The sequence below is a fragment of the Salminus brasiliensis genome, chromosome 7 (assembly GCF_030463535.1).
Source record: "Salminus brasiliensis chromosome 7, fSalBra1.hap2, whole genome shotgun sequence".
Lineage (NCBI taxonomy): Eukaryota > Metazoa > Chordata > Actinopteri > Characiformes > Bryconidae > Salminus > Salminus brasiliensis.
In genome coordinates this window covers 25,162,877-25,451,234 of record NC_132884.1, presented here as the reverse complement: position 1 = coordinate 25,451,234, position 288,358 = coordinate 25,162,877, and the positions used below count along the sequence as shown (strand labels likewise).

The following is a 288,358-nucleotide window of genomic DNA, read 5'->3' as shown; positions in this document are numbered from 1 at the left end:
TAAGCATGTTGTTTGCATGATGCTAGTTGGTGGGTTATAGGCTTCTTAGGCTTACTCGTTAGATACCTTAGCCTATATTACCCAGAGCAAGCCTAAAGAAGCAAACTGTGAAAGCCAAGTATGTCATGGCTGATCGACTGCATTTGAGCTAAACTGTGTAAATTGAATGTGATAACATCAACTGCATTATTTTTAAACTCGTTTACACCCTTAGTTACTGACTAGTATTCTTAGAAGAGAACATTTGCTGCTTCTTCACTTCAGCAGGTCTTATTGATGTGACAAACACTGGTATGACTGTGCTGCCAGCTCAGTGTATGAGGCCGAGCTGTAACTGTGAGAGATGAGTGTTCCTCTCAGTTCTGGCGTTGTTGTGGTCTGGCCGCTCAGACTCCTGGGACAGTGTTCTGGACGAGGTGAGTGTGTGCTGGGCCTGTTTGCTGACTCAGCGCCTCACATGTCCTGCCATCTCCTGGAGCAGGTGCTGAGGGGGAGACGGCAGTTCAGAGGCTAGCACAACACACGCTTCATTAGAAAGATGAATGGTTTATTTGTGGGGTGTGTATGTGACTCATGCAAACACAGCATGCAGGGAGACAGAGAGAAGCCAGAAAGACAAGCAGCTTGAGGATCATTTATACTGAGTAGTCATATAGAAATATTCTAAAGCAATGGTTCAGTTTTCTTCCACTGTTTTATTCTTACCCCAAATTGTATTGATTCATAAGCCATTTTTATACTGTTATCTATAAAAATAGACATGCATACATTACATAGCCAGGTTTTCACTTTTCAGGAGATATTTCTCAGAAGATCCAGAAGTCCACCTGAACAAGAAAGAGAAAATATAAGAAAAATAGAAAAAAACAAGAGTTTTGAAACGTGGAAAACTAGATAAAAAGGAGATTCGACTTTTAACTAAATAACTGGTAGACCACCAAAACTATCACTAATAAATGGGAGTATTTAATAAAGTGAGTAAAGGAGAGTAGTTATAGGGAGTACAGAGCTTTCCTTTGCAAGATACAGAACAATTTCAGTTCAGTCTGTCCTTCAATTGTGAGAAAACAGCTATTTGATGAGGGTCTGAAAGGATGTGGAGTTAATCAAGAAGTCCTTACTGAGAAAAGGACACCGATAAAACAGAAGTAGAATGGACTGACAACCCTAGAGTCCAGAGCCCAACATCATCAAATGTGTTTGGGATTACTTGGATGGAAAACCATAAACTTCAGCTTCTAAGATTGAACTTTAAAGGTGTGTGTTTCCTGCAGATTTTTCAGAGAGTCTGTATGGATGCTCTGACTAATTTCAATAAAACTCCAGTGCAAAGTTACAAAAGCAAACTTTGGACACCAAAAAATTGCTTGAATTATCAACTACATTTAAGTTAAGGGATATAATGTACAACCTTGATGTTCCTTCAAACTATCACTTTAAAACCAGACAGTTAATCTTACATACCAACAAACCACTGATATAGATTACATCTCAAAGATCCTGAGTCCTCGTAAGGAGGACAAGCAGAAGAAAAAAGAAAGTAGTTCAAGAATAAGGTGGCCAAATTCATTACACATGAACAGTCAACTCTTTGCATGTTCAAATCTCTTCATGGTTCACTTCATAAAAAGAAATCAAATGAAATGTCAGAGACGTTCAGGTCCGAAAACTTTACTTTTCCATTAAACAGGAGAATCCTGTGGTGCAGGGGGGTCACCAACCTTCCTCCTAGAGATTCACCTTCCTATAGACTTTAACTTCAGCCTTAATTAAGCCTACTTGATCCATCCAATTACTGCATTCTGAGGTGCTTCATTAGCTGAATGATGGGTTGGATGTAAAAGGTGCAGGAAAACTGATCTTCAGGGGGTGACCACTGCTGTGAAGTCTGTTATAACCATTTTAACAAACCTCTACAAAATCTTCTAGTACACACTTTGCCATAATGTCAGAAATGTCCAAACTGTGCTGCCTAAAGCCTTTTCTTTTAGGAGTCTATACTGGTAGTCCCAGTTATTGTATTTTTTCAGGCCTATAAATCTCCCTGGTCGGGTAACCTGGGTCAAATCTAGCACTCTACATTGCGCATAATAAAATTACCTTTAGAATCCCTCTTTGCCTATGAATAACAACCCTCTCAATTATAAATAGCATATCTAAGCACTAGACTGCAGATTTCAGAAGGAAATGGCCATTAACCTTTAGAAAGTGAATAAATAAATACAAGGTTCTGGAGGACCGTATGCCCAGTGTCATTGCTCTGGATGAATGACTCACTACACCTGCTCTCTCGCTTGCTCGTTGATGAATGCGGTGGACCACACGGCTAAAGCACACTCGCTGCTTCACCATGGGGAAATTTGCATGTGCACTGACTGTAAAATTGAGAGCTCCCCCAGAATCAAGTCTTAATCAAGCAAGCCTAATGGGCTTCCATTGGGATGAGATTCATTTTGTTCTCGTTCCCTCCTGAATCTGATTGTGTTTATAATAAGGCATGGATGGATGGAGAGGGTGTAAACTGGGGCCACCCAAACTGCTCTAACCTATATCCCACATGTGGAACAAATGCCAAAGGCTAAAAATTATTTTGTTTGGCCTGCTGAACCACTTTAGCAAAATCATCCAGTCATTGTCACAAATCCAAAACACACATCCACATGATTAACTGTTTTTCAGATGTTGTGCTATATTTGTTACAGAAAACAGGAGTACAGGATTTATGTTGACCATAAAGAACTGTATGAGAACAAAAGGGCTGCATGCATGGCACACCTGTTTGTTGCCTTTGTTCTTTTAACACATGACCACAGAGGGGCGCTGTCTATCACAGTGAAGAAAAGGTAACTCCAGCCACTGCAGTGAATGCAGTTTTTCACACAATGGGATTTCAGTGCAGCTTGCACACAATGGAAGATAAGCTGAGTTCCTCACATATATGGCATATCTAATAAGAGCAGTAAGCTGATGCTGTAATGAAGCCTGTCTGATTGTCACAGCATTCTCAAAGTGATGCTGAGGTTCATGGAAAACAGAAGAAACCCATTTAAACCCATTTTCTTCTACATAAAGTATCTTACTGATGATCTTACTGCACTGATAGATTTTAGGATATTTCTTGATACAAGGAAACTTCTACAACAATGTCTACTGACAGATTGTCTACTACTATTCTCGAAAGATCTCATTATATACAGAAGATGAAACCAGCAGCAATTCTCCAAATGACACTGGGGTGTCGGTAGGGTTTACATGTACATGCACAGTACATAAGTATAGCAGTTGTGTTTGGCCAGAGCAGGCATCCATCTCCTGTGTCTGACCATATAGACTATATAGTCCCAAGTTTTGGGACACATGCTAATTCATTGTTGCTTCTGAAATTTTGGAGCATTGCTGTGAGGATTTGATTACTTTCAGTGACAGGAGCAGCGTTAGTGAGGTCGGGATGTTGGATGATCGGCACTCCACCTCATAGTCAACACCTCAACTCATCCCAAAAGTACTGGATGGAGCACCATTATTTCAGAGAACACAGTTCCACTGCTCCACTGCTCAATGCTGAGGACTGTACCCCCTTCTAGCTCGTGCCTGGCATTAGGCATGGTGCACAAAATGCACAAAAATCAGCTTCAGAGGGTCCTATTCTACTGGCAATCCTTCTCTACAGGGACTAGACAAGCAATGGGTGCAACTTAAAGTAGTTGAATGCGTTCATTAGAAAGGGTGTCCACAAACATTTGGACATAGAGTGTAATGCCACAAAAGATGACTTAATAGACAGTAAGTAAACTGGGTAGCGATTCACAAAAGCGTAGGTAGATTCTGAAACATGTACAGCAGCTACCCACAACTTCCATTTACAACCTAGTGAGCATTTCAGCCACATAAAAGCACCTTTCCTGAAAATCTATGTTCTTCCCAGCGTCACATGTTCATGCACATGAGGGCAGACACCCAAACATGCATGCATGATTCTGCACTTGCTTATTTGCGTCCTCTGAGGCCTGGGTAAAAGTGGAGTAGTGGAATGAAAGAGATGCTGCAGCGTTATGCAATGTGTCTGTGTGTGCATGTGTGTGTGTGTGTGTGTGTGTGTGTGTGTATGTGTGTGAGTGTGTGTGTGTGTGTGTGTGTGTGTGTGTGTGTGTGTGTGTGTGTGTGTGAGAAAGAGAGGGACAGAAGAGAGGGGCTAACGGGATGGTACCGAATGTGGGTCAGAGGCATGCTCACTCAACCATTACAATGAGCCTGGGAGAGAGAGAGAGAGAGAGAGAGAGAGAGAGAGAGAGTGATGGGAAGATTGAAAGAAAGGAAACTGAAAGAGACAGTGAGGAAAGCTGACTGAATAAAGCGTGATATGGAGGAGGTTTCAATGAAAGTAACAACAGGTCTTAGCAAGCCTTATGAAGATAGATAAAGGCAATTAGCCACAGTGTAAACAATGGTTGCAGAGACAGTTCCCATTCCATCACACACACACACACACACACACACACACTAGTTATTTTCACATTGCAAAACTGATATCAGTGATAGTGATACGTAAGCAAAAACTGTTCAAGCATACATAAACACAGATGAGCCATAACATTAAAACTGAACTTAACTGAATAACACTGATCTCGAAAAACAAAGACATCTGACAAAGGGGTGGGATATATTAGACAGCAAGCAGACAGTCAGTTCTTGAAGCTGATTTGTTGGAAGCCAGATAACCTGGTAAGTTTAAGGGTCACTTAGGCAAGGGCCAAAACATAGTACCTACCAAAAGTGGTCCAGGAAAGGTCAACTGCCTTCAGGGTCACTAGTGCTTAAGGCCCACAGATACATGTGGGGTGCGAAGGCTGCCCTGTCTGGTCCGATCCCACAGAAGAGCTACTGTAGCACAATGACGACATAAAGAAAGCTCTTCCACACAATTATCAGTGCAGTCAGACATGTGTGACCCACTCACTCTGAAAGCTTTTATAATATACAGCACAATTTTCATTTGTCATTTGTATTTCTGTCCGCCATCCCCACCTCTAAACCCACATGCCCACGCACACCCAAGCATCATAAGATCATAAGGTCTGTATGTGGATATATAAAGAGATAGAAAGAGGCATGGCAAGCCAGTGCGGTGGCATGAGCTAAGAGTATGAGGTCAGATCATAACCACACACACAAACATTACTGGCTGCTCCTAACCAGATTAAGATGTATTTTGACAATGCGTGTGCAGCACCGGGTGCAGCCTTTATTTGTTCAGTGACCTCTTTTGCGGGCAGTAAGCTGCGAGTCAAATCCAGCAAGCGCGGCACGCTGATGAGACGATCATTTTGGCTGGATCGTTTGCCGTGTTGTTTGCTATGGCGTGGGGTGTTGTGTAACGCATCTGCCCCCACAGCACTCACACTGACGCTGAGAGTTGTTGCATAATTTGTCAAGTTACGACTCAGTGCTCAGTGAGCCTGTGTCTTTTTTATAATTCCGTATCTGTTTTATGAGACACCCATGGCTCCTGACTTCTTTTGTAAAATGTATGTGCTGGCTTTGCAGGGTTGTGTAATCTTGGGAACTGATCTTAGTGGTCTAGTCTGAGTGCTTTTGGACTGTTGCCTTAGACGTATAGGACATACACTGTATTAGAGCTACTGTATTTTAAATGTAAAGCATATAGTGTGTTTTAATCACTGTATTTGCAACATAAAGGACATGTGCTGTATTTGAATCCCTGTACTTTCAAGGTAAAGGACATATGCTGTATTAGAGCTACTGTATTTTAAATGTAAAGCATATTGTGTATTGTATTCACTATATTTGCAACATAAAAGACATGTGCTGTATTTATGTCCCTGTACTTAAGTCCCTGTACTTGAGTCCCTGTACTTTCAATTTAAAGTACATATGCTGTATCTGAGTCCATGTACTTTCAAAGTAAAGGACATGTACTGTATCTGAAGTACTGTACCTTAGGTGTGAAGGGCATATACTACAAGGGCAAAAGTATTGGGACACTTATTATTGTAATAAAATAGTTAATCCTGCTGTTGTTGGAGTAACTCTCTCTACTGTCCAGGGAAGCCATTCTACTAGAGTTTGGAGCATTGCAGTTAGGATTTGATTGCAACAAGAGAATTAGTAAATAATAACTTATAACCATTTTCCCAAAAGACAAAAGTTTAACTAAGTGCAGCAAGTGATTTTCTGGACAAATGCTGGAGTATTCTTGTACTTGTTCTTGTACTGCGTTTCCATTAAAAGAATGCCTTCCCACCGTCACTGTATTATATACATTAATTTATCCTTCTCTTATATTGAAGAAGAGTGGGTTGTAATAGTAACTGTTACTATATAGAGCTATTGTTTTACCAGGATCAAACTCACTATCTGATTTGCACTCCCGTGCAATTTCTTGACCTCAAAGTATAACTTTGATTTTCAAAAGCAGCTGTAATCTGCCTGCTCTAAAGCTCTGAGAGCAGCCTACGGATGATCGATTCACTCCTTCAGCATTTTTTGTAAGGGAATGCATGCATGCTTGTGTACAATTCGAAGTTCTGAATAATGCATTTACATGTTTCTGCATTGTGACATTATGCAGTATGTGGACCGAGCAGCGTCAGCTTTGCCTTTTGCGTGATCCGTGCCGCCGCCTGTTTGGTATATGCAGTACATCAAGACTCTCCCCAAGGAATCTCACAGTCTTTATGTGTGCTGTGTTAGGGTCTGCTGGGGTTTACTGCCATTTAGTGCCATTTAAAGAGACATTTGCTAACCCCGGAACTTTCTAATGAACGCTACACGTCTCGCTCCAAGCCTGGGAACATGTCTCCAGGTGGTTAAGCGTCCTGTAAAAGGCGCTGCCCACTGTTATACGCACCAGTAAAATCAAAAGCTCTTTAGGCCAAACCCTAATTGCTATTGAATTAACAATGAATTTAAATGCAAATGATGCTGAGGGGGACATTTTTGTGTAGACACAAAGGTAAACTTGTTTATATTGGCTAAAATCTGTCTGTTAAGGCTTTTGATTGCTAAACCTATAAATGATCACAACTCATTCAGCACACTTGGGTTTGAAGTGTCTTCAAGAGTTGCCTTGCATTAATTCTGTCCAGACCTAACCTGAGAACGTATGTCATTCCCTCGAGTGTGAGAGTGTGGGTGTGTGGGGTGGGAGTAACACGGCCTAGAGAGAGACTAATGGCCTAGAGAGAACGGCAGTAAATAATAAAACTCTTCAGGTCAACTATGAATATTTAAAATGACCTCTGTATCAAATTAGACTTGACCTTGAGTATGTGGTTCTGCCTGGTGAAGCCTAAAAGTGGCTTCACTTACCATTTTTACTGCTAAGGCACCTGCAAGCTCTTAGGGGTGAAAAAGATGATCACTCTTTTTGTTGCCAATCTTTGTAGGCGAAGAGCATTTTAAAAATTAAGTTGGCACTTTGACCAAAAGGAATTATGTATGAATCAAAATGGCTTTATTACAAAGCAGGATTTGATATGCTTATTAATACCTGAATGACTGCTGACTTGTCCTCCGCTCATATACACTGATTCATACAACCTCAATGGACATGAAATATTTCTATTACATCTCTGACAAATATACAACCTGCAGCAAGCATGGATCTGCATCTAAACAGATCTTCTGTGAAGACAGAACACTTTTCCCTCACTGTCCTTTATGTTTTCAGATAAAATATGATGATACATTATGACTCAATCTAAGATTCAGTAAACAATATATAAATAAAAGACATTAATTTAAAAAACAATAACAATAAAAATATTGTTGATCCAGACATTTTCAAAACATCTAGGTTTGGAGCTTATCTCACATCGTCTGGGACATTGTTTCAACATGGTTCTAACTCCACTGGTATACTGGCTAAACACTTTCTAGTGACCGAAGAGGCCTACTGTGTTCATGTACTTCTAGCAGGTAAGCAATATAGTTGCAATAATGGTGCAAGGCCATTCAATAATTTATATACAATTAGAAGCACTTTAAAATCTGTTCAGTGACTTGAGAATTGGAGGGCTATCTTGTGAAGACCAGCAGAAGGACTACTGTAGTAGTCCAGCCAGCTAGAAATAGAAGCACTAATTAGTTTTCAAGGTCTTGATATGCTGTAAAGCTTTTATATTTGGACATATTCTTCAGATGATAAAATGCTGCTTTCCTTCTGGTTTTCACATGACTGCTAATAAGTTTATCAAGCTAGTGCAATCAAGATAAATGTTAGTAGGGTGGCAAATTTGTCATAGTTATTTCTAACCTGTCTAGTTTTGATTATCCATCCTCATTATACTCTCCTGATGTAAATGATAATAATTAGTACTAAAAGGTATATTTAATTATGTCTTTCAGGATATTTTCAGGAAGGAAATCTAACTAAGTGGCAAATATTAGCAAATTCCTAGCTCATTCTGAAAGTGCTACATTTGAATGAACTGTTTATAAACCAATTTGTAGCCGTAACTTGAAAAGAAAAGGCAACTGGTTTCCAATTTTCCCCATTTAAATCCACTTTAATTTACAAAATGAGTTCTGATTCATTTTTACATGATCATTTTACAGTCTCTCTTTATTCTTTAGAATAAAGAGAGACACATTGTTTTGTTTCTGCACCTTTAAAACACTCCGTTCTGATTGGCTTTATCGTAAAGCAGTCCATGCTGAAACACTGCTTAAAAATGAAGAATGAATGGGTAGGACTTCTTTAAGGTCTTAACATGTAAATGTGTTAACTTTGTGACATCACAAAAATAATCAATTATGTTTCTAATGTATTTTAACATCAATACAAAAAAGATGCTGTGTGGACTGATTTTGATTCTGATATCAATGTTTAAATATTACACTAGAATTCTTCCATGTTAAAAAAGGGTGAAAGTCATATTTTCATGCTTTGGACATTTTTCTGCTAAATACGGCCTAAGCTGAATACGGCCTAAGCTAAATGGGCCACCGCGTCTGTTTTGGAGCACACTGAAGCAGGCCTGAGGGATTGCGAGAGTACATAAAGCCAGACCTGTGCTATATGCAGCAAAGGTTAAGAGGAGATGCTGTTTAATTTGGGGAGCATTTAAATGTGAACTTGACTCTGAAGGCTTGTGAGGCCACATAAACAGATGACACAGGGCACCTCTGGGCCTCCCTGAAGCAGCAGCTGCACTGACAGCCAAATCAATCCATCCGTCTCCTTAACGGCCTGCCGCAGGCCAGCGCACTGGAATTGATTGCACATTGCCTCAGCTCCACATCCCCGGCTCTTATGAGATTTGTCTAATGCTCGGTGCTGCCCCATGGTGGGTCTACAGCCCTGCTTTTCCTCTGAACTGCTGTCCTCCTTTCTTCATTCAGCCTATTTAGTCGCCACATGCTTGGTTTGAGCGCCCTTTATTAAAGATAATAAACTGGGTCTCAGAGTACGATGTATTTGTGTGTACTGGGATGGATATTTCTGCATACCATTTAACCTTTAGAAGACAAGAGCTATTAGCGTTGTTTGCTGTGTGTACTATATAATTACACAATTACATAATTAGTTAAGTAGCTTTTTATGTAATTAATTACAGTTATACTCAATTTACATTCTTCATCTACAGGTTTGTATCAGCGCTAACGACTTATTTGTTTCAGTGTTAACAAACTACAATCTTAGATTATACATTATATACAGAGTAATACATTTCAACCTGTAACCTTTTCACATTCTTTTTTATGAATTATAATTATATATTAATTACAGTTTGCCTTAACCTCTTAAACACTACACACTCCCTTTTTAAATTACCTTCATTGCTTATTATACAGTTATTCTTATTAATGCAGAAACAATTGTGAAATATTTGGTACCTATTTGGTTTTAGCATATCTTGTGGAGTCCCACAGGGTTCTATTTTGGGGCCTATATAATTGATGCTATTTTGAAGGTAACGTAGTTATGAGAGTGAAAGAGTATGCGCTTACATACAAGGTCTAGGGGGTTAAGAGTAAGTTGGAAACATTTGTAGTGTTTTAGGTATTCTCTTCGGTCAAATCTTTTCTGTTACTAGGTGGAGCAATGGTCTCATGTGTCATTAGATGTCTGAACTTGTACGTCACATCAGTTTTTCATCTCAACTCTAGAGACATACTCTAGAGTACAATACCAGCAGGACTACTACTTTCTACTTCTTTTTTTTTACCCCAACCTGCACAAAACACACTCCATTTTTGTTGGCTTCACCGGTGACATGAAAAGGTCAAATGGCAAATGTGTTGCAAGCCAACCAAACCACTAAGCTAGTCTAAGCAGAGAACTCTGTAAGCAGTCTAATGCATGTGTACAACTTGTTTGACAAACCTGTTCCCATATACACCAAAGGGTGGATGGTCCCCGATGAGTTACTGCTCAATTTTCTCTCGGCTGTGTCTAAATGGCCTGGAGGAGGAACTGGAGCACGCACAAAGGTTAACAGGTCTGAACCTCAGTGAAAATTGTATCCCTCCCCAAGGACAGGATCCATGGAATACCTTGACTATGAGCAAAATGATTATGAATATCACATTAAGCTTGAAATTCCTCCTGCAGGGCACCTCAGGAGTTGCAGAGGAAAAGAAGAGACCTACAGGGCTAAATGTGATGGAGGATTGCAAAGGGATGCCATCCCCAAGTCAACGAAAAGACAATAGACATTCCTTTCCTCTTGTAAATCTGGCATCCCCCCTTGGCATGCCATTAATGTTGTTAATGGATTTAAGTCTTGATATGAAATCACTTAAGATGTCTATTAATTCCATCTACATTTAAGCCTTACACACCTACACTCTTAAAAAGAAATGGCCCCTGGCTCAGACTCTAGGAAAAACCTTTTATATTTACAGCATTTGGCAGATGCTCTTATCCAGAGTGACTTACAGTTTAATCATGTTACACAGGCAGATGAATGTTTGCTAGGAGTTTTGCCCAGAACCATTATTTGTATACCATGGGGTGTCTTCCTGAACTGGAAATTTAACTCTGCTGCAGTCTGCTGCATGGAGGGGAATAGTTCTCCCCTCTACTCTACAGCAACACTCTTTAATTGAAATAGAACTTTTACATTAGGTACATAAGGTTTAGCTGGAGGGCAGGAAACAGATAGTCAGACAGACACTCAGATGCAGGGCTAATCAAAATCTTCATTTCTGAGAGTGGCTGGACTTTTTCTAAACAGTCAAACCATGTGTCAGTTGCAGTATTTCTCACGGCTTTCATCACCAAGATAGGACTTGATATATTTTAGAGATTCAGAGCCAGCAAAGGTAGAGCACTGTGTGGACCCTGCAGGATGAAAGTAAAGAACTGACACTGTTCATGAAAACATTTTTGTTAGTATGGATTCGAATCCGACACACTAGGCTAAAATAATCAGATATCCATGAAGGTCTTCATTATCTGGATCAGGTGAGTAAGATTAGGAACTGACCTCTGCACAGAGGTAGATCTACTGAACCAGGATTGAGCATCCTTGTTCTATGGCATCACATCTTTTTAGAATCTGTCCCAAAATCCATGAAAACAGAAATTCCAGAAATGCACATATTTATCACATATTGTCTCCCTTTCCCCCCTCTGATAAAAAGAAAAAACATGCCTTGCCTCTTTTTTTATTAATGATTTGACCACTGCACCTACATATAGGTATAATGAATATCTTATACACTCGAACTTTACCGAAACGGCATAAAGGTTAGAATGATTTACGCAATATAATTTGCCAGATATTCTCTAGTGGCACATAGATTACTTATACACATTCGCTAGCAAGCATGAGCACACTCCTACGTGCATGAGCACACACCTTAGGAAAGAAACTTCTGGCACAAGAACACGACACAGTAATACTAGTGGGTTTTCGTTCCCTGGGTTTTCGTTCGTTCCTCCTTAAGTTCAAAATCCTTAAATCAGCCAAACCAATCTCGCCAAATGTTAGAGGCTCCAGGGCCAAGAAAAAAGGCTTAAACAACAATCATGAAGCTGTCATTCAAGCAAAAGGCTAAGTCTTGGGATAATTCCAGGGTGATGGATCTACAGCTTTTACAGCATTCTGGCTTTACTCCATCAGCCGTGTTACTCTCTTGGTCAATTTCAATGTGAAATTCAGATACTACCATGTAATGCAAATGTCCTATGCAAACTACAAAGTGATCAGACCGGCCTTTAAGAGTGGGACTGACAGGTAGTTGGAGGGGGCCTGAGGGGGCTTCTCTTGGAGCCGATTGACAGGAGGAGTGACAAACGGGCCTCGTGCCACAGTACAATGCGCTGGAAAGTTGAGGGAAAAAAATATCATCAGTCAAACACTCTGTCATTGCTCTTCTGTCCTAGTCTTTCATTTGTCTGTTTCAGTGTCATTAATTGCAGCAGTGTCGAGTATTCCTTCTTTTCACCATCAGCGACTTTTGTGCCCCCTATGCACTTTAACCATTACCATTTACTGAGCAACTCTATGGGGGAAGAGTAATTGAATCTGCGCGACAGAAAAGGTTGAAAGTGACACAAAAATCCAATCTCATCTGGGAGGACAAAGGAACAAAAGGAGCCATCGTGCCGTTGCATAATGGTAGCTCTGAGTGTAAGAGTGCTACCTCAGGTGAAAATAGAGGAGTTGAAAGGTGAGTGTCCATGTGAAAAGGATACAACTTTGACCTTACGAAAAGGCACCAGAGGGCATGACCCTGCCCTTAGGACACTAGAGTACAAGAGCAAGCTCTGGCTAATAACATGGACTACCAGAAACCCCAGCATGTAAGTATTTGTTTTCTGGTCTTTATAATGCACTGCAAATATGAGAAAGCACATTTGATGCAAGTACTAATAATCTTAATAATGTCTCATTGCAACGAATATTACAGTATAAATCAGCCTATATCTAGACATTTTTACTTATACACAAGATGTCCTTGTCAAGTAATATCTTTGTGCACTGGCTGATAAATGTGATTTCTTGAAACAAGCAAAATGATCTGCCAGTGCCGTAAGATCACGTGTATGATAAAATGACAACGCTCCCATATAATGAAATTTTCCGCTTCCAGTTTGAGGAATAGAAGCACTGGAAAAGTTACTCAGTCCATATATACACAGTCCTATTACTGGATTCCTGGAAAGCTGTGATTTGTTGTGTGATTTGAAGGTGAAAAAAACCCATTTTAAATTTCATTTCAAATAATGTCTCAAAAAATGTCAGTCTTAAAGGTGCCCTTTATTGAGTTTTAAGCTGTTATTTGATGTAAAAATAGTAAGTATGTGATCATTCAGATAAAAAAAGAATGCCCAGATGTGTTTTTACATGCCCATTAAAATTCCTGCTATTTTGTACTAATGAAAAATATTATATGATATTGTCGGATCTGATCTCTGATAATGACACGAGTCATGTAGCATAGCATAGCTTTGTTTTAACACTGTGACAAGAACAATGTCACATTTCAGAGCTTAGTGTGGTTCCGTTTAGCACACTGTAGAGATTCTTGCCAGTCGGCTAGCGTTGCGTTGGCTTTTAGCCTAGCAGTTATGTGTCACTCTGGATAACAGCATCCTGCCAAATGAAAGTGTAATGAAACTGTAAATGTAGGCTAGTGCAATAACCGTTTTTAGTTGTATCTCTTAAAGCCACAAACATTATTGTATTAATATTCTTCTATATATATATATATATAGGGCCATTTCCAAAATCCTCATTAACATCAACCTTGAGACTGATAAACATGTCTTTTTTTTATAAGACTGATGACTGATTACAAGCTGAAAAAGACTGATGTGTATGATAGGAAATTAGCAAGATGGATTTTGATAGTCTGTGTATAGATGGCCACAAATACTTGCATCACTGAGCAGATGGAGGTGGTCAGGCTCATATAGGTGCTACTTGTGTGTCTGTGTGTGTGTGTGTGTGTGTGTTACAGGTGAAATATGTCCGTCTGAACACAATTGCTCAAAACTCAGTGGGAAGCACAATAAGTCTTTATATTAGCATGAGCTGCCAGTCCCTGGTGCAAGCCGGCCATGACTTATGATGCAGTGTGTAGACTCCACATAGCCAAGAATAGCTATTCTTGATAGTTCCTGACAACATATGTGTGGCTAAGGGCTTCCAGAGCATGCATTTTTCAAAATAGGTGCATAGCCAGCTTCTGCGTGATTTGTGTGCGCTTGGCTTTATTCATGGATCGTGTATAATGTAGGCTGCATGTGGTAACCTGTTGGAGGTCACACATATGCCCAGTGTGAGAGATTTACATGCCGTTTCGCATCAGTAACATGCGCAACTAAACAAAAGAGAACCTGCAAGGTTTATGCGGTCGAGACATCCATTGTGTATGGCGGGATATGGATCTTTCCCACCTTGTCCGGATTCCGCCTCGGGCTGTCCTGCAAACGTCTGTGTCAGCCAATCTCTCACTCACACTTTATCTGTCAGCTGGTCTGCTAGTGCACATTTGTCATCCCACAGAGATTCCTCCTGCTCCATATCTCCTCCTTTCTTCCTCTGCTCCCTCACCTATGCTCTACCGCCATCCCTGGCAGTGAATTATAGTTCAATTAACCTTTTTTTTTTCTCTGCAAATGCTCGCCGCTACTGACAACCACAACATGAAGCAGGACTGACACACACACACATAAGGCTTCGCCTCACTCTCCTCCTTTTTTAATTTGATTACAGGAAAGATAAATGGGCTTCTTTCTCCAGTGCACCATGGGCAAGCCACAGAAGACATCTGACATTGTTCTTGGGCTGTATCTATTGTTCTTGTAGGCTGCATATTGACATACAATGATATAGCTGTTGTTTCAACAGCCAGGTGTCTTAGTGCAGTTAACTTCTACACCATAACCATGTCTTGTTAGCTGTTATCAGATCATGCAAATGTAGGTCTGTTAGACATGCTATACATGTGTCATTGTAATATATCACTGCTGGTGCATTGAAGCTTTGCAAATGCTTGCTTGCTTATTTATTTATTTATTTATTTATTTATACCAACTATAAAACACAACAACTAAGTGGCTAATTGTTTCTACATTAACCTACACTGGCAAAAAGATGCATACTTTTCATTTAGAAACAGTTGTTGATGTTTATCCTGTCTATTCACCTAAGGGAGGTAATCAGCAACAAATGATGTACACCACGTGGCCAAAAGTATTGGGACACCTGTTCATTGTTTTATTCTTCCAAAATCAAGGGTATACTGTTCACTTGCTGCCTATATCCCACCCTTTGACAGATGCAACTGTAGATGGCAATAGTTAATATATTACATGCCTAAATACCAATGCAAATCAATGGCATGCAAAAACCTTGTATCTCTAAATTTGCAACTTCTACTTACTACTACTACAGGAGGCAAACTTAACTGCAGGCTGAGAGTGTCGGAGAGGGAGGCCATCCACCATGCTCATTATTAGAATATTAGGAAAACACCCTAAAAGTTCTCAGAGAGATCAATGGTTTATAATTCATGATTAAACATATTCATCTTGATTCTTTTTTTCATACATAACTTCATTTAACTTTAGTATAACACCAAAAATGTGTTTACAGGGAACAGACAGGATAAATATTTATCTACTGAATACTGAACTTACTGTAAGTGTACAAATTATTAATTTCATTTTAAGTTTATAATAAAGGTAAGAACATGTTCTCCCAGTAAATTATACTGATATGTTTTATATGTATATTTATAAATATATAATAATATAATTATAAATATAAAGATATATATTGATTTAGCACTGTGTGCTGTTGCTGTGTGCAAAATGCCAGTGCATGGTCAGTGCCCAGGTGCTACTGAGAAGTCTATATTGCGTAACTATGTAAAATGTGTTGAGAAACCATCCTTGAAGCTGTTTATAAGGTAATCTCTTGTCACCTACAGAATCAGCTGCAGTCTTTTCATTTTCCTGGTTCCTTTGTGTGTTCTTGCCTGTGTCATTTTATTTCTCTTATATAGCCTTATATGGGTTTTCTTTCTTTATTTGAGAGTAGCCCTGTCAAATCCATCAGACACCTTCCTCTCCCAGGCTGTAATGCTATCTGCAGGAGATGCATTGTAGAACATCTTTTCCATAAGAGAATAAGTTGTGAATTGAGCTCCAGATTGCAGTGCTCTCCACGGAATGGACTTAAGGTTTCTTCCAAAGCACACAAAGCCCCTCACACAACCCCAAACCTTTCACAGTTCATAGCCTGTTTCCATTGTGATCCTCCGGTGTGAGTGTGTCTATTATGCTGGGCTGCTCACGCCAAGTCTGTATGCCAGTCTGTTTGATGTGAGTGCCTGCTGTGTTTTCCCAGGCCCGGAGGCAGAGATGCCAGTGTAAGTTAAAGGGTTTGTTTTGGGGGACGGTGGGTGGGCGAATAGGAGGCATAGCCAGGCACAGGGGTGCGATCAGTTCAGACAGTGTCTGGGAAACAAAGCTTGTGTTTGTGTAACCTCGCAAGGATGGAGACTCAGTGTGAGCAGACACAGATCATTAAAGAAAATGTTGAATTTCATTCCGCTAAGAAGAGATACTATCAGCAGCTCAGATACTTAGCCGTTTGAAAAATCACATTACTGTTGGGAACTATGGTGTTTATGCATTCCGTAAAGACACATGAGGTTAAGTTTGTTATGTTCTGAATGCAATGGCTGTAATGTTTGAGAGATAAACATTAAACATGCTATGAACTGTTACATTACATTGAAGGATTGCTTCACATTCTGAAAATGCTTGATGAATCGCTTAATCACCCTTTAAAAAAGTGCCAAAATGGGCTGTGGTTTGGAGCAAACACTAAAACCACCACTTTCAAGTCCCTACAGTTCAGTAGATGGTTCTTAAAGGAACCTATTGTTTTTTTATAAGATGTGTGAATCTGTGGCATAGCGCAAATTTCAGGCAAGGAGGGGCCTGGTTAAAAGTTGGGGGGAAATTAGGAGGCATTAGTAGGAGGCAAGAAGATGCAAGAACTCATCAAGGGCACCTTAGGGAAAAAACAAATACATATTGTTGCACCTCCACTGGCAGAGAAGGACTAAAATATGGACTGGCCTCCAAGTGAGAGGGACCTAGCATCCAAACTCCATGTAGCTACACACCTGGTAGCTACACATCATTGCAACAAACATATGTCCAAGTCAAGATCCATTTAGGACAGTTATATTACCAAAAGAAAACCAGAATAAGAACCTGAGTTGGCAGCAGAGAGGACATTGGAGATGGAAGTTTATTATCTTCCAGGTATCAATGTATACTGCTCCCAAGAGGTTTTAGTGCTGAGCATGTAGTACCCAAAAAACAGCCCCCCAAAGCACAGCAAATTCTCTTTGGAGCTTTAAATGGTGCTCACAAAATCCTAATTAGCATTCTCCACTTGTGAGCTTCCTTATGTTTTTTCCTTTATTAGAACACCACTGCAGGCCGCCCTGTTCTAGACTCTTGTGCCCTGTATTAAATCTCGGGAAGCACATAATTTCTTGAGGGTGCGCCTAAAATTTCAACCACATTGAAAAGTGTAGAACAGTGTCTGACTCTTTCTCACAATCTCCACGACAGGCAGTTCTACGGCCTTCTTTTCAATTTTGGCTTTTACTGCCTTTTAGCTACTGAGCAAATTCTCATCTTGTAACTCAAATGAGAATCAGTCTTCTCCACTTATCGGGGAAAACACCACATCATTTTGGGAGACTGGGAAAATACCACATTCCCATGTGACAGTCATAGGACATTTATGTTGGTTATTCACCACTTTTTCAGCAGCACATTGTGAAACTAAAGGCATTTCTATATGCAATAATACTCAGTTTGCTTATTATTACTCACTCAGTCTGACAGCTCATCTGCTACGATACACCTCTGAGGATGTGTTGATGGTACATTTAGCTGGCATTATAGCTGGCAGCCTCAACAAAATGCCTTGCACAAGCCTCATCAAGTGTGGTAGTTCAGTGGCTTTGGTAAACCCTTAAAAAGGAGTGAGGCTGAGTGGAATAGTAGGTTACAGTTTAAGCAGCTGGTGATACAATAGCATTGAATTGACCTCGCCTGTACGTTAGCTGATACTTAGCTTGCTTTTAGCAAGATCTTAGCAATGTTTACATTTTTATATGTAATTCCATGCAACCATAGTTACTGAATTTTTTGATACAGATTTTATTTCATTTATTATTTAACTAATTTAAATATTATTTTAAAAATATATCATTTTTATAATTTTATTATTTTATATTGTATTTTTTTTTTTATTTAAATATAATAACTCTTAATTTTAGTGATTAATTATTAGTTATTTCAATAACTTTTTTTGGTTTAATTTAAATTACTAAATTTGTAATCAGTGAGCAATCTTCCACGGATATCCCATTTTGGGAATGCCTAGCCTGACAAACTCCCTCAATTTATTTACATTTTTGTCAAAAATATAAACATTGTTTACCACAGGGTGTGCGATGGCCTTCTAAATGAATGGACTTAAACTACCATAATCTTATCTATCAATACAAACAGCCTAGTATCAGACTCCTTATTTAGACATGTCACAGATTACACGTCATCTGACCTCACAAGTCAGCATCAGTCCCAGATGTGCTAGCCCCAGGTACTGGACCTGTGGGCATTTCATTTCTAGAAGAGTGAGGAGATCATACACATGTAGATATTCATCCAGGCCTGTTTCCCTTAAGGATGAGAGTGCCTCATGGTTGAGGGTTTCATGAGCCTCTCCCTCAACTGGAGACTTAATAATCCATTAAGGGTGTTTATGTAACAGCAGCCATGCTAATGTGCTCCTTTTGACATCGGATGGGCCCATTAGGTGAGCTCCCAGTGCAGCCAGATGGATTTGGACTGCTTGCTCACATCCTCGCTGTGTATATTACATTACGGTCAGCTGGCCTTGGAGACGAGTAATTCTCCTGTTTGTTTTGCATGGCGACTGTCTAGACGATGGGCTTGATATTGGATCGAGCGTGCAAAGTACAAGCAATTAGCTACCCGCTAATGCCTGCACGTCAATACGGGAGCTCTACGCTGAGATGATAAACAGATCAATTGTATCCATTGTGTGTCTCTCAGGTATGGTGGTGACATCATAGCGTGGAAAGGGCCATACATCAAAGCTGTTACAGTGGAGAGAGGCCTTAGTCTCCTCGGTTTGGTCAGCATATGGGGGGGATAACCAAGGCTTTGCTTTCCCGTGGACACAGGCGGACTGTTGCTGTATTTTCTCTACAGTTGCCTGCAGATAAGACAGCGTTTGACACAGAAGGGGGGCATCCTTGGGAAATTAGGCATGGAATTAAGCAACAAAATGGGGCACCTGCCGTGCTTTAACTCAGCAGAGATACAAATCTCCACCTGTGCACAGTGCAAGCCGTTGTACCTGCGCAGAGCCCCGCTGTCCTGTCAAATTTATCACATACGGAACCCCACAGCCGCCCCTCCACCACCCTGATGCTACTGTGCTGCTTTCACGCTCCAGGTTTAATCATGTGAAATTCATGAGAGCGGGGAGCTGGCAGTGGGGAGGTTAACGAGGAGCTGCATTAAAATCCAGGGTGCTTCCATACGCTCCTGCCTTTATCTACGGAGCCAGCTGCCTGCAAGTGTGTCTTTTTAAATAGGCCTCGGATTAACGTGGCTTTATTTCCTGTATTGAATAGTGTCGGTGGCTGACATTCGGTGACGTTAATTATTGGACTGATCCTTCATTTGCAGATATTCTATTCACATAACTGACTGGGTCTGCTCTGCCATTCACACGGTCATTATTGTATCTCTCAGCTGAGATGGAAATGAATTAAAATAAAAGATTTTATGAGGAAAAAAAACCCAAAACACTAAAGCTAGAGATATGATCACTGTTTTTTTATGCTGTAGGCGGAGCATGAATGCCACGGTACGGTGTGTACAAACTGTCCTGTACTGAAGTCAGAAAGAGAACATTTCGTCCCTCCTCCTGGTTAATTGCATTAGCGCTGACGAGCCCATTTTGCTGGAAGATTCATTAGTGCAGCTCACCTCACATCAACTTGTAAATTAATCCTCGCATAAGAGGGGAGAAAAAGAGCAGCAGAGAAAAACCAGAGGCGGGTGAATGAGAAGAAACAGCACAGAACGATGGCTTTTCATGGACATGACAAATGAAACAATGGATCCAGTGTGATCAGCCGACCCCACAGCCTCCTCCAGAGCACACTGTCAGAGAGCTCGGCCTCCCAACCAGGCTGCAACGGTGCGACGACGGAAATCCAATCTGCATCTGACAACCCCTACACCTCCACACCAAGACATCTCACCCCAGATCTACTGAGTTCACCCTGGCCCAGCAAAGGCTGATCAAATAAAATATTTAGGGGGGTGGGGGGAGTCAGCAATCCTGAGCGGGACAGTAAAAGGAGACAATAAACGATTTCTCAATTGATCTGACCTTTTCAGCAAATGTATTCAGCTCCATAGAAAGCACCCGCCTTGGTTGGCGCAAGTATCCACCTGGGACGGCCCACTGAACAGATGCCATCCTCAACTTGGCCCGTCCATCATGGAATTTAATAGGCCATAACAATAAAAGCAAGAACACCGGACACGCCCGTGGGAAATCAACAGTGTGCTTGGCAGGCAGGGCAGAAGGAGAGTTTTGGAGAGAGAGAGCGAGAGAGAGAGATAGAGAGAATGAGAGGGAGAGAGAGAGAGCAAGACAGAGCAAAAGGGGCTGAGCCCAATTAAAATCTGTACAGCACTACTGAGATAAGCTATGAGCATTATTGGTCATGCCAGAAATGTAGACTAGGCTGAGAGAACCAGATCTAGATAGCAGACGTGTGCTCAAAGACAGCACAGTTAGTCTTGTGTGGCTTTTGTTAAAGTTTTTCTTTTTTTTTTAAGGGGCTTTGTTTTTCTTTCCAGATGATAAAAATAAAATGAGCTGTTATAAAAATGTTATACAAGTACAAAAAAAAACCCTGTTATACTATTGAGCTCTTATTTAGTTGTTCTGAACCAGCGCTGAACCACAATCTGACTCAGTGCTGAGTAATGCGCGCCCACTTTCACTCGCTAGCACTTTTTGTCCCTGGAATGAATATGTTGTTAACAGAAGGAGTGAACAGGATTACTCTGGTAGTGTCGGAGACTTATGTACCTTTTTTGCACTCATTTTATGAAGCAAACGCATTGTATTCATACAGTTGTGGTCAGCAGACATGTAGAAAGTACTAGAGACCAAGACTTGAGTAAAAGTACAGGTGCTCTATCAAAAAAGTGACTTGAGTAGAAGTAGAAGTTTTCTTTAAGCACCATACTTAAGTGGAACATTTTTATACTTATGTGTTGTAAATGGTTTATTAAAAATTACTACTTAAGTACTGGCAATTAAAGTACAAGTATTTAGTTATGTAGTTATTATAGAAAGAAGTCAGAAGTCTGAATATCATTGTTTTAATTATTTCAAATGATTAGACATTATTGACTGTCATAATTCCTTTGGCTGTAGTACAAGGACAGGAATGTACAGGACAGAGTTCATAAACATCGAGTCTTCAGTTAACTCTCTAAACTGACAGATTTGACAGCAACCTGTTTTGTGTGTAAAAACACGTGAGGAGAGCAGCTTAAAACACTGAGCTTAACTCTCTGTAAACAAAACTACCACTAAAGGCCATCTGGCCACATACAAGTATTTGAAGGTAAGTGTGGGAAGGGAAGGGAAGTGTGTTTCCTCTGGTGGTTCTTCCATCTCGGAATAAACTAACAGTGCTCTAGCGTTAGTGTCCTCACTGCAGCAGCGGAGTGAAAGGAAGAACGGCAGCATGCGCGGTCACAGCTTGATCGCTTGTTCTGCTCAATGTTGAGGCGGCTTCATTAAACCCGGTGACTGCGCCATCTCCCACTCTGGCGGTGATAACATGGGTTTGAACATAAAACATGTAACAGAGTAAATGTGTTAAACTCCTCCAAAATATGCAGGGAAGTAAAAGAGAAAACTCCAGTAGAGTTAGTAGAGTGCAGATACAGCATTTTACTACTAAGTACAGTAGTGAAGTAGTTCTACTTTGTTACTGTACATCTCTGGGTCAGAGTGTTTACTAGTTACACTTAGTATAGACATGAATGGCAAGGCAATGTTGGGCTTTCAGTGACATTTTGAACTGTTCTTTTGCTGGGGCAGAATGAGTGTATAAAATACAATATATGTCCATATGTTTGTGGACACTTCTTCTAATGAATGCACTCAGCTGCTTTAAGCTGCATCCACTGCTGACACAGATGTGCTAATGCACACACATACACACAGCTTGTCTAGTTTCTGCAGAGAAGTACAATAATTGTAAACCTATTGGCCTACTGACCTCACTAACTCTCTTGTCACTGAATGCAATCGAATCCTCACAGCAATGTTCCAAAATCTAGTGGAAAGCCAATCCTGGACGGAAGAGACAGTTACTCCAACAACAGCAGGATAAACTTGATTTCAATGAATGAGCAGGTGCCCTAAGACGTTTGGAACAAAATGAACAAAACAGGAATTTTATGTTTTAATTTAGAAGAACAGTTCACAGAAGTTCCTGAAAGTCCAATATTGCTATAACATGTCCATCATGTCAATTTAGCCATGTCCTAGTCTGGGTCTCCACCAATTACACTTGATGCTACAAGAAAAGAGTGAAAGCGTGCATAACTGCTTGCTTATTCTTAGTCACTGTGCCTTTTTTTCAAAATGCCACCAATATCACTGGACATCTCAGCACACTTGGAGGAGAATACTAGCTGTCAATTCTGTTATGGCAGCTAATAAGAAGCTGAGTGATGGAGGGGAGAGAGGGCCCCCTCCCTCTACTCCTACCCACCCGACTCACCCACACTACCCACCTCACCGTACCCACCCATCTCACCCAACACCTCAATGTGTTTGAGGCAAATGTGATGTGGCATGCAATTTAGGGGTGTGAAAGTATGAGGGGTGATGAGGCATGCTGTTTACTTGATGCTAATCAGTAAGCAAAAATCCTCCATTGCTTGTTAGCTTCGTTAGCCTCATAGTTCCAGTGCAAAACTAAAGAAGCAAACTTCACAGCGGGACAAACATGACTGCCTTCACTTAAATGTGGGAACTGTGTAAATACAATTTATTTATTTGAGTATTTTTTGCAGTACTTTCATTTTAAGGAAATGATTTCGGCTCTTGGACGTTGCACAGCGTTCCTGTAAGAACACACACCTCAACAGTCCTCCACCCTTCCCTTTTCTCCTCAGCCATCTGGCACCTACGCTGGCAAGTTGCTGGGTCAACTGGATGAGAACATGCATCCACATGTGTATGCTGGAGAATTCAGGTGTTGTCTCAAGAGCAGCCCTTGGCCGCTGGCTGGCCTAGGCTAGAAGAGAACACTGTGGTATTATTTGTGTCTGTTTCGAGAAGGCCCAGAGAAGTAATCTTCATTTAGTCACTTTCTGGGCATAAGCATGTGTCCAGAGACTAGTGGTACATTCCTAGTACAAACACAGTCACATGCATACGTAATACACAGACACTATGTTATATAATAGTACATAAAGGACAAAAGTCAAAGGTCAAAGGTCAAATCAAAGGTATTAAAAAGGAGTTTCTGTTGGAGTACCTGTCTCTACTGTCCAGGGAAGGTGTTCTATTAGTGTTGGAGCATTGCTGTGATGATTTGATTGCATTCAATTAGTTAGTGAGGTCAGGATGTTGAATGATCACAACCCCACCTCATCCCCAACTCATCCCAAAAGTATTGGATGGTGATCTTTTAAACTGATCTTTTAATAGAGAATCTCATTCAGAATGCTGCATAGTCTCAATGTAGGTTTAATGTAGGTTTAGGACCATATATCTTTTTAGCTTTAATGTACAGCTATATAGCAAGATCTGAATTTGCTGTACATATTGGCATTAATTGAGAGTACAGCAGAATCTGTGGATAAGCAATGGCATGTTTGTGGAATTTTAGCTGCATAAAAAGGCTTCCTCCCCTGATCGATGGTTCCACCAAACTATGTCAAAAAGTATGCCAAGATGATCCCTGGAAGCTAAAAGAAGTACACAATATCCCAGCAACTTTCTCTGTCCCTCTCTGTCTCGCTCTCTCTGTCTCTTTCGTTTTGTGTCTCATTGGGAACAAGGCAGGGTCATTCAGGCTTGCTACCGGCTTCCGTCTTGTGTAAAACATCACATGCACAATTTACATTAAGGTTGCTGTCTTTGGTGTCCCATACCATTTAAAGGATGCCAGGGAAACTAGAGGGGCCTTGGGACCTTGGGGAGGAAAGACGTTGGTCCTTGTTCACTGACAAGAGCAATTTGGTAAAATTTCACAGAGTGGTCAGCATGAAGCGGTGTCAGATTGATTTAGAGCTAACCCAATCACAGTTTTGTTTTACAGTCCAGTGCTCGGGCCTGTGTGTGTGTGTGTGAAGGCCAATATCAAGCCTTTGTGCTTTCACTGGAATGCAATATCCTACCTAAAATCACTGCACTGAAGAAGCCATGTACACTTCCCATTAAGACGATATGGTGCCATGGTGACGGATATGCGAGCAGGGGCAAATATAGCTTTAAAACGTGTGTTTTTTTGGCCTGTCCAGGACTGATAAGAGAATAGAGCATTAAGAAACAGCAATGTGGTGATCATGTCAAAGAGAAAACACTCATCTCAAATGAAGCAATGACTCAACTCACTCAAATCATCCATGAGAACAACAGTGCGATGAATATTTCACTACAGGGTCTTCCTTTGACTTCCTTTATCTCGATGGACATATCTTTGTCTCTTTAACTCTTCCGAATGATTGTGTATTTATGTGTGAGAGAGCGAGACCACGAGAGAGAGAGAGACTAAAAGTGAGAGGCCTTTTGCCAAGTGTGCAGATTGCCAGCTGTTTCCATGTGTGCACACACTGCTCTTTTGTTCTGCTCTCCTAAATCTGCCCCATTTAAGGCAGCCAAGCAGAAAGCTTTACCAGCCTGGCTGCACTGCTCGGATTTCACAAGCCACCGAAACACTCCCAACAACACTTCTGCCAGCAACCTCCCCACCTTCACCTCTCACTGGGCGACCCCTTCACCCACTCTACAGCTGATTATTCTGCACACTCTTTCCATGCTTCTCTCTGTGAAAAGGCACCAGGTCTGTTTACATAAATCCCTGCCTATGATGCTCTCTTGAGAAGCCACAGTCCCAGGTGCCGTGAATCACCAAAACGTGGGGAAAGTCCTTATATGGGACTGTGGGCCTGGGATTGCCCTGGGGGAGAGCATGATAACGAGGGCCTGACACACTTTGATTAAAATGAAGCTAAGTGGTGAGAACTATAACTGAGGTACTGACAAATAGCTGGGTCATTCAACAAGTTTAGAATCGCTTAATGTTCTTTAAATAACACAACTGAATAGGGATGCAAAAACCAATCGACAACCTCATTACTTGGCAACTAATTTAATAGTCGATTCATTGGTGATACCATCACACATGTTTCTCGCGCTATCTAGGTGTGGTTTGTGATGCGCAATTAACTACCAAAGTTTAACCATAACAGTGTGGAACACAGTTCTACTGCGGCTGTCAGTTTTAACAGTGATAATTTCTTCAATCTGGACGCAGAGCTGCTGTAAAAACACACAGACTGAGCAGATGTCCATCACGTGAACAGAATGTGTGGGTAAAACCAGTACAGAGCCATTAAGCAAGGTGGACACGCATCTGCAGAGACATTACACTGGACTCTGTGAGGCGTGGGAGTTTCATATGTTGCTAGTCCGTGAACTGATTAATTGAAAACTTGCTGCTACTTTGCACATTCTTGGTTTAAAAATGTGACATGTAAAAGTTATTTATTTTATTCATCTTTTATATTAGCTGGAAAATTCAATAAAATCTTTGAAAAAGTTATTCATCTTTATTGTCTTCACTGTTAGTTAGTAAATACATAAAAAAACTTTATTATTTGGTAATTGAGCGATCATAAATCAATTATTCGTTTTAGTAATTGATACATTATTTCACTATCATTATTTCATTTGTTGCACCCCTACCACTGACACAATCTTTTTGCAGCACATGAAGCTGTAAGTATTTTAGACAGTTTATCAGAAGAAAAAGAGATTTCACTAACTGCAGACTTATTTAATCTTTTTTTTTTGTTGAGATATTTGAAATTAAAATGATTTCAATAAGTCTGCCATTCAATGTAACCCCACAGACTAAAATCTTAGGGCAGGTCAATATCATGACAAGTTTTGCATAAAACTAATTTTTTTATGTTTCATTTAGAAATGACCCTGCCTGAATGATCTATTTTACCAAACTGAATATCAAGCATTTTTATGGTTCCAAGAAACAGTAAGCTGTATCCAAAATTGGATGGGCAGTCCACGACATCCACGATAGTTATGACATCCACCTACATTACAGGTCCACAAGTATGGTAAACCATTTGCTATGTACAAGTTTCATCAACCTAGTTTGCTATTGGTTTGGTCAATATTGTTGTTATAAATATTTTGTTTGAGTAGTGGACCACTACATAGTAGTGACACTAACATAGCACTGTATGGCAACAGTATAGGTTGTATTAGGCACAGCTGCGTCTAACTTAAGCATAGTTCAGTGAATTTCTTACTCAAACTCACCAACTAAACCTGGCAGCTAACTGCTGTCTTGAACAAAAATGTGTTTGAGCTGCTGGAACTGCCCCCTGAACCATATAACACAAATTGTGTATGGCAACATCCATTCTGCTGTACACCAGCAAGGTGGATTTACAAGGCAGAGGTCTGGAATAAAGTGACCATATGAGTGATTACATGTTCCTGTATTACTGTACACACATGGCTATGTGGCTGTAGGAGGGACATGACAGGTCACTACTCTTCAGCCCCTTGTGTTTCGTGCTCTCAGTGCTATCAAACAGAGCAGACAGGAGTGGACTTTAATTTGGAGTGTTGGGGATAAGAGCACAAATGTAACCCAGCTCCATCTGCAGGAGCGAAGTGAGGGGAGAAGGGAGCAGTGCTCACTGTCAGAGAGATGGAGTGTTGCTTGGGCCTCTCCGATTGTCCAGGCTTTGCCCATGGGGACGCACATGCCCAACTGCTGGGCATCATCATCATCATCATAATCGTCAACAACATCGTCGTCATCATCATCATCAGTGTCAGCGAGGCACAGTATGGAGCAAGTCTGATTAAAAGTGACCCGACAAGGCCTTGCTCATCATCCTCAATCATCATCAGCTCCTCTCTTCCCCTCAGCTTTCACCTGTTTGCTGGAGTTTTCCACAGATGTGGAGTGAGCGTCCCCCCCGCTGATCGATGGTCTAACCAAAGTGTGTCAAAAAGTGTGCCAAGATGATCCCTGGAAGCTAGAAGAGATGCATAACGACCCAGTGAGTACTTCTCTTCATCTCTCTCCCTCAAGTCCCATCTCCCCTGGCCCAGTACTGCTTGCCCCGCCTGGGCTCCTGCTGCTGGGTAGCTATTAAGGCCCAGGCGCTCTGCAGGGTGTGGGGTTAAAAAACAAAGCTGGACGCCTCAGTGCTGTATCAAATTGACAGCAGATTAGGTCCTCAGTCTCTTCTGGTGTTAAAATCCATCTCCACAAAGCAATACATACTGTCATCTGCACAGCGAAAGCGGTGACCACGGCATCATATTTTAACACCACCTTGCCTCTCCCCCTCCCCTTGTCCTCTTGCTGTTTTTTGTGCTCCCTCTCTCTCCCTGCAGACAGCAGTGATGGTGATTCGACCTGCATAACAAACAGGGGTGTCCATAGGCCAGCCTTGTTGCACTGGGTGGAGGCTGTGACAGGCCCTTACCTGGCGAGACAAATGGCCCACATTAGTCATGCTGTTGCGAATGGGAACACGCAACGGACAGCCTTTGAAAAACAAAAGCCACAGCGGATCTATCAGACTTCATTTTCCCCAACGCAGGCCTGGATTCAGCTCAGATTAAATGTTTTCTTCCAAATACATTCTATTAAGACCACAGCCATCCACAGCCATCCTGCTCTCTATAGATTTTCGCACCCTCATTCTCTGCTCTGCCCCCTCTCCCGACATTCCCTCATCTCTTCAAAGGTGGAATTTCACGGTCCGATGGATGCAGTTTTCCTTCCTGCTGCTGAGATTGATGTACAAGGACGCCTAAGATTCCCCCTTGTCTTCAGGCACTTCTACTATGATCCTTAGAGCAGAAGCAATGATACTGTTGCCCTAACGCCCACTCGCCAGTGTGCATGGAAAGCCCTCATCAGAGGAGTCGGAGCATAAAACTGGAAAGACTGTTCAACATATAAAGGCTCACATTTCTTTTAATGCCACACTCAGTTTTGTATTATTATTATTATTATTTCTACATTTACATATACATATACATCACCTTTCATACAGGACGCAGTGTTTTAAAATGACATTTATATCATCACTCATGGCTGATAATTATTGTTTATCCCAGGTTCAATTGAGTGTTTAACAGATTGTCTATGAGGCCTCCTACAACACTCTATTATCCCACGGACTGATGAATACTTCTCCTTCTGTCAGTGCTATGCTGAAATTTGTGTTAGCCATCCTTTAGCCCTTCAGCAATGGTCATTTTCTGCAGTCAGCACAAGCAGTTAAGAGAGACCATTGAAACAATCAGAATTAAACTCGGATGGGTTTCCTTCCTAATGGAAACTGGTTTAATAGATACGTTTAGAGACCAATAGTTTCCTATAGGTCACCTTTAGGTCCTATTAGAAAAACAACAGGTTACCTGTTAAATCATTAGGATCTTTTATGATCCTAACTCAACCCATCAGGAAAACATAAATACCACCCAGAACTAAGGAAAACACTCAGGGTATGCTGTAACTGTACATTTACAGTGCACATCAAGGGTAGATGTAGCTCATTAAGTGACCACCATAACTAGTAGGCATGTGTTTCTAGCAGGAACAATTTCTCCATCCACAGCAGAATGTTGTCCCAATTCCCCACAAGCTCAGCGTGCCTTAAATAAGATGTATCCAATAAAACCCCCTACCAACAAAATATTTGCAGATAGTCCACAGATTATGCCCTCAGTTACCCATTCAGGTTGTCCAGTTGCCATGCTGGATCAATACCAGGTGCTGTGTCCATAAAAGCCTTGTCCCCTTTGTGTGCTACCCCACTCGTTTGGCTTGGTTAGTAATTGCTGGGAGTGAGCGGTGAAGCTGGCTCTAGGATATGCTCCGCGAGATAAGGATTAGCTAGCCTATAAGCTAACAGCACTGATCCTCATTGATTTCTCTTGGTACACCAAGCCAGCAGGCACTAGCTCAGACATGCACACTTAATCTCTCCACTTCTGAAGCAGAGAGAGAGGGAAGGAGAACAGCGCAGTAAGGGAAAATCAAACCTGAGGTGTGCTCACAGCTTATGGTGGATTCGCAGGCATTAAATTCTGTTAAGCTGAGAGTGCAGGCAGCAGGAAAGAGAGGCAGTGTGTTATGCTAAAATATGTAGCATGGATTACTGCAAGCACGGTGCAAGGCCTCCAGACTAGCCCACAGATCGCATTTGATTTGAACTGTAATTCACCCTTTTCGTGTTGAGCAGGGGCGGAGGAGCGGCTTAAACCCATACTCCGGTAAACATGTTGTGCGTCACTTAAATAAGATAACAGACATAAAGGTGGTCAACTTAAATAAAATGTTCATGTAACTGGCAAACTCAAGTGCTAGTGTAATTTTTAAAGTGAGAAGACTGGAAAACACTCATTTTGGTCATTTAATACTGTCTAAAAAACTAAATCACATTTAACCAAACATACAAGACATATGTTAAATGATTACGAAGAAAATAAACAAATAAAAATAAATGTACAAAATTTCTCCCTTACCTACTTACACCAGAATGAGGTGTTTGAGACCCCTTCCCACCTGCAGAAAAGAAATTGGGAATTGAGCTGTCTAGCTTTTGGTCACACTTAAATGATGTAGCTCTACTCTAACATGAGCAGAACAGGAAGTTCAAATCAACACTGATGGACAGCACACAACAGCAATATAGCTACAAAATTAAATATACTGTATCTTACCTGAAAACATGGTATTTCCCCCACAACATATGCAGCTGTACTAGTTGGACGATGCTACTTCCCACTTGGGAAGTTGGAATTAGGAGCACATCACGTTCAAATGTTTTGTTGTCGGAGCGGCGTTAATAACTTACACCAGGCTCACAGGGTAGTCAATTTACTATGACTAGAAGGATAAACAGCATTGGTCTATAGCAAGGTAAATTCACAAATATTACTGATTGAAATAATATGCACATCAACTGCACATTAGTGTTTTGGAGATAACCTACTGCACCTCGCTAGCAGAGCAGACAATTTGCTATAGACCTGGGGTATCAAAATGATCTCTGAATTTCCCACTAGAAATTACAACCTAAGGGGATGCTAACATGCAACTGTCTGTATACACCACAAGTCTGAAGCATGAGACACCATATGGGGGTGGCAGGGGTCGTTGGTTCTGTTTCTTTGTTGCCAACAAAGATGAAGTATTTGGCTCTGTTGTGACAAGAGCAGTATGAGCATTAGCTTAGCAATGTTTTTTATCAATCTGTAACCTAAGCATGAACTCCTTCTTTTACTCTTGCATAACCGAGCCCCATTTGAGCCGATTCATGAATCAAGAAGCAACTGAATCACTTCTCAGTGACTCGCTACATAGTTTAGCTCCACGTACAAACCAGCCATTTTCTATAAACATGGACTAAATGCATGTGTTCAACATTCCCCTTGGCTCCTGAATGATCAATTAACGTCCAGCAAACATGTATAGAACCAAAATGCAGGTCCACATGAAATTGCCTATGAATCTTCCACCCCTGACACTCCCCGGAACGTCCTCACCAAAATCACTTACAGAACAGGGGCGGACAGCCCGAAAACTCCTACTTTCCCACTATTTAAAAAAAAACTATATTACCGACATGAGTTGCAGACGGCAAAGGTCACAGCATTGCCCACCTGACAAAGGAATCACAGACAGGATGAGTGATTTTTGTGGCCTATCATTCTGGAGTCTACAGGAGTTCAGAATGATCTGGTTCTAGTCTGTAAGGGTGAAGCTGCGAGGTGAATGTATCTAACAGTTAATGGAAGCCTACTTTTAATAACAAATAAATCACACAGTTGTTAACTATTATTGCTTATGTAGTTTCTGAAAGTCGGTAGCATGTAATTGTATGTAAATACGCTGCATTACTCAAACTGTCTTAAAGCTTGATTGTTTTTGTTCTTTTTGCCATTTCTTTTACATAATTGTAGACACCAAACATGTTTTGGCTTGTCAGCTACATTTTGGTGGTCGGATAATATGTGGAATTTAGATCTTATAGTAAACATTTGCTTTGAGACCTTGTTGGCAAGTTGTAATGAGAATGTACAGCATTTACAAAAAATCAGCAAAATCTTCAGCAGCAAAAATATTTGTAGACTTCAATATCAGTGAATGTGTCAATAAATTAGCCAATATGTCCTCTATACAGGCTGCTGCACACACCCATTAAGTGCACTTTTTGGGGGCCTTTTTTTGTTTAACTCTTCCCCATACATGTCATCTGGATCAAATGGATTGTCTCCATGTTCATGGCATTAGCAGACACTGCGGGTTACCTCCTCTAAAGTAATGAAAAATTTGTGAAGTGGAACACACAGCCCACACAAATGTGCCCACAGTGAGCGTGCACGTGTGCGTGATCACTCTCCTGAGTGACATTCTTCCATAATATTCCCATCAATGTAATTAGTAGAGGACCTGGCTAGAATGGGTCATCTCCTCCAAAAACCAGGGATTAGGCTGTGCTTCAGGCCTGGAGATGGATTTGCTGGCTAAGGACATGATTTTATTGGCGGATCAATGAAAGCCTTTGAAGCCCTGTGAAAGAGGTGCTTGACTGGAACCAATGCTGATACCTGTGTGTATTTCCTTGCTTCATGTTCATAAAGGAATTGAGTCACTGCTGAAGTAGCATTGTGCTGTTAGCCATATCAGATGTGACTCTTGGTTACACTTAATTTAGAAAATCTCTTTTGCTACACTCTTTTAATATTTTATTTGTGGTTATTGGCTTCAATGGGAATTTTTCATTAGCATTGAACCTTTACATCGTTAGGGGGTTGTTTACAAATTATACACACACACACACACACACACACACACACACACACACACACACACACACGGTTCTTTAAAGAACCATACAAGAATGTAGCGCCATTACTTATTAAATTGTTAATTATCATCATCAGTTTCACTGTCAAATGGGAATAATGAGTTTACACCAGGGATGTACATCCCTGGTGTAAACCCATTATTTTTTAAGGGCCTTGGGCACCTCACTTGGAAGGCAAGAAAATAAGGTCTAGGTCTAATTGGCTAGTTGGCTAGTTTCTTGCTTCACTGCTAGACCTGTAACCATACCCTAGCCCTAAAATATAATTCTGGCTATACCAGTGGTTTGCTGTATTGTTCAAAAGTTTGGAAATTAACATTGAAAGGTTTGGAATTATTGTTTTCAATCATATAAAACACAGATTTGCTGCAAACACATTAAATTAATACAAAATTAAAATGCAAAACGAAAATCTGAATAATTGATTAACAAAGCTACTAATAACTGACATAGATGTGTTATGCTGAAAGTTGCAATAAAGTTCTTTCCTAATACCTCAGAAATGCAGAATAAATCTCAAGGCACATAACATGTCAAGAAATGGTTGATTACTTGGAATAGTTCAGTCTATCATGTATGAATCATTGTTAAATTAAGATAAATCAATATGGGGCAAATTCTGAACTGTTGTGTATGTGTTTGTGCTTTATGTCTTATCAGAGGTCTTTCTGAGGTCATATCCACTAGCTAACTGAAGAGGAACAGATTGCACAGCTCGTATGTGCAGAGAAGTTGACACAATGGATGCTGAAGGTAGTCCTGGGCTACAGATGTCTATTGTCTGAGAAGATTAGAAGAGTGGCCTGAACTGGAACAGCTGGCAGATCCGGAGTTTGGAAAAGGTACAATATGTCATCCTAGGTTACTGTCTCAAAGTACCACCTGAAGAGTACACACAAAGATTACCTGTTACATCAGTGCAGCACTTATTTCACTTATTTATACAGAGAAACAGTATGAAAGAAAGTAATGGATATTACTGAATTAAGTAATGGATGTAATGGATATTACTGAATTAAATGTGATTTCTATTATATGCCATATGCCATTTTGTATATAAAAAAGAAAAGAAAAAAAGAAAAGAATATTTTGTGGTCTGTCAATCCCAGAAAGGGGGCCAAAAATACGTTTGTCTCTATGCTGGATACATCACTGACTGTGAATACAAGATAAGAATGATTATCTCACCAGAATTCAGTCAGTTAGTATTTGAAAACAGCAGGGGCTTCCTTTCTGAAACAGCTATACTGCTGCTAACTATCTAAAATACATTATATGGGCAAAAGTATTGGGACACACCTCTTAATAATTGAATTCATGCGTTTCATTATACACCACAGGTGTATAAAATCTAGCACCTAGCCATGCAGTCTGCCTTCACAAACATGTGTGAAAGTACATTCTAGAGAGCTCACTGAATTTGATGGTGCTGTAACAGGATGCCACCGTTGCAACAAGCCAGTTCATAAATTTTTTTTGGGGTATAATTGAAAAGTGGAAGTGCTTAGAAACCACATCTACTCAGCCGCAAAGTAGCTGACCACACAAAGTTACAGAGCGGGGTCGAAAGTGCTGAGGCACTTAAAGTAGCCACCGCTCTGCTGACTCAGTAACTGTAGAGTTCCAAACCTGCTGGAAAGGGGGGGCAACTCCATTTTATACCTATGGATTTATAATGGGATGTCATTAAAGCTCCTGTGTGTGTAATGTGTTGCTGTCCCAATACTTTTGTCTATATAGTGTACTTGTTCATGTTTTCTACAAACCCAACATGTCAGTGTTCAATACAGAGTGACCACAAATATAGCTGTAAGCTTGAAGCAATTTTTTTATTGGCTGTGTTTTGACACTTATGGCTGCATTGAAGCCCAAAGTCTAATAATCATGTTTTAACCCTGGATTGAATCAACCACTTCTCACTCAATTCAGAAGAAGGAGCTAAAAGCAGGGAGATATTTTATAAATGATATATTTTATCACATCATTACGTGTTATTTTGACAACAAGCGCTAAATAAACGATCCTCCAGCGAAAATGAGCAATCATTCTCTGGACATAGTTATTTGTCATCTTCTGTCAGAGTCTGGTTCATGGCTGTAGGCCCGGTCACTTCAGAAACAGAAAGCGTACATGGCTGAACAAAGTGTAGTGCATCAACACAGCATGACACTGCCATGACCTCTGACCTTTCCACAGTTCCCCTTTGCGTCCTAGCAACACTGATCCCCAACCCAGAGATGGATGGCCTGTTTCACCTTTCCTCCAGCAATGCTCACATTATAAGCTGTGTTGTCAGCACATTTTTTAAGGCTTTCATCTATGTGTGAGTGTGTGTGTCTGTCTGTGTGTGCACCAAGAAGGTAGTGGCATTCCTCTCACAGCGATATTAAGCCTTCACACTAGGCTCAACATGGCAGTTTTAACAGCTGGTTAACACAATCCTCTCCAGAGTCATTGTTTGTTAGTGGTAGTTTCTAACAGTCTTTGACATGCATGTGTGCAGACCCCCAGTCAGAACTGATCAAGGAAGTCTTGGTGGCCCCCCGCACTAGTCTGGCATGCTAGGTGGATCTACATCTTCAGTTGTGTGGCGTGTTCTGTGGTGTGCATGGTGAAACTGTAGCCAGGAATACTCATTAACCAGTGCCTGGACCTCCTAAACTGGTGTCTTTATATTGCAATCACTTGAGAGACATTCACAGGAGATCTCCATTTCACTAATTGTGAGACTACTAGCACCAACTGTTAATTTGAAGGGGGTGAATATTTTATGTAGTCACTTATTTTACATTGCATATTTTATTTTATTTATTTGACTTGAGATTCCATTTATAAAAGCAATCAATGTCCAGTAAACATCCAAGGGGGGTTACCCAGCTCTTACCCGGCTCTCTTCATTTTAGACTCACAATACTCTGTGCTAACCTGTCGTCTTTACCCGAACCTGTCCATCTTTATGAAGACTGACCTTGAGTAATCCTCAGTGCTTACCTGACCACTCTAAAGCTTGAACTGTCTGAATGTAAGACTGATAGCACTCCTTGTTTTAGAGTACATCTTTAAAGAGCTAAAATAAGGCACTTCTCAGCCAATAGAAATAATTTATGTCCACTTGCAGTCCACTTGCAGTCTCTCTCTTCCTCTCATACTCTCTTTCTGTATTGTAAAGTGAAAGTTCCATCTGTTTTCACTTTAGAGAGTGTGTGTATGTGTGTGTGTGTGAGAGAGAGAACGAGAGAGAAAGAGAGAGAGAGAGAGAGAGAGAGAGAGAGAGCCCTTCTGCCTGTGCCAGTGTACATCTATCCAAGCCATTGCTGTTTATTTTCCATGAGTTTCAGCACCACTGTTAATGTGGCCAAACAAATTCCATACAAATGATTGAGTTGAGGAAAGTTAGGATGCTGAACTGAACTTTAGGAAATTTAAAGCATGCCATACTAAATAATGTCTCGTCAATGGTTTAAAAACAGAAAAGGAAAATGCTCCTCGATTTTCTGAGTTACCCTGAAAAGTAGCACTTATCATTTAATAATAACTTTGTCTGCGGCTGGTTTGGCACAGTAAATAGTTCCAGATGTCCGTTTTAGGCAAGAGTTTATGTAATAAAAGTGCAGAGAGTGCTGAGCTAGGAAGTGTGGATGGTTTTCATTTGGTTCACTGGCGAGTCAAGAGACCATCTACAGATTAAGTGTGGAGAGAAGGGCAGGAAAAGTTTCTGCCCTGAGGAGCTGAACAGACGATTGATTTTAGCAGCTCAGTGACACTGACAACAACCGGTGGAGTGACGAGTTCCAGAGCTCCAAACGGACCTAGCTTTAAACTCTAGCTTTAAAGAATGGCACAAACAGTGCTCAATTAGCCAGAGGTGTCTCATTAAAAACCATAGTTAAAGCCAGAAGAGGAGCACAGCATTTATAGTTGTGATTTCTACAGAACTCCCCCAGTCAAACGAAGGCCTGTTTTTGTACTTTTTAAAGAAAACCCCTGAATGCAGGCAAGTCTGGGATGTCTTCCTTTGCTCTTGCTCATCTTGACAGTTCTCACTTTCATCATGCTTCTCTTCGAGCTGGAGAGTGACCCAGTTTTTCTTCTTTTTAAATCTTTTTGCGCAGCAGGCTGGGCGAACATGATAAAGAAGACTCTAATGTACGTATGTGGGAGCAAATCTTTCCTTGCCTCAGTGTACACTCTTAGTGATGTTCCCGAAGCAGCACAACACAAACCAGGTATTGCCTGTCTTTCATCATTCTTCTTGCGTAAGAAGCACCTAAAAATGAATCAGACAACGGAGAGAATGGAGAGCAGGCAGATGAAGGGAGGTGGGTGAGATGTGTGAAAGACCCCTCAGGTTAAACTGCCTTCATTAGACTGGCTCTGATTTCCTCTTATTCACTCACTGTTGAGAGCATTCTCTGTCATTCAGCTGTCTTTTCTCTCATGCATGGGAGCTGTCCTTTTCACAAAGATGTCATTACTGGCAACAAAACCATATATGCAAAACCATGGGTACATTCTTCATGAAATGTGCACACACAATAAGTGCAGCTTTCATTTCATGTGAACAAATAACATATAGATAAAAATAAAAGTTTGGAGGTTTTGATAACCTGGACAGTGACAATTCATGTATTGGAGATCTTGACAGCTAATGAGGTCACTCTAGACACAGAGATATAAGGCCACTTACCTGCCGTTCTAATGTCATGACCAGGCTTCAGTTTATTGTCAAGAAGAAGGGGTCAACCTCATGGCTTAATGTGACCAAGAACCACTTATATGGATAGGAAATGGCTATTAGGTAAAAAGCCATGCAAAATAACCAATCACAGACAGTTGTTTTTGTGCAAAGTAGAAGGGCAGGCGATTTTCAAACTAGAGATATAGAATGTACGTCAAACCAAAATAGATGTCCCATTTATTAACTTCTGACAGCTGCTAGTCACTTTTTCAGTCTAGCAGCTGTGTTTACACCAACTTCTGGAAGGCTCCCTGTCGTCACGGTGAGCAGAACGGACAACTGGTTGCAGAAAGGAACAAACTAATGAATGTGAAGTGAAAGAGTGAAAGGCCAAGTGACAAGACCACTGTAGTACCCCTGTGAAAAATCAAATGTATGGCTAAGAAGGTTGTCTAGCCAATTGTCTATGCAAACTTCAGCTATGTTGGTGTTTTTTAAATTAGGCTAGTTATTTTTTTAAGTTCAGTGAATCAAGTAATCATGATAATTATTGATAATAGTAATGATAATAATTATGATAATTATGAAGTCACTGGAATGTACAGTGTTGTATGCACTCAGATGTTAAGACTTACTTTTATGTGATATGAAAAAATACACATCATATACTCATATAACATTCTATCTTTGCTTATGTTATATTTTTCTAGAAGAAAAAGCAGGTTCTCAAACATATCTGTAAAAGCGACTCATATCCTCGTATCTCAGCGCAGCAAACTTCTTCCCTTTCACTGCTATCGTCTTTCACATCTCTCTCACACACCGCACTGCTCTTAGTGACCCAGTGCAGGAAGTATGGCAGATGAATAGGTCCTTAGGGTCCTGGCCTATAGAAGCACACAGGTTTGAATAAGCCCCCTGTCAGTCTTAATGTCTCCTTTGACCTTGGGTGAAGGCACTGGCCGCCACGCTAACAATGTGGCCTAGGTGAGACCTCTATAATTTGAGGACACCGTGTGGAACAGTGACGGAGAGATTATTGAGTTCATATGAATGATGTGCTCCTTTCCTCTGGAGAATACTGGACGGCCAAGAAAATATAGAACCAAACCCTCAATAAGAGATATCTTGTAGCGCAGGTCTAAATGTCACAGCAGGGATGATACTGCTCTCAGAATCTGCTTTGTGAGTTGTGACCTCATTCCCAGTCTGACAGTCATGAGTGTGTATTGCTGTAAGGTCAATAAGCCCATCTGCCACAGACTGGGAAAAACGATTACACAAATGAACTTGATTTGATTATTTTGATAAATCAAACACTCAAAAACTCAACTGACGTTTTTAATTTTTGGGTCTTTTAGGAAATACATGTTCCTCATTAGATTTTGTGATTATATAAGATGAATTTTATTTATTTTATTTATTTTGAACTTATTTTCATTGTTGTGGTGTAATCTATATCTCCATTTTGGTAACTTTTTACTTTTTTACATAATGTGAATCTTTCCATTTCTTTCTTTCTTTTTTTTTTTTTTTTAATTTCTCCATTTTTTTTCTAAAATTGGTAATGCCAATTAACCTTACCTTTTTGGAATCCCACCAAGCAGCATCACGGGGTAGCCTGCTCCAGCACACCAGTGAACAGACACCTGTACCGGTGTCTCACCTGGACCAATTGTGCTCTCTCTGACTCCTCAGAATAGTGTCAACAGATAGACCACTAAGCCACTCAGAGCCCTGTATCTGAATATCATGATAAATAGACCAATGAAAATGCTCCACAATGACTTGAAATTTATATTCGGACATTTACATTTAAGCATTTAGCAGACGCTTTTATCCAGACTGACTTACAAAAGTACTTCACCAAATACCCTTAGCTAGTTTGTAAAGGCTAGAATCCAAAGATACCTCTAAGCTTAGATACTACTAAACACAAAAGTCAGTCAATTATCTCTTTTAAAATTGACACTTCTCCTGTAAAGTATTTTAGAGATTAATGGTTATAAACATGTTCGCTAAAAATGTGTTTTCCTTTATAGTTATAGAGGTCTCCTTTTCGGGGATGTAAGGTTTTCTGGATGGCAGAATGGAACGGTTTCCAGAAAACATGTTAAAGCAAATTAATTGGATTTCGTATAGATGAAATTGCAAGAAAGGCTATGATTGCTAAACTCACTTCTGACCCTAATTGAGACTTTTATTATGTTGGCTCATGTGAATTCTGACAGATTTGCAGTCAATAGAGCATGTCTATTGACCATATCTATGATATACATAGCATAATCCTGTATCTTGCATTTTCTGTATCTGCAACAGCACATTTTTCTCAGCTTGGCTTCTTACAAATCGGGTCCAACCTACAAAACCTAGCTATTCATCCGAATCCAATCCAAACAACAACCTTTCACATTATAGATGATTCCAACACACTTTACTGTGAGGTACAAGCTCTATTAGCCTTCACACAGGTTTTGAGCGATTTTGTAAATGACTGCATATTGACTGTGTCTGCACTTAACCAGTATTGCTTGTGCACACAGTCCTCCAAAATGTTTAGTGTTAGCAGTTTGCACAAGATGGTTCAGAGGGTGCGTTACACAAAGCTGTCTGCTTGTCCCTCATCCTTTTTCGGGAATGAAAACATACTCTAATAAACTATTTTTGCCAATGTAGATGCAATTCCTGTTCTAACATTCTTTTAAACTGTTTGTTGCTTTTTTAACCCAACCACCCTGTCACGCAAAATAGATAGATAAATAGATATGTCATTTTAGGAAACCCAAACACACTTCATATTTTATTGTGAATATATTTTTCTCATGTCATATGTACGGATTTTATGTCTAAGGGGGTGAAATTTGGAGGGTGAAGATATCTTCCATGTTGTGATTTCTTATGATGAATTGGCTCCCGTTTTGTAGAGTGACTCTTATCTAGGGGTTGTGTAGCCGTCTGAACAACACCCTATGTTTAATCTCTTTATAGAGTAATTAATGCTTACTCCATGAGAGTGTAAATGAGTATATTCTGAGTGTAAAATAAAATTTGACCAGGCACTGTTAGCCAGGCTGTGAACCAACCATAAGCAGCAGTGTTGGTGTGTGTGAGTGTGTGTGTGATTAATATGAGCCCTTGGTCTTCCCTCTCTTGTTTGTTCACTCTGAATCTTCCAGCAGCGCTCCTTCGCTTTTCATTCAAGTAGTGTGGTGAGGTGGGTGTGTGAGGGGACACAGCTCAGACATATGTCCCACAACCTTGAATACCCCCACTTGCCACGACCACCATCAGACATTTACACACTCTGTCTTTCTCTCTCACTTTCATCTCTCTCATCTCTTGTTTTTTCTCTTATTTTTTCAGTCCTCTCTACCATTCTCACCTCATTTCAGAGGTAGACATAGATTCTATAGCTGTCTCGCTCTCTCTCTATTTCTCTCTCTTCATCCCATTTTCCTTTGTTTGTGTCTGTTGCTCTTCCTCCATACGTCTTTCTTTTTCTCCTTTTATCTGTTTGTCCCTCACTCCATACCTTTATTTCTCTCTCTCTCTCTCTCTCATTCCATTTCTCTCTCTCTCTCTCTCTCTCTCTCTCTCTCTCTCTCTCTCTCTCTCTCTTGCTCTGCATGCCTGCAGTTCTGCTGGTTAAATATTTAATGGAGCTGTCAGAGCAGGTTATGCTGTGTACAGGACGCAGGCCTAACTTACTCTGTGGATGCAATATTTATACAGCCCATCTTCAGTAATGGCACACAGCCTTTGAAGCGGTGGTGCAGCCTTGCAGAACAGAGTATGAGAAAAAAAAACATTGGCTGAGAGAGAAAGAAAGAAAGAAAGAAAGAAAGAAAGAAAGAGGGGGGGGGGGGGTAGTGGTAGGGATGATGAGACCAAAAAAAAAGGATCTCAGGAGCACGAGCGGGCAAAGTGCTCATACTTTTTGAATATTAAATAAGAACGCACAAGAAGCTTTAATCGATGTAATCCCAGAGTGTGATCACAGAGTTCAAATCAATGCAGGGTTAGGCGTGTGTCTCACACACACTCACCTGTGTGAGTCTCTGCGGTGCCCATCACGTTCATTTTTGTGCTCAGCTTTAAAGAGACATAGAGCGGATTGTAGAATAGGAGTTCGCTGTTGGGGAGTTTGCTTTCAGATTGGAGATAAAATGGGAAAGTGGGGGCAAACATGCAGAAACAGCATGCGTATGACTGTGCACTGGTCTCTGGTGTGTTTTCGATGTATTCTTCTCTGTAAAGTTCAAATAGACTTGAGGATTTTCCTCAATGCCTCGCACCTAGACATCTCTCCACACACACACTCCACACGGCCTTATCCGCCGCTGAGATAAGATGTGGATATCCTCCTCGAGATCTCTGTGGAAATAAATGGTGTATAATGGTGTAAAATGTAGGACAGAAACGTGAGTGTTCTTGCTTATCACCAAGGACTATTCTCTGAAATCAGCACATGCGTAACTGTGCTGTGCTCAGGCCCTGCGCACTTGTGAGAAATGATATTTAGAGAGTTCATTTCAGCGTGAATTCAGCTCCAGTCCTGCATTTTGCCATAGTGTATTGAGGTCTGCCTTTGCCAAATTACCAACAACGAGGGTTTAGATCGGTTTTGCATTGTAATATCTGCACCTGTGTAATGGAGGCCTGCCCTATCTATAACTGTTCCAGCCTTTTCAGCGTGCGGGCAATAAAGTCATTTACAGATAAAAACCTATGCTAGATGTTGAACTGCTTTTAAGGAGACAAGGTAATTTATTATTTTCCAATGTGTTTATTACACATCCTTGAGCAAGTAATGTGATAAATCAGAATTAATTGCGTTGGAGGAAACATCAATATGTGGCCGTGATTTCATTTGTGCTCAGAGTAATATGGTTTGTGCTTCTTCAGAGGAGGCAGCAAGAGTGCAAATTAAACCTGCAGCATGGGGAAACACCGCACAGCCTTTTTACTCGTGTAATGTGTTTCCAGATTGAAGCAGGAAAACGGAGGGAGAGGGAGGGGGGAGAGAGAGAAAGCATGAGAAATAGAATGGAGAGAGAGAGAGAGAGAGAGAGACCATAATAAGTGAGATGGAGAATAAGAAAGAATAAGAAATGAGATGGAGAAGGAGAGAGAGCATGAGAAATAAGGTGAAGAAGGAGTGAGAGAGAAACAGCATGAGAAAAAAGATGGAGAAGTAAAGAGAAAGAGAGCATGAGAAATGAAATGTAGATGAGAGAGAGACCCTGAGAAATACGATGGAGTAGAGAGAGTGAGGGCATGAGAAATAAGGTGGAGAAAGAGAGAGCATGAGAGCAAGAGAAATAAGATGGAGAAGAAAAAAGACAGAGAGAACATGAGAAATAAAGTGAAAAAATAGAGAGAGCATAAGAAATGAGATGGAGAGAGAGAGAGAGAGAGAGAGAGAGAGAGAGAGAGCAAGAGAAATGAGATGGAGAAGGAGAGAGAAAGAGAGAGAGTGAGAGCAAGAGAAACGAAATGAAGAAAGAAAGAGAGCAAGAGAAATGAGATAGAGAAAAGAGAGAGGGAGAGAGAGAGAAAGAGAAAGGAGAAAGAAAGAGAGAGAGCATTAGAAATGAGCTGGAGAAAGAGAGAGAGCATTAGAAATGAGCTGGAGAGAGAGAGAGAGAGCATTAGAAATGAGATGAAGAAGGGGGAGAGAGAGCATGAAAAATAAGATGGAGAAAGAGAGAGAGAGCACATTAGAAATGAGATGGAGAGTGAGAGCATATAAGATGAAAGATTAAAAAAAGGAAAGAAAGGAGCTGAAACAGAGAGAGGACGGAGAAAGAAAAGACGGTGAGATGGAGGATGGAGAAAGCTACTAAGAGAGAGAGGAAAGGGGAAGAGACAAAGCAGTCTGAATGCAGTCGTTGCAGTTGTTGTCTCTATGAGAAAGAGAGAGAGAGAGAGAGAGAGAGAGAGAGAGAGAGAGAGAGAGAGAGAAAGAGACCAAGAGAGGAGGAGAAAAAAACAAACACAGGAGAAATATCACACACTCCTATGCTACTCCTTCACCTATGCTACATTTTCTAGAAGGCTCCTGGTGACTCTATTGATTCTTTGTGCCAGTGTCTCTACAGAACCATTCAACCATAAGCATCAACTGCGAACTGCAATTCAACATCTTCTCTGGTGGTGATGAGCCATTAGTGTTTAAGCTTCCACATCAGCAAAGTTCACTGCTGCTCGGGAACCTTCTCAGGCCTTTTTGACCAATGTGTTTCATTTGATCATGCTGTTTTTATTGAGCTCTTCTTTATCTGGAGCTGGAGAAGAGGCTAATTGGGATATGAGCAGAGCCTATGACATTTCAGCTCATTAGAAGAAGCTCTGAAGGCAATGCCCCAACTAGGTCAGAGTTTTCTCTCACTCTTTTTCACTCTCCACTAAGCACTTATCTTTCGTTCTTTCCTCTCTCTCTCTCTGACTCTGGGTTTCAACACCAGGCGCTAAAGCTTCAGAAATCCCCCAGCTTTAGAAGAGAAGCAAGCTCACCCTCGATCTCCCACCACCGAAGCAGCTCCTCTCTGGGGGAGAAGCAGACAGCAGTGAACCTCAGCCCAGACAGACGGGCTGAGGGAAGAAATAAATGTTTTAATGGTGGAAATGTGAAGCGTTGTGTCATCAGACAAGTGGCAAGCGGTTATCCTGTGTAGGTTTGTAGCATTTTAATGAACTTCAGGAAATCAGCTCAGGGGACTCCACTTAAAATAAAGGAAGCTGGAAGGAAAATGAACTGTCACTCGATCCACATTGATCCTTCCATTTGGCCAATCACTGGGAATTTATGAGAGCTTTCATGACGTTAGAGAGGTTAGTGATGATAAAAGGTCTTTTAAAGTCATCATGTATGTATATATATATATATATATATATATATATATGCAAGTGCACTGTACACTTGTAAAGATAGTTAGATAGAATTAAGGTAATGTAAACTTGGTTGCTCTTTAGGCAGACCTGTAAGGCATTGCAGGCTAGTCTACTGTCATACATCCTGCTAAAGCAGTTTCATGGACAATTTATCAATTTATCTTTTATCTTAGCATTTTCACACCTGCACTTTATTTTGTTCAGTTAAAATCAGTTCATTTGGGCAGGTGTGACTACAGCAATCACACTCTAATGCAGATCAAAACAACCGCACCGAGCCCCTTTAGAAGAGGTGGCCTCGGTCCGGTCCGAAATAATCTTGAGCGGTTGGTTTGTGGTGAGAGCACGATCTGTCCACAATCCGACCCAAGTATCCGGTGGACTCTGCAAGTTTGAGCTAAACAGCATCCGTAGCCAGGTGTTAATCTGGTATATTGATATATTGGTATAACCGGTATACAGTTATTGATATATTGGTATATCTGATATGAAGATAATTACTACAGCTAAATAATGCCATCTTTGTTCAGTGTTAAATTGTACAGAAATAAGCACTAGACTCAGCACTTAGATCACCAGGCTATTGTTGGTTTGATGACAGGGCTCGGCAAAGCTGCCACTGTTAACCTTAACCTTCTCAGCTCCCCGTGCACGGCAGAAATGGCTGCCCACTGCTCCGGACATGTGTGTGCTCATAGCTCAGAGTGTGCTCATGTGTGTGTGTTTGCTCACTACTGTGCATGTGTGTGTTCACTGCACGGATGGCGCAGACCAAATTTCATCTGTGTCCAACACAAACGGTGAATATGGTTGTGTTGTCTTGTTTTGTTTGTGTTTACTTTCTTGCTGCCACATAGGTTGTTGTGACAAATTTTAATGTGCTTGAATTTTTTCCTGTGTTACACCAAACCAAACCAAACCAAGGGGAAAACATTCCAGGTTTACAAACTCTTTAACTGATTTGGACCCGAGCAAACCAACAATAGGTGTGAAAATGGCTTTAAATTTTAGACTATATCATAATGTTAGTGGTGATTTCCTATTGAGAAACCCTTTTCTCTGAGATGAACTTGGCTCTAGAAAGAAAAAAAAACAGCCATTACTTTTTTACTTGGAGTCAGATTTACTAAGACTAATTACTAAGCTTTACTCTTGTGGCTACAGAACCTAATAGGTTCATCTGTTCAATACAGCACAGTACAAGGGTTATTTTAGTTTTATGCCTCAAATGAACCACTTTTGGTTCCATAAAGAAGCATGTTGGTTTTAGAGAGGTGTGAAAACCCTTTTGATTGGTTTGTATCAAGTGAAGGTTTGATCTTAGAAAAGGTTCTTCAGACTAACAGATATCTTTACATGCAGGGTTCTATATGGAACCAAAAGTGTTTCTTTTATGGCATCACCATTTAAAGCACCTCATCTTTGCCAAATATTAAACAAATGAAACTAAATGTAAAGAAATTCTTGCTGTATCAATTTGATATTGCTTTTAGTTCCCCATATTTAATTACATCTACCAGTTACACCTGCTTATTCTGCCTGTTTTGACAAATAAGAGTCCGGTGAATCGAATTGAAGTAGTAAAAGTTTAGATTTCACTATAATTTTCATTGAATCACCAAGCAGCCAGCTATGAATTGAGAAGAAGCCTGTCCCTGAGTCTCGTAAGCAGAGCACTCAGAAGTGCAGAGGACACCTTCACAGTAAGGCTGGACCCAACTCAGGCTATCTGTGTCCGTCACTGTTTTATCAGTGCGGAACGACATCCTCCTCTCCCTCCTCTAGCCTGATGTGATAGAGGCCAGAATGACCTCTTGGATAACTGCTTTATCACCTTCCCCTGGGAGGGAGAGAGAGAGAGGGACAGAGAGAGAGAGTGAGAATCTGATTTGCTTTGGATTGATCACTCTGTTCTCACAACAGCTCATCCCCCTCGCAGGCGTTTGTGCTGTTTTTATTGCATTATGTTGGGAAGTGCAGCGACGGACTTCACACCAGGAACTTTGTTGTGAGGGAAACGAACACTCTGGGCTTAAACAGATTTGAAAGTAATGGCTGAATGGTCTCATAACTTACTCCACATAACCAGGAAGCAATGTTTTCTTATTGTGTTATTGCGTTCCTATTGTGTCGGTTTTCATGGTGATATTCTCGCATTATCTGAACCTGTGCTTCTGACTACATCCACTATTCAAAAACAACAGGGCTTTCGGATTTATTCCATTCAAACGTGCGCACCGCTTCCACATGAATAAAATATATCCCATCTAAGGAAATACAGCAATTGTTGATGTAATGGCTGTTATTGTATTCCAGCCAATATACAAGTCAATTCACGGCAAAGGGTAAAATGCCTTTCCATGCTGAAAGTCAACTTTCCCAGTGCACTTGTACCCCCAACTAGTAATAAATAGTTGATCATTTCTTTATAACAGGATGGAAATTGTAATACAGCAGCAACACACAAGGGCAGGCTGTGCCAGCAACAAATAAATAAATAAAAAAGTGGATAAAAAAACAGGACAGGATATTTCACTTCCTTTTTAATCCGCTTGTCATTCTTGCTGCCTGCCTGTGTGTTTGGGTTGGGAGTGTAATTGGCCATGATGAGAGAGAGAGAAAGAAAGAGAGAGATATGTGGATGAAAGTGTGTCACTGCAGAAAAACGTGAGAACGAGGGAGCGAGGGAAGAGAGAAAAAAAGACAGAGCTAGAGAGAGAGAGATGCTCTCCGGGAGCATGCGAGTGGGTGTTGTGTGACAACATTTGGCAACTCTACATGATGAGCAGTGCACTTATCACTACTAATGAGCAGCGAGCGAGCAGGCAAGCGTGCGGGTGTGTGTGTATGTGTATGTGTGTGCACAAAGGGTATTCTGTCAGGTTCTGCTCTGGCTGTGTACACACTTTGGAAAGTTTGAAAGCCTATTTTCTGTGACTGATTATTTGTACCTAGGAAAACAGGTGGGAGTAAATGCTGGGACTTTTGTGATGGATTTGTGTTGAACAGTTGAAAGCTGGGCTTTTAATCACACGGGTGCACCAGAGTTCAGCTGTTCTGCAGCTCAGCGGAGAAAGTAGGGATAAACTCTGATGAGATGCAAGAGTGTGGGTGTGTTACTGTGAATCCATGGCTCAGGTTGAGGCTCGTGTGTGTGTGTGTGTGTGTGTGTGTGTGTGTGAGTTGCATGTATGTGTGTGGGAGTATGCAGGATCAAAAGCGAAGGATCAGATGCTATTTGTAGGGTAATCTTCACATTAGATTATGCTCCTATTGAGTTCAGCCCTTTACTTTGAATACACACTCTCACGCGCTGAGAGAATGAATGGCGGGTGTGTTTCAAAATGTCACAGTGCATGCTGTGAATGAGTGCAGTGAATTTCTTTCATTTTCAGCACTGCCGCCAGTATGACATGTCTAAAATGCTAGAAGGTTGGGGTCATAGGTGGAATCTCATAGACGGAGGTCTGTGAGAATCAACAGCAGTATCACGAAGATAGCCATTCCAGTCCTCAGGATGGATTTACATATAATTTATTATTGTAAGAATTAATCTATAATTCTATGAAATGAAATAATGACATTTCATTTCAAATCAAAGCTCTCAAATAAGGAGGCAATAATAGCCTCCACTCTTCTGGGAAGGCTTTACACTAGACAATGGAATATCGCTGTGAGGACTCATCCCAAAGGTATTGGATGGAGCTTCAGAGAATGCAGTTCCACTGCTCCACAACCAGGGGCGTCACTAGAGATTTATGGATGGCGGCTAAGCCTTGACTCAGGGGTCTGGAAGTATCCACTCCCAGGATAAATAAAATGATCTCCCAAAAGACATAAAATCGATCAAAGGTGGCTGTTTGCTGAAGTTGCAGGCAATGGGCCTGTCATTTATTTAGTAATGCCGGCATTACACCAAACAACTTGTCAAGCGTCAATTTCACTGCAGACAAATTTTCAAATGTCAGGATAATATCAAAGTCTTGCTAGCTGCAGTTTTTTTTCTCATCTTAACAATTTTATAAAATTTAATAAAACGTTTTTGCAAATTGTGATGTGGATATTGTAAATACCCTTTAGGCGAACTCTTTCCAGCACCAATCAAGAAGCACTTTGCTGTCCCTGTGCTTTTGGGTTTGTTTGTCTTTTTTCAAACCAACTACTGCACACACACACACACATACAGTCAGCTGTGGCCACAAGCTGTTTCTGTTCTGCTTCATTGTTCAGTAGTCCTTGCAAACCCTAAAAGATTCTCAGTCTTTACAAAATCATCTCAGAGTAATGACAGATTGCTTTTAGACATGAGAGTGTCAGATTTTAGTCTTTCAAACGTGTTTTTAATTAATTTTCAACAAATAATCAACTAATAATAATATCCAACATGTAGCGACTAATTAACTTATGCTAACCAGACACTGGAAAAATTTTAATATGTAATGATGAATATATAATAATACTATATAATAATACTCATTACTGGCTGCTTCAGAGAATCTTATTGTGTTAGCAATTTTCTTTTGAACTTAATAATCAGAAAGGGTGTCTCAGTACTTTTTAATGTGTATTTACTTAGTGATCATCTGCAAAAGCAGAGATAAATAGAGAATATTAAAACTATGGCTGATTCTCAGCCTTCGTTTTGTCTGCACTTGCTTTCTTGTGGATGTGTGAAGTCTAGCCAAGTACAGTCCAAATGCCCAGATGTGTTCCTGCTCCACCAGTGTTCTCGAGGATGCATTAAGAAGTGATTTTGTGGATTTGGGTCAATCCAGTTGCCCAGAAAGCATTTTGCAACACGTTGCAGATTAAACATACAGCGACCTCAGGAATTCCTTTGGAATTTGTATTGAGAAATGGGTCATATCCAAGTCAAAGGCCAATTCTCAATCTGTGTTCCTGTGTGTACTTCCTGTGGACTTGTGAAAGTCGTCAGTTGCAGCCCAAGATCTGTTCCATTCAAAAGCACACAACTAGCCAAGTACAGTGACTTGTGTGGACTTTTCCCAGAATGCATTACGTACCACGCTGCTGTTCCAATTACAAAATGACCATACAGTGTTCATACAGTACTCCTCCCATCCTCTGGAGTTTGTACTGGCGAGTCGAACATGCCTGTCAGTACTACAAAGTATGCCAGTTCTAGACACACTTTGTATTGAGAACCTTCCAAAGTCTTGTCTTTTCCTCCTGCTTCTAGTCTTTAGCCCCACCCTCTCGTCATTACCCCCAGGAGTTTCTTGTTTAGGATCAGTGTTGTGTACCCCTGTGTTTTCCTTTGTTCTTGGCCATGCATTGTTTGTTTCTTACCTGGACTGTGCTGCTCTCTGCAACACACTTTATGGACTTCATGGAAACAGAAGACTCAAAGCTTGCTAGTACCCACCTATGACAAAGAACAACCTATTCATTTTATGTAAACACTGCTGGATTTTTAATATTCTTTGTAGCTTAAATGCACTGATGTGCCCATAAATATGACAGTAGTGCCAAGATGACTGATATTATGAAGCATTTATCTATTTTTAATGGTTCATTTATATCCCAATTCCCTGATCTTATATCTTTCAGTCAACAGATTGTAAACGATGACACTGAACTCGATAAATATAAGCAATGCAAATGATCATAACTATTATCATTTACTCTTTTAAATGAAGAATTAAAAAGTGCATTAAGTGTTCATTACTAGTCATATAACTAAACTGAATTAGTACCTCATTTTCCATGATTCAACTACACCCAACACAGATTTAATGACATTGGCTGTCATGTTTGCAGCTGCTGATGTCAGTATGTGCATATATATACTAGGTCATGGCACCAATTCAAAAAGCCCCAGTGTTTTCTTTGTGCCAGACGAATCGCACCTTGGTTCTGTTCCTCGCTGGGAGGACATATGCTCGTGAAATGATAGTGGTGTAGCGGTGCGGCTGCATTGCTTTTTCACTAGATATGTGTAAATGACTTCATTAAGTGTATTTAGCTCACTTTGCCGCTGTTCAATTTTCAGAGAGAAGGAGGCTTTTTTATGATTATGAGGTTACAATTCAATTGTGTGCGTTGACGTCTCTGCTGTTGCATGTGGTGAAAGGTAGCATGAGCAAGAGTGACCTGGCACGGTTTCAAAGCAACAGGCTCTGTGTCCATGGCTGGAGTCCAAGCAGAGAAAGCTGTCCTGCTCACCATGCTCTTTGCATGGCCTCTACACTAAACTTCCTCTCTCTCACTTCTGTCCTTCATACCCTCCTCTTTTTTTTCAGCCTTCTGCCTCGCAATGACTTCACCGGCAGTCTGTGGCCATCCCCTTTCATTGGCTGGCCCCAGGGGCATTCCAGCTTGGCAGCAGTCCTCTGTCTTTCTGTATAGCTCTCCATTAAATTCATTGCTTCCTATAATCTTTATTTTGGTTGGGTAACAGTTCTTTATGAGGGACGCAGTGGGCAGAAGGTGACCGCTCTTGCTGAGCCTTTTTGTGTCTCCTTTCCTCTTTTGTTCCTATTTTATTCCTCTCTCTCTCTCTCTCTGTGGATGCTTTTCTATAGAAATGTTAAGATTGGCAATGCTATGCTTTGTCTTTTTGTATGTTAAGTAGATGAGGCTGTCCGTCCATCCATCCATCCATCTATCCATCCATCCATCTTTTTCACACTGTGCATACTTCATATGCAAAACACACACTTTTTTGCTGCGTAGCACACCAGTTTCTGTGTAGCACACCTCTAAGAAAGCAGAATGTGATTTTCCAACATTGCCTATACTCCGAATTAGACCATTCTGCAGAACATGCTCATGGAATTAACCTCTTAAACCCTCAGGAATCTGTATTCGACTGAAACATCAATTCTGCGCTCTCAACTCTCACTTCTATGCAACTACATGTTAGTGTCATAGTGTCAAGGAACCTCAGTGAATGATTGTAGCCTTAGAGAACCAAATGAGGTTTGTGATTGTGAAGAACCTTACACAATCAAAACAAAGAAGCCTAAAAACCTCCAAATAAGGGTAATGGTCCTAGGAAGAACCCTTAAATTGGTTCTTCTTGGTCTGTATTTAAACCTTTAAATGGTTCTTTCCATCATGAAATCTCCTAATCTTTTGGAAACCAAACATGGTTCTTCTATGGTATCACTCGAAGAATCCTTTGCAGTGTAAAACTATATGTATGGTTTGGAGCAGTGACTTCTTTCCACTCTGTCGCTGAGACTGTTATCCAAGCTTTTATTACATCTAGGCTTGACTACTGTAATTCTCTTCTCTTTGGGCTTCCAGCCTGTGGGCTGAAGACGCTGCAGTATGTCCAGAATGCAGCAGTCGGTTCTTACACACAACAGACTACAGGAACATACAGTTCCTGATCAGAAATACTTCCACTTGCTCCCTGTCTATGTCTACATGCATTACTGTGTTTTATTAAATTATATTAAAGTCCCTGCACAGTTGGACACCTTTTAACCTTGTGGATAGTCTTCATATGTATACACCTAGATTTTACTCTTGCCATGCCTTGTTTCCACAAACCCTATGATATATATTTTTTATTCAGAAAGCAATGAGGCAGTTTTATGTAAGGTCATAAATATTACATTTATAAGCCTATATCTGTGTGTCTTCACAATGCAAATAAAAAAAAAACCCTGTGGTTTTATTATGGTTTCAACAAAAAGTGTTGGTGTTTTCAGTGAATATACCCAGAACCTGACAATCCCAGCAAAATCCATTTTAAAGAGTGTGATTGTGGATCAAAAGGGCCTGTTTGCAGTGAATTACAGAGGGTTAAAATACCCAGTGGACATCTTTAAAATAGTCAAAGATTGTGTGGATTTCTGGCTCTATGTAGACATGATAAATAACACAGGCTTAAGGCTTTACATTAAAGCCCTAAGGACACTGAGATTTAAAGGGTTCTATATATGATGCAACACTTCAGTAGTTTTCTTACAGGGGAATGTAAGCAGGGCAAAACAGTTCGGCAAATGCAATGAAGATTTCTATCAATTTAGAAAGCTTTGCCTTAAAATCCTTAAATCCCAGCAATTTTAGTAAATTGAATGTTCAGCTATGTGAGATACCGTCTTAGCGTGATCACTCTTGCTTATAAAATGCCTGCCCTCCTGTCCCATGCTCTTACCTTATCCCATAGAGATACAGCTAGCCCACTAAGCCGCTGTGATACCTTCCATTACACACTTCATCAGTCAGTGTTTCTTCTGCTTCTCCAAGTCGAGACACATGTTTGCACACGATAAGAGATATAAGCATCCTCGACAATTATTTCAGAGTAATTGCATCACAGACAGTGTTGCTGTTTTTGCCTTGCCAAGTGTGTGGTTCGTGCTCTTCTCCCAGTGTGTACCTCCCGTATAATTACAAGGAGAACTTACTGTGTTTCCATACAGCTAGAAGCACCAGGCCCACTAAAGAGCCCTTGACCTCTGATGGGTGGAACTCATCTTCTAGACATCAGCCGGAGGGGGAGCAGTAAAGGCACATAAACATCAGAATCCACCCTCAGGGCTTCCATGTGTTCCACACGTTCACGAAGCAGGCTATGAAAACAGGCGTATATATGGCTACAGCTTTGCCATATATAGGGTAGATATGATCTATGACAGAATTCACATATATAAATTGCGATCAAATATGACACCAAGGAGCTCTGCAGATAGGCATCGCCTCCAGGCCTAATTGAAAGTGCATGGGTGGGGGATTGCGCTGCCCTGCCTGCTGTCCAGTCGGTTCCATGTTGCTCCAGATCCAGTAGGCTTGGCTAATTAAAAAGGGGCTGGAGCATGTGTGTGCTGTGCCTGCAGCTGAAAGCAGATGTGTTCCCCCATGCATCTGGCTCTCTGTGTGCGTTTGGCCCTTTGTGTTAGAGGACGAGGAGTGACTCTAGCTTTGATGCACACCACGAAGGCTGGAGGAGGGAGCCTTTGCAAAAACACTGTGAGGGAATCTGTGTGCAGCATCGCTGGTGAAGAAGCTTTGAACGCTTTCTGAAGTTGCCGTTCTCTGCTTTGAATCTAGTTTCAAACAGAGGATCATTACTGATCTCTTACCTGCCCCTCAGGCTCTCAGTCAGTCCTACTTCAGTGTACGAACTTACAGCACATAGCTACAGATACATTACAGTATAATCCCAGATAAAAGTGCTCTATATAGTATTGAAGGGATCTTTGATATATAACAACAGTGAAGCCCTTTTTGTGCTGTTCTTTAACTTTTCATCAGAGAAAAGAACCATTTAAACGTTCAAATGGTTCTTTGAACGGTCAACCGTTTTCTTAATAAAGAAGTTTCTTCACTTCACTGCTAAAATTATGCATTGTTTTTTTTTCTTGGGTTCAACTGAAAAAGCATTTTACTGTGCATTTTACTTTGCTACACCACTAAAAATAAAGGTGCTTCGGGCCCCGAGTGGTTGAGAGGAATAAGGCGCTGTCACTATGACCAGAGGGTCGCTAGTTTGAATACCGCTCATGCTGCAAGACATCGTCAGAAAGGGCCCTGAGAGAGCACAATTGGCCATGCTCTCTCCATGGTGGGTCGATGGCACTTTTCCAACCACATCACTCCAGTGCAAAGGCCAGGTTTTTTTAATAACAAAAGGTCTCATTTTCAAAAATCACATAAAAGGCTCTTTATGGAACTACAAATATTTATTCTATGGCATTGTTCCAAGTAGACCTATTTTGACACAAGTGTTAGGGGTAGTTCCCTAAAAGTTCCTTTTCATTTACAAATTGGCCGTCATTCACTATTATCTTTCTAAAAAAAAAAATCTCCAAACAGAAAGTCTAATAAGTTAAAATAAAGGTCTGTCAGATTCATGATGTGTTTTTAATTCACAGAATTGTTTGCTGCTGTGCTCTTATAATGAGGGATCCCACTTCGAGTTGAACACAGTCCAAATAAGAAAACAGTGATGTATGTCAGAATCTCCCTGAAAACGGCAAGAAACTTCTCTACAGGGACTAGACAAGCTGTGTGTGTGTGTGTGTATTTGCACATCTGTGTCAGCAATGGGTGCGATTTAAAGTAGCTGAATGCATTCATTAGAAGGCGGGTCCACAAACATTTGGACGTATCTAAAAGTACAGGGAGTCAGGAGTAAAACGAGGGGACAAACTACAGTCCTCTCTCAACCTCAAGACCTTATTTCAATATTATCTCATTAAGGTTTTATATTACATGACGTTATAAAGTCATTTGGTCCAATTCGTCTCTCTTTCCATCTCAACTTCCCACAGTATTCCAGAGCAAATGTGGATAGAGTAATGGCTGTGCTTTCTCTCTGCCAGCACCGCAACTAGAGCGCTGAATGAAGCCCTGCATTCCTCTCTCAGCTTGGCTGACTCTGATGGCGGGTGAGGACGCATTCCACTTACATTTGTGTACAGGAGACGTCTTGGGACGCATGATGCTACAAACCTCCCTCCATGCGTGGATGCTAAAAAGCAAAACTAAACAATTTGTCCGGCTTCATGCATAATATGTCATTACGGCGTAGAGGAGATCCCAGCTGCATGTCTTTCAGGTTCATTTCAGAAATGGCTTAGTGGTTAGTGTCAAGGGGCATTGATGTTATTTCTTGTCTCCCCCCCACCTCCCACCCCCTTTTATTCCCCCTCACAAGCTTTTGCAACTGATGGAGCATTTGCTTATAAACAGCCTCTGCAGACATTAGCGCATATGGGCTAGATTATGTGTGAAGACCTATGTTTGACAAGGTACTTTATCTTGATTATGTCTTTTCCATCTTTCAGCACAGGGCGTTGATGTCTGTCACTTTGCATTTGTAAGTGGGCTTGATGCTGGCGACAGAAGAACTCCTACGCCTTGGCTAATGCACTTCAGTACAAAGTACAATTAGACGATGCCCAGTTACGACGACAGTTGGTCGTGAGCTTGGGATAGATACTGATAAGGCACAGATAGTGTAACTGTTCAGGATGACACACTGGGAAAGCAGCATTTGATTGGCAAGAAGGCTCTTCACTAAGAGCTAAATATAAACTAAAGAGGCATATTTTACTTATTTATTTGAAAGTACATCTTGGTATGTTGGTAAATATACTGCACATAATATTTTTATCACTACCCTGCTATTTATTTATCAAATACAGAATAATACATGATATGCACTGACATCTCTAAGTGAGTATGGGATACTAGGGCTACACAGGACCTGAATATGTGCTTATGCAGGTAGTAACTACAAAGACTAGACCGTCAATTAAATAGAAAAAAATAGATACAATTAATTCAAATATATTCCTATGTGCCTCATACTCATCTATAGACATCAATGTATGGGATGTATTATTCTATGCATTAGGTCACACATTCATTATTTTATTTAAGTGCAAGGTCCTTAAATGTTTCAAATGCATTTCAGGTTTATATTTTCCCCTGAGCCAACATACATAGCTTACCCCCGCAGGCACTGTTGGTTTGTAACTTGGGACAAACATAAAAAAAAGTGTTGACTTCAAAACTTCAAGGTCATCATCTGTCAGAAAAATAACATTGGGGTGACATTGAGCTCCAAGGCTAGACAGATGTTGAGTTTTGGTTACTTAACAATCCACCAACATGCCGATCATGTCTATCATTCTCACATTGCTAGAATTCAATGTTGTGTGAACATTTACATTTTATGAAGCTTAGCAGACGTTGGGTCACCCTACATCACACCTCACGACTAAATGTTTTTATTTTACATCAATATGGCGTTGGCACGTGATGTTTGGAAAAAGTTGGATTTTGGTTACATAACATCGGGGTTGGGGTGGTTAGAAAAAAGCATTCTGTTACAAATTACTGCTGACCTGTGCAAAAATGTAATTGTAGCGTCCACTGGATCAGTATATTAAAGTCATGTAATCTGATTACTTACTGATTACAGCTACTGTTGGATTTTTAAATACAAATTCACTAATAAAGATAAAAATAACCTTTTTAAAAATAACGTCTACTCCTAATAGCAAATAATCTCATGTCCACATGAAACAATCTTTTGTTCTCATGAAGCAAATCCCTGTCTACTACAATATATATATACCATTGCTGCTAGAACAAAACCTCATCTCCAAACTGGGAACTTCACAGGGACAGGGAAAGGTTATTGTAAAAAGTGAAATTATTTTATTCCAAGTATTTTGGTTGATTTATATTAGTCTATTCATTATGAATCAGACAGCTCAAACCAGCATGAATTGCATGTTTATTTGAAATGGTCTAAATTGTTTGATGCTGGTCTGGTTTGCTGGTGTGTGCTAGTATTTCTAGCAGGGCAGTGTAAGAGGCAGCTGGCCTTTTTAAATTCTGCATGAAACAAAATAAATAAACAAATAAAAATTGAGTATTTGAGATGGTTTTATTATGTAAGATTTGTGATTATTACTATTAGTACTAAAATATCAGACACACACAAACCTGCACACTCATTTAGACACAGAAAGAAATATTTAGACAAGCGTACAGCAGTCCTACCTTGTCTAGTCAAGTCAAGTCAGATTTATTCGTATAGCGCTTTTTACAACTGTTGTCCTCACAAAGCAGCTTTACATAATTAGTACTTAATAAAGGACAGAGACAAAGAAGAAAGAAGAAAAAACATGAAGGATCAAAGACCCCCGTGAGCAAGCCAACGGCAACAGTGGCAAGGAAAAACTCCCTCAGAGCTGGAGGAAGAAACCTTGGGAGGAACCAAGACTCACAAGGGGGGCCCATCCTCCTCTGGTCAGAACTATTTAAACATTAATGATAAAAATTACCAAACCTTTTGAAATAAAAAAAAAATCTTTTGAAATATCATCAGTGAATGCATGTTTACAGCACGCCAGGGAAGGCAAGCTCAAGATTTTCCGTCAGGGGTGCTGTTACACCCAACTAGCGCCGTGTGCATCTTTAAAGAGAAAGAAAAAGTTACGATGAACATCAACAACAGCAGCATCTCACAAACTCGCTTGCTCACTCGATTAGAAAGTAACATGGGAAGAGTAGTGATGCTTTTTAGGCTGTAATGTAATCCTGATTATAAGATGTAACTGTAATCGAATTACTCACTTTTTCACTGTAACTGTGGAAACTAACGGATTACAGTTACTGCTATTTTATTTTTTTTTTGTATCCTGATTATGTAAAGCCGTTACATGGATTCTGCACCAAAATCTGCAAACCAAAATCTGTTTAGCATCACAACTCAAATCCAACAAAATATGAACGTCAGCTGTATTATGTATTCTGACCTCATATTCTGTGACGCTGGCATTAGACGTTGTCCTGACATAAAATAAACATCTGCTTCAATAAGACAGAAACTACAGGAACTGACATCAGAAAAAAACGATTTGCAAGAACTTTTGCTGTTGGGTTCATCTGTTAAAGCCGGTGTAGCAGCCATGGCCAACAGCATGTGCTGAACAGTAAGCGAGCAAAACAGCCACTGCTAGAAGATGTAAAGAACAGAAACGTTTTTAAACCTCTTTTTGAACATTTTCTGGTTCAAAGGAGTTACCAAACACCCCCTGGTAATGTACTGCAGAAGTATAAAAGTGCTGAAGTCAGCAAACTCCTGCTTTCACTCTCCAAACCTGAAGCACAGACAACTTCTCTGTCTCCTGCTGCGTCCATGACTTTGTGTATTATAGACACCGGGGGCGTGACCGCTGACGTCACAGGCATAACTGTACCACAGCATTAGGCTGGCTGTTTTATTTCCCACCCGTTTTATGGAGGAGGGGCGGTAGGGGGTACCCACCTCCCGCTTCTCTAATTGGCTGCTGGATTATAATCCCGGATGATCCACCCATGAGAGCACGGAGCCCGCTCACAAGCACGAACGCCCAGCCAATACCAGCGCAGGAGGCGCGTTGTTGCCAACCAATCAGAGCTCTGGAGTCGGGACTCGCCGGAATACGGGTGGGAAAAATAACGCTGGCTGCACGTCTGAGTCTGACTCAGCCACGCAGACTTATTGAGGCAAACTCAAACGCGTGCTGTCTTTAAACTGACCTCGCGGTCCCTCGTTTTCTTGGTCGTCCGTTGGATTCGTTTGCTTGTCGTTTGCAGTCGGAACAATTTTGACGAGCGAGAGAAAAGGTAAGTTTTCTTTGCCCCCCGATTCCACTTAGCCGAGCCGAGTTCTCTCTGCATGCTCAAGTTGCCACTCGCCCCACTCACGCTCTCCAAAGTGATGCATCTCCACCACGCTTCTGGCTTTAGTGCTCTGCTGGTAATAATCAGGTCTTAAGCCTGGCTAGGAGAAAGCATCGGAAATGCTCCCATGCAGTGCAGGCATTTACTTAGTATGCAGCCCACAGTATTGCATAATGAAGGACATACAAATGTTTGCCTAATGAAGTGCATAATAATCATTTTGCCAATAATACACTTTCAGGTTGCAGTATAAATTCTTTGGACCACCCTCTGAAGTGCCCCACGTCTTTGGATTAATGGACGGGGGCTGCACATGTCAGTTTGTCTGCCTGTGAGCACATCTGAAACCAGCCTGAGAGGATAATTTAATAAATGTTGCTTTACCATCTGGGGGCCACTGCCAGCTCTGCAGGACCAACGACCGCCCACATTGCGGGTCGCTCTGCCCCCAAATCTGCGCTTCCACCCTTGTTCCCCCACTCCCCTTCTCCGCGCCCTCTTTTAATGGGACTGGGGCCGTTCCTAGTATCATCCAAATTCCTGCGTATATCACCACAGACTGCAAGTGACCACTGGACAAGTCCAGAAACTGCGCAGTATTGGCCTCCTCCTAGCACTATGGAGTTATAACCTCTGCAAGGAATTAATCCAAATGTTCGTCAGTTCTCAGGACATGCTGAAAGGACTTCCAGGTTTACTTATTTAGAGAGCAGGGTTTTTCTATATTTTGAACCTAATCCAGGAAAACAACAACAACAACAACAAAAAAAACAAACCTTTAAAGCTCATGTAAAACGTACACCATGAGCTCGGACAGTTTTCAGTACCGTGCACTGTTTGAGTACAAGCGGGAGAGGGGTGATGACATCTCTCTGCAACCTGGAGACCTCCTCACCGTCAGCAAGTTAGCGCTTCTGGCACCAGACTACCAGGAGGGTGATGAGAAAAATCCCAAGGGCTGGCTCAATGGCACTAACGAGCGCACCAAGGAAAAAGGCGACTTCCCGGGCACCTTTGTGGAGTACGTGGGGGTTGTGCGTCTGGGCCTGCCTGCAGGGAAGCCCTGGCCTAGGCCTGTACCCCCAACCCCTGGAGGTCCCCAAACACCTGTAGGCTCCCAACCTCCTGGGGCCTGTGCATCAGGGGGTGAGTGTTACAATGTGTGTGCCTTGTGGGTCACACTTGGTGCATATATGAATAAGAAAGTATGCAATGTGAAGTAGTCATCATGTTATACATATGACTTTTGCCTGAATGCAGAGGTCAGCATAAGGTAGCAGCCGCTGCAGTGGGGGATGTTTAACATCTTCACTCTAATATTGTAATTAATATTGAATTATTACTATATTAAAGGGATGTTTCAATTGTTATATACAAGATTCTCCTAATTCCATGTGGCATCTTTTGCCTTTTACAATGTGATCATTTCCTCCCGGATATGCCATGTCAGCGTTTTCGTCCCTCCTCCCCTGCGAAAATTACAAGCTGCATTTTACCTTTTACACCAAAGCCATCTGTAGTCTGATAATGTCCTGTCTGGACATACATCTCCATGGTTCTCCAGGCAGAGGTCACTTTGGCTAGAGGTAAAAAAACAAGGTTTTTGACTGCTGTTTACTGACAGTATTTAGTCCTCTACCATGCCTGTCCACATAAAACACATCCCAAATGGCAAAATAATGGAGAATAACGGATTAGCTTGGCCAGGTGGGAGAACTTCATCTTCATGATTTCTACACTGGGAAAGGATTAGCAAGAGGAGAAAGATTCCAAAGGTTGTTCAGTAGATTAGTAGAAAATACAACCCACTAGACACTCACACATCCTCAAACTCTCAATAAAATTACCACATCTGTAATTTTATTGAGAGTTTTATCACTGTTTGACATGGAAGAATGTGATTACAGACGCCCCCCGGCAAAGTAATTCACTTTAAATATTGCTAATGTTGAACTAAGGGGTTTTAAACCATCAGTGATCCAGTGATTTAATAAACAATGTAAAAAGGAATCTCAAAGCTCGAGGCCATACATTTCATTTTATTCAGTTCTTTATTCCGGACCTGCTTCTGCCTGGCCGCTCAGTGTCTGGCTAGGCAGGAGAAGGAGTGGCATGGACTGTGCTTGCGGGTGTTCATATGCTAACTAGGTCAGACAGCTAACTCTGTCTGTCCCAAGATGGCTGCTTTCTCTGACTGGATGGCATGGTTCTCCCTTCATGGTGGGGTGTTTGGACGGTTTTACACTTTAACGTCTTTGATCACTCCAGGTCCTCTTGTAGTAGTTCCAGCCAAGGCTCAGTGAGGGCGATAACAGCATGACTGAACCATTTCTGAGCACTGCAAGGGAGAGGAAAAAACATAGACTCATCGTGAATTATTGATCGCTGGTGCATTGGGTGGCTGACACACTACACTCAGCCAATCATTACCAAGTGCCAGAGATTCCCCATGGAACACTGTCAGCTCACACTGTGGAAGATTTCCTTAGGCTGGGAAAGTTGGAGCTTCAGGGCGACGCATAACCGAGAGACCCTCACAGAAAGTGAGAAAAGGCAGAGATAGTGGTTGTGTTAACATAGCAGTGCTGATTGGATCAAGATGGTATCCGCTCAGAGCGTGAAAATCAACTGGACTCTGTAAATAAGATATCATGGATGTGGATTAGGTGTCTAATCAGAAGAGTCAGTCTCAGAGGAGGACACACCCTGCACATTGGATGTGACTGTGAATCTGAACTTCTAGAGATGTGGTTCTCTCCCACATCTCTGCAAGTGAAGTAAGCATGGATTGAGTGTAGAAATCCTGTCATGGCACTCTATTTAATTGCGTCTAGACCGGCAGCTGTGCATGTAGGCCCCATTTTAACTGAAAAGAAACCTTACTGATGTTAAAACAGCTTTTTGAGACACAGCACAAGTTCCTACATCCTGCACGCTATCATGATCTTACTAAAAATGTTTGACAGCCAACATGTGGCGGACAAAGTATACAACTCCTGTACTTGACTTGGGTAGAGATAGCGTAAAATATGAAGTAGAGGAAAGCAGATGTTCTCTATTTATGTTCTACAATTTTGTAAATTGTACAGAAGCTCACGTCTTGTTCCAGTATGTTATGTTACAATTGAAAAGTCATCATTTTTGTGTGGAATTTAGTGCAAGTTTACTAAAATGTGTGGTATGATTGATTTGTGTCAATTTAAAAGAATACTGATTAATGACAGAATAATGACTAATGATTAGTGATGTAATGGCTAGAAAACATGAACTGCAGATAAATCACCAAAGTCAACCATAACAGTGTGGAATACAGATTTATTGTCACTGTTCATTTTTACAGTAATAAAGTAGTAAAAATACACAGACTGAGCAGCTGTCTGTCACGTGAACAGAGCGAGTGGATAAAACGGGTACTGTTTGTAAATGATGTGCAACAAGAGCCATAAAGCAAAACATCCCCGGCCACACATCTGTAGCTACATCCCTCTGGTGTGTGAGTGGTGAGCAGAGTTCTATTAGTGTGAGGCATGGGAGTCTCATATGGACACAGGCTGAGTGTAAAAAGGAGAAACCTGAGGTAAGTAAACTTCGGAACAATATACTCCACTGTTAACTTTTAATGTGGAACGCAATAAAGAAAAAAAACAGAGTCTCTACATCCCAAACAGTCCATATCAAACTTAGGCAATAATACAAATAATACAGAATATTTCAAAATAAAAGTCAATAGTACAGACAGACCATGTCAAAATAAGTCTCTAATACAAACATACAGTGTCAAAATAAAAGTCACTAATGCAAATTAAGCAATAAGACAAAATACTTTCAAACTCACGTTGTCTTCCTTTTCATTTAAGATGATCTAAAAAAAAATGGTCTGGAAATTCGTCACACCATAATTATGGTCTTCCTTTACACCACTACCAATGATGCATTTTTGCAGTAAGTAGTGGATATTTGACTGGAAACAGAAATTAGTATATTGGTAACCACCTGTATTTATTCTGTCTTGCATGAGGTTTTTTAAGGACGCATTTCACTGCTTTTTCAAGAAACCTTGCAGCATATTCCTTTATGGGTTTAGCATATATGTAAATCTACCTACCAAATATTGCCAAAATAAACCTGCCTCTGCCAGACATCATATTCAGAGCAACAAAGTACTGAGTCTTTGTGATTAATGTATATTTAATAACCTAGGGCTCTCACTAGATATTGAGGCATGGCTGATGTGTGTTTATGGAATGGCAAATGAAAGAGTGTGCGTCTGTAATTTATGGATCATCCAAGGCTTTGGTCTTGCCAGATCAATATGCTATAATCTAATGATCAATTACAGTATTTGCTACCAGCTAATCTTGTTAACATTGAATTGGTCATCATTCATTATTTGAGGCATTAATGGGATATACGTTTGACAGCTGCCATAGGATCTAATAACAGTTTTCCAGTATCACAGATGGAATGGGAGGACTATCTTTATTCAGAGCACATTATGAATGTGAGATGCTTTGGTAATGGGATTCCTCACACCTCGCTTCTGCCCCAGACACTTGAGTTTCATTAAATTGAGTGGCACCACCCAGAGATTGACAGCGACATGATACTAACCCTAGCTCATTAGAACAAATTACATCTTCGGCATCGTTTGGTCTCACCTGTTTGTGCACAATTAGCACGGAAACGGCTGATCCTAAATAGGGCCAAAATACATACATGATTCTTTTCCGCTTCATCTTTTTTCCATTAACCCCTAACGTTTTTCCATTTTCCATTAATTGTAAGGGCTTGTATGTGGACCCACACTTCACCCACACATTTCCTAAGTTATAACAACATAACATACATACTAGCCAGCAAATCATTTGTGATAATTACTGAGTATTACATTTTAAGGTTAATAACTGAATAATAGACTACTGGTGTAAGGGGCAAGGCGTTAATGGGTTCAGAACAGCGTGGCCTTGTTGAAAAGGGGTAAAGTATCTGCTTGGTGCCACATGAATGTGTTTTTCCATTAATTCGACCCCTAATGATACTCATTACTGGAAAAAGGGAGTCAACCCCTATCTATTCCTCATCAAGTCTAATTCGCTGAAATATTAGCATATATTAAGCAGGGATTATTTAGTTAGTTGCTATAGTTTTCTGCACATATCCTGAATTTGGCTATAGCACCTATGGAGTCCAACAACAACATTGATGGGTTTTTTTAGGGTGCAGGAGGGCATCTAATGTTCCTTCCTTCACTTGTTTTCTTCCTGTTTTTCCTTCTTCTTGTCCAGAACAGTTGGCCAGTTTACAGGACTGGACACTTGAGCTCTTTTTTTTTACCCCATCATTTTTACCCCAGTAAACATGTAACCATTATCCTTATTGGGACACGGATGTTCTGCACATGTCACACTATTAACATCCAGTAAACTGTTGTGTTGGCATCCACCTAGCTAATCTGTTTTACTCTCTAGACTCTAACGAAAAGGCATCTATTTAGAACTGAACAGGGGATCTCTGACTTGTAACTGTAGCGGAAGCACTTGTGAAATGACTGTGTTTACCCTAAAAGCGCAATGTGTGTTCTCTGTTAACTGTGAAAAGTTTCAAAAACTTATAAGATTCATAAAATGGCTCAAAGAACCCTTTTTAAAACCCTTTTTGCTTGGAGTGTAGATTAGAACGATCATACAAATGAAATGGTTAAATAAAGGTGAAGTGAAGAAATGATCACAGTTTTTTCTATAACCAGTTATCGACCCAGGGCTGCTGTCTAGCGGCAATGTCTCTGTAGATAAATCATCTTTTTTCCCCCCTGCTCTCCAAAACTGCATCACACCATTGACTTTTAGAGTCCACATTTGACATTTCTAATTAAGATGGCCAGCTTTCAAAAGCCTTGCCATGTGCTTGATTTGGCATGCTGCATTTCTTGCCTGACCCCAATCACGTCTACTAAGAAGGGCTAATGACAGAGACAGAGTGGGCTGATTGGTTGGTGCGTGGCTCTCTGCTGGTGAATGCTTCTTGTCTGGGATCAATGTGTTTGCAGCATCCAGACATGCAGGACAGGCATTTGCCTCATTTGTGGCTATATTTAGTGAGGACAGGACACAGCAGCAGAACACCACTGCAGACAGTATGCTGTGTCCCTTACCTGAGAGATATTAACCCTGTCTTATCGGATATCTTGCCATTGACACATTCAGAGATTGTGGTGAAGTCCCCTTTTAATTTGTTTCAGAGAGGATTTTATGAGTTAAAGGGGGAACATGACCATGTTGACCAGAGTAAAATGGATTAACGTGTAATTGGAGCTTTCTGTGTGCCGTAGTGTTTTCTATTACTATGTAAAAGAAGCCCAATGCTGTGTTCCGTGTTTAATGCACTGTGCGTACAATGGACACATTTAGAACAGATACATATGAAAATATATTGGGCAGCAACCTTGAGAAATCATGCTATTAAAGGAAAATAATAGATTTAAAGGCAGAAAAAGCAGCTGTTTGCTACAGCATTAAAGGCTTAAAATAAAGTGCATGCTATTTCGGTTCGTTTCAAGAGCTCTGTCCTAAATAATCAGGTTGTAACAGTATACCCAGCCTCAGAACCACGGGTTGATTCAATTCATGAGTCTTGGGTTAACGATTTCCACAACATCAGAATTTGGTTGATGAAACACAATGGCTCTATCCATGATTGTTGCAAAGACTACTAATGAAACAAGATGGATGGAGAATGAAGGAGGGTGGAGTACACACATGGATATGACAGGGCTGGTGTGTGGTGTTAGTTGGTGCTGGTCATTTATGAACTTTCCAACTGCATTACAAGTCATCATTCTCCACAGTTGTCATGTATTTGCATTGTGATGTCACAATTTCTCAATGCATTGTCACGCTTTTGCATTGTGACATCATGATTTGTTTACTGCATTGTCATGCTTTTGAATTGTGATATTGTGATTTTCTAAATGTTTTGTCACGTGTTTACATTGTGACATCACACTTTCTTAATGTATTGTCGTGTTTTGGCATTGTGACATCACAATTTTTTAATGCATTGTTGTGTTTTCATATTGTGACATCAAATTTTCCAATGCATTGTCACACCCCTACTGAGGCACAATTTTCCTTAACTCTAAACGGAATTTCACAAGGCATTTTCCATTCGACACACAAACTGAGCTCAGTGCAGTAAAAAGTGGTAAAACTCTGGTGTGCTTCAAAGCAGCATGAGCACATTTTTTGACCCTCAAGCAAAAAAAAAGAAAAAAAGAGAGAAAAGCAGACCATCAACAGTAGCTTTCTCCTCGGCTGTCCCATGCCGATCCTCTATCTTGGCAGCTGTTGAGGTTCTGTGTTACCCACCCTAGTCTTAAAAAAAAATGTGCAAAGTTTTGTGTTTGTGGCCCTGGACTTGCACAGCTGTGCCTCATTCGTTTCTCCTTCGCGCTTCATTCTCCCCTGTGGCAGGGAGGTTCAGATTCTACTGACATTCTGGCAGAACACTCCTTGGCCCCCACACTACTTTAACTGCGCTCAGCTCCACTGTGGCTGCAAATGTGGTGGAGCAATTCCACCTAGTTAACCTTTTTCAAATTTGATTAGGCCCTCAAGATATTACAACATCAATTCGAATTTCCTAACCGAGCAGCTCAGCAAACCTGGAAGGACATGGTGGACCAGACGGCTGTGGCTGCGCCAGGAGAAGAGAGAGAAAACAGCACAACGTCTTGAGGTTCATCATGAAAGTGCAGGGCTCTATTAAATTAGGTTTGCTCAGAAATCTCTAGTAGCAGATTTAAGACCTGATTTTTGTTTTTTAGTTCTGTACAAATTAATTGGTGGTAGGGTTGGCTTGGGGGGATAATAGTTAAAGCCAAATGACAGGCCAGTCAGTGCAGTTAGCGTTCGAGCCAACTAAGATGAAAGTAAGCTATTAGCTTTCCATGAGGAAGATTTTCTTTTCCGGTGCTCTGAAAAGTAGAACGTTCACTTTTCATGTAGCAGCTCCCGAGTGAGTGCGAATCTGCTCTGCACCTGTTATACTACTTCTGAACTGGACTAGCTTCACATGATATAAACAGGACTGACTATATGTTTAATCTCTGCAGTGCTTTAGCATTTTAATGTTCCTAAGATAAATAGCCCTTGTTTCCAGAACCAGCACACGCATTAAATTGGCAGTTTATAGCCATTGCCTAGGGGGCAGTTGGAAATTAAAAGCATTGCTATTCATGAGAAACAATCAAGCAGACGAATGTGTTCTTCTATAGAGAAAAAAGAGCCTATTTCAACCATTATCTTAATGTGCACTAGAATAGATAAAGTAGCTAAGTTTTGGAAAACTGACCAGATCGAGTGGTGCTTGGTCAGCATTGCTCTATTGATAGCGGACTGAGAGATGTTCCAGTGTGTTATATATGCCTGTAGCCTTGAAGCAAAAGCAATCAGGAGGCTCTTAAAAACTGTTAAATGTTGCAGAAAGGGGGAAAGGTTGTCAGTGTAATCCACCACGTTGTCTCACACCTTCGTTTGTGCATCTACTTATTGATTTGAAAAGATACAGGCATCCCACCTCTCACTGAGGTTCCAGAAGCCTGCTGCTGATTGTTAGTGTCTGATTTTGTGTTACACTTACTTTTGTGTATTCTTGTCAGTTTTAAAAGATACAGATATCCCACTTCTCATGGAGTTCCCAGGAGTCTCCTGCATATTGATAGCGGCTACTTTCGTGTTACTCCTACATGTTGAGGTGAGGTGAGTTAATAGGTGTCATTCTTTCATTAGCATAGCTAACGTGCGGATCTTTCGCAACTCTATTGATGTCCTTCATGATGAGACCAGGCTCCCTGCGGACATCCCTTAAATGAGTTTTTGCAGGGTGGGATGTCTAAAGATGTGTAAATTTGCCTGACATCAACAGTCAGATCCCACACAAACACAAAGCAGCCCACATGTGTTTTGGGACAGCTAAACTTGCTTCCGAGTTGAAATTGCTTCATAAGCAGCATGTTTCTTTTTTCACAGATCATTTGAAATGCAGGTAGGCAGCCTTGCTCACGCAGCAGTTCGTTGCTAGTGCACCCTAGTGTGCATTTTGAACAGGCGTTTTCTTTCCGTAATTACACTTTAACCATGACATCAAAGGGGATACATCCTTCAAGACTGGCAACAACCCCTCCTGGTCATGAACAATAAGCGCGTTTCTATGTAAATCCTCACCCCTGTAGTTCTACCTCAAAGAAATGCCAAACCAGCGCAATTTTTTACAGCGGTTTCAGACTGCTATTGTGTATCCTCAATGTGTCTGTTTTTCAGACACACAGAGTCCTGCAGATGATGATAAACACTTCCTTTGCACGAGAGAACGTTGCACCATAAATCTGTTTTTGCCTGCACTGGTGTGTGGTGGCTCAGGACAGAGGTTTTATATACTGAAAAAAAAAAAAAAAGATCATGGGAGAGAGAAAAACCCAAACCAGTTGAAACTGCTTCTCAATATCACCCTTTCACTAGCTATTTATGATCACCAGTAAAGAAGACACATGCTTTTTATGACCTCATTTTATGCCCTCTATTGGCCGTGCATTTTAGATGTGGTCCTTAAGCCTCTGGATACATTTGCCTCAGTGTAATTTCAACAGGGTAATATGCAGTGGAGAAAATACACCAGTGTGATTTGAACGCAGTGTCCCCTTTGCCTTTGTCTCGAGCTTCTGTGGTCAGATTGAGGACCTTTTGTTCCATTTGCTCTGCTAATAGGCATCCAAATGCGAAGGATGGATTATGCATATTTAAGGCTGTATGGATTATGCCCTCAAGTGCAAACGCAGTGGAATGACCACTAACATAATGACTGTACATATGTAATAGAGTTTAGCCATTCTATTATTTGCTTAAAGTAGTGTTTTCTTGATTTAATGAATGCATATTAGCATGTAGCTTTAGATAGCAGTGACTAGTCTAAACATTGAGTTAGGAATTAAACTCCAGCCTCACCCAGACTGATGTATAAAAAACTCCATTCACAGGCTGCCACATGCATCAACTGCTGTTGCGCAAATAGGGCTGGTTTCCCAGACCCAGATTAACTCATTTAATCCCAGTTTTTTCCAGCTGTACAGGGACATGGATTTTACTCCTTAGACAGCCCCAGGACACTATTTATTAAACTATTTATTAAATTGTTTAAAAGCAGCAGGAATAGTTTAATTCTGGGCCACAGTATTTTTTTTTATTATTTAAATATGGAAATGTTGAATATGATGCCTGTTTCCCTGTCATGTTCCATCGTGGTCAAAACGTCAGTTTGAGCTATACGCTATTAAAAAAATAAGGTGTGCAATTGTAAAAGCAACTAAGAAGTACAAGGAGTTAAACTGTTTTGTGTTCTAGACGTTTTAATGTGTGAGCATTTAAACTGCTGTGAGCAATACATTCTAAATGTATCAAATATGATATGAAGTAAAAGCCATATAGGCAAAGTGTTATTTTTTTGTGTGATCAAATATTGTCATTTATTAATATTAACTAATGATAAATTACAATTTAAGAGAGAATCAAGAAACAAGCGTACATGCAGACTGAACCCTTAAATGTTATACATAAATATATATACAATCTTCAGTAGCAGATGTTACTATCAGGAATATTTTACCTTGCAGTCATGCCATCAAGAGGCCAGAACCAGAATATCTGTACATTCAAATGTATGGTTTCCCAAATCTGAATAATTGGCTTTTTAGCTGCAGTGAGCCCTGAGAATAGTGTTACCTGTTGATAAACTGTGGTGCCCTTACCATCATTTAACAAACAAAGGGCAGGTAAGTAGTTTTTCAAGTAGTCAAAGGGTCTAATAAACACTCATAACATAACATTCTAATTTGACTGACAATTATTTAATAGTTCAGGCTTTTTTAAAGGTTCTTTGCACTCACATATCTCTATTAAAAACAGGTTTCTTTAAATCATATCAAGCCGAAAGAGTTTTTTCTGTAGCATCTTGTTTTGAGAACCATTTGAAGCTTCTTTTAATTTTGTGTGTATGAGAGGAAACAACAGCAATGTAAGCTACCACGTTATCCCCCCAGTCACGCTTGTGACTATTCACATGTTTACATCTCTTGTGAGCATGAGAGAAAATGGAAAAGCATGATTTTATTAAACTCAATCTAATCAATAAAAGACCCTTAACAGATTAAATCTACCAAAAATGGTACTTGTGTTGGTATTAGAACATAATTATTACTTTCTACATTTGGTGGAGCTCCAGTGCAGGCATAATTGTGTCAGATGCATGATTGAAGTCAATAGCTCTGGTCATGTGACATCTGGTCATTTATGTTCATCTGAAATCAAGGCGAACCTTCGAACCTTTTTAGTTTATTGTTCTGTAGAAAGCTTCACAAACATACAAGAACATTTTATGTGACCAGCTGTGACTGCTGGGATTATATGGGTTAAGCTTAAGTATGGACTACAAAAGCTTCTCAGGGGTAAGTCACAATTGCCATTACACTTTAGTTGTTGACTCAGCTTAATCCATGTCCAGGAAACCCACCTACAAAATAGGATTCTGAAACAGAACAGATAGAGAACATCTCTTACGTAAGACGGTTTTAGTAGTCACCAATGTTACGCAATACCAAAAATGTAGCGGCCCACTGCATTTCACTGATTCGCTAATATTAGCCATCTCTTCCTGGAGGCGCTCTGCCTTTGCCTGGGAAGTGTGTAGTCAGGTGGATGCAGGGGGGAACGAATGAAAGCACAAATCCATGCTAACTCCCATACAAACACACATATGACTGCAGAAACACACACGTACACATCACACACATGCTCAGTGTTCTCTCTAGAGCCGTTTAAAGGGCGCTGCAGTCACCGTTGCAAAGTGGTACCCCTCTATTTGCATCAGCTGGATGAGCTGCAAATTGGTGCAGCCATTAACACTAATGCATCTCTGGAAAGCAAAGTTTGCTGCAGGCAGCCTGCACAGCAGATCTAACCTAATCAACACTCCAGGGTCTTCCCAAAGCAGCTCAGTTCTCCTGCTTCTTGTTAGGATTCCCAGTATGAGCCAGAGCCAGGAGATGAAGATTAGTCCTAACCTTTTGTGAGACAGGAAGAGAGAAACCGGCCGATCACAAGTGGTGAGGGGTGAGTGTAGCAGTGGGAGTTTAAGGTTAATGTTCTGGTACATTTTGAACTGCTTGTGCCCGTTACTGAGCTTTCTTCTCTTCCTTCCCGTACATTGAATGACCTTTTTGTTTTGGCATTTAGGAACTGGGGGGAAGGGGTACAAATCATGCCACAGAGTGAGGGAGGGAGGAAGGGAAAGAGAGGAAGAGTTAAGCCTACCCAGTTGTGGGTGAAAGCATGCCAACTGTCAGTGTAGCAGGGGAGAAGAGAGCCTCTGTCTGACGGGATATGCAGGGACTAGCCATCCATTCAGTGAGCTTCTTGGAGATTTTCGTTGCTTATAAAAGCGGCCTCTTTTGGAAGTTTCTTCAAACTAGATTAATATTACGTCAGTCTTCAGTTATTAGTGACTCAAACTGACCATAAACCTTCCGATAAATCAAATTGTCCTCACTCTGTGTTGAAGAAGAGTGCGTTGTAAGAAAGCAAGAGTTGTGGTACCTTCTGCTAACTTGGATTCATGGTTCCTCTAAACAAGAGAACCTGGAATAAGCTTTGCGCTTGCCAGAGACAGCAAGTGCTTATCTGTCTGAGCTGTGCCCAAGAGTTAAAGAACTGCTCTCCACCTCTTACCTTCTGTCTTCCTTCATCTTCTCTGCAAACGTACAGCGCTCCAGCAGAATTAATGATGCTTCAGTAAATATGGCCCAAGCAGCTTTGTTGACACAGGTGCTGCTCTTTTGCCTTGGCCTCAGCCTCAATTTGCTTTCCTTTTACTAGTAGTTAGCTTGCTTAAACTCTCCCCATGTGTCCTGACTCTTTTAGTGTACTTGAATGGCAAAGAAGAGATTGACAGATTTCAAGGCAAAGGAATCCAGGCCTTCTCTGAACACACAAAAAACACTGGCGCTGTCTAATTTGCTCACCCCAGACCGGGCTAATCCAGGGCAACCCATATTAGCCCTTTCCACGATGGATGTTTGCTAAGGCAGCTAAAGTTAAGCAAATAGCTGCAGCCCACCGCAAGTGGATTTCATCAAGAAGTGACCACAGGGTGTTCAAGGTCACCCACTCAAGACAGATATGTGAGAAGTGGCGTGTGATGTAGCTCTCCACTGTCACTGGAAGTTGGGGAGCCTGTTCTGGAGTGATGGGGGGCCTGGAGGCAACCTCGGCTCTCTCTTGACTCAGCTGTCTCTGAGATGCTACAGATCTCCACAGTCTGAAGGTGAACACTCTTTGATTTCCTATTCATTTTTGGGCACATGCGTCAGGAGCCTGCTGGTTGAGGAAAAATCAAAGCTTTGCCGAGTTCAGAGAGAGGCAGTTCTGCTTAGTCGGTCGGATTCATGTCGAAGCCAAAACACTTACACAAATAAAGGTTATCCATCATGGCAGAGAGACTGTTGCTCTGCAGCCACCAACAGTCTGAAGGTCAGGCAATAGCAGCAGTGGGGGTGGTGCCCTCTTTCTCTTTCACTTCACATTCAAGGCTCGTCATGTAATAGAAGATGACATTTTCTCCTTTGACTTTAGACTGTCCAGTCTTTTCTGTCTTTTTTTTTTTTTTTTACATCCCCGTTTTCTGTAAACCCTCAGTTTAGCTTTTCCTCTGGGCTAATTTTATCCCCTTATCCAGTCTCAGAGGAGCGTTGTCCTATCAACGGTTCGTTTTTATGGGATGATCTCTTTTCACAGATGTCACCAGGAACAAAAGCGAGTTTTGGAGACTTTAAAGCTGCATTGAGAATCAAGGCTTGCCACTGTTAATGTGCTTATCTTCATACTTTCTTTGCAACCTACTCTTTTAAGAAGAGTGGTGTAGCATCTCTACCCGAAAACTCTGTCAGCATTTACATCTGTGACTTTGCTCGGTTAATCCAGCTGTCCTCTTTAATCATATCTTTCTTGCATGAAGTGCCTTACATACTAGAGCTGGGCAATATGGTGAAAATGTTACCACAATGTTTACGTGTTTTACGATATACAATATTTATCGCAATATTGTGTCAATTAAGGACTGATTACACTCTTTTTTAACAAAATGTGCAGTAAATCAATGTTCTTTAAACGCTGACGATATCCACAATATACTCATATCAAAAGCATATTGTGCATAACAATAACAAAAACGATCACAATACGATAATATATTGTTATATATTGCCCACCACTATTACACACACAGCAAAAAATTATCTACCAATCATTCATGTTAGCCAGATCTCATAGGTCTCTTAGCGGAGCTGGAAACAATGGAACTGCCAATGTTGACTTAACCAGTGGCGTTATGTCAACCTTGATAGTTTTCTGCTTTGTAGCATGCTAGGATTTCGAGGCTTGCAAAGTTCTCCTACTCCGTGTATTCCCCCAAGACACTCACATGAGCTCACTTGGATGGCGTTTTGTTTTTAATGCACCCATTTCCAAAACTTGGTTTGAACTGCCCTTGAACTTCTCTTATGGGTTTGGCCCCTTGTCCCCTGGCTCCAGTATGGCCCCACTCTTCCCTCTGCTTCCCCCTCTCTGTCTCTACACCTCAACCCAGTCCTTTGTGGCGTGCCTGTGGCCATTCCAGTCCACTCTGCTTTCCTCGCCCTTGGATAAGGGGACTGTTGCAGAAACTGAATTTGATGGATGGAGATTTTTGCTTTTTGGCTTCATGAACTCCTCATTTGAATGGAGGTGAAAAGAAAGGGTCACCACCACAACGACTGAAATTCTTTTCTTTTCAGAAAAGTTCTGTTTATGCCCTTGATGCTGTCTGGAGCCAGGCTTCATTGGGGTTATGTAGGAGGTAGTACAGTCCCCATGGAGGACTCTGCCTGTTTGAAGCACATGCTTTGGTGACGGGGCCCTTCGCCTCATCCTAATCAAAGCAGTACGTTCAGGAAGTTCTAAAGTTCACTCTACTCAGCATTCCTCTGGCAGCCTTTTTCTAATAGACAGGGACCACTGATGACACTTCATTTGCCTGTTCTTATATTTTCAGATGACAAACTGACACTCTTTCTCAAGACAGTCTACTGAAATCACTGGTTTAAGCTGAATGTCAGTTGGGACAGTGGTGACATGCATGCTGTTGGAGTTGGAGATAAAATAACGGTCCTAAAGTGTCTCTCGTTGAGAGTCTGTTACAAGCTGGAAGTCTTGACGTGACTAACTAACGAACGAATTGTTGAGCCACCCTTCAACGAAGCACGAAGGTTGCCAGTGTCACCTTCAAAGATGACTGTGTTGAGAGGCCTTGTCTGCCGTCCCATGGCGTGAACTGGGTTTGTGCCAGCGACTCTAGTAAACACTGAGCGTCTGCCATGGCAACAGAGGAATGTTCTCGGTGTTCTGTGGCACACTTGCGGCTTGGGCGAGCAGATGCTCGAATCCAGCATGGACCGCGTAATGGCAGGGTGTGCTTGGATCAAGGCCCCCCCTGGCCCTTGCTGAACTGACAGCAGAGCACAGCAGCGCCAAGCCACTGTACTGGTCATAATTCAGCACGAAGGGAAACTCCCTGGTTTAACTGGTATGGTCTGTACCTGTCACGCCATGTGGACAGGCCTGGGTAGATTTGGACAAGATGAAAACATTAATTTTACTCCCCGGGGAATCTAGATCCTAGAAAGTATCATTTACACAGAACATGGAACATGGTGCAGATGATGGCTTGTTTGGCTACCACTTGACATTTAAGTCAGCTTTGTAGAAATTTCTTCGACACTTCTGAACAGGGATTGTCTGAGAATAATTTAAGCGAATGAACAACAGCTGACATTTCGAACTGCACTCTCATGAGAGAAGGATCCTGTGATGCAAGAAGCAGGCCTCCCAGGAACGCGAGAGACTGGCTGAATTTGACTGAAATCATTAACAAAAGCACAGGACATAAAATTACAATAAACCACATGTGCGTGGTCAATGTTTTTATGTCAGGTTTTGTGCATGGTAACTTGATGATAAGAATATGTTGCTCAGTAAAGCTATTTGCATAATCCTCATGTTAGCGAAAGGTTTGCATCAGAATTAAAGAAATTAATATTTTTATTGTTGTTTTGTTCTTATTCATACAACTGTAAGGTCAGGCAGCTTTCCTGGTGATGCTACAGTGCTGTGCAGAGCTGATAGCTCTGGGGTTAACTGTAAATTAAAGACATCTTAATTACATTTCTTATATAGTTTAATTGCAAAGTGTCTGGAATTACATTTTCTTAATTTGTTTAAAATAGACCTAATGGGCTCATGCACTTTTAAGCGTGTTGTCATGCCTGCCCCTGTTGTCATGTCTGCCTTTGTTTTGTGTTGCCATCCTTGTCTTGTCTGGCCTAGCCACGCCTGTCTATTAGTGCTTACTAATAGACTTATAATTTAATTATTGTGTTCACGCCAGTTCACGGTTCGTTGTCTTGTGTTCTTTCTTTTGATCAACTTTGTGCTTGTTTGGTTTCTGTTTTTTTTTTTTGTCTTGTATTAAAACCTTATCCTGCGAGTACGTCTGCCTCTGTTTCGTGACAAACCGTGATACTTGTACAATATGACCTTTTATGAGTCTTCAAGGGTCCCTTGTAAATGCAGTGATTCCATATAAATCCATTTGAATGTTTGCCAACATTCATTAATACATAAAGATGAACTCACTTAGCAAGACTGATAAATAGCCTTAATAGCCTATATAAGCACATAATCTCCTTTCAGTGTAACATATAACACGGGCCTACCTGAAACCCCCACAGCCACGACGTCCTAACATCATTTAGATGATGATCAGCACACATTCAATTGTGTCCAAACTTTTGGCTGGTACTGTACATCCTTACCGTGTCAGCTTGCAGGGAAAGATGAACACATTTTACTAACATGGGTGACGTATCAACAAAATGTTATCACAATACACAAGGACATTTTTATGAGACACATTTTAATGATGGTCAAAAAAATGAAGGTTTTCTTTAAAATATCAGTTGTCAAATATTATTGCTGAATATAGATACTAACCTTCAGCCTCAAAGCAGCTGTTTAATGAGATGCTTATTGGCCTAGATTGTACTTATAAGCGTATTGGAAAACATGCTGCATATTTAATACTGCAAATACTGTACTTTGTATTGTTTCTGCCTAGAAACCACCTGAATGCCACATTTGTCAGGCGTCATAAAGAGCCAAGGCATATTTTGTACCTTTGTGATGCACACAGCCATGTGAAAGGCTGCATTAATTACTATGGGAGCACATTGCTGGTGATGTCGTGCGTTTACAGCGCCTGATGTGATGTGGGCTTAATATTAGATTTTAAAAAGAGCCATTAAAAACTCCTACAATGCTAATTTTGATCAGTGTTCTTTCAGTGCTATCAGTCGTTATAATACGCTGTGATAGAGGCACATTGTTCATCACAATAACAACGTACAGAAGCCTATACAGAGCATTCGTGAAGCCACAATACATTTAGCCAGCTTTGTTATTAAAATAATAAATGAATGATAAAGGCAGCTTGACTGTGTGAGTCAGTGAGAGAGATGAAGCCTTCGCGCTGTGGGCGTCCTTCTTCTGCTGTGAACCAATGTAAGAGACGTGACATTTCTGGTGTGGGTGTTCTTGTCTTGGGAACTCCATTCATTGCAATTCAGCTCTGTTGATAATGGAATCCACATTGCTTCATTTTTGCAACTTTAGACGCCACACTGACAGCAGTCTTTATGTAAGCATGGCAAAGAGCCTGCAGATCAACAGCAGTGTGCAGTACTGTGGGAGATGAGAGCACACACTGACAAAATGTGGCCATGGTGGAGCGATTAGCTACAGCTCTATTGTTTTACCTGCTATTTCTCTTGCTTAAGCAGAGCTGAGGCCAGGAGCTAGTGATTCCTGTCATAGCACATTAGCTACCCTGAGTATCGCCCTCCACACACTCCTCTTTCTTTCTCTGTTTTTTTCCCTCTCTCTCTCTCTCTCTCTCTCTGCCTCTTCCTCCCTCTATTTCTTTCTCCCCTTACTGTTCTCTTTCTGCTTCTCTGGGTTGATGATGTCAGGTTCTGATTGAATTATCTAGCACTAGCCTGGTGCATCATTTCCTTTATATATTTTCCCTCTATCCCCTCCCTTCTTCCCATTTTACCAGATTGCCCATCTCACTGTTCTTTTCAGTCGTCCTCATCAGATTTCATTAAAGCTTGTAGGCCAATGTTCCATTTTAGTGTCCTTGTCTCTTCAATTCAACTTTTCTCAGCCCATCGTTTTTGCAGGGAACTGTCCAGTTCACCCATCTTTAGAATGACATGGGTTCCTGGGGTGGTTTCTGGCTCTACTGTGATTTTTATTTCTGTCCAGATTCTGTCTCTTTTTCTCGCTCCTCTGGGCTGAATTATGTGCTGTTTTTCTATGATTTTGGTCATTTTTGGACAAATGTATTGGGACACCTGTTTATTTATTGTTATTGCACTGCCCCAACTTCCCAACCCATCCCAAAAGTTTTGGATGGAGCACCTTCATTCCAGAGAGTGCTTCAATCCCTTTGACCCATGCCTGTCAAATTCAGAGAGTCCTATTCTATAGGCAGTACGACTCCACAGACTAGACATGTTGTGTTTGTGTGTGCATTTGCACATCTGTGTCAGTAGCTGATTGGACACTGCTCTGCGCCTTGTTTATTCTCGGAGTGCACGGATCCTCTGCTAGATACTAAACACATTCTGAATCATGAAACGAAAGTGAAATCAAAGTGTGGTTGGAACTTTGCTTCACCAAAAACTAAAATAAGAACCAGTGACTCTTTAGCCGTTTGGATTTCATGATATAATTATGTGACTGTGTAAAAATTGTATTACATACAGTGAGTCCAAGAAGTATTTGATCCCTTGCTGATTTTCTTTGTTTGCCCACTAATAAAGACACTATCCTTCTGCACTTTTAATGGTAGATATATTCTAACATGGAGAGACAGAATATCAAGACAAAAATCCAGAATATAATTTTAAAGAATATATTTTAATTAATTTGTATTTCAATGAGGAAAATAAGTATTTGATCCCTCTTGCCAAACACACTCAATACTTAGTGGCAAAGCCTTTGTTTGCAAGTACAGCGGTGAGACGTTTGTTGTAGTTAACCACAAGTTTAGCACACACACCAGGGGGAATTTTGGCCCACTCTTCTTTGCAGATCCTCTCTAAATCATGAAGGTTGGTGGGCTGTCGCTTGGCAACTCTGACCTTCAGCTCCCTCCATAGATTTTCAATCGGATTGAGGTCTGGCGACTGGCTGGGCCACTCCATGACCTTAATGTGATTTTTCTTGAGCCAATCCTTTGTTGCCTTTGCTGTATGTTTAGGGTCGTTATCATGTTGGAAGACCCAACCACGGCCCATTTTCAGATCCCTGGCAGAGGGGAGGAGGTTGTCCCTCAGGATTGTGCGGTACATGGCTCCATCCATCTTCCCAGTGATGCGGTGAAGTAGCCCTGTACCCTTGGCAGAGAAACACCCCCAAAACATTATGCTTCCACCTCCATGCTTGACGGTGGGCACAGTGTTCTTGGGGTCATAGGCAGCATTTTTCTTCCTCCACACATGGCGGGTGGAGTTGAGGCCAAAAAGTTCAATTTTGGTCTCGTCTGACCACAAAACCTTCTCCCAATAACTTGGTTCATCTTTCAAATGATCATTGGCATACTTGAGGCGCGCCTCCACATGTGCTCTCTTCAGCAGGGGTACCTTTCGGGCACTGCAGGATGTGAATCCATTGTTGCGCAAAGTGTTGCCAATTGTTTCCTTGCAAACTGTGGTCCCAGCTGCCTTCAGGTCATTTGCTAACTCCTGCCGAGTGGTTGCAGGACGATTTCTGACTGTTCTCAGCATCATTGCCACCCCACGAGGCGAAATCTTCTTTGGAGCACCGGGCCGAGGTCTGTTGATTGTCATGTTATACTCTTTAAACTTTCTGATAATTGCACCAATAGTTGTTACTTTCACATCCAACACCTTACTAATCTTTTTGTAGCCCATTCCAGCTTTGTGAAGGTCAACAATTCTGACTCTGAGGTCCTGTGACAGCTCTTTGGTTTTACCCATGTTGGAGACTTGAAATCTGTGTGATCTGTCTGATTCTGTGGACAGGTGTTTTTCACACAAGTGATTAGTGAGAACAGGTGGCTTCAGGTCAGGTAACAAGTTGATTGGGAGTGTCTAACTGGTCTGTAAAAGCCAGAACTGCTAATGAATACTAAGGGATCAAATACTTATTTCACTCCATGAAATACAAATCAATTAATATATATTCCTTAGATTTATTTTCTGGATTTTCTTTTTAATATTCTGTCTCTCCATGTAAGAATACATCTACCATTAAAAGTATAGAATGATCATGTCTTTATTAGTGGGCCAACGAAGAAAATCAGCAAGGGATCAAATACTTCTTGGACTCACTGTACATCCCCCTGATAAACAAATCCAGTCCCAATAGCTCTTCAGCTGTTCATTTCTTTGCACTCTGATGTTGTGTCATTTAAACAATTGCTGCAAATGTTCATCCTTTTCTGACTTGAATTAAAAAAAAATTCTGAAATGCTCCCCGCAAGGAAACGTGACCCTTTTCCACTGCTGAAAATCCTTCAATTGCCTGAAAGAGAGAGTCAGTGAGTGACCAGTTCACCGACCCTGTAGAGGTTTCTGATTTAGAGGAAAAGTTTGATGTGGGACTCCTATTTCCACAGAAACGAGGAAGGCAACACCAGGGCATTCAGACTGGCAGCCAAGTATGGTGCTGACAGGCCTACAGGCCTAATGGTAGGAAGACATTAAGGTTGTTTTTTGTAAGAGCAGTGGTGCTCATCGGGGGAAATTACAGTCATTTACTGGACGGACAGCTCCAAGTACTTTAAAGATACAGCAGCGTGCAAAATGGAGGCTGCTCACTTCGAAATTGCAGACGTTCGCTCAGCCTGTCTCTCTGTAATTTCTCGACACTCTTCAGGCGTCAGATTCTCTCATTTTTACCCACCATGCACCCCCATCACCTCCTCATTCCACTTCCTTCCTCCTCTTCCCCTCCACAATCCTCTTTCCACTTTCTCTGTGTCCTCCTTATCTCTCCAGCAAGGCCTCCTTCTTTGCTATGTGTGGCGATTCTCTTGCCAACCTTTTCTCTCTCTCTCTCTCTCTCTCTCTCTCTCTCTCGCTCACTCTCTATATTGAAGCGCATGAGGAGCAGGAAATCATCAGTTTAGCTTAGGCGCATCCCAAAATAGATGTGTAGCTCCACAGATAAAGATCAAAGAGCATGCAGTGCCTGAGCCAGTCCCCTGTTCTCCTTCTCCTCTGCCTCTCTCCCCCCATCTTTCTCTGTCTCTCTCCCCAGTTCTCTCTTTCCTTTCTATCTCAATGTGTCTTTGTCCTCTCTCTTTCTCTCTCTCTCTCTCTCTCTCTCTCTCTCTCTCTCTCTCTCTCTCTCTCTCTCTCTCTGTCTTACGCTCTCCTTTACAACAATTGGTATGACAATGTAAAAGGCCTATATAGAGTGCACAGGTTAGCTTTACATTATATGTACAATTGACTTTAGATAGTTTCAGTATCTCTCTCTCTCTCTCTCTCTCTCTCTCTCTGTGGAAATGAGGGCATGTTGAGGCAGGGCAGGGGGGGGTGGAGGGTTGGGATACAGAGGAGGAGATTGTGGAAGAGGCAGCGTGCTAAGCCTCGGGGATGGGGAAATGATTAGGATTTTAGTTAAATTTAGAAGAGAGGAGACACAAGAGGGAAGGTTTTCTCCTTTATTATTGAAATAGGCGCAGATTTTGCTGGCGCGTCTGCAAATGTAGCTAAATCTAAATTTCAGCTTAATTAAAGCATGCACAGCGCTCTGTGTTCTGGCTCAGCAGGGAAGTTACAGAGAGAAAAGCGGATCATTTAAAAATATTTTTAATATGCACCACATGACATTGACTTATTCGTTTCTTTTTTCGTAAGCATTTCCAAAGCGTGATAGCAAAGTATTTGGACAGTGACACAGTTTTTGTAATTTTTTTCCCTCCATACGCCACCACAGTAGATTTCCAACGCAGCTGTTGAGATAGTAATGATTCAAGTGCAGACTTTCAGCTTTAATTAGGAAAGTCCTGCACAACATCTAGTCAAGCCAAGAACACGTTTAAAAAAGATGGCTCAGTTATGGGGCAGATAAAACCAAGAATAGATTAAGTATGGAGAAAAATATGGTTCAAGATCTGAAGCAGTACCACATCACCTGTCAAACATGATGGAGGCACTGTTATAGCATGGGCATATATGGCTGCCAGTGGAACAATTCACTGGTGTCTATTGATGATGTGATTGCCAACAGAAGCAGCATGACTGATATTGCCACCTTACTGGAAACACATATATTGTATTTCCACTGACTGACACTGTTCTTAGAAATGTCTTACTTTTACTTCCACACCAGCCTCATGCTCCCACTATATACCCAACAGCCATAACTTTAGTGCCACTGACAGGTGACGTGAAAACCATTGATTATCTTTATCTACATTGGCATTAGTCAAGGGATGCATACGTTAGACAGCAAGTGAGCAGTGAGATCTTGAAGGTAATGTATTAAAAGCAGGACAAATAGAAATAAACATTTGAGCCACTTTGACAAGGGCCAGATTGTGATGGCTAGACGACTGGGACAGAACATCTCTAAAATAGCAGGCAGGTCTTGTGGGCTTTTTCTTGTATGAAGTGGTCAGTACCTACCAAAACTGCTCTAGGAAAGGATGACTGGTAAACCAGCGACAGGATTATGGGCACCTAAAGCTCACTGATGGGATCCATCTACATTCTGGTGCCAGAGACCACATGACCCCATTCAGACGTCTTGTGGAGTCCATGCCTCAGATCTATTGGCACACAGGGAACCTACTCAGAATTAGACAGCTAATGTTATGGCTGATCATTCAGTGAATATATCTGCACTTTTCTTGATTATTACATAAAATAATACACTTGTCAGAAAACATGAATATGATTTCATCAGAACTCTTATGGATAAGTCATCAAGATCACCAAGAATCATCAAGATTATTTTATGTCCTTATTTTAATGTAAGTTGCTGATTTTTAATGCAGCAGATGTTATTCTGAGAGTGTTTAGTTATTTATGCGTTTGATGGTGCGTAGTGCGGAGCCAGGAGTGTGATAATACGTTCAATAAGTTCAAGATGATCCTACTATGGAGTCAGAAATCTGATAAGCGTGCATTAGGAGCTGCGAAACATCTCTGCGCTCTTTTATGTCTCAGTGGAGATATAAGAGGCTTATCACTTTTGGCATTAAAGGTATCTGCCTGGTATTCCCAGCTGCACTAAACTCTCTCTGGAATAGAAGACGTGACAAGCTTTCACCTTTAGTAAATCACATCAAATATGAAATGGAATGTAATTCGATATCATCCCATTTTTTTTATGTCCTCCAATCATTATTTATTTAATTTCTGTGTATTTAAGTGCTCATTCAAAAGTGCACCCCTCATGCCATTTATGGCTGGTAAACCTCTGCTGTGATTCAGCTTAGATCAGCTCAGACCTTTTTTTTTTTGCTTGTGCTCACACCATTGCACATATTAAAGTGCCAGCAGTTCCTGTGTGTATCAGCCCCCCAGAGAATTACACTCACAGCAAAGAGTGTTATTTTCATTGCCAGTTACTGGAAGAAAAGAAGGAAAAAAACAGTGACAAAGAAATCTCGTAGTTTCCCCTCAGTTCTCTGGAGCTTAAAGGAGGCCACCCCATACCCCCCACTTTCCACCCCCCCTCCTCCCATCGTTCCCTGTGTTCCCCAGAGGAAAGAAAGAGGCTCAACAGGAAACTGATGCTCAACAAAAACTATTACCATTTCCTGTCAGTCTTGGTGATGCGCCCCGGCTCGCTCTCTGAAGGCGAGTGTGGAGGACAGATACAAATGCAGATGGAACAGAGGCTCTTTCTCATTGTCACTGTCCCACATGACAGCTGGAGTGGAGCAGTAAGAGTGCGTGCACGCTGATGGGCTCGTGTGCAGATGGCACTCCCTTTTGTGAGTGATAGGAAAACTCATCTATTAAACAAAGGCAGGCCTCGCAGGTAACTTTTCTTCTCAATATTTGATGCCCCCGTCACAGTGCTCCTGTCGCCTGTGCCTTCATCAAGCTCCCTGGCTTTCAGGTTCTGGAGGACAGGAGCTTTTTTTAGTTCAGGGTCCTTTGGGAGCAACCAGGTTGTCCTAGTAGTTTTGTCTGTGTATTACCAAGCACACGGCTTGACGTGTGAGTTGTGAGTTCAGGGTGAAAACTGTGGTGAAACTAAACCATTACAAGCAATGCAAGTTAAAGAGTCTTCAGTGCAGTATGGACAGTATGTATACTGACAGTAGGACATGGAGGTGCAAATTCCACCTGAACTGTGATCAGATCTGTATCTTAACCCTAAGACTAGGTCAAACACAGTATGGACAGTATGTATACTGACAGTAGGACATGGAGGTGCAAATTCCACCTGAACTGTGATCAGATCTGTATCTTAACCCTAAGACTAGGTCAAGAGAACCTGATGAAACAAATGATGTAAAACATAAGATTTGTTGGACATAAATACCTAACTACAAACATTTAGTGTCAGAGATTTTTCTTCAGAAACATTCAAAGGCTGGTCTTTACCACACAGGTTTCTGGATGTTTGCCAGGCCTTCCTGGAATCCTTGATGACCTCGGGAAAAGAGTTATTGGAGCTCACCAGCCTGGTGAGGTTACAGAACCATTTCTGAAGAGTTTGGCCTCCACTCATTCATCCCACTCATTCAAAAATCACTCCCAGGCTGTGACAAATCATGTTACAGGAAGTCACAAAGAAGCCCGGGATAGCATCTGAAAGCTGCAGGCCTCTCTTGCATGGATTTAGAAATCAGATGATCTAATTATGTGAGTTCATCATCAGGTAAACAGTGAACAAGAACAGTGTGCAAGGAGGGATTAGCAAGGAGAAAGCCACTAAGAAGAACACTGCTGCCAAACTGAAGTTTGCTGAGGACCACCTAGATAAGCCAGAAGTCTATTGGAAGAATGTTCTGTTGACGACTGAATCCATGTCATGTTGGCAGGTTCAGGCTGGCTTGCCATTCTTAATAAATCTAGGAAATGTGGATTGCACTAGCAAGTTTTAAAGAAGACAAAAACAATTATATTCACTAATTATCTTGGACACTGATGGAATTTGGCCTCCATTTGACCTTTAACCCATCTTTGCAGGCAATACACACGTGAACACAATAGTGAGCAAACACACACAGTGGCAGAATGGTGGGCAGCCATCGCTGCAGAACCCGGGGAACATTAAGGATTAAGGGCCCAACCGTGGCAGCTTGCAGAGCATCGGACCCACAACCTTGTCATTGATAGCCCAGTGCTAGACAGCTGAGCTATCACTGCACCGGGAGATATTTTACAGGAGAATGTCAGGATAGCTGTTTGTGAACTGAAGCTTAACTGTAGGTGGATCACGCAACAAGACAGTGATCCATAAGCACAGAAGTAAGTCTATAAAGAGGTGATTAAAGCAGAAGAATCTCAACATTTTGCAAAGTCCCAATAAAAATGTCATGGAAATGAACTCATGGATGATCACCACTCGAGAGTCTTACGTTTTAAAGCTGTGTATTTGTATATGACAGTGTTTTTGAGTTCTAACTGACTTTTACATTAAAGTCTAAATTTACCCAGCATTAACTTTGCCTCAGTCTTGTCCACCCCATGGATTACCACTCACCTTCCCTATGCACACACACCACTCACATGCTTACTTACTCGGCCTATTACATACATCCCATCTAGCTCTCACGCATACTTACTGGACCTTTAACACATATGCGCTATAATCTCATCCCTGCATTAATCTCCCAGAGCTTTTTCTGTGAATCCGCTCAGCAAACTAATCATCCCTCCCTCTCTTCACCTCTACACTCAGCACATTCTTTCATTTTACATGAACTTATGAAAATATGAACTGTGAGAAGCTTCAGATGTTACATAACCCGCAGTCTCAGGTTAGCAATGATGTGATGTCATCATATACTAAAAAGCACCACTTTCAGCCAAGCATCATTGAATAGTTTTATGCCAGTACTCACTTTGTAAACTGTTTAGGGATGTCCTGACTGATCATTTAGCCCCACAAGCCGATCTGAGATGATGAAACTGATCCGATCTTTGTGTTTGTATAAATAATACAGCCATGCAGTTTTAGATGTGTGCTGATTAATACTGCAGTAAAATTATAATGCGACTGTTCGGTTTGGCGACTGCTGATGTGAAATAAGTGAGGTTCGTAGTAAGGTGAATGTGCTATGATTTATAGGGTGTATGTATTAGCGTTAGTGTTAGCATCCACTCAGTTCTGAATAGGCTCTTCAGTGCAGGTTTAAAATCAAAGTAAGGCATGTGGTTCTCCCGCTGGTATAACGGAGAGTTTCCATCATAATTTTATAATGTTTAAGATATCCTGTTATGTTTTTATGCTCCACTGTAAAATAGCTCCACCCTGCAGACACTCTTTTATCTACCTTCTGGGAACGTCCTTACTGCTGCTGGCTGATCAATAATGTTCATTATTGGCGCCTTGAAGCCACTGGATGGGACTCGGAACTGGATTGTGAATAAAATAGAAGATACCTGATCCATTAAAATATGGCTGGATCGAATCAGGGCATCCCTAATACTGTTATACCTCCCACCACTAACATACACACATACTGTTACAAAGACATACAACTGCTCATAGTTGTAGAAGGTCTGGCTCTGGATTTATCTGGGGAACACGCATGCCACTGAAATCTTTCTGCTGGCCTCTAATGATGATACTATGCCTAATGACGAGCGTGAGCTAGAGGGCATGACCTCACTTACGCTGAATGCATTAAAATCTAATATAAAGCCTTCCATGGACAGTAGAGACAGTTACTCCAACAAAAGCAGGGTAAACTCTTTTTATATACCCCTCATTTTATTAGAAGCACAGAATGAGCAGGTGTTCCAATACTTTTGTCCACATAATGTATATGCACTACATTAGTGCAGTGAAGTAGTCTGATTTTTTTATGCATAGCAAAGGGGCTACAGTTCAATTAAACTTAAGTTAATTAGCTAGTAATCCTAGTTAAATTAATGCCGTGGGGGTTCATCTCACAGCTGTCTGCACACCTATTTATTTGACAGCAATTCTCCACTACAACTCTCCATCATGCAGTACTACTCGTACTGTAGCAACCATTAATGTAGACATGGATTTCTGACCTAGTGAACCTGTTACCGGGCCTGTTGCGCTAACTGTAACATCATCTGGTACGTTTCACATATCAGTGTCTAATCATGTGGTGTCAGGTAGGACAGGCAAGAGCTTGAGTGGGTTCATTTGTTTTTTTTTCATTCTGACAAACCGTTCCTGCAGTGTAGCTTTCATCAGCCTTTGTCTGCACTCTATTTGTCTGCAGAAATTTTGTGTGTGTGTGTGTGAAAGAACCATAAGGCCTATTCCACATTTTTTGAGAACCATACATCCAAGTCACGTCAAGATCAATTTAGACACCTTAATTTGTCATTTTTAAACCTTAGTAACACATGATGTATGTGTAAATAATATGTATTTAATTAAGCAGTACATTCTTTATTCATTTGAACATCACAGTGGAACTATTAAATGTACACTCTTTAATATACAGTTGTCTAAATGGGTCTTGACTTGGATGTATGCCTAATGCCAAGCACGGGCTAGAGGGGCAAACCCCCCCACTCAACATTGATCTGTGGAGCAGTGGAGCAGTGTTATTCATTCAGTACTTTTGAGATGAGTTGGGGATGAGGTAAGATGGTGATCATACAACATCCTGACATCACCTTAATCCATTTAGATGTTCAAATGAAATTCTGTATATTATTTAGTAATATATATATTTAGTAATATTATCTGTAATTATTTAGTTAAACAGAACATTTCTTCATCCATTTGGTCTAAATTGACATTTTATTTTTGTTTCTCAAATTAATTGGTTAAATGTGTATAGACAGTGGGCTCCATCTTTATGTGAGCATAGCTTTTGCTGTGACCCTCTTAAGACCTGATGAATTTCCCTGTATAATGTTTCTGTGCCACAAAAACATCTCTATCATATCTCCAAAATGCCAGATTAACCAATGGTTAAACACTTGAAAACTTGGAAAAACACTTAATTTTTAATAGAAGTCAATATAAAGTTATATATATATAATGTTATTTTAGAGCATTTCTATTAGCTGCCAGATTTAAGTCAAAATGGGCAAAACTGTAACTGTAAACTGTTCATGCTTGTGTGTTGTGTGACAGTGACAATATAAGCTTATAAGTCCTGACATTGTATAAAAACAAACTAGGTTGTGAGCATGTGCACATTGTTCCCTCTATTGTTCCTTGATTGCTATGTACAGTACGTTAGTTCACTAATACCAGCCACGCATGCCAATTAGAAATGAAGATTGACAGGTTTAACCCACCCTCACCTGCTCCCCATATTTGGCTTAATCCTCCTGGATTTATCTTCTTTGCTACCCTCCCCCCTCATATCACTTCTTCCTTTCTTTCTTCATGCCTGCGTCATGCTCACAGTAGATGAGAAGGGGAAGAGGTGACGTCCATCATTCTGCCGATAGCGTTAATTATTAAAGCCAAACTGGGCATAAAACAATGGACCGTAATCCGGCCAGCGGTGATGGACTCATTCCCTCTGGGATGCCTGTGATAGGAGTGCATTACTTACTGAGTGTTAGGGAGAGAGAGATAGAGAGAGCAGAACAATAGCCCCATATCAAACCTTGTTTTTCTGGGGAGCATTTGTGGTACGACAAACTCAGAAAAGTTCTGCGGGTCTGCGCTGATGATCTGCACCTATTATACACCCAGGAGAGGACAGCGTGCCGTGAAGCATTTTATTCCATGTCACTGAATCAAATCCAGCCCTTTAATTGGATCAATTATTAAAATTGATTAAGTGCAAAACACTGCACACATTTTCATTAGGAGGCTATTTTTAAATAGCGCTGCCTCTGCGAAAATGCACTTACCAGCATAGCTTGCATGTGATGGCACACACGTGTGTGAGCTCCCACACAAAGCGCAGTGCTTCAGCTGAGTGAGCCGTAGTCTGCACTGTACAGTCAGGCTGCTGAAAACGAGAGATTGCTGTACTTACAGTCTATAGCAACACAGGCATTTTCTCATCAGTCGAAGCCTCTGCTGGATTCCTCTGGGGTGCTGCCAACATATGACATAATAAACACAGGCTGCGCTTTGACATGAGAGGAAGTAATTACCAGATCTTCCTATGAAGATGTAATCTTCGCAGTCTTCGTTCATGGAAGCACTCCCTGTCTTTGCATATCATGCAGCAGAAATATGAAACAAAAGCTTTGGGGGTAGAATCTCGAGCATGTTGTCTCTCAGCTAATAAACGTCAAGTCTTAGAAATTTCAGCTCCAGAGGTGCACTCACTGTTCAGAAAATATGGTTAGCTTCAGTATATGTTGATTCACAGTTTGGTTCACGCCATTGCGGTTGGGTACCAGGTTGGTACAGTGGGAAATGAGCATAAGGATTACCTAGTCTTCTTTTTACTTACCATAAACATACAGTCGTGCAAGTTACTGTTTGTTCCACCTGGTGGTGTATAATCCCCCTCTGAGGCAGCTCCTACATCCTATAGTTGGTTAAGCAGTAAAATGTGAATGTTAGCAAGTTAGTTGTGTTTCCACAAACATACCCTGCAACTGTTGAACAATGCTGACACACCATCCTCGACCAATCCACCATGATTTCATGGTATGATACAATGTTTATTTTAAGTCATTTCACCTGCAGACAGAACAGTGAGTGATAAAGTATAACGAAAGGTAAATAGCAATATAATAAATTCATGCTCACAGCATACAGCTTAAAGCAGCAGTATGCAACAATTGGCATTTCTGGCTTCTGAGCTTTCCCTTTAGACGGGTGTAATTAAAGCTTTGAGACACCACTAAAAAACACACTTTTCATGTGCATTATACATGCTGAGATATACAGAATTGTCAGTGAAAGTGAGAGAAGCATGTGAACTGATGTGGTAGAGCAATATTACAGGATTTTACACAACAGTGACTTGGCTTATGCAAGCATTCTCGCAAGCATTTTTTCTGCTCACTTCGCCAAAGTTACATAGTGCAGTTTCTGGTGTGCCGAGCCCAGAGTAACAAGGATAGCGGGACTATTCTCCTGTTTAAAGGTCAGTGGAGTGTCAACATGATTTTCAAGCTGTTATTTTCAGATGAAGATTCTACATAATGCTGCTTTAAGATTTCTAGGTAACACTTGTGCTTGTAAAATCTGGTTTTGCATTACATCCATCAATCTTTGTGGGCTACACCCACTGCTTACTGTGTACCGTGTGTTCTCCATGTGCCATGGCGTTCATACCTTGATGGGTCTGTCTGTGTGTACTGTTACACCCCTAGTTAATGTGTTTGTTACTCGACAAGAGTTTATGCCAAGTCATTCTGCACCTTTTCTCTGGGTTGTCACGAAAAGGGCAGCTGGTGTTTTAAAATGGCATGAGAACATAGCACCAAGAGTTGAGAGTTGCAAGATTTTGACGTGACAGACGGGCAGAAAAAATGCTGGTAAGTGTTCTGAGTGTTCTACGATGAAGGCTCCAGTGGCCTTTCAGAATTAGTCATAGTTAGAGCTCATTTGTGAAAGCAGCGGGATCGTGACTGCGATTGGTCAGGGTTCTCACTCTGTGTTTTGAATGAAGCGCTGTTGAAGACGACTTAGCTTTATACCAAAGCGCTGCGGAGTGTGTGCCTGTGTAATTCACCCATTGTTCACACCAAAGAGAACAAGTGCTTTATTTTTTTCTCTCTTTCTCTCTCCTCACTGTGCCTAACCAAGCAGATAGAGAAAAGAGAAAGAGAGAGGGAGGGGCTTATGTGTGTCAGTAGAATGTCCTTGTGTTAGCATCAGTGTCTGTGTGCAGGCGCTGTATTAGAGGACTGGCTTTAATTTATTCTTCACGCTCGTAGCGTGAGAGGGAAGAGGGGGCTTAGCTGGCTCTTTGTCACACGATGAGAAGTTCCTAAGCCATTAACTCCGCTCTTGCGTTCTCTCTCTCTTTGTCCCTCAGAGCAGGCACCTATGGCCCCATTGTAGCACAATAGGAGCACAAATCCCTTCCATTTCTACTGTCATGTGTGATTACAGTGTATATACAGTCTTATGTGAGGACAGCTGCCAGATTTGCATTATGTCAAAAAGTAAGATGCAAAAAAATGGAGATTTAATGTTTGTCAGTGTGATAGTTTAACATTTCCAAAGCTCTCCTTTAGGACGGCCTGTATTTAGGTCAGGTGAGCTGCTGATGGAACCGAACCAGTCCTGAACAAACAGAACAAATCCACACAGTGTTTGGATTTCACTGAGAAGCCAGCAACCTGGTTCTGGAGGCACCAGAAATGTGCCATATACATTTTAGTGGACTCACTATTCACATAACCCCCTGCAGCTCTTAAAGGGCTTATTAAAGAGCTGATTAGTTGAAGCAGGTGTGTTGGGACCAGGGGCAGCACTAAAATGTGCAGGACAAGGTGCCTCCAGGACCATGGTTGAGAAACACTGTTTATAAAAGTCTTAAATCATTTTACATTTATGAAGTTTATTTATAAAGTCGTTTGTAAATAATTCAGGTTGCTAGAGAAGACATTTACTGAGTGATTTAAGTTGCATAAATAGTAAGTTTGGTACTTGTTGGGTCCAAAAATGCTCAGAAGCGATGCTACAAGCCAATTTACAACCCTGTTATTTTGGCTCAGAATCGAATACGCAGATTTTCTTATGCTTGTCGTGCTTAGCTATGTTTTTATTGGCTGGTTAATGGTGCTAAAATGGGCTTGCAGAAGTTACATATTATAGCATAGTTTTAACCCTGCAATAAAAATGCTAAGTATTTATTGTATTTATTTTGTAATTATATTTCATTCTTTCTGTCCTCTTGCTGGGTTCTTGCAGAGTGGTGAGCTGTTAGCTAGATTATAGCCAGGTTCAAATCTGGCATTCTCGAGTCCTACCAGTGTGGTTAGTTTCGGTTTGGGAGTCAACTCATATTCCAGTACTCCCAGAGTACACCAGTTTGTTTGTAAGGAAGTGAATGTTGGAGGGCAAATGGTAAAAGCTAGTCTCTTAGCGTTACCTCTGGTCGTCTCCCCAGCTTTTGCTTCATCGTGTGCAAAGATCGAGCTCTCCCTCTGCGGACACAGGCACAGGAAAAGCTATGGTCACAGGGCCAGTTTATGTAGCAACCCCTATTCCCAGAACTAGCAGAGGCTGGTGGGGATGTGCTGCTTTCTAGTATCAACAACACCATATTCTCCCAAAGTTGTTGTTGCTGTTTTAGCATTTCGCCAGCGTTGACTAGGACTTTCACTGTTAGGGTAGGATTATGTCAGTTTTGGGGATGTAAATATTAACAATTCAAGAGTGTTACAGAACAGTTGTAGGGTTTTAGACCTGGTCTGTTTTGCAGCTCTCTGGTTTTTAGAAATGAGACTCTGTCTAATATAGTATTTGCTGACCTTCATTGCCTGTGTTGACTATGTTGTGATGTATGTGTGTGTGTGTGTGTGTGTGCGTGCAAGTATGTGTGTGCTGGATTGGATAGGGGCAATGTTACAGCTCCTCATAAAATGAGTATGAAGCTGATATTTATGATAAATGTGCAGGTTTAATCAGTGCTCTGGTGTGTGTTTGTGTGTGTGTGTGTGTGTGTATTCATATCCTCTGGATGGCGGAATCACTCACTCTGAGAAAAGCCTGGGGGTCTGACATCTGCCCACCGCACTGACACGCCTTTATTGAAAGTGAGCCTATCTCTGCTGATTAGGTATGTGATCTACAGGCCAAACACCCCCTCTAGGTCATGCCTGTAGCCATGTGGAGATGAAACACACACGCACACACACACACATGCAAGCAGTAGACAAGTAGCCATGTGAAACTGCTGAAGCAAATAATAATGCAGTTATGAAGAGATCCAAAAACAGGAGAGGAAAGGGTGAGTGTGTGTGTGTGTGTGTGTGTGTGGTTTAGCCTAATTACTGCTTCCCAGTTTGCAGGACTGTTTTAATTGTTTTAATTGGCTCATATCTCTCCTGTTAGTGGCAGTCCCTTCAGCTCTGGAGATACGCACACACACACACACACACACACACACACAAACAAACAGACTCACACACACACGTCTACACACAGGTGCACTCACATCCACCACTAATTTAATAATTCAACACAGCTGTCTTTAAAGATGCCCCAGGCCATGCTCCACACAGGTAATAGGTCTCAGTGTGTGTGTGTGTGTGTGTGTGTGTGTGTGTGTGTGTGTGTGTGTGTGTGCACGTGTGTATGTATTTCATTTGTGTCTTTGAGGGGCACAGGACACAGCTGCAGAAATCTCTACATTAACTGCAAATACATACACAACAGGCCATGTGTGTACATGTCCCTGGAGGTGTGTGCGTGTGAAATCACCTGGCTGTACACACTCTATAGGTGACCGACTCTGTCTTTTGTCTCCAGGGTATTGGTATGGCTCTTTTGGAGCAGGGCGCACATGTGCCTTTGTAGCCTGTAACAGTGTGAGTGTATAAATTACGTGTGAAAGTGCTTGTGATTTAGAACCATGTTTTGGCCTCTCTCTTTGTCTCAGTGCCAGCGTGTGTACACCATTTGACCGAAAGTATCCAAACACCCCCTTCTAAGTCTTTAGACCTTATTATTATTATTATTATGACTTGAGTAATGCTTGTGTGATAGAATGCAATCAGATCCTTCCATAGCACTTTGCTACACTCTGCTGCTGTCAAAATATTGCGACACATTTTGTGTATTGTGTCTTTAAATATTATATACAATAAAATGGTAAAAAAATATGATATATAATATCATTTTTATCACCCACACCTAAATCACAGTGTCACCGTGTAGTGACCACAGCTGCTCTGCTTATATACATTTACATTCAAAGCATTTAGCAGATGCTTTTATCCAGAGCGACTTACAAAAGGGCTTTACTGTTTACTCAAAAAATACCCTTAGCTAGTTTGTATAGACTAGGATCCAAAGACACCTCTAATCTTAGATGCTTCTGAATACAAAAGTCAGTATGAAGACCACAACACTCGACACTACACTTCACCCAAGTACTCTCTGAAGAGAAGGGAGCGACTGCTGTTCGGACACCCAGGGGAAGTTCCTTCCAGCACTTCAGTGCCAGGACAAAAAAAGCCTGGATGCTTGATGCTTATCAAAAGCTTATCAACATCTTGTGTTGAACTTTGCAGCATACCTATTATTGACTATCAGCACATAACTGGTGTCTACAAGATAATGTGTGTGTATGTGTGTGTATATAGCTCTGTCTGCATATCATGGTATCCAGCAGAGGGCAAAATTTTTTTAAAATTAGAGTTTATTCAAAGTAATTTAGAGCATTTCTGTTAGTCTATTCATCCACAGCTACAGAGTTCAAATGAAAAATGGAGATACATGTTTTTCACTGGATGTTGGATATGCTTGTATTTAAAAGCTTAGGCACCCCCAAGCTACAAACTTGTTAATAGTTAAAATTTTTATTTATTTCTGTGTAAATAAGTACAAGTACTTCTGCACACACTTCTGCACATCGTAATGAATAATTACTGCATTATATTAAATTGACAGAATTTAACAAACTGGAACAATAATTAAGCATAAAATAGAGCATGTAAACTGTTTCGGCATATTTATTGTCATGCTATTTGAATTCTTAGACTGTCTAAGTCCTTTTGTTTCTGCTTGAACTAGTCTGTTTCTCACTGGTTTCTAGCTGTTACTCCACCTTGAGTTCACATCTCTCTCTCTCTCTTTTGCTTTGTCTCTCTTTCTCTCTCACTCCCCCCCCCCAGCTGAAGTCTGTAGGAAACACAGGCAGACACAAAGTGGTTTGCAATATTAAAAATATACTTTAATATGTGTGTGTGTGTGTGTGTGTGTGTGTGTGTGTGTGCTGAGTGAAGCGTGTAAGGCGAGTTAAATGATGAGCTCGGAGTGCGCGTCCTGTTTGATTGACAGCTGTGCTGCGGCAGAAGGCCAGAGGGATGGCCTCAGCGCACTCCTCTACTAACACACAACAGACATGAACACTACACTGCGCTGCAGTCTCACTCCCGCTCAGTGTATTTACCTCTCATAGTCTAAACAATGAAGAAGCCTAAAAGTTCTAATTATAAAATAAAAGTCTTCGTTCTGTATGTCACTCTGGGTTGTTTTGCTAGCCATTGGATTTTAATGTAATTGCTCAGCCCTGGATTGCAGCCACTATTCAAGCCATAATAAAATGCCTCCTTATCTGACGATGAACATAAATGTGAAATGGATTGAAAGTTTACAATCTGCACCTTTGACAGAACTACTAGCGTTGTTGGTATGAGTGGTATGGGCTAAATAGCATTGTTTCTATGTGCTCATTCCTACAATCCGACTTAGCCTTGCGTGACGGGGTTGTGTGTGTATCAGGCTGGGCGGCTTTGTAAAAGCTTGAGGAGGCGAGTCAGTTTTGCTTTGACGTGCTTGCTGAGAGCTGATTAGAAACACATGGTACAAATGGCGGCTCATTAGTGCTAATGGCAGGTAAATAGATAACACAGAAGCCGTGTTATTATTGGATTAGCATAAGTCACTGCTCCCCACTCTTTCTCTCTCTCACACACACACACACGGGCCTAAAAGCAGGCTGGCTAACCTGGGACAGATGTCTCATCCCATTAAACGACTGTGAGTGCTAAAATTGCCTGAAAATGCAATGTTTGCACGCCTGGGTACTACATGTATATATATTTAATATGTATGTAAATAAGGCGATTCCTTGGACATGCACTCATGCATTAATCGCTGGGACGTCACATGAACGGAGGCAGCATCGCCTCCGGCATTTGATACAGAGAAATGCTATCTGTGGTGTGCTGGTAGGGGGGTGCGTGTGAGTGTGTCTTGAGCATGATGTTTTGATTTGAGGTTGGGTCATTGGTGTGTTGTGGTATGGAAATGAGTTTACCTGCTGGCCCTTGATTCCTTCCCTCTCGTATCTCTCGATTCATTTACATAATCACCACTGCATGCACCACAGCCTCATTTCCCTCTGGCGATATAGGACTTACACTCCACATTTGGCATGGTCCAGCCCATGTTGAGGAACATATGGACGTTGTATTCACTCTCAAGCTCTCTCCTGAATTCATGCTGCAGGTCACTGTTAGCCCTAAAACTAATCTAAAGACAGGTTTACTATCCAAGCCACAGCGGAAACCAAACCTAGAACTGTTGTCTAAAGATGTCTAAAGGTTTGTAGACACCTGCTCAGACAATTAAACTGAAAATCATGGGTATTAATAGGGAATCTGTGCCTCATTTGCTGCAATAAAGCTGCCACTCTTCTGGAAAAGGTGTTTGATATTGGGATATTACCACAAGGATTTGATTGCATTCAGCCACAAAAGCATTAGTAAGGTCAGATGCGAGGCTGATGTTGGATAATTAGTTCTGGATCATAAGTGCCACTCAGCTCATATGAGAGGTATTGAATGTGGGGGTATTTCAGTTCTCAACAACCTACTGTTCTTCTATTGTGTGTTTTGGCTTTGGACATGGTGACCTTAGGTTTATATATGTTAGAAGATGAATAATTATGGTCAGCAATTTGTGCCATTTTCCTTGAAGGGCTGTCTGAATACGTTTGGGCATATAGTGTGAACACTATAATATGCCCAAATTTGACCAGTTACATCTATTGGCGTTATTGAAGAACTATATAAGCAGAACAGTAAATGAGCCAGATTTTGTACTTTTACACTGACCCATAAAATATACAATTAATATGCAATATGAAGTAAAAGTATTGTACCAATAACAAAGAAACCGCCATAGAAATGATGAATTGTTATCATAGCACAATATCTATAACAAATGACTTTTGTCAGCTCCTCTAGAACACAGACCAATTAATCATCTAAGTCCTGCATATTAGTCAATCTGTAGATTTACATGCATGTTATGTCTCACCGTTAGCTCAGCCTGGACGTTTGCACTCATTGATACAGCAATTTGTTCCTGCCTTTGTTCCATTATCCAGAAGGTATAATCATGTAGCACCTGATCGCGTGATTAAGTGTCATAGCCGGTCAGCAATGCCCTCCCCTCCATCGCTCATCTCTTCAGGGATTAGAGGGTTAATAATAACTAATGAGATGTTATGGGATTGGTGTCAGATACAGTTTGACTAAGTGACTGTGGCTGCCCAAAGCCTTTTCTTCTATCACCTCTGGGTCATATCATCTAATAGTGCAGCTCATGATTTGACCTTTTAAAAAGTCTGGATGTGGTCAGAACTGGATTTGTTGTTTGTAATGTACTGGGCAGATTTCTGTTTAAAGAGCAATATGTCACATCTAATCCAAAGTATGTGTCAAATGTATTGCTTAGGGAATTCATTACAGGGGTGATGAGTGGTGCCTACGGAAAATAAGAGAAAAAGAAACACAACAGACTAGCTTTTTAGAGTTGTGTTCATGAGCTGAGTGCAAAAATACTGCTTTTTATATTCTTAAAAGTCCCCACATGACTTTGCTACTACTTGGCATACTACTTACTATTGCATTGGTCAGAGATAGGTTCAGATTGTTCTGAGTATGCCCAGAGAGGGTCTATTTTAATACACGTTACTGATTAATATTATAACTTAAAATGGAATGAGGCCAGACTGAAAGACTGACACTCAGACTTGATACATTTTTCTTTTCAAATCTTCTTTGCCTAAGGAAGGTAAGTAAAGTGCAGAACATATTCATGGACCCCCCTCCTCCCCCACACAAAAAAAAACAAAACACATGGGCGATATTAAAAAGCATTTTGCATAAACTTTGGCATTCTGTAGTTGACCAGGAAAACAAAAATAAATTAAAAACAGTCAGTAGTTTCCATTACTGGGTTCCACCCCAGCATTTCCCACAAAAAAAAAAACTGAACAAAAAGGAAAAACTAGTCATTTCTGTTCCATACACAGGCTGTATGTTGGTCAGATACAATAAACAACATTTACGTTTACGTTGTGAGTCAATAAATTGCTCCATCATATAGTTATTCTTGAGGAGTTCCTCAGGGGTTCATTTTAGGCTCAGTTTTATTTTCCTTATACATATTACCTTTAGGTTATATTGTTCATAAACATACTATTGCATTTCACTGCTATGCTGATGATGCACAATTCTATCTGCCTTTAAAGTATGCCATTGGCTTTTTGCTATAAAGAGTTATGAAAGACTGGACAGCTAATAACTGTTTATTATATTATAAAGTAAGACAGAGATTACTCTGTTCGGTTATTCTGATTTGGTAGCTTATTGGTGTCAGACACTCCTCATGAGTATTACAATGGTTGTAGGAGTAGTTCTTGGGTGCAGTGGTGGCCCAGTGGTTGTGGGTTCGATACCCGGGCTCTGCAAGTTGCCACTGTTGGGCCCTTGAGCAAAACCCTTCACCCTCCCTGGTCCCCAGGCAATGGCAGCAATGGCTGCCCACCCTAAATGGAAAACTTTTATTCTGTGGTCAGTGAAGCATTATTGCGTTTATTTCGAGGTGTGCTCCGGATCATTGTCCTGATGGAAGATCCTACCAGTTTAAGCTTCTTGGCTGAGGCTGATTGGTATTGATGTAATATCTGCTGGTAAAAAGGTAATCTGTCACTGTACTATGCACAGGAAAATGCATCCTCCACATTTGACCCATCTGTGGTAGTGAACACACACCCAGAGCCAACTCCAGCACCCGGGAGCAGAGAGGGTGAAGAGCCTTGCTCAAGGGCCCAACAGTGGCAGCTTGCCAAGCCCGTGTATCAAACCCACAACCCTGTCATCAATAGCCCAGAGCTCTAACTGCTAAACCACCATTGCCCACTGTACCACTGCTGGTTGATGTAGTCCATAATACCATGTGCCATGTCTGAACATGTTGTCCAAGGCGTTTGGAAGAAAAACAGCCCCACAACCTCACAGATCCATCTCCATATTTCACCATAGGGATGATGTACTTTTCTGCATGGCATTCTTTGTGTCTACGCCAAACCCAACACTGGTGTTTGTAAAAAAAAGACAAACCATTTTTGTCTCATCTGACCACAGAACACGGTCCAACTGCAAGTTTCAGAAACATCTGGCACACTGTAGACATTTGAGTGTGTTGACAGCAGAGGCTTTCTTCTGGCAACCCTCCCAACAACTTGTGGTTCTGTAGGTGGCGTCTGATTGTAGTTCGGGAGACTTTCTGGCTAATGTCTGAAAATTCCCAGCTGCGAAATTCTTTAGCCACTCAAACCATCCTCCTTACTGTGGGTGTGTGGTCGATATAGACATACGTCCTCTTCCAGGCACAGTCTTGACATCTCCAGTTGCTTTAAACTGTGTAGTTTGCCTGTACAGTGTACAGTGCCTGGATAGCAGAAACAGGCATTTGCTACTATTATTCTTGTAGTGTGAACACCAAAGCATCTCAGTGGGTCCCTGATAGCAAAGCACAGCCCGCATCAACCAGGTCAGTGGCCCAGCCGGAACATACATAAAAAATTTCGAGACCACACTGTCCACCATCTGCACGAGTTAGCTGAGCATGCTACAATAGCACAATAAGTAATGAATAAAGGTGATACTTTTGGATGGAGCACAGGCGAATCAAGGTGCCTCATCTTGATGAATTAATTATTAATGTGCGTAATGCCCCTCCTCCAGCGGGAATGATGTGAGAAATCCGTCCGCAAGCGGTCACAGGTGACGTATCTAAAATGCCCGGGGGGAATGGGTCTGCGTTTTGGCAGTCATTTCTGATCGGATCACCCAAGACGCATGTTAATGCCAGGTGTGAATGGGGCATGTTCATTAAGTGAATTCAGACTAGACTCCAGTACTGCACTTAGTTGTTGGTTCTGCTGATAGTAATGCCATAATATTAGCAGCACAGCAGCAACAAATTGAATCTGTTACTTCTTATTATTATTTCCGGGGAAAGGTTACCTGCTGAACTGACAACACACAGATGTCAGATGCACGCCTCTCTACAAACCAATCAGTGTAAAGTATAAGGGAGACGCATCCCCTGTAGGTATGGCCACAAGTCTCTTGTCACTTCAAGACTTGACTACTGCAACTCTCTTCTGACTGGTCTCCCTCTGCGCACCATCTGGCCCCTGCAAATTATCCAAAATGCAGTGGCTTGGGTCGTCTTCAACGTTTCTGGCCTACAAAGCCAAGAATGGCCCCCCGATCTGTACCACAAGCTCTTCGAGCTTCAAGTACGGCTCGGCTTGGCCAGCCATCCTTTAAGATCCACGGAAGACAAGCGCCCAGGCTTTTTTCGGCCCAGCACCGAAGTGGTGGAACAAACTTTCCCTGGGTGTCCGAACAGCAGAGTCGCTCGCTGTCTTTAAACGCAGACTGAAGACCCACGTCTTCCAAGAGTACTTGGGCAAAGTAAGGAGTACTATGATCTCCATACTGACTTGTGTTTAGTAGAGTCTAAACTTAGAGGTATCTTTGAATTTTTGTCTATTCAAACTAGCTGAGGTTTTTCTTAAGTAAACAGTAAAGCACTTTTGTAAGTCGCTCTGGATAAGAGAGTCTGCTAAATGCCATAAATGTAAATGCCGACTGGACTTATATAACTTGGACAGAGATATCATGCGAAGTTCCTAAGTGTGCTCGGGAAGTTGCAGTACTAACCTGATCAAATGTACTCAATGTAACGAAAACATGAATCTTGATCCGGACTTCCAGGTGTAAAAACATTCTAAGCGTTACTGCTTTTTCCTACAAATCTTCCTCCTCTCCTCCATAACCTGGAAACTGTTTTTGTGATGCCATCTTGTCGATTGTCTGAATACTGGAGGAAACAAGAGAGGCGGTTTCAAACTGCTGCTGAAGCGGCATCCGGTAGACATGAGAGCGCATACTGCACCATGATTCACATACTGAACGTTCAGAACATTCAGAAGATGGGGAATCGGAATCTCATGGAATGTTGGGCTAGTTCAGCATGCAGCCATGCTGGATAGAAGCCTTTACATCGGTCCGTTGCTTTACCCAGGACCAGAGACAAAGGCGCATACACACATACGTTGTCTTGCCTACAGACATACACTCCCTCAGGAGGAATCTGAGGTCTTTATTCTAACACAGTGCTCAAATGAAGAGACAATTCCACAATGTATTTATCTCTCACATGCAGATGCACACACACTCCCTTGAGACGCATTTGTGGTCTTTATTCTTTCCTAATGTGCTGACGTGCCTATGGGGAGACCAGATAACAACATTTGTATGTGTGTGTTTCATATCCTTTTCTGTACCTACTGTAGGTGTCTTTCCACGCTTTGCACTAATTCCTGGAGGGCAATGGAGGAGTGATAGGCTTTGTCGCTGCTGTTTTCCACGATAACTGTGTAAAGAAATAGGCTGTGTAGCCCACACCGTTGGCCAGAGGGGATTCTGGATGAACATTTTTGGCCAAAAATTCATAACTTTCTCCGAGCCCACTTTCCCTTTTCCACATGTAGATGATCAGCCAAGATGTGCATGTGTATTGCACCTGTTGGCTGCATTAGCTTCATAGCTATACCAAAGAAGCTCATTCAGACACTGGTTGACGATTTGAGATATTTGGGGGTAGGTGGGGTAAAGTAATTATTTCCAGAGTATTTTAGTAAGGTTATTGCTCTCCGAATATTCCCCTGCCATGTCATATTTACGGAATTCACACTCCTACATCACAATTCCATCACCTCTTACTTTCTATAAAATGACCTGTAAAATGAACTCCAGGTTATACTATTCCTGAGCAATTGAACATGTTAATAAATATTCTGTTATTTGGAAAAGGAAGATTTTCTGATTGGAATTCTGAGATAAGCCTTTTTTTTTGGCATTATTACTATTAAAGACATGCTGTGGTAAAATTCCATTTCCTCACCTCCCCATGTAAACCCAATCATATATGCATTTTACCTACACCATTTGGCCAAAACTATTTAGACATCTGACCATCTAGAGCTGGGCAATATGACAATATTGTATCGAATTGTGATCAATTTTGTTAGGTTTCATTACAGACAGTGTGATTAGACTGATTTAATTAGATGAAGTGCAGCAGATGTTGAATAAAAATCACTGTATTCATGAAAGGAGAGGATAGATCTGAATCATACTTTTTAAGGATCTGTCGTTACTGATGTTTTACATGTATTGTGATCAATTAAATTATTTTTTAAATATTGTGATATAGTATTTTTACCATATTGACCAGCCCTATGACCATCACACCTGCATGAGCTTGTTGGAGATCCTAATTAGTAGATACACTCCAGCCTTCCCTCTATGGCCATGACAGACGACTCTCTTTTAGAAAGACTTTCCCCAAGAATTTGTGTCCATTCCGTCCAAGCGGATTTGCGAGGTCAGGCACTGATGTTGGACAAGAAGACCTGGTTCGCAGTTCAGTGTTTTAGTTCATCCTAGGAGTTTTAACACTCTCTTTCCTATCCTCCCTCCTCTGCTTCCTCTGTTCCCTTCGTCTTCGCTCTCTTTCCCGTTTGGTCATGCTCCACCAGGTCAGTTTGTTGTGTCTGTGCTGTGTGCCAGTCAGTGCCACTCATACATGGCACCATGCACCTGTTCCTCTCCTCCTCTCAGCAGCACTGAAGCTCCCCTTCTCCCCTCCCCTCCCGTCCCTTCCCTTCCCTCCTTCTCCTCTTCATCCCTCCCACATGCCATCTTTTATTCCTTCTCCCTTCCTCGAAGTGCTTTTATTAGCTTGCGTGTAAACGTGCCGCACTAAGAGCGGACTCGGCAGAAATCCTTTGTTCCCTGAACTGACTCCTGCTTCTGTTCCCAGAAGTCTCTCGCATGTCTATTGTCCTTATTCTCCTTCCTCTACCTCCTCTCTTTGTCCAGCAAGTCTCTGTCCTGTGTGGACATTGTCAGTGGACTTGGTCTTTTGACCCCATTTTTTGACCTCCACTTTGATTTCACACACATATTTTTCTCTTCAATCCTTCATCTCCTCTTACTCATCTGCTTTGAATGTTCTTGTAACTCATCATTCTTGGATGTTCAGAAGTGAGGTGCACTTCCAAGCATCATCCAAACAAAGATGCTTCAGTGCTCCAGAAACAGAATCTTGACTCTCTCTAAGCCCACTTACCCACACATAGCCAGAGGATTAGAGGCAGCAGGACGCTTGCAGGAGGATGTGTGAGGAGGTTGGTTTATAAGCTCCAGACTGGAACTCGTTCCAGAGTGAGGAATAATTTCTCTCCTTTTCCCTCCATTCATCCAGGAGCCTGGTTCTTAAAGCATTCCCATTGGTCCAGACTGAAGCAGCCATCAACACTTGGCACAATCATTTATTAGAAACATTTTTAGTAGTACTTTTTCATTATAGCCCCCTTCCATCTTCTCTATGTCTCTCGGTCTCTGTCTCTCTCTTGATGTTTCTTTCGTGCTCCTTGATTTTCTTCTGTCTGCCTTTTCTCTCTTTACCTCTCTCACCATCTCCACCCAACCCCCTACTCTCTCTCTCGCTTTCTCTTTCTCCTTCTTTCTCTTTCTCTTTGATATCTTTCTTTTGCTCTCAATTTCTCTCCCCATCTATCTCCTCTCTCTCTCTCTCTCTCTCTCTCTCTCTCTTTTATCACTTTTCCTCTCTCACGTTCTCCTCTTTCTCTCAATACCCCCCTTTCCTTCTCTTCCTTCTCATCTCACCTTCTATTCTCTCTCTGTCTCTTGCTCTCATCACTCTCTCCCCCCCCCTCCACCCTATCCACTCTCTACTTGTCTCTTTCTCCTTTCTCTATAACACCCTCCTTCTTTTCTCTCTCTCTTTTTCTCTCTCTCTCTCCCTTTCTCCTATAGGCAAATCATGGCGCTCTCATGCTGCCCCTCTTCTCTCTGAGGTCTTGAACAGGGGTGATGAGTATGAACTGTGCTTTTAGAGCAGGCTTATGAATATGTGATATACTCATGTTTATATAAGCAGCAGCTGAGTGTGTGTGTGTGTGTGTGTGTGTGTGAGTAAGTGTGTGTAGTCTCTTCTGCTGGCGGCTCAGTGCTTGAATCACAACCTTGCCTGAGCACAGTTTACACACACACATTAAGGCTTACATAAACTGCGTACCACACACACACACACACACACACACACCCTTCTCATTCTCTCTCACTTAGTCATTCTTGCTGTGTACCAGTCAGCCTGAACAGCAGCTGCCCCTCCCCTCCTCCATCCTTTTCCCCAACCTGCTATGGATCTGACCTTCACTCCCCACAATACATGTGGCAACATAAGGCCTCTTCCAAACATTTTGTTTTTAGATGCTAGAGCATGTTTAAATTATAGCTGTGTTTCCCAAGACTAGCCCAACATGCCTGGTCCTATTGTTTAACTCATTAGGAAGTGCTTGTTGAGCTGAAGGAAGTATATTAGAGCTGGAAAACACTAAAACATGCAGAACAGAGCTGTTATAAAACAGGAGCGATGGTGACTACCGTAAGGCAGTACTGGAAAAACAAAACATTGATTTTTTTTTTATGTAATCCAACCTAATGTATTCTCTCTGATTTTAGGCAGCTCAGTTGTGAATGAAGCACATTGGGCTGGACTGAAGCGGCCGTAATCTGTTCTTTAGCATTCTCTTCCAACCAAAAATACCAGCTGTCAGTTATGGAACTTCAAAAATGCATTCTGTTTACTCAGAGAAGACCTGATGACTGCTAGAAATTAACCCTAACACTAAACCCTAAACCCTAACCCTAACCCTAGCCCTGGCCCTAGCCTTATCCCTATCCCTATCCCTATTCCTATCTCTATCCCTTACCCTAAACCCTTAACCCTTAACCCTAACCCTATCCCTAACCCTATTCCTATTCCTAACCCTTACCCTAGCCCTATCCCTATTCCCTTACCCTAGCCCTAACCCTAGTCTACAGTTAGTCTACATCCCGTGCCATTTGGCTTTGCATTTGGCAGAGTCTGAGGGAGCACAATTTGTGTTAGCTAACAAACCTCTCTAATTGGTTAGGACCTCACTGGAAGAACCGAAGACTGAACTAACACAAGAAACTAACCAATCTAACACAAGACGTTAACCACTGTATATTTATGTGTTAGAAATGAAGCAATCACATTCTAATGTCCTTCACTCCATCACTCCTCCTCCCTTTAGTCAGTCTTGAGGTCATCTGGAATGCAAGAAACTCATTTCTAGTGCATAGCTTTGCATGTATGCCTTTGGGCAGGTGAAGCAGTGAAAGCTAATGTGGATTTACTTTCATCTGCTCTTTAGCATTTCCTCTGACCCTTATTACCACATCTAATATTGGCCAGTGAAGGGGTCATTTTCTTCACTATACTGAAAGATGGAAACTATGAGGTAAGGTAAGCATCAAAGCAAGAAGTGGAGTACCAGAAATCCACTTGTAATTATGTCTAGAAGGGACATACATGAAGGGAAGACCTCTAGCGCTTTGCATGTATGCAGATTTCTGCTGTTCTGAGCTCTTTTTTTCCTTTTCCCATCCCATTCGTTCCTCTTTGCCCACCACGTTCTCATTATTTTCAGCTGAATCAAAGCGGGTCCTCCTTCCTCTCGCGTGGAGATACCTCCCCTGGGGCATTGAGTCACTTGTCTGCTAGGGTTGGAGGTTTATCCCATTCTGCTGCTGCTGCTCTTTGTCTCAAGATAAGTGTGCTTGCTTGCATCTCCTGATTCTCCACCTCTGCTCCGGTGCTCTTCCCGTTCCCCCAAGTGTGAGAACATGATGTCCGGCAGAGTCTTTCTCTCTCTCTCTCTCTCTCTCTCTCTCTCACTACCCCCTCTCTGCCGGTTCTTATCTTAGCATCGAAATAGCAGCGCACACATCCCACTGCATCCATTTTTCATAGGGCTGCATTCTTGATGCGTCTGCCCTCACATGTGGCTTCAAAGCAAGGCAAAGCTGCATGAATTGTGCATGAGGAGAAGTCGTACTTTCCCAAAACTGTTTCTCTTGCAAGACTCGTAAGGAGGTGCATGAGAGGTCAGTGCCGAGATGCTCACGTCACTCGACAGTGGAGTTGAGACTAGAACAAGTTGGATTCCTCTTTCGTGTGCTGTTTATAGGCTCTACTACTGCAAAATCTTCACTGCAGAGGCTTGACAGACTGTGGCACTGAGTGTGTGAGAAGACACCGCTTATGTAACCCAGATTTCTGTGCTCATGTCAGTCACCGTACCTTTAAGACTGAACTGCGATTTAGTCCTTTATTTTGTCTCTTGTCCCAGAGACACCATGTATCTGGTTAGGTGCTTAGTATAGCTTGAAATATTTGTCTGTACCTGATGGGACCTGACTAGCGATGTTGAGTTCAGCCAGGTTCAGTCAGGTTCTGGAAGATTTGTCAGGCTGTGAATTCGGCCTGCATTTACAGTGGCTTTAGGGAAGGTGGGATATAAACTTCTGGTGTGGCTAATCACTGTGGCTGTGTTAATTCAGAGACTGATGATGAATGTCATTGTCAGCACAAGGTAACATAATATTTATTATTGGGCTTTTTGTTTGTAAAACTAAAGTTTAACAAGTTTAAGTTTTTTTACTTACTTTACATTTTTATTTACCTTCTGAGAACGTCCTAACTACTGCTGCTGGTTAGGGAAGAGTGTTCTTTACAAGCAGACTTGGAACTGGATTGGGTTTAAAATAGATAGTACCCACTCCTTTCAAATTTGTCTGGATCAGGACGTCCCTAATTTACCGCCAGTAGACCACAACGGACCACTGTCGGGCTGGGGCAGAGTTTCATTAGGTTGGGACAAAACTTTGTTGAATTACATTTGGGTTGGGTTTGAGTTAGAACGTCCTAGAACATGGTCAGGCTACCGTCAGGATCGGATAGAACGTAGTTGGGCTACAGTCATGGTTCAGACAGAACCTTTTCAGGCTACAGTCAGGATCAGACAGAACTTTGGCAAGCTACAGAACTGTTGGGCTGCAGTGGGGTTAGGACGGAAGGGGATGTTACTCTGTAGCTGAGCGGAGATTCTAAACTTGCTGTGGATCAGGTTGGGCAGAATGTCCCCGGACTGATTAAAACTCTGTGTCCATAGGAGGACTCAAATTGCAGGGGCCACTATAGGAAACATTGTGTGACACTGAGACTGAAAGCACAAAAAGACAATGTGTATGTGTGTGTGTGTAGAGCTGTCGCTGACCCCAGTAATGCAGGTTATGTCTTCCATCAGCAGAGTGTCTTCAGCAGGGGGCATGAGGCGGGGGTTAATGGACAGTGCAGTCCTCCTTCTGACAGCCCACTAATAACTACCTTCTAAGAGCAGGAAGAAATAGAGAGAAAAAGAGAGCATGAGAGTGGGAGCGAGAGTGAGGACAAGATGCACACAGCACAGCACACTCACAGCAGCGTGAGCCGTGGACACTGAGCTCATAGTCTCTGAGGTGCACTTGAAACAGACAAAGACTCATAAAGCCACAACTAACAGGATCAGCATCTCTGCAGCGGGAAAGAAGCATTATAGAGTCTGATTAGGTGAAATAAGAAAAGAACTTCCCCTGTTTTGTCTGTAGAACAGTGTAGACAAAAGACACCAGGCTTCAACATGGCACCTGGTACATGTTACAGTTTTAAAGACTACAAGTCTTCAAAGCTGCTTAAGCAAGTCTATGTAGAAGTGCTTAACAGCTTGAGGCAAGTGTGTGATGATTTGAGCATAAAGTTTGCACAAGGCTAATTGTCTACTTAAGCTTTCATGACTTTTTAGCTTGTTAGTCATGTGAGAAAATAAGGACACCCCATAGAAACCTTTTTTGTTTTTGTTTTTAGCATATTTAAATTAGGGATCAGTTTATTTTATCTCCTGATTCGAGGCTCTTAGTGTGCTGACTATCAGCCGATGCCAATCCGATCTATGTGTTTGTATAAGTAATACAGCCTCTCAGTTTAGATAAAATGAGCTGTTGATTAATACATTCAGTAAAATCACTTTATTTTTAGTAGCAGGTTTTATAATGAGACATAATGGACTGATTGATTTAGTTTAGTGGAGACTTTTCTTAAAATGAAATGTTTTATAGAGTGTTTATAAATATTATAATCCAGTCTGACTCAGCTCCCAGCTCCTTTACAACACTGCAGTCAAATCAGCTTGTGTGTGTGTGTGTGTAGTGGTACACACTCCGGACTGATATATGTTGTGTTATAGTGGGTGAATGTGCTGTGATTTGGGTTTCAATAGCGTGGGTGTCCTAAGGTAAAAAACATAGAAAGATGTGTGTGGTTCTCCCGCTGGTAAAACAGGGCATTTCAGCCATAGTTTTAGTTTTACTTTTTTACTTTTTTATTCACTTTCTGAGAATGTTACTACTGCTGCCGGTTAGGGAAGAATGTTCTTTACAAGCAGACTTGTGGATTGGGTTTAAAGTAGTACCCACTCTTTTCAAATTTGTCTGGATCGGGACGTCGCTAATTTAAATTTATGGGCATTTGATCTACTGTTGAACAATATTGAGAGATGGAGGTAATATAACTAAACAACTGGACAGAAACTGATGAAAAAACATTTATAAAATGTAATTATTAGAAATGCATTTTTGTGAGGAGAAATATAGGATGCACATTTATTATGTCTTAAAATGCCAAAAATGCCTAAAAAGGACCAGATTCAGCATTCATCTGTCCAAAACCTATTGCTCCGGAAGTATTGGTCTTTGTCTAGGTGTTCTCCGGCAAATATGAGTACATACAATGTTGTGGTTTTGATTTTTGTTTTTTGACAGCAAGGGATGCATTTACTTTGACATTAACTGTGGCAATATCTACCTGTAGGTCCTGTGATGATATACCACATGACTACATTGCATTAGCCTTGAAGCTCCATTAAAAACTAAACAGACTTCGAATACCAGACATGTTTTGTCTGATTGGACTGCATTTGGGGCAAGGGGGGAAACACAATTCTTGCCATGCTATTACTTTAAGCTTGCAAATGTTTCTGTGTGTCCCCTGGAGTTACATCACTCAACCTCCCAACATTTGTGTCCCACTGTGTAGCTATAATTCATTCCTCACTGGTTATTAAGATCTTTGAGATGGATTGTGGTCCTACACACGAACCACTGAACATCGCCATGAGGAGCTCTAATAACTTTATAATACGTTTAATGGCCCAGCGGTCGCCCATAAAGAGATGCTCTGAGTGTGAGGCTCAATGAGTCTCAAGGTTGATCCGGTACCATTGCTCGGGCACGTATGGTCCCGTTTTCACTGCATCAGCATAAATTGCGTCTTAAGGAAGGGGACATTAGTGATGATGAATGCATTTTATGTTCCATTAATCACTTGGTTGAAAGGTGTGCAGAGAGTGAGAGAGAGATTCCTCTCTTTGTTTGCTGTCCAGTCGCTCACACATGATTTATGCTCCCTGGTGGTGAATTCCACCTGAAGAAGGGGAAGGGGGAAAAAAAGGAAAAGGTGCTCCAATCAAACTGACAAAGTGAAATACATAACGGGGATGAGCTCTGCTCACGGAATAATTGTAATGGCACACACGGAGGGACTTCTTTAGTGCTGTTGTACGCCGGAGGTCTGTCAGTAATTGCATGTCTTGTGTCCTTCGTTTACAGAAGTGTGACCAATTAGCGCTCCTTTCATCTTTTAGCGCCACGACTATTCAGAAGACTTTCATTAGCATCGTTTCCATGCAGGTTTAATTAAAATCCATTTTCGCCCTAAATGGCTGCAGGGTCAGCGCTTTGACCCCGGGTGCTATATACAATGCAAATATCCACAATTTAATATTCAGCTCAGGATAAGAGAAAAATATGCCATATATGCAATGTGTTTTAGACGTTCCTCTTCCATTTCTAAGATAAGAGCGTTTTCCCTCCCATTCTTGCAAGAATAGACCTCGGATAAGAAAAAAGGGATTAGCTTGTGTTTATCGACTTATGAAATTTTATCAGTCCCATCACTAACATATTTCACCCTTATTTGTCAGTGTTTAGAGGGAAACGCCTTTCTAACTGCACAAATCCATTTCCAGGCCCTGCAGTCTCTGTTCTCTCTCTTCATATCGTTGTTATGATGAAACTTTTATTTAGATTCCATTCAGACGCCTGGCGTAGCTGGAGACAGGCTTTCTTTGTTTCCTCTGCCACTGTGGAAATCCAGGCATCGGAAGAATGCAGGTAACAAAAGATGCTGTCTGGATGGTGCAGAGGGATGAAAAATAACCTCTGCGCCTGTTTTCTCTCCCGCTCTAATTAAAAGTGAATATTAATAATTAGATCCAGGCTATTCCTCTGGAGGAGGATTCCTTTGAATTCACTTTCTTCATTTAGCAACATGTCAGGATTCTGGCTTTTCTACATGCATGGTTTTAAATAAATGTTGGGTCCCTGCCACTTCAGCACATCTGAGTATACGTTACAGGACACAAAAGTCTGATTAAAAATGCCATATTAAATCATTTTAACCATAAATGAACAACATAAAAATGAACAAAATGCATTCGAGCATCTGCTGGCTCGTATCTTAATTATAGAGGAGATGAACTGGACAATTTGGAGTAAATGGGGAAGTCAGGGCTAATAAACTCCGCTGGCGGTTCTCTAATCATGCAGCTCTCTGCTTTTGAAAACAAGTGTTTGGAGGGAGCGAAAGAGTAGACTATCTGAGTGAAACAGGCTTTTACACATTTCTCTTTCATCATCATGGACATGAATGTTGTGGCAATATTGAGCTTTCAGTCAATACTATACATGCAGGGTCTTTACTTAACAGAATGTTGGTTCGATTAAAGCGAACCCTGGTGCGGGTGCTTTGCTAGCATGGTTCGTTATAGTAAGTGTGGACGCTGCCTTTGCAACTCTGTTGCCAACCAAACAAGCGGGCCGAGAGCAAGTGGCTCGCTGGTGCAGTTTGAGTTCTACATGGGCACTGGGGTGAGTCTGCCCACACGCTTTAGTGGAACTTGGAGATGTTTATTTTGGAGCAGGGTCTTCTTTCTCTGACGGCAGCGTCTCGTGACACTGGTGTTCCAGTAGCTTCCAGTTCATGACAGGTCTGTGCCTTGCTGGTTCTTGGCATGTTCCTGGCTATTTGAAGCAATTTCTTCTCAGCTGAGGGAGACAGTTTGGGTCGTCTTCCAGCCCTAGGCAAAGAGTCTACACCTCTTAATAACCTTTGGATTGTGTAAACTGATGATCTTGGAACCTACAGTTGTTTAGAAAGAGCTCCAAGAGATTAGAGAGAGTACCTGACTTTGTAAATCTACAAACATGCTTCTCAGATCTGCACTGAACTCTTTGGACTTTCCCATTGCTCTGCGTGTTGGTTAAGCCAATGAGTGCAAACCCCTCTTTATGTGGGTACTGAGAAGCAACTGTAGTCAATCATGATGACCGGCAGGATGGTAAGAGGCCTTATAGAGCTACTCAGCACCACAGAATTAATAATCTAAGTGGGTGTATGTGCATTTTTATTCTTTTTATGCTATTAAATATGTATGTTGTGCAAAACGTTTCTGTTCATATCTATGGTTGTATGCAAACTTGTAGTTACAACTGTGTGTGTGTGTGTGTGTGTGTGTGTATGTATGTTCATTCTATTTCGGTGGTAAATGACAGTAGCGATGGCACAGTGCAGATTGTTCTGTCACGCACGGTCTCTCCTGTCCCTTCCATTAATCCAGAGCCATGCGGTAGAGTGAGGGATGACAGTGGAGAAGCTTTGAGAGAGAGAGAGAGAGAGAGAGAGAGAGAGAGAGAAGGGAAGTAGGGGATTCTTTACTCACACCGAGCTGCGCTGACTCCATCATTTTCCACTGTTTAATACACACACTCCAGAGCTGTTTGAAATGCCTTTCCCAGAGCACTCCAAGCACAAATAGGCTCTGTTCCCAGACAATTTCCCAGTGTACTCGGCATTCCATCTTAGTTTCTCTCTCACACACATACACACACACTTTAGAAATGCCTTCCAAATCACTTCTAAATTACTCCATCATTAAGCCAGCATATTGTACGCATTCCCACCCTGAGCAATGTTAATTAGTTAATGAGGAGCTGGAGGCAGGCTAGCTGTAGTGCGGGTCTGGCGTAGTGAGGGTGTAGGTGGCGAGGGGAGTGCAGGGGGTTTGGGAAGTGAACTTCAGAGGGGTAATTAGGAAGGAGTGTGCTTAGGGGGCCGGCGGAGCTCACTTGGTGACAGAAGGAGCAGGAGCAACCCTACCACAGTGACAGTTGCTTGTTGGAGCAGGGAAAATAACTGAGGAGCTGCGGGGAGACACGCAGAGCAAGCTGCTGATCCGTGTCCTGGGACTGTTTTTACACACACATACACACACACACACACACATCACATGTACTTCACCATAAAACATCACTCTGGAGAAAGCTTTATTTTGATGGTCCACAGTGGGACTTCAAGTCCCAGTTATTTCTATAGTCGATTAATCTATTAACTATTGATATATTTGAACCAGTAAATAGAATAACTGATTTCCTCTCAGTGAGCCCATCTCACTCTCCCGATCATTTTACTTTTTAAACTAGCAGTAGTCTTGAAATTATGCAATAACTACATTAAACAAAAAGGAAACACACAGTTCTAGGTAGAGTATGTTGCAGATGTTTTAGGCACCTAAGCACAGGATAGTAACAGGAGTATCTCATTAGAGTATCTCAGACTATCTGGAGTTTACAAGACATTCTCATTTTGACCAAATGTGAGCTATGTGATCTTGTAAGCTAGTTTAAAGAATAAAGCTTCCAGCACATGGATTTGTTAACTTCCATCACCAGCTCACCTAATTTGGCACCATTAAGCATTCACTTCTAAAAACCAGGTGTTGTAACATTGTAACACATTGACATAAAACCACTAGCTTTTGTATTAACCCCTTAAATGGCCATAGTCCCACTGACTGGCTGAAAGCTTTATTATACTCTTTTATCACCAAAGAATAGCCCCACCAGTTTACACAGAAGTCCTGGTAGTGTTAACAGGTTAATGTGGTTAATAAAACACAATATTTGTGTTTTACAGAGTAAATACACACTTACAGGCCTGGTCAAGGCCTTTTTATTCTAAGATGACTAAAGCACTCCAGTATTGTTTACTCAAAAATGAAAAAACACACCACAGTGGTGGATGCAGAATTTGAGATTATACAAGCTGTAAGATCTCTATGGAAAAGTATTGCCGATTCAATGGGACATTCTAGAGCAGCCTAAGCAGCATAAGCCTAGAGTCACCATGCCCAAGCCAAGCCACGTTAAAGGAATGTAGAGTCTATCAGCATCGGGCTGTGTGGAAGTGGAAGTGAAGTGGAGAGAATGGAGGACCTTGCAAAACCTTTGGAATGAGTTGGAGTGGCGTTTGTGATGCTAAACTGAATGCAATCAGATCTTCACCGCAATGACGAGGCAATTACTGCAGCAAAGTAGGGAGAGATGGATGGGAGGAATGGTTGAAAACCATTTTCTGCAATATTAAGCTTTGTTGTCTTCACCACTGTCAACTATAATTCTTACAGGGTAGCGCAGCTCAGCTTCACATAATCTCCTGAAAGCTTGGCGAAGTTACAACCTAAGCCCTTTTATTCCAATAATTGCCTAATTTCAAAGATAAAAAAATTGTGCAGGTGCAAATGTTGTCATGGTGATAGCTGCTGTCGCTGTCTTTTATTTATTTGCGTTAGAAATGAAGGCACCAGCATACATAATACAGGATGCGGAGCCATGGTGTTTTTCATGTATTGTAAGGCAAATTACATTTTGTTACATTAGATTAGTTTTTTTGTTCTTTTAGGCGTTCAGAAATTCTCTGTGGTTACACAATTGCTCCACACAAGTAGTGTTTGACATACTGATCCATTGGTGTAACTTCCTAGTTGAAATGAATCCAAAGCTTTTCGTTCTGTCAACACCTTTATACCTTATGCATCAAATAGGCCCAGATAATGCAATATACAGAGCAAAAATTAGGCAGTTTGGCTAATTAAGATGGACCAAAGAAAGACAACATGAGATCTGCCATAACATCACTGCACTCATCACTATGGTTGCAGTGGTATGCCATTGTTTGGTATACCATGGTATGAAAACTTATGGTTATCAAACTCTGTACATTTGCTTAATACTGTTATGGGGGGGTTGTCAATGCGACTGAACTGAGAATCCCATTCATTTCTTACTATGTCCATGGTTCAATCCATTAAATAATGAAGAAAATAATTAGCAGATTAATCAATAATAAAAATAATCATTAGCTGGAAATGTAATAGTTAAAAGGAACTATTTTTTTTTTTTTACATATGGCCTTAATAAACTATTTCAAGCTTTAACTATAGTAAGGCTTTCATTAAGCAACAACAACAACAACAAGGGGAAGATTTGAGAAATACTGGATATTGTGATATTGTACAACAGTAAACTTTTCAGAGACGGTTAACAATCCTGCTCATCCCTCTAAAAATCTTATCATGTCCTGTGTTTAGTGTTTAGCACTATAAAAATCCTCATTTGTTAAATATGCTATATAAAGTAAATGGAAAAAATACCAAAAAAGACAAATACATATACTGTAATACATAGCACATACCGGATTTTTGATTATTGATGTAATGCTGGGCGATATGACCTCAAATGAGTATCATGATAAATTGAGCATTTTATTTTGATTGTGATTAATGAGCGATATCAGTGATAACTCTTAGTGTTTATCAGTCTATTAGAGTGTCTCTCTGTTGAGTGTATATGTGGTCAGTTTTTACCTGTTTGTATTTGAGAATTTGTAAATAAGCAATATTTTGGTGTGGCCATCCGAATCAGGCTTGCAAAGCTGCTTGTCTAAGTGAGAAAAAGCAGAACTCCAGCTGGAGTATAGCATCCGTTCTGTGGAGATTCTACCTGAGCACACAAGTCCTCTCTGAAGTGATGTCTATTCTAGCACAATTTTCCAGCCCGCTGCCTCGCCTGCAGAGCCTCTACAAATGATTAATCTGTCTCTTAGTGGTGGGAAGTACCCCTCTCTCCATGGGACAGGGGAGCAGAGAGCTCTTACTGGAGCTTATTTCCTCGCCTCTGAGCTATGGGACAGCTCACACTGCCGAGTACGGCACTGCTGGGAGGGGAGGTTCGTGCTGAAGGAGGTATGAGCTGGAGGATATTTTTCTAACACACACAGGAGGTCGAAGGAAGAGACCCTCTAAGAAGGGCCCCTGAGTGCCTTATTTCATTACATACAGTATTCTCACATCATATCCTGAATACTAACCCAGGCCACGTCCACTACACACTCATAAATTCCTATTTGGAGACTCTCATATTTACTGCCATGTAAATTTACGACCCGCCTCAAATCACTGCTGTACTGCCAACAGGTTGAGTTATGGTTTGCCAGCTCTTACAGTTGGTCCTGATCAATGTAGGATGCAACATGGTGTGTGCGTGTCTGTGTGTGTGTCTATGTGTAGTAGGGCTGCACAATGTGTTCTTCCTTTGTGTTGTATTGTTGTCATGACACTAGGGCTGTGTATTGGCAAGAACCACACAATGCAGTATGTATCACAATACAGGGCTTACAATTACATTAAAAAATATTAAAAAATACAGTAAAATAATATTTTTCATGCAGTCAGAACAGTGGGATCTGAGTACAACACAGCTATCTAGCGGTCAGGGTTTAGACACAACACAAAATGAACCACAGTCTACCACTGTTTTAGAGAATCTATACTGTATTGCCAAACATAATATATAATATACTTTGATTCACCAATATTTTCTTACACCACTACATGACACAAGCTCTCTGATACCTCAAAATTATTTAATATTAACTAGTCACTGAACGTTTTCTTGTTTGCTATGATCATTCTGATCAATAACAGACAATCTTAAGGTGTTTGGGTGAATGAAGGCATTCACATGATCCAGCAAACATTAATAATACTGCTCATAAATAATGCAGACCATTCTTATATCATGTGTTTCATTCATGTGTTATATCAGTATATTATTATATGGACAGTAATATGAGATAGCGACATGGTATTTTATCCATATTACGCCAGTGCTAATCTCTAAACATACACGCTTCATAGCTGAAGTGATCATTAGCTCTACTTGGGATAAATTGGGGTAACCTTTTGTGTCACCTTTTTATTTTTGTAATATCTCAAAAGCCTAAAATGGGACTGCAATGGGACTAATTGCCCAGTAGTATTCAGGATCTTCAAAAAAGATCCACTGATACCAATGAGAATATTACATCATTCATGTTATTCAAATTGAATAAGCGAATATATTATGCGTTGATTTTCAGTAAGATCAGTAAGATCTCATTTTTAAGCTGTGTGTGAACCTTTTCATATATACCTTTTCATGGTATATCAAAAGCGGTGTGTGTGTTTGCGTATGTTTCAAAAACGTGTGGAAAGACCATTTCACATCATATGGGCCATGCAAATATAGAATTGTATAGTATCGAAAGGTAGAGTGCTGAGTTGTTTGCCATGCTGTAGAATTTTAAAAAAGCCATTGCACTTTCTATATTAGTCCAGGGTTACTTCCACCCAGCAGCGGATGCTTGTATGTGTTTTTAGTGGCAATCTGTTTTTATTTATGTATTTATTCTTTTCTATTAAACCTGTGCCGTGGCACAGCTTGTAGTGGAGGTGGGAATTGGTCTTAATGTCTCAGGATTCCTTCAAGCCTAATCAAAAGCTGAATGCTACTTTTTGTGGCATTTAGGACGTGCAAAAACACTCCACGCCACTTTTTTTCTGGGTTGTTATTTACAGCAAGTTTATTACAGCCAATACATCAAATCCTCCTACACATGCGGGATAGGATTTTTATTCCACACAGAGCCAGCATGGAGATATTTCTTCATCTGCTGCGACAGCTCTCTTTGTTTCCCTGACATGTTAGCACAGCAGCTAAGCCTGCAGTGCCGCGCTAAGCTAACGATCGGTGCTGACGGACAGTCAATGCAAGCGGGGCCCTATAAAAACTCATTAACCCCCTTCCCAAATACTCTCCACATGCGAACGCACCTCGGCCGCCACTTCACTGCTAGCGCTGTCAGTTACCTTTTGTTGAGCTCTGCCTCTGTGAATGGGGTCTTAGCACAGAGGCTAACACAAACAGTTTGACGCCTGTCACTTCACACAGAGGGGCCTAGCTTGGGAGGTCAAATCACTGGCAGCATTTGGCGAGAAGAGTGATTTCAGTCACTGAGATGACACAGAGCTGTGACTGTTCATTAAGCTCTGTTTAAATTAGTGTTAACGTGGCTACGTGTGCTTGTAGAGTAAACACTAAGCATGGTTGCTAACCAGAATGCTGCGGTACTGTGTTGAGAACGTATTTCATCTCCAGACAGTTGAAAGGCCCTAATGAGTAATGGCATGTCAGTATTGATGAGTACTGGGCTGCAGAAAATGCTGGATCAGATATTGAAAGAAATAAGAGAAAGAGTTCGATCCAATCTGGTAACAAATCTAGCCTAAAATCAAACGTGCTGCAGTTAATTGTGTGTTTCTTCATATGGGGAAGTGAGGGGGAGTGTGTGAGCCTCCTGAGTGAAGTGCCTCAGTAAAAAGTCAGCTCATTTTGAAACATAATAGTTAAAAATAAAGGACTGGTATCAGCCGAGACTCAAAATGTCAATATCTGTATCAGATAAGATGAAGTGGTATGGTGCGGTCTCTGCTCCAGTGGCTTTGTTATTGTTGGATCCATGATATTGTTCAGTATCACCTGAATTTAATGGCCTGAGTTCAGTGGGAATTTTAGAAATTGTAATACTCAGACTACAATTTCCAGTCAAGAGACAGTTTATCAGATAAAGGCAATGTTGTGAATTATGAACTGATCCAAGATCTGTATATCAGCGCTTGAGATGTCATTCATACGTGTATGGCTGCATGTAGTAAAACAACAGCTCAGCTCCATTCACACGAGAAAGAAGCTAGAAGAACAGAACATACTGGGAGTTTGGGCCCCATGAAAAGATATTAAACTGGGGCACACAACTCTAACAAGTCTGCAAAAATACTCAGTAAATACATTTTAGGCCCTTAGAATCATCCTAATTTCCCCTTTCTATACTGCACCCCTATGTACATCTTACATAGGGGTATATTACATGGGGTGATACGACCCGTTCTAGGGTCAGGCTGTAACAGAAAATAAGAGTGGGCTCACTCCCCATACCCTTTGCCAGATCAACACCAGACACTGTATGACCGAATGATTCTTCCATATACACAAACATGTCAGCAGCCATATACACTTGCAGATATTACTTTTTCAAGTGATACAAACTGTTTACACACTGTGTGTGTTCATGTGCTGTCCACTTAAAAACATACTACCATGTGTAGTCACGTGACTGTGCCCTATTCAGTCTGCGACATGGAAGCGATACGGAGGAGAACTCAAACACTGAGCCAACTGAATATCTCAAGCAGCTTATATAATAATTCAATTAATCACAATCAAGGTAAAATCTTAATTGTGATATTATTTGAAGTCATATTGCCCAGCACTACACCCAGCCCACTAGTGATGAAGTGAGCAGGTGTCCATGCTAGGCTAAATGCCTATCCACCGACTTTCACCGTCTCTTCTGTCCAGCTCCTTCCTCTTCCTCAAAAACAACCTGGACTACCTCAAACTAGATCTAATCACACATCAGAAGGGGAGCTTAAAAGCACAAAATAACAGGGTTGTAAATAGGATCGTAAAGCCCACCTGGGCATTCTTTGCCCCAACCAAAGTCCCATTCTTACCATTGTTACTTCAAAAATGGCTAAAAATACTGACCAAATGCATTCTATGGCACCATCCCAACCACCGCTGACAATCCTGTTGTGGACCACTGTTGTTTGAGTTGCCGTTATAAAGGGTTATTAGTGATCAGATGTTAATGAGGTACATACAAGGCATTGCCTGAAGCGCATTAGGAATTCTCCCCATAATCCCTTGTGCCTCTTGATTCAGTTCATGATACACACACAAAGCAGCTACCCTTAGGCTGCAAACACCTGGGCAGCTCTTGTCTATTGAGAGACCTCCATTTTTCTCTCTGTTTGCTTTGGGCCTCTCACACATGTACACCTGTCTGTGCAGTAACCAGGTCAAACACACACATCACTGCATCATATTCCCACCGGATGGCTCTTTCTCCCAGTGTGTCATCTTCACACACTTGCTGACCTAAACCATACATCTGCGTCCACCCTCTCTCCCCTCTGTCTTCTGGACACCTTGGCACTCCAGCTGTACCGAGTTATCCATTAGCTTGCCTGGACAGCACTGGGAGCCTACACAAAATGAAGCTTCACTGGAGATGCAGCTACCACTAATCTAGCGCAGGTGTGGAGCACAAAAAAAGACGGTAAATCATGTGGATGGGCTGCGGTGCTATGACACACTGTTGGTGTAACCCTCCAACCCCCTCACACACCTCCATTCCAGAGTCAACTGTCCTTCTGAGAGGTTTGTGGCAGCTGTGATGGAAGTCATCAGTGATGTGTCTCTGCCTGGAGCCTGCAGAGGAAGGGAGGGGGACATCTAAAAGAGACATCTGTGTGTACACACTCTCACACACGTGGCTAGAGATGGCTGATTTCGTTATACCGATGTTGATGTTGCACAGTATTGGCTATTTTGCTGCAGACAACAAAAACATGGCGGCAATGAGCTCAACTGCTTTTTTCCAATCACCACCAACTGGTACATCAGCTAACAGATGACCGCCAGGCTAGGAGTGAATCATGGATAGACATTCACTACCCACCCACCGAGAGAGAGGCCAATTGTGCTCTCTGGGACTACCTGCCACAATTGGATATGGCATCACTAGGGACAGAATCTTCTGACAATAGGGCCAATGCTTAGACTGCTGTGCCTCTTGGGATCCCCTGTATGGTGAGCTTTTAGAGCACTACCCTACCCAGTTGACACTAGGATGGGTAAGGATAGACAATAGTATGTTAAGGGTATGGTTAACACACACATATATGTGGGAAAGAAGGTGTGTTTAAGCCGCCAGCAGAGGAAGGTTGACATGCTAGTGGGAAAAGTGAGTCTGGTCTTGTGTGACTATTAACTATAAATGATGTGTAGGAATTAGAATTGTGGGCTGATTTGTCATCCAGTCTTATTATTAATGGTGGAGGTCTAGATTCATCAGTATTAGAATCATTAATTAGAATTACAGGTAAATGTACATAATTTTATATATGCAGGTATTTTAGTCCAGATTCTCTTAAACATCTTCTCCTCTGGAATACAATAAATATATCATCAAATATTTGAGGTTTGAAATATTAGCCTTACTCATCTAGTGCCAATATAAAAAAAAAAAAAAGAATTTATGTGGTGATGTCACTCTGTTGTCCTCCCTAGAAACTAGTGCTGGGCGGTATAACATTTAATTTGGTATGCTAGCAACAGTAGGGTAGCACACAGACACCCCCCCACCCCCCTGGACCCTTGGGTAGTTTTCTGGTCCGTCTGATGTAAAGTCGACCTAGATCATCGATCTTGTGGTTACGGAAGAGAGGTAGATACTTTTTAATTGTTGCTTGAGCAATATTTTGGAATTATTACAAATTCAACTGGTGTGATTAATACTGGATTTGTATTATGGTATTCAATTTTAACTGCTAATTGTTCCATCTGTACACACAACAAACTAACACACCTTTCGGACTCATTCCTCTTGTATTCCTCTTCTGCGCCACCTTCTGCAAATGCAATTTAATCAAGAAAAAAGCTAGTTCACCATCAAAGCCTGTGAAAGTCTGCTAATGTGATCTTCCTTCTGAAGAATGTTAATGTGTGTGTGGGTGTGTTTGTTGTATCCTGAGACAATAAGCTGCAAGTGTAATGATTATGAGACCCACTGGTACATAAAAGATGGCAGTCCTTCAGATCTTAGGCTTTGTCCGTGTGCGCGTGTGTTTGCACTGCATGGGGCCTCCTACACAAGCATCCACAAGAATAGTCAAATATTACTTCAAGCCGAGTCTTCTGGGGTTTGGGCCTTTGAAGCCTGCATCAGAGTGAACTGTGACAAACTACTGCATCTCCATTTATTAAGCAGCAATTAGTGCAGAGTATTTTTTGTTGTTGTTTTTTTAGCCTTTTTCTCCAGGGTCTGAGACTTACTCCAATAGAAAACGATCAAAGAAATGAACAGTGTTCTTAACGTTGTCAATGCAAAGCAGGCTCATGCGTGGCGAGAAGAAATGATTCATTGATCTCCTTCTAAAGCCTCTCACGCCCCTCAGCGTTTCCTGTTAGCCGCACACAGAAAACGAGAGGCCAAGAACAAAGACACATCGATGACATTTGGCCTCATGCAAAAACACAGTCAATATATGCATTAGAGCCCCAATTAGGGCTGATAGGAACTGATGCATTTTTTGTACTGAAGTGGCAGGGGCCTCTGATTGGACGAAAACTGTAGTACTTGTCCATTCAGAACTGTAAGCATAAATATGTTTACTTCCTGAGAATCTGGCCAGGGATGTTTACTTTCTTAAGTTAAAAAAAGACTGATCAACATATTGCATATTTAGTCATGAAGTGCTGTAACTGGGTCTTTCATCTAGCCTGTAATATGTGTTCCTCCCCAAGACAGCTATACAGTGAGGGTATCCGTATTGCCAGATCTGTCAGATGTGTTTGCTTTTACATTCTCTTGAGTAATGTACAATACACACACACATCAGAGTGTAATGTCTGCATATTTCAGCTATTGAGATGCAAAGGTGTCAAAAGTATTTACATTGATTACTCAGGTAGAAGTGTAGATACTAGGGTTTAAAAAGACTTCTATAGAAGATGAATAATCAACTTAAGCTTTTTACTCAAGTAAAAGTGTAAAAGTACTGGTTTCAAAACTAGTAAAAAAAAAAAGAAAACAATTGCCAAAAGCTTAGGCCACGCCACAAGGGCCTATAGTGCACTACCCCACCTCCCCCAAAAAACATGATTTATTTATAAAAGCCATAATGACTATGATGTTCTATTAAAATGTTAATGTTGAAAAATGTTGGAATGCACTAGGCTGCCTGTTTCTAGGCTACATACATCTGCTGTGTCCTTGCTGAAGTGGGATCTGACCTGTGCAGATGTGATGGATTGCTTACAAACCAATAGGGTGTCAGAATGGTATATGTTTATACTTCACATCCAACCACAATCAAATTCACACTTCCCAGGTGGCGTGATTTATCTGGATAGGATTTTTTTTTTTTTTTTGAAGGATGACAAGCCGGAATGAAAACAAACAGAAATTATATAGAATAACAAGGCTATTTTTTAAATATAAGGAGTAGAAAGTACAGATAATTGCGTAAAAATGTAAGGAGTAGAATTAAAAAGTCATCTGAAAAATAATTACTCCAGTAAAGTATAGATAACCAAAATTTCTACTTAAGTAAGGTAACAAAGTATGTGTATTTCATTACTTGGCACCTCTGAGATGTAAACACAGCCAAATCAAATCCCGTTTATTGTCACGTCACATTGCATAGGTGTAAAGGTGAGTGAAAAAAAAACACATATTTACAAAACAGAAATACTGAATATTTACACATTAAATTATACTATACATATACACATTATAACACACTATACAAACACACACTATACATATATATATATATTATAACACAATATACACACACTGTACATACACTCTATTTACAATATTGCACTGGTTTAAAGCAGTTTAAATGTACAGATGCAAATGCAATCACTCCTTTCTGCCAGTCATTAACATCTGCTTTGCGACCAATTTTCACACATGATCCAACGAGACATTCACTGCACTGTACCACCTCTTCTTAATGTATGAATCCCGTCGCACAACCCACAGGTATTTATAGCCTGATTATCCTCATGCAGCGCCATCTGCAGGAGCTTTTTTAGCTATTTGTTTCTGTTTTTTTCTACAGTGTTTTATTTTGGACAAAAATGAGTGTACACTTTAAATTGCAACATTCTGACACTAATGCAGCTGAGTCACTTACAGATGGATGCTTTCTAATGCTTACTTCCTTTGTGAAGCATTCAGATCTTACAGGCTGAACTATTTCCAATTCTATGTCCATCCCACTCTCTCTGACCTTACCTTTAACCATTCTCACCTGAGTTGTATAGAGTGGGATGAGAGGCCTTCATCTTTTTGAAATATGCAGATTGCAGGGGAGGCGAGAGGCATTCGATTTGGGGCTTTTGCACTGCTGATGGCCTGTGGGGATACGCACAGGCTTGGGTGTGCCCTTCGACATTATGACAGCCCTCTCACTGCGGCGCTCTCTTAATTTTTATTTAATGCACTTTTTTTAATCATTGCATTTTTTTTTCTTTAATCTCTGTCCTTTAGTTTCTGTGCCACAGTTCTGTAAGTGTGTGTGTGCTGTGCTAGAGCTGGAGGGGGTGCATTGGCAATATCTGATAAATATTTTGTGGCTAGCAGGAGCGTGTTGGCCTACATTTACTTTCTCTCCTGCTTGTCTTAAGGGTGCCAATTACTGCAAGAAACATGACTAATCTCATCCACTCACACAGACACACACACACATAGGCTCAGGGGCTCAGAACACACACAGGCACAGATGCACCACACATGCATGAGCACTAAGGTAGTGCCTACACACACACATGCATGGAGTTGGAAAAATAACTTCAGTCTGCTTTTATCTCCCCTCTCTTATTAATTATGCATGCCCCAGTGGTCTACAGTCAGGAGCTCATGAATGAGTACATTTGGGGCAAATGCAGTCTCACACACACACACACACAAACACACATACACAAGCATTTACTGGAGCTTCACTCTCAGCAGAGGAGGTCTCTAATAGCTCTATAACGAGCCCTCACTAAATGAGCATTATCTTCACACTGCACTGCATTACAACTGCCACCCTGCTGTCCCCATTTCACACACAGGACTAACACTCACACACATACACTCTTTCAATCGGACTTGCCTTTGCTCCTCTTTGATGACCTCACCCTACACACACTTAACCAGTGGCTAGTTGCTGAGTATATGCTGCTCTGCTGTGTCTTTTGTTTCTTGAATGAGCTCCTCTGTGTGGCATCAGAGTAAAGTAGTGGGCAATGTAACAATATTTTATCCTAATAAATCCTGAGCATATCATGGACCATAACGACATAACGAACACTGACCAACACTGGCCAAACACAATTCATTACAGAGAGCATCATTAGCCCGGTTTGATTGGATGTAGTGCAGCAAACCTTTCATTTAAACCACTCTAATAATAATAAAATATGACATTTTTTGGATGGTACAATATAGCCTCCTATAGATCATCTACAGATGTTCAACTTGTTAGCAAACTCATCTGGTGAATTCCTAAGTGTTAGGGCTTGGATTAAGATTAGGGCCAGGGCTATGTTTATGACTAGCGTGAGGGATAGGGTAAAGTGAATGGAATAGATATTGAGTTAAATGTAATTTGTTAATGTAAGTCAAAGGAGCATTATGTAGCATTTTTACCTTAAAATAGCTCCAGAATCATGTTGATGCTCCACTGACCTGTAACAGCTCTGTCAGTGCTACTGCAGCCTCGGCATGACTTGTTTTCCAGTAATGGAAACACCTCAAAAATGAGAAAATTACCTCATAATGTCCTGGAAATATTACTAAGGTTAAGCCACTGTGATGACATATTTCAGCCAACGATGCCCTTGATTATTTATTATGGCTGTGCATGTTCTGATTTATAATATTATTATTTTTCTTCTTCTGATTTTTGTATTCTTATTTTCTGCTGGATTTTTTGCTAACACAAAACTTTAGTAACACCCAACCAACACGATGGAGTACCCCAGCAACCACTTGGCAACGCCTGAGACACCATAAGAACATGTGTAAAGTGTGTTCTTTAGTATTTGTAAGTACTGATGCTGGGTGATTAGTTCTGGATCACAAATGTCACTTTTGGACAGATAAATAAAACGTGTAAGTAAAAATGTGGAGAAAAATGGATATTCTTTCAGAAACAGTATTTCAGCTGCTTTCACTTTCACTTTGCTTTGATCTGTTCCACGACTTCTCTGCTGTTCAAATTCCTCAGTTCACTCAACTTTACCGCTTTGCATTCCTTCACAAGTCGCAAGTGTTTGTCTCTCTGTGTTTCCTTCCCTCTCTTTTTGACTCTCTCTCTCTCTCTCTCTCTCCCTCACTCACTCACACTAATTGAAGAGGCATGTGCTCCACACCCCTCTCCTGGGCTTCTGTGATTGGCTGGAGCGGAACATGCGAGGCCGAGCCCCTGCCAGGTGGTGTTTTTTTGGGATGCTCTGACCTCTCCAAAAAAACTCCTTCTGGCACCTGCTTCTCCTTTCTCGCTCTGAGTTACTCTCTCTCTCTCTCTCTCTCTCTCTCTCTCTCTCTCTCTCTCTTTTTACCCTCCAGTCATCTTCTGTCTGTCTCTCTCTACCTTCCAGTCCTCTTTTTCTGCCTCTCTTTTTTCTTTCTATCCTCCAGTCCTTTGCCTCTCTGTCTTTTTACCCTCCACTCCTCTTTTTCTGCCTCTCTCTCTCTCTCTCTCTCTTTTTTCTTTCTCTCTCCATCTCCCTCTATCCCTCTCTGCCACTCCCTTTTCTCTCTCTCATCTCTCTTATCTTTCTTCTTCTTTCTCTCTCTTTCTTTCTGTTTATCTCGCTCTCTTTGTCCCACTCACACCCTTTTAGCCTCTTTTTCATTCTCTCTCTCTCTGTCTCTCTCTTTAACTGTCTTTCCCCCCCTCCCTTTCTCTCCCTTTTCTGTATCTCATTAAATCTCTCATTCTTTCATAACTCGCTATCCCATCCCACCGTTCACGTCAGTGCCTCATCTTTTCAGCTTCTTTCTTCTTGTCCTCCCTCGTCTCGCTCGTTCCTGCTCTCACTTCCTCCGCCATTGTTTTCCCCCGCTCTTAAATGAGCCCCTTCTCTGCTTTGTAAAGTCTCTGGTGCTTTGGAGAAGACAGAGGAGCAGAAGACGTATATGACATGTAGACAGACTGACAGACGGGAAATGTGTTTCGGGATTGTTTTTCAGTGCCGTTTTTAAGAACGTTCTCAGATACAGCACCTAAAGTACACACCTCCTCTTTCCCCGTCTTTTTAAGACTGCCATCGATTATTCATCAGCTAGGAATTCTCGAAGATTGCTTGAAATTAAATGGATCATCCATTTCCCAGATGAGACGGCTTTCTGGAGCTTAATTTGAATCTTAATCCCGGGCTGCCTGCACGCGCCAAAACTTGCACGATCGATTGATTGCCATAATGTATTTTCTTATTCCTGCAGGAATAGACAATGAACACATAATCAATAGGAGCTGAGATGCACCATCTGTCTGGAGCGCTGCGTTGAGCCGAGCCTCTAAATTCAATTAGCGTCAGTGACACATTTTTGCCATTATCTAAACGATTCAGCTCGCATAAACAGCAGAGGTGGGAAGTGTGTGTGGCTGTTGCTGTCTTGTAAAGTGTCAGGTACTTTGGCACTGCTCCGCAGTGCTCCGTGCTCTGTTGTGGCAGCGAGTTCTACTCAGCATGAAAAGAGACTGCAAGAAGTCTACACACTGAGTTGGAGTGTGTGTTTTGCATGAGCCAGGAGGGTATTTGGTTTCTGCACTCAGACCCTGTGCTTAATCTAGCGACTCCAGCAAAGGTCTGGAGCTACACTGCTCTTCAAAGCTTTTATGAGATGTTCTTCGAGGCATCATTCTTACTTTCATTTCTTTTAATAATACATTTATAATTTGATGCAATTTTCTATCCAATTTGAAAGACCAATTACCCAATCCCCGTTCATGTGAACTCCCCCTATCACTAGCAGTGCCCCCAAAAATATGTGGGGATGAAGTGCCATCAAGCCACTCCTGAGAGAGCAAGGCCATTTGTGCTCTCTGTGACTCCGGCTGCTGATGGCAAATATATTTACATGCTTTGTTGACTTCCACTGAAGTAGAAGCCTGTCTCTGAATATTAGTTAAGGATCTGATCTTTTAACTTATCCTATTAACTGGTTGGACAAGCAGTAACGTCTCCAAAGTCAAGTGCAGTGCAGTGCTGGACTCATCAACTAGAACCAGTGTTGGTTTTCATCAACCAATGTATCTTGTAAAGTGAGCAATTTGTTACGTAAATGTAATAATAAAATATTACTAAATGTTTTTTGTGAAAAGACCAAAAAGAGTGGTAAAATAAGAAAGATATTGCATATAAAATATACTCTATAAAATATTTCTTTAATGAAAAGAGTGAAATTCTAACAAACTTATTTTGTTATATTTCAAAATTGATTGAAATAAGTAATATTTGTAAAATTAACTTGAGTAAAAATTTGTCAGTGTACTATTACTAAAACATTTTTGTGTGCCTGGGGGGTCGCAGGTTCAAATCCCAAGCTATGCTACATTGCCATCAGCGTCCAGAGTCTGAGAGAGCACAGTTGAGTGACGAGGGGCGCTCTCTCCCCTCATCACTCTCACAGTTACAGGTGTCTGTTAGCTGGTGTGGCAGATCTAGGGACCCAGCCCTATCCTCCAAGCTTGTCGGCTGTCCAGCAATGCTGCATTGACGGTGGCGATGGCTGGCGTTGCGTGTATTGGAGGTGAAATTCTTACCCTCCTAGTGTCAGGAGCATATCTAGTGCTAGGGGGAGCTAAGAACAGGTTATTTAGCAGTGCCAAATTAGGAGAAAAGGGAACAGTTGGACAGATTTATATATTTCTTATGTTTACAACAGACATCAGTATATTATTAACTCTTTTGTCCATCCACATAAATAACAGAATGCCATACAGTGTCAGGAACTACAAAGCTATGTCTGTATTACATAGTATAGTGTTTGATATACATCTAAGGTCTAGGCTTTGTTAGCTACATGAGCTAGCCTCATAGCTCAAGTGAAGAGATAACTTTCCTGTCCGATTCACTACATTTGGTGTGAGAAGAGAATTCGTTTTTTATTCAGGATTTATGACAATTAGCCTGGAACCTCCTACCTGTGGGCACTTACCAGTCCAAAAACAAGAATGCAGGCTGATCAAATAGAGCGAGAGTTGAATTGATCAGTAGTTGGCAGTAGAGTATAGCTGTCACAGTGGTCCTCCTGGCAGCTTTAGCTCTACTCAAGGGAGAGATCACATCCCATTTGTGCTCCACAGGATTTATGTAATCAACACAGCATGTCCCATACCAAACAATATTGTCAAGGGAGAATGAGGTCATCTCCCAGCTTACACAGTTCTCATTCTGAAAAAATAAAAGTATGTATTGATTATATACAATAGTATTATATAATATTGCATAGATTATCATTGAATCCCAATTGAGTAACATCTTCCAAATATAGTAAAGTGTATTTTGCAGATGTTACTCAATTGGGGTTCAGTGATAATCTTTAAAAATGAAGCCAGATGTTGCTCAGAAACTGGTAAGTGTGATATGCAGATCTTTATTTTCTTTAACCCATAGAAATGTAGAGGTATGACTATTCGATGTCTATAGTGTTTCAGTGTATGTGCAGAATTAATGATGGTGAATTACACTTACATTCAGTTTACATTCAGTTTACATTCGGTGTCATGCAGTGTCATTTTTAAGGGCGAAAGCTGAAAAAACATCCATATATAGTAGTTATTTGGCTGCTAACAGTATGCTTAATGCCATTAAATTGTCCATTAGTGTCCACTCTGTGTAAAGCAGTGAATGAATTCAACCTAAAAACATCCCAAATACAACTTAGTAACAAGAAATGAAACCTCTTTAATTTGACTTTCATAAATAATATGAATATAATGCAAATAAAACACTAAAGGAATACTTGACATCTATTCAAACACATTATATATCAATTTCTACCATTTTTCACCTTTTCAGTGCTGACACCACTACTATTTAGTGAATTCAGCTGCTTTTGGGTGCACCTATTGCTGAATCAGGTGATCAATAGCACACACACAGCTTGTATAATCTCCATAGAAAAGTATTGCCGATGTAGCAGGGCCCTCTAGGTCAGCCAAACATGAGCCTAAGGTCACCGTGCTCGATGCCAAGTGTCGTCTAGGGACGTATTAGGCCCCCCAGCACTGGGCTGTGGAGCCCAATGATTGTCCAGTACCTTTGGAATGAGTTAAAATGTGGCAATCCAGAACTAATCATCCAACATCTAGCTGATTTTGCAGCAAAGTGTGAGTGAGGGGGGTATTGGGGTAAAGTCTGACTTGTAATGGTTAATGAAAGCACTAAAAACTCACTTTGAAGGTGGGAGTAGGTATAATAGACTCTAATCTGCATGTTGTGTCAATGTTCATTTATTAAATCTTCACTTGCATCTGGCATGAGCATAAATAATGAGTTTGTTTGGCTGTTGTGTGCTTATATAATATTCATAATGCCTGTCAAGTGAAAGACAGCAAATTAACATACAGTTTCTGCATCAGATATTGCTGATTGTACTCGTACAGGGCAGGGAGCGGCTCACACAGTGTTAAAGCTGTTTCTAGTTGCACTCTAAATGTGCCGAAACGGGTTCTTTGGAGCAGTGGCATAAGATATCCTGTTCCTGTGGTACCTTCCAAGGTCTTGTTCTATAAGTAAGCATTTTTATCATTAGATGTTTCAGTATGAAAACTGCTTTAAAGATTTTAGAATCTCCAGAACCTGTAAACGTTCTACAGAGCATCCTTACCTAAATGCTGATTTTTGACCAATCTAGCTGCCATTTCTCACAAATTCCACTGCGGATAATGGTATTTAGTTTATTCTATCAGTGGGACGTCAGGAATTCTTTAATATCATCATGGTTGTTTATGTTTTTATGTCTATTATTGTTTATTATTATTTGTATTATTAATTATTATTTATTTAGCTGTGGCCAGTTCCCAAAGACCTCTTAGCTGGGTCTCCCCCACCACTCAAAGCTAGCAGAGTATTCCTTACTAGGTTCTTCAGAGCAGTGGAAAAAGATACCATCTTCTGTTTTTATGAAGAACTTTTTTAAAGTAACACTATGGAAAATTGGCTTTTTCTGCTCATAGGCTCCTCCTACAGTCAGGAAGTGTAGTATAATATTTGAGTCACCACTAAAGGACACAATTTTATGGACGAGCTGAGAAAAAACTAACTGTCACTGAAAGGGAATGAAGCATAAGTGCTGTTCTCCCTATTACAAGTCAGTTGAGCATCAGAGTTATTTTGAAGCTGCTACATATTCTACATATTGTTGCTTTAAATCATTTTTATCTTCAGGGTTTAAGTGGGAGAAATTTCTTTAAAGATTATCAAACCTCCAGACCATGTAAAGGTTCTACAGAGATCAACAGTTTCTCCAAGAACTGTATTGTCTAGACAAGAACCAAGTTATTTAAACCAAGTTATGAAGATGTTATTAGTGGACACATGTTCAGTTTGCATGCTCATTTGTTTCTTGGTGTGGTATTACGTAAGGAAATCCACAGTATTTGTGTGCATTACCTGGTCAGATCTACAGATGTATACACACAGACCTAAATCCACCTCTGTCAACTCCTTTGAGATGTTTGTTCTGTCGTCTTCTGTTCCTTTGTCTCCTAGCTGTCTAGGTAAAGGTCTCTGTCCCTTCTCTACTGCATCATTTACTTTCTCTGCAGCACACAAAGGATCATCAGCATCAGCAGAGATTGGGACTCCCCCTAGTGAGGGCCTGGGGTGCTGCAGAACATTTCAGGAGGCTGTTAAATGTTTGTAGCTTTGTGTTGATGGCGCTAGTGGGCTGATGTGAACTTCGTCGAACGCTTCTTCTGAGTGTGTGAGCAGTGCTCAGCAAGGGAATACGCAGGAGAAAGTAGAAAAGTAGGGGATTTATTACAATGTTTGGATATGAAGGGTTTGTATCCCGTACACACTCTTAGTGGGCTAACCCCTGCCTTTGCCCACTTTAATGGCTTTGTGCAGAAGTGCTGATTCTTCCAGTAATTCCCTGTCACCCTGACCACAGCAGGGCTGCCTCGTTAAACTCACACACACACACACATACGCACTCGCATGCTGCAATGAAAGCCTGAGAAATTGCTTTCTGTCCACTTAATAGAAAACGGATAACATCTGCTAGGCTCCTGTGTTCTCTGAAAGCACTGGGGCTGCTGCACTTAGAGTCTGTACAGTAACAATGAAGCTCCTGCTATCTAAAAGCTCCCTGCTCCATTCGCTCACGAGCAGTTATTATAGCAGCACTAACAGCGGACATTAGCCGTCAATACAAATGTGCTGTGGAGGTTATTTTGACCATGGATTTGTATGTCAGGTGTCTGTGTGTATATGTGTCTGTTTTTTTACATAATTGGTACTAATGCATCATTACCTGAATGCTGTTTGCAGGCCAATCTAATAGGCTGCTCACAATTGCTCACAAATTCTACAGCAGATAATGGGATTCGGTATACGGGTCAGGGAAACATCAGGAATGATTATTATCATTATGATTATTCATGTAGTTATTTATTTATAGTTCTCAATTGTATCCCCTCTTTATTTGCGGCCTTCGCAAGGCTGAAGGCTGAGTCACGTGAAGCCCCACAACATCTTTTCCAAGTGTCCCTAATGCATATTCTTTCAACATGCTTGGAGGAGAACACTAATCACCAATTCTATAAGGTCAGCTAACAGACAATCTGCGCTGGCTAGCATTGTGCCAAGGAATGGGAGAGAGAGAGGGAACCATCCTACTCTTTCAGAGAGAGAGAGAGAGAGAGAGAGAGCAAGGCTGACTATAATCCCTTGGACCCCTGAACATGATCATTGTCATTATTTTAAGCAGAATGTTTTCATTTCGGGTGTGTTTATATGACTAAAAACGAACACTGGTGCGATCACACTGTTAATATGATCAGTCAGTAGTCGAACTCTAAGGTCTGTTTGAACTATCTACACCATGTTTAATATATTATGATAATGATCAGAGCAGTTCAACAGTATAGATGGTTTGGTCACTTTTATCAATAATGTTTAAATAGTTCTGACCAGAGGAGGATGGGTCAGGTCCCCCCTGTGAGTCTTGGTTCCTCCCAAGGTTTCTTCCTCCAGCTCTGAGGGAGTTTTTCCTTGCCACTGTCGCTGTTGGCTTGCTCACAAATTATGTAAAGCTGCTTTGTGACAACAACAGTTATAAAAAGTGCTATACAAATAAATCTGACTTGACTTGACAGTATGAACACAGTACACACCAAAGGCATCTAAACGAGTCAAACACAGAGTTGTGCATGAGCATGGGGTCACTCCTGCACACAAGATCTAGAATCAACCCTGCCCGCTCGCTCCACCAACGTCATGCCATTCGTGCCCCTGATTCTGTGCTTTAACTTCTTCTTTCTGACCCATTTGTTTAGCTGGGCTGAGTCCCAAATCACACACTACCATACTACACAGTGTGTAGTCTTAGTAAAGTACAGTTAGGATGCAGCCACACTTACGTTACGATTGTATAGCTTTTCTGAACAAATTAGCATGTGTACATTATCAAAAATGTAGTTTACTGATACTGATCTCAAGATGACGTGATTTAATAAGACAGGTTTAAGGATCCGCAAACGCACCCGACTTGTGCAGACCTCTATTTGAAGTCTTTTTCTCATTTTGGTTCGATTGCAAGTATGCCAGTGTATCATTTTCTGGTCGGTCAAGACCAAGAGAACCAAGCTAAGTAGTATAAAGTATAAACACCCTAAAAGTCTCAATCAGATGTTTTCAGAAAGCCATTGTTGTTTGAAGAAACATTCATGCTCCAATTCCAATTGAATATCTTTTAGATGTCATTTTTCTATCCAGATATGACATTGTAGTCACGGGTAAACCAGTAGGAATGGTCTCGACACAAAATGCTCAAGTTTCAAAAAAACCCAAATGTGCTTGGTTTTGACATAGACTGTTGGTTCTTGACATCTGAGCTCTGTTTGTGCCACCAAACCTACAATTAACAAACAAAAGAACAGAAAAACAACAGATCTGACATTATTGACATTAGAACTGAGCTGAGGAGCCCATGACCATGTTAGCATGTTTCTGAATTCAGCTGGAGTGCATGCCGTAGCGACCGCATTGTTAAGTCAGGCAGGCGCTCCAGCAGCAGGGTTCGCGGTGCCTGGGCCCACTCAAAGTGAGACGCCCTCCTTCTGAGGAATTGCCCCGGTGATGAGCTGTGACAGCAATGCTAATCATGCCACTGTACAGAAAATACAATCCAATGGGAAGATGTGAGCTTTTTGGGGGCTTTTTTTGTCACTCTGCACATACAAAAAACCTTCCACTTCTAACTGATGGTGAAGACGTGCATGTGTTCTGTTTTATATGTCAAGTCCTACTTTGTTTGATTTCTGCTTTCATTCATATCCTGTAAATCGGAAACAGAGGGAAGTGTGTGGGGATGCTACAACAATAGAGAGGGTGAGAGAGAGAGAGAGAGAGAGAGAGAGAGAGAAAGAAAGAGAGGGAGCGAGAGTGAATTATGATTCTAACTCAACAGCCTCACCTCTTTGCTCATTCATAAGCCAGACCTTCTTGGGGCCCGTAGAGAGATTGACGGGATGTGGAGCAATTAAATACGCTCTGTGCAGCCGGAATACCAATGCGCTCCACTGCTAACATATGTAATCCCAGCCTCCCTCCCTTTGCCACCTGCATCAAAAGACTCCCAGGTATTTACGCGATTAATCTCCTTGACTCTTCGTCACATCCCCCCCATCCCCCGCTTCCCCAAAACCCCAGTCTTTCATCCTTTACTTTCTTTTTATTACCTACAGAATCACGTCCACTTCCACATTTGCATAATGATAGTTCCAGCACGGTGGTTTTCCCATTCACTTCCCCTTGTTCGGGACTGTGGTTGATTCCCAGCTGCAGAAACTTTGCCTGGGTCCAACTTTCCGCCTGTATGCTAATAGACATCTTTCAACAGATCCGTTTCCCGCTCGAATCCGGCAAGCAAATTTTTTTGTTCCATTACCTTTTCAATTCACACAAGTCAATCAAATCAGCCGGAAGCTCCTTGAGGAGCGACGGGGCCACTGCTGTGGTGATTAGCATTGTAGAGATGCCTGTGGTCCCAAACAACAACCCTTCCTGCTGTCAACAGATGCTACTGTGGGTGGCTCAGTTAGATAAACAAATATTCCCTAATTATGAAATATAGAGAGGAATTCGAAGAGGTAGCAAACACACTTAGACATTAGCAACTGGTACACATCAGCGCTAATTAGCATTGTCGCTAAGGAGGCCCCGTGAAGGGTCCTGTACAGAAATACAGGAGCGTCTCGATTCCCTTATCCTCGCTCCACAATCGAGTGGGAAAACAGTGTTGCTTCTCGCAGGATCGCTCGCTATTACGCTCATGCTAATAGGATGCTAATGGAGTGGTTATCTGTGTAAATGTCACAAACAAGCCGTGGCTTTCATTCCGGTCATGCACATGTCATGCGTGTTTGCTGGCACGTGCGCTGCTAACCTTTATGCTCTGCACCTTTTTGACGGAAAATAGTAATGTTGACACATCCCCTGTGTGTTTAGAAGCGCTGGTATCCACGACTGTTTCACTTACCCAAGTAAAAGGTTGCACACGTACCTGGTCATCGTTGCAATGTAAAAGAAAACGGGGCTCAACAGACCAGGTGACAGTCCTCTGTTAGAGTAAGGGCTGATTTTATGCTTGATTACCTTTCATAGGCATCTTTTGATAGTTGACAGGGGTTAGCATGGGCACCCTGATTACTCTGCAGCTACTTACACAAGCCATATACACAGCAGGTGTCTTGCGCCACGTTCCTCCCTAACCGCCACTGAAAATTTCTTTGACTTGTGCCCCAGTAGACTTCAATGCAGGTTCGACACAGACTGGGTAGCCTTGCCTTTTGTGAGATGCACATTTCTCCCGCATCCAGCAAATCGAGAACCAGCTGTTCGATTGCTGGTTAATGTATCCTGGATCTTAAGATGTGCTGCTATTATGAGATAAGCAACATTATTTGCTTCACCTGTGTGTGGTCATTAAGTTTGGACTCATTGGTGTGTGCATAAAGTTATGTATAGGCCTAAATTCATGTTCTCATTTTTTGACATAATTCGAATCTGGCAGTTAATTTTTACATCATGTTAGAATTTCATGAGGAATGGACCAGATAAAATAATAAAAATGCTCCAGACTTACCAGAAATAAAATATTTTTACATTGACTTCCATTAAATAAATATTTCATATATATATATATATATATATATATATATATATATATATATATATATATACAGCTAAGGACAGCTAAGTTACCCATTACACTACACCATCTTCTACATGTAGTCCCTAGAACCCTTGACCTGCTCCATGTAGCATGTCCATGTGGCATCCTACAGCTCAGTGCATGGCCTGAATAACCGTATGACCAGTGAGTGCATGCACTCCTGCTGTGACCTTTATGGATTCTTTGTACTCAGATTTGACTTGCTCCGATGTGTGTGATGTGTGTCCAGTCTGCTAGCCCAGTGGCACAGAGAGATGGGAGCCCTGATTCGGCCATGCTCTGGTGAATGTGTTGCATGTCACTATCTAATTACTTACAGACTGCACTGTACACACACAGACACAGCATGTGTAGTGTGAGTACCACTTCAGGGCAGGTGAGTGGGTGGAACTCAGTCTAAAAGTCAGCTCATGACCTCTGACTGTTCTTGTCCATACAGAACAACATGTCAGCAGCACCTTCTTCCCCAAAGCATGACGGAGAGGTGGCTGCCATCTGTGACTGCCACTAGCCCAGCGGCTGGAACACGCATCACACACATCAAACACATCACACATATGTGAGCGAGTCTGATGTCAGTACAAGGAAATCACAAATGTCACACAGGGACCTGCTAGTAGCTGAGATGCGAGTGACCTGAAGGTACACACAGAAACACTGTGTAAGAACCTGGACTGGCAAAATTGTACCATGTACAGTGTCAGCTGCATTGTGGTACAGAGCTGGGTTAATGGAAAGACTACCTTAGCATGCATGTACACTACATGTCCAATTGTTTGTGGACACCACTTCTAATGAATGCATTTAGCTACTTTAAAAGGTAAAGGTGCACGTATTTGTCACTGTACAGCAAAATGCATCCTCTGCATTTAACCCATCTGGTAGTAAACACACACAGGGGCAGTGAGTACACCCAGAGCGGTGGGCAGCCAACTCCAGCGCCCGGGGAGCAGAGAGGGTAAAGGGCCTTGCTCAAGGGCCCAACAGTGGCAGCTTGCCAAGCCCGGGAATCGAACCCATAACCCTGTTATCGATATCCCGGCGCTCTAACCGCTGATCCACCACTGCCCCTACAAGTTGCACCCATTGCTGACATAGATGTGCAAATGCACACAGACAGTTTGTCTAGTCCCTGTAGAGAAGTATTACCAATAGAATAGGACTCTCTGGAGCAGATAAACATGGACCTACTGACGACCATGTTTAATGCCAGGCGTGGGCTAGAGGGGTACAAAGCCCCCAAAGCATTGAGCTGTGGAGCAGTGGGGGAGTTGGGGAGTTGGGGATGACACAGGGGCTGTGCGTCCAACGTCCTGACCTCACTAGTGCTTTTTTGATGCTACATGCAATCAAATCCTCATGGCAATGCTTCAAAATCTAGTAGAAAGCCTTCAGTAGAGCCTTCAGTCTCTAGCCTTCAGTAGAGACAGTTACTCTTCTTTTTAATACCTTTGATTTCGGATGAAACAATAAATAAGCGGGCGTCCCAATATATAAAATTTGTCCATATAGTGTACATGCAAACATACGTACATATACAGATGCATTCACACACAAAAATATAATCACAGAAGTGGTAAATAATATTTAATTGCTTCCTATCAAACCTAGAGCCTGAGTTATGTGTTGGTTATCTGATAATATCTATATAATAAATACTGGTGAAAATATTGCCAATATTGCAGCAACAATTACCATAACAATAAATATTTTTTTCATCATTGCTGAATTTGATTTCCAGACAAAAGTTGAAATGAATATTAAAAAAAAGTCTCTGGAGTGCCCACATACCTTTAGGTATCTGGAGTGCCCACATACCCACAAACTGTCAAATTAAATAACCCAGTAAGTTGTTTGTGGGCTTCCTCAGTCACAAAACAGAGTGTTCAGATGTGGCTCATTATTATTTAAAGGAACAGACACTTAAACAGGCCGTTCTGAACAGAGAAAAGGTGAGAATAGGTGCTGTGGTGCTGGCATGTCACAAATCATGTTACAGTCATTTGATTAAGACCCCAGGGAACTCCCCCAGGGAGATAACTTGTAGAAAAGAGGCCCGATATGTCACCTTTCACATGTCACCAAGTGTGACACGGAGGGGACTGGTAATCACCAGCCAGTAAAGCACAGTTTCAGTTTGTAAAATTAAAATATTAGCATAACATAATGACAAAACTATATTGACAAAAGTATTGGGACGTCTGCTAATTCATTGTTTCTTCCAAAATCAAGGGTAATAAAAAAAAGAGTTTATCCTGCTTTTGTTGAAGTAACTGTCTCTACTGTCCAGAGAAGGCTTTCTACTTACTACTAGGAATTTAATTGCATTCAGCAACAAGGTTATTAGTGAGGATGTTGGATGATCACCACCCCACCTCATCCCCTACTCCCTAACTCATCATCAAACATACTTGATGGTGCACTGTCATTCCAGAGAGCACAGTTATACTCAGTCAGCCCAATGCTGGCGGTGGCTTTATACCCTGTTAGCCCACGCCTGGTAGTAGGCATGATTTTAAATAGGTTCAGAATCAATAAAACACTGAAATCAGCTATGTACTGATCAAAATACAGGTTCTTTTTTTTACGTTTTATACCATTTGAAAATGCCAGCTAACCCTCACATTGTGTAAACAGCTCATAGTGAATGGACCCATAGAAATGGCCCAAAACAAATACTAAAAATATTGTATGTATCTGTGCATTGTATGTAGCTTTCTTTCTTGTTGTAATATTATGATATTGCTATACCTTTCCATGTTTTCCCTCTCCTCACCCAACTTCATCATTATGTGCATTCATTATGATGGATTTTGGCAGTTTCCATTATTGTACATGACTGATCTAGAGAGCTGTCAGTGTGTCTGTGTTTGTGTGGACATTGCGCTGTGTATGTACATAATACCAGTTTGAATATAACAGCCACTCTCTTCCCTGGGGAGGGTTGCCATAGAGGGTTACAAGCAGGCAGCTAATCAGGGAATACCGTTCATTAGTGGCGGCATATCTTATACCTCCCTCCGTCTGCTGCTCTTCGAGCCTCTTTGTCTCTGGCTTTTGTGAATAATGGAAAAAGCATGGAGGATGTCTATAGTTAATCTCTCTCTCCTCTCTCTCTCTCTCTATGACAGGCTGTGGGTTGGGGGATGCTGTGGAGCAGTGCGCCATGCCGGACCAGGCCCCAGCAGTGGTACTCAGACTGACTGAGGCTCTGGAGAGACCAGGTAAGCTTGTTGGACACCACTGACATGTTAACGCACGGCGCAGAAACATTCTTGTGCTTAGGCAAACGAATATTTTTTAATTAATTAATATGGACCACTGTTTTTAATCATACTATAAACATGCATAACAGCATGTCACTGCGCTAGAAACAATAGTAGCAGTAACAGTAGTAGAAGAGTAGTAGAAGCTTAAGGTTTGTCCATTTTGTTTGTTTTCCCAACAACTGTGTACCTAATAAATACACACCACATGCTGTAGTTTTGTACTTATTCGTGAAGATGCTCCAACATCTTTGGACCACATCGGACTCGGCTGTATAATTGTCCAGTGTCTTAACCTTTGGAAGGGAAGGGAAAGCCTCATAAGTGCTCAAAGCATATAGAAAGTTCAGTCTGCTTGGAGCAGTTATTTATTTTCGGTCTCATTTCTATTCACTGCAGTTATTGTATTTTTATTATGTGTAATTCAGGCTGGGAAAATGAGACGCTCTACAGGACCCCTCCTTCTTCTTCCACCGGACCCCCTGAATTACATCAGGCGCTGGAAGCAGGTCAGTGCACATTTGCTTTATCACTCACTATTCACTCACTATTTACAGTCAAAGCATTTATGAAAAACTCTAAAAGTTGTTGCCAGCATAAGGTAGGCCATGTATTTGTGAGTGACGATCCTTTTCTCACAGAGCTCAAAGTTTATGTAAGGAAGTGTTATGTGACAGAGAATTTCACTATCACACCAGAACTAATTGAGTAAGGAATGTGAAGGAAGCTTTTGAGCAAGCTTACATGGGCAGCACTGTGAAAGTTGAGCTGAAAGTTTGAGCTGAAGTTCAAGTTAGCACCACAAGGGAGTGCTCTGGCTCTGTACTTTTTTTCGACTGCGCCATTTCCAAAAATAACTGAGCAGCACTGGCAGAGAAGTTGAACGTGAACTTGCCCTTATAAGCATATGCCTTATTATTTTCTCGTACAGATACTCATACACCTGAGAAAAACTCTTAACTGATGGAATCATGCCTGAATGGAACGTTTTTTTTTTACTTTCATTAGATATGTGTGCATGTATGCTGACAAACTTAAGGTTAGAAATGTACTAAAATGCACAATTTTAGTAAAAAGAGATCCACCAGAAATGACTGCAAACTCCATTCATATTTATTGTGAGTCTGGTAGTGGACATAAATATTGACATCTCTTGGCATCTCTTATACATATACGTATCAGAGATGCCACACAAACATGCAGCACTGGGGAGCCACAAAACCACATTTTCTCTCATTTTTCACTTTGCATTTGTGTTTAAACAGGAAACCTTTATGTTTATGTATGTGGACAACTGTAGTTTTTCTGCAAAGCTCCAAAGGTTAGCGCTCTGGGCTATTGATGACAGGGTTGTGGGTCCAATACCCGGGCTCGGCAAGCTGCCACTGTTGGGCCCTTGAGCAAGGCCCTTCACCCTCTCTGGAGTTGGCTGCCCACCGCTCTGGGTGTGTGTGTGTGTGTGTGTGTGTGTGTGTGTGTGTTCACTACCACAGATGTAGGACACACTTCGCTGTACATAGTACAGTGACAGATACTTACACCTTTAAATTTTTTACACCTTTACCAGGTGATCATTGGTGGTTTTGCATATAGGGTAGTAGTTTCTAATTATAGATAACATGCTATAGAATGGGAATTTGCAAATAGTACAACATCTGCATAAGGCTACAATGTGGTTTTGGCTAGTTTTGGCTAGTAGCTACTGTGAATATATGTAAAGTAGAGGCTAAGAATTGGTGATTACCCAGAGTTACCACAGTGCATTTAGGGCAAACACAGAATAACATAGGGAAATTGTGATAGACATTGTGCCTACAGGATAACATTGTGTCTGTCCCTGCTAACACTGATGAATTGACCAGACCAGTGGGCTTTTTATGTGTTTATTTGATGAGGAACTTTTTAAGCACTTGAACTAAAACTTTTTCAGCCTGCTACCATTAATGAATGAAAGCTTTTTAGCAATCAGCATTCTCCTGGGGGTTAAAAAAGTCACCCTGGCATCAAGCTTACTGGCCCTCTCCTGCAGAAATGAGAGAAATTTCTGTTAATCAACCAAGTAAAGATGTGAATTTGTCTTTATCACAAAAATATTGAACAAGACTGAGTATTAAATGAAAAAATAAATGATAAAGTCAGAGCCCTTACTTAGAGAAACCACCTCAGAAATGACATTCGACCCTGCATTAAAAACAAGTCACACCCCAAACCACCCCATCAGTAAATCTGACTCAAAATGTCTGATTAGATAAACTAGTTGTTGGATGGTAGCTGTAACTACTTGATGGTAGCTGTGATGTTTTGAAATGGTTAGGCTAACACACTGTCACACCTTAGATCTCAATGCATTGTGCTTGATTATTTGTATGTTTTCTTATGTTAGTGTTTTTTATAGAGCAAATGAACACTTACAGCCTTACAGCTTACAGCTTATACAGACCCCTCTACCCCACCCAGCAGTAAAACAAATGAGTATATAATAGTATGTGGTAGATACACCATTCTCAGCACGACAGTAGTACAAACATGGCAGCGTCACGGCATGTTTGAGTGAATCCGACACAGCTGAATGGCTGGGGTGTTTAATATGGATGCATGATGATATCAGAATCATATCCGTATCAGCAGGTAATTGCTTAATAGCAAAATCTGCATGTGACAGATGTTTGACTGATGTTTAGATTTAACTGATATCTGATTGTCTATGCACTGTGATTCACAAGAGCGGCATGTTAAAGTAACTCTGGCCTCCAGCACTAAAATATCTGCATGTTATTCATTTTCAACTAAATTAATTTGTAACCTCTATAAATACATCTAACATTCCCCTGTGATTCAAATAGATTCCCAATTTTTAACACAACAAAAAATGAACCACTTTTGAAACATTGCTGTGGGGATTTGATTGTATTCAGAGCTTTAATGAGGTCAAGATGTTGGATGATCATCACTCTACCGCATCCCAGACTCCCCACCTCATCCCAAAAGTACTTGATGGAGGACCATCATTCCAGAGAACGCAGTTCCACTGCTCCACAGCTCAATGCCATTGTAACGTCTTTCCATTGATAAATGGGGTTAGAGGGTGCCTGATAGCAGCAACAAGACTACACTAAATGTACTCACTACTTCCACATATATGTGAAATTACTGGGACTTTACCTCACAGCCTTTTTAGTCTTTGCATTAGATGTGCACATTAATGCCTAATGTAGGAAGTCTAATACAATATGAATAAACCTACTGCACATACACTGCACCTAGAAGTTCTGACATGCATGTACGCTGACACATCCACTCCGAGGCTCACTACCTTGAAGGAGAAGCACACATGTAACCGCCTAGGGCAACTCGTAAATGCACACATCCAGCAGGAAAGAGTGGGCTGACTTATGAGCTCTGACATGATGTGCATACAGGAGTACAAGTCATACATACATGCCAAATCTGTTTAAGGGATTCTCCACTACATCTACAGAGCTAATACGGCAAGCATCTCTTGGAAGGTCAAATCAGATAGCATCACAGGCACTTTGACTGATGCCATGGAAGAACCACTTTTGGCTTCCTAAAGTACCAAGTTTCATATTTTCGAGTGTAAATATCATTTTAAAAGTGTCAGGACTCTTCACAATATCTAAACTCTCGAAAGAAAAGGTGGTTCCTTAGGTAATACCATAGACGAATCACATTTGGTTTCCAAAAGCAGGGTATAGCCAGGGGATCCACAGGCCACTTGATGTGAGCTCAGCAGGTTAATAATGAAGAAGTGCTTGTGCTTCTGTCAATTAAAGATGATGGTACATATTTGCCCAAGGTGCCAAACATCTCAACAGTTATGAAGATAAACAGACTGTGTTTATAATATAAACATAAAGGGGTTCCTATCTGCAAGAAGTTTCAGAACCCCTTTACTGGCCTTGGCCTTTTTACACTTTCTTTTTTAAGAATTGTAGTCACTCCCCTTTCCTCTTGCTTCACTGAGTTGTGTGATAAGTGATATCAAACAGACTTGCTTATGTGATTTGTGATACGGTATGGCACACTGACCCTGTTTACACCTTGTCACTTCATGTGACCAATATCTGGATTGTTTCCTGATAAGATTTTAGCCTTATGCGTTTACACTTGGTAGTCAAATGCATCTCCAGTTAGTCAGACTGAGATCCAAGTGCTGTGTGGAAAATCTGTGCAGCAGTTATACTGGTGTTTCGGTTGTACTGGGAGGGGTTTTGGTTGTTGAAGACATCTCGGAGAGAACCTCCGGAAGTGGTTTGAGTGATGGGATTTGCATCTGGTTGAAATGCGTCTTGCCTTTTTGTGTGGCATGACCTTATCCAGATACAAACAAAAAGTCTGATGCTCGATAAATGAAATGTCCAGGTGTAAACGGGGTCACTGTTATATGTAATAGTGAATAATCATGCCACAGTGATTTAGGCATGGAGTTTGGATGATGCTAATGTGGATATACTGTAAGCTTTCATGAAGTGTTGGCTACATTAGCCTAGTAGCTGCAGCACAGAACTAAAGAAGGTACTGCGTCTTGGTTAACTGGGTTTAGGTTGAGGGGACAAATGTAAATTACATGTTTTGCTTTAAACTCCATTGGCTTTTAATTCCATTGAATTCGTAAAACGTTCAGAATTTAGATGTCTGGTTTGTTGTTTTTTCCATTCATCTTACTGAGAGTGTGTGTGACGCATGTTTGCCATTATGTAACGGGCGAGTTAAAGGGTAGAAATACTCACACTATTACGCGCCCCCTTTCTGCAGCCTCTTGGCATTCACGCACCATGGGTGCCATTTGAAAGGATGGCCAAGAAGTGGCGTAGTCGAGCGGCCTCAGAAACCCAGAGAAAGCATTACCTCACCCAGAGCTGAGCAGCGCGGGGCACTTTCACCCGCCGCCCATTCGCAAAACGTTGGGGTGTCGTCATGGAGATGGCTAGCCGATTTTAGCCAGGGTTTACGCCTTTTTGGAAATACATCTTTGAGAGAGTGAGGGAGAGAGTTATGTGAAATGTATGACGTGATACGGATGCAGATGCCCACAGAGTGTGCAGATACACATGGTGATGTTACTGTGGAAGCATGTGATGCTGATGGACATCCTCTTGTCTAAAAAAGAAGCTGTATTATTTAGTGTCACAACAATGAGGAGAGAAGAAGACCTAAATGACTAAAGGTTCGAATAGAGGTTCCAGAGAAGAAACACAGGACATAACAACCCATGCACTAATATGTACGAAATACAGCCTTTGAATGACACATGCAAATAACACCATATGTATATAATAAACATAGCATACACTTCCACACAGAAACACACATACACACACGCTCAGTTCAGCCATGGCCAGGAAAAGAAGTTCCGGCTCCTGTCTCCCTGGATACAGTGACACACACACACACACACACACACACAGACACATGCTCGGAAAGCGGCGCTAACCCGTGCCTGGCTGCAGACCCTTCTTCTGTCTTCCCTATCCTCCAGTCCCTCTCTCTCTGCACTTTTCCCCTCACTCCTGCACCTCCGTCTCCCTTTTCCCCTCTTTTTCGTTGGGACGGGAGAAGCTGAGCTCAGCAAAACGCAATTTTAAAATCGCTGCTCTCACCTTCCGCCCTGCCTCTGCTCCCATTGGCTGCCAATGATGTCATCCTGTCCCGTATACCATAGTCAATAACCTATTAGAGGCCAGTATTTTACAGTCAGCTGGGCCAGGAGAGGGCTTCTGCTGCCTAAGCTCTTCCACGCCTTTTGTTTTATTGGAGTAGTTTAGTGAGTGCCCTGATTAACACACCAGCATGATGGAGCCCGGAGTGTGAGAGGTTTCGGAGGGGCAGCTTTATGTAATAGTTATTATATATATATATTATATTATTATATTATATTATATTATATTATATTATATTATATTATATTATATATTTATGAAACAATGCAAAGTGGCCAGTATATTGTGTTTGACTGTATTTTGATTCCCTGACTGTAGCCCACCTGTTGCTGCACTCTGCCTCATGCATCACTGAAAAGGGACCACCGCAGGACCACCACTGGCCAGATATTATTTAACCTTTCTCAGCAGAATAGTGGCACTTACATGGCAGTGGCATGTTAGTATGTGTTGTACTAATACGCGTGTATTAAGCACAGCAGTGTCACAGGATACATATACACACCTCAGTGTCACTGCTGGGTTGAGAGTGGTCTACCAACTAACAACGTCCTGTTGTCCTGTGCTCTGAAAGACGAGAGGACCGTGAAAGAGGTGTACTTTGTACCTGTACGCCTACATACATTCACCATGGAGATTTTCTTTTTCTAAAGTAGAATCAGTGTACAATATTCATCATTAATAGATAAAAACTTTAAAAACTTGACTCACAAGTTAACATTTTTTATTAATATGGGGTCAAAATTATACACACAGGGTCAAAAGTGTATGAATTCTACCAAAAGCTGGTTTACCGTTTAACAAAATTAAATTAAATAAAATTAAATAAATAAATACACTTAAAATGTATAAATTAATTTAAAAAAACTTTTTAAGAACAATTTTTTACCTTTATATTAAAGGTTTTTTTTTGTACAGCCCTGCCCATGGGTATTCCTGCCTTGCACCCAGTGATTCTGGGTAGGCTCTGGACCCACTGTCACCATGACCTAGAAGAAACAGATAAGAAGGTGAATGGATGGATGGATATTGTACACTCATCCTGGCCCAGAAAAAGAACAGTTCAAATAAATAATTGAAGGATAAGCAATATTTCATGACATTCATGTCCATGATGAATGTATGCAAACTTCCAAAACACATATATATCAGTACTGGAATCAGCAGATGAAAAATATAGATAAAATATTATATGTACTGCATCACGATTCTTGTATTGGCGTCAATCATAAGTTTTATTTTATACACTCATACAACTGCTACATCTTCTACCATGTTGGTAAAGAGGTCCACAAACCAGAATAATATGTGATCAGTGCTGCTCCTGGTGGTCAGTATTTGAGCTTATGAACTGCAGCTGCTGTATATGATCAGTCAACATAGGCACACAGGCATTTAGATGTACATCATAAGCTGCAGTGTTTATTTACATGTTGCGCTTTGACTAAATGTGATAATTGCAGCAAGTTCAGCTTCTCCTCACTGAGTTGCAAATGATCTCGAACCTCGAATTTTTCAGACATGACCTTCACCATGATCTTGCAATACGCAGTCACACATCAAAGCTGTGAAGCAGGTCATTAAAACATGATTACACTGAATGAATGTGAAGCAAAGGCTCAGGTGGTGCTGTGTGGAATTACTGACAGGTGATGACACATCTTCAGCTTCCACGCATGACACTTCCCTACCCCTGCATTCAGAGAGTGTCTGCTGCCTGTGAAACTCTTACCTACTGCAGCACCTCTCTCTCTCTCTCTCCTTCTCTCTCTCTCTCACACACACACACACAGTTTCTCTCTGCAGATGTCACAAGACGTGCATTACTGACAGTGATGTCATCCCTCAGCTATTCTCCCTAACGTGCGCACACTCATGCACTCATGCCCACACACACATGCGCATGCCCACACGTACACACAAACACACACATACATACACACATACACACACACACACCGATCTGTCATTGCCTGAGAGATTTTCTGATTGCCTGACAGAGGTGCTTGCTAGCCTGTGGAGGCCCTTTGTGCTGGAGGTGAAATCGATTGAGGTCTACAACTCTGAGCTTAACCGTATGTTCTCCTACTCTCATACACTACACCCCAGCTCACTTCATATGCTCGGCCAGTGCACAGTTCCAGTACCAGTGGAAAATCTGATTGAGGTGGTGGCAGAAGTATTATATCATGATACTTAAAAATAGGTCCACTGTATATGATATAGATTGTATTATGATATATTGACACAGATAAAATGCAGTAGTAGTGTCAGATTATGGAGCAGAATTTGATTTATTATAGTCTAGGGCCTATGGAATTCAAATGCTGCCCAATATACCCTACTATGGTGATAATTTAAGTGATTCTTGTTGAATTATTCAAATAACAAAGTCTTAATACCGTGTTTTTGTGCATTATTAATGAGTGGAAATTAATATATTACTTATTACAGGTCAAAATGAATAAATCATCAAAACATAGATAATAACTAATAACCGTCTATGTTTTATTGAACAAAGAACACAACTTTACTCTACTTAAACTATTTCTTTCTCCCCTCCTGCTGCACCTGCCACCATTAAGGATGAATAGATGTTGGCATACACTATAAATCCAAACATTATGGGACATCCCCTACTTTATGGTGCACCCAGTGCTGACACAGGTGTTCAGTTGTGCACACAAAGCTTGTATAATCTTCATAGACAAGCATCTGAGCAACTGGTAGAGTAGGACTATGCCCAGAGCTGTGTAGGAATGTGTAAAGCCCCCTGCATTGGGGTGACTGTGGAGCAGTGGAACTCTGGTTCTCTGGAGCGATGGAGCTCCACCCAATATCTTTGGGATGAGTTGGAGTGATATTTTTTTTATCCAAACGAATCGTCCAACATCACTACCTCACCAAACCGAATGCCTGAATGCAATCTGATCCTCACAGCAGAGCTCCAACATCTAGTGTAAGCCTTGTCAGAGGAGCAGAGGCTGTTACTGCAGCAGTTGAGGGAGAACTCCTTGTTAACATTTTCCTTTTCAGAGGAGACATTGAATGAGCAGGCATCTACAAAGCTTTTTATAGTGTATAATACACAAGTGAGTTTGCTCTCATTCTGATCATGCTTTTTATACCCTTTTTAAAAATGTATTTCTTTGTCAGATTTTTAGTTATACCCATACCTAGCACTAGCAATGCACCCCACAACACTAGGACTAAGGCTAAGGCTAAGGACGCTAGCAAGAAATGCCTCTTTTTCCGAAGTGCCAGGCAGCTGACACACATGGAAGAAGCGCTAGGTCTTCAGCTCTGCCACACCATCCTACAGACGCCTGTGTCGGCCAATATCAGTTACGAGTGATGAGGGGAGAGAGCACCATCTACTCACCTGGAGAGGGCACAATTGTCTCAGACTCCTGTCACCAATGCCAAAGTGGTATGGCTTGGGATTCAAACTCGCGACCCCGGGGGCCATAGTGGTAGCACATAAGACCGCTGAGTCACTCAAAGCCCATCCACATGCTTCTTTCATATCTATCCTGCTCCTTGCACTGCCTACTATCCTCTGTGAAAATGGCAATTTAAGCTATTTCAGACACATATTTGCTCATTATGTCTGCTCAAAGTGGGCTTTTCCACTCCAACTGCAAAAGCAGTCATTTGGTAAGAGTGTGTAATCTACAATATGCTTTGCTGCCCTTTTTCTTTTTTTTTTTTAGAATATAATTGCTTCCTGGAGTGGCGTATCATCTCGTGATTCAGTCTGTTATCTACAGGCCCCGGCTGTACAGTGTTTCTTCTTAGGTGCAAACCTAATCACCTGAGAGTTGGCAGAGCGAGCTGTGTATAACGATGTGTGCTGTATTTAGGCCAGTAATTCTATACTGTAGATCAGTGTGTGTTGATGGCCTTCAGGCAGAGTGTATGCCTCTGGTGTCTGCTCTGGCTTTACTCGTCTTTTTTCAGGCCAGCTTGTTTACACTGAACTCTCCTTACCTCATTCTTCACACTCATCACCTTCTCCACTCACACTCACACACTCAGGCCTATGTGCCACACCCTTTTACTGTCCTAGCGGGTAAACAATGGCATGCCACAAGTGTCCTGAGAGCAAACCCACTACATCCTCAACAGCACTGTGGCACGATACCGAACTGAACAGACATGGCTGGTAGATATATGACATGGCCTTTGTTGTTGTGGTGGCGGAATTCTTTTTTAGGTCCCGTACATCCCAGCACAGAGCATTCTGAAAGATGCCACAGTTTACTCCTTAAGGGGAGACCAGGGAAACGATGTGCATAATAATACTAAGAAAGTTCTTCCCAGGAAAAAGACCGTAGGACAGGGGCTAACAGTGGTGCTTTGCGTGGTGTGTACATGGCTTATAGAAATTCTGCCTAGGGGGCCCTGGTGCGGCTTTTCATTAGAAGGTGGTAGGCAAAAGTTTGGGTTCACTTTTAGGATGAGGAGCACCTAAAAGCAAGTTTATAAGAATGTTCTTATATGCAGTTTTCCAAAAAATCCTAAGACTTTCTCCAATATTCTCTTAATAAAGTCTTTTTAAGACACTCATCATAGTTTTCTTCTTTGGGTCAATTGTTAACAGTCTTTTAAGCTGCATTTTACAGCCTTCAATGTAGAATAACATTTTTAATTTTCAAAATGTGCAGCGAAGAGCAAAATGTAGGAAAATGGAATCAAACTATGCATTCACTATTTCTTTAAACAAGAGCTAGAAGTGAGAATTTTTTTTATGTAGATATTGATTGTACTTTAAAAACAAACTACACTTATAATCCAGTTAAATTAAACATTCATTTTAGTAAGTCTGCTATTTCAACTGATCATTTGAACTCTTAGGACAAGTGTGAAGCCATCGTAAGGTTAAGAGATTTTTAAAGAATACCAATTGTTCTTAGAAGTTTTCTTAAGTGAAAAGTTAAGAAGAAAAAATCTTAAAATAATTTTTGAAGAATATAAATTTCTTAACTATCTTAACTGAAGCAAGACGTTAAAAAAAGTACAAACATAAGAACTTCTTTCTTAAAACACTTTCCTATACAGTGTCTTAAAGCAACACTATGTAGCATTTTACATTAATATAACAGCTTTAAAATCGTGATGATTTTCTATTAACCTGTAGTAGAGCGAATAGCATAGCTGTTGTTGCTACTCTGAACTTGGCATGCTGCTAACTGCAGTACGTAAGTTTGGAGTACTGGGCAGGATAACACTCACGGGAACTACACAACGCTGCGTAACTCGAGTCATATTTGTGTAAAATCTGGGCTGGTAGATGTAGTATATTTATGGTATATTAATGTTCTGAGTGTCTCAGTTCCCAGTGTTGGGGGGTGTGTTGTAGGCCATAAGTTGGAATGAGTTTTGGCATATGGCGAAGGCCAGTGACTGCCTGGTTTGCTGCGCTGTGGAATGAAGGCTGTCATCTTCTCCACTGTTTTCTGTCACAGTCCTTAAACGTCATGGTTTACTGGAGCAGTTTTTTTCATCATACTGACAGAACCAGGAACTAACAGCATCAGACTTAACATAACGCAGCTAGTCATATCCAGGAACATATGACAACCATGGACTTAGCAAACACATGGATCAACATGTGCACACAAACACAGAGCCTGGAAGGCATCCTGTGAAAAAGCATTGACAAATATTTACATCTTTTCAAGCATTTCTTACTAAGCCTCTGCCTATTCATCCACCAAGTCCTTTTTTCCTGTTTGTTTGTATGCTGTCCAGTGGCCTCAGATTGCCCTCTACAAGTGTGAGCCAGGCCTGGTGGCCTGTGTCTGCAGAATGTCACTGTCTGCATGCCTGTCTGTGAGTTCACCCTTAAATAAGAAACACGAAGCTGCTGAGTCTCTTGTGTTGCAGCTGAGAGCGATTGCTGACAGGGTCTGCTGTGGATGTGTTGTTGAAGATGGAAGAGGTAATGGAAAAGTTGGAACAGTGGGTCAGGGGTTGTGGGTTAGGGGCTAATGTTGGGATTAAAGGTGTATTGGGATATGGTCCCAGTACTAAAAGAATGTAAATGCTATTAAAAAGTTGAGCAGATGCAGTTCAGGCATGATATAATTCAGCATCAGTGTATCATAATAGCATCATAATATTATTTCCCACTCATAGCTTTTTAAAGTGATGTGCAGCTTCTAAACCTTTATTCCATTTCATATTCATGTTTGTAATCTAATGCTAATCTTGGGCTATTCTAATTTTTAAATGTATTTTTCAGCCCTGTAGCTCCATGTGAAAAAAGTAAGGGTTTCCTTAGAGTTGCAATTAGACAATTGCCCTAAATTCAGTGGATTATTGGAATCAGTTAAAATACAGTCACATTTAGGTTTGGTTACTGCTGAATCTCAACACAATTTAAACTAAAAGGTCTCAAAATAACAGCATTTTGTGCAGAGATAAAAATAAAATCCAGAAGAAAGTCTAGACAGAAAGAAAGACAGTCTAGACAGGATTATAAAGCCTTTGTTTCCAAACAGAGATCTCTATCAAATCTGAAGCTCAAGCGTAGTTGGGTTATGCAGAAAGACAATGATCCAAAGAGCAAGTCCACCCCTGAATGGCAAAAGTACCCTGGGCAGAGTCCTTACTTGAACCCTGTAGCAATGCTGTGGTAGGACTTTGAATGGGCAGTTCATACTTAAAAGCCCTCCAGTATGGCTAAATTAAGCAATTCTGCGAGGAAGAGTGGGGCAGAATCCATCCCCAGCAATGTAAAACACTGATCTCCAGTTAATTTGAAGAGTTATTATAACTTATTGGCACAACCAGTTATAAAGTGTAGCAAACACTTAGTAAGACGTAAAAACTGAAATAATAATAATTTTTTGTTGTTGAATTTTTCCCTATTTATTCCAATCTGGTATTGCAAATTAATCCACCCAATTCAGTCTCACCCTAACAATAGCAATGGTCCTGACACATGTCTTCTCTGATGCGAAGCTAGTCGCCTCAAACCCCAGCTCCCCCACACCAGCTAACAATCGCTTGTGCAAGCTAACATCGCTGCAAGAGTAATGAGGCTAGAGAGCGCAATCTACCCACTTGGCACGGCCATTTGTGCTTTCTCAGACTCAGTGCGCCGCCATAGTGGCAGCGCATTAGACCACTGAGCCACTTTGTAAGAATATGTCACAAATATGCAAAAAATTGAGAAAATCAGGCTAATATTTTACAAAGCACTTTGCATTCGAATAAATGTAACACTTACATAATGTGTCACATTGTGAAATTCAATTGCATTCTGTATTGACCAGTTTGCAGTCTGTATTGACCAGTTTGAGTTTCTACAGTAGATGTATTCTGGTGGCTTCTTATTGTAAATGCTGTTAAGGACTGACCATGTGATCTGTTAGTCAGTGTATTTTAGCAGATTTTCCGCTTTTAATCTGGTATTTTCTTGGTCTCAATCTCTCTAAAAGAAAGCCTGTATTGGTGGTGTGTTGACAGTAGATTTGATAGAGTATCTGTGCGCTAATAGCAGTGTTGGCCTTGATATAGAGTAGAATTGATGAGACCTGCTCTAGTAATCGTGTAGTGTGGAGGACGGGGGGTGGGGGTACTGCTATTTAGACTGAACTGTAGCTGAGGTTGGTTCAGACGAGGAGACCAGAGTGTGACTCCTAAGCCGTGGAGGAAATGCTTTGATGTGTGGGTGAAAATGCAGAGTGAGGGAAGTGGGGGAGAGAGAAAAAATGAACCCAAATCCATCTCTGCCACAGCGCTGAGCCTTCACACATGTGAAATCACATTGCAATGCATCAAACCATCATGCATTCTGCATACAAACACACACATACATACAAACTCTCTCTCTCTCTCACTCTCTCTCTCCCTCGCTCACACACACACACACACACACACACACACACACACACACACACACACATACAAAACGTGATTCCTTACTTAAAATTCATATTCCTCCTGGTGTGATGGATTGAAAATCTACTGAAACTACACTTTCTAGATTTCCATTGCTGAAAGCTCACTGAGCAGTGCTTCACCGTAAAGGATGACATTTGAAACTTCAGCATTTACACTCAGGTAAAAATAGCAGTCAAAGCAGCCATCAAGTGCAAGGTATTCATTTTTCTGGAGGTATTTCTAAGATATAAGTCAATCCACATACATTAGGAAGAATAAGCTTGAGATAAGACCACCACAAATACTTCCATCAGATAAACAACACCTTTGTAAGTTTAAGATCAGGTGAATTAGTCCATCCTTTCACTCTGAGACGATGACTGGACTGTGGGCCTGAGTGGATGTGGAGCTCATCAAGAAGTTCTTATTGACAGAAGGAAACAAAGAGGAAAACATCTCATTGATGCAGTTCTGCATGTGTTCTGTGTTCTGCATTATGTGGGTGGAACTTGGATGTGGGTGGATTGGATTTTGGAGGTGTAACAAAGTATTGCACCATTATATAGTAAAAGTATTTGGACACTGCTCATTTATTGTTTCTCCCAAAATCAAAGGTATTAGAAAAAGTAATTGTCTCTACTGACCAGGGCCTAATACATGTTGGAGCATTGATCTTGCTGTGAGGTTTTGATTGCATTCAGCGACAGGAGCATTAGTGAGGTCAGGATGTTGAATGATCACCACTCCACCATCACCAACTACCTAATTCTTCCCAAAAGTGTTAGATGAAGCACCATCATTCCAGAAAACACAGCTCCACAGCTCAGTGCTGGGGGGCTTTACACCCCTCTAGCCCACGCCTTGCATTAGGCATGGTGCCAACAGGTTCATGTTTATCTTCTTCAGAGAATCCTATTCTATGGGCAGTAATTCTCTACAGGTACTAGAAAAAGCTCTGTTTGCATGTGCATTTGCACATCTGTGTCAACAATTGGTCAACAATTGGTCCATTAGAAGGGCTGGCTATGTATTACATAGTTTAGTTTGTATAGTAATATAAAGGTGCAGTGCTCAGCGCTCTATCCCACGCTCCCAAACTAATGTCACCAACAGTCATCATGTCCTATGAATACAACATGGACATGCCAGACGACCTAATGTAATCGCTCTGCCCAATCTGAGGCAATAAAATATTCCTTTCTCTCTCTCTCTCTTGCGCTCTTCTTTATAGGAATTTTTTTACAAATCAATAGAGCAAATTATGGACTAATCAGATCTACATTCTCCATGGCAGTAATTCACTTATGGCTCTTTTTTATCTAGAAGCCCATGACTTTGGCTTTTCTTTTGCACTTTCTATGCAACACAATTGCAGCATTTACCTCTCTGCACCGCTTGAACTTGCTCCCGTGGCATGACTCAAAGCTGAGGGGATGATTAGATAATCCAGTAAGGAGAATTATAGTGTAGCTGATTGGGTTAAGAAGAGAGAGCAGCACCACTGTCCCATTCTGACCATTCTGACCATGCCAGAGAGCTTTAATCCTCCTTATTAGATTTGATTGAATAACTTGCCTAGAAATTATTGTGATCATTTGACGTTTTTCTCCTTTTTTCCACTTTCCTTTTCGACAAGGCCTGTTCTGTGGGAGTAGAGTAGAGACAGGCACTTTGGAAAGGATGCGAACCGTATCCAGCACTTCTTCTTTTGAGTTGATTTGATGACAGTTGCTAAGCCATGAGAACTATAATACAGTGTTTGTTTCATAAACAACATCAGCGAACCAAGCTATTTCACTGGCCAGCTGTTATGTGAGAGTGTGAGAGTGAGTGTGAGTGTGCTTGCATGTGTGCATATGTTAGGAAGTGTCGAAGAGCAGGAGGTTGGAAAGCATCTGCTGTGATCAGGTTTGCCATCAAGTCAGCAGCTAGCAAAGCAGGCTTTAGGTAGGTAGGTTTAGAATGCATGTCCAAATGTTTGTGGACACCACTTTTAATAAATGCATTCAGCTACTTTAAGTTGCACCCATTGCTGACACCAATGTAATGCAGATGGATGCAAATGGACACACATAGCTTGTCTAGTCCCTGTAGAGATGTGCTGCTTAATGTCAGGTGTACATGTCTAATGTCAGGTGTGGACTAGAGTGGTACATAGCCCCCCCCCCCCCCCCCCCCCCCCCCAAAGCATTGAGCAGTGGAGCAGTGGAATCATGGTGCTCTATCCAGTACTTTTGGGATGAGTTGGAGTGTTGGGAAGTTGGGGATGAAGTGGAGTAGACATCTTGTAGACATTCTAACATCTTGACCTCACTAACACCCTTATCGCTGAATTCATCAAATCAAATCTCCTTTTTAAAATACCCTTTATTTCAGAAGAACCAACAAATGAGCAGGTGTCTCAATACTTTTGTCCATATAGTTTAGCAAGCCAGAGGCAATAGTGGCAAGTAAAAACTCCTCAAGATTGAACCTTGAGAGGAACCAAGACTCAAAAGGAGAACCCATTTAAACATAAGAAGGCCTATGCCAGTGTTTCTTAGTCCTTCTACCCACAGCACAGTTATCACCCCTGACCTGGCTCTGCAACTAATTATGGAGCCATGCAGTGTGGTGGGTCAACAGGAGCAGGACTGAGGCAGTTATAAAATAAATTACACTTCAGAGACAGAAGGGGCCTTAAATTAAAGTAATGCATATTTGTTCTGTTAAAGTCCTCTATGTCAACTTAGGATTAATGGTGTTCATAAATACTCAATGCTTATGAATGTGTTATGAAGCTCCATCATAGCAAACCTTTAACTAAAGTGTTACTAAGTATTTAATGTAGGTCAGTATAACAAGACATTTTGAGCCATTTATCATTAAAGGTACATTTGTGATTAAATGTTCAGATATTATTAAAATGACAAGACAAAAATACAATTGAACAATATGACTCTGAGAATATCCCATTCAGCAGAACAGCAATTTTCCCTTCTACATAACCAATACAAGGTTTACAGGTCAGTGCTTCCATGAGTCCAGAACCATCTGTAAGACTTACTGAGCGGCAGGAAAAGGCCAGCTGAGACAGCTTTAGCCTGAGGGGCTGATGACCCTTACCTACCGGGTCAAAGTGATAAGTCTCTTTCTGTGCTTTCTAGCCTGTGTAAGACCTATAGACCTATAGTCTTGACCCCTAAAGCCAGTCGGACACGCCCTAATCCTGTTTGAATAGGGTCTTTGTCATTTAACTACTAACCACGTTTTAACCAAAAGGGACAAGGACATGTTAACCCAGTGTGACACCGAGGTTGTGGGGTGATGGTCCATCCAAAATTAAGCCCCCTGATTGGTGCAATGTTTCTAAAAAGGCTCCTATAAGGCAGTAGGCACAAAGATAAAGCCAGAGTGGATCAATAGAGCCGGACCAGACAGATTGGAGGACCTGAATTTGACAGTGAATTCAATTGACAGGCATGTAAATGGTTGAAGTGGGAGGCTGGCGAAGGAAAGAGATTCAGGCCAAAGCCTGATTGATGAACTAAAAAAGTCTGTTAGCATATTGTCTGTGTCTCTGCGTGTGTGTGTGTGTGTGAGGTGGGGAAGCCAGGCATCGATAAACGCACCTAAAGAAATTCCAACAATGTGAAGATCAAGCCAGGGAAGAGGAAGCAATCGATTTGAGCTCGTGGCGAGAAATGAGAAGCGAGAAGATGAGCATCTACTGTGAAGATGATTAGAAGAATGCCAAATTTATGTAGATGCATTGACCTTTTAGGTAGACCAATACTTCATCGGGAGGGGGCTGATCAATAGATGTTGGTTTCCCGGCTGGCTGTGTGTCTGTGCTGTGGGAAAAAGCAGATAATATGGGAAGGCCCTGTGCTAATCAGGTCCAGGATTATTCCAGGGCTGATTATCAGCTGTATGAGCTGAATCAGACAGTAGGGGTTAAGCAAACTCTTGCACATGGAATATGCATTTTTGGTTGGTGACCAGTCTGGTATCAATTGATGTTGTGGCTATTTTCATAATATGCTATGTTATATTGCTGATGGTTAACTGCTTTGAAACCACCCTAGATGTGATTCTCATGATTTTTGCATTCTGAATCTTAGTTCTGTTCAAGATTTCTTCATTATGTTCTAAGGCAGTTTTTCCTTGCCATTGAGTCCAGTGGCTTGCTCACTGGGGAATTGGACCAGGTGTTCTGAAATGCAACTTTTTGAAAATGCCTGATTTGAAAATGACACTGTTACTGATTCAGGATGGTCAGTATGACATAAATACAGCAATTTGATAGTATTTTCACAGTACGCAGTATTTCGTTTTCTGGACACTGTAGGGCCAGATTGGGAAAAAAGAAAGAACCTTTACACCAAGAGAAGGTTCTTTTAAACGAACACGGTTGTTTATGAAACCAAAAGGGGGTTCCTCTATGACCCAAATCATCAGAACTGGACCTTTTTCTTGCTGGAAATTTAAAAAACAGTTTAAGTAATCAATTAGCAACTTAGTGTCTCACCTACCCTAAGCCCAAGACCTCAGCTCTACAGCATCACTCAAAGAACCCATTGAAACAGCACTATTATTTTACACCATTCAACCCCATTTTGAAGTGTGTATGCATAGTTGTTCTCTGTTCTAGAAGTACTCACAATAACCTTAGTATACTTTGAAAGTGGATTTCCTCATACGTATCGCCATTGTTCCCACCCCAACCGGTAAAGCTTGTGCCCTGTATGTTGGTGGCTAATTCCTTGTCTAATCTACTAGGCATTAAACAGCTCTGTGTCACTCTTGACTCTAGAAACACTGTTCCATCAATAGTTAGCAGTGAGAGAAACCGATCTATGGGGAGACAAAAACAGCAAGTTATACGCCGGCTGCTGCCGACAGCCATGTTTTACACGGAGAGTGTGTGTCCTCAAGCTCTTCATTGGTTGGGGACGCAGCATCAGGTCTACAAACTAATCACGTTTAACGCGGGAGAAAGTCATCAGCACAGCTTAATGGGCTTTTCATCTCACTGGAAGCCGATGACAGGGAAACTTTACAATTAGTCAGGGGGGCGATCGATGCTATAACAGTTTAGCTGCAGGGGTCAGTGGCATCTGATGCTGGGATGAAGGAGGATAACAGGAGAAGACAGAGGAATTTAAGTGGAAGGAAGAAAGGGGGGCTGAGAACTGAGAACTGTGAAATGTCTCCCGTCATAGTTGCTGTCCACCTTTTATTTTTGTACATCTTCATTGAATTTCTCCTCTGGGTATTTTTTAACAGTGTATAGTTGTTGGGCAGACTGCCTTATACATAGCAAAGAAGTGTTGATGATTAAATTAATGTTGGACAGTGTTGGCTCAGCGGTTAGAGCACCAGGATATTGATGGTTTCAAGGCCCAGGCTTTGCAAGCTGCCACTCTCTGCTCCCTTGGCACTGCAGTGATGGCATGTGTGCTCACTGTCCACTTTGTGTGTTTGCTCACTAGTGTGTATGTGTGTTTTCACTGCATGGATGGGTTTAGGTCCCTATCCAATGCTTTTGGGATGAGTTGGGGAGTTGAGGGTGAGGTGGAGTTGTGAACATCCAACATCCAGACCTCACTCACGCTCTTGTTACTGAATGCAATTAAATCCAACCCTCACAGCAATGCTCCAAAATCTGTTAGAAAGTCTTTCCTAGACAATAGAGACAGTTTTTTTAGTAGAATGAGCAATGTCTCTACAATGAATGAGCAGGTGTCCCAATAGTTTTGTCAATATATTGTATAAGATAGATTTGGTTTATTTAACACTTTTCTATACTATAATAGCTTTGATTCTTCACTGTTGCCAATGTGTCAAATATATTTATGTGTAGTTTCTCTAAATCTGCTCTCAGGCTAGCATGCATGTTGTCCTAGCATTCTCAGTTTCAGCCTGCCAGCCATGGCCTTCTCAGAGCACCCTCCTAACCCAAACCAATCAATTTTCTAAAATAGAATAGAAGACAAGCACAATCTTGTGTCACATTGTCATTGCCTTATCATTGTTATCATTTTTGCAAGGTTGCAACTACTAAAAACACGACTTACTGGGACAGAGGTCAGCCTACATTCGGTGTCTTTTGTGAACCACAGCTGTATTAGCCGGCAATAAACTACTAAGCCTATTCAATACACTTACTGTGCAAGACAATGCAATACAACACTCTACTATACAGTCTGCCAATCAGTTGATTGCCTGGTTAAGTTATAGTGTCAACTCCTTTGAGCATGTTGCGCCATGGTACTATGCCTCAAGCAGTTCATAACAATGAGACTTTTTATTCAGTGAAGAAAGCATGCACACACATCTTTTAACAAGAATGAATGCTTCCCAGCACCTTGCAGACTTTACAGGTCATTGACTTGTATGAAGTGCTTCTATATTCTATAGCCCTTCTATTAAACAGACTGGAACTATGTATAAATCAATAGTTATGTCCTGACTGTAAATGAAGAGGCTTTCATCTGGAATGCATGCAAGCATGTTCAGCCTCTTTAACATCTTCTCAATATATCAATATGCCTTTATCATTTCAGCACAATCAAGGCCCTTTTAAAATTCCTAGTGTATAATTACAGTCGTCAAAGCTGCTGTTATCTGAGGCAGTGAATTATTGACTGGTAAGCTTCCACTCAAGTTCCTGTCTTAATGAAGCCTGCTGCTGGATCAGAGTCCGTAGCGGGGCAGGACTGGTCAGGAAGTGATCATTCAAAGTGGACACCTGACTTTAAAGATGAAGAATGGAGGGAATCAAATCATGTACGGAGTATTGTCATATGACTTATCATGAATACCACAATTATTTATCTGAATCAACTCCAGAAAATACAATATACCACTGTATTTAAGGACAGAATTTCAATATTATGATGTGATTTGAGATCTGTCTGGTATCTGGCCAAATACATGCACCCATGTTTAAAAGACCACAGGGTGGGATATTGTGGGAGCTTGCTGATCAGAGATGTCACGTGCTGAAAAGCGGCGGGGGGTGGACCAGAGAAGGAAATGCATGCATGCGCTGAGCTGTTTAGACTGATGTTAGTTAACTACCACAGACCAGTGATAATTAGAATGCATACAATATCGGCTGTTGAGATACTCGTAAGAACATTTGCTTCACTTTGTGCTCTCAGATAAGAGGCTTTATCTTCACGTGTCATTTGAACATCAGTTGGCAGGATGGTGTTTAGTAGAAATGGGCCGATCAGTGTTTTTGAGGCCTATACTGATCTCGATTGGTCAATCGGCGATACTGATAGTGAGGACGGGGCTGGATACCAGATTAACCTTTCCGTGTTTATTTTTTGGAATCAACCATATTTAAAATGTAGAACTCCTAGAAATACAGCGACTGAATAAGAAACCGCAGGGCTTTGTGACTGAATGGTCTTGCTTAGAGCTGCTGTAAACTGGCAAATCTGATCTTCTTAGGAAGTTATTGAAATATCGTATATATTTTGGCTGAAAATTGGCACAGCTGATGGATTTTTCCATGTCTAGTGCTTAGCCTGCTAGCTATCTTATTTGAGCCCAATCAGCCGGCTATGGGTTCGAACACGACAGAACCTGTTGCATTATGACTCGTCACTCGACTTCATTCTTTTCGACACAAGTTTTTATTGTCAGTAGCGCAGCAGTTTGTCAGATTAACAGCTGTTCTGTGCTATCTTAGCAAGTGGACATCTGTCTGTAGCTTTCTGCTTCTCGACTTCATCCTTCAGACTTGAGTCATTCTTGATTAAAAGTTTGTAAGTGGGGTTTTTCTCAGACAGACTTGCTAACTAAGCTAACGCTAACCTGCTATAACCAGGTTTATTGCAGTTTACATGTGAAAATGTTGTCAAACTGACAGTTTAGTATTTACTAAATGACTTATTTTATATTGTTCACCATATTGTGCATCAGTCTTTGCATTTAAGTCACATACTTTGTGCTAGTTGTGCCACACACTTCTCCCCGCCCCTGGTAATACCACTGTGTGCCGCAGTAATATTTGAAGATGGTATTACGGTATGAGAAAAGTGAATACCACCCAACCCTGAGACCTGGTCAAGAGCTCACGCTAAATAATGTCACAGTTGCTTTTCCGATATCAGTATCACAGAGGTAGCTCTGTATATGGTGCAGAATAGTGGAGTCAGGTGTGGGGAGTGGACTTCACGCGTATATTTCTGTGTATGATGATTCACTCTGTCCTTATTAGAGAAAGAACAACATGTTTTTATTACAGTCTATAAAAAACATTGCCCAAACTGGTTACGAATGGATAATCTTCCCAGCTTTTCGAAATGAAACACTTCATTTATACCCATCATTCATTAGAACTGTAAGTCACTGTAAATAACTCTTAAAAGGTTACATAAGTGTCTGCAGAAGTATATTGTGGAAGCGAGTTGCACGAGAAGGTACGCATGGAGAATATGCGTACAGCTGCTGAGGCTAAACATTCAGTGCAGCACGACATGAGCAAAGAACACCACTCCATGACAGCATTAGTAACAAACAGTTGGCTACCAAATGCCTAGAATCACCCACTTTAGCAGATTCCATTGATTTTATGTATGTGTGACAGTCTAATCAGAAGCTGTTTTTTGCTTGTTATTGCAGGCTGAACTGGTACACTTAAACCCAAAATACAATATCCCATTAACCCAGAATAACCTTTATTAGAAGTTAATATATATATATATATAACAAACCTGTAAAATCACTTAACTTACTCTCTACTTCATCTGCTGAAACAAAATGCGACAACATTTTTTGACCTTTTGTTTAGTACAGTATAATGTACTTCACTGTATTGTTCAAACCTACAGTTAAAATTCTTAATGTGTCTTTCTTCCTGTCTCTCTCTCTCTCTTTGTTTCTCCCTCTCTTACAAACAGACCCCGCTACAGTGGACTGTGAGCAGTATGACTGTTCTGTGTTGGCAGATACACTGAGGTTTTACCTGCAGGAGCTGCCATGTCCACTCATCCCCGCTGTGGTCTACAGTGAGCTGGTCTATACCGCTCAGGGTAAGCAACACTCAAAAAAAAAAACCCAACACAGCATGTATAGCTATCTATATATCTATCTATCTATATATATATATATATATATATATACAGCTGTGCTGTTATTTCATGATAACACACACTCTTCAGTGTTCTATTGCTTTTCTACAACACTGTGGAAAAATAATTAAAGTGAAAAAAAAAAAATTAACATCTGCATTTCCTTACGCCAAATTCTACTTCCCTAACAAGCAGCTTGTGGCTGTGTCACAGTAACTCCACTCCACAGAGCTCCACTCACTCACTGCACAGCCTGCAGTTCCTTCTCCAGCTCCTTACAGAGATTTCGTTTCCCACCCACAAATTTTTATGGTTGTTGTTGTTGTTGTTGTTGTTGTGTATCTCGTGTCTTAACCCCTTTAGTTTAGTTTTAGGTAATTCTTGTTTTCTCTCATTCAGGACAATTACCTTACTTACCTTTTGCCAATCAGCTTTCATGAAAGCTAAGAACTAACTGTGTGTGTGTGTGTGTGTGTGTGTGTGTATATATATATATACAAGTAAGTTTCTTAAAGAAATGTAGTGCTGTAAAGTGCTTGCCCCAAATAACTATGACCACCACCGGGTCATGTTGTTGAGTGGGCTATGTGTCGTACTCTGGGGTACTTGCACAAGGGCCATGATTCCCATTTTGTTTCAGTACAAAACTATTTATTTGCTGAGTCCTGGATGTCAGAAGTGGTATGGAGCTAAATAACTAAAAATAACAGAACCAAAATGAGGTGAAACGCAATTACAGATTAGTGATAGCCCATTTCCAGCTGGAAGAAGAAACTAATTCAGGGTAAATTTAATAATTAACCAATATGACATTTAACAGAAGTATTTCAGAAGAATATATTCAAGAAAATCTCATATTCAGTAATAAGGTGGATATTCTGTCATAAACAGGCCGAGAGGTGAAAGGTGGTTGGTTCTCTGCTCTCTGGCGGGAACGAGCTTCCAGATGAATCTGCTCTGCTTGTGTTGTGACTCAGTGCTTTAATGTTCCAGATTAAAAGTGGCAGCAGAGAGTGAAGCATTTTCACTCCTCTGTCTCTTTCTCTCTCCCTCTCTCTCTCTCTCTCTCTCTCGCTCAAGTTACAGATGTGTTTTATAGGATGCTGATAAATATACACAATTACACTGAAAGTCCAGCGTTACTCCATATAAACGGTGGTAGGAGCAAAAGCATACGTTTGCTCACCCTCCAATAAAAGTGGGGATGCACATGCTCCTCTTGCTCCATTGCGCAGGTGCCTACGTGTGTACGTAAGTGTGAGTGTGTGCTCATGTTTGTGTTTTAGCGGGGGTGCCAACATGCCCAAGGGTGAGTTAACACCATTTCTCTCTAACCTTGTTCTGAATTACTCCCACAGAAGCCAGCGCACAGAGACACACACACATACATACACACACACACACGAGCGGTCTGACTTCCCCCTTAGCCTCGTCTGATTGCTCCTGAGCATGGCCTGATTTTGCTAGGACAGACTGGCTGAATTATGTAAGCCCTGTTCTCTCAGCAGTGCCTCATGATGATGACTGCACTGGCCTAGATCTCAGCCTTTCTATATATGCCACGTCCTCTGAATCGATGATGGCGCATTTCTCTGAAATGATTATGGTCTTTATATGACCATTATGGACAATTAATGAAGGCCTGTAAATTTAAGCCTGCAGTTATCTGTAGTCTGTGTAAGAGACCTTTTTTGCAATTTTCTAAACAACAGCTTTTTGATATTAGACATGCTCTTTTACAGTAGGGTTCATCAAAGCTTCTTTAGGCAACACTCCTCTTTATGGGGTAGTTTTTTATAGGCAAAAGCTCAAATTACATACACTGGACTTGTACAGTTACCAGTCATTTACTGGTAGTACATACCCTAATCTTAAGCTGGAATGGAAAAGTAATTAAAAACATCTCCCTCACCTTTCAGTCATGTAGAGAAGAACCAAATGGATTTCTCTGTGTGAAGCAAATGAAGATCCAGACAGATTTTGAGTGGATTGAGTTTATTGTTTTTTAGCAATGTACACTTCATGTTATATATTTTTAGCAATGTTAGCCTAGCATCCACTGTCCTAAACTAAAAAAGCACACGTCAGATAACAAACATGTTTTGGCTGATACACTGCATCCAGGGTCAGAGATAGACCATGTTCATTTGTTCATTTTTCACCGAGCTATTCCTGTAAATGGTTCTTGCCTGGTTAGGGAGTTCTTCTAATGGGTGGAAAAAATGTTTTATATGTTTCTGTAAAGAACCTATATAACACCAAAAGGGTTTCACTATTGTTAAGATTACAGTTTTAAAGACAATAAAGAAGGTATAAATATGACATTTATTACATAAGAGTATAACATACGCACATTTGATTGCTAAGAAAGGACGCAATATTTCTGCATTAAGATTTTGGTTAATAACCTTTTGTGGGAAGGCCTTTGGTCATGATTTACCTCTCACAATCAAATCTTACCATCCTGCCATTACCACTGTCTGGACCCAAACATGCTCCAGGTTGTCTGATTTCTGTAACAGACCAAATCCAACAATTTGCCTAAATAGTGCAATGGCATTATAACCATATACTGATATGCTGTTTTCGGTTCTAAAAACACTGATGATAGCCGCTTACTGTATTAGCTTATTTTATTTTTATCTTATCTTATATCTTAATCTTGTTTTTTAACATTTTCTTCCTATTCCTACTTTTTTAACCCTATACCTCATGTTCTCCTAACATAGTTTTAGATAACCTAATAGCCTGCTGGTTTTATGTTGATTGGAAATCTCAGAAAAACTAACATGACATTATATTTGTCCATGTTGTCCACTCTTCATATAAAAGGAATTTTATAGTACTAATCAATGTCACTTCTTAGCTGAGGCTAATCTTAATGGCATCTTTCACTGTTATCTGTCAGAGCGCATAAGCCTAAATCACCGCCCATCTCTGGCCTACTCAGAGCTACTGTGTCCACTTCCAGGCATGTGATTGGTCATCTGCTGGCCAGCCCTTCCCCCGATTGTTTTATGCTGAGTCCAGATGGACTCGGCCAAGTTCCCAGTCGTGGCCTGCAGCCTGTGGCCTTTATTAAACAGGGGTCATTCTCTAATCGATAATGGACAGCAGTTGGGTGTGGGGGGCTGTTCCTCTTCAAATAGCATGTAATACATCTATGTAGTTGAAGATTTCAAGAGCAATGGCCATGGCTGGAGTGTGTGTGCTTTGTGTGTGCTTTCATGGGTCTGCATGCGTAGAGTGTGGGTCTGTGGGTCCTAGGCCAAGGTCAAAGTGCTAACCCACATTTCAGACCAACAGATTGTCAAACATTCATCATTCGACCCCCTCTGCTTCCCCCTGCCCTTTACCTTTGACCCCTGGACACTTATCTTACATAAGCACTATGGCTGAGGCGCCCTAACCAGACACACCTTAATGGCTCTGCTCACGTTTGTGATTTGTGGTGGAAGTGTAATCGGCAGGAGGTTAAGAGATGTTGTTCGAGTGGAAGTGGAAGAGTGGCTGAGCAGCTTTTAGCTTTTTGCCTGCACTAAAAGTGGTGTGACAAAGATTTGTACTACCTGATTATAAGATGGATGTGTACTGGGCCTGACCGCTGTGTCGGCTGGTCGATAATATCAGAAGATATTGACAACCCATGTTTTTATTGGTATTGGTGAAAATAAGCTTCATAGCTCAGCAATAACTACTGCAGCTGATCTCCCAGTGGTAGAGCAAAAACTAGACTGCTGTAAAACTGTGAGTCTCTGTTTAACTGTATGAGAGAAACACAGACTGAAACCAAAAAGCACCATTACGGGATATAAAAAAAATCAAATTCAGATCTGTGCCTTAAGAAGCAAAAAACATATCGTAACTCACGGAATATGGGCAATGTTATAAGCTGAATGTTTGTCTCCCAGTATTGGCATTGTTTTTGACATTCATAAAGCATAACATAATCTCGAACATTAAGAGCAGCTGTGTAAGGCACTTCTGCCTGTCCTAGCTCAGTATACATCCACTTTATCTTCTAATAGAATTATTAATAAAATCCATTCACAGTGAATCCATTAAACATTATCATTTTTAATGAGTCATTCATTGAATGTGATAAAAAATTCAACTCATTTCAATAATTGGAATATTCTACTACCAGGTTCTAGGTCCAACATAACGTTGCATCATCTGAGTGTTCTGAAAATCACAGAAAAAACAGAAGTAGATTTTCTATTATTTTACATTTGGCTATTTTTGATACCCAAATTATTAACTAAGAAAGGAAATTATTAATTAACAAAAACATTCCAAAATCATTCTTTAAAATTCAGTAAAAATCTTTAATCTTTTCATGCCATTTGCCTGTAAATTAATTGTTCTGTTTTTGTATATGCTGATTGTATGATGGCTAAACTCACTTTTACTAAGTTTAGCCATTATTAACTAAGAAACCTTGAAAAAAATGCGTCCTGAAATGGGGTAACACTTTTGAATATATTTTTAAATAATTTATAGACTTTGACTGTAAGGGCTAATTCTAGTATGCTATATTATCAAGCTGTTTGGTATCACCTATTCTTCAGGCTCTCGGGGAGTGTATATGAATAACGCTTCAGAGTGATGTATGAGCTCTTTAAGAGATGAGCCTGAAGCACAGATGTTGGCCTTCTTAGTGTGGGAAAGCCTGTTTGAACAGTGCTCATCAATACTTTGGTTGCTGTCTAAATAAGAGCTTTGTTCCCCTGTGCATTTGCAAACAATAGGCTGCAGTACAGAGCTAGGCTAGAAATGCTAACCCCTGCTGGGTTCACACTACAGTCACAGCTCTTGGGCTTTACTTTGCATTGCAATAAACAGTGATGCAGTCTAAGATAAGATCTCAATCCCCCGGCCGATAGTGGTGGATGATAATAGTCCTGGACTACACCTCAGATGTAATCACTCAGCCGACGGTTTGGGGTCCAGTTTTGAATTCATATAGCTTATCACACATTTGCCTGTTGTAAGTTGTGAAGTAATCAGGATCAGGACGATTGAAGCTGGTGGTTATAAGCTCCTGCGACATTTTGATGACATTAGTAGTGTAGCTTCCATTCAAAACTAAAGAATCAGACTTCAGTAAACACATCTTGACCAATGGATTAAATATGGAGTAAAGGGAAAACTGTATATTTGGTGTTTAACCCAGAGAAAATACTTAATTTATGGGTAAAGTAAGATTTTGGTGAGATGTCTCAAATGACTGTGTAGGTACACATTAACCTTATAAGCCTTATAATAAGCTGTAATGTATTCACTACAGATGGCTTACAGTAATGCATCATATGTATTTCTCTTGAAATTATGCAAATATCTCAGTAGTTGTAACATAATATAGTTTTACATATATTAATATGTACTTATATTTATATAAATGGCTGTTTCCCATTACACTCATTAAACTCATATTAGTGTGTAACTACAAGAGTGAAAATGTTAATATACGTGTAATTACAGAAGAATGTAAATATGTATCTACCTAGTTAAGAGAGACACTCATTATAAAAGGAGAGCCAGATTTCTTTGTTAATTCATACAGAGCATACAAATGAGTTTCTGTGTGAATGTGTATGTGTGTGTGTGGAGTGTAGGGGGTTGAACTGCTGACTCAGCGTCTTCCTCTTCAATTCTGGCGTCTGCTGCTTCATTCTCTTATGTGACAAACTCCCTGTCTCTGTAGGCCGCTCCAGTAATGACAGGCTGTCTCCCCCCACCATGCAGCACACTGTGGCCTTCCCAGCTTCCCAGCACAGACAGACAAACCACCGAAGGAGGAGATACCCAGCTGCAGCAGTTTCTGAAAGGCTGCTCACGTAGCACAAAAATTGGAGGAGGTTGCAGAGCTAGGGTTGAAATTTAGGCCAGCGATTTGACCAAACGAGTCTCGCATGTGAAACGCTGGGTCTGCCTCTTAAAGAAATGCAGTGAAGTCAAGTACTTCTTGAAGTAAGAATGCTTCAGGTGGAAATGAGCATGCTTTTGCAAGAGAGGGATGTTTGCTTATGTATTAAATACACAGTAAGGTTCAGCTCTGCCAATTGTGTGCTGTAGGTTTATAGGAGGTAGATTTATACATAGAGCACAATGATCTCATTGTACTTTACACTAGCATACACTTTTCCTAAGCTGCAGAGGACGTCCCTACATCTCTCTCTTTTTTTTGTTGGCAAGTCCCGAGGCTATAGTTGTGCATGGGGGGCTGAACAGTACACTGTGACACACTGATCGTCACGTAGCAATTGTGCACACTTTTCCAGGCACGCTCAACAGTTGCAACAGTTTATAGTTGGAGAGGTGGACAGACACAACAACTGACCACACAGCCATTGCACTTCCCACACAGTGGTATTGCCCTGCAATGAATTTAGGGGGTTTTAATAGGCATGACAAAGTGAAGAGAGAAAAAAACTATTGTCATACCATTCAAAAATTTGGAATCACAGATGTTTGTAATTAGTTTAAATAACACAAAACCATATTTTTGTTTGTCATTACAATAGATGCTAGTGCTGCAGAGAATTTGCAAAAAAATGATTTTCTACAATGCCTTAATTCTGAGGCAGGTACTGGGACAAGACTTTAACAAGAAATGATTTAAAAAAGAAAATTATATTATGAACAGTATTTTGTTCATAATGTAATAAATAGTTTTGTAAACTGTGGAGTACGTCTTAAAATATGACTTGATGTTTAGTGTATCATGCTCCGGTTACCATTGTATTCTAAAAGTTACTATTGAGTAAAGTAAGAATAAGCAGTAAATTGTTGGTAGAAGGAGAAAGAAATGGTAATAAATGATAATGAATCTTTTTAGCTGCTTCACTTTATTAATTTGACCTAAAAATGATCACACAGTGTAAAGCATAAACACCCTTTGGGTGTAATTACTAAATAGTCTCTGTCATTCTCACAGAAACTCAGAGTTTGGAGGAGTGCGGTCAGCAGCTGAAGAGAATCCTGGACTCCCCCAGCGTCCCACAATCTAATCACCAGCTTCTGGTCCATCTGACCCGGCACCTCAGCAAGGTAGCCCAGAGTGGAGGAGCTGCTCAGGCCAGCCCCAGGCTGCTGGGTCAGGCCTACAGTGAGGCCATCTTCAAAAACAACCATTTCAGGTAAGATGCATAATGAAAGAGCCTTAACTGAGACTGACACTTGCCAAGAGTTTCAGTCCAGGCCAGCACTGATGAAATGATCTCTGAAGCTTGTTGCTGCGATCACTTTCAGATTTTCCATACGACATACTACAAAGCCTATACTATCAGATTTATCCGGATACAAGATGCATGTTAATGGCAGGTGTAAACAGGTAGGCAGTAGGTGGTAAATGCACAATTTTTTTGTTAGAATGGGCTCTAACAAAAACAGCTTTAAGAAACGTCTTAGGAGGATATTGGAGAATGAGGCCAATTGACCATCTGTGCTTTTAAAAATGCAAAGGTATCAAAGGCAAAATAGTGGGGAATCTATTTTGCATGCTTGTATATTTCCATCTTGACATGTATGAAGTGTCTATAATTTTTGATGCCAATTATTGTAAAACAGTGTCTCAGGAGCATCTTACTGATTGGATGGCATGACTGATGTGGTGTATTATTGCTATACATTGTATTAATCTCTTTGTTTGTTCTGTACACAGAGCTTCAGGTTTCCCAGTGCTGACACAGCTTCATATACAACGTTTTCATTATAATGTTGAATAAAATTATTCTTTATTGCATGGCAACACATTCACAGCTTGCAGTATTACAGGCCACGTAATGTATTTCCCATGATAACTGCGCTAGAGGAAAACCACATCACTGTAATGACTGTACTATTAACTTTTTTAATTTCTGTCATGAGGGGGAACAGAGATAAACTGCAATAGTTCAAAGTAATCTCAAGACTCTCAGTGTGTTTCACATCTCATCACACGTACCTTGTAAGCGGTGAGGTACATAATAGGGAGTAGTGTGATAGTGAGTCATTGGGCATACAGCATGTGTATTGTGCTCTGGCCTCAACTAACTGGCCTCTCTCTTATTTGATTGCGATCTGCTCTCCTGCTTCATATCCAAGTGAAGGAACAGCGATGGCACTTTTCTTTTTCACACTGTCACCCACTGCCCTGAGATTAGGAGAGGGGGGGAGGGTATATTATGCCTTAAACAGTCATTTTGTTTAGCCATCAACTTCAGCTCATGATGATGACTGAGATCATAGAAACCTGATGGGACTTAGAAATGAGAAATAGGCACTATCTTATTTACTGACAAAAAGCAGTGCAACAGATTTGGTAAAGGTTTGCTTTTCAGATACTGTCCTACAACACTGATATATCATAAAGTATCATACTTGCCATTGTGAGCTTGTGAGATCGTGTCCGTTCACAGTGCATTTCTGGGGAGACTTTCTGTTGAACACCTGTATTAGCAATGGATGCACTTTAAAATGTTTTTTGGATGCGCTTTTAACAGTAGACGCTTTTAACAGTAGATGGTGGAATACTGGAATATATATATATATATATATATATATATATATATATATATATATATATATATATATATATATATGTATATATCATGATATACATGCTGAAATAAACTAGAGTGGATATCTGACCATTCTCTAGCTTGCTGGCATCTCATGATGTGCTTGAGTGCATCTCATAAAATTGAGAATTGAGTGCCTTAACCTGTGAGTGAGTTTTTTCCTATGCATGGATGCAATCACAACACTGTGTGTGACATTGATCAATCAGCTACGTGCAGGACTTCAAATCTCTTGTTTGACCTCACATTTCAGAGGTTTATGGGCTGTGGTTGAACTGCAGTATTTGAGTCTCTCCTTTCCTCCCTCTATCCCTCTGTTTCCAGTGCGGATGTGAACCCAGAACACCATGTGAAGATACTGGAGGCTCTTATCTTGGTTGGAGGACTGATGGAGATGCAAGCTGCCCCAGGTAGGCCAGCCTTCCATTGCCCCTCGTGCACTCTTAGCAGCTTATTATCCTCCCAGAGGCTTTAGGCTTGGTCAAGTTGAGTGGAGAATGTGGGTGCCTCCACCCCTTTTTTATCTCTCTGTTTTAGAGAGCAAAGGCCAGAGCATACAAAGGCAGCATTCTCCAGCAAACACCAGTAAACCTAAATGTTGAGCCAGTGTGCCCTACCTTTGTGTAACTGGAGTCCCTAGAATGTTCTTTCTCATTCACTCTGGTTCATTTGGCTTGTCAGTTCTTATTAACGCAATAGGCCACAGGAGGCCATGCATTACAGTGATGTTGCAACAGTTAAGGGGATTAACTCACTTAACTGTGGGGAATGACTATAACGCATGGCTTTGAGTGACTACAATGCTAAAATACAATATTAAATAACGATAGTAAATTATGTATTGCACTTTTATTAACTTGTGATAAACAAATCTTCCACCAAGCAATGTCATTTTTTAATCATGAGGCAGGAGTTTTAAAGCAGCATAACTACACCAGGAATCTTTGGTTTTTAATAACATTAATCCAGAATTTTGCAGTGTGTATATCGAGTATCTTGCAGTGATTTTGGACGTACTAGAGTTTAGAACCAGAAATAGTTGTTGTAGAATTTGGAATACCATAAATGTGACTGCCAGCATGTTTGTTAGAGATTAGTGCAATCACTGTAAAACATGAGCAGTCCCCTTAAAGAACCACTGAGTTACAGTGCACCTTTCCTCAGAGTTGGATCCAAACACAGTGGCCTTTATTTCAAATGGGTTCTTTGAGAAACAGGATTTCATATTAAGGAACCCCAAAAGATCTCACAGGCACCTCTGAGATCAGCGGTTTTCCTCATTCATCTTTCCTAGTAGATCTTTAGGCCACTGTATTTGGATCCAACTCTGAGAAAAAGCTTTGCAAAGGCTGTCGTCCCCTCTAATTACCTTTTCTAGAAAGTTCCTTGAAGCACATCAAGAGACTCCTCCACAGTTTCAAATCAAAGAACCTCCAGAAGTTCCTTAAGGATCTTGTGCCTTTAACGGTCAGTGTCTTATTGGCCTTTATTAAATCTGTGGACATCACTCTGTCTACTGTGTTTATCTAGAGCATGGTGCTCCCAGTAGTTCCACTGTTTTGGGTGTTAACTTGGTTTCTGCCAGCAGTTTGTGCTTTTCCTGTTTGCACTTTTTGTGTGTGGTGTCTGATGTATTGGTCAGGTTAATAATGAACATTAATAAATCTGTAAAGCACCCTATGACACTGTATCCACTATATGGACAAAAGTATTGAGACACCTACACGGGAGCTTAGACATTTAGAATTCCAAACTAAATCTGAGTTGCTGTGGTTCCTCAATGCTTCCACATAATAGTTGATGGCAGAATATCTAGAAGGGAGAACGGTCACCAAACTGATTTGTTACAACTTTAGAACGACCCACGCTCTTTAGAACGACCTATTTTTATAACAAATATTTGTAAAGGCAGACTTCTTGATTAGGTGCTTAATTTTTTTACACTTGTGGCAATGAGACTGAATAGTCTGAATTCAATTATTAAGAGGTATGTCTCAACTTTTGCCCATATAGTGTAAATGGATACAAAATTGTGAAACTGTGCCCCCTCAAAAAGACTTGAGTGCATGAATCCCCTGCTCCCTTCTTTGAATTGGGGATTTCCAACATCTGTAGCTTCAGTGCTGCTGTCACTGATTTGGTAACTGTCAGTTCCTCATTACTGACTGTGTTTTTAGCGATGATGGTGTATCTCTCACGCCCTTGGACGTGAGTAAGTCATTCCTAACTCAAACCAGCAAAGTGTGGGTGCGCTTTTGGATGCCCTGGTGTCTTGAGTGACTGATGGGGGCTGCTGAAGGGCCGGAGAATGTTTGTTGAATGATGGCAGAGGAAGAGAGCGGGGAGAGGAGTTGTAGATGATCCTTCTATCCGAAGCCTGGCTCAACATTAGTGACTCCACTGAGGCCTGGCAGCACTGCTGCAATGAATCTGGCCTTCTTGCTCGGGCTTTTGGCATCCAGGGCTGAGCTCCGTGCTCTGTTCTGTGGTTTAATGAAAAGAGTTTGACTTGGTGCCTGATGCAGTTCCTTCGGCTGGAGTTTATTTAACTTCTGTATCTCTCACACAGGGAGAATGACCAGGCTCCTCCCTTGACGACCAAAACTGAGAGTCAAAACATTGATTCTTGATCATGGAACCTCATAAGTTAGCCCTACGAAATGCACATGAGCACGCAAAGTCCATATTTTCCTGGGTTTGTTCTGTGGGCCATCATAAATGAGATGTTTTTGCTAGCTATTTTTATAGACAAGGAAGGATTCAAACGCTTGGATGAAGACTTCAGCACGATTGATGATGATAGGACATTGCTGGAGTTGATTCTAAAAGATTTTCTTGTCACAGAGGCAGATTAGAGTGAGGAAATGTGCACGGTTAGAGACGCAGCCAAGCATTACTGTCTGAATAAGTGCCTGTATAGATTGGATGTTTTTGACAACAAAAGAACAGAAAGATGACAAATGCTTATTTTATTTGTCATCTAGCATTGCATGAGTTTAGATCACGCAGGATATGCAGTGTCACACTTGATTGAGGACAGCATGGGTGTTCAGTGGCTTTGCTGTGTGTGTGCGTCTGTGTATGCATACATATGGGTCATTTGAGTGGATTTGAGTGTATGACAGTCTAATGCCTAGTAAGAGAGGACTTGATGACATCAATCAAACATTATGGCACGTATGCCGAAACACAATGGCCTAAAACTACTTGTGGAAAATAAACATGGAGATTTGTGGCCTGCTGTTGCTGCTGAGGGCTCACTGTTGGGTCTGGGATGTTGTTGCGTTAAACTGTGGAGTTACATTTTTTCGTCGATTCTTATCTGTCCATCAAATGCTTGCTTTATTTTGACGTTTTCAGAGTAGTGTTGTATTTCTACTGTTACCTAAGATAATTATCACTTTACTTGATGCATGGCTGATTAAAAATGCATCATAGATGACATTCAGCTGACATTCGACTAACATTCAACTGAATATGTATTAAAATCAACTGAAGTCTAAGTTGAATGCACCTAAGCTTAGTCTTAACTTTGAGTCAAGCCAAAAACCTAACCGTAAATGGGTAAGGTGAGGGTTAGGGTTAGTTGTAGGGTTGCATTCGAAGCATAATCATTTCTACCAGAAGACTCTGAAGACATGAGGCAGTAAATCGTGAATTCATTTTTGACCATTAATGTGATGAAACAATTGTAAACAAGAGAGCTGTTGATTGTGTTTGGCGGAGCCTACCCCTGGGCATCAGTCAGGACCAAACTGGTGGCGGTGGGGAGAAAGAAGGGAGAGAGGTGGCACAGGTGGCAGCTGGTGATTGGCTGAAGAATGGTGATGCTGCATTGCAGTCTGGTTGAAAGTAGGTTGTGACGTCAGGTAAAAGGTAGTGACCACAGCTGACGTTGATGTTTTGTTGTTTTGAGCTTTTATTTACATTCAGCTCAGAGTTCAGTTCATTTAATAGGCTTTCAGCTGAATGTTAGATGAATGTCAAATAAACATGGACCTGAAATGAGTTACCAAAGTGTTACAGAAGTAACACATGCATACACACAAGGTTTTGTCAACGTAAAACAGCTGTTTGCTAATGCTGTGGCTAAATTGGGGGTACAGCTTCATGTTCATAAATGTGGTGTCCTTGTAACGAACAGCAGGTTTTTCCTAAATTTCTTGTCCAGACTATTCTTAAAAGCACACATTGAAAGTCTTGGTTTGAGTGTTCATATCACGCCAAGTCCAGCAGGCGTAGGACAATTTGATGTCAGAAGACATCGAACATCTTAACGCCGGACTGACGCTGAATTGTAGTAAGTCAAATATCCACCGAAAAACATTACAAATTTTGAATTGAATATGAATTTAACAGCATGTTGACATCTAACATTAGACTTTCATGCCGTGTGGATGTATATATTATGACATTTAGCAGACATTGGGTTTTGGAAACCATAACTCACAACTAAATAATCTTATTTATATATTTATTTATATGATGTTGGCATGTAGCATTTGGAAGACATTGGATTTTGGTTGCGTAACGTCACAAAAGCAACAAAACATCAACGTCAGCTGTGGTCACTACTCTATGTCAAACTGGCGTTAGGTGTTGTCCTGGCGTTTCATGTAATTTACCTGATGTCACAACCTACTTTCAACCAGATAACAAAGTCTATCAGCATTGATGTCCAGCTGGGAGAAGGCATAATGTGCGCGCTTTGGCATTATTCCCAAGAGAAGACTTTCATCAGTTGCTCATTTTAGATTAGCAGATCTAAACAGCTTTTTTGCAAGTCAACAAAGAAAATACTATCCCTTATTAAACACATTCTGGAAAGCTTGATGTGCCCAGCTGTTTGACAGGCAGTGTATACTCAGATTTCCAGGCTCCTTCAGCGGTGATCATTCATGAGCCAGCCCTGATGTTTTTGATTAAGGACTGCTATATTTTGGCCGTGTGTGAAATGTGCTTTTCACAGTCAGCATGGAGCGTGAGGTGAGTATGGATGTGAACAGCTGCTCTCTGCTCCTAGTCTCTGCTTTCCAGCACCAGAAATGACTTTGCTGCACAGGTCAGAGGTCATACAAGGCCTTGTGGACAGCAGACAGCTCTGTGGACAGCGGGGCCCTGCATGCTCAGCATTACAATTGTAAGGGTTAATTAGAAATTAGTAAAAAGTAACTGTAAAAACTGTAAAAAAACTGTTGTTATTTTTCTATACTGCTAAAATATAATATTTAACTACAAAATAATAATAATAATAATAATAATACAGGAGTGCAATTTCTGTTTGAGGCCCCCTCTAACCCGATACAGACAGTCAATCTGTCAGCTACTGGACAAACAAAATACTACCCCACCTCTAATTCTGCACACACACACACACACAAATTCATGAGGAAACAAAACAAGCCATCCATTCACATTACAGCTCCTCATTTATTCTCCCAGTTTTTTCTTATTTTCCCCGTCTCAGAGGCACGCAACACTGTGCCCTCAGAACGCCTGGCTGCCTCCCTGCCTCCAGCCCCAAATTCAGCCTCTAATGCGTTCCAGCTTGGTAAGGTTTGTTGGTAAAACATTGTGTTTAAAGAGCAATCTTTGGGGGTTGTTTTGGACTCACCTCCTCTTGGATGACTGTGCCTGTCAGAGGCTGAAAGATTCATTAAGCGCGTGAGAAAGAAAGGCGAGAGCGAGCGAGCGAGAGAGAGAGAGAGAGAGAGAGAGAAAGAACCTTTACAGCTCAATACAGAGAATGTGAATAGTAGGTGAAGCAGCTGAAAAACAGAAAGAAAAAGTGAAAAGAAGGAAAGTGAATGAAAGGGATGAGGTGTTGTGACATTGTGACATGAGGACATTTGGGAGGTTTAAACTAATGAGCAGACATGGAAAGTATCCCACCAGTTGCACAGTGTTAATTGTCATTCATGACTCTTAGACTCTATTTGTAAACCCACATATCAGTTCTTCACTCTGATAATTACATTGCTATCATATTTAGCACCAGTTTCATAGGCCCTAAAATAGAACCTTGTGGGTCTCCACAAGATGTGCAATAAATGTAATAAACCTAGGCTTCAAGTTGTTAGACTTGACCGGTACCGAACAAGCAGATTTCAAGCACTGCATTTGGGATAAGGGTAAAGCTGTGGTCTACTGCTTTCAGGCACAGTGAAGTTTAACAGAGCCCAAGTTCTGTTTCACACATGCTGCCTCTGCACGGCATGAGCGGCAGGACATCATGATTATTACAGCTTGCACATGTTGGCCATTCGTACACACACACTGTTTGCACTTCAGCACGGCACAGCAGGCTTTTACCACAATCTCTGACTGCTTTTACAGTTCTACACGCACCCTTTTTCAAATCAGCTGTGTTTTATGTTGCTTATTAAAAGATTATTCATAAACAAGCCTGTTTTGTTTTTTTTAACCCTCAACAGTTTTGTGAGAAGGGATTGGGCAATAAAAACCTGTAGATCTACCAGAAAACAGTATGTGTAGCACAGAGTGATTATCCTGGTATTGCATTGGTATTTGCATTAATTCCCAATTTGATGTGTTCAATAGTTTTTTTGCCTCATTTTTGTAATAGAAGTAGAAAAACACTACTGCCGTTACATAGCAGTAAGATAAAAATGTAACTCCCACATTTCACACACACACACACACACACACACACACACAGTCAACTGTCACACAGTCACACTAGTGAATAGGTCAGTGAGAACACATATTTGGAGCAGTGAACAGCCATCTCAGCACACAGAGAGCAAATGGGGGTAGGTGGCTTGCTTAAGGAGCTCAAGAAAGGGGGGAGAAAGGCCAGAGCAGACTCTACCTGCTGAGGAGATTGAGGTCCTTTGGAGTGCAGGGAGCGCTCCTGAGGACGTTCTTCGACACAGTGGTGGCATCTGCCATCTTCTATGGAGTGGTCTGTTGGGGCAGTAGCATCTCGACGGCAGATAAGAAGAGACTGGACAAACTCATAAAGAGGGCCGGCTCTGTCCTGGGGTGCTTCTTAGACCCAGTGCAGGTGGTGGGAGACAGGAGGATGACAACCAAGCTGGCATCCATGCTGGAGAACAGCTCCCACCCCATGCATGAGACTCTGGCAGCACTGGGCAGCTCCTTTAGCGACAGGCTGCTTCACCCCAAGTGTGTGAAGGAGCGGTATCGCAGGTCCTTCCTTCCTGCTGCCGTCAGACTGCACAACCAGCACTGCTCCCAGCGGACCACATACGCACACACTTAACTACACACACATGTTCATGTTCAGGGAATACTATGTGCAATATCCCACCCCCATGTGCAATTAAGAGTCTTTTGCTGTAAATAATATTGTTTATTGCTTTTTTAATTCTTATTTATATTGTGTATATAGTGTAAATTATTTATCTAACTTTTTGTAACTGAGTGTCCTGCTATCCCTTTCTGCTGTCACACTGTGAATTTCCCCACTGCGGGACTAATAAAAGACTATCTTATCTTATCTTATCTTATCTTAAGAGCATCTCATCTGTAAATGTTAGGGGAGGAGAAAGCACTGTCCCATCACTCTCCCTGCCCGGTCCAGGGGATTGAACTAGGATTGAGCCTACTTCTCTAACTTGTAGGCCACTAATATAGTCTATAGCTGTGGTTTTCCTGGCTGTGACTTTTTCCTGATCCAGCCCTTTCGCTAATAATGTCCGTTAGCTAGTAAAGTCGCTACTCAGGTGAGTTGAGGTCCGGGGATACCTGAAACTGTACAGGGTAAACTGTACTGTGACTTAAAAAACACAGCTCCATATGGGAGCTGAAATGAAAAGCAAGGCATGTTGCTCAGTGCCTGAGGCAGTATGCGTTAAGCAGATGTAGGAGATGTAGAGGAATGAATGCATGTTAGTATATAGTGTGATTTCAGTATTTTAGTCAGTGTTTGGTGACTGCTCACCTAACTGTGTGTGTGTGTGTGTGTGCGGGTGTGACTTAGCATAGTAGACTCGGTACAGTAGGTTTGCTGTGGGTATGTTCAGTCATCATTTTCAGTCTCTAGGGTCAGTTAAAGGCCACAACATGCAGTGACCAGAATTACTTCAGGCAGAATATGTGTGTGATTTTCCTTTTTTTCTCTCTCTCTCCGTCTGGAACAGTTTTCCCTCTAATTATGCCGAGTCATCTCTCCACAGATTGTTCTCATTGTCCTAAAGCCCTGATTTTAACCTAGTCACACTTCTTTTACACACACACACGCACCCAGGGGGTCAGGGCGTGACCTCTTGGAATTCCCCCCACTTGCTGACCCTGTGTCCCAGCTGACCCAGTGAAAATGACCACTGCTGTCCTCTCAGCTGCTCGCAATCACATGCTTCAGCGTACCATGTAATAATCTCTTAACTGCCCTGACTATGGCCTTTGTTCTGCAGCTCTGTTTTCCCTCCTTTTCCTTCTTACCATCTTTCCATGAAGGGCTACTCCATGTCAAAAGTAAGCTCAAATTTGAGGCCCTTCAGGCTGAGTAGATGTACTGTGAGTATCAAGTGTCTCAGAGACAGAAAAGAGCTGCAAGTTCTACCAGACACATTTGGTCTACATGAAGGGAAAATGTTGTTGAACGACGTGGGCACTGTTATGATGGAGGTGGATAGCTTCAACTCGACCTACCCAGCTTACTGCTGGCAAAACATTTAGAGTTTGTACCTTTTTACTTATGAAAATATCCCCCCTAAATTGTTGGACTGTGTGCATGAGCATGTATTTAAACTTAATCAGTGCATGAAATTAGAGCTTTCTGTTTAGATACTGTCCTTGTTGTTGGATGCACTGTGATAGTCTGAGCAGAAACAGAGCAGAATTCACATCCTTTTGGAAATGTTTATTTTTGATTTGTATCATCAGGAGTAACGGTTAAAGGTGTAGTTTGAGATGTGAACTACATACTGATTCATATGTTTGTTTGATAAGTGTTTTTAAATGGTCAGCTTTGTTAGATTATCTTCTTTGCACTTCATTTGCAGCCAGAGTGATGCTGTGTCGATGCTGTTTTCCTGTGGGTCTTAGCTGAGCCAAAAACTTATTGGTTGCACAAATCATGTGCAGAGGAAGCAATTCCTGTCTGGTCACATCTCTGCAGGGATGTGATTTTCTTGAAGAAAGTGGCGTGCCGCCTGTCCGCAAACAGGACAGCTCCTTTTGACTGCTGCTGCCTTTTTCCACACGATTCCGTTGTCCAAAAACCTAGGCTAGGGATCAGCGTTTTTGGGTAGCAAATTTATTTAAAGGCTGCAAAAAATGATCTTGGCAGTTAAACCATCCAAATTCTAGGCAATATATTTATATATATTTTCAGACTGTTAAAAAAATATTATAAGAGTATTTACCTTATTTTTAGATTTTCTTATGCTTTCATTGAGTGACACTATGTGGTACAATGTGGTACAAAACAAGCGCTGCCACAATGACCCGAGAATTGCTGGTTCAAATCCCAGGTCATGCTGCCTGCCATCAACAGCTGGAGCCCGAGAGAGCACAATGGGCCTAACTGGATAGAATAGTGATAGATGGCTCTCTCTCCCCGCATCACTTCAGTGTGATGCTGGCCGGCACAGGCGTCGGCTAGGGTACCCGGCACTTTCCTCTGAGTGCGTTGGTTTCCGGGTGACATTGCATCAGTGGCAGTTCGAAACGAGGCGGTGGGTGGTTGTCCTCACCCCCCTAGTGTCATACAACTAACAAGTAGGAGAGTAGTAATGAGTGGGTTGGGTAAACAGCTAGCTAAATTTGGGGAGGATTTTAACAAAATTTAACAAAAAAATGTATATATATTTTATATTTATGTATAAAGTGACAGGTGCTTTAGCCAGTGAATGAAACAATATTTTCATTGTTTTTTTTTTATTTAGGCCTAAATTGACGGAGAATTTACTAGCGTAGTTTAGCCCATGCCTTTAAAAAGGAGTTGTTCTGGGGTTCTTTATTAAGGCAATGATCCTAAATAGAACTACAACAACTTTGGACAACAAATCTGAATACCAATTGTTCTTTGCCTGGTAAAATGGTTCTTCGATTAAGTAGAAAACCTCTTTTTTGTTGTTTTTATATTGCACCAAAAAATCGAAGAAACTTTTTTCAATACTAAATAAACCCCTTTTTTGCTTAAAATGTACCACATTTCTTTTTAGTATCTTCACAGCAGACTAACTGAATATTAGTCTATAGTGCTATAGAGGTGGCAGCATGCTTAAAAATAATTACTGGCCTTTGCTGAACTTCAGAAACTCAGAAGTTTCTGCAATGCCTGCATCACTCTTGGCTCTGCTGTCCCCGTTTGACCCACAACTGGAACTGAGCGCTCCAAAAGGGATGGCCACTCCACCATTTAGCCCACAGAGACAAAAATAATACTGGGAAATCCTTGAGGGATAGATTAGAGCCTGACTAGCAAAAACTGGTCCTAGATCAGCAGTCTGAGATATTACGTAAGGCTTCAGGATTAAGAGTGCTGATCCTGGATCAAATTTCTTTTCTGCATGCTTTAACCACTGAAAGACTGCAGTCGCTGTGTCCTGAAAGGCCAGACAAAAAAAAAATAAATAAAATAAATAAATAAAAAAATGCATCTGTGCTCTGCACTCTCCCTACATCAGCACACATCCCGTCCATTGCCATGAATACATGTGTCAACTTTCCCCCTTTCATTTCCCCTCCTTTGAGGAAAACTAACTTGAAGCCTGATGGAACTGGCCGTGACATTCGTTATTCAAACTGTTTCATTTTTTTTCTCCCCCTCGCAAAAAAAGACCCTTTCAGATGACATTAATGTCAAACTCTCCTCATGCACTGTGAACTAATCCAAGCTTTTCATTTAGCATTACACTCAGCTGTACTTCTTAACCGGAACAGATGCACATTCTCTCTGAGAGAGACATGAGCACACAACCGCACACAAATACACACATTAAATGTTTTTTCATACAGAATCTTAAATGTACATGCAGAGGTCAGGCCCGGGGTAGAAGCTAAGTTCCCGTCACTTCCACCCACGTCGCACCTGCTTTTCCGATTACACCATGTCTTCCTTAAAGAGATACAGATCTCGTTAAGGTTGCCTCAGCTGCACTTTCAAACGCAATAATCTTCCATTAAGTATACCCTGCCTGCTCTTAGCATGAAGCAAACGAAGCTCTGATTAGTATGACGTGGCTGATCTTAAGCCGGTTAGCTGGGTTTAGCGCTGCTGATAAGGCGATTCTAGGCGAAATTGGCAGAAGCTAATGTTTGATGTTGTGCTAGAGACTTGGTGTCAGTTTACCCTGTAAAAGTCAAACACACTGACACATCTTTTCAACCATGTCAGAGTGTGAGGCGTCTTCTCAGTCATTCCGGTAGATTTTAAGAAAAGTACAGAAGGTTGGCTGTTAGGAAAGACTTCTTGATCAGATAATATTAGAAATCTCCCTGATGTTATTATAGGTACAAATTGGATATCTTTTAATTCCATAGTCACAGAAGTGAATTTGGAGATTTTTGGGAGTTTACATGAGCATGTTCAGCAATGATGTAGTGCTATTCCCTACAGATTTATATCCTCTGTGATTTTTAACTTAAAAATCTTCATTCACTTATAAATACTTGTAGCAAAGTAATAGCAACTTGTTATGGACCTCAGTTTACTATGGAACTTAAGTGTCCATTTATCCTGTAAAGTGCATCTTTACATGACTTAACATGACAGTAAGTAGTTAGCAAAGTTTTTGTTTGCACAGAATGCTAGCAAATGAAATTCAGTTGTATAATGATAAAACAGTAGGTTAGTAGTAATTTATCATTATTTAGCATTATGTTTAGGTAGGGTGACCATATGTTGGTTTTCACTGGGGGCACACGGATGTCCGGATGGATGTTGTAGCTGGGAGGTGGAAGACGCTTCATGTAGGCCTACATTGTGGGACTGTGGCAATGTAAATGTGTGAGGATAGGAGGCAGCTAAATATATCTAAAATCATGCAGCTGTGTTAATAAATATTAATCAGTTTCATAAGTCAGTTTATTCACCATAAACATTTTCGATAGAGTATGCATTATTTATATTATTTTGAGATATTAACATTTGCATTCCTGTTCAGCCAGTCACATTTAACAAGCTTTATTCCCGGTTCCCACATTTCTCCTTCTGCCTTGTTTAAAAGGCCGTCTCCAAAAATCATGAAGTTATGCATACAGTGGAGCCCCACCAACTTCTTTTATTTACTCTGGACAGAAAATACATTTTATCCTTCCCTGACTAAAAGGTACATGACTCAGCTGTGCTGGCAGAGGAAAACTCAAATCGACAGCTTTAATAAAGCTCTCTGTGGCAAGTCGTATCTGCTTAGGATGCTTTAGAAAGGTGTATTGAATGTTCACAGAGTTCATGACTGCGGATGTTTTAAGAATCATTACTACAGTACTATTGTTTACATCATGGGATAAATGAATGACTAAATTTGTTACTTTCAGGATTTTTCAATTGTGAGTTGTGACTGAATTTTTTTATTATTGTGAGATGCTTGATGATTACTAGCCTGTATGTTCGCAGTAGCTAGTAGTAACCTAGTAGTAATATTCTGTCGCTTATTCAACTGTGGTGGTAAACCATAATTTCACTCTCTTGCACAAAATCTCTCTTGTGCCCCTGTGTTCCCCTCTGATATGCAAAGTCATGTTATTGCCTAAATATTTAATATTTAATTTAATATATTTAATTTAAATCATAATTTTTTTTTTTAATTTATATGAAGATACATGATTACAAATTGCCCAAATAGATACACTAGCAGTTACATATACAAATTGCTTATTTCTTTATTTCAGACACATCATATTTTTATTGAGTTTCATGTGACACTAATGGAGCTGCAGTGTTAAGTGAACAATTACCTACTGATTTATAACCTTTTAGTGAGTTCTCAACATGAAAGTACTGCCACATACATTTATAAATGCTTGCAGCACTAGATTGATTGCAACATAGGCACCTCAGTTTGCTGTATTGGTGTATTGACTTGAATTTCTATTCATTGATCTGGATCAATTTCTTTATGGTAATAGGGGCTGAAATTGCTCTTATGCATCCCTAAATCAACTTAAAGCTGTCTACAATCGAATGTGTTATGCTTGTTAGAGCAGCCAGTGGCATCAAGCATATCCCAGTAAGTCTTGTAGTCCTGTTCCATGTACATAATGTGAAAACAGCAGGTGCCCTTTACCTTTTGTGAAAGTATCATGATAAACAGATTAACTAAAAAATATCTGTACTCTTTAAAAGTCAACAATTTTTTTTTCTCCTCTGTAGCATAACTATTTTGGACATTTAGAGGTTATTCCAAAAGCGATTTATAATTTTTTAAAAACAAAACACTCTTTTCTCATGAATCTGCTCTGCAGCGTGTGAATTATTGAGAAGACTGGTCCAGAATTCATGCTGCTATAGCCGGAGGAGTGTAGAGTTTTAAAGTGTTCTGATTGTTATGGAGTAGGCTTGTAAAACTCCTCTTACTGAACACATTGAGTTTTCTGCCTTTTTAAGGAAGTATGTATAAATCAGATGTTTAACATTAATGAGAAGCTTTATACAAATGCATTTAACATATGGATTTAACCTGGGTGACATGTCAAAATAATTAAATGTCAATGATATTTAAATACATTGACATACATGCACAGTATAATTTACAATATTTAATTTTAGGTTAGCTAACCAGCTGCAGCTGACAAAATGCACCAGGGAAGCAGTTACCAGCCACACTTAAAAAAACGCCTTGAAGTATAAGTGCAGTGATTTTTCCAAAACATTTCCAAAAAAGAACAGGAGAAAAAAACAAACATAACATGTATAATGCTGATATCTCATTTGTCTGAATCTGTCTTTTTATGATGCATGTGGTCATTCAGTCAGGGGTGGTGAGATAGCAGAAATGTTGTACGTAATATCATACTGCCTGGCCATCAGCAGCCGGCACCTGAGAGAGCACAACTGGCCATGTTCTCTCTGGGTGGGTAGATAGCGCGCTTTGAAATATGCAGCTGGTCAGTGCTTCCAAAACCAAAAAAACATATTGTAATATCCTTTTGCATAAAAACAATACAAACAAGGTCATAGTGCCCAGCCTGACATTGTGTATAAATCTATTAAAATTACAATTAGATATCATCATATTGCCTCATATTGAGTTTTTAATAAAACGTTGATCAGTGTTTCCCACAAGATGTTCTGGAAAATGTTCTTAGAAAAGGTAACATTTGTCATTTGTTATAATTAGAATCTTATACTATCATATTACCTTCCCTTAGTAGACACACCGGACAGATACTAGACCGCCATTTAACGTCTACTGTAGCGGTAGTGTGTCTTTACAGAGCACTTTTGTGCAGTGCTGTCTGCAGCTTTCACTTACAATATTAAATCCATAGAGCTTAGAAACATCCTGTGCTGTTGCTTTAAGTGGTGGATGAATGATGGTCCCTCTGCCAAGACATGTCTTTTCAAATCTCTCTGCTTCCAGAAGCTTCAGGCTCAGCCTGGGTGTAATGACTGATGTTGGCCGCACCAGAGGGTTAAGGGCAGGGTCAAGGGCACAACCTTTGCTCTCTTGGGAAGCCAAGCTCATTACCGACCAAGCCATGTTTAAGTACAGCGTGCCCAAGTGTGGAGTGGCCATTTGGAAACAGAATCCTCAAAGAATAGTACCTTTATCTTTTTGTCCCTATCCACTCTGAATGTATGTTTTCTCCATATTTACACATTTAAAGTCCTCACTCTAGTCTACCGTCATTGTGCAGTCTTATTCAGAGTATAGGGGAATTTTTGCTACAATGGCTTTGGGTAGTCTCTTGCTCCCTGTGGCTATATTAGAATCTATTGTTTGCCCATAGTCAAACCTGGCCTTTAGAAACCCCTAACCAGGATTTGGTTTGGCGGCCAATCTCTGCAGCCCCTGGTCAACCTGTACTTAGCCTACTGCCTGCATTTTGTGCATATTTGTAATAGACTGTGGTCTACCAGAGTTTCACTCTCAGCACAGTGTGCCTGAGTGCCGTAGGTGGTCAGTAAGGTTTTTCAGTGACACAGTTTAGGAAGATTCTCTGCGGAAAACCTATTTTAGACTCTGAGGGAAATCTCTATGGAAACAAACCTGCAATGTTAGTAGTTAATGCTTTAAAGCAAATTAAACTACATGACTACACTACTGTTTATAAAAATTTTATTGAAAAATTGATTTCATTTAGTTGCAGATTAACAAATAATATGTTGTGGGTTTTTTTTTATCTTATATCTGTGTCCTGTGCAGCTATCAAAGGTTCAAGAAATTAATACTAATATTAAAGAAAAAAGACATAATAAAAAAAGCCAGAATAATGAACAGACCTGTAGATCATTCTAAAATGACTAAGAAAGCTGTCAAACATCAAGAATATGAATATTCATATAATTAAATGAATATCCATTATACCTTATATTTTAAAAGTAGTCATAAACCTTTGAAGCAGATAACTTGACCAAAATGAAGGAATAATGATTATACCTCTCACTAATATAATGTTGCTATCAATCAAAAACGTACAGCAGAAGGAGAAACCTTCTAAACTTTCAATGGCAGACAGTGTAAAAAGGTTTTGTCCCAAGTCATTTTAGAGCATTTCTATTGGTCCATTTATCATGAAATTCTGCTACAATATAAAGAACAACTGCTAAGATAAAAAATGCCAAAAGGTGCAAGAATAGAGACATAAGACTTTGGCATGACAGCAGTGCTATGTAATGTAGATCATTATATAGTTTAACATTTTTACTGTTCCCTAAAGCCTTGAAATGTTGACTAAAAACATAGAAAATGCAGTTTTGTATGTTGGTCATAATATTGAAATATTAATATCAAATATAAAGTGCACAAATGACATGGCATGATTCCAATCCTTTAAATTACTAGTTCTAACAAATAAAGAGTTTTTTTGCAGAGCAGGCCCACTGGAACCTTTACAACCAGCTTGAGGGGATTTGGGGTTGATATTTTATATTTACATTTCATGCCATTTGGCACATATTCTTCTCTGGAGTGACTTACATTTAGATCATGTTGCAGAGGCAGGCGAATGTAGTCTTAGGAATCTTGCCCAGGGATTCTAATTTCAGTAGTAGGGTCTGCTTGCATGGGACAGGAATCAAACCTCTGTTGTAAACCACTATTGTATTCAGTTACCATGCTTTTGTCACACAGGCTAGAATTGAAGTGTAGTAGAAGAAGGGCAGTCAGTGTTATTGAATTTGAAGGGTTGATAGAACAGTATTAGCGGTTCACCAAAAAGATCTGCAAGTTTTTTTTTAATTTCCTTACGAAGCGATCATACATATGTAATTTTAAATTGATACTTTAGAAAAATATCTGTCAGGAAAGGTATCTAAGGTTACCTGCAGCTTGAATCAACTTTCACCCTGACCATCTATCATCTGCTCAGCACTGTGCTGTGCTGCTTGTGTACTGCTAAACCTTAGCACATCTGCTCGACCTTCAGTTCCTCCTTTCTTTCTTTCTTTCTTTCTTTCTATCTTTTTTTCCTCATCCCTATCTCTTCTCCTCGCCCTGCTCTTTGCTGCACCTCACTCTCCCTCTCTCTCCCCCTCTCTCTCTCTCTTCAGGGCCAGAGGTGGTGAGACGATCCACACCAGCTAATTAAACAAATTAGTCACATGCACGCACAAATGTCATATGCAGATCAACTGGCATGCTGCCAAACAGAGCAGAGCAATCGGTTCAAAGTGAAAGGAAAAAAATGGCTGCTTAGGTTTAAGCCTGGTGGTATGGGATCCTTGCGGTGGGGAAAATTGTTTGAGTAGCCAAGCAAAAGAATGGAGGAACATGATTAAACGTGATCTCTGGGGTGCCAAGAATTGTAAGATGCTCCTTTTTTGTACGGCTGTCTTTGTTGAATAAGACACCAGAGTGTAATACATTGCCGTGTTTGATATCAAACAATAGAGGTGTAGAGGAGTTTCAGTATCGGAGTCTACATCTGAGCCCTCATATGACCTTCATGTTGAAGGAGCTTTTGTCATGTTTTGTGTGTGTGTTTCTGTGCATTTGTGTGTGTGTTTTCTTTTTAAGATATTTTCAAGACAAAATGCTCCTGACATTGAATAAAAACTAGTTGCACTTTATACTACTAATAGTTTCTGTCATCTGTCGCCTGTTACTTCATGACTGATCATGAACTAATGGGTAATTCATCATTAATAAATTACTGTTACATTTGTGAGGCACATATAACTTTTTTTGTCTTTTTTGACTAACAAATAAGTAGGGATGGTTGACATACAATACATAATATATAATATTAAATATATAATATTTTGACCATCAAATTACAGTTAGCACCATACTGTCTACGTGAAGTACGTTTGGAACAGTGATCCGCCTTCCAAGCTTTCCAAAAACCTGTCCAAGACCAAGGTGTAAAATTATCCAAGCAGTGATAAGTGAAAACAATTGCCAACTAAAAAAATGCACTGTAACACCTAGATGCTCCTCTCAAGTGCTGGAGCAATGTGTTGTAGCCAGATAAATCTAAAGTTAAACTCTTTGGCTGACGTGAGCTTCGTTATGTCTGGGAAAACATAACACTACATTTCTAATTAAGAACCATCAACTGTCAAACATGGTGGTGGTAGTGTGATAGTTGGGGGGATGAGTTGCTGCAGCAGAACCAGGGCTCCTTGCTATTGTTTAGGGATACATGAACTTTGCTCTGTATCATAGAATTCTTCAAGAAAATGTCAGGTCACCTGTCTGTAATCCGAAGCTGAAGCACAATTGGATCATGCAGCAAGACAGTGATCCAAAGCACTCAACAAGTTTACGCAATGAAATATCAATTTTTAAAATGCCTTTGTCAAAATCTAAACTTAACCCTACTGAAATGTAGCAGAATCTGAAATGTGCCTACAACTGTCCCTGAGCTGAAGCATTTCTGCAAGGAAGAGTGGGCCAAATTAACAACCCCAGAAAGCACTTAGTTGCGCTAATTGCCACTAAGGGGCATGTAAACAGCTTTTAAAAGGAGAGAGGCAATCACTTTTTTACATGGGTGTGTTGGGTGTAGATATCTTTCCTTAATAAAGTAAGGTTTCGAGCCCATTGTTGTGCTTTCTGTTCCCTCAGGGTCTGTTCAGTTCAGGAATTTAGACAGTGTATATACTTAACAGTGTTTTAATGCGCAAAATTACAGTAGATGAAAAGAAACCTTCTTAGAGCTTATCTACACTCCAAAGTCAATGAAAATGAATGTCACTCTCAAGTGATGTAACTGCCACCGCCCACATACTTCTATGCATTCTATACTTTGGCATGTATGTTAAACATCAAAAGTTTCTGAAAACAAACACGGCGGAGGTTGTGATAATGTACTTACTACAAAAAAGACAAAAGAGGCTCAGTGTAAATGGCGGTGGTCTGTTATGCCACTAAATACTTCCGTATGGCAGTGGTCATGTTTAGATTGAACTATTGGCTACACTGCCCCCAGAATTTACAGTGGTACTGCTCTGCTCCATTCGTATCCATATGCTTTTAGAGAACTTGCACAAATACAGACAAAACGAAAGCAGGGTACAGACAAGAAGGCCTGTCTGTATCTGTATTTAACATTGGGCCTAAATGGGCCTTTAATTTTCAATACAAGTCAATGTAAAAAAAAAAAAATCTGAATATTTAAATAAATTTACTCTAAATAAATGGGTAATTATGAAGTAATAACTAACAGATGCCTATGCTTGTTGGTTTAATTATCAGTCATGCAGTATTACTTAAGAAATAGGCCCTGGCTTTGTATATGTCCCATTTATTAAGCCTGAATAAGTAAAATCATTTGTTTTTGGTGACTGAGATTCGTCTTCACTTATAGGCATGAATGTAGGACCCCACATAATAACATTCCATAAAAAAGCAAGTGTGTGTGTGCGCGCCTTTCTATATTTACATGCTTGCCTGTGTGTGAACGTGTGTTTATTACATTTATGGCCACCCAGAGTGCTCATCATGACTTGGCCTCTGTGTTTGTGTGTGTGTGACCGCTCTTCAGTGGCTCATAAAAAAGGTGTGTGTTCAATGGAGAGTCCAAGCCATCTGTGGCTTTTTTTGTAAGCATTTCCAGTCAGTGTCATCAGCTTGTGTCAACCCTAATCCATATAGTTCTCTTTGCGGTCGTTTGTTTGCCCTACTTCCAGCGTCAGTGCCAGCTTGTGAAGTGCTAACCCGTGTGTGACTCTGTACCGCAGGGAGGGAGCAGGACTTTTTTTTCCGTGCAGAGAGGGAGAGAGCTTTGTGGCCATAGCCGATGTTAGCGTGTCTGAGCGTGGTCAACATGCGGAGTTGAGGGGTGAGACAGGGACGGCCTGTCAAAAGATGTTTGTCATGCCAAGCACTTGTTACCTGAGAGGGAAAGTGGGGGAGGGGTGGAGTGAAAGAAAAATAGATGTGGACAAGATGAAAAGAAAGAAAAGTAAAGAAAGTTTCGTCCGCTACGTTATTTGGCAATACATGGGTAAATGTATATATATTGGATTCACAATTAATTACAGCTAATAAGTTGGCACCCCGGTAGACTTTTATTCATCAAATTAGGCATTAAAAATGCATCTTTCCAGTGATCTATACAGCCTGAAGCAATTGAGGCAGCTTGTATCACTGCTAAAGAACCTTTCGTGCTGATCTGTGCTGTCCAAAATGTAGCATGTACTGGTTTTGCTGGTGACCACTTATGTTTTGTTTTTTGTTTTTCTAGTGGGAATTAGTAGCTAGCATTTTTAAGTTGGAACCTATTCTTCAGTACACACTCTCACAAGTGTGCATGGAGGCCTACACTGTGAACTCGTGTTTAGCATATGTAATGGGTATTTGATTCCTTGCATTGGCACGAACACCATGCTATACCGGTAAGAGTACTTGGAAAAGACTCCTAACTAGGGGTGACCGATCCAGGCATAATTGATTAGGTATCAGCTATTTTTAGTCTGATCCAGTTCCAATTTATTTATGACTTTAGAACCAAAAAGACATGGCATTTCATTCCTTATTAGCTGTTCAGCCGTTGGTTTAATTAGCTAGCTAGGCTCACCTAATAGATTTGATTCTCCCAAACAGATTCCTATAGCTTCCAAATTTTACGTAGACTTATTATTCCTTTAGGTTCAGAATAGTGAACAGTGGTAAAAATGTGGTCACATGTGATTTTATATGAAATAGTCAAAGGTATTGACTGGTTTCAGTTACTTGCTCAGGCATTAAGTTTTAACTTTCAGCCTGATACTAGATGTGTTTGACTATGTAAAGTCACCGTAAGCATATATATATATATATATATATATATATATATATATATATATATATATATATATATATATAAGCAGGACACTGACATTGCTGCCCTAGAGCAAGTTTTCATGGTTTGCTCTTTGTCTGGTCAGCCTAAAGTCTTAATGCAGTAAGATTTATGGAACCCTAGCCCCAGGCCATGTTTGAGCAGCTTTATGTGGCTGGGCAGTTTGGGCAGAGCTGTTTTACAGGTCATCTGTGCCGTCACTGATCCCATCCCGCTCCCACACATGGAGAATAATGGCATGGCATTACGTGCCTTTTACTAACCCGGAGAGCAGTAGTTCAAGGTGAGCCTGTATGAAGACGTGAAATGGGCCCTGATATTGTCCCGGGCAGGGGCGTGTAAAACCCCCTCTAATTTCTTCTCACATTTCAATAAAATCCTGGCCTCACTTCTCCTTTCACACTGGCAAGCTTTATAGGCATACTGGGGATTGTAATGGTCAGAGTGGTAAGACAGTTGCCAACACATAATTATAGGCCATCTAAGAATCATTCAAACACATATACGCACTTCCCGTAATCTCACTTGCACGCACATACACACATGTGCGTACACTTAAAAAATCATCAAGGGTTTTTAATTAATGATGGGTTTGGAAAGTGATAATGCTCAGTAATGTTTCAGTAATGATATCAGTCCTGTAAGTGAAAATGTGGTATTGTGCCACTTTTCTACCATTAACCCAAAATGTGATCAGCCGGGGTATATTGAATGTCTTGACAGAAAATAGAAGCAGCTATCATGGAGCTTGAATTTTTTTCCATTTGTGTATTCCAAAAATGAACCACAGGCTTCAAGATGGAGGCTATTATAGTTAATAATAATAAATCATTATCTATATAGCAATTTTAGTTCCACAATCACAAAGTGCTTTCCGCAGAATGACAAATAAAACACTAGAGAGATAAAATGCCATGGTCTAAATGAAATAACAGCTTGTTTGAAATTACAAACAACAGAATGAAAAGAGACCCAATACTCCAGGCGTATGCTTGCCTAAACAAATATGATATAATCAGAATTTTAAAACACCCACCAAACTTGCATTCCTAATATTCTCCAGAATGCCATTCCAGAGCTAGATAAGAAAACAGTCTCCCACCGACTGAACTGTGAGTGATCCTAGGCGTTTGCACTAAGCCGGCCTCAGCTGAGCAAAGTGGTCCAGACTGGCTATAACGCTCCAACAGATTGGCTTGATTTGCTGGAGCTGGGCCATTAAGGGCTCTAAATGTCATAAGCAAGACCTTGAAGTCAGTGCAGAACTTAACCAGAAACCAGTGTCAACTGAATGAGGCTGGAGTGCTTAGTTTTGACTGTTTTGTTTAGCTATGTTAGATACTTGTGTACATTATTATAGATAACAGTGTGCTATATAGTACCAGAAATCACACAAGAGTCACATAAACGGCATAACAATTTGAGATAGGTCTAATGAAAAGCATGAAGTTAATAGGAAATAAGAGTTTATCCCAAGTCATTTATAACATTTCTGTTGGTCTATTCATCCATAGCATACATAGCAGCTACAGGGTTCAAACCATGGAGAAAACTAAAAAGATTTCAAACGTTTCCTATTTCATCTCTTACTGAGGTATGATATAATCATATATAAATGAGGGAAATTGTGTTTGATTGTGTTTATCATCCTTGTTGTAAGTGATAGGATTATGACTGTGTGTTGGATGGAAGGGCTGTTTGTAAGGATGCTTATCTGCGAGGTGTTCTCGCTCTGTGTCTCTGGTAACATGTTGAGGTACCATCTCAGTATCCCTGATGGCACAGTGCTACAATGACGTAGGTCACAAGGGATCCATATTGGAGCCCTGCTGGTGGGCAGGAGCGGAGCGAGGGAGTGAGGTCATTGCTGGCAGAGTGGTCAGTAGTCCTCCGTGCAGTGCAGCTGTCTCCTCTCCACCCTGCTGTCTTCCTCTCCTGAGACACACTCTGCATACACTCTGCATTATGGCTTTGACCATGATGTTAGCCCGATGAAAGCCTTGAACCTCAGGACCAAAGGTCAAGTAGACCATGACCAGCCCCCAATTCTCACCTCTTTTCACATCTTATCATATTGTCTCCATCTTCGTCTGTTTACCATCTCCGTCTGTTCACTGAAAAAAAAAAAAAAACAGTTTCTGAAGGATGATAGGCAGTTTTGTTTTTATTTCTTTATAAATGTATTTTTATAATGCACTTGCTGTTGTAGATTAACATCTCAAATTTACCAAAGATATTCCCAGTTTGATTTGAAGCATTTAGTTTACCTTCTTAAACAGTTTAATGCTAATCGTTTTAGGTAGCTGCACGACTGCTGATGTTGTGCAGTTCTTCTATCTGACTGAAACCTGATTGGACTACCATCAATTCATGGCCAGGATGTGTCATGGACAATTCCAATTCCTGTCAGTTTCCTGTTTGTTTTGGTAGTTATTCAGCAGGGCCTTCAGTCCCGCTCTTGAAGTCCTAACCAATGTGAGAACCTTTAAAATTGTAACCCTTTTGTTTCCAACCAAAATATATTTATTTTTAATTACCAGAAATAATTAGTCCTTTTCTGAAGGTCTACAGGGTCCTCAGAGTACCCTGCTGACATGTGTTCATTTTTAATTCATTAAGATAAGACATACAGTGTCAAAACCCACATTATCAAGTCTATTGTAGATCACTTAGCAGCTCAGCACAGTTTGAGCCAAGTGTGTATTGATTTAAGTGTGCAAGTTGCACAGTATTAACTGATGTTCTATAAACTTTCATTATTTGTTAGACTTGTAGCTCCAGCGCAGAACAAAAGAAGGAAACATTGCCTGACTGACTGACTGACCGATCTTATGATAAAGAGAGATATTTTGTGCCAAACCTTATAAAAACAGAAATATCATCAGTAGAGAGAAAGTAAAAGCCATATTGTGAGTGGCTTGACTGTCACTTTAAGTACCACAGTTCTGCTACAGTATCAGGGCTTTGCTGTGGAATGCAGCACACCAAATACCTCCCATACAGAATAACCTGTATACAGAAGTCTGTCGAGCTGTTGGCATGGGGGTGTAAGAGATTACGTAAGTACGGTAAACTGACTCCTGACAGAGCCTGTGCTGATGTGATGTGGGCTGATTGCAGTGGCCTGGGAGGCGATCCTTTGATTTAGTGTTACAGAAGTGTTGGACTTCAGTACTGCAAACAATGAGAGTCTCCCTGTGGGTCTGTTAGCCTCAGCAGCACCCGCTGCTCATGCGTAGCGTGATACTCTGTATTTAATTCATGATTAGAAGTGATACAGGCACATTGCATTCCTCTAAAGTCTTACATAATGTACAGCATGAGAGGTCCAGAGAAGTGCACCAGCATGTACCAGCTTTCACTGCTCCAACAGAGTGATCCAAAAGATCCGAGGGTGCCGAAATGTTCAATATGTTTTGCATGTACAGTTTCTGGCCTTTGAGGCGTCTCTTTCCTGAACCAAAAGAAGCTGCCTGTTCTTATGGTTCAGTTTCTCTTTGACTTTTTTTAAGCCCGAGCCCAGTGGAACCCATTCATGTCAGGCTAAGACATCATTTCTCAAATATTTATCAGGCCCTGGTCCTGTTGAAATTTCACATTCACAATTTTCACTTTTTCCACCTAATGGTCCTAATGGCTTTTAGCCTGCATTCACCTCTGCTTTAGTTTTTCTCTTCACCTCCTTCCAACTTTAATTACTGCAAATGTCATTTTTCTGAACCAGTTTTCACCCCAATTTAGTCATGTCGAATTCTACCTGCTAGTTAAGTTTCCCCATATCACACTGTGCGACCAAGCTGGGAGAACATGTGAAGCCAGAGAGAGGCCAATTATGCAGATGGCTATGGGAGCTGAACTTGAGTCTCCCTGCATTTTAACTGCCTCACTTTTTAATTTGGCACCCTGGAGTTGCTCATGTTGTTGACATCTAGGTCCATGTGGCCAGCACTACATGGTAACTTAACAGGTGCTATCTTTAGGAATGTTTTTTCTGCACAAATGTATAATTCGGCCTATAATCAACCTACTGTATGTAATGTTTCTTGTTTTGAGACAATTATTATGAGGATATTAATGGACATTTTCTATTTCTTTTTAGGCATTTAATGAATGAAATGGTCTTATTCTATTTGTAGATTGTTTTGTTGTATTGTTTGAATAAAATTGTATATGTATATATAAAACAATTCTACCAATGAACAAAATCTACTACTTAAGTTTAATAATATTTAACGATGTTAGATATGCAGATTTTTTTTATAGTAATATACAATATTTTTGCAGGGTTGAGTTTAATTTATTATCTAGAATAATAGGTCTAATTTATACACTAGTAATGTATACACCGGGCAGAATTCTGTCAGGCTACATCCTAAAAAAATCTTTAATTGGTACAGAAACTTTGTGTTATCAAAAAATAATGTCAAAAGAACCATCCACTAAAAACTTATTGAAATCACCAACAGTAGTTCTTTTTTGGCATCACTCCAAAGGACCATTTTTTGGCAACTTTCTCCTCAATTGAGTTTCTTCCCCCTAGTTTTCTGTCAGGACTCCAGCCAGCACTAGGAGGGTGAATATTAACATGTGCATCCTCCGAGTCACATTCGGCCAGCCAACTTTGGTTTTTGACCTGCTGCTATAGCAACATAATAGGAAGGCTGATCATGCCTAGAGGAGAACAATAACAACCAGTTCTTTTACATCAGCTAACAGACGTCCCCACTGGCGAGCATCGCGCTAAATGATGGAGGAGATGGAAGGACATCTGGCTCATTCTGAGAGAGCGAGGCCAGTCATGCTGTCTTGGACTCACTATGACCGTGGCATCACCAAGGATCGAACCTGCAATTTCCCCATGGTAGAGCCGACAGACAGCTGCGCCACTCAGGAGCCCCGACACATTTATTTTTAAGAGTGTGTGGTCATGTTTAGTTTCGAAACTCAGTGCTGTGGGTGCAGTTGTGCTCAAACAGAATGTTCTCTGCCTGTGTTTGGGTTTGGTTCAAACTTTCAGGCCCCCTGTTATTGCAGTACTATCCTGAAACTTGAAATTCATGCTCTCTCAGTCTCTCTCATCCTTCAAAATACCTCTCACGGTGCCCCAAACATCAACACAGTGTACATTGTCATTCTCATACATGCCTCCTCCCATCTGAAGCCACACAGTCATTACATTCCAGTGGCTCGTGAATTCCTACATGGTTCACCAAATATAGATGTAAATACCCTCAAACGAAAGCCAGCATTCTGCACTTTCCCCTCATATTCATTGTTTCCCTTCAACTCCAGTGTCCTAGAGTACAGGGCCAGAACAACAACAGCCTCGTCACTCTTTCAAGCAGCGAGACCCAGCAGAAATGGTGTGTTCTGGAGGTGAGCTGCCATGCTACAGTGTAAATCCAATGCAGTGTGTTAGAAAGGCCTGACCCATGTTACAGATCCGATAGCTCAAGACTGTTTAATTGAATTAGCGAGGCAGTGGTGGAGCTCAGTGGTGCCTGGTCTTAGTCCTGCTTTAGGACCTTAATCTGATTGCCTGTTCCAGGGGCATTTTGCATGGTTGGCTAAAGGGATTCTCCCTGACTAAAGAGTTTGGATTTCATTACCTAGAAATTGGGAGAGGCTCCCGCTCGATCCAATCAGTGCTGCCGTCTGGCTCCTGCGATGCCAGGGAAAGGCTTGGAATGGCCGTTGGAGATCAGTTCGTGTTAAGTCGGGGTCAAAGGTTCATAGGGGCCTTGCTCTGGTCAGGACTTTTTGTGCCACCATGTGACCCACCACATTTTAAATAAACACAGTGGGAATTTGTGTCTTTGTGGAATGCATAAATGCAGATTTATTTGTTATATTATTAATAAGTGGTTGATAACCAAGGAAAATGTTATTAGCTTACACATTTCTTTGATAAAAGAATCAGATTTCAGCATCACAATCAGAAAGGAGTATGAAGTGCAGGTGCCAGGCATATAACAGTACAATAAACAGTGAAAAATGTGCAAAAGAGTACACTAGATGTCCAAATGTTTGTGGACACCCCTTCTATTAAATGCATTCAGCTACTGCTGACACACGTGCAAATGCGCACACACAAGGCACACAGCTTGCCTAGTCCCTGTAGAGAAGCATTGTCAATAGAATAGGACTCTCCAGAGTGAACCTATTGGCACCATGCTTAATGCCATGTGTAGGCTAGAGGGGCACTGAGCTGTGGAGCAGTGGAACTATGTTCTCTAGAAAGATGGTGCTCCATTCAGTACTGTTGTGATGAGTTGGGGATGAGGTTCAACAAAAGCAGGTTCAACTCTTTTTTACTTTTTACCCACCCATTTTTGAAAAACAATTGTGAATGAGCAGGCGTCCCAGTATATATGTCCATATAGTGTATGTGCATCTACGAGAATTAAGCAGAAAATGTGCATTCCCACATGTTAAAGTGCATATGTGCCCTGACTATATGAGGAAGAGGCTCTTCTTCAAAAGGATTGTAGTACTGTAAACACAATGCTTATGTACAGTGTTTATATACAGAAGTTGTACAGAACTGCTCACAGTAATTTGATTTGATTATGAATAATAAAATCTCGAGTTTCACCATAATCTGATTACTATAGATGAGTTTAGTTTAATACAGAATTATTAAACAAAAGACACGGAATACAGAAATTTTACTGAAGAGACTGTTCATATGATAGAGAAGTATGGCAGAGCTGCTAAACTAAAAAATAACAGCATAAACCTTTTTATTTGCCTTTTTTAAAAAAGCAGTGCACTGTGTTGAAACTGCATGAGTGAGCAAAACAAGCTTAATATGGATGTATTTATCATTTTCAATAATTCAGTGGAATTGCTTACTTGTTGTTGAATGATAAACCGTTTTCCTCATTTGTCATTCTCAGAGTACACGTCCAGCAGGGAATAATTACAGTGGAGGGGATAAATAATGTATACAGCATACAACCATCCAGAGCGAGTGAATTACACTGGTTACATATTTGTAAACAGTATTAGGATCTTTGTCACCTGCATTTTCATTAGAACTAGCCTCCAGCGCTGCTAGCGCCTTTACTCTGTATCTGTTACATTTGCTCAGAAAGCTTTTGGAGAGTTATAGGACTGATCTCAGAGCTGATTCCTTCATTCGTTATGGTCATACTTGAATCTAGATGAGCATCTGGTTTACTCCTGAGGTTGCTCACAGAACGTGTTCTCAGTGCTATATGACTCTGACAGGCTGGAGCTGGCTTTGTGTAAGCCCAAAACAATATGACCCCTTGAGTAGGAGGATTATATCTGCACCCATGACACATTTAGTACAGACACAAACACCAGTAATAATTGGCTTGCAATGAGCGGATTTGCATATTCCGTTCCACACAGTAATCAGATCTCAGTCTGACCCACTGGAGATGCATTTGATTGCTGAGTATAAACACATATGGCTAAAATCTTATCAGGAAACAATCCAGATACTAGTCACATGAAGTGACCAGGTGTAAACAGATTGTAATTTTTAGGGGGAAAAGGAAGGTGGTCATGCCTAACAGCGCATTGCCAAGCTGCCCTTGCAAGTAAAGAAAGGGTACAGTACAGGACCATCTGAAGAGCAGGGGGTTGGGGTGTTAGCTGGTTTGACAGAAAAGAGGACTAAATCAGTGGTCCGGTTTTGTATTTTTAGTAAATGTCAACGAATGCTTACACTCTTCAAAATTACAAAAGGTCACAAAGGGTTCTTTGAGCAATGCCACGAAAGAACCACTTTTGCTTCCATACAAAATAATTTTGGTAATTAAGATCTGTAGGTGTGAGCAACCCTAGTTCTTCTATGGCATCGCTCAAAGAACCCTTTGTAGCACCTTTATTTTGAAGGGTGCATAATGATAGGTGTAATGTGAGTTGTAGGATAGTCTACATTTCTGTTAAGTGAGACGAACCCCATACTGGCTGCTGGGCTTTATTGCTGCACTCGCTCTCGCAGCTTTCAGAGATCTCCCAGATCTACTTTTTCAAACAAAGAACCTCAAAAACATGAGGAGTCAAAACATGAAAGTGAATTTCACGCTGCCAACCTTCAAGAGAAAATTCTTAGTTTAGCATGTCAGCTTGCCTCACGCTGAGTTGTGAGAGCGAGTGACAGGAAAATAAAATACGTACTTCAGTTTTATGCCATCACTAAGTGGGTGCCAGGGTCATGAGTGTCTCTGAGGGCACAACGGAGGTGAGACACTCTCGTCATTGAAAGTGCTCATCTTCAGCTTCGCGTGTTGAGGGACATTAGCGCCTCTTTCATAATGCAGCTTTTTATGTCCTTTCAAACTGCACCAATTACGGTATGACGCGAGAGCGTAAACTGCTTTCCCCTCAAAGCCCTGCTGCACACAGAGCTGCTGCTTAATGCAATTAAAGATGTCCCAGTGCCTTAGCTTCCAATCCAGGCTTTACTGACCAGGAGCAGATGTCAGGCCAGAATGGTGGGAAGACCTAGCTTGCCCCCAGAGACAAAACAGAAAGGACATAGTCATTTTCATCGAAGGCCGTCAAGTCAACAAGGCTATTTGTTGATGGAAAGTGGCTTTGTCGGTTGACCGTTGGAGGAGCTGAATCTGCTGAATTGGTTTAAAGATAGTTTGTTTGGTCTTGCCATGGTTTCTCGCAGTGTTGTGTTACTCTGGTGTTATGCCACAGTAAGAGTCCTGAACCAAATCTGGTTGTATTGTATGTGCTTAGTTACATTTACAAATATATATATATATATATATATATATATATATATATATATATATATATATATTTTTTTTTTTTTTTTTTTTTTTTTTTTTTTTTTCATTTAGATCTTTTTGACTTTTTAACAAGTACATTCTTGGTGCAATGCTTCCACATTTTATTGAGTATTAATTTGACACTATATATATATATATATATATATATATATATATATATATATATATATATATATATATATATATACACTTTCCATATGTGGACTATATGGCGTGGAGGCCAACAGAGCGTATATCAGAAACAACAAAAAGAGGGCTTTAATTAATTGCATTTGTAAATGCACCTTTACCTTTATCTATTGTCTTTTACATTGCCATTTATCCTGCCCCCACCACTTTGCTGTGTCACATCCACAAATAATCAGCCACCAATGTCCTGAACCATTTACAGTAGGTTACAGGACAACACCTTTTTGTTGCTGTTGTTGTTGTTTGTGTTTTCAACTGACAGATTCAGAAGTGGTATGGAAGTCAAGGCTATCTGTACATATATGACTATAACAATGATGCTACACCTGGCTGTGATAGAGATGGTTTTTTTGTGAATTGTTGTGGTGTTGTTTATCACCAGGTTTGACCAAATCAAATATACATCTCTTAGAACCTCTTAAACAATGTCATCTTTTAAACAATGTCATCTATTAAAGTGAGTTCTTAAATGCCAGTGACTACATCCGGACAGTGCAGTTATCGGGCCCTTTACTACACTTGATGTCTTGTCTTCCAGAATCACACTTAAAATGCTGGACCAGGAAGCAACAGTTAAAGACTTCATGTATAAAGGATGCTCGTCATTAGACTGCTTATACGCATTCATCATATATCAACACGACACTCTGCACCAATTAATCATTATAAATCTTGATTAGCTCAATGTAATTACTGAAAGATAACAGAAAGAAGGACTGATTATGACGTTAATTATTAAGACCCCCCTTCCCCCCTACCCCATAGCTCACAATCATCTGGGCCCAATAATTTCATACTTTAGTTGGACAAAAGAAGACGACAGACCTTGCCTATATTATCTAGTGAGATTAATTAAATGACATGAAAAGCATGATCCAGTGATGATTACATACATGTGCCCATTGTTACAGATGTCATACAGTGCCAGAGATCACATAAGCAAGTGTGTTTGAGATAATGCAGTGTGGCAAGATTGTGATGAGTTAGACAGTAAACTGTTGCCTAGAAGGCTCCATTACGTGTTCGCCACATTCATAGTTCCACAGCAGAACTAAAGAAGCAAACCTCAAACACTTGGCTGTTTGATGAACGGTTAAGCTATTGAAAATCTGGAGTGGAAAATAAGCATATGTACTTTTACTGTACTTGGGTATTCTTTCGTCATCTTATGTGACAGAAAACGGAGGTTTTTGAAAGCGCATTCCAGGGAGTTTCTTTGAGAATTCATTTCAGAAAAGCTTCACGTCATTGCCCTGTTAGAAATGTGTGTGTGATAGATGTTTTTTTGTTTGTTTGGTTGGTTGCTTATTTGTTTTCCTGGTACAAAATGAGTGTACGAGATAAGATTAAGGAGGCTATGAGCAGTCTTTATCTAAACACTGTATTTAGGTCTGCGTTGGCCATTACTCTTGTTTCTTGAGGAATTTAACATCAAACTTTGTTACGCCTCCTGCTGGGCTAGCATGATCACTCAAGCATTTTAAATTATATATATAGTTTTCTTTTGTTGACAGAGAGATTTTAGTAACACTGCTGAAGACAGAGATAAGAAAAACCTACATGTGAAAAAATATATCCAGATACATGTCGATAACATGTGGATACATGTCGATAATTGGTTCTGCCTTAGCAACAGTTTGAAAAGATGCAGTGACACTTGGCTTGGAGAAAACACATAAAGACTTTCACCCTTCCAACTTCCAGTTAGTGGGTTTTGGCCCAAGACTAAATTGTGAAAAAAGTAGGCCAAAGCCCAGGATGTTTTTTTTCTTGTTGATCAGTCTAGTTGTCAACTGAAACTTTTGAGAAGGCTAATTCTAATTCTTCCTAAATCAATTCTACTTTTGTTGGAGGAACTGTCTCTACTGTTCACTACATTTTGGAGCATTTCTGTAGGAATTCGATTGCATTCAGCAGTAAGAGCATTAGTGAGGACAGGATGTCGGATGATCCCCACCCGACCTACACCATCCCCAACTCCCTAACTCAACCCAAAAGTATTGGATGGAGCACCCTCCGTCATTTCAGTGAACATGGTTGCACTGCTCCACAGCTCAATGCTGAGGGGCTTTATACCCCTCTAGCCCACACCTGGCATTAGACATGGAGCCAATAGGTTCATGTTTACCTGCTGCAGAGAGTCCTATTCTATCTGCAGTACTTCTCTACAGGGACTAGACATGTTGTGTGTGTGACAGCATTTGGTGCGACATAAAATAGACAAATGCATACAAACACAAGTATTTGGGCATATCGAATGAATATATTAATTATATTCAATTTTATGACACTTTTTATATTTAATTTTGCCACAGTATCCATACTTTCCTTGCCACTGCTAGTTAGCAGTAGGTAGACATTTCTCAGAAAAAGCCCTAAAGCCAGTGATAAATCAGAGTATAGCCTTATACTCCTACTGCAGTACTGTGAGCAGTGTTAGTCAACTGATGCATTCCTCCACTGTGGCTTCAGAGCTTTGGCCTGATGCGTTTTATTACATTTCCTTAAATCATAATAGTATTCCCAAAGAGCCCAGGACTATAAATCTTCCTTTAATAACCCTTTGATTTAAGCAAAAAAAAAAATACTATTGTTGGACTGTTTAGCAAGAAGATTGGAATTAGACCATGGCATGTTTAGGACTGTGATCTGCTGATGTGGGTTTGGAGTGGTCATCTCTTCTGAAGCCTTTGGCCCTTAAGCTCTACTGCAGTTTGAGATGAAGGGGAGAAGGCTATTCTTAGGGCTTTGCTAACATGCTAAATATGCCAGGAAAAAAACAATATCCCTGAACTTTTAATGAGGGAATCAGGCCTCTTCCATGAAATAAGCAGGATGATTGTGATGGTCCCGAGCCAGAAAAGAGCTAGAGAAGGTTAGGGAGAGAGAGAGAGAGAGAGAGAGAGAGAGAGAGAGAGAGAGAGAGAGTGCGTGAGATGCCCCCCAGGCAGACTTCAGAACAGAGCTGTGCTCCTCCTCTCATTCTCACGCCATCCCTCTGCTCCACTCTCTCTTTCTCCGTCTGAGAGACAGTGCCCACTTTCAGTGGATGTCTCACTCACTTTTTCCTCCTCTTCATTTCCTCAGTACAGTTATATAAAAGCTGGGAAACAAACAGAAGATGCCTCTATAGCAATGGTAGTCAGGCAATCAGTGCAGAACTGATTATGTTTTTTTTTTCTTCTGAGACATCAGTCTGACATATTTCTCTGTGTCTATGTGGTGTGTGTACATACATATATATGTGGGTGGTGAGTTTACAGAGTATAATCACTGCAACACTGACTGTCAAAAGTCTGAGGACACCTATGTTTTAAAAAAAAGCTATTTGGCAAGAAGCAATTTAAGGAAAAAGAGGAAACCCGTCACATGTGGCAGTGATGCTACCTTAAAGCCCACATAGCCTGTAAGTATTCCTCAGCACGCAAAGGTGTGCCCATCACCCTTGTGACTTATCTGAACTCATGTGAATAATGAATTCACAAAAATGCACTTCAGGCTCAACCTTCTAAGCCATTGATCCTACCATCAACAGATCAATCCCTGGTGATGCCATAGCCATCCATAGCCAGGTGTCCTAAACAGATAGATGGCCCTCCCACTCCCCCATCACTGTGTGAGACACTGGCCAGCTCTGACATCTGTTAGCTGGTGTAACAGAATAAGCAGTTGGTGTTCTCCTCCAAGCTTGTTCAACCGTTTTTGCATTCTCCAGCAGCTTAAAAAGATGCACTTAAGGTTATTTGGAGGAAGCACTGCCAACTTCCCAGCGCTGGCAGCATCTTGTGCTGGGGAGCTAAATTCCATTTCTAATTTTTTTAACCGCACTCTTACAAATAAAGTTGCCTCAAATGGTCAAGTGATGCCATAGAAGACTCACTTTTGGTTCACTAAAGAACCATGAAATACTGTATATGTATATGTATATGTAAGAGTGAAGAACCATTAATTTGGTTTCTTTAAACCTCTAAGAGGTTCTTCACAATCATATGTCACACTCTCGATTACAAACACAGTGTTTTTTCTAGAGCATCGTTCAAAGCACTTTGATTTTTAAGTCAAATATTAATTGGTTATATTACCAAAACCCCAACTAACTAAATCATCCGCAGCTCAAATTACAGTATTTAAAGTCTGGAAGTCGTTTGAGAGAGAATACAGTTAATTATTTTTTAATGTCGTTTTTTCCAAGGTGGTGCTCTAAATAAGCCGCAATGATCTTGTTCCTTTGTGCCGTATGCTTTATTACAGTGTTTATAAACAGCTAATAGCAAATATATCATTGCTGACACACAGAAATCTTGTATCTCCAAAAAGGCAACTTCACAGCAGAAAGAAAAACAAACCTTCTTAACTTTCAATGGAAGACAAGGTAAAAATGTTGGTTCATTGTTAATTAATTTTTGACCAAATGCAAATAACAACTGTTAGATTCAAATTATGTCAAAAAGTCAGCAATAATATGTTTGTATAAAATCTGATTTCAACAGGAATGCCTCAAAATGTTGAGTTTAGACAACTACATCGATCCAAGAGGAGAGAAAGTCAGTAATACTACACAGCCTATGCTTATCATATATATTTTTATAGAATAAAGCACAGTCAAATTATGACTATTGTGACAAAATTATTACAGCTTAGTTTTTAGTTTTTGCTTGTTTAGAAAATCAAATAATAAATGCATAAAACTATGAAGATAAAATAAGATAAGATATTTCCTTAGCATTTACATCTCACGTGATGACATATTTGAATAGGCTGGATACAACTCAATATAAAAAAAAAAACAGTAAGTTACAACGCAGTGGTCTCCAGCTCTGCTCCTGGAGAGCTACTTTCTCACAGTCTTTGAATCCAACTCTTAATTTAGCCCACCTGATCCAACCAAATGCTGCCTTCAGAGGTCACTGGCTGTATGAGGTGTGTTAGACCTGGGTGGGAATTGAAACCTACATGAAGGCAGTTCTCCAGGAGAACTTGCAGAGCACTGATATAGCATGTGTGGTGTGGCTGCCTCATGCAATTACTTTGTAATTATTACTAAAATGAACATGGCCAAAACATTCTAAACATATCCAACACAGACTTAGGGTTATATGGATTAATTATAGTATACATATAATAGGTCCTGCAATGAATGCATGTGTGTTACTGCAGCTCTGGTCAGTGTATAAATATAAAGCATTAGAAGCAGAACCATGGCTCTTATAAAAGATTAGAAGCATCTATATAAGGTTGAGTCATAAGTAAAGGGGGTTAGAAAGGCTCTGGGTTGTGGAAGGCAGGCCCTCTGGGGCCTGGAAAGCAGCAGCTTTGGGCCGGGCTCCAGTCACCGCTCGCACCCACAGCTCAGCCACCCTCTCATGGGCAGCCTTTGGCTGTCCGCCCCTTGTCTCTGGTTCTTTATTGATAGAATGCGGCTCCCAGGCCGCACTCGCTTTGCCTAATGATGCTGTCAGAGAAGAATGCACTCCCGAGAAGCCACTGGGCCTCCACGTCGCACGCAACCTAACCAGAGCCGTTCATGTACTGCTTTATTTACCTACTCTCAGGCTCCTTTTTTTTAAGGGGGTTTTGGCACACATACTCAGATCTAGGGAGCATTTATCACCAAAGATGGTGGTAGCATGTTCCCATAAAGCACCTCATGCCACTTATAAAGGAACTGTTTAAAAGTTGGCTAAAAATGAAATTTCCACAATCTCCCCTTAACCCTAATGTAGTCAATCAGTGTAGATATGAGTGGTCTTATGCTGAAGTTATGAGGCTAATGTACCGAACACGTAATGGAGCTTTACACTGACCAGCCATATCATTAGTACCACATGCCAAATATCATGCCAAAAGTCATCCTTGCACTGCCACAACAGAGATGTTGTGAGTTGTTCTTCACATTTATTTTTTGGTGAATTAATGCACAAAAAACAAAACCAAATTTATTTTTATTTATTTATTAATGTAATCTATTTTATTTTACATATATTTTATACAATAGCTGTTTTACCAAAAATAAAAAACAGCAGTATAATTAACAAAAAAATCATTATTTTTAAAAGCTGCTTTCACTAGGACAAAACTGAGCTGACATACAAAAAACTTACAAATATTGTTGCAGTATGTAGGCTAAAGTGTGTGCCAATGAAAACCTCAGGCTACATGTTACATCATTGCGCAGACGCTTGCTTTACTGTTGCTGTTGATCTGCTGTGATCTGAGACTGGAATCTTGTGTTTTTTTCAGATGGAATTAAACCTGTAGTGGAGTTCCTGTGTGTTGTAGCCTCTCTCTTCTTCTTCTCTTTTAGCACAAATAATGATCACTTATGACTTATTCTAATGTGAAATAGTAACTTTCTGCTGTGTTTACTGTATTCATCAATCACACACTACATGTCCAAATGTTTGTGGACACCCCTTCTATTGAATGCATTTAGCTACTTTAAGTCGAACCCATTGCTGACACAGATGTGCAAATACACACACACACACATAGCTTCTAGTCTAGGTCATGTAGAGATGTACTGCCAATAGAATAGGATTGTCTGGAGTAAATAATCATGAACCTATTGGCACCAATGACTAATGACTAATGCCAGACATGGGTCAAAAAGCCCCCAGTATTGTTCTCTGGAATGGTGGAGCTCCAGCCAATATTTTTGGAATGAATTGGATTGTTGAGGGTGGTGGAGGGGGGGCGGTGAATGCAATCAATATACACAGCAATGCTTCAAAATCTAGTAGAAAGTCTTTACTCGACAGTAGAGACAGTTACTCCAACAAAAGCAGAATAAACTCTTTTTTAATACCCTTGATTTTGGAAGAAATGATGAATGAACAGGTGTCCAAATACTTTTGTCCATACAGTGTACCATAGAGTATTCAATAATAATAATGCTAGTTGTCTGCCCACAGCCATGTCCAGATATCCACTACTACTATATAGAGCTAGTACCGCTTCTGTCCTACTAATGCTAATTCTGATTCTCCTGCTTGTTGATAGCCCTGCTAATGATATTACATAGTAACCACTGCGGTGTTGACTTGTCACTGATGTGATAAAATATTGGAGAGAGAGTCGATCTCCCTCGTTTACTCTCTACCCATGTTGTCCTGTCACATTTCACAGAACTTCTCTTTTTCCCCCTCCACAAAGCCACACTGTTAGCATTCCGGAGGTCTAGTCAGGGTGAGGCCAGATCTGGGAGTGCGAGAGGCAGGCTGGCAAAAAAAAAAATCCCCTCAACCTCAGACTATCCCATCCCGAGGCTTCCGTCCGCGCCCGAGCCGTTCCCAGGCTGCGCCTGCAATGACGTAGCTTCAACATTTACAGTGAGAGCAGCAGGAATAGCATGCGGCCTTGCTGGTGCTGTATACTTACAGCACCCTGCACAGCTACAGCGGGCACCCTGCCGTGCCAGCCTTGTTCCACTGGATGTTCCCACATATATTTGGCCTGCTTGTTTATTGGTGGATCACGTCGCTGAGGTCACCCAGGCATGCCTTGCACAGAAGCACATAAATCAGACTTCTGACTTTCTTTCATTAGGGAGACGTGAGCAGGGGAAAGCAGCCATGTCAAGAGTGGTAACGCCTTGAAGGGGCCTTGTTAAGATATGTATAACTAATTAGTAAAGCATACAGAATGTGTAGCCCGTGTAAACACACTGGAGGCTTAGTGGTTAAAGCACTGGTTTATTGATCACAAGGTTGTGGGTTCGATACCCGTGTCTGCTGAGCTGCCACTGTTGGGCATCTCTGCTACAGGGACGCTGGTGTATTAGTGTTGCTTAACACTGATGCTAATGTAAAGTAATCCATTGAGTTTACTTGTTTCAGATGTGTACATCATTTCAACATTGTGGAATATACTACACCCAACACAATTACTGCTACAATTAAGTAGATTAAAAGGCATAATTTTGTTGATATACATTTTAATCATGTGGAAATTATGTGCCTTTTAGTTTAGTAGAAATTTGAAAACCCTACTTTTTCATTGTAGATGAGAGGTTTAGAGTTAATGCCTTCCAGTAAAGCATTACTCACACTGCCCACATTCATCTAAACTATTTGGATTATTTAATTGATTCACAGCTACAGTGAACATCGGAGAGCATCACTTGTTTATAAAAATCAGCCAGAAGTCGAACTTGCTCTTAAACACTAGCCCGGCTACCCGGAAAAGCCTCCTGAGAGAGTTACTGTAGTCCTCCTGCTGAAAGGTCAGTCCACGCACAGATAACTTTAGCCCCAAATGGGCCTAAGCAAACAGGATTGACCCATTTCATCCTTCAGCCTGGCCAATCACTTAATCTGATTAATTCATAATGAACAATTATATTAATCCACAAAGATCCCTCTCTTAATGAGGCCAACTAAGCCAAGATAATGAACCTGCATCATTGATTCTTGGTGCAGTCATTCAAAGACAGTGGGAGCCTGGGAGTTTGGGAGGTTGATTGAATTATGAGGTTTATGGGCAGAAGACATTGTGGGGGTTAAAATGGTGATGAGATGAGATTGAATGAACGAGATATACTGAGTTCCAACCTTATAGATAGATGTAGATATCTTCAGTTTGCTTATACCCATAAAATGCGAGGTGTGTAGACACCTGACCGGCAATACGCAGAAATGACAACATGCTAATTGAAGGCAAGAAAAAGCTCTGTCCCTCTTTGTCTGTCCCTTTATCTCACACTGTGTTTATTACACTCACATGCACACACTTTCCCTCAGCACAGCATACTTGTGGTCTTGTGAAAACAGTCTGATCACCCTCAAACACAGCTCTGTGCGTTTGCTGTGTCTAATCTTTCTTAGAAAAGCCTCAGGAGCTACAGGGGCAGAGCACTCTCGCAGTTGTTGACTGTGGCCACCGAAGAGAAGAGAAAGCAGTAGTTTGGCCTGAAAGTGCTGCAGTTCTACACAGTCTGTACAGTTTAATGAGCAAGACTGCTCAGGGACGTGGAAAAGTCTTGGGGGTGCAGAACGTTGCACAAATACAAAATGTAAATAGTGAGCTTATGCAAAATTAAATGGCGACAGTTTACACATACAATATGGAGCTAACTGATTCTAAAGGAAAGCTATGCAAATAAGCTAAGTGGTGGCCGTGTGGTTAACCCCTTTAAAAGCCAGTGGCCGAAAGTGTTATTACAAGTTCTATTACCAAAGAATAGCCCCATCTGAGTAAGACACTTTAGTGAATAATAAGCCTTGGAGTGTTAAGGGGTTAAATTGTTAATTATATGGTGCACATTTATTTAAAAATACCAATTTTACCATTTTTACTTGTCCAAATCAGCAAACAGTTGGCAAGAAAGCGAGTTTAGCTGTGCTCTGCTCCTAGAAAAACAATTAAATTAATAAAACCTGAACTAAAAAGACATCTATTTTCTCTGCGTGACCCTAATGGCCCCCATTTCTAGCATTCCTGACTTCTAAAGCAGCTGCTTATAGATGCAGTCTCTTTTTAGGGGTCCAAGCACCAAAAGTAGAGGTTATTATTGTTGTTGTTTTTTTTCTTTATCTATCCATTTTATAGCATTTGTATTGTCCCAGCCTTTTATGAGCGAGTTGTGTTTACATAGGTGGAGAGCAGGCCCGCTTTATGGTCACCATAAGGGTTTATGGCTGTAAGCTGCTTTCATCATTGCGAATGAAAAGAGGAGTATTTGCAGTTAATGGCAGGCCCAGCTCAGCTCATATGCGTACTCTGCATGTGCTCGGGCAACAGGTTTGGTTAAATACACATCTGACCTCTTTGTTGATTGTCCTCTTTAGACGTTCAGTATTCGGCATGTCCTCACTAATAGACAGTTTATGTGTGTTATCTGTGTTAATGAGTTTCTGTGCTTTTCGGTTCAGTATAAACTAATGAAAAGATCATTTATGTCATCTCCAGCGCTTGGCATTATTAATAAATAACAGTGCGCACAGTAGATGGAGTGTAGTTGCTCGTGTCTGTGGATGTTTGGCAGTCGAGGAATGTGGGAGTGAAACACATCTGAAAGTGGTTAAGCGCCCCAACGGCCCCCATAAACATCAGCGGTCCTGCTAACTCGGCAGGATTTGTTTACTACAACGGCACTGCTTTCTAGTGCTGTTATGTGCCTCCATAAGTTCAAGCTCAAACGACGTACCTAAAGGAATAGGATGTGTGGCTCGGCAGCAAGGGGACGCAGTGTGTGGACCTAAGGCTTCTTAACCTTTTGGGACTCCGCGTCCTCATATGGGGACATTACATTTCTCCTTCTCTGCACCATGATACTTATTTTTTTTAAACTTTGACCTTTTGACCTCAAATTGTTTTGTTGTTTGCAAAAACGACTTCCTGTACAAACACTAAGTTTAGTTTTTATATTTGTTAGGTCCTACTACTCCCAAGTAGCTATGCGAAATAAAAAATTACACCAAGCAAAACTCAGTCCAGGTCTCAGGAGGATAATAAAATCATTTGAAGTTATACACAGATGTAAGGCTGCATTAACAGGTGGCTTTTGTTGAGGTCATTTCATCTTTCATCAGAAAGTGGTGTGATTATCAATGCTTGTTGAAATAGCCCTTCACAAATACTTGCAAATGTTGTTAATGTCAGGCCAAAACCTTGTATCTCAAAAATAACAACTTCACAGCAGAAGAATCCCTTCTTAACTGGAAGTCAAGGTAAAAAGATTAAATTGCAAGTCATTTGGGGGCATTTCTTTGAACACCACTCAGTAAGGTATTGCCTTGCTTTTACGTGTTTTAATGTAAACTTTGTCACTGTCTCATCACATTACTCCATTTGTAACCTGCTTTTCATATTCCATATTTATCATTTGTTTGTTTCGTTTTTTTTCAAACATCAGTTTCCAAGAAGCGAAAGACTCACATTTACAAGCTGTGATACTTGCCAAAGGGGGCCTTACTCATTACTTACTATTCGTGGTGCCTAAACTTTAGTTCTTTTGTGACCTGGTTCAGCAGTGGCTGCCCTCTCCCACTGCTAATGCTTGCGTGCATGTACAACATCTTTCACTTCAGCAGGGATGGAAAGATGGTTGGAGTGTAGCAGGGGGTAGAGCAAGAACGTGTGTTCTGCAAGCTCTGCATCATCTGTCGTGTTTTTTTTTTTTTTTTTGAGGGGGGGGGGTGTTTGGGGGTGTCCCAGAGCACACCCTCCCTCCCTCTAATGCCAAAGTGATGGGGCAGGTCACTGGCCCTGACAGCCTTGGGGCTCCACTGCACCAGCAGCACGCCATGGCCTTGAAAAACGATATGTTAGTAGGTTGTGTGTATGTGTGTGTATGTGTGTGTATGTGTGTGTGTCCTGTTGCGTGCCCTCTCTTTCAGCCTCTCACGCTATCCCAGTCCACTGATTGAGTACTGTGGTTCGTTCTCTCTCTTTCTGTCCTCCCTCTCATTCCCTCTCACCAGGGGTTTAGAGCAGATACTGACAGAGCTCTTAGCTTGATAAAGGGCTTGTATTGATCTCTTCACCTTGCTACACATCAATGCCGACCACAACTCTGGCAGAAGAATAGAAGAGAATGCTTTTATTTCTAATTATAGGTTTTTATACTAACTTTTATACTAACTATTTTGCCCAGATGTGATCCACAGCCAGATTCTGAATTTGAACCTCACTTTTAGACCATCAGCCAGCAAACATCAGCAGCCAGCAAACTCAAGAGTGTGTTATATCCCAGAACACCTTCTTCAGATCATGGGTAAAGAAAATGAACAAGTTACAAGTTGCAAAACCTTTAAATTACAGTAAAATGATATTTTAACAAATTCACAAATTCATCAGTCAGATCCTGCCATCAACATTTCAAAGCATTGTTCTCATCCTGGACCTCTGACAAATACTTGCAAATATCGTTGCTGTCAGGCAAAAACCTTGTATGCCAAAAATAACAACTTCACAGCAGAAGAAACTCTTCTTAACTGGAAGTCAAGGTAAAAAAAAATTAATTACAAGTCATGTGTTGGTGTTTCTGTTGGTTCGTTCATCAGGGAAAATTGGATTAAATCCAAAAAACATCCAAAGACAATTTGTTTTTGTTATGGTCATCCAGTCTTTTAAGCACATTATTCAGTAAGGTATTGCCATGCTTTTACGTGTTTTCAAGGTAAACTTTGTCACTGCCACATCACATTACTCCATATATAACCCACTTTTCATATTCCATATTTATCTTGTTTTTTTTTTTTCAAACATTAGTTCCTCCTCCAAGAGCTAAAAGATTCACGTTTACAAGCTGTGATACTTGCCAAAGCATTGTTCTCATCCTGGACCTCTGACCCAACAACACAAGTGACTCCACTGTGCCACATAAATATTTTTTTTAAAGTTTAACCCCATAAACAGCCTCCAACCTGCTGGCGGAGCAGAAGTGTTATTACAAATTTCTATTACTAAAGAATATTCTCACCAGTTTGAGGAGTTACACTGAGAAGAATACACACTTTAGAATGTAAGAGTGCATGTGTGAGATTAACAGGGGGACTCAGACCAGAGGGACTACAGTAATTTGTGTTAAAAGAACACTGAAACTAGATCCTAAATAAAATGAGCTGAGAAAATTTGTTACATCAACACAATTTTTATTTGTATATATATTTTTATACCATTTATTCCCCTTTTACACATGTGACTAGTATCTGGATTGTATCCTGATATTATTTTAACCACATGCATTAACACTTGGCAGTCAGATTTATTTCTGGATATTCAGACTGGAATCTGATTGCTGGAGGCAACCTGTTGTTTATCTGTTCAGCCTCTAACTGTGCTGTACTAAAGATGATCGCTGCCTCGCAATTGGCGATTTTATTTGCTGATGTGCATTTAGGCAACAGCTGTGTGACGTACAGCAGGAGGAGGAGTTTTGGTTGTTGAATGTGTTCACGCTGCTATAACACGGCTCAAACGCCTCTCAGACCTCACTGGTTAGGTTTGATTGATCAGATTTAAGGTGGTTTAGGACTCACTTAGGTTTAGGACTCGTGTTCAGAATGACCAGGTCATATATTATAACATATTTGGATGTATAAACAAATAAAAAAGCTCTGAAGTTACTTGGAACAACATTACTTTACTTTAACTTACATTCAATGTTACTGATATGTTTTTGCCTTTCCTGAAAAGTTGCGTTTTCATTAGCTTGTCTGTGTTTTTTGTTGTTGTTGTTTTTGGACAGCCATGTAATTCAGTAACATACATTCAGACAAAGATGAGCATAAAAGCACATGGTTTCTAACAGAATAGTGAATAGTGTCGAACGTCCAGTGAGAGCGACAGTGGTTGCATGTTCCAACCAGTGACCGTATATCTCACATAAGAAGACACTGAATATTTCTCATATATTACACAGTGTTTATTTATTATATATGGTTCCAGCAGTTGTAGTCTCTCACTCTCATACAGCTCTCACACAGTCAGCCCAAGGTGTGTTCCAGTGCTAACATCATTGATATTACTGGTATTAGCCGTGTGTTTATCTTGTAAATGCAGCTTATTCAATATACTTCAGACATAAACAAATTCATGGCGAAGCAGTAACTGGAAATGACTTTAGTTTTATGAAGAGAGCCTCAGTGGAGCTTGGGAACTATTTTAACCCCTTAACACTCCAAGACGTATTACACACTACAAACTAATGGAGCTATTATCTGGTAATAGAAGTTTGTCATAACACTTTCAGCCTGCCGATGGTCTAAATTTTAAATGGCTCACTGCTTACTATGTAGTGCACTGTATGAAGCTATAGATTTTATTCTCAAATAATGCACTGAATATTATATATACTTACTAGACTAAATAGCTCTCTATTAGATTTAAAACAGACTATTTGAGTGTAGAAGCTGTTATTTCATGGCTTATATTGGGCACTACATAGGATGGAAGGAGTTTTTTAGAATCAGCAAGAGAATTTATGAGCTCAACATACAGCACACAGGCAGCTAGAGCAGTTTAAAGAGTTAAAGTAGGATAAATGCAATAACTACCTTATTTCAGTTGCAATGTACATTCCAGTAGGCTGCACTGAAAACGTATTCATTAATGAACATGGGAATGTTTTGGTGCTCCAAAACCCCCATAGAAAATCATCATACCTAATTTTGGTCAGAATGTTGGTCAGAACGGTTCATTTGCACGTTGCAGCCTTCAGCGTTATCAGTATTGCAAAGGCCAAATATCACCATTATATCCGAAATAGAGGGGGAAGAGTGTGGGTTGGATTGCGTGAAAGAGAAGAGTGGACTTTTTACTTGAAGTGAATAAATCTCCTGGTCTCTGCTGGCATGGAGCTGAGCTGCGCCTGCTGGAGAATCCTCCCCAGCAACACAAGAACGTCTGCCTTTTTACGACACCTGGCCAAAAGCCAAAGGTCAGAGTGCAGAAGGCCTGGCTGCTGGCTGTTGTCTCAAGCCCGAAAGCAAACAGGCCGTACTGCAGCGAGCGAGGGAGAAGAGTGTGTATTTTGTGTATTTGGTCAGGGTCTTATCCCGTGCAGTATAATTCCCTCAAACAAAAGGCTGCAGTGTTTAGCGGCCTATGCAGGATTAGCAACACGACTCCCTCCGCACCGCTTCACTTCAGCAGAGCGGAGAGAACCAGCCACAGAATGTTCAAGAAGATGAGAAGTTTAGTGGTTGGACATGTTATTAAGGTGGTTTCTGTTACGTAAATACATTTCAATCTTTTGACATTTCGGATTGTTATGAGGAAAGTATATGTGTGTGTGTGTGTGTATATGAGCGTGTCTCAGTGTGTGTTTGTTTAGATTTGCATTGACTGACCTTTTTTTAACCCCCCTGTTTTCTGTATCTTACTCTCTATATTTGTTTAAAGGTTTTAGCAGTCATTCCTGGTATCTATAAATCTATAACAGTGGAAGGAGAATCTATGTGTCTGTGTGTGTGTGGGGGTGGGGGGGTTGTCTTAGGTAGTGACTAAAATTGTTTATAATTATTTACATTACTACACAATTGCTTTTCACACAACTGCATATTCCATTAGAACATGTCGCTGCTGTCCAGTGAAAAACATGTATCTCCATTTCTGTCCGTTTTTAGTTTTATCCATGGTTTGAACCCTGTAGCTGCTCTGTTCACTGTGTGAATAACTCTGGAGTAGACCAATAGAAATGCTCTAAATTGCTTTAAATAAACTCTTATTTACATTAACACCTGTTCAAAGTGTTCAACAGTTTTGCCTTCTCCTGTAAAGTCACCATTTTGGAGATTCATGTTTTTCATTGGACAGCGATGATATGCAAAACATAAATACAGTGAATTTCTCATTTTGAAGAAATTAGGTGCTCTCTTCTGAGCTAGTTTGAAGAGCAAAACTTCCTTCCAGATTTTTCCTGGACGCCCCCAGCCAATGTGTGGATGTGTTAAATTCCATCACAAGCTCACCTAAATTAACATAATTGAAACTACAAGTCAGAAACTCAGAAATAGTCAGGTTTAATGAGCAGAGTGACCTAAAACCATTACTGTTTTTATTAGTAATATTTATATTTCATCTAATATTTGTGTTTTCCTAACTAAACAAACACTTACTGCCTAGATAAGGAGATTTTTACTAAAACTGAATATCACTGCTGTCCAATGGAAAAAAAAAAAAAATATATATATATATATATATATATCCATTTTTGTCAGTTTTCTTAGTTTCTCCATAGTTTGGACCCTGTAGCTGCTCTGAATCATTCTGGATGAACAGACCAATAGAAATGCTCTAAATTACTATAATAAAAAACTTTTAATTTACATTAACCTTCATTCAGAGTTAAGCACAGTTGTGCCTAGTCATATATATGCATATACCTATAAAACATTAGAAATGAAATACTACTAATAAACACAGAAACAGTGTAAAGTAAAGTTAGAAGAACACAGCTAGTAGAACTGGTTGGTTGCAGACTTCTCTATGAACTCTAGACACTGTATGGATTTGTTCAGTTACATAAGAAGCTCACCTGATCTACTTTAATAAGGGATTGATTGGAATAAAGTAGGTGTTGGGTGGTAGCTGTAAATACCAGCCTTCTTTGAGGAGAGCTTTGGGAATAGTAAAGCTAAGACACTGATGCACATCAGATCACAATGTATTTTAAAGCAATTCTATCTTTTCAGAAATCTCTGCAAATCAGTAGCTTTACATCTACGTGTGCAGTACTGTACATTAGTTTTGTGTGTATAGACAAGGAGCCAGCCTTTGTGTTGTAATTTATCATCGTGTCTAATTAGATAATTAGAAGCAGAGCAAGCTGGCCTAGCTGACCTCTACTTCTACCCCTGAGATGTTGACCTCTATTTGGGTAAGGAGTATGACCTCTGTGGCCATGCGGTTGATGTCTCAGTCTCTGTCCTGGATTAAGCAGTCTCGAGCGTGAGCTTACGTTACTAAATTCTCCACATGCCGTTTGTGGGAAATCCAAGCCTCCACTTACTGAGCCTGTCCTTTCTCTGAACCAGGCGAGCGAGGAAAACCCTGTCTTTTGGACTTAATTCCTGCGTCCTTAGCAAAGGCTTTGGCTTGTGTGGGAAACAAAGGCGGCAGACTGCGTTTGCATTTTTCTGAAACGCACTGCAGTCCGTAACTATTTGGACAGGAACACAGGTGTTGTTCTCGTTGACAGTGACAAGTGACAATTAGGGAGGCGCAAAGGTTGATCGTACTTTTGACGTTATGGTGGTTTGAGGAATGACCTTACATGGATCCAGCCACAAGGTGACACACTGACATTGTAGGGTTAGATGCCGTATTTAAGACTATAGCAGTGGTGCGCCTTCCTGAAGTTGAGTTCAACTCCACTGTTCTGCAGGCAGGATCTTATCCACTACTCTATCTAAACAATTATAAAGCAAACAAAAAAAAAACACTCAGTTTGTTCTCAGTTTGTTCTTTCTTTAACGTATTAACTGCTAACATGCCATTCTCACTCCTATAGCCGCTGTGTAAAACATGTCTCACATGTCAAAGTCTGTAGCACTACAAGGGGATTATAAGGAATGATATATGTATTTTTTATATAATATGTAATATTACATACATAATACATTTTACCTTATATACCTTTAATGTATTATTTACCTTTAATGTATACTCATTAAAGCCAACCACAGGTTAACAGTCCCTAACACAACATCATTCGACAGCTCACCATGGTGAGGAAAATGCTAACCGCTAATTCTGTTATAGCATGGATGGCAAAGTAGCTATATAAACTATAACTATAAGTAGTGCTGTAAGTAAATGTAAGTATTTAATTACCTTTATTACCTAGTCATTAAGGTGTAAAATATCTCTCTCTTTAGGGTATATTTAAATTTATTTTAAATTATATTTATATTTAGGGTACTGTCCTTCAAAGGACAGTACAGTAACAGTAATACTCTTTTACATATTTTTCTGTCTTCTCATTTATATCAGCTGAAAAATATAAGAATTACAGTCCTTTTATGCATAGTCCCTCCATTTCCAGCACTTCCATTACTTGACCAACTGTTCTTGATGTCAAGTCAGATTTATTTGTATAGCGCTTTTTACAACTGTTGTCGTCACAGAGCAGCTTTACATAATTAGTACTTAATAAAGGACAGAGACAGAGAAGAAAGAAGAAATAACTTGAAGGTTTAAAAAAACCCCGTGAGCAAGCCAACGGCAACAGAGGCAAGGAAAAACTCCCTCAGAGAAACCTTGGGAGGAAGCAAGACTCACAAGGGGGGCCCATCCTCCTCTGGTCAGAACTATTTAAAGATTAATGATAAAAATTACCAAACCAGGTATAACAGACAGTTAATAGTGGTGATATTAATAGTGGCAGACAGCCACGAGTCCATCTAGGTTTCAACATGGCCACCAAACAGGCAGCAGCGGCAGGCGGGAGAGCCGCCAGTCCGCCATGGGTGGTGGCGGGTGGGGGGGCCCGCTGGCCGGACTGGTAGGTGGCAGCTGGTTTGACGCAGCTAAAGGGGTAGAGGGCAATCTTCCAGCAGGTCGGGCTGGGTGGCCATTTACTCGGAGAAGGTAAAAAGAGAAAGTTAGTTCTGAGAGGAATTTTATGGAGGGCAGAGAATGTTGAGCATCAGCATCAGAGTATGTCTGACGACTCCGGCAGGTCTGATTATAACAGCCTAATTAAAAGGAGAGAGACAGAAGGTAACACAGACATGGGAGTACCCTGAAAACACTAGCATCTATCTGCTCCACCGTCAACAAACCTGAGTGATCGCGTGTAAGCAGCGAGACGACAGCTCCAGCATCTCAGTGTACTACAATTCCCTGGGTCCGCAAACCCCTGGACCTGCAACCTTTATCTAAGAAACATTAATTACCAAAAGCTAAACTAAACATATAAGTTTTCATCTTAGATTTAAAGATTGAGACTGTGTCTGAGTCCCGAACATTATCTGGAAGGTTATTCCAGAGTTGGGGGGCTTTATAAAAAAAGGCTCTTCCCCCTGCTGAGGTTTTCTGAATTTTGGGCACGAGTAAGAGGCCAGCACTCTGAGATCTAAGTAGTCTTGATGGTTCGTAATATGCAATAAGATCCCGCAGGTACTCAGGAGCGAGGCCATGTAGGGCTTTATATGTTAATAGAAAAATTTTGTATTCGATACAGAATTTAACTGGGAGCCAATGAAGTGCTGATAGAACTGGACTGATATGGTCAAATTTTCTAGTTTTAGTAAGGACCCTGGCTGCAGCATTTTGAACCAGCTAAAGTTTATTGAGGTTCCTGCTGGAACAACCTGACAGTAGTGCATTACAGTAATCTAGCCTTGAGGTAATAAAAGCGTGTACTAGCTTTTCTGTGTCTTGTAGTGATAAGGAGTTTCTTAGTTTGGCAATGTTCCTAAGCTGCATAAAGGCTGTTCTACTAATATTAGCTATATGTTGTTCAAATGATCAATCTGAGTCGAATGTGACGCCAAGATTTTGTAGCTGCTAAACCAGGAATGATGGAAGCATCAGCCAAGTCTAACATTAAGTCAGATAGTTTATATCTAGTGTCTTTTGGACCTAAAAAGAGAACCTCGGTTTTGTCACTGTTAAGGAGAAGGAAGTTATGTGACATCCAGAGTTTTATATCCTTTACACAGTCCTCCATTTTCTGTAGTCTAGATTTATCGTCAGGTTTGGCTGATATATAGAGCTGTGTGTCATCTGCATAGAAATGGAAATTAACGCCATGTCTGCTTATAACTGAGCCCAGTGGTAACATGTATAATGTAAATAATAGCGGTCCTAAAATTGAGCCTTGCGGAACTCCATATCTTACTTCTGTGTAATTTGAAGATAAATCTTTTATCTTTACGAACTGATAGTGTTTGGTTAGATATGATTGGAACCATGATAGGGCTGTCCCTGTGATTCCAACCATTTTCTCTAATCTTTCTAGTAATATAGAATGATCTATTGTATCAAAGGCTGCACTAAGGTCTAGTAGGACTAATAAAGATACGTAGCCTTGATCAGAGGCAAGAAGGAGATCATTTGTAATCTTCACTAGGGCTGTCTCTGTGCTGTGTTTGGGTCTAAATCCAGATTGGAATTTCTCATACAGATTGGAATGTCCCTGACTTTGATTCCTTGAATCATTGGTTTATTTTTGGTTTATTTGGTGCGGTAAATATAACAGTTTTAATGTAAATGTAACTGTCTGTGTAACTCACAAGCCTGAATATATATGAATTTGTTGTATAATGACATAATTACAGTATAGAAAAGCATAGGAATAACTTTCCCGGGGGTTAATACTGAATGGGAGGATAGCGGTACACCACAGCCACTGAACCACTGAACCTTTATAGCTCGGATGAGCTAAAGCTGGCAGACTCGTTCATGATCTACCCTCTGCCTACACTCCTAATCTGCTCATTCCTCCCTCTTATCCTGTAGTCTTTAGTAATTTTCTGTCGTTTTTGTACCGTGCTTTGTTAATCTACCTATTCATTCTTTCTCTGAGCCTCTACACACTGTACGCTCAATCCTCGCTTTGACAAAAGTGCACTTTTTTGAAATCTTCTCTCTTACAATGTGCTCTCTCTTTTCTCACAGTTGTATGTAACACCCCTTAGCACTGCTTCTCAGCACTGCACGGTTTAGTGCTTTTCCCTGCTCTAATACACTGGATTCAACCCATCAGCTAATTATCAGGCCCTTTGTGTGTATGTGTGTGTGTGTGTGTGTGTGTGTGTTTTTCTGGTGTGTTAGACCAGGCAAATGTGCAGCGTGGTGTTCTCCGCTCACATACCCTCATGATACCCCCTAATAGCCTCTCACTCGTTCCAGTGTGTCTGCAGGAGAGTTGGGTTTGGTACAGTGTGTTCATGCTCATTCAAGCACATTATGAGAGCTGCTTGAAAGGGCTGTGGTATTAGCCTTGAGCGAATGGTCAGTGCATTAAGTGACTGCATGGGCCCAAAGTGGCACTTTTCATTAAGGCCAATAAAAACATGCAGTTTACTTATTAAAGGCCAAAATGAATGGCTCCAAACAGGGTCTTTTCTGTGCTCGAGCATTAGTTACAGATTTTGGAACGGAACTTTCAATGGCTAAAAAGCCCTTGCTGCTTTTCTTTTCTTTCATTCACTTTATAGTGCCCACCCCTGCTGGACAAGAGTCTCTGCTCACTATGTTTATTTATTTTTTTATCTATTTTACAGTGATTTACAGAACCTAAGCCTTGTTCTGGTATGGTGGGTGAATGCTTTTCTCCAGAACCTCTTAAGTTCCCAGGCTTATTAGAGTGGGAACTGGCTGACTGAGCTAGTCTAAAGGTATAAAAGTAAAGTATTTAATATTTGTTTATCTAGCATTACATTTCTAATGTATTCTGTGGAAAATATTTTCCAGTTGTTTCCAGTCTCCATTAGTATTGGTTACAAAATGGGTCACGTCATGACACATTAACTATGGAAAATAGAAGTCAGGCCATCTTAAAATGATACACTAACTGATTACAGAACGTTTTTGAGTTACCTTAGCTTAGTTTAGTCACAAGGCCTTTCCATTCTCAGACTCCATGGAGAGCTGTGGTATTGATAGGATTTGAACTAATGACCTTCTGTCTCTTGACAAGCAGCCATTTAGACCATGGCACCACTGCTGCGAAGCCACGTACATTCCTGCGTCCAAGAAATTTTCTCAGATCTGTGTTTTTATGTAGTGTAACTTCATAGCTCCTGAGTGTCTCTGTTTTATAGCAGTGCGTGTCGTCTTGCAAATGTCACAAGCTGTTCATACTCAAGTTCAGGGGTGGGCAAAAGGGGCCGGAGTTTCCCTGCTCTAACAGACCTACTAAGCCTGCCAATTAACAGGTGAGTTGAAACAGGTGCTTGAAGTTGCTTGGCTTTTTAAATGCTTGTGATGAAGTCAGGAAGTTGCTATATCACCAGGACTGTTTTAATGCACTGAACCACTAAAGACATTGTATTAGTAAGCAAAAGAGAAGTGCTTACCTGGTTCCCTATAGTAATGTGAGTGAGGAGAATACACCCTCTTCTTCAGGAGACTAGAAGGATCCGCAGTCATTGGTCGTCCTGGGTCACGGGTAGTTTAAAACCTGAAGGTAAGACTAATCTAAATGCACTTACCTATGTACAGCATTAGATCCCATGCCACTGTTGTAGCCATGGCAGAATTGTTGATCATTATTGTGCACATTAGCATTAATAGCTTTTCTATTGGTTTGGCCCTGACCTAGAGAGAGGGAGGGTCTACAGGTATAAGAGGGTACCAGCAGCAGAGGCTGGGGGGTGATTTTCTTGAGATTGGATGAAGTCTGTGAGGCTTCACAGCCCTCAGACCTTTTGATTTACCATGCTGGTCAGAGCTGGTGAGAAGTGATTGCCAGAATTGCTGCAGGGCTACTGGAATAACTGAACCTTTTACTGCTTCTAATCACAACCTGAGACTGTAAATATCTCCCTTTCGTTACTTATTGTGTGACCCACTCTTCAGAAACCTCAATGCCATCCCGCCAAAAAGTTTTCTATGACGCCACAGGGTTATTCATATATAAGTCCTAATGAAGGTAGCCTACAAACAGTGAAGACTGAAACAACTAACTAGGCTAACTTAGTGACTGTACTTAGCTATGCTCAAGCTTCAGTCCCTGAAGGCTCTGATGCACACCAAGGCACATTAGTTAAAAATACCAATTGAATCAAATTTCTTAACTGTATAAAAATGTAATTTACAGGAATTCTCCAAGGTTTTCCAACCTAACATTTATTTGCTGGATTTGTACCATATGGTTTATTACCGTACTTCATCACATTTTACTGTGTAAAAGAACTGAAACCCAAGACTTGTCTTAGAAGCCACCAGCCAGATGCTGAAAGGATGTTCTTTTGCCCAAATTTGACTGGAGAGACATGCATTGATCACTGCTCTAGACTTTACTGGAGTATTCTACAGTACAAAGTGGACCTGCACCCTCCCGCTGAGAGGCCCAGGAGGTTTCATCACGAGGCCCACCACACCTCACTTCACCCCAGCCATGACCTGGCCTCAGGGCCCCATGTTCTTTTCTTCCAGACTGAAGCAGCACCCAAGCAGAGAGCACCATTAAGTCAATACCGCCCACTGCCTTGATGTTTCCGTTCCAGACTTTTGGCTCGCTCTCCCGATGTCTGTTTCCTGCGTGCTGCAGCGTTATGCTGTGCATGACTCCCTATGCCCACTCATTTGAATGCAACCCTGCTCGACTGTCAGCAGAAGCACAAAACAAAGACAAGACCAACACCTCTGTAACATTTTGACATCCACTTATTTACCGTATCCTCTTCTGCTGGCCTTAAGATAGTGGAGACTACCCTGCCTTATTCAAAAGGTCAAGTTGACCTATCTAGTAATTTTCCTTTGAAACAGAGAACAGGGCATATCTTTTAGCCATTAGTGCTCTTAGCAAAGGCTACTTAAATGCCAGGCTCTAATTCTCCTGTATGAAGGGACTTTAAGAGAAAATGACCCTGTTATGTAAGATTTCAGGCTTCATCCTCTGAGCAGGGGAAGGAAAGAGGCGTGAGGCCTGCAGCTTTTAGCCCCGACGCAATCCACAGAGACTGTGACACACCATAAGTAGATTAGGGATAGGTTGGGTCACTGTCCTCTAGTGAACCCAGTCGGACTGGGGGACTGGATCAGTTAACACACAACCCCCCTCAACCCACCCCCCCCTAACCCACACCCCCCAGGGCGGGAGCTCAGCACGAGGCTCCACACTTGAACAGACGCCTCATAAGCTGAAGGAGTGTGACTTGCACGTATTATGTGGGCCTCAAAATGAAGAAAGTGTGTGTATGCATGTTTTTGTATTTGTACATTTTCAGGCATTCAGGGTTCATTTAGTTTTTAATACAGAAAGAAATAATCAGAATAATCCTTTCTAGTTACTGAGGTTAAAAATAGGGTTACGTTTACCAAATCCAACATGGTTATTATATTCTTATTACATATGTACTTGCATATATATGTGTGTGGGTGTCATATTTGTATTACATATAGCACATATATAGATGATAAATGGCACACAAAAACCTTCTAAATGACAACTTTACAGGCAACTCTTAATGTAAAAACATTTTGGAGCATTTCTATTGGTCAGTTTAGGACAATGTAAAGAATTTGCCAGATTCACATGATTTTTCATGGTAAATACCACCAAAAATGGAGATACCATTTTTTGTGAGAGCAAAAAATATAGTACATATGCAACATATAAGTACATATGCAGGTTAACGTGTGTTTGTGTGTGTGTGTGTGAGTCTTATCCAGGTTACAGCAAGAAATCAAATTGGAATAGTTGATAGCTGTAAAAAAAAGTAGAGCTCTAAACAGAAAAGGCATTACTACAACTGAATCAACTTTCATTTGTAACATAGATATTGATGTGACCCACCACTGACCACAGCTATAGCCCCCTAACAATAGCCCTCATCACAACTTCTTTGTGGGTGGGTGTGTGTGTGTTTGTGTGCGTGGGACTGTGTGTGTGTGTGTTTTGTGTGTGTTTGCATGAATGAGAGTGCTGCCGTAGCTAAAGGTCTGCACTCCCTTATTTCCCCTGGGTGCCACACAAGCACTTAATAATTATAATCCCACTCAGTGTATATAAACCTATTACTTTAAATACCTTAATGCTTGCGGACCAGGTACACCTCGGTTTCACAGGTAATAAAAGAGTCCAGTGTGGGGATGCTGAGATACTGTTTTTGACTTTGTTGTCTTCTTGCCTGCTAGTTCTGCAATGTCCATGCCCATTTTAAAAAAAATAAAGGTGCTATAAAGGTTTCTTTAACTGTGACATAGAAGAACCACTTGTGTGAAGAATCCTGTCAAGATTTACAGAAGTCAATGTCAAGGTCCTTTACCAATTTAAAGGTTCTTCACACTGTTTTACATGGAACCAAAAGAGGTTCTTCTATGGCATTGCTCAAAAGAACCCTTTGTAGCACCGTTATTTTAGGAGCATAATATACGCATCATGTTATCCTCATGTTGTCATGTCTGTCACACAAAAACCTTGTATCTCCCAAGGGTGCCCAAGGGTGTTCTTTACATTGTATCAGAATTTCATGATGATTGGACCAATAGAAATGCTCCATAGTGATTCAGAGTAAAATCCTTTTACACTGACTTCCATTGAAAGTCAAGAAGGATTTATCTTCTCCTGAAGGTTTTTGCTTGGCAGAAACATTTTATTCTATTATTATTATTATTATTATTATTATTACCATTATTATTGTTGTTGATATTAATAATATTATTATTTTTTGTTCTAAAACTGATATCAGTATTGGAAGCTGTATTTTTAAGAATGTAGAAACAGTTCAGGTGCATAAACATCTGTGAAATTAGGGTAATATGTCAGTCTTGTTAACTTATAAATAACTTATAAATTATGAAACAGTAAAATAAAAAAGAGAGGTTGTAATTATGTATCCAAAAAGATAGAGAATAAGAAACAGAATAAAAATAATATAATACATCAAATGTTTAGAATACCTTAAGCTTTAAAAATGGAGAAACTTGGAAAACTTGACCTTAATGGCTGTAAATTGAATATATATATATACATAATCATTTAAAACATTCTTGTTCCCAAAATACTCAAAATTTTGATTTAATAAATAACATTTGAATAACAAATGTATTCATATAATAATTAAAATAATTAATGATAGTGTGTGAAACCATTGCAAAATCAGGTTGTTGAAATGGTTGGTTGTATAACTACGTTAATGACCGTGTCATATTTGGTATCAGGTGAACTTGGGTCTGTGTGTGCAGGAATATGTGTGCATTTGTCCGTTTATGCACGTATGCATTCCCATTTGTGCGTCTGTGTGTATGCCGTTAAGATTTACTTAATGTGTGTGTGTGAGAGAGAGAGAGAAGAAGAGCACACAGGATAATGATTGTCCAGAGGTCAGCTTAGAGAAGCTCGTAGCCCCTCTTAATGGCCTCTCCTCTTCAGCTAAGCTTTGTTCTACTGGCCAAACCAGCGGGATACACTCGCCGAAACCTGGGCTAATGTTCTTTCCTGAGAAAGCTGGGATCAGACACAGTGGATGGGGTCAGCTGCCAGGTGGGATCATGGGGGGAAGACGAGTGCGAAGAAGCAGGAAGTGATGACTTTCACCCCTTACCTTTGGGAAGCTAATGATGCCACAAAGCCGCCATTGTGCCGCGGCACAGCCCTCTTTAACACTGATAACAAATTAGCAGGGCTACAGATTAAAGCAGTCTAAGCCACGGGGGAGCAGCCGAGAGGTAGCCATGAATCTTTCCCGTAATTCTTCCCTACCTGCCGTCTCCAATCCAGAGACACACTGTAAGGGGATAACGAGAGATAGGGATGGGGAATGGATGTATTTTTATTCTAATTTTCGGAACAATAGGGTTTGAATGATGAAAAATGACAATGGGCCTCATTCACCAATGTCTTCCTAAGAATTTCCTTTATTCTGTTTTTACGTACGTCAGTATGTCAGATTACGTAAAGTTTATGTGAGATTCATGATGTGTGTGCTCTTATAATGGTGGATCCCATTGTCGGCATGAATCGAACACGTCCCACATAAGAAAACATTGGTGCATACATTTAATTTTAATTTCCTCACAATTTAGTTCTGCCAATTAACCCACCTGTTTAATTAACCCACATGTTTAAGTGGCCCTATCACTAGCAATGCTCCCGAGGTCTCCTCCTATACATGGGAAGCCATCCAGCCTGTTTTTACGAAATGATGCAAAATTGTCAGGCATCCAGCGTCGTCAGGCATCCAGCTCCACCGCACCAGCTATCAGACGCCTCTGCCAGCCAACAACGCTTTAAGAGTGATGATGGGAAAGAGCTCCATTTACCCACTTGGAGGGACCACGGCCAATTGTGCTCTCTCAGACTCCGGCTGCTGATAGCAAAGCGGCATGTCTCGGGATTCCAACTCACCAGCCCTGGGCCATAGTGCTAGCACATTAGACCGCTGAGCCGTTCGGAGCCCTGTAAGTGGGTTGTAGGAAAAATTCATTCTTCTAATTTTTCACACAAATATGGAGCAATAAGGCTAATATAGCCAACAAGTAATGGAATCATCATAGAATGGCACTCAAGACCTGCTCATCTCGTTCCTTACATTGTTTGTCATACTGCTGTTTACGAAAATGGACAAAATTATATTGCATAGCTAAAAACACCAGCAGGCATCTAGAAGCCTGAACATTGTGTGTCCTCTAGTATGTTTATTATATGTAACAGCTGTATACAGTGTCTGAAACCATACAACCAAAAAAGTTTACAACTCTGCAGTTAAATGAATGTCACTTTCTGAAAAATTGCTGCTTTTACATCATTAACAATAATTAAAGTACTTTAATACATACTGCAGGAAGTAACAGTTTTGTTTAACATTGGGCAAGAACAGGGCAGTTTTCGGAAATGTCTTTCCATCTCTTTCAAAACAATTTGTTTAGATCCAGTTCTCATAAACTGACTTAAAATGAAATTTGAAATGTGAGGTTATTACATGATAATTTAGACATGCAGCTCGTGGAGATAAGCTTCCACTGTGTGTTAGCTAGCCTACTATAGCCACATAGCTCCAAGACTAAAAACAAAAAAACTTTAGACTCAAACTTGTATTGGCTGGCTGACTACACTCAGTGCAAGGGGAAAACTGTGTGTTTGATTTTTTTTTACTGAACTGTAGCTTTACACAAGCTCCTCCAGGCTCTTCATCATTATCTGAACTGTGGATTGATGCAGGTCTACTACCTTTGCTCTTAGGACTCAACTCTCAACCAGCCTTTCATCAAGTCTCTTGCTGCTCGGATCGAATCGCATGAAACGTACACCGTGCTGCGAGGGTCGTGTGTGTGTGTGTGTGTGTGTGCGTGCGTGCAGACAGGCGATATTGGTGTGTAAGAAATCAATGTTGTATTTTAATTTTGATGTCAGTCATGGCTCACTTTGTCCTCCAGGCTCGAGCGCTACAATTCTTTTCCTTCTCCCTCCTATTGGACAACATAATTTGAAATGGGTCTCGGAGGAAATCTCCCATTGATTTGACCTGTCATGAATGTGACCGTACTGTAAATGGATAGGCTGTTTCTCGAGAAACAATAAAGTTCACTCATACTGTACAGTGAGTTCAGCTCTGCTGTTAGGGGTGTTGCTGAGGATTAAGGTGGAGGGGAACAGTTAATAGACCACTCTCACACACACAAAATGTGTATGTGATAGCACAGCCATGCCCGCATGCAGCAGCACTAGATGTAAAATTAGTGTTAAATTGAAATAACAGGGAATTTGGACTAACCTACATTGACAAAAAAAAAGAACTTGACTGACCTAATGTAGTTTTTAGAAAGGTAATGTGTAGACGAAATAGACACTATGTGGACAAATGTTTTGGGACACCTGTTCATTCATTGTTTTCAAAGAGTTTATCTTGCTTTTGTTTGAGTGACTACTCTACTGCCTCTACTGTCCAGGGAAGGCCTTCCACTGGATTTTGGAGAATTGCTGTGAGCATTCGATTGCATTCAGTTGCAAGTGCTACAGGCATTAGTGAGGTCATGATGTTGAATGATCACCATCCCATCTCATCCCCAACTCCCCAACTCATCCCAAAAGTACTGGATGGAGCACCAACCATCATTCCAGTGATCTGCTCCAGAGAGCACTATTCTATTGGCAGTACTTTAACTTTTACTTTACAGACAAGACTAGACAAGCTGTGTGTCTGTGATCTGCTGTGATCTGCATCAGCAAGGGGTGCACCCCTAGTAGTAGCTGTAGTAGTAGCTGAATGCATGCATTAGTAGGGATGTCCACAAACATATGACTACCAAAGGGCCAAATTGTGATGGCTGGACAGCTGGCCTTAGAGCATCTCCAAAACTGCAGGCCTAGTAGGTTAGTGTGGTTGGTTGGAACCTACCAAAAGTGGCATAAGGAAGGACAACCAGTGAAGCGAGAATAGCAGAATAGCTACTGTAGTACAAGTTGCTAAAAATGTTGATCATGGATGGAGGTGATCAAGTTTTCCTTTACATCATGTGAGCAGTCAGGTGCATGGGCATCATTTGCCTGGGAAACACATGGCACCGGGATGCTCTATGGAAGAGGGCAAGTTAGCATAGACAGTGTTATGCTCTGGACAGTGTTCTGCTGGAAAACCTTGGGTCCTGGCAGTCATGTGGATGTTACTTTGAGCGGTACCATCAGCAACATATGTATGTGAGGTGTGTGTCTGCGTGTGTGGAGACATGGAGACAAAATAAAAGGCTGAGCCAAATCAGACGTGTGTAATGTGATGGTGGTAAATGTGGAGGAGAGTGTGTGGGACAGGGACAGATCGGTACTACAGAGCTTCTCACGGCCGAATATGAATGCTCCTCTGAAGGGAGTAGCAGCTAGGAGAAAATCTTTCGCCTCAGCATATCTTATGGCTCATTGTGCGTGAAAAGAAGGAGATACATTGTCCTCATCACAGATGCAGCTGTAGTGCAGCAGCGTGAAGGTTCCTCTTATGAAAACCAGCAGCACTGCTAAAGGTTTGAGCAATGAGAGCAATTTCCACGCTGGTTTTCCTTGGGGCCGCATGTTCTGAACAAAGTACAATTATATTGCAAGTATATTGCAACGTACTGCGATTGCAGCTCTCATGCCTTACAGTATATTCAAATTTACATTCAAATGATAATATATTAACATGCTATATACACTGAGTCGCCATAACATTAGCACCGCTGACAGGTCCAGTGACAAACATTAATAATCTTCATCTACAGTAGCATCGTCAAGAAGTGGGATATGCTAGGCAGCAGGTAAACAGTCAGTTCTTGAATGTGATGATGTAAAATCAGGAGAAACGGGTATGCAGAAGGATCTGAGCCACTTTGACAGGAGCCAAATTGTGCTGGCTAGACGACTGGGTCAGAACATCTCCAAAACATCAGGCAGGTGGTGTTGGGTTTTTTGGTATGCAGTGGTCAGAACCTACCAAAAGTGGTCCAAGAAAAGACAGCTGAAGAACTTGTGACATGGTCCTGGACATCTAAGGCACATTGGTGGGATTCATGGGGGCCCAACTCCAAAACGTACAAGAATTATAAGATCTGCTGGTAAAGTCTTGGTGCTAGATACCACAGGAAATACATACAGCCTTCAGAACTCTTGTGCAGTCCATGTGTCGAATGATCAGATCGGTTGTGTGAGCTACTCAGTATGAGTGGTCCTAATGTTATGGCTTATTTGTGTAACATAACAAATAATACATTGTCATTTTCAATTTTTATAATTTCATGATGAATGGACCAATAGAAATGCTCCAAAATGACTAGATGTTGACTTCTGTTGACTTCCATTAAAGGTTAAAATTGACATTTTGAAGAGGATACAAGGTTTCTGCGTGATAGCAACAATATTATTTGTATCATTTTTGGCTGTCACATCTAAACATCATCTGATACTCACAGCACACAGCAAACAGTTTGCTAACTGCTTAGAGGCTCATTTGAGTACTGCAGACTTCCATGGTAACAGGTTTGTAAGGGTTGTAGTGAATAAGAGACAATACTGCCTAGCTCTAGTGCATATTGACCCAACTGTGATGGTCAGTTAGACCTTCTTTTTGAATGACAAACTAACCCTGTTTCTCTTGTCTTTTTGCGCATCGCTGCTATTAAAGGTTAAATGTCGGGGTAGCAGAAGAGCAGAGAGGCGCTCCGTGTCGATGAAAAGCATACGTTTTAATTGGAGCCTGACAGGAGGTCAGCGGAGCCTGAAAAAATAGAGATTAAAACACATCTTCAGTAGCCTGATTATTTTCTCCCCAGGAGCTCACTCACTCCAACGCACACACAGAGATTGGGAGAGCGAGGCAGACCAAAAAAAGGGGAGAGAGAGAGATTGCTCATTTTATAATGGTATTGATCCAGAATCACAGAAGTGCCTTTTCACCCAGCAGGTAATCAGAGAGATAAGAGCTTTAGATTTAAATGATGAAGCCGTGATTTTAACATGCAGAGTGAGACATGCAACACTGCACAGTTCATAGTTATTTTTCTGTTGCATGTAAAAAGCATTGCCTTGAATTTGCATGAGTTCAATGTTTCCATCATTTCCTTGTGAATAAAATGATGAGAACTGAAAGGGGGTGCAGGCAAGACTTTGTATCTGTATTTTAAGCATCATTTGAATTCACCAGTTGCTCATTATAAATACAAAAAAATTATATTAACTTCCCTGAAAAATGAAGAGGGGGCCTGGAGAGGGGCCTGGGGTTGTGGGTTCGATCCTTGCTCCGGTTTCTATTTTTGAGGAGACTGACGTTTTCTCCCGGTGTTCGCATGAGCTCCCTCCGAGTGCTCCGGTTTCCTCCCACCTTCCTAGAAAAACGTACATGGTGGGTGAATTGGCTAGGCTATGTTGCCCCTAGGTGTGAGTGGTACCCTACAAGGGACTTACACCATGTGCACCATGTGTATTCCTGCCTCGTGGCCAATACAGGTAGGCTCAGGACCCACTGGGACCCTGACCAAGAAGAAGTGAAGGGACATTTACATTATCTGCATTTAGCAGACGCTCTTATCCAGAGCGACATACAAGGTTACTCATATTACAGAGGTGGGCCAATGTAGTGTTAGGAGTCTTGCCCAGGGACTGAGAATCAAACCCCAGTCTCCTACATGGTGTGGTAGTTTACTGGCCGGTAGTGGTGTTATCTGTTGCGCCACACCAACCAGATGTATAGATGGATGGATAGATGGTTGCCTTCTTGGGTGGCACAGTGGCAAAGCGGGTAGCTCCAGGGTCCTGGGTTCAATCCGGTTTCAGTCTGTAAGGAGATTGAAGGGAATGATTAGTTTTGCAGGACTGTGTATGTATGTCCTCTGCATTATTCCCATCAACATGTAAATTGACTATACAGTCAATTGAAGTCTGTCTAGGAGTTCACTTTAGATATCTAGCAATATCCATCTAGCCTTTTTCTCCAGTCAAGGATGGGTGTAATTAGAGCTCCATGACAGCTTCGCCTGCAATATCTGTGGGATTGACACAGGGGTGAGATTCTATGCCCTTCACTGCTTTCATGACCCTTATGTGCCTTCTCTGCTTTTTCTCTGTGAGGTGATGCAGAAGTATGCGAGTGGGTCTGGATATCTTATGAAACGTGTTGTATGTCTGATGGACTTGGTTATGTGTTGCAGAGTGATAACATGCTTCAGGAATCAGGGATGCGGCAGTGCACCTCTAACCCAGCATCCTCTTGCACATACGCACGCACTGCCATTGTTACAGAGGCTCGCTCTTACTCTCCAGCGCTCAGTAGCATCCAGCACTCACCATTATTTATCATTTCCACCTCACTGGTGCTTAGATAGGACTCTCACTGGTGACAGACAAATGGATGGACAGTCAGACAGACAGATAGATATGTAGACAGACAGACGGGCAGAAAGACGGCCAAACTGGAAGTTTTGTTTCCACATTGAAAGTGCTATATAATTCGAATAAGCAACCGAAGAAGTGTGTGTTATACACAAGTGTCTTTTGTTGTTCTTGTTACTGTTAAAGGACTACTGACAGAAGTATTGGGACACCTGCTTGGGACAGTTTCTGAAATCAAGGGTATTTCAAAAAAGAATTTTCCCTGCTTTTGAGTAACTGTTTCTACTGTCCAGGGAAGGCCTTCTACTAGATTTTTGGAGGATTGCTGTAAGGATTGGATTGAATTCAGTGACAAGAGTGTCAGGATGTTGATTGATCACCAACCACCTCATTTCCAACTCACCTCATCCCAAAAGTATTGGATGGAGCACCGTCTTTACACAGAACACAGTTCCACTGCTCCATAGCTCAGTGCTCAATGCTGGGGGGCTTTTTACCCCTCTATTAGGCATGCTGCCAAATATTTATGTTTCATTAGAGTCTGAAGAGCTAAATGCATTCATTAGAAAGGGTGTCCACAAACATTTGGACATATAGCATATAGCTATCTAGATTAATACCCCTTTTGGCCAAGGTTTGCCCAATACTTGTAGACAGGATACAACCTTATCCTTCTCCCTGTCTGATTGGCAAAGGGAATATTTGTATTATCTGTATTCTATTTATTATTATTATTTGTATAATTATTATATGATCTATTAATACTCACTGTTTTATGAGCTTACATTGCTACTGTTAGCACTTAGCATTATCAGATAAGGCTGTTATAAGGAACTAGGTTAACTTAGGGTTGATTTTCTAAGCTAAGCCGCAGCTTCAGCCTCAAGGACACAGTATGTAAACAGACTTGTTGCTAATCCAGTTAAGGTTTGAATTCCATGATTTGATTTATTTACATTTTAACTGGATATGTGTTCATTTTCTAAAAATGGAATATCATTTTTTAATGAGAATCTGCAGGCATTGACACCCACTGCTACCATAATTGTGAATGACTCTCCGTATAGACAAAGCACAGCCGTGTCGGCCTACAGTTGCTCCTGAGTTTAGGCCTTCATTCACCCACATCTTCTGTCCTCTTCTGTCCTCTCCTCCTCTCCTTTGTTCTCTCTTTCCCTAACTCCCAATCTTGTTATCGAGGAGCTGCAACTGGGCGAGTATAATCACATGGAGACACAGAAGGCCTTACAAATGAAAGGGCACTTTTCAGTGTTGGTTCCAGCTATCCGGCTGGATTTGCATTATTGACCCCACGTCCCTATTGTGAGAGCTTGTGCGCCTGTTTGATTGGCCGGATTACTGTAGCTATTACGGAGAAAATGGCCCTGTCCATCAAAGCGCTCAAGCGGTGTATCAGCAGCTCCAGCAGGCTACGGGAGATTTCGCAGATTCACATGACGGACGGCTAATGCTGTGGCTTCAGATGCTGAAACCTTGGCTCGGCTAGAAACGGCATTTCTGTGCGAGGGTGAAATCTTTGCGGCTCTCGTCCAGATTTAGAACCTTGTGGGCGATTGTTTACTGGATTTCCTCCCTCTTTTGCTTGTACAGATGGGGCAAAATGGAAGCGTCATCCTGGTGTTTTGTCCTGGACTGCCGGATGGATGGATAAGAGGGAGGAGATGGGGTGAGGGGGTGAAATGAGGCTAGGGGAGGCCTTGAGATATGACAGAGAGAGCAGGCAAAGAGAGAGAGAGAGAGAAGGGGGAGAGCAGGGGATGGCGGGGGCTTTACATCAAAAGCTGACCCAATCAGGCCCCGTCTTTCATGGGCCCCTGGTCTTATCGCTTCTGCAATAGCTTGTTAACCACTGGGGGAGATAGTGAGAATGTGGGTAGATGTGTTTTCTTGTGCCTGAAGAGGTGATTTGTTATCATGTGGACAGCCAGCATTTGACAGCATAATCTAATGGCACCATCTACGAGGGCTGCTCCTCCATGCCCCATTTGAATGCTGCATTCTTATGCATGAAACCATGTCATGCGCAGACTCCGTGTTTTGAAATGGTTGACCCTCTTCACGTCGTATAGTACTTCACTTATTCTGCAGCTCAGTATATAGGCAGCTGAGAGATACCATCATCATGGCTGGCCATATCGAGGCATTCCACAAAGCCATTGCTTTCAGTTTAATGGCCAGTCCCTGCCAGCAGCCATGAAACCATATATACGCTTCATTCAGCCACAGATATCTTTAAAGGATGACCAGCAGCAGTACTACATTGTGGATCTGGTCATTAGTGGCTCGGTTGATACCAGGGGTGTGAAAATGCATTGATGCATCTGAAGGTGGTGATTCACCTGCATTGAATTTTGAATGCTGGAGTCAGTTATAATTGCTTAGAATAATTTTCATAAAACAGTATCCAATTCTAGGTCATTTTTCAAACAGAACATTCATAAAAAATGGGTTTATGCGGCATATATATAATTTAATATATTAAATCTGAATTAAATGAGTTAAATAAACTGGAATGAGGGGGACATCCTACCGAGATCTACACCCTTAATTGTCACCAATAGAGACCTCGCCCACTGGAGCCCTCTGTCACTGTCTTTGTCCACTATTGTTGGCCAAGGAGCCCAGACATCAACCCCCTCCACAGGTACGGCTGAGGAAAGGTCAGGAGTGGAGGTCAGCACGCCTCCCGGCCAGAGCATAAATCCACAGCCACCTAACAATGGACCTCTCCATGTGGGGGTGAATAATGACACCACGGTCGAGCACAACCATGCCCTGTGTCCAAGTGATAAGGCAAATATAGTTATAGGGGTATGCAGTAATGGCTCAGCTGAAGAGCCTTGCTGATTTGTCTGTGCCATGGCCTCCACTCCATCCATGCTTAATAATTGATACTGAAGATAAATGATCATCAAGCTGTCGGGACACGGCAGTTTTAGAGAACATTGAACTAGCATCGGGTTTTTTAATCTGTGCCACACTAGCAGTGGCTATTATCGCAATGGCTATAGAAGGTCTGTTACTTGTGTCGTACTGAATATCTTACAGAAATAATAATAATTCAGCTAATCAGTTAATCAGTCTTAATATTATTGGTTTGGAGTTGGACATAAATCTCTATTTGATCTTTTTAGATGAGACAACTTGGAGGATGTATTTCCATCACTCAATATAATTCAGTCAATGTGATTAAACCCTAAAAGTAATTACTACCTAAAAATACACAATGACCAACTTGATCAAGTTGGTTATCAAGCTGGTTATACTGGTTGATCAGTCATGCTGGACATACTGGTGGCACTCACAAAGTCAGACTGGTCATGCTGGTCAGCCAACTTGGTCATGCTGGTCACGCTGATCGACCAGCTTGCTCATGCTGATCATGCTGGGCAAACAGTTTGCTCATGCTGGTCATACTAGTCAGTGAGCATGGTTATGCTGGTGATGCTGGTCAACAAGCTTGGTCATACTGGTTGACCTGACTAGCTTGGCCAGGTTGGTTATGCTGGTAAACCACCAATACCATCAAACTCAAACAAACAAAAAAATGCTGGTCAAGAGCCAAGCTTTTCAGCCGGTTTAAGCATCTGCCTACCAGCATCAAGCTGATTATCTAACTGGTCACAGTTTTTAGCTAATTTGGTAAAAACTAGTTGACCGGTTTGGTCATGCTTTGTCATACTGGTGGCACCAACAAAGTCAGACTGGTCATGCTGGTCAGACAGCTTGGTCGTGCTGGTAGACCAGCTAAACCATCAAACTCAATCAAAATAAAATGACCTGCTAAGCTTTTCATGCAGTTTAACCGTCTTGACCAGCTTGATCTGGCCAGGCTGTTTTCATTGTATCGTCAGACGGAGACACTATAAACTACAGCTGTAGTTCAAATATTGTACTGGAAAAGGCATGTTTCTCCTTAGTGTTGTTGTCACTGAAAAATGTATGAAATTAAGACCCCACTGTATCGCATTGAATGAAATTCTGAATTTTGTGAACCATAACACACCTCATCATTTGAAAACATTGACTAGGCTTTCTCTTAGGCTATCTATGTATGCACAGCCATCTGAGACTATTACTTTAACAAGATCTTACCACACAGGAACCTTGTCTTTAATGCACCTACAGTGTTTATTGTCAAACACATGATGGATATGTTTGCATGCACATCAGGTTGTTTTATGCTGAGAGCAGTGTTGCAGAACTGAAAATTGCTCACATTGTGTCGGGTACTCTTCAGTATGCTGAATTCCACATATGATTTTCATGTGGTCCACTTCATTTCTTTACTGGTTGATGTTTTTATAACGTTAGTGTGCCTTCTTCCATGTCCCTTGAGTGTTTTTATTTGTGCTCCTATCATCATTATTTCTGTCCTTGGCTAGAGCTCTTCCACTCCAGACACTGGTACATCTGGCATTGCCGCAGTGAGGGATGTCACTCGTGCATAATTGTCATTTGTGTGGGCTGATGCTCTTTTGACGGGGTGAAAAGGGGACAGGGGGGTGAGAGGAGAGGGAGGCAGCGCAGGGTTAAACAGAGGACCATGGGGAATGGGGAAAAAAGAAACACACATATACACACACATGGACAGAGCCCGCTGCTCATCAGCGAAAGGCCTGCGTACCGTGACTGAATGTGGGGTTTTATTTCACTGGTTGATGTATGAAGCGGAGGAGTACGTGCACTCATCATTTTAAAAGAATATCAAAAAAATTATTTAAAAATCTCAGTTTAACAATTATGCTAATATTTGCTAAGCTAATAAAACAAAAACAAAAACATTTATTGTTAACTATAATTAATAGAAAGCGATGATCTTTTTTTGTAAGGAAAAAGTTAGAAAACTACCACATGTATTGCTACTTACAAAAAACTAAAGTGTCCCAATTGTGTACCCATCAAAACTACTAACTAGATTTTGAGTATGTAATATTTAATATAGATAAAATTGTCAAAATTGAGTATACTTAATAATTAATAATAATTAATAATAATTATCCACTATGCGCACATAGAACCAGTCAGTTTTTGAGTTGGGTTTCGGACACCATTATCCCACAATGCAGTGTGAAGTGGAAAAGAAGGAGCTACTTACGTCTAAAAAAAAAACAACAACAGCAGATAAAGTGCAGCCATGACGGCAGCAGGATAATTTGCAGTGATGTCTGTTGGCCTAGCAACGCTTCATCACTTCCTGTAAATACAAAATAGCTTAGTACTTTTATATTCTGTGTACTAAACCCACAGTATTAGGATTTGTAAATAGTATATACCTTATCGTATTAGTGTGTAGTACGCAATTAGAATGCAGCCCAAGACTCCTGGAAAAGTGTGCCTCAGACAGTTGAATTATTTGTGATGTGATTAAATGTCATGGTTTGGGGCTGCTTTGCTGCAGCTGGGCCTGGCAGACTCTTCCTCATACAGTCCACTATGAATTCCTAAATGAACCTGTCCAGAAACTGAAGCAAAAGCGGCAGAGGACCATGCAACATGACGGTGACCCAAACATTACAGTATATCCTGTAAAGAGTCAAATGGCCAAGTCAAAGCCTGGATCTACATTTTATTGAGATGCGCATGCAAAAAAAAAAAAAAAAAAAAAACAAAAACCTTCACACATCACACAAAAAAATTAACCTTTATTTAACTAGGGAAATGTGAAATATTTAGGTAACACTTTTACCTTACTATGAATTGACATATTTCTGTTGAATAAATAATAACAATATGACCCTTTGTTTCTACAGTGGTAATGCAGTTACACACATCTATTTATAGTTATTATTTGAAAACTATATATATATATATATATATATATATATATATATATATATATATATATATATATATATATATATGTCTAATGCAGTTACACACATCTATTTATAGTTATTATTTGAAAACTATATATATATATATATATATATATATATATATATATATATATGTCTAAAAAGTCTAATATTGTACCAAAAACATATCTAAGCATTAGCATATTGACCATAAAGACAAATTGGCCTTCAACTGATAGCCATATGATAAGCAAGCTTGTCAGCTGTCACGCTGAAAAAAATGAAAGGTGGTGATTATCTATACTCTGCACAGAAACACAATCAGGGCGATTGTTGGCCATGTTTGTTTCTAAGGAATGTAATCTGATTTGCTTGTGTTTGCTTTAGAAGCTGGCGACTCAAGTCGGGATGGTGTGTTGATAATGTAATCTGCCAGGCTTTACCATGAACGCCTACTGAACACAAGCCGTCATCGTGCTGTACGGTCCCCCAAAGGCTAATATGATTCATTTCATTCATTTATTTCATTTATTACATTGCTAAAGTCCAGATCACACTTAATTAGTCAGTCTATCAGTCACATTTTCTCTGGTTCCATTGTCCAGAGAGCGTGATCATTCTAATGTGTGTTGTTGATTGCTCTAAAGAGGCCTTTGTTGGCCTAGTAAACATAAGGGGTAATTGTGTTTGTGCGTTTGTGTGTGTGGGAGGGTGGGATTTGCCTGGCAGTGGACATAGTGCTTATTATGACATCTTATTTAAGCTAGGCACATAGGCCCAACATAGGGACACCCTGGATCTGTACATGAGATCAACCCAAACACACACACACACAGATATGCATATTAAATGCAGGCATTTGGGCTGGACCGATATACTGATCGGTTGATATTATAGGCTGATTTTGAAGGTCATGAGATATATGCTGACTGGAAAGGGGTGGTATTCAAAATTAGAATACACCTAATCAGCCATTACACCACTGAAAACCCCTGAAGTAAATTGCTTTGTTACAGTGGCATCTGTCAAGGGTGGGAAATATCAGGCAGCATGTGAACAGTCAGTTCTTAGATGATGTGTTAGAAGCTGGAAAAATGGGCAAGCGTATCAGTCCCTTAAACATGAGTCATATTGTTATGGCTAGACGACTGGGTCAAAGCAAAAAAAAGGACATCCAATGAACCGGTGACGGGGTCATGAGCACCCAAGGCTCATTGTTGAGTGTGGGAAGTGAAGGTTATCAAAAATTGCTGAAAGCGTTAATGCTGGCTATGTCTTGATGAGTCAGCAGTTTTACTGGTGCAAGGGAGACCTACACAATATTAGGCAAGTGGTTTTAATGTTATGACTGTTCAGTGGAGTATGCGCACATACATGTGCATTGGAAAGAGAGAGAGCATGTGTGAGAGTAAAAGAGAGAGCGAGAGAGAGAGAGAGAGAGAGAGAGAGAGAGAGTATAAGGGTTTAATATGCAGCAGCTGCTAGCTGATCAGAGCCACTGGGCAGATGACACTGCAGTCTCAACTCTTTTACCAGACAGGAGCCCTCAGGGCAGGGTGGGACAGCAATTAGCCTGTGTGTCTCTGTATGTGTCTCATGCTCATGGGAGCGATAGCACATGTACAAAAACGTCATTAATTTTGATGGTCCTCATTTGTATCTACTTTGAATTTGTGTCAACATTTGGGCTAAGATGGATTTCTGTGTGACTGACATAAATGGGATTTTCTAAAATTGCAGATATCATACTCTGCGGTAAACAGAAGTCTGAATACACTTGCATGCTATATTCTATGCGTGCTAACACTGCTGCACACTGAACTGACTTCACAACACTGGCAACCTTGACAAACTACCCCAACAAACAAACTCAAGCTCTGTCAAATGAGGTTAGGTACCAGAGCCAATTACGTCCATGTTGGTTTAGCATCGCTGAGTGATGGGGGAAAGGGAGCGCCATCTACCCAGCCAGCATGAGCAAGGCTAATTATGCTCTATTGCAGTGGTTCCCAGCCCTGGTCCTGGAGGACCCCCGGTCCTGCACATTTTATTGCTTACCCTACCCCTAACACTCCTGATCCAGCTAATCATCTAATTAAAAAGGCCCTTCCTGAGTTGAAGGTTGTGTGTGTTAGGGCAGGAAGCCACCAAAATGTGTAGTACAGGGGGTCCTCCAGGACCAAGGTTGGAAACCACTGCTGTCATGGACTCCAGGCCATGGGGCCGAACATGCTGCGATCTTTTGATGATAGGGCCAACACTTATATGGCTGCTTCACTCAGAGGCTTGCATATGTTATGAAGGTTAAAGACTGAGGTCGTAGTTAGCTTTAGGATTAGGTAAGGGTTAGATTAGGTGTTGGTTTTAGGTTTGCTAAAAAAAAAAAAGGGCAGTTGAATGTAAAAGGAAATACTCGAAAGTGCGGTGTTCATTGCTCTTTATTTCTCAGACCTTCTGAGGTTCCGCCGGCAGATCCTGGGCCCACTGACCACTCGATCGTCATTGGTGGAGTGCAGTGGGGTGAGGGAAGTGCAGTGGAGCAAGCAGCTGGAGGAGACACAGGGTGTATCAGCTTCGCTCTCCATAAAGCCAGATTAATTCACACAGATTGTCCTCCATTAATCCTATTAGGGGCAGCCAAATCTACAGGCGAGAGCACCCGGGCTTACTCTGAACTGTACAGCTGTGAACACATCCTCACTCACGCTCTCCCACACTCACTGTCTTTCCTCTCCAATTCTTTCCCTTCTCTCTGTGGTCAGATTCTCTCTCCTGTCTTTTTCTTGCACATCTCAGACATTTTTACAGGGATCAGACTCGCACACATGCTTGTGCTGAGTCATTCCAGTTCAGTTGCAGTGCATTAAAGGGCCCATATAATGGAAAACTGTTCTTTGCTTTGTTGAAATAAAAAAGTTGGATGTAGTATGTAAACATCACTTAAGCCTCAAAATGTTGAAATTATCCGTACGGTCCATAACTGGAAGCTAAACTGCAAAAACAGCCAATTTGGTGTTGTTTTTGTTTTGTGACGTCATAAAAAAAATAATACCCCCTATTTAGCTTTTCTAATATCTTCACTCTGAAGACATAAAGGGCCCTACCTTACACCCTGTGCAAGGCGCACCATGATGCTCATTACTATTTTACACCCCGCCAACAGTCTATTTTCACGCCTGAATTGTTTAAATAGCAACTGTGCATGTGAATATATCTAAGCCGGGCGTGGTGGTCTCGAAGTGAGGTGTGTTCAGGTAAATGTCTGGCAACGGAAAATACAGGTGCACCTCTGACTGAAAACAACCTAGACAGACTGCGCAGTCAAAGGCTTGCCTAAAGATTGCTAAAATAGGGCCCTAGGAGTGTTTCAGCTCAGGCTGCTTTTTGAATGTGTGGCACAATACAGGGCAGCCAATCAGAACAGAGATCAATTACAATTACAAGTAGCACACAGCCTGTTTCATGAATAAATAGATGTTGGTAAATGGCCTTTTATCACAATCATTTGACAAATGCAGTCAATCAGCCAAACTATGTTGGGTGCCAGTTTTGCACTACAGCCATTAGGCTACTGTAGCCAAGACGTAACTGAAGCATATGTTCACTAATTGGCATTCTGCACACTTCTGTCAAATTACAATGAGCTGTTAAGTCATGTCAAATAGACTTCTGTGATTTCTGACAATGTATGATTCTGTTGTCTATCAAAATGGATGGTACCTCCATAGTTAAAAAAATGACTTGGAATAGAATCTTTTTCTACTGATGTTTCATTATTCAAGTGACAGTGATAAAAGGTAATTACTAGACATGATTGCTGTTGTACCTATAATTCCCATTACTTGCTTACATTTACATTTACGACATTTAGCAGACGCTCTTATCCAGAACGACTTACAAGGTTACCTGTATTACAGAGGTGGGCCAGTGTAGTGTTAGGAGTCTGCCCAAGGACTCTTATTGGTGTAGCACAGCATAGTTACCCAGACCAGGAATCAAACCCCAGTCTTCCACATGGTGTGGTAGCTCAGTGGCAGGTAGTGGTGTTATCTGTTGCGCCACACCAACCACACCACTTGCTAGTTACACTTGCCTCGTAGGTGAGACTTCAGACACCCAACATGTCTGACCAAGTACATTTAAGGCAATTAAATTAAACCTACTCACACATGCATTTCGGTGGTCTGTTCCAGCATCTCAGCATTTGGGGCGTAATCTGTTTCCCGTAGGACGTGCGGTAGTGTGAGGTGCAAGGCATGAGAATGATTGGCTCAGACTGTTGGGGTGAGGGTAAGTAGGCTTGGCCTGGATGGACTGATTGTGAGCTGTCTAAGGTTATAACCCCGCCTCAGCTGCCCTGCTCAGGTATTCCAGTCTGACTAGCACTTAAAGCCCTATTAAAGAGAGCTAGGCTGGTCTTACACACGCTAAAGCTCCTTTCCTGAGCCGAGCCTGGGAGGATGCCTGAGGGAGCAGGTGTTAGGGCCTGAGTGTAGGGCCGTTGAGCATACTGCTGTGGTCAGTAGTCAGGCCGAGGTGAAGGTAACTCCTCAAACTCCAGGCTTATTATTCAGTTATTAAATTCAAGGTTTATGAACTTAGGTGGAAGACAGTGTACACAAATCCTGTACTTGAGTAAAAGTTTTAAATGGAGTTGAGTATCACAATGAGAAGATTTGCATTCAGTAAAAGGTGCACTGTGGTTTACTTTGATTTAAATGTGTATCAAATTCTTTTGAATAGCATGGATTAGGGTTGGGCGGTATATACTGCAGTATTTTTACAATTATGACAAGTATGACATGTTGAATATCTGTTCTGTGCCCTATCCAGTACATGGCCAAAGTAAACTCATTGCCCCATGTGCATTTTGGAGGGTCACAGAGTGGGGGTGCTGTGGTAAATCATTGGTTGGTGATGTCAGGCAACGAAAGCTAGTGGGGAAAACTGTAAGTTTAGCTAACTATGTAAATCATTCCATATGAAAGAGAGGGTCAGCAAGCCTGGATGAACCAGTCTGCCTAATGTGCCTGAAAACCATCATAGACAGTGATGTAAGCACATCCAACAAGCACTTCTATCTAAAAACTAAACCCTTCTATCCCTGCGTGGTTCCTATGGACGTGCTGTGCTGGTTAAACACTTGTTACACCAGTTACAAGTTACATACCATTCAGTTATGAGGCCATTCACTCAACTTTGAGCTCTCAGATATGACAGATATGTGAGATTTGAGCCTCTGTTACCTGGAACATGGTACTGTGTACTGTGGTGCGATTTGTGTCTTTCTTAGCTAAGCCTTCTCTCTCCTTTGTTAAAGAGGTTATTACTATGAATAAGAACTGCAGCTATCTCACCCCAGAAACTTCAAAGTATGGTAAAAAAAGAAAAAAACACTAATTAGCCTTTATTTTTAAGTGAACATGGCAGTTTAAGATCAGGAAAACTGCATGTGTACTTTAGCTTGCCTCAACAACTCCAGCCCTCATCTATCTACTAATCACACAGTCTGAGCTAGAAAGCATTAGGTCATTTTATCTCTCTGGTGTTTGACATGTGGACCCTTCAGGCCCCAGAAGTCCAGTCCAGTCTCTCTATCTCTCTCCCTCTCCCCATCTCTCTCTCTCTCTCTCTCTCTCTCTCTCCATAGTGCTGGCCATTCGTCTTCATCAGGCAGAAGAAGTGACATGGCAGCACCCTGAATAATTGACGATGCGCTCTAATGATTGGCCGCTCAGTTAACAAAGCCGAGAGTGCGCTGGGTCAATGCGAGTGCCGGTGTCGGTTGTCATGCTCTGAGGTGATGTCATTGCCTCAGACACACTCCCCTATAATCTTCCATACAGAGAGGGCAGGCATGTAGAGTTAGACGGTCAGAATCATACACGCTGACATCGCAGCTCACATTCAAATTCAGCATGTGAGACACATCTGTAAGCCACGGTGATGAGATGTGTGATACGCCCATAGCTTTTTCAACTGTTTCAACCCAGAATTCTTTACAGAGGAAGGAATAACGTAAGTAACCCAGGAAAGGTTAAAGGGCAAAAATGCCCATGTCTTCTAGGACCCTTGACCTTTCAGTCCAAACTGACTTTATATGGGGCAAGTTGCACTTTAAGGCTCCACCATAATTGAATCTCTGATAAGTGAGAGGCATTAGTAGATTGAATACTGGCCATCAAATCTGCCGTCATGTGCCTCTGCACTAAAACTGGTAATGTGCTCATGTGAGGCCAGCTGCGAAAGTCCAATTCAATTTGCTTTTCCCACGGCTAGCTTGGGTCGCTAACACCACAGCTGCTCAATTCGCTCGAACATGCCGCTGCATATGCAAATTGGACCTTGCCTAAATTCGGGCATGTGACAACGTTTGTCCTGTGGTTGGGTGAATGGCATCGCCATAACGACGTCTGTTAGGATAAGCAAACCGTTCTTTCTATCATTTATTCAGGTCTTCTTTCTTCTGTTTCATCCCAACTAATTTAATCTGAAGATCACAAGTAAACCGCACTCTTGCTTTCCTCAGATGGGAGATTTGATTCAGGACAAAGAGCTCTAATGGCATGTGTGCAAAGAGCCTTTTCCCTGCGATCATGTGCTTAAGCAGCAAGTCCATCTGGCCTCATCAGCAGTCATTATTATTACTGCCCCTTTTCCCCTTGTATGACAGCGGGCCAGTGTCTGAAGTGAACTCACCATCATACCTGCAATGTAAAATTCAGTTGATAAATCATGCTGGAAGTAGCCATTAGAAGGAGGGTGGATTGTGGTCATGACGAGATGCACATGGTCAGCAATAATGCTCAGATAAGCTGTGGCATAAAAGCAATGACTGATTGATATTAATAGGCCTAAAGGGTGCCAGGAAAACATTCCCCACACCATTACAACACTTCCACCAGCCTGGACAGTTGACACAAGGCAGGCTGGGCCCATGATTCATGCTGTTCGCGCCACATTTTTATCCTATCAGCAGAAATCTGAGATTCATCAGACCAGGCTGCGTTTCTCCATTCTTCAGCTGTCTAGTTTTGGTGAGCCTGTGCCCACTGCAGCCTCAGCTTTCTGTTCTTGACTGACAGTAGTGAAACCTGATGTGGTCTGCTGCTTTTGCATCCCATCCTCCTCAAGGTCCGACTCCAGGTTTGATGCATTTCTGCTCACAACTATTGTACAGTTGTGTAAAATACAGTATTGTACAGTAGTTATCAGAGCTACTGTAGCCTTTCCGTCTGCTCAAAGCAGTCTGCGAGACTGTTGTGCATGACATTCCCGGGAGGTCTGCAGTTATAAAAATACGTAATCCAGCCATAGCACATCACCGCCAATCACATTTTCTCCCTGTTTTGGTGGTTGATGTGAACATTACCATAATCTGATGGCCCATATCTGTGTATTTGTATGCATTGCAATACTGCCACATGATTGGCTGATAGCAACTGCATAGGTTTAGTAGGTTTACAGGTGCATATTCACACTTATTACCAAGAAGAAAAAGGTTTCAGTCAGTTTGCTTGGGTGCCTAAGGGCGCTTTCACACTGGAGCTTTTTGCCGGACTCAGATCCGCTTGTTCTGTGAGTTCGGTAGGTTTGATCAAGCGTGAAAGCTTTTCAAGCCCGGGAGCAGTCTCGAAACCGATCTTTGATCCTACTGAAATTGGTGGTCTGGGGTTCACTTCAACCAAGCTCTGCATGTGTAAAAGCTCTCTGCTCCTATGCCGTGTGCAGGGTTGCATGATTGGTTAATTTTGTCACATGATTGCTTCAACTTATCACCTGCATGACTAAAACCCTTATCCTACGAGAACAGCTCCTTGTTTGCAGGTTTTCCTTTGCAGTGAAATGCCATGACTTCAGAAAATCAATGTTCGCTACTGCTTGAGTGTTTATATTCAAGGAAAATAAGGAAAATCATTCAATGGATGAACCTAGGTTCTATCATATAGCAAAAACATGCGCAGAAAAGTAAAGTTCGAAATTGTGCAATCGACTCACAGTTCGAATGGAATTCCTCTGGCCCTGTGTGGCCTGTGTTCGAGACAAGGGTGAAAACGCCCTCAAAGTTTTGTGCAGTAGTGTAAATACAGTATATGTATTCAAAGTATATTTTGGCTTATGGTGACTATATGATAAATAACATAAACATTAATATAAATATGTAAATATAATAATTATAAATAATAATAAACTTATTTATAGATGCATTATATTACAGATGCATTAAACATGTTTTCTAACCTTGTACATTTCTAAAGCACAGCTATTCTGTGTCTATTTTGTGTTCTGTGTCTGTGTACCCTTAGCCCGAGAACAAATGCACTGCGAGAAATGTGGGACAATGAGTTCTGGCTAATTTCAGATGTGGCCCTCCTAATCAGTGCAGCATGACTAGAGAGAAAATTTTTTGCTGATTCCTTTTTATCCTGGCCTCTCGCTTGTCAGGATGATATTCGAGTGCTCACTGAGTCATTTTCTTCACCCTCTGTTTAGTCTGCTGTGGTTAACTCTTTCCCTCCTCTTTCTATGCTGGAGGCATCATGAAGAATGAAGTACCATATTAACTCCTCCATCTGCCCTCATTTCCTGGCTGCCGTTCCCCCTTAACATGCAACTCCACCTCTACTGGCTTCTCTCCTGCCCTCCTTAACCTTATCCCTCTTTTTACATTACACAGTAAAGGTTCCGGTTTGGATTGGGAATGCAGGTTTAGGAAGTCTTAATCCTGCTACCTCAACTGCCCTATATGTTGTAGTGTTTTCTCTGCTGTATCACACACAGTTCATCTTGATCAGGAAGGGCTTGTTAATTCGTTTATTAGTGAGATCAGTTGTGAAGGGAGAAGGAGAGACTCTAAAATGTGCAAGGCAGTGGGGCTCCAGGCCCACTGGTATATAAGATTATATGGAGGTTCATTAAACTTTAAAGGTGACATATTATACCCCATTTTTCTTTAGTCTAAGCCCATCTCTCTCTCTCTCTTTCTCTCTCTCACTGGTGTTCACTGTCCTGTGCCACACATACTCTCTCTTGCTCACTCTCCCGCGCCATACACACACACACACTCTCCCTGGCTCTCTCACTTGCTCGCTCTCCCGCGCCACATATGCACTCTATTGCCTGTATAGTCTGTTCAGTTCATATATGGAAGCTACGCTGCTAAAGCAGCCTGTTTAAAATCATCAAGGCAGTGAAGAAAGTAATAAAGCGAGGTTGGGAAATGGTCATGTAAACATGAATTACAGCCGTTCTTGTTGCATAAAACCACTCAAACATTATATGTGGACTTCAGGGAAGAAATCAAATGAAAGAAAAAAATGTAGCGCCTGGGCCTTGTGGGAATTTCTCAGTTGTCTTTTGGGAACAGACGCTTTAGAAATAGACCTGGAAAATCTCTGGAACTAGAATCCTCTGAACTGTTCTTTACATAAAAGCTCTGCAATGAAAACTTCCGCATCCATCATGTAGTTTGAATTAGTTTAGTCTAGTAATCTTTTTAATTACTTAAATTACAGCATTTCAGTGTCTCATTTTCTGCATTTCCCAAACCTGGAAAGTAAAGAGTAAATGAATGAGAGTAAATGAATTTGATCGGTAGGATTGATTGTGGTTGTGGGTCAGAACTCGAGCTCGGTGCCTAAGAGCAAATCCCTCACAGTTCAGCGTGAAAAACAGAGGCAGCTGGCCTCGGTGTCCTGACATCCTCTCATTTGCAAGACCTTAATTTCCCCTCAATCACTCTTTGGCAGGCCCCTTGATTCCGCAGCCAATATTTTGTGTACGTCGTGTGGGCACTCCCACTTTTATTGCCGGTCAACTCATAAATCCATTTCAGTTTTTAGGCATTCACTTGAAATGTGTCTTGTGGTGGACAGTTCAGAAAAAGAAAGTGTTTCATTTTCTACAGTATGCAAGTGGTTGAGATGTGAATTTGCATGGCATGCCACTGGACACCCTGTTCTTTGATGAGCGTGTTTGTGCGGGTCTGTGTCTGTGTGTGTGTGTGTGTGTGTGTGTGTGTGTGTGGCAATGTGTCTTGTCCTCCTGGATTCCCTAGAATCCATATTTATCCACCTGGTCCCAAACGGCTCGTCTCCCGAACAGCATGCTCGTTACACTCCGGCTGTCTGATGTCTCAGTGCTCTGAATGAGGTGGCTTTTGCTTGCACACAGGCAGATTCGCCCTGCGGGCAGGGTTTGGCTCAGCTGGGACACTGTCAATAGCTTCTGGCTCAGGTTACTGTGAGGAATCAGCGTAACTAGCCTGCCACTCCGGGTGATAGTGTGGAACTTGATTCGAGATGACAGTGTTGCTAAGTGATGAACAGTAGCGCTGTACTTTTCCCTTCCACACCTCTAAACCGCCTTTTTGTTGCTGCTATTGGTAAAAAGGGGATACAGAAAACAGCACTCTGAAAAAAAAAGAGTCGTACATTTTCACGACTCACAAAGTAAGAAGCAACAAATAACAAATATAAACCATACTTTTCTGATGTTGCACAAGCATTGTGTTCTGTGATGGCTATTAGGTTTGCAAGTAAAATCGTTATAGTGTCGTCATTTATGCTGTCTTTGAGTGCTGTCGGAAACTGGAAAATACAAGTTCACAAGGTTACGTGACATATACCATGACCTTTCACCTTTTACAACTAAATGATTAAGTTTTAAATTATGCATATTTTGCATTTTGTGACAACTCAGTGTCATTGTTTTGAGATGTCCTATCCTAGATCTGCATGTTTAGTGGGCAGATCTGAAAAGCACCCGAACAGAGTGAAGCTGTATGTATATATATATATATATATATATATATATATATATATATATATATATATATATATATATATACCTGCATTTATACTTCTCACTGTTGTCTTCTAAAGGTAATAGTTGCTGAATAGTTGCTCATTCTTTATTTGCTCCCACACAGGTAAACACAGGTGCTTGTTTATTCCTCATACTCTCTTGTTTCGTGATTATCAATTTGTTTAGTTTTATTAGTCCTGCTCTGCTGATGTCTTCATAAGTCAGTAAGTAACTGTAAACATCTGCATTACCAAAACCAGCACAAATAAGTTCAGGTTTCTTTTATAAATGACCCATTTCCTACATTTTTATATTGTATATTTTTCCTTAAGGGTCCACTTACAACATATGTGCAGCTTTATGCTTTATGTTCCAACCTCTCTTTATCCCTTAGAATTAAGCAGGCTGTTCTGTTACTGTGCCTTTAAAACTGATATACATGAGATATTTGAGCTCTGTTCTGACTGGCTGTCCTGTGTTTTACCTTGGACGAAAAGCAGTCAGAGCTGAGAACACTCCTGAGAATGCAGTTTGAATGGACGTGGCTAAACTCTGGTAGGCTGAATAGGTGGAGATACAGTGTGTAAATGAGTGGGTTCTGACATCAGCGAAACACTGATTTCTGAATATGCAGCTATATGGACTGTATGTAACTTTTTTTACTGTACTTACATTTACTGCAAACTTTTTCTATTATTATGGCCTTGCAAAAAAGTGGTGCCAGAATGGGTACCTTCAGAATAATACCATACACCACTTTCCTTCAGAATGCTTTAAATAAATAGTTATTTAAGGAACATTAAAATGCGTAAATGTGAAGAACTTCTGTAAAGGTCCAAAAACGATACCATTTAGGAACCTTTCTTTTCAAGGACGTATCGAGTTTAAATCTTCCTGTGATACAAAGTCAGCCCTTTCCACCAAATGCTATCCTAAAAATACACTACATTTCCAAACGTTTGTAGATACGGCTCATCCATTTCTTCTGACCTCAAGGGTATTAATAGGGAGTTTGTCCCCCTTTTGCTGCAGTAGCAGCCTCTTCTTTTCTTGGAAGGCTTTACACCAGATGTTCGACCTTTGCTGTGAGTATTTGATTCAGCCACTAGGCAATTAGTGAGGTCAGGTACTGATGTTGGATGATTAGTTCAGTATCTTAAATGACACCCCAGCTTATGCCAGAGGTATTAGATGGAGCTGCATCAGTTGTATTGCTCCACAGCCCAGTGCTGGAGGGTTTCATACCCCTCTAGCTGAGGCTCATGTACATCTTCCAGAGTGTCCCATTTGGCAATGCTTTTCTACAGGGATTTTATAAGATGTTTTAAAATCAAAGTAGCTGAATTCAGAAATTAGATGGGTGTATTGATGCCTTTGGACAGTACATTTGTATAAATTTGGACATTAACATTGTATAAAGTTTGTACTGGAGCTGCAGGGTTAACTGCAGTTAACAGGAAGCAAGCTATCTCTTTAATTAGAACCAATAGGGCATCTATGTCTAGAGGAATTGTGCTTTAAAAAAGTTGGATCAAGAGCAAGACAGTACATTTAAGAATTACTAAAACTACTGTAGAATCCATTCACAGGTGTGTTAAGTAAAACGTGTGTGTGATGATAAGCTGTTTTTTTAAAAAGTGTCACTCACAGAAATAGAAATTTCCTCAGCCAACCAAACAGGCATACAGTGACAATTTCCATTCATTACTGCCGGCATGCTCTGAAGGAGCCTTCTGAGCCATCTGAGGCTGTTTCATCTGCTAGCTGGTCACCATGTCCATCTGAAAGCCCAGTTTGGTTTTCAGGGGGGTGGCCAGTCCTAGCTGGGAGCCCTGTTTACATTTGCGCCATTGCATTTACATTTACATTTATGGCATTTAGCTGATGCTCTTATCCAGAGCGACTTACATGGTTACTCAAATTACAGAGGTGGGCCAATGTAGTGTTAGGAGTCTTGCCCAAGGACTCTTATTGGTGTAGCGCAGCATAGTCACCCAGACTGGGAATCGAACCCCAGTCTCCCACATGGTGTGGTAGCTCAGTGGCAGGTAGTGGTGTTATCTCTTGCGCCACACCAACCCAGCCATCGTTACTGTATAATCAGCATCACTCGCTTCTCAAATGTTCTTAACTTTCAACGGAAGTCATTTTCTAGCATTTCTATTGGCCCATTCATCCTGAAATTGTGGAACAGTATAAAGAACAACTGCCAGATTCACATTATGTCAAAATGTGCTAAACAGCAAAAACAAATGGAGATAGATGTTTGCATGACAGCAACGATATACTAGTATTTTTGAACAGAGCTTTTTTTCTTCTCCTGGATATGGGTGGTATTTTAGCCCACCCACATAAAGTCATGCTGTGTTGGAGTGCCATTGTTCTCCATGATGTTAGGGTAAACAGCAGCCACATCTATGATGCACCGCAGCCATAAAGCACAGCCCTGTTTGGTGGTTGCTCCCGTGGCTTTGTTCTCCCTGTTTAACCTCTGTAGGCTGCAGGCCAGGCTGGGTCAGACAGCTGTGACGCTGACCCTTTGAAGTCTTGTAGAGTGCAGTTCAGGGAGAGGGAGGAGTTTATGGACATGGCATGATTAAAAGTGTGGCCAGGTTACAGACACTTTGTAATTTGTAGTAATTTTGTTGACGGTTAATCCACCCCCCTTCTATTCCTCATCCCTGCCCAGCCCAGACCAGTAATTTGCGAAAGGTCACTACGCAAAACTGGACAAAACTGCCTGTCAAAAGTTTAGGGACACATAGCTTTCCAGTATGTTGCTTGTAAATGATTAAGCATGGCTTATTTGTCAGCATGCAAAAAACATTTCTGTACAAAAATTGCTGATGTTAGCACTCAGACATTCAGACAGTGTTACAGTAATTGCAAAAAAGGGGATTAATGTAACATTGCAGTTTAAATGACATAATTACATTCCAGTTACTGACTTTTACTTGTGTTCCTCATATGCCTTAATATTAAATATGAGCAGCACATTTTAAACATAACATAATGTGTGCTACCAGCAATGGCTGACTGCACAACTCTAATTGTAAATATGACCAGCACTGTGGGAGTGCTGAAAACTCAGCGAGCGATCTGTCCAAACATCTGATTATGCAAACATAAAACTAATGGCTAAAGAACCCACATGCTAAAGAGTTCCTTATTTGCATTCAGGAACAACTGAAAATAAGCTTCATTAAATTAATGCTACTGAATGCATGTACTAAGACTACATGGTACAATTTTATTATTGATAAAAGCTGGATTCGGCATGTAGGCCACAGAATGCATAGGCTTGTGTTTTCAAGTCAGTTATCCAACATGATTAATAATAATACACTCCATGTATCCAATATTGGACCAAAATAAATTATTGCACCTGACATCGCAAGTCCTGCAATGTGACTATTGTATATACACATATGTGATGCCGATGCTGAAACGACTTATTGTGCAGCCCTGTAGATCATCACAGCCTTTCAGTTTCCTTTCAGTTGTTGCCAGTGGAGTGATACAGTTTTAGTGTGAAAAAGCCAGGGCTGTTAAATCACAAATATCAGCATGGTTAAAACGCATCCCAACCAATCAGATTTTGAGGTCGGAACTAACGTATAAAGGTCATTCAAGGCAATGAATTCCATTATTTTTTGTTACATTTACATTTAGGTCATTTAGCAGACGCTCTTATCCAGAGCGTCTTTACTTCAAAAATATCAATACAGTATACCTTAGCTAATTATGTATATTGTATTGATACCTCTAAGATTAGATACTACTAAATACAAAAGTCAGTATGGATACCATAATACTCAACATATACTACGCTTGACCTACGTTCTCTTGGAAGAGATGGGTCTTCAGTCTGCGTTTGCAGACCACTTCAGTGCCAGGACAGGAAAAAGGGTTGGTGGGTCACACCAAGATGTACTTGAAGCTCAAAGGGCTCTTGGTGCAGATCGGCTTTCAACCTTTGTTTTAGTTATACATTGCATTGTTAGTTTGTTCATAAAAATTTGATTTTGAGGTACTTGTTTTTGTTATGCTATTGGTTTTTTTTTGCTAATTGGAATTTTAAAGAGTAACTTAAAAGTAAAGTAATGAGGTTCAAGGTAATTAGGAGTAGCCCTACTACAGTTTGAAGTAATTAATCATTTGTAAAGAAGTAACTCCCCCAACACTGTCATCACATTTGTTTTAAAAAGAAAACTATCAAGTCACTATTCAGTCACAAACTGCTCTTCAAACCAAGAAAGTTGAATGTTGCAAAATAATTGAATTAAAATTGCAGGTGAAAATTATTAGTCTGCAACTTTCAAAGGAAAGCCAGGTGTTTGGATGTGCAGACCTATCCTAAGTGACTTTTCATTGATTAAAGCATTGATAAATGCTTGAAACTCAACATCACCATGGATATTAATCTCTGCTTTGACAGTAGTGCAGTACAAGTTAACCATTGATTTATATGTTAATACATCACCTCCAACCATCCAAGCACCAGGCCATGCCTAAGGGCTCTTCAGTTGAAGTTTGATTATTAAAAGAGTCTCTGGGTTGCGGGAAGGTAGAAGGGCTTGTTTCTTTCTCATTTGTCTGATAATTATGTGATTTCCGTTGAGGTTTCATGCTGGGATGAACAAACTATCCAATAAAGCCCCTCTCTCTTGCACTTGGTTACAATTACACCTAGCACCTGATGCCTGAATCATCCCCTGATACATGATTGAAAACTCTGTCTCTCTTTCTCTCGCACACATACACACACACACAGGCATTGAAGCCCATTCTGAGTGTCTGCAACTCCCACAGTTGTGGTTGCTAAGCATTTAAATTGCCTCCATACAGAGACAACAAAGCTGTGCATCTAAACTATAGGATGAGAAAACACATTGTAGAGTATTGTGCTATAATTCTCTGAATTTACATCACTTAGACACTCATTCAGCCAAGTGGGATGTAAAGCCAACCACTAAAAAAACACTGTGCGTAAATACTAAAGTATGCAAAATGATTTATTGACTATTTTGTATTATTCATTAACTACTGTGAATTATTCACTATTAATTGTGTTTTTTAATATCATTTATTTCACTTAAATAATTCACTTAAATTATTTGCTAAATACTACTGTGAGTTATTACATAAATACTCTAAATTATTTAGTAACTACTATAAATAATTTAGCAACTACGATTATTCAATTCAATTCAACTGTATTATCATCATAATAATACAGGGTTGTACAGTACAACGAAACACTGTTAGGCTAAATCCCCGGTGCAGGATAGGTAGGACATGACACAATAGTGCAAGGACAACAGACAAAACATGAGACAGGTTGCATATAAATTAAGTACAAAGACAATAAAAACAATAAATACAAAAGTATACAAATATGTGCATGAAGGCTGTGTGGCTAAGGTCCTAAGTTACTATACTAACTAATGTACTATGAAATAAATGGAATAAATATGTATTCTTTACCTACTATGAATTGTTTTGTAACTACCATGATGTATTTAATAACTCATAAATGAAAGGAATTATTTAGTAACTATGAATTATTCAGTAGCCATTATGATATCCAATAAGTATTTTAAATGATGTACTGACTAGTGTAAATGTATTATACTATTTTAAGTAACTATTATGAATGATTTAATAACTACTATGAATGAATTATTAAGTACTATACTTAATAGACTGATTACTAGGAATTATGTAGGAACTACTGTGAATTATTAACTACTATACATTCTTCAATAACCACTTTAAATTATGTAGTGACTGATATATATTTACTATAAATTATTCAGTGACTGCTATCAGTTATTTAAAATGTCCTTTAATTATTTAGTGACTACAACCAGTAATTCAATAACTACTCTAAATTATTCAGTGACTACTATCAATTATTTAGTAACTACTTAAATTGTTTAGTGACTACTTTCAATTATTTATTGACCTTTATCAATTTAATTACTAAAAACTATTAATAAATGACTATGAATTATCAAGCACTGTCCATTATTCAAGAACCACTATGAATTATTTAGTAACTACAATTAGTTCTTTTATAAATCTAATACATAGGTTATACGTAGGCTAAGTATGTTATGATGTTATGAAGTTATGATGTCGAGGATTTTAATTGTGAGCTTTAGGTCCTTTGAGTTGAAAGCTAGGTGTCCACAAACACTGGATGGCGATTGCATGCTAGCTAAAAGTAGGGTAGAGCAGTGTCTCAGGATATCTGCACAGCCATTTGATTCGGATGTCTTAACAGAGAGCTTCTTTCAGATGAGTATTGCTCTTTTCTCTGCTTCTGGGGCAGTGGCAGCATGTGATTCTGCTATCCAAGGTCAGTCTCTCTCTCTCTTTCTTTCTCTCTCTCTCTCTCTGTCCATCTATTGCTCTCTCGATCTCTGTACCTCTCCATCTCCCTCTCTCTATCCGGCATGCATTTTGTTCATACCTATGAACTGTAACACCCTCCAGAAGTGTAATCCGGCCAGGCCTCCATCCTGTTCCACTTTAGGCCCTAAAGAGATGACACACCTAGTTTCAGCCTCTAATCCTTTGCAGGTTGCTATTAGGGAATCTATTCATAACTCACTTCATAGAAGTGCACTCTTCTAATCACGACAGCCTAGTAATCTGCCAGTATTCACTCTCAATAAGGTGACACACTTGTGACGCAGGCTCGCAAGCCTGGCAAACTACTTCAGTCCCACACCAGAACATTAAAATAGCTCTGTGGGATTTAACCCTTACTATGTTTTGCTCTGTTATTCAAATATTATTAAAGTGCCATCAACAGATTTTCATCTGATTTCCACAGAACACAGCAATGACTTTACTTCATTAAATACGTCATTTAAAGAACCCGTCTTCTAAGGGTTAAAAGGCTTCCCCTGAGCCTTAAAGGAGAACAATAGATGTTCTGAGATCATAGAAACTTCTGATGTCCTTGTTTGTTTTGCAGCCCTTATCTTATCTCATGGCTAATATGCTGCTTGTACAGGAGTATCAATAGCAGCTTAATCAGCACTGCAGGCTGTAAATCTGAGAAGGGTGTGTGGATCCAGCTCACTGATATCCTATCTGACTGAGTCATTCTGCAGCAGCTCAGGCAGGAAGGGGTTAAGGAGCCCGTCCATTATCCTCCGGGCCGCAGAATGCTGAGCCATGGTGCCCGTTGCCATGACAACCAGAGAGAGCGAGAGAGGGAGATAAGGTGAGTGTGGAGTAGGCACTGTGCGGGGGAGAAAGGAAGACAGAAAAGTAGACCACAAATGGGTAAAAAAGAGGGAGAGAGATTAGAACTTTTAATATTTTTTTTTTATATATACACACACACACACACACACACACAATATATGTTCAAATGTTTGTGGACACCCCTTCTAATGAATGCCTTTAGCTACTTCTGACAAAAATACGCACACACAGCTTGTCAAGTCTTTGTGGAGAAGTACTGCTGATAGAATAGGACTGGAGCATGAACCTATTGGCACCATGCCAGGGGTGGGCAAAAGGGGTGTAAAGCCCCCCAGCATTGAGCTGTGGAGCAGTGGAACTGTGTTCTCTGAAATGATTGTGCATGCATCTATGCTTTTGGGATTAGTTTTGGAGTTGGGCAGGTGGGGGATGACGGGTGGTGATCATCCAACATCCTGACCTCACTAGCACTCTTGTTGCTAAATGCAATCAAATCCTCACAGCAATGCTCTAAAATCTAGTCGAAAACCTTCCCTGGACAGTAGAGACAGTCACTTCAAAAGCAGGATGAGCTCTTTTATAATATCCTTCATTTCAGAAGGAATAATGAATGTGTGGGCGTCCCAATACTTTTTTGATATATATATATATATATATAATATATATATGTGTGTGTGTGCATGTGTGTGTGTATATATATATATATATATATATATATATAAAATATACATATATATGTGTGTGTGTAGAGAGAGCGAGAGAAAGAGATATGAGTGCGAGCAGCTTGTTACCGTGTGTCACCAGAGTATTGCATCAGTCCAACAGGGATGCTCACATTGCAGGATGACATCACCCAATTGGCTTTGAGGATGGTTCGAGAGAGCTTGCCATTCTGCACAGAGAGAGAGAGAGAGAGGGAGGAGGATGAGGGGGTGTGTGTCTGTCTTTAGTCCTCTTCACTGGTTGATAAGCTCTCGAAGGGGGGGGGGGTGCGTCTCTCCACCCCACACTTTTGCAAAGTCATTAACACATGGGTGTCAGTGCTAGAGCTGTTCCCCAGGACATGCCCTCAACCTAGCCTGGCCTTTCCACTCCACGTACTTTCTCATCCTCTGCAGCACCGGCGGTGCATGGTTGCATGCAGAGCAGTCTTCAACAAGTACGAAAATGTTAGGTAGCAATGAGTGGAGAGAAAATTCCAGACAGTGTGCCTAATCGTTTAACTCAAATCGGAGCGTGCATTATCCGAGACACATGACTCCTTTCGCGGAAGGCAGCCATAAGAGCCCATTAGTGCAGCTCAGTGGAAAGAAATAAAAAATGCAGGCAGATAGCAAGCCATGCTTAGACGTGTATCTGATCATCATTTTTTGGATGTGTAATGTTTGTCTGGCAGTCAGATAAGTTGTACTGTTCAACTCACTGTAGTATGAGTCCATCAGAGAGTCTCTCGTGTGTATGGAGTGTGTTGAAAACTATCATCACCAGTCTTCGTTTACAGGTCTTTCCTAAACTCAAACAACTGCCAAAACCCCAGCCTCAGCAACAGAACTGAAAGCCTAATCTTGGGGTTACTGGGGCAGACTGTACTGTACTTTGGGCGATACCATATGGAGAAGGCAGCATTAGCATTAGAGAGCTAGCCTTTGCGGCATTAGGGCTGGTACATGCCTCTCCAGATGTCCTCTGCTGCCAGCAGCTTGCAGGAGGCTGCCGCTGCCACTGTGGGCTTGGAGAGACGCTCCGTATGGCTCAGGCAGACACTTTCTAATATCACGTTTCTAAAGTGAGAGAGAGAGAGAAAGAGAGAGAGAGAGACAGTGACAGAGAGAGTGGCCTGCTTCTGATGAGCTCAGCAAAAAAGTGAGAAGGCGATCTCTCTCACCGCGTGTAATTTACAATGGAGTGAAACCAATTTCCTTCAGCCATTTCAGCTCTGAGAGCACTGGCATTACCTCTTGTAGATTTCAGAAACTTTATGAATTATGCATAAGAGGCAGCAGCGGTTACACAACAGCAACGGTTGTGTGCCTCTTTGATTCCGCACTTATGTCTATGTTTAGCAAAGGAAGCTGTGGAGCAGTCTATTCTCATCAGCACTGGAACTGTACATTGTACGTGAGTTGCTAAGGTCACCGAAAAATATGACAGAGCCTGGGGCTACTGCATAATCTACATAATCAGCTCAGAAACAGCTGGGAAAAACTCCTGTCTCCCAGCAAACAGGCTGTTGTACTGGTGCATGTTGGTACTACAGTGTCATTCACTTTGCTTGAAATTCAAGAGTCGGAAACGTACCTTTCCAAACTTCCTCAAACCTCCTTTTTTGTGGCTCTTTTGATTGGGTGAGGCTTTGTTTTTTTAGCAGGGTCTTGTAGCCAGGCAGATTAGAATCTCCCTCTCTCTCGCTCGCTCTTTCTCTCTCTCTGCTAGTCGTGTCTGCCCTTTGGCTCAAAGACAGCAATCTACATGCAAAGAGGCAGCATGGAATGAAGCAATCCAGCTCATAAAATATAACATGCGAACAATTCTCAGCCAGCCCCTCAAATTCAACAGCCTCAGTCCCGGCCTGATGAAAAAATCAAGGCAGGAATACATTTGAAAAAGGGGATGAAACTCTGTTTTCACACAGTTAAGGGGGGGTAAAAAAGTCCAAGTCGAGCGCAAAGCCACAATTTCCAGGCCAAGGCCTATGAGCAAATTGTGTTACACTTTTGAAACATCTGGAGACACTGTGTGTGTATGTGTGTGTGTGTGTGTGTGTGTGTGGGCTCCCGTCACTGGTTTGTATTGAGGTTGTGACAGACATCTTGTGGTTGCCCATGAATCCATTTACCAGGTGATACCAGAATTTCTTGTTCAGATCTAAACCACATGCAAAAGTTACAACAGTTTTTGCTTGTGCATGGAGTGCCCAAACTTTTGCATGCAACTTGTGACATTTAATTTTTCATCAATCATGTGACTGAAAATGTATGCCTCTCTTATAGCTCTCTATAACTTACTGTCTGGCATTAGGTTGCCAGATATTCAACATGATTTTGTTCCTGAAAATGCATAGAAGTCAGGGCTTTATGAATGTGTATTATGATAATATAATATATTATTACATTATGTACTTTTATATCTGGTGTATTTTAATACATTATGAGCTGTCAGTAGCTGTTAGGTTGTATACATAATGAATTATTACAAATTTTAGGAATATAATCTCTTTACATTTGAAATTAGGCACACTTTTGAGTTTTATTAATACAAGCAATAAATCAGTATTCATCCATTGTCGAGTGCTACACACTCAGATATGCTACTTGGCGTGTCACGGCTTCGTTTGGCTCTGTGACTGGTTTCTATGGCCACCTCATGAACTAACACTCAAATCCCCATGGTCACCTGTGCATGTGTGCACGCCTTCAGGGTAGAAAGCAGCTAACAATATGGTTGAAGCCCCAGAGACGCACTTAATCTCAAACTGTAAGGCTGGCTCGTCTGATTACAAAGTAATGTGCACTTTTGAGCCTTGCATGGGAAGCTTGTAATTATGAATGCAATTTGCAAATAGGTGAATATGTCATTACAGTTTGGGTACGACAGATGAACTTTTTTTTCCCACAGCTCTTCTGGACTGCCGTTGTGAGTCAGTTCCTAGATGGTGCTTCGGATCCATCTGTCCACACTGGACTGAGGCACAGACAGTGACAATTAAGCAAGTTTGACACACTTGACAAGCAGAGCCTGTGGCAGGCACGAGCCATCTGGATGGTCCTGTGAGTCGTGCATTAAGTAGATGCTCTTATTGTTATGTCTACTTTACACAGAGCGTGTAGGACAGACGTCCTTGTCCGTGATATGCAGATCTGACAGATGAGGGAAAAGAGGACAGGGCAGACAAACAAGCAGATTGGTGTCCCCTCTCGACACTTTGAGCTTGTCTGCTTTTTATGAAGTTGGCCTTTTTAGAACAGGTAGTCAGGAAATAAGGAGCAGATCATTATTTGAACAGAAAGAAAAAAAATCTAAAGGTTTATGTATTCATTTTAATTGCATGATTTTAAGGGTATTTAACTCACTCCCACCATCACACACACATTGCCATTGTCCTACAATTTAGGATCACTTGAAGCCCCCCGCAACAACATCCTAACCAAAGTGGACACCTGTGTCCCCAGTGTCTTCTTTTTTGAAAATATTATATATTACATAAATTAACATAAATGACATATGTTGACACCCTAATAAAAAAAAGCTCTTGCAAGTGTGCAGCTCACACAGCTTTTTTTCTGTTCAAATAATGATCTGCTTTTTATTTCCTGACTACCTGTTCTAAAAAGGCCAACTTCATAAAATGCAGACATTTAGCTTTCAAAAATAATAAATAGCTAAATTTTTTAGCTTTCAAAAAAAAGAATAGCATGCAGTCTATCTGGCCTTTAGTCTATCTGACTTCCTTTTATTTCAACTGTGTCATACAAGTAAAATAATTATATAGTTGTACTTTTTCCACCTTTTACAGAACATTTATTATTTTAATGCAAATATAAAAATCCCAGACAGACGCATCTAGTGACCCTAGTTTTATGGTCTCACTGAAAAAGTCCACAAACGTAAGGCTACATGCTACGTATTTGAACAGTAGTCTTCTGAAAGTCTTTCTTTGAAAATCTATATAATATATAATGACTACATTTGCGATGTGTTGTGGTGGTTGGGGAGCTGAGACAGTGTATGTGGGCAAAAAATGACAAGACCCAAGAGGCTGAAGTCGTGTACGGAATGTTTCAGTGTAAAGGCCGCAGCTCCATCTTTCCCCCTTCCTCATCTTTCCCCCCTTCGCTTTTCTACCTCTTAGTAACTGTTGGGCCAATAGGATTTCGACTTTTGTTTTTCGCGCTTGCTCATTGGCTCCCGTGGACAGAAAAAACAGACATTCAAAGCTCCTACTTTGGCAACAGAGTTGGAGAAGCGCCTCGTTCCGATTGGTTCCCAAATCTGGAGTCTGCGTGTTGGGCTCAGCGCGTGAGCATGGCTAGACGATACCATTCAGTGGAGAAGAGAGAGGGGTGCTCGAAAATGATGTCACTTGTCACTGAAATGCCGCTGCATTGTCGTCCTGGCCGAAAACATGGAGACTACGTTTCGTATAACGTTTCAGTGTGATTTAGCATTCAGAAGCGTTATCCTTTGAAAAGATTAAGACTTTATAAACGTGACTAAAGGGCGAGCCTGCCCGACGCTCTCGGATTAAGTCGCCCCCTTCCGCGCGGAGAGATGGTCGCTCCCGCATGAAGTGAAAGGTGGTGTGCTGAGAGCTCTTGAAATGAAGCCTACTGTTCTGCCTTTGCTAGGACGGAGTGGATAGTAGAGCTGGTATCTACTCTCTATTCTGTCTGGAGAACTTATTTGTAACATGCTCGAAAGAGTACTAATCATTTTAGATGGGTGAAGCCTGGTGCTTTGACAGATTTAATCACACCCACCTTCTTCTGAAGCAGGTATTCAGACCGGGGACTTCAGAGTTGAGCTCGTCCAGTATTGAAAACGTTAGTTAGTTATAGCTAGCTGGCAGAATTACAACCAGAACTGTGTATGTTTTTTTATTTCTTCGTTTTGAGGTTTATTTTCTACTCTTTCCGAGAGAGAGACAAGTGTCGTTCGCCACTGGACTCACAGACAATGTACAATACAGTGTGGAGTACGGAGAAAGAAGATGACGACTGGAGGGATGTGATGATGCCCTATTCCACAGAATTAATATTTTACATTGAGATGGACCAGCCACCAGGTACTGACACAACTTGCCTGAGCACTTGCTGTAGATAATTGTGACAGTAACTGGATGTACACAGCTAGCACTAGCTACATGTCTTTCAGGGCTGGAGCTAGCTTATACAATGGCTTATACAATCCTGAGCACCAGTGCAGCTTAGGAGCTACCATGGGCTTAACCTGTAGGGCTCTCTAGCTAGTGCTAGCCAGATAGATAAGTCACGACTTTGTATGCTTGTCCCTCTTCAACTTTGTGTGGGAAATCGCCTGCGTTATTTCTTTATTTAGCTAGTTCTGTCTTAATTTTAGAGTAGAGAAGTCTCTTTTTTGTGTGCGCCATCTCTATCCAGCTCGTATCCGGCTTTTCGGCACAGCTCTCTGTTGAGACCCATCTCCAAACTGCCCTCACTTTAACTTCCAGCTCGTTTATCAAACGCTGTTTTGGTTATTTATGTAGTTTTGGTGAACTTTGACTGGCCATGCTCTTCCTATTTCGATATGTTGTGTTTCTAACCTAAAACGCTGTAAAGATGACTAACGGTCGTCATCCGGGTTTGACACCATTGAAATCAATGACACACAGAAGCCGGGAGCCCTTCTCCTCAGTGGTCAGTCGTCTCTGTGTGGGTTATTCTGTTCAAAACTGCCTGCTAGAGCCGTGTAACAGTTGTTGGGGCTGATGGACAGTGTTAACTGAACTAGCTAGCTAGCTAACTTACTGTTCACACGCTGAGCCGAAGACGTGTCCGTGTCTCTGAATACTGAGCGGCTGAAAGGCAGCTACAATAGCTCCAGCCGAGACGGATGAGTGGAGGTCCGGCCACACTCATTTGCATGAAATCCTAGAAGGACGACGGCGGTCCAGAAACCCCGCGCTGTGCTTCATCTACTTTGCTGAAAATGGATTGAAATGGAAATCGTTTTAGTCGTAATAACACTTGAGCAATGTTGCCTCTCTCCTCCAAGTGTCAGTTTGGAGGCTCTGCGCAGTTAGAGGGTGAATAGTCCAGTTCAGTAGGAATGGGGGAGGGTGCACGAGCTTTGAAAAGGCTGCTACAACTCAATGCATCCAGCTTTATGGTGCATCTGCCAGTTCCTCCAGAAACAGTCCCATTCTTCACCATCAACTCATAATTCAAGTGCAATTCAAGATTACTTACACTGAAATAATTAGGGCCTGCCATCTGACATGGCAATGAATGGAACTGTCTGTCTAGGATGGATGGACGGCCTGTCTTTTCCGTCTTTCTTCTCCCAGACGGGTTTTTTTGTTTGTTTTTTTTAGTAAATAGCTGCTTTATTTGGCCCGCACTCTCACATCTTTTCCGCTAGCTGAGCCTGTTCCCCTCGCAGAAACCTAATGCCTTTAGGATCTTGTAAAGATCCCTCTGAAAAGTTTCTCAGCCCTCTGTAATGTTATTTGCACCAGTCTTGTCCAGAGGGCCGCTCTGGTCTCTTGCACGCAGTGCTAGTCCTCTGTAATTTATGAAGACTTTGACACTGTTTTATAGCCATTGACAATGATGTCATAGACTTGAGGCTGGACCCTATTCAGAAGCCACAAGCGAGGCTGACAATGGCTCATTAATCCAGGCCGTTAATTCTTGATGGGATGATTCCTGCAATAAAAGCTCAGATGACTCTTTGCGAGCAGAATACGTGAAAAGAGGCAGTGTTGGAGTCCCGGCTTGACGAACATGGGCTGTAATTCTGTGTCAACATTGTCAGGGGGTTTTGGATCTTGGCGTTTTAAGGCACGATCATCTGAAACCAAGCGGAGAGAACTCTTTAACTGCGATGACATGAAATTACTGCACCCAGGAGCTGTTATGTAATAACAGTGCTTTGTCTCGATCCGTGCGGCTGCTTGTCAGGCTTTTTCATTGCGATGGTCTGATTGCAAGAGCTGTTGAGATGTTTCAGACTAATTGCGTCTACACTGAGTCCTAATGTCGCCCAGTCTTAATGTGAAATATGCTGTTTCACAGCTGACAGAGGCGTACAAAGAGTGAATTACATTGTGTGGCATGTCTGGAGTCCTTTTGACCGGGGCAGATGCGTTACATGTTTGCCCTCGTTTCAGTAGGAAAGGAAAGCTTTTTCCGATTGAGTTCTGCCAGTTTGAGTCAGGCTGGAGGATTCGGAGCAGAATTATGGACTGAATAGTCCTTCGATTGTGCTGCTGCTGGAATGAATGTGTGGCGCTTCGTGTGATCAATCCTCACATTCATCTTATGTCCTGCTCTTCCACTGCGCACTGCTTTATGGTGTGAGAGAGAGAGAGAGCTCTTTGCAAAGAAAGAGAAATCTCGCTCGCTCTTTTTCTTTCTCTCGCCCTGTGCGCTGCACAAAGCCCATGGAATATCATTTCGCTGTACATACCCCCCTTATTGTCTTATCAGCTGTCGTCTTCCAGTGGCCAGCCCTCATGTCACTGTCTGTGTGTGTGTGTGTGTGTGTGTGTGTGCATGTGTGTGTGGGACAGCAGGGGGACACCCTGGGACGCTGGGACAGAGAAGCTTCTGGCCCAGGGGAGCACGAACAGGAACATGTGTGAGAAGAGGCTCCTGGTGCAGATGTTCATTAGAATATTTATTATAGTGCAACTGAAATGTAAAAGGCTCAGCGGCCACCCAGAGTTAACACTTGGGGGACGAAGTGAGTGAATGTGTGTGTGTCTGTGTGTGTGTGTGTGTGTGTGTGTGTGTGTGTGTGTGTGTGTGTGTGTGTGTTGTCAGTCAGAGGCGGGCGCTTTGTTCCGTTGCACTGCACAATGAGCACAGGTGGTACACCACCCCCCCAAGGGAAACTGTCCCTCAGTTGGAAGGCACTGACCACTCTTCACATTAAAGGTGTCAGTGAGAGTGGGTGGTGGGCATTTTTTATACTCCGTGATGGTGAGTGTATAATAGTGGACAGCAGACTAAAGGTCACACTGAATGGAAAATTAGTACAGACTTGCTTCAATAGGCTGTTTGGGTATGTGTTGTGGTGTTTCTGATACACACGTAAGGAAAGACAAGGTAGCCGTTATTTTACAGTCTTCTCAATTTCTGTGGTCTGGGTGGAACGGTCAGAACAAGAACACAACTTCTACTGACAGCATGGTCAACACCAGAGTAACAGAAGACTAACACACACAGATACACACTGATATTTGTGTGTTTCCGTACTTTTGTGGTTGTTTGTTAACGGCATGTCATGGTTTGTAATTGAACAGTAGGAGCCGTTCTAATTTATGTCAGTATGTCACCTCACAGAGTAGGAAATATGGTAGTATTAAAATGCATATCATGACACCAACCCCCCCCCCCCCCCCCCCCACCCCCCGACACAGGGCTGTTTGGGTTTCTGTATGAGAGAATGGTTATAAAAGATTTTAGCACTAGAACTGTTTTTTTATTGTGGTTTAATGTGTATAATGTCTATCTATCTATATATATATATGTGTGTGTGTGGTGGGGAGGGGCTACTCTCCTTTGTCAGTTGTCGCCACTGAGCTCAGGAATATGTGGCTTTTCATAGATACACTGGACAACCTTTTCTTCACCTTTCTCTCTCTCTCTCTCTCTCTCTCTCTCTCTCTCTCTCTCTCTCTTTCTTTTCTCTCTCTCTCTGTCACTTCTGCCCCCTCTCCTTTTTCCATTGTCTTATTCTGTCTTTTCTTCATTCTCGTTCTTACCCTCTCGTTTTATATGCTTTGTGTCTCTTTCCCTTTCTTCTTTCTGCAGTCCCTTTCTCCCACTTTGTCCAATTTTCGTGCCTTCATTGTCTCTCTCTCTTTCTCTCTCTCTCTCTCTCTCCTTTATTCTCTTGTTCTCTGTCCCTCATATTTTTCATTCACTCCCTTCTTTCCTCATTCACACTCTCTCTCTCTCGCTCCTTTCTTCATTCATGTTTTCCGTCTCTATTGTCTTTCTATGTCCATCTCTCATTTGTTCATTAACGTTTTCTCTGTCTCTGTCTCTCTCTCTCCTTTCTGCCTCTGCTTTTTCCATTGTCTTTGTTTCCCTCTCTCCTTTCTCTGTTGTCTTTTTATGTTCCTCTTTCCTGTCTTAATTCAATCTCTCTCTCTCTCTCTCTCTCTCTCTCTCTCTCTCTCTCTCTCTCTCTTTCTCTCTCCTTTCCTGTCTGTCTCTCATCTTGGCTCATCTTGTTTCTCTCCACCCGGGCTCTTTTAGAAAGATTGAAGAAGTCACGGTTGTTTAAACGTGTCGTTGGAAGTTTCCGTGTTGGCTATTTAAGACAAGGGGTACAAAGTTACTCAGAGTATGCGTGTTTGTGTGTGTTTGTGTGTGTTTGTGTGTGTGTGTGTGTGTGTGTGTGTGTGTGTTTGTGTGTGTGTGTGTTGACATTCATGTCTTGTCTCTTTCTCTCGCTCCCTCTCCCTCTCTCTCTGGGAGGAGCGCCCCCCCCCCCCTCCTCCTTTAACCATTCCCCTGGGCTTTGGCTCTTTCTCTCTGTCTCATATGGTTCTGTCCTCCTCCCTCGCGCTCTCTCATTGGCTGCTGCCCACGTCTCCATTCAGAGGCTTCGTTAAGGCGGCCGCGTCTGAATTTAGGAGCAGGGATTTTCCCTCTGGCTTCAGTCGGAGAGGCAGAGGAGAGGCGGAGGGGTGGAGAGAGGGATAGAGAGCGAGAGAGAGGGAGGGAGAGAAAGAGCGAGCGAAGGCTCGTGTCACGGACAGCTGAGTGCACTCTGCACACATGCAGCTGAAAGAGGAAGCGGCGGAGGAAGGTAAGCGTGCCACTCTCTCTTTCTCTCTTCCTTCTGCTTTCCTCCTCCTTCCACTCTCCCCGCTTTCATCAGCGCTGTCACTCCGCTCCCCGCTCTGCGCGCGTCTCTATTGTGCCTGGCTGAATGGGGGGCAACGGAAGCTCGGTGGCAATTAGTGTGCATTTGTCCTTTTGTGTGTTGAGAAACATCCTTGATGCTGTTTTGCGGATAGAGGCATGCTGCACAGCTGGTGACAGTGGCATTGTTATCGTCCCCCATGTGGTTACAGGGAGCAGAGGACCTTTATTTTGTTATAGCTAAGAGTTGTAGTGTGTTAGAATTGTAAATGGCCATTCTCAAACGTGTAAGCCTGCCTTATAATATCCTCAGAACTGTTTAGCTTCAAGAGGAAAAGCTCAGTGGCAGTTGCAGATGCATATTTAAAGACACGCTGGATGCTGTCTGCACTTCTAGAGCGAATGAGTGTTTGACAGTAGCTTTCTCACAGTCCCCATTTAGTACTTTAAGCAGATGTTATTGTTTTGTTTTTTTTTAACTACCATTCCTGTACTTTGAGGTGGAGAAAGGACCTCCAGAACTCCTCGGAAATGTCTTCTGAAAGGAGAAACGGGAGCTGTTGCATTATTTCATTAAGCCTCATGCCTCCTGACACTTCCACAAGCAGGCTGCTCGCAGCAAATCAGATTTAGCCAGTAAATGTGAGTCAAGCTTGTGATGGTAATGTGGTACACTACAGTCTAGCCCTTAAAGTGGTCATTGTTGTGGTGGCACTCTCTGTCCAGCTGTATATCCTCCTGGATATGTTGCACTCCTCAATATCGCTCCCATCCTACACTGCCTCTTCCCTTCTCCTCTCATGTTTCCCTTTCTTATGCTAATGAATTGTACCCTTAAATCCTACCTGTGGAGCACAAGTTAAACTGTATTGCTTTTGAGAAAGGTAGTGTTGGGTGTGGGAAAGTGGCAGTGATGCTGCATGTCCAGTCCAGGCAATACCTGTCACGCGACTAGAGGCATAATAAAGGATAGAGATGCAGTCTCCTTTGTTCAGAGCTGCACTGCTGGAATGCATAGGTTGTATACCTTTCTGTTATCTGTTATGGTTTTCCGCTCTCTCTCACACACTCTCATTTTCTCCTAATCTGTCTCAAGAGTGACTCAGTTTGTCACTTTTTCCTGTTGGAAGACAAACAGACGATGCGTTTGTTTGGAGCATGTCCGGTGTTTTATGGTGTGGGCTGTGAAGAGGAAGAGCTTGTTGTGTTAATTGTATTAGGTTGTTTTATGGATGGTGAACATAATAGCAGTGTAAGGAAGCCTTGTTACATGTGTTGTCTATTGTGCAGGATGGGCTATTGTGTCATTGGCATTGACTGAGAAAGGTGCTGATGCTGATGTATACAGTATAATATAAAGGCTATATACATACTGCTGTAGAGTGTTTACAGCTCAATATATCAATATGTTGCGTCAATTCCTGCAGTTTCTTTGTTGTAATTTGTCATCTTTCTTCTCTGTTCGGTCTCATAGAGTACAAATGTAATTGTGTGTGTGTGTGTGTGTGTGTGTGTGTGTGTGTAGGACAGAGTTGGTCACACACTTGCAGAAAGAGCTGACCGTGGAAAACTGGTGGGCAGGAATGTGAGGTTTCAGCTCCACTGGTGCACCTGCCTTTTGGCTGCTTTGTGTGTGTGTGTGTGTGTGTGTGTGTGTGTGTGTGTGTGTGTGTGTGTGTGTGTGTGGAGGGGGGTTGCAGCCCACAGAGGCATTTCCCTTTCTCGTGGCAGCCTGCTACCCTTCTACTGTAGCCCTGAATGGGGCTTTGTGACGAAATGAAATATATCAGTCCTGCGCACAGCTTCTGCGTGTGTGGTGTGTGTGTCAGTGGCCGTGCATGTGAAAACATCTCCATATGTTTTATATGTCCTGCATAGGTACATGTGAACAGTGTGTGTGTGTGTGTGTGTGTGTGTGTGTGTGTGTGTGTGTTTGTAAGCTCCAGTGTCATCTCCAACAAAAAAGGTTTTTAAAGCTTATTATTAATGCTTATTATTAAATTATTAAAGCTTATTCATTTTGTTCAATCTGAAAAACATCTCTTTCTGTTTAGGCTATTGTTATGGTTACAGTTATGGTTAGACTTGTTTATTAAAAATGTTATTATATGGGTACTTATAGCGAATACATACGGTGCATCATTATTACTTATAGGTACTTACATATGGGGTATAATATCTATTACTTATGGGTAATTTACCAGAATACATGTGGGGTATCTTTATTATTACATATTGGTACTTTCTTATTAAATATGGGTACTTATGTGGAACGCATATAAAGCATCATTACTATTACATATGTGTACTTTTATTGAAAACATATGGGCATCTTTATTATTACATATGGGTACTTATATTGAATATATATGGATCATCATTACTAATAGTTCTGGGTACTTATATGGAATGCATATGGGGCATCATTGCTATTACATATGGGTAACTATATATACATTTAGAGCATTATTATTAAGTATAGATACTTTAAACAGAATATATATGAGGTATCTTTGTTATTACATAGTATTACCTATATCTAATACATGTGGATCATTATTATTATGTATGGATACTTGGGACATCTTTATTATTACACATAGGTACAGAACATGGGGCAATATTGATATAATTTTAGGTACTTCATATATGGAATACATATGGACATTATTCTGATATACAGATACTTTGTAAACCCTACCTGCCCCTCAGAGCTCCGTGTGTGTTATAGGAACACTCAGAGTGCAGGAAGTTTGCTTCATTTCTCCACACAGACGATTTTCAATGTATAATTGATCTGGTAATTATTGTTTCAGCACAGATGCATAAGGAGGGTCATACATCTTAAGTGATGCATAAAAGACTCCCTTTCAGTAGCTGCGCTGCTGCAAATGGCCTTCAAGCAGGTGACTTCTCTTACTTCCAAAGGTTCTGACAGCAGGAAAGTGCACAGGCAGGCCACGTTCTGGAGTTTGTTTGTTTTTCTTTTTTTTCTTTTCCTTTTCTGACCATTTGTGTTTCTCACTTTCCCTCTCAGAGAGCTTAATGTGCTTTTTCTGTGTGCCACCCCCACCCCCCCCCAACTTTCTGCCTCCTTCTCCTTAGCAAGACTAAAAAGTGTTGGCGTGTGTGAGTGTGTACACCTGCGGAAGCTGAGGTTGGAAACGAGCTTGGACGTGTGTGTGTGTGTGTGTGTGTTAAGTGAGCTCCTTTTTTGACTGGTCCGCGCCGCTCACCCCACTGGGCTGAGGTACAGCCTCTTGGCCGGAGTGTGCCAGACCCGCCGTGGAGTGTGTGTCCTGTCTGCCTCGCCCCACACTCACACACACCGTCAGTCCCAAAAAATTGCAGCACTGCTTTTAATTAATCAAGCGCTCAAAGAAAACCATTCATACTCTGTTTTTTCCCTTCTGCTGAAAGCAGGCCGATTTTTTTTAAAGCACAGTGATGGAAGAATGACTTAAGAAATTATAGCTCTCCTTATGAAGAGACCGTGGTTCTGTTTCAGGGCACTTTTTTGCCATATTATAATCATTTTATGTATTTATTGGCATCATCTGTATCTGCAGATTATTCGGCATTGGACTGATGTTTAGTTTTGACCAATATTTTAAACCAGAAAGTTTAGGCACCACTGGGACACTGCACTAAAATCCCTGCATCCGCCTTTCCCACCCTATACAGTGTTCCATTTCTCTCCAGGTAGATTCAAATAGATCCAGATTCTACATTTTTCTAAATGAATCTCCAACAGCAATTGCAGATATACCATATATCATATATCACCACAGGCCTACAATTTCCACATCAGTGCATCCCGAACCTCTTGATTCTTGCTGTTCTACAGCTTTTTCAGTTATTATGGAATCATTTACAGCTCTGATCATCATTCTGGACACATTTAACATCATCTTTTTCTCGTTTTGAGTCCAAATGGTTTGAAATGTACCTGCCTCATGTTAGAATTAATCATTCGATTTTTTTTTTTATTTGTGTAAACCTATGGCCGCACCACTTCCACACATTCTGAGAGCAACATTGGTTTTCTCTGCATTTTCCATTCCACACATTTCCAGCTCTTTTCACAGGACAGGTTTTAGCTTGGTATACAATAGATTATTGTGAACGTTCACCCTCACACTTTGCTCGCAGTGTCAAGTTATAACACGTTGTTTTGTCTTTTTCTTCTGCGTGAAGATGAGGCAGATCTTTTTTATGTTGGTAAATGAGGTTGGCTCTAAGAAATGGGACGTTGCGGAGTACGCAGGCAGGGATGAATCATCTCCTGGCTTCGCTGAGCATTGCGTGTCCCTGTCTGGTTCTATTTTAGTGACCCTCGGTGCTCAGGATACTCTGCTCTGGCCGGGGCGAGTCCTGACATTCCGCTCAGCTCTCCCAGGGCCAGAGGAGCCCGGAGGCTTCCAGAATGCTCACCTTTACTCACACAACAACCCTCTGCTGACCTAAACGTATACATTCTCACACAGGCTTTCCACAACTCTGTGTTGTGTCATGCAATGTATGTGCATGTGTATGTGTGTGTGTGTGTGTGTGTGTGTGTGTGTAAAAGAGAGAATGATTGCCATTCAGACGTTTAAGATACTGAATTTTAGATGAGTATTCCTGCCCTGCACCCAATGGTTCTGGGTAGGCTCCGGATCCACTACTACCCGAACCGGGAATAAGCGGCTGCATGGCTGGCTGGGTGGATGATTTAGATGAGTGTTGAGTACATTGTAGGTTGATTAGAGATTAAGGCTAGTCCTGAAATCTAATTTTTAGGTATTTCAACATTTCCAGGTTTTCGGAATGCAGTATTGCAGTCACATTAATTGCTGTATACTGCCTCGAAAGGCAGTGTAATGCATTCTGAATATTAGTAGGAATTTGATTCATTTTACTACTAGTTACATCTTTCTGTAATGCCCATCCAAATAGATTCAGACCCAGTTTCTATTTTTCTGAACACCAACAGCAGATACGTACATGAAAGATATCGCATATAACTATTGGCTCACAATTTTCGTACTGGTGCATCCCAAACCTCTTGATTCTTGAGGTTCTCTACAGATTTCTCAATTATTTTAGAATCATCCGCAGCTTCGTTCATCACTCTGAACATGTCTAACCTCATCTTTTACAGCTTCTTTATCATATTAGAATAATTTAAAACGTCTTTCTGCAGCAGACTTGTCTTTATATAATTGTCAACAGTAAATCTAAGTTTTCTAACTTTTTGACTTGCTCTCAGATGTTCTCAGGTCTTCTTTAAACCAGTATTGAATTTCATATGGATCCATACTGCAGTCTGCAGTGTGTGATGTTTTCAGTGGAAGTTCTTCAGTGGAAATGGCTGGAGTGTGTCTTTGGTTTCACTTTAAAGCCTGCTGCAGCAGCTCTCTCCGCTCATAAAGAACACCCGTCCATTGAGGATGTGGGGGTGTGGTGCTGTGTGTGTCAGGCACTCTGTCGCAGGCTTTAGACTGGGTCAGGAGAAGTTTAGTTTGGCTTGGCTCTGGGACTGGGCCGAACACTGCAGCCTCTGTAAATTCTGTTGGAGTTGAAGCTTTCTCTTCTTCTTTTTTTTTTTTTCCCCTCCCCTCCCTCAAAGCCAGTAACTCTTCCTTGCCAGCTGCACCTGGCCGGGTATTTGCCGGATTGCCAAAGCCACTACACACACACCTCAACCTAGTCTGGCACACATACTGACACACACATCCAGACACATTCTTAACCTCAAGCACCATAAGCCAAATGCTTTTTATCTTTATAGAACCCCCAGCCAGAGAGCTACACCCCTGCAGAATATACACCACCTCTGGCTCAGGATAATTACACTGGAATTGCTCTCCATCAGGCAATATATCGCAGCTTTGCATGTCGTTAGCCCTGTTCTGTGGCTGCCTCATTTAGCCGCACGCTGAATTGATTGCCCTGGGCTTGGAGGGTTTAGAAGCTTAATGTCAGCGGAGGAGGTGATGGCTATAGAAGAGTAATAAGCCCTGGAGTGGGGACAGTAAAGGCATCGCGCACACACACACATGCACACTAACGTTTCCATACACACAGGCCACATTTCGTAGATTGATTGGACCATGATGAACGGCCGTGCTGAACATCGACTCGCTTTGGTCCTCCTCCACTCACGATGCGGGAAAGCGACAGCGTCAACATTAGGTTTCCGGGCGCTGTTGCATCAGCTGTTAAAGTGTGTTTGGGCAAAAACAGACGCAACACTATGCCAGTCACGTAGCCTTTCAAGCCCCTTTGTTTACTACAAATCAAACACATACATGACAGACAACATAAACCCGGAGGGGGCGTAGGTATGTGTGTGTTTAGCTAGTTTGTGTTTAGCGAGCTGACTGAATACCATTAATCATTAGTTAAAGTGCTTGTGTGTGTGTGTGCATTTGTTGGTTTTCGTGCATGTTTAGGAATTGTATAGCTAATATTAGTGGCTATTTCAAGATTTCAAGGCAAGTCAGTCAAAACCATGAGAACTATTTTCTTCCAGATTATTTTGGAACATTTCTGATAAATTCGTCATAAAACTTTAACAACTGCCAGACTCCAGTCATGTCAAGAGGTAAAAAAATGTCAAAAAGAGATACAAGCAACATTATGATCTCATGTCCTGCCATTCTCTAAAAACAGTGTGTGTGTGTGTATGAAGAAGTGGTAGCTGGTGTTTTCTTTGCTGAAGTGGCCATTCTTTCCTGCAAGCAGAGAAGCCACGCAGAGATGTAAAACTCCAATTTAGATTCCCCACACAGCAGTAACACGTGACTGTGGGCTAGCTGTGTGTGTGTGTGTGTGTGTGTGTGTGTGTGTGTGTGTGTGTGTGTGTGTGTGTGTGTGTGTGTGTCTCGCTCTGTTAATTAATTAACAACAGCCTGCTGTTCGCTTAATTGAGTCATCTAGGAAGTTCCATTTCTTTACGGAGATCCGAGCTAGGTGGATAAACTCACAGCATCGCCCTGCTGTACTCTAAGGCTTTGAAATGGACAGAGAGGACATAAGCTGAGGACCATTCATTTGATTCAGTGTGAATCAGTGCTTTATTTTTATATATGCATATATTAAAACTTTCTTTCGTTTTCTCTTACAGCTCTTCCTCCCAAGCCGGCCAAACCCATGACTCCTGTGAACAGCAACGGCGTCAAGGAGGCTGCAAGCAGCTCGTTACAGGACGCAGAGTGGTACTGGGGAGACATATCAAGGTAAGCTGGCGCTCTCTCACCCTCCCAGCAGTCAGTGTCTTTCCTTTTGCCATTTCTTTTGCTTTTTTATTTATTGTTTTTAAATAGAACATTGATTACATTACATTAGAAACACTACATTACACTGGTTTGAATGAGTCAGTGTTGACTGGAGCAGCAACTGGCAGCTTTCTAATCTCTGTTAAAAACAGTTTGGGCACCCCTCTTGTTAATTTCCCGCTGAAGAAAAGTTAATGAGTCTTCTACACTTCATATTTTAATGTTTATTTGCATTTTGGAACAAAAAGATTTCAAAGTAAAAGAAAGTGCCATGCATGAAGGTTAAAGTAATAGCCTAAAAAGGATAGAAAGCAGTTCTGGTGGAAATTTCAGCACTTCACTAGATACTCACAGCCTGCGTTGCACACTGCATCAGGTGATGAGTTTATGGAGTCATGGGATCCGTTGTGGATGAGATACGGATTAAAGGCTCCCCAGGTTTCCATGGCGCAGGCTTTCTCTCTGCGCCAAGAAGAAACAATTCCATTCTGTCTCCCTCCTCCCTCGTTCCTCCACCACCCCTCCTGATCTGCCCTGCCAGGTCAGTCTCTCAGTCAGCACACTGCTGTGTCATGCTCTTCTTTAGGCCCTCAGCTTTCACTCAGCAGCGCTCAGGCCTGTTCTCTGAGAGTAGAAAGAAGACAATACGAAAAACATAAAGTGATGGCACTTGTTGGCAAATTTGTCAATGCAGTTGCCACCTTTGCCCAAATTACCAGCCAAGACGTGTTTGGTGTGCAGTTTGCTTGATTCGCTACCAAGTAATGGAAGTATGACTACTAATTAGCGTTAAGCAACCTGCACATCTAAATCATCACACGCTTACGTCAAACCACAAGTTGCTAAGTATTTTTAAATAGACCTCTCCATGTGGTATTTTAGGCTGAATGACACACTGCTACCTGTAAAAATGGGGAAAACATTATGTCACACAGATAAAAGTAGTAGTTGCAGTCATGTTGAAGTCTGGACTAATGCTTTAACAGAAAGCCATGGCTGCTGGATGGATTCTTCTTCTTTTTTTTTTCTTTTTTTTTCATGAGCCATTAAAACTTATTTTATTCCTCTCTTCCGTCCCCCTACCCCACCCCTCTTAGAGGCATGGCTGCTTGGCAGCTGCTGTAGATTAAAGGGAGCTAAGAGGGAGTGGGGAGAAGCTGGGAGAAAAGAAAAGGAGAGGGGGAAAGAGGTGCATTTTAGCCAGATAGGATGGGGATAGAATAGTCTAAATCTCCAAAATGTCAAGCAGCCCGGCCCATTTCCAGGCATGCTCCATAAAACTCTCAGGTTTTAGCAGATTAGAGTGCTGCTTAGTGACCGACTTTGACCGTGTTTGATGTCGACCATGTAGAAATGCGGCAAAGGTGCTCTAAGAATCAAACAGACATCTGAGACCACTGCGGATCCCCCCCTCAACACTCAGGCCCCCCGTGCAAGATTTCACCCCTTTTGGGTGGCTGGCTTCAATCAATGCTGTTTTTTTGCATCAAGCTTATTTCTGACCTAGGTCTCACATAGGGAAAAGCTCTAATCTACAGTGCTTTGTCATTGGGTAAGAGTGGTTCTCACCCAACTCCATCTTCCACAGTCTGTTCTGTCTGTGTTTTGGCCCAGGGTTGTGCTTCATGCTCTGATTGCTCAAATTATTTGATGGTTGCCCTGTTCACAATACATTACCCTCTAAAATAGGCCAACCCCCAGCCTATCTCTGCCTCATGCACCACAGCCTACAAAAGTGCAGGCGTATCAGTGCCAGAGTCTGTGCTCCAGACAGCCTAAATGGGGCTCAGAGAGACTGTGGGCTTAAAGTTTCCTTTGCGCTGCTGCTGCTGTTGCTGCTGCTGCTGAGGTGGAAGCAATGTTGTGTCATAGTGTCTTTACCTCAGCTGCCCAGAGCAGGCTAAATATATACCCCCTCCTGAGAGTGCTGGATGTGATGTCAGCTGAGCTCTGGCGTGACCTGACTGGCCAGGGCAAGGCTGCCCATCAGGGCCTAGACAGTGAAGGGGTGAGATGGGGAAAAGAAGGCAGGGGGTAAGGCTCTTTTCTGACTGACTGGAGGAGAAGAAGAGGGCAAGACCGAGCCAAGAATAAGTCCTTGAATTCGTCCACCATTGGGTTCATTTTCATAGGGTTTATGATTGGGTTTAATCGCAATTCCTAAATAAAGGTTTAGTGCATCATAAAGTCTCAAATGTCACCACAGTTTGATTCTGTTGTTCTTCAGTGGAAGTCAATGTAAACAAAATATATTTTATATATAGTCATTTTGGAGCAACTACAAGGTTCAGATGATGAGAAAAGTGAAAAACAACAAAATGGAAATGTTTTTCTCTTGTCTCATAGGTTATAGATTCTTATAATATCCTGAGATACTTTGCCTCACTTCGGTTTCCAATATATTCACTGGGTAAGAGCCTCTGCTAAATAACCAAATGTATATAATTGATTCTAACATTCCATAATCGATACAAATGAAGAACCACTTTCAGTTCAGCATTGACGCATCTTCATACTGCTGGTTTCCATTAATGCACCAGACTGTCTACGTAAGCAGGAGAAACGTCAGTTAGCGTGTGGGAGTCACAGACAGGGTTAAGGAAGGTAAACCGTTCTGAGATGTCTCACTTGCTCCCAGACGGCAGCAGCAGACCACACGGTCACAGGCGGGTGCCTCTGCCCCGCACCAGACCAAACACACACACACACACACACACACACACACACACGTCTGTCTGACTGGGCAAACAGCAGCCAGCTATCCTGCTTTCATGTCAGTGACTGGGCACAGGGCAGACGAGGGACTGGCTTTTACCTGTAATTGCTAATCTGACATAATATACGTGCCCTGACCCAGCTGTGTCGTCTCTCTCTCTCTCTCTCTCTCTCTCTCTCTCTCTCTCTCTTTCTTTCTCTTGTTTCCCTCCTCTTTTGCCATGCAGGGAAGAGGTGAACGACAAACTGCGAGACATGCCAGATGGGACCTTCCTAGTACGGGATGCCTCAACAAAGATGCAGGGAGACTACACGCTAACACTAAGGTAACAGCTGCTACAATATCCCTTCTCCAAGCAGATCCAGGGTTCTTAAACTATTTAGCTCCCTTTAACTCCAGCATCTAATACAAGTCCATTTTTTTATTTCCTTTAGGAAAGGCGGCAACAATAAGCTAATAAAGATCTACCACCGTGATGGCAAGTACGGTTTCTCGGACCCGCTCACCTTCAGTTCGGTGGTGGAGCTCATCAGTCACTACAGACACGAGTCTCTGGCTCAGTACAACACAAAACTGGACGTCAAGCTCATGTACCCCATCTCCCGCTACCAGCAGGTACACACTGCAGCCTCCGTCACTCACTCCCCATCCTTTCCTTGCAGCCTGTCCCTTTGTCTCTTTTTGCCCCTCCTCGCCCGTGGCCTTGCTCTAAGAGTCTGTTTGCCCAATGAACACTGCAGCTTGTTGCGAGTGAAAGTGCCGAGGCAGCAGGATGTTCAGGGCATGAAATATTACTGTGCTTATTTGCCACTGCAGTGCACTCCGTAAATAATTGCACACATCCACAATGTCGAAAGGCCATCCAGGCATTTATTCAGGCTTTTTTTGTTGTTGTTTTTTCCCCTCCCCTTCTGCGCTCCGTGTCCTCCCTGTGTTTGTCTAAGGCACTCAGGTGCTCATTATTTAGGGGGAGTTCCACAAAAAAAAACACATCCTCGAGAGGCCCTCTTGGATTCAGAGATTTTTATTAATGATTCCTAGAAGGAAAAAAATCTAGAGTCTAAAGTATATCTAAAGTAAGCAAAATCTACAGTATGTTGCAGCAAGCACAGTGTTTTTGTTTTTTCTTTGCCTTGTACCCCTAGCACATTCTTCAGCACTTCATATCAGTAACCGTTCCTGTGCTCTTTCTTAGGATCAGCTGGTAAAAGAAGACAACATTGACGCTGTGGGAAAGAAACTCCAGGAATATCACAATCAATATCAGGAGAAGAGCAAAGAGTATGACAGACTGTATGAGGAGTACACAAAGACTTCACAGGTAAAAATAAAAAATAAATAAATGACATCTGAGGATTATTAGACCCTTATTTTTCAGTATGGAAAACAATGCAGGCTTGATTATTGTCAAGTTACAGATCTGGGCTCATTTTTTAGAGGTTTAGGTCTTCTAGCTCAAAGCAGAAGCCTCCTTAACTCCTTACAGTCTCCTCCCACATGATCTATGCTGATGGCACTTTCCGAACTAGTAAAGTGATCATTCGTTATGCAACTATACCAAACAGGTCCTCCGATCCATTCGTTTGAATGCAAAAACCTCTGCACGCAGGAAGCTCAAGCTGAACTTGGACATAATCTGTGATCAATGCTGAAAAGGCCTTTTGACCATCTAACTAGCGTGTCAATGGGGAGGGCCATATTTGCAGAGGTGCGAGTATTGACCTGCATTGATTTTTCTTTGCCTTCGATTGCAGGAGATTCAGATGAAGCGTACCGCAATAGAAGCCTTCAATGAGACCATCAAGATTTTCGAAGAGCAGTGTCACACGCAGGAGCGCTACAGCAAGGAGTATATCGAGCGCTTCCGCAGAGAAGGCAACGACAAAGAGATTGAAAGGTAGGCTGAAATAATCAGTCTTAATGGTCCAGGCTGCAGTGGAGGTCACCTTTCGTTTTGTCTGATGTCTGAAGCCCCCCCCCCCCAGCTAAACACTACGATGTACTTAAGCACTTCATTTTCTCCTCAGGATCATGATGAACTACGCCAAACTCAAGTCACGTCTGGGCGAAATCCACGACAGCAAGATCCGCCTGGAGCAGGACCTAAAGACACAAGCTCTGGACAACAGGGAGACGGACAAAAAGATGAACAGCTTAAAGCCAGATCTCATCCAGCTGAGGAAAATCAGAGACCAGTATCTTGTGTAAGCAGACACTGCTTTCAGCTCATGTAGTTTAGGACAGGCTGTGCTTGTATGTTATTCCCTCTTCAATAATTTCTGTTTTCCTTCCTTGCAGCTGGCTCAACCACAAAGGTGTACGTCAGAAACGAATAAACGACTGGCTGGGCATCAAAAACGAGAACACAGATGAGTAAGTTCATCAAGAGAGAATTTGCTTCTAATTTCCTCTCCCTTGTGTTTTTTCTTAAGTATCGGCCCTTGAGTCAGTATTAGAGCTGGCAGCGAAGCTTGGACATACTTGAACTGTATGTACTTTTAGTGTTTGAGGAAATTTAACCTCATCCCCTTCTCTTTGCGTCCAGCACTTACTTTGTCAGTGAAGAGGACGAGAACCTGCCGCACTATGATGAGAAGAGCTGGTTTGTTGGGGACCTGAACCGCACACAGGCTGAGGACCTGCTTTTAGGAAAGCCAGATGGAGCCTTCCTCATCCGAGAGAGTAGCAAGAAGGGCTGTTACGCCTGCTCTGTAGTGTAAGTAGCCTTTGGGCATATTAATCACATGCAGCTCTAATGTGGGCCTATCAGTGCTCTTATTCAGTTTCCATGTGGAGAGTACTAGAGGAATATTCTGTACTGTGCTTCGTAAAGCCTCTCTCATAGAAAGGGGACCAGTTAGTGGGATTGCTGTATCATCAGATGTGTTTGGTTTCTGAAAGGGGTGACACCAAGTTAATAAATAGTGAATAGGCACTGGTTATCCCCTTGCAGACTGCTTAAATAAATCCATTATTTGATAATATGTATTATTATTAAATCATGAAATCCTTTATTTTTTGGAAACATTCTTTGCAGCATCTGTAGTATTTGGGGAAACGTGTGCTGGATACTTTTAACAAATGCTGGCTAGGGGCTCTGAGTGGCTGAGTAGCTGCGCTAGTATTATGGCCTGGGAGTCGCAAGTTCGAAACTCAAACCCCAAAAGAGAGTCTGAAAGAGCACAATTGTCTCTCTTTGGGTGGGCGCTGCCTCCCCTCATCACTCTTAAGTGATATTGGCTGATGATAGCTGCCTAGAGTAGACTGAAGTGCGGTGCAAAAGGGGCGGTGGCTAGCTGTGTTAAGTGTTAAGTCCTTACCCTTGTCATGGAGCATTGCAAGTGCTGGGGGGAGCTACGAACAGGTGGGTTAATTGGCTACATATGAACTGTCCGAGTGCCAGATACAGTACTTACAGTTGCTCGCATAGATAAGACCAGTAATACAGCTTGTAAAACACCTGTGTTTTGTCTGTAGCTTTGTCCGGCCCGTTATGGCTCATGCTTTTGAAAAAAGAGGAAATGATGTAAATCAGTTGCCTAAAGATAACAATACAGCACTGAATAGCCTGCAGTGTTTCACTGCAAAGCTTAAGGCACTGCCCTTGTGTTGCTATTTGTTCTTTTAGTGACCCCCTCTTTCTGAACGAGTCGAATGCTGAAATCAATTCTCCTCTCTTTCCCCTCTCTCCGCAGTGTTGACGGCGAGGTGAAGCACTGTGTGATCTACAGCACGCCTCGTGGCTTTGGCTTCGCTGAGCCTTACAACCTGTACAGCACTCTCAAAGACCTTGTTCTGCACTATCACCAGACCTCACTGGTCCAGCACAACGACTCGCTCAACGTGCGGCTGGCATACCCCGTGTACGCACAGATGCCCTCAGGCCCTCGCAGATGAGGCTCTGCCTGCCCAAAACACACCTACCTACACACCAACGGAAAAACAAAAAAAACCCACGCCGTCACAAAAACCGAAACACGAAAAAAAACAAAACAAAAAAACCCAACACAACAACAAACACTTGCTGCAACACACACGTCAGCCACCTTGGAGTTCTATATTTTTACTAGAACAATTTGGAGGGCATTCTTTCTAAAGACTGCTTGATTTGCACAAGGAAGTTTTAAATGTTTGTGAATGTGAAAAAAAAGAAGGAAGCAGAAGAGGCGAGTTTCAGGTGACCCGCGCTGCTACCTAAACTCCAGCTGGGACTTTTTACACGCTCCATTTGAACCTATTTCTTTTTTTTCTTTTTTTTTACACTCACCTTTTTTTTTTTTTTTTTTTTTTTTTTCGTCATTCACTTGCGCTTTGTTTTGTCTCATCCTACTTTACTAAATGCAAGGAAAAGATGTATTTGTTCTCTCTGTCTCTCTCTGTCTTCTCTCTCCCTCTCTCTCTCTGTGTGTGTGTGTTAAAGAAGCAAAAACTATGTAGCAAACGGACGTCTGACACTTTCCAGAGTGTTTCTCACAGTGACTGCTGCTGAACAAGGGATTGTGGGATGGGACGGGACGGGACGGGACAGGCTGGGGGTGGGGTAGGGGTTTCAAGTTGAGAGGGCACAAGTGAAAATGTGTTGTAGTCTTAAAAAAAAAAGCTTGCTTTCATACCAACCTTAGAGGAGAGCTGTTCACTTTTGTTTGTTTTCTTGCTGGATCTGCTCTTTATTCTCTTCTTTCTTTCTTTTGTTTTTTTTTCTCTCTGAGCAGTAAAGGTGTCGTTACAGTCCATTGCAGAGACCAAAGTTGGCATAGGGAGGAAGTCCCATTTAGTTTTTTATTTTTATTTCTTTCTTCCGTTGACTTGTTTTAATGAGAGCGAGAGAAAAGCAAATGCTTATGCTAATAAACTGTTTGCCAACCACACATAAAATAGAGTTTGGGCCTGCGTCCTGTGCTGAAGCACTCCAGTCTGTCCTACCAAAATCGCATGCACGGATACGGTCGATACGAAGCACTTATTTAATATGGAAAATACTAACTACAGCTGCACGTTTTATACACCAAATTAAAAACAAACAAACAAAACTTAAAAAATGGAAAAACAGAAACTAGACAGAGACATCCTGAAACACTATTTGATGTGTGGTTTAAAAATAATACAGAATCTATATGCTAATGTCTGTTTTTTATGTTTTTTGGTTTTTGTTTGCCCTTTTTTAAACAAAAATTTTTGGACTTGTGTGTTTTGTTAACCCGGACATTCACTTGTCAAATAAGCTTTTGAATTGCTCAGTGTCCAACAAGCAGAGGCTGAAGCAGCGGTTCAGTGATGAGAAAGATGAGACGTGCTTTAGACTATGAAAACTTGAAGAAAGTGCAATCCAGCGTTGTATTGATGGTATGTTCGAGGTCTAAGAAGAGGGATGCGCACCAGTGTGCGATAACCACGTGCACCAAGACCCGTTTGAGTTTAGTTTCTTTTGCCTCTGTTGAAAATGCTCATCTTTCTACCAGGTGCTTCTCCTTATGTCAAGTGGATGCATTATTTGTGGAAAGAGAGGAAACTGGCAAACGCTCGGCCGTATGGCAACTTGTTTTAATGTGGCACAATAAAACCATTTCAAAAATCAAACTGACAATTTTGCAGCGATATGCACAATATTCTAACTTCCTTTTACGATTGGACTTGTGGTGCTTAAGCATGCACTGTTTGAGGGTTTCTGTGTTTCCCCTGCTCTTTTGCTCCCAGCTTAAGAGTTTCCGAAACAGTAGTGTTTTTTTTTTTTTTTTTTCTCCTCCCGCATAATCCAGGCTTCTGTTTTAAGGCCTCTGCTGACAGACGCTTTAACCATAGGCTGATTTACGGCCTTTTAACAAGCACAGGGCAGCTGGTGGACCTGACTCGTCCTCTTGATTGAACGTTTTTTTTGTTTGTTTTTTTCACACAACGTGTGGCCAGGTGAAGGGGCCTCCTTTATTAATTCTATGCATTGTGGCCACATAGGTTTTCCCTATACACTGTCTTTAGCAGCAAGCAGGTCAAGCGCACCCGCAGGACTGCTCTTGTCTCCATTATTTCAGGAGTTATTGGTCACTTTAAAGTCAGGAAAAGTTCAGAGTTCGGTTCAGAGTTTCGAGAGTTCAGCTTGAGTTCAGTTCATACACAGCCTGATTTTGGATCAGCTTGAGTGTCATTCGCTGAAAATGCAGGAAGGCCACTCTTTGTTTGAAGACCTGGATCAATATCTTCATCACATGCTGTGAAGTCAGTGGATCCCTGCACCCCAGACCCTGTGGAAGCCACATGCCCTTGAGCCTCAGACGTTAAAGCATTTCTTTCTCCTTCTCCCCCCTTCATTTTAGCCCTGCCACTGGCCTGCACCATGGCAACTGCCATAGGAGCAACTGAGCCCCTTCTGAATCTGTTTTTGTGGCTCTTGGTTGGGCATGATTGGCTGGAGAAAGAGCAGCAGTGGTGCTTCCCAACGCACACAGTAGGAGTCTGGAGGCTGGGCGAAAAGTGGGCGAGGGGGGCTTAGGGTCTTGGGGTCTGTAAAAGGACTGTATCCACCACCATACTTCACTTGTCAACTTTTCAACCCCCTTCTCAGAAAATATTTGCTTTTTATTTTTTCATCCACAAATAGCAGCAGCCCTAAGACCTTACGAGCTGCTTATTGGATTGATTATCTAGCTCTTTTTCTTCTTCTGTCTTTCTTTCCTTTCTTCTACAAAGATCCAGATTGTTCATTTAACCTGGACCCCTGAGGGGTCCTCTCTCTATTACTTGAACTATAGCATTGCTCACTGTTGAATGTCTTTATATTGCATATATACATATATAAAAGAAGAGGAAATCCCTTTTATGGCAGGAGTCGATTGAGTTTGAGATATATGTACACATTTATACGCGTTTATTCAGAGACACAGAATTCAAGTGTTTGTTTGTTTGTGTTTTTGCTCTTTAAGGGGTCTTCTTTACTAGAAATATGACTGTTTATTGGATCCTGCTGTCCAGTATTGCACACATTCATTCTTGAAGAGACTTTAACGTACGTACGAGTAACGTGCGAGTAACGTACAAGGCCGGGCAACAGACGCGCTTTGCGTCGTACAACTCACCCTAATGTTCGTACATGACATTTACTGAAGAATTGTTTGGGCTGGGCTGTAAATTTTGTGATTTATTTGTGATAATTATCACTGTTCTCCCAGGCGTTGAGACCAAAGATTTGAGTTTCACTTACTTTCTCCTAGCTAGTGTTAAGTTCTGAGGGGCAATCTTGAGTATTTCCCTTTTTCATCCATTGCCTTGCTTCCATGCAAACCCGAGCCGCTTTTGCACTGGGTTTTCGTTGTTGGATTGTTATTTGTCCAGCCGAAAAATGGCGACCTTGACTATTATTTGTGTATAATTTTGATGGAGGCCATACTCTTCAGCAGAACACATGTGATGGGAAGAATTTTTGAAATCCTTGCCATTCAAAAAACGATCTGAGATCTGTCTGCTCAAATGAAATTGGCCTTTTTTTTTTCTTTTTTTTTTACCATCCGCTGTTTCATATTCGAGCAAGTCGACTTTTTCCCATGTGTCAGAAGTGCTTGAATAGGTTTCTGTGTGCCATTGGTGTGTTTTCTTGTTCTGACTGTTGCAAACACTCCTAGCTTCACCAGAACCTGGCACTCTGTCTCTCTCTCTCTATCTCTCTTTTCTTTACAGAACATGAACGTACGTTCAGGAAGGTTTAACCTAGCTGGAGGGGTCAGTTCTCTCTCTTCCAGAAATGGGTTAGAGAGAGAAAAGTTCCCCTAGTCATTTGTGGTTTGTCTCAAAAAAGGAAACGCGCTCATCATTCTCTGCAGGGCAGAAAGCAGTGGGGTTCGTTGGCATTCTTTGTTCATGCACTCCACAAAGCATGCAATATTCCTATTTCTCGTTTTCTTTCCTAAAGGTTTCAGGGACAAAAATATAAGCATTGCATTGGGGGGATCGTATGAAAGACATGTTTACCAGAGGAGAGAAAAATGCTTGTGCATTTTTTTTTGTATTGATGTGGGAATAGAAAAAACAGATTTTAAGAAAACAAAAATAATACGAATAAACGGATCAATGGTGCATTACTTCAGAAGCTCAAAGGGTTTGGGCATGAACCAAAACAACCTTCTCCATTCACCTAGAAGCGTCTGAGTTTTCAGTCCGAGTCGAGCTCAGTGAGGCGGGGCCGGGGCGGTTTGAACACCAGACCAGACCAGGCTTAGATTTTTTCTTTTTTTTCTTTTTCCCAGGACTGTTAAATAACGATGTCTGTTTCTCTTGCCCCTTTGTGCAGTTCTGCAAAGTTTTATTTGCAGTCAGGTTTGAATATGTGGTGATTCTCATTGGGAGTCTTTTATGTTCTTACCACTGCTGTCACATCACGATTACCCAGCACAGCTTAATGGAGTAAAGCTTCTTATTGTTTAACAAAAAAAACTATTGTTGCAAGACAAAAAAAAGAGAAAAAAAGCAAAAACAAAAAAGTATAAAGAAAAAAACACTCACTCTCCTTCCCACTTTGACATACGTACAAACCCAGCATGCTTCTTTGGTACTCTTGACTGTTGTTTTGTGTAAAAAAGAAAAAGTTGACAAAAAAAGAGAAAAACGTTGAAACGAGAACTGTTATTTGTCTGTTTATGGTGTAGTCAGATATAAATTTTGATATAGCTTAAGAAAACACTGCTTTTCCAGCTCAAATAAGTTTGAACCCTGTGTTTCAGTGGACAATGCAAAAATGATATTGTTCTTAAATACTGAGATTGAGGGTCAACGGCAGCAATAGCAAACCTACCACAGCTCCGGTGCAATCCGCAAGAGCTCGCTGGTCAGAACAACAAAGAGCTCAGAGTTCCTGTCAGTACGCCCACTCTCAAAACCCTGACGTTTCTGAAAGTTGAATTTGAATACACACTTTTTTCCCACAGATATCAGTCCGCCACCAGCAGTGTGTTCGTTCTTGTACTTTTATAGACTCAGCTTGAGCAATAAGCCACGGGCCCCCAGCTCTTCACGTCCCAACAATTCAGCCAGAATGGAAATATTAATTGTGCACAGACCTCTCTCTTACTGGTCAGCTTCTCGTCCGTTACCTACACTTGGTGCATATCAGTTAGATGAAAGCATCTCTGTTTGTTCCTAAAGAACTGGAGAGCAATCAGTGTAGATAACTCCTCTTTCTCAGTATTTGAATATCATCCTTGCTACAGGCTTATTGGTATTCCTCAGTTATGTTTTCCACCATATTTTCTTGTATCCGTTACAATAGTTTGTATTGGTTGTAGACTCTCCATTTGTTATGAGATGAACTCATGTATATTCTCAATGGAACTCCACGATATTCATTTCTCTTGCAGAATAAAGAAAAAATATTTTGTCCAAGCTCTTCATTGTGTGTCTGTTGAATGTTCTGTTCTCGAGGATGGATTACTGACTGGGCCCTTGACCACAAGGCCCAGATCAACCCAGAAAACTTTAGAGGACAGTCCACTGCTGATATGATATGATAATGAATGACTTCAGCTACTTTAAGCTGCACCCATTGCTGAGACAGATGTGCAAATGCACACATACAGCTTATCTAATCCTTGTGAAGAAGAATTACCAATAGAATAGGTCTTCTTGGAGTAGATATACATGAACCTTTGGGCACCATGCCTAATGTCTAACCCGGTGTGGTACAAAGCCACCCAGCACTGAGCTGTGGATCAGTGTTCTCTGGAATGATGGTGCTCTGTCCAATACGTCTGGGATGAGGTGGGGTGGTGATCATCCAACATCCTGACCTCACTGACGCTTGCCCTTTCCTGGGCGGTAGAGACAGTTACTTATGTTTTTATCAACTTGTTTTCTGAGGAAACATGGAATGAGCAGGTGTCCCAATACCTTTGTCCATATAGTGTACACTTTTCCCAAAGAAATCTAAAAATAAAATAAATGTATGATTGAATATGCATTGAATATGTAAGGACAACATACATAAATAAATGGAAAATATTATCTGTGCCTTTCTGCTAATACAGTGAGCAGCAGGCTCCTCAGTCCTCCACAAATAATTACACACTTTCTACTTACTACTATTATATATATATATATATATATATATATATATATATATATATATATATATATATATATATATATATAATCAGTTGAAAATCATTATTTTTCTTTATTTTTCTGCTTGATATTTAATGAGAGATGCCTCGTTCCAGCCCAAGATCAGCTCAGTGTTACTGTGTCTGGAGTTCTCCAGTGCACGCTTGTCTATGCAGAATTCACATTAGATAGATTTATGAATTATGTAAGAGTTTCCAGTTTCTCACTGACTGACAAATCTTTTTTTTTTTCTTCTCTGTCTATAAATCTAGGTCTGTATTAATACTGTCTGGACTGTCACTCTCAGGAGAGAGCAACCTTCAGCACTTTCCTTTCATCTTCCTTCTCTCTGAATTCTTTAAAAAGTGGGGCGCTCTGTGCACATGTTCATTCATTGAAGAGCTTTTTTTCTTCTTTTCTTTCTTTTTTCACAGTATTTTTGCATACATGCTTGGATAGCACACATTAGGATGTGGAGCTGATAGTTTCCTCCCAAAAACAGCACCCCCGGCACCCCCCCCCCCCAACAACCCAAAAACAACCCTGGGCTTTTGGATGAGGACGTTAATGTGCAGTCAGCTATTTTATGTGTTGTAGTGATTATGATATACAAGACAGCCTAGAATGGAAAACTGTATTTACATTGTCAAAGTTGAGATAGGAGAGTTTGGTACATGGGAGTGACACTCCATGAGCCTCCAGCACTGTTGTGTCCTCCTTTAAAAGAAACTCCAACATAAACGCAAGTTAAACGGAGCTAAGCGGGTCAAATCACAAAAAACGCAGAAACTGCTGAACGGCTAAAGCTAACGCTCGGCATCAAGCATCACTCAAAAATATTTAATAGCTTGATTTCAAATAACATCTAAATGAAGACATCCTCTTTTTCATTGAATCCTTAGTGCAACCCAAAGTCAGCTCCAGTAATAGCTCCAGTAACAGCTCCAGTTCCACAGTTTTACAAATGTTTGATTATGCCAGTGTTTGCGATGCCCAGAGTCGGCCCAAGGCACACTCGAATACTGCAGACGCTTAGGGCCCCAGTGCCACCAGGGGGCCCCCAAGAGCATAACATTGACTAATAAAACGAAATGGTACGACACAGCGATTTTTAGATTATTTTATTTTTCATAGTTGGCACACCAGTACTAGGTTAATCAAGTCCTGCTGTTGGCTGCTGCCACTGTTGGGCAAATGCAGTGATAAATGATAGTGAGTGCGTTACACACACAGTGTAGCCTATGGAATGATGAAGCATTGGGTGCTGAGGTGTTGGTATGGAGGCCCCAAATGAAAATCTGCTTAGGGCCCCATAAAGGCTTGGGCCGGCCCTGAAGATGCCAGTGCATAAGAGCATTAGTGAGGTCAGGAGCTGATGATCAATGATTCGTTCCAACTCCAGCTCCAGCTCCATCACTCTGGACCAGGGGTACTCAAATGTGTATCACCTCCACATACCAAAGTTGCACTGGGCCGAATGTTCATAGAGGACAAACAAACAATATAATTCCTATACATTCTTTAAAGTACAAAACGAGTGGCCAAAGTATATCCTCAGACAAGTCACAACTACACCATATGGACAAAAGTATTGGGACACTGCTCATCCTAAAAGTATTCAGTGGTGCACCATCATTTCAAAAAACACAGTTCCACTACTTCATAGCTCAATGCTGGGGGGCTTTATACTGTCTGTGTGTGTGTGCATTTGCACATCTGCACATCTTAACACACATACATAAAATACAGCTGAATACATTTTATAGAAAAAGTGTCCACAAACATATGGACCTATATTGCACATGCAAAAACACAGCAATTGAAGACACCACATATTATTTTGATTATATTAGGTATGTACATCGAGCAATGTGTATAGTCCAGCGCTGCATCCACACTAGCTATGAGCCAGTCTTTAGCTACTTTTGACAATTAGCAAAACGTTTTCTGATGAACATGCGCTGCTATTGCGAGTCTCAGAAATCACACTGTCATAGTTTTTCTCTCCGTGATTGGACTCCAGAAATCGAAAGTAGATCATATGAAGTTTAGACAGATTTTGATTAAGTGATTTATTATATAGTATAGTGAGTTATTTTTTATTTACGAGGTTTCATACTCTGAATTACTTATAAAATTCATTTAGATATTGGACCCAGACCGAAGAGTACCTAGTAAGTACCTCTGCTCAAGAAAATGCAGTTCCACTGCTTCTCAGTCCAATGCTGGCACATTAAATACCCCTATAGCTGACACTTGGCATTGGGCAAGGTGAGTTTAGTCACATGAGCTGCTACTCCAAAACATCTCATTCTATTGGCAGTGCTTTTCCACAGAGATGACAGAACCAGCGTGTGCTCAAACCCAACACCAGTGACCAAGGGCATCTTAAAGAATACCTTAAAGAGTACCTGAACTCTCTGCCCAGATAGAAAACGAGTCATCACTCAGTTCAGCTCATTCTTAAAACTCCATCTGTCCCACATTTTGCCACGGAATGACAACACCAAATCTGGGTGCTGGCTACAGAAATTGGGTACAAACATTTGACATGGTAATGAGGCTCATGTGAGGCCTAGAGTGCAAAGACCACCACAATCATTAAATGTAGCTGCTACAGCTGGACCAGATTTAGCTTACTATGCACTTGCCATTGCAATAACTGACATTGCCTTAAGTGGGTCGTATTTGGCCAAGAATCGTCTGGATAGTTTTGGACAAATTACAGATAAATATGAAACTTTGCTGGGTAGAAAATAAAGACATTACTAATGAGAGTTTAGCACAGGATGTCAGAAACAGAAATTCACAGTGTGTGTGTGTGTGTGTGTGTGTGTGTGTGTGTGTGTGTGTGTGTGCGTGCATGCAAAGGCTCATTAAACTTGATGCAGCCCCGTCATTGGAAATGGAGATGAGAGGCGCTGACAGCTCCCATTCGCTAATCTATACGGGGCAAGGTTCAGCGGATCTTTACATTCTTTATCAACTGCACTCGTCCAGAGGGAGTCAGGAGTCCTGCAGGGAAAGAGAGGAGGGGGCGAAGGGTCAGAGCCAACTCCTTCTCCTCAGCCAGGACCTCAGAAAATACAATAATAGCAAAGTCAATAACGTCCGAGTCGCACCGCTCAATAGCATGACACGCTGGTAGTTTCAGTTATTAAAAGATGAGGCTCTACTGGCCCCCAAGATATTAATCTATAAGCTGATAGTCTCCCCGAACCAATCAAGCTTTTTTTTTCCTACATCTGTCAGTAATTTGAGAGAGCTTGAAGGAAACAATCCCCTTCTGAAGCAGTCTGTCAGCTTCCATCAGTTACATACACATCACAAAGTCAGTTCCCTTTTGTCTAAAATGTCAATAGTACCTTTCAGCGAATAAGGAAAGAACATTAGAAGCTCCGAGACTTCCATCATGTTCTCTGTCTAGAATTGCATGAAGTATTTAGAGTCCAGGGCTTTTTGAATACTGCAGTTCAATACTCTCGGTTTCAGTTTGTTCTCTTTCTGATTTATTTAAGCTAGGACTAGGCCTGGATTTCTGCTCTTCCCATCTTAGTTAGAGTTTAATATCGACTGAATAGAAGAGAAAATGTGAATACATGACTGTGTTCAACACAGTCAGCATTTGGTGTTCAGACAGTCAAAGTACACTAAAACTCAAGTACTTACAAAGACCAGTACACCTGCTAAACAGCCAATCACAACATGGGACAATCTCTGATGTCGTTAAGAGGAAATAGTAAAACAGGTAAATTCATAACCAGCACTTTACATGCTGTCTCCTCATATCTCAAGCAGTGATGTGGACCGATTAAAAAAAAAAAAAGAAATTGCTCATTACTTTGAAATATTTGAATATCAAGGTTGAACATATATCCATAATGTAATTCAGTATGACAGAGCCTATAACACAGCATCTTTAGAAACCATAAAATTGCATTGTAAATTTTTCCATTTAGAACAAATTAGGATGGCTTGATTTTAACTCAAAACAAGCAAATACTACAAAATCCTACACTGTAATAGTATTCTTAACAGATTGCTATGGTTATGGTCAGATGCTAAACATACATTTACTTCCTCGCTGATGTTCTCATCTTTGTCCTGGCTGTTAACATCTGTTCCAATCTGAATAAACAGAATCTCTAATCTTGGATTTTTAAAACATGGCAAAAGTGATAGCTGCAGATGCTGGATGTGCTACCACAGTATATATTTAGGTAAAGCTGCCTTAATAAAAGCAGGTGGGGTATTTGAATAGGCTAAAAGCACCATCTGAGAAAATGCTCCCTGCTAAAGTATAGGCAGGATTTTTAGATAGCCTGACTGTATGGATATAGATAATTAGGTAATTAAGGGCATAAGCGTAAAACACAGGAAACACAGCATGTATCAATGAGTAGCACAACTCGACAGAACACCGGCAGTACTCACAAAATTGGGACCCTTTGCCTTTGGAATGCCTTTATCTATTTAGATCCTGGCATGTGCCTGGTTTGGAAATCTATGAAACCCCAGGTACCTGGTTGTCAC

At 41.2% G+C, this 288,358-nt stretch overlaps 1 protein-coding gene and 1 long non-coding RNA gene across 4 annotated transcripts; one reads left to right on the top strand and one right to left on the bottom strand.

The window, feature by feature from the left end:
- Nucleotides 1-57,784: 57,784 nt before the first annotated feature.
- pik3r3b (phosphoinositide-3-kinase, regulatory subunit 3b (gamma)) lies at nucleotides 57,785-278,032 on the top strand. 3 transcript variants are annotated; one of them, XM_072684314.1, is made up of 16 exons: nucleotides 57,785-57,932; nucleotides 58,231-59,135; nucleotides 136,750-136,842; nucleotides 137,313-137,393; nucleotides 159,359-159,490; nucleotides 166,470-166,671; nucleotides 168,418-168,503; nucleotides 270,879-270,990; nucleotides 273,972-274,070; nucleotides 274,180-274,360; nucleotides 274,941-275,066; nucleotides 275,500-275,642; nucleotides 275,773-275,949; nucleotides 276,044-276,118; nucleotides 276,291-276,461; nucleotides 277,441-278,032. In XM_072684314.1, the coding sequence occupies exons 2-16, from the start codon at nucleotides 58,793-58,795 to the stop codon at nucleotides 277,640-277,642; spliced, it is 2,223 nt and encodes a 740-aa protein (XP_072540415.1). In that variant the 5' UTR covers nucleotides 57,785-57,932; nucleotides 58,231-58,792; the 3' UTR covers nucleotides 277,643-278,032. The 3 variants fall into 3 exon arrangements, with proteins under 3 accessions (XP_072540415.1, XP_072540416.1, XP_072540417.1); XM_072684315.1 differs by lacking the exons at nucleotides 57,785-57,932; nucleotides 58,231-59,135; nucleotides 136,750-136,842; ... (2 more) ...; nucleotides 166,470-166,671; nucleotides 168,418-168,503 and adding an exon at nucleotides 258,501-258,990; XM_072684316.1 differs by lacking the exons at nucleotides 57,785-57,932; nucleotides 58,231-59,135; nucleotides 136,750-136,842; ... (2 more) ...; nucleotides 166,470-166,671; nucleotides 168,418-168,503 and adding an exon at nucleotides 263,598-263,711.
- LOC140560125 (uncharacterized) lies at nucleotides 253,164-259,853 on the bottom strand. The gene is made up of 3 exons (XR_011979954.1): nucleotides 259,694-259,853; nucleotides 254,000-254,100; nucleotides 253,164-253,242 (listed from the first exon to the last, which is right to left on the bottom strand). It is a non-coding gene; the product is annotated as an uncharacterized lncRNA (long non-coding RNA).
- Nucleotides 278,033-288,358: the final 10,326 nt, after the last annotated feature.

Bases quoted from the DNA above. Each gene is read 5' to 3' on its own strand.
- pik3r3b (XM_072684314.1), top strand. From the start codon at position 58,793: ATGAGCTCGGACAGTTTTCAGTACCGTGCACTGTTTGAGTACAAGCGG. The intron at 159,491-166,469 runs GTAAGCAACACT...TCATTCTCACAG, and splicing joins GCTGGTCTATACCGCTCAGG to AAACTCAGAGTTTGGAGGAG. The intron at 275,950-276,043 runs GTAAGCAGACAC...CCTTCCTTGCAG, and splicing joins ATCAGAGACCAGTATCTTGT to CTGGCTCAACCACAAAGGTG.